The sequence below is a fragment of the Erithacus rubecula genome, assembly GCF_903797595.1.
Source record: "Erithacus rubecula genome assembly, chromosome: 2".
Classification (NCBI taxonomy): domain Eukaryota; kingdom Metazoa; phylum Chordata; class Aves; order Passeriformes; family Muscicapidae; genus Erithacus; species Erithacus rubecula.
The window spans coordinates 14,349,970-14,636,164 of record NC_136685.1 but is presented as its reverse complement, the minus strand read 5'-3'; the positions used below and the strand labels follow the sequence as shown (position 1 = coordinate 14,636,164).

The 286,195-nt window shown below is 44.1% G+C and overlaps 5 protein-coding genes and 1 long non-coding RNA gene across 10 annotated transcripts; 5 read left to right on the top strand and 1 right to left on the bottom strand.

Moving 5' to 3' along the window:
- The first annotated feature begins 76,534 nt into the window (after positions 1-76,534).
- TAF1B (TATA-box binding protein associated factor, RNA polymerase I subunit B) lies at positions 76,535-121,739 on the top strand. Of its 2 annotated transcripts, XM_079298074.1 has the most exons (15): positions 76,535-76,625; positions 77,284-77,382; positions 77,864-77,951; positions 79,663-79,760; positions 80,059-80,154; positions 80,749-80,884; positions 84,182-84,338; positions 90,545-90,644; positions 109,871-110,018; positions 112,031-112,208; positions 112,507-112,553; positions 115,336-115,426; positions 115,880-115,950; positions 117,853-118,078; positions 121,086-121,739. In XM_079298074.1, the coding sequence occupies exons 1-15, from the start codon at positions 76,608-76,610 to the stop codon at positions 121,276-121,278; spliced, it is 1,746 nt and encodes a 581-aa protein (XP_079154200.1). In that variant the 5' UTR covers positions 76,535-76,607; the 3' UTR covers positions 121,279-121,739. The 2 variants fall into 2 exon arrangements, with proteins under 2 accessions (XP_079154200.1, XP_079154201.1); XM_079298075.1 differs by lacking the exons at positions 77,864-77,951; positions 79,663-79,760 and having other exon boundaries at positions 76,549-76,625.
- A 6,405-nt stretch (positions 121,740-128,144) lies between these two features.
- GRHL1 (grainyhead like transcription factor 1) lies at positions 128,145-166,592 on the top strand. Of its 3 annotated transcripts, none has more exons than XM_079298072.1 (16): positions 128,145-128,260; positions 131,751-131,937; positions 134,869-134,939; positions 136,417-136,807; positions 137,582-137,658; positions 138,440-138,596; positions 139,066-139,177; positions 140,154-140,248; positions 152,363-152,521; positions 157,898-157,985; positions 160,055-160,194; positions 161,085-161,122; positions 161,222-161,310; positions 163,066-163,151; positions 164,709-164,773; positions 165,826-166,592. In XM_079298072.1, exons 1-16 carry the CDS (start codon positions 128,241-128,243, stop codon positions 165,938-165,940), a joined length of 1,890 nt encoding a protein of 629 aa, XP_079154198.1. In that variant the 5' UTR covers positions 128,145-128,240; the 3' UTR covers positions 165,941-166,592. The 3 variants fall into 3 exon arrangements, with proteins under 3 accessions (XP_079154198.1, XP_079154199.1, XP_079154197.1); XM_079298073.1 differs by lacking the exon at positions 128,145-128,260 and adding an exon at positions 128,589-128,769 and having other exon boundaries at positions 157,898-157,949; XM_079298071.1 differs by lacking the exon at positions 128,145-128,260 and adding an exon at positions 128,592-128,769.
- KLF11 (KLF transcription factor 11) lies at positions 128,698-195,200 on the top strand. Of its 2 annotated transcripts, XM_079298077.1 has the most exons (5): positions 128,698-128,703; positions 180,815-180,905; positions 183,279-183,533; positions 189,402-190,374; positions 192,305-195,200. In XM_079298077.1, exons 2-5 carry the CDS (start codon positions 180,864-180,866, stop codon positions 192,607-192,609), a joined length of 1,575 nt encoding a protein of 524 aa, XP_079154203.1. In that variant the 5' UTR covers positions 128,698-128,703; positions 180,815-180,863; the 3' UTR covers positions 192,610-195,200. The 2 variants fall into 2 exon arrangements, with proteins under 2 accessions (XP_079154203.1, XP_079154202.1); XM_079298076.1 differs by lacking the exon at positions 128,698-128,703 and having other exon boundaries at positions 180,758-180,905.
- A 5,698-nt stretch (positions 195,201-200,898) lies between these two features.
- On the bottom strand, positions 200,899-214,755 carry CYS1 (cystin 1). Its single transcript, XM_079298084.1, has 3 exons — positions 214,482-214,755; positions 205,519-205,571; positions 200,899-201,062 (listed from the first exon to the last, which is right to left on the bottom strand). Exons 1-3 carry the CDS (start codon positions 214,659-214,661, stop codon positions 200,960-200,962), a joined length of 336 nt encoding a protein of 111 aa, XP_079154210.1. The 5' UTR covers positions 214,662-214,755; the 3' UTR covers positions 200,899-200,959.
- Positions 214,756-236,095: 21,340 nt separating this feature from the next.
- RRM2 (ribonucleotide reductase regulatory subunit M2) lies at positions 236,096-241,842 on the top strand. The gene is made up of 10 exons (XM_079298684.1): positions 236,096-236,281; positions 236,362-236,439; positions 237,185-237,319; positions 237,410-237,526; positions 238,023-238,156; positions 238,816-238,910; positions 239,657-239,790; positions 240,174-240,278; positions 240,403-240,516; positions 240,906-241,842. Exons 1-10 carry the CDS (start codon positions 236,153-236,155, stop codon positions 241,056-241,058), a joined length of 1,194 nt encoding a protein of 397 aa, XP_079154810.1. The 5' UTR covers positions 236,096-236,152; the 3' UTR covers positions 241,059-241,842.
- Positions 241,843-248,981: 7,139 nt separating this feature from the next.
- LOC306798173 lies at positions 248,982-250,005 on the top strand. Its single transcript, XR_013773290.1, has 3 exons — positions 248,982-249,111; positions 249,212-249,297; positions 249,920-250,005. It is a non-coding gene; the product is annotated as an uncharacterized lncRNA (long non-coding RNA).
- Positions 250,006-286,195: the final 36,190 nt, after the last annotated feature.

Genomic DNA, 286,195 nt, shown 5'->3' with positions numbered 1-286,195 from the left:
TTTATTTTTTAAAGACTTACAATGATTACTAAAATTCTTGGTTTTTTGTTTCCTGCAGCCTGTTTTTTAAAAGACCTATTTATTTGGGAATTTGAAGGAAAGATTTACCACAAGGATCTTCTGGTAAAGGTCCTTGTATCTTCTGGATGGGCCCTGTTTTACGGTGCCTGTGTAACGTGGTGTCTGCTTACTTCCCAAATCACTGGGATTCATTTTGTACATGAAAGAACAGTTTCTTATTGTAGAGAGAGTAACTACAGTGTTGCTGAGAGAAAGGTTTGTGTCTCGTTTGTGCTCAGTGTTCCTGCCCTATTCCATCTCCTGGTACAATCTAAGTGAAGGCACTGAGAAGGGACATCTCAAAGCAGCTTCTGAGCTGATGCTGACTGAAAATTCATCCCTTCCAGTTTGGGCTGCCTACAAATGCCTAGATCTGAAATCTGTTCCTGGGCCTGCTACACAGCATGAATTTGAGGAAAGTAAATTGAATTGTCTGTGACTGACTGTCCACGTAGGTAAAGTGAGGATAAGAAGAATTACTTGTTGGGGTTTGCAAGACTCGTAATCATGCTTTGAGATCTGATTAATGGGATAGAGTTCAAGCATTTATTGTTTTCTTTGGCTCAGGTCTCTCCTTGTAAACAAAGTGGTCATGCTCTAAAACTGTTTGTGAGGTTTGGGGAAAACCCTTAGAAGGAAACCAGAAGCCATGAAAGGAAAATGCAGACAACTGCCTGGGGCGGGAAGAGGCTTTCCTGTAGAGGTGAGTCAGTTCCAGGGAGAAGGGTGGCTGTGTCCAAAAATAACAGTGCAGAAAACAGGCACACACCACTGCCCTGGCATCATCCAATTGAGGAAGATGTTGGGTTTCATCTCCAACTCTTTATTAAGTAAGCAGGTTTCTCATCTGCACTGAATGCTACCAGTTCTGTGCCTGTATGCTTCGAGTCCATGTTAACCTGGCCTTTGGAAAATACCCTGGCCACATTCTTCTCTTGTTCCAGATGGAACTCAAAGTTAGGTTACTTCAAAGTGACCCCAAGGAGGAATTTTTATCCAATTTATTTTCTGTTTCCTTGTATATTTCAAAGGCTGGGGTTGATTTACATGCATTAGTGTTCATATTCTTGTAGCTGTCACTAATCACTCTCTTCTGTTCAGGCTGATTATCCCAAGTTCAGGATACTCTGCACTGTGTAACTGTTTGGATAATGCTGGTAACAAGCTTATGCTCTTCAGTGTTCCTGCAGTGGCATTGCTACTGAAGAACATCTTCATCCTCTGTGACTCTGTAAGTAGTGCTTGGCCATAATAGAAATATTATCCTGAATACTTAATCCCTTGCATGTTTAAAGCAAAATCTAGACTATTTGCTGTGCTTTTTAACTAGAGAAAAAATGAGAGCTTTAAACTATAGACTTTTTTTGTAGAACAAGATCTTCACATTCAAAAGTTAGCTGGTAAATTACCTGGCATGGAATGAAGTCCAGTAACAGCCATGGCTGCCAGTTACATGGAAGTCTGGAAGTGGAATTGAGACAGAAATTATTCCCCCTTCAGAGAGCAGGCCCTGGCGTTTTACATACTTTTGTCTGCCTCAGGAAGGGAGAGAGGAAGGAAGATCTTCAGATAAGAAAAAGTAGTGCCTGTCTTGCCTGCAAGATGCCTAAAACCCTCATGCAGGGAGCTGGCTGGCCAGCCTCCCTCCAGCCTCCTCCCAGGGACCAGGGTACATGCCAGCCTCCCTCCAGCCTCCTCCCAGGGTACATGCCAGCCTCCCTCCAGCCTCCTCCCAGGGTACATGCCAGCCTCCCTCCAGCCTCCTCCCAGGGACCAGGATACATGCCAGCCTCCCTCCAGCCTCCTCCCAGGGTACATGCCAGCCTCCCTCCAGCCTCCTCCCAGGGTACATGCCAGCCTCCCTCCAGCCTCCTCCCAGGGTACATGCCAGCCTCCCTCCAGCCTCCTCCCAGGGTACATGCCAGCCTCCCTCCAGCCTCCTCCCAGGGTACATGCCAGCCTCCCTCCAGCCTCCTCCCAGGATACATGCCAGCCTCCCTCCAGCCTCCTCCCAGGATACATGCCAGCCTCCCTCCAGCCTCCTCCCAGGACCAAGAGGAGCTCCCAGGAAACACCAGCTTCATGTGCCACAACAGTGTGGTGCAGCTCATGCCCAGGGCCATGACATTTTTGGCCAGACTTGAGCCTGCTGTGTCCCATAGTGAAGGAAGGCATGAGGAGCAGGAAGAGTTTCTGTTTCAGCTGGTTATAAATAATTAGACTCAGAAGAAAACAGAACTTACTCCAGGTATTCTCAACATTCTTCCTGATCCTGGCTTGTGTCAGTGATACACCAAGAGTGTCACTGTACCATTCAGCATCTCTCTGGTCATTTATTTTTAGTTACAAGCCAGATTTTCTACACCAGGACAAAATTAAAATAATTTCACCCGCTTTTGTACTTTAAACACTGAAATAAGTCCTTTTTCTCCTTTGCCATATAGTTCTTGTTAGTACTGTTGGTAGGAATACAGCACAGACACCCGTTTATCAGACCCCAGTCATCTGTTCAGCCCAACCTGCTGCTTTTACATCGTGCAGTTGCTTATGGGCAGCTATTGATCACCTAATGTCTCATCACAGGGATTGCCCAGACTGGAGCAAATGCCCATTTAGAGAAAGACTCTATCAGATGATGCTGCCTTCATAGTAAGTGTAAATATGCTTCAGAACACATCCAAATTTTAGAAGCAGTTGAGAAAAACATACACTAAATATTTCCAAGCATTTGTTGAGTAAGAATCTGTGTGTTTTGAGCTTTCCTGCAGATTATTCTATTAGCACCCCATTTTAGTAACATATTTATCAAATGAGAACAGCTACTTCAGTGGAAACAAGGGTTAATTTTGATACAATTAAGAGTTTAATGCTGAAACACAAGCTCTACCTGGCTGAAAAGATAAGTGTGTCTCTCTCCCTGGAACCTCTTTGTGGACTGCATTATCTGTAGGCTTGTTTTCTTGACAGTGATTTAATTTTTATTATGCTTATCTTCTCTATGCTTTAAGAGGGCCTGAGAGGAAGCTCTCCTCATCTAAAGAGAGAAAAAAATAAAACTAATGTGTTGTTACTGACTTAGTAAGATGCACAGGTCTTTAATACACATCTTCAGATTTTTATCAGATAATAATAATAACAAAGAGGTGAATTTTTAGGACAAAGAGATGACTTTGTGATGCAGGGCACTGGCATCACAACACACCACCCACTCCAGTGCCACTGGTCTGAACCCAGTTTGTGCTGCATGCCTCAGGATGTGGTTCCTTGGGGCAGTCCAGTGGCTGGTGGGTGAGTGTTTGAGTGCCAAACCAACTGTGGAAGATACTCACTTTTGTTAGCAGAGATGGACACTGCATGGAAAGGGCTGTGAGCAGCCCATGGGCAGACCCTGATCTGTGCCATCAGGTCCCAGCTGGCTGTGACCAGAAAAGCCTTCCCTGTTTGATCAGAAACCACACACCCCATGGGCAGACCCTGACAGGGGGTGCAAGGGGCCATGTGAGATGCAGAGAATGGGCAGGGACCTCACTGCACTCACCATCTCCCTCCCACCTTCTCACAGTCAAATTCAATCCCATCTTCAAACTCAAGGGTTTTTTGTCACTCTGCTTCCTCAGGGAGCCTTTTCAGACCCTGCCTACTCTAACAGGCCAGAATCACTATTTCATTTTCAGACTGAAGCCATTCCTGAGCACAGCAGCCCATTTGCTCTGGCAAAGCAACTGGTGACACCAGCTGTGCTTAATCATCATCCTTATCCCTAATGTTTGCTGCACTAATGGAGATCACTACTATCCCCACCTTTCCCCAATTTACTAGGCTAAAGTAAACTTATTTTCTTCACATTGGCCAAGCTTTCCCTCCCAGTCATCCCCAGAGCCTGTCCCTACCCTGTACAACACTGCCCCTTCACAAATATCATTGGCTCCATTCTTCCTTTCATGCTAAGGTAATTCCGTCATATATCAAATAAATTTGGTTCTTAAACAGTATAATCAAAGAAATACCATTGCTTGAACTGGGAAGTTTTGTAGTCAGAGCAGGGGTGGAGTCAGCCCTCATGCTTTGAATCAAAATAACCTCATTGATTTCAGTAGGTTTATACTGATTTAAACCTGTGACATTTCATCGAATTTACACCTTGCATTTTTAAGGACAAACCTAAATTGGGATCTTCATGCAAAAATTATCTGGATATCTGTGGATATTGAGGTAACATCTACCCATAAACTCTCAGGACCTGGATGTTGTAGGCCAGAGTGCACAGGTAGGGACAAGTTACTTCTCAGGCAGCAAACAGGGAACGCATCAGATCAGGCACAGATCTTTCTGTGACAGAAGTCAAAGTAATCTGCTGAGGCTGAGGACACCTACACAGCTCTTGGCTTTTACTGTGAGGTTAAAGCCAATTGTTCACAAACTACTGAGGAGACATATGGAAAATTATAAAGAACCTGTCTATAAGGTGACAGTAAAAGCTAGCCTAGGATATTGCCCAGGAATCCAGTTCATACACCTGCATTGAGAGGTTTGTTCTGATGATACTAAATTGGGAGGAGCTGTTGACTCCCTCAAAGGCAGACAGGCCCTGCAGGGAGACCTTGATTCATTAGAGAGCTGGGCAATCACCAACCATATGAAGGGTAACAGAAACAAGTGCTGGGTTCTGCACCTGGGGTGGGGCAGCCCTGGATGTACAGACAGACTGGGAATGAGGGGCTGCAGAGCAGTGCCATGGAAGGGACCTGGGGGTCCTGGTCAGTGGCAAGTTGAACATGAGCCAGCAGAGCCCTGGAGCCAGGAAGGACAACCCTGTCCTGGGGACATCAGGGACAGCATCACAGCCAGGCAAGGGAGGGATTGTCCTGCTCTGCTCTGGGGCAGCCTCACCTCCAGTGCTGGGGCAGTTTTGGGTGTCACAATGTCACTGTCTGATTAGGAATGGTGAATAATACAGCAACACACACACAACCTCTTCAAAGCAGCAAGAAGAGGCAATTTATTGAAAAGCAATTGCACTTATATGGAATAGATAGTGCAATACAAAATAGAAAAGGCTCATTGGTCCAAGAAAGCAACACTTCTTTGAAAACATGCTTTCTGCAAAACATCACATAGTACAGGCTTGGCTCTGTGATCAACAACAGGTGTTAATCTATACTATTTATTCTTCCTTCTCTTGTTTGCCTCTGAGAAAAATGCCTGGCCTGGGAAAGATCCTAGCTGGAGCTGAGAAAGCCAACAGCCTGGGAAAAATCCAAATTGGATTTCTCCTCAATCCTTCAGCAGTGTCCACACCACAATGTAGAAGGGCTTTAGACTATTGCAGAGTGTCCAAGAGATGGTGCAGGGCCCTGAGGGGAAGCCAGTGAGGAAGGGCTGAGGGCACTGGGTCTGTTCAGCCTGGAGAAGACTGAGGGGAGACCCCAGTGCAGCTACAGCTCCATTGGGAGGGGAAGAGGAGGGACAGGCATTGATCTCTGTTCTGTGGGGACAGGGACAGCACCTGAGGGAATGGCCTGAAGCTGTGCCAGGGAGGTTTAAGTTGGATATCAGGAAAAGGTTCTTCACCCAGAGGATGGCTGGATACTGGAACAGCTCCCCAGGGCAGTGGTCACAGCACCAGCCTGACAGAGCTCAAGAAGCATTTGGACAGTGCTCACATGCACATGGCTAATTCCTGGGGTTGTCCTGTGCAGGGTCAGGAGTTGGACTTGGTGATCCTTATGTGTCTCTTCCAGCCTAGGATATTCTATGCCTGTTATTCTACGAAAGAGCTTTGCAGTTTAAAATAAAAGAAGAGAAAAAGAAAAGAAAAAAAAAAAACACCAACCCAGCAACCAAACAACATCCCCCAAAAAAACCAAAGAAAGAAAACAAAAACAAAAACAAACCAAAAAACCCCAAAACAAGCAAACAAAAATTTAAAAAATAACAAAACAAAATCCAAAAAGTACCCACAAGAAAACAGCTGTTCCATAATAAAAAAAAACTAAGGGGCAGAGTGGGAAGGTCAAGTGAAGACCCTGCTGTGCTGCTTCTCCAAAGAAACCAGTTAAGCATACTGTAAAACCATTTGTAGTCTGGGCTCACTTTCCATATTTTAATGATTGATTTCCTAATGTGAGCAAATGTGGGATTTTCTGGGCATGTCACAACAGCACACCCCTTTCCCAGGAATACCTGGCAAATAAGTCTGAAAGGGGTGAAGCCACATTCTGAGACACAAATTCTGGTTAAAAGTGGTTTGCAGGGTGGACATCCCCATTTGGGTATGCCTTAAATCTCAGCTGTGATCTGCTGTGATATGCCTGGGGACTATCAGTTCTATGCACTTTTCCTAGCTCTGACACCCTGAAAAATAAATGCAGCTGAAAGGGGAGGACACCCACAAAGAGGCCACAATGCAAACTTCTCTCACATGGGACAACCGAGAACCACAGCAAGGTTGATTTTGGTGGGAAACACAAGACAGTCCTCGGGGATTTAATGTCCTCCAGGAGGTGGCTGCACTGCTTGTTTTGCACTTGTGTCTCATGGTGCCAGCCCTTGCCTGGGGCATGGGAGTGTGTGCAGGCCTGGGATGGAGCTGGTGGGGTCAGAGCAGGCTGAGCTCTGCTCTGGTGTGGCCCATTGCTCATCTCAGTTGTGGTAAACCCCTTCCTTTGACTTTCATAGTCCAGCTGCATGCTGGGGTTGCTAGCAGAAGACAGAATAGGCCTTTCATATGGAAAAACAAAGAAGGTACTGTGAAACTGTGTCTCAAAGGCCATTAGATCAATATATCTAAACTTGCCATTTTGGATATTGCTGGGTGGTTTATTGCTCTCAGACAGCTCACAGGTTTCTGGTGAGCTTCAGAGAGCCTTCCTACCCTCCAGCAGAACCACACTCCCACCCAAAATGCTGTCACCTGCCAAGTGACTGAGGGTGCTCTGGATCCCCTTGTCCAGATCATTGATAAAGATATTAAACAGGACTGGCCTCGAAACAAGCCTGGAACAGCACTTGCAACCAGCCACCAAGTGGAGTAACTGCACCCATCATCACCACCCCTGGGCCATCCAGCCAGGTTTTACCTAGGGAAGAGCACATCAGTGCAAGCCATGAGCAGCCTTTCTCTCCAGGAAAATGCTGTGGGAAACAGTGTCTAAGGCTTTGACAAAGCCCAGGTAAACCACATCTGAAGTGTTTCCTTCATCCATGAAATTCTGTCTGAAGTTGCTTAAAGAGGATTTAATTTTCTTTCCCGACAGAAGTTCTAATTTTGAGTAGGATTTCTTCCCACTTGTCAGGAGGGCACATGCCACCAACTAACTCAGACAGAGAATAGTGGCTAAAACAAACACTTCAAATAGCAGGTTTGAAAAAGGGTTTTTGGAAACATATAATCCTGATATTGTGAAATCATAAGACACACAGAATCCTGCATATTGGTCACACTGGAAATTTAGCAGATGTGTTATTTTGAGCCTGATGTATTATCTGGAGAGAGTGGGAGAACTAAATACTTTGATATCTCAAAAGCAGAGAAAGAATAAAGGAACACCACCATGGCATGAACAATTCTGAAATTAGACTTGGTTGAACTAAACATATTATAAAATGCATTTGGTAGAAATTCATTTCCCTTCTGGCCAGCACATAGCCCATGAATCAGCTCTAATTTTCCCTAATTTTATTCAGCAAGCCTTATTAGCAGATTGAATGAATGACAAATTTTTAGCCTCCTGGCTTTCCAAGTGTTCGTCTCAATTACACCTGATACAAGGCCATTCCCCAGCTTATTTACCTGCAATTTAGCATTGTCACTCATATTTTTACAGCTATAGCAAAAAGATGAACCCTTAATAAGCAGAAAATGTTATTCTGCTAAAATCAGGGAAACACCAGGACTTGCAGATGTGATATTAATATCTAGCAATTGTTTGAAATGTCTCTGAGCAGTTTTTCTCCAAATCCCTTAAACCCTCTCTGCATTATACTCTACAGGAGTAGTGTACATGAAATGCATAGATTATTCATGCTGATTATTTACTTGCAAAGCCTTGACAGCAGCCAGGAAGGGAACTAGAAATGCTCTGCATCTCTCCAAGCCAAGAATGTGGATTTTCTTGCTGTTCATCCCCAATTCTCCCACTTTATCTCATGACTCAGCTGCCTGATGCAAGGGTTTGCAATTACAGCTTGGCTGATTAGCTCCCTGAATTGCGTGCTGTGGTTTCTAGACTTCACATGCAATTTTGACACGTATATGGATTTTATCAATTCACTTTCAAAAAACACTTTGTTGTCCTGTTTTGTGAGTTCTTCTGCTGATAAACCCCAATGACTTGAATATTTAAGCTACCTGGTTCACCAGGCACAAGAGCCAGGGGTAGAGCAGGCCAAGTCTCATTTCTCCTCTTAAAAAAGCACTCGGTTGTTTGTTTAGCCCAGGTGAGAACCTGGGTACAGAAGAGATGCCTCAAGCAGGTTCTCTCCAAGTGCCTGTGAGCCCAAGACTCCACTGATGCACCCCTGGCTTTCCATCAGCTGGGCTCAGGGACAGCTTGCAGGCAGGCACTGCCTCCTGTCAGAGGGTTAGTGCTCCACAGAAAAACTAAAGAGCAGAGGAAAGTTCCTCCTGTTTGTGCCTGCAACCAAAATAATCTCTGCTGGAGCAGTCTGCACAGCTGGAGGAAAAGCCCTGGGGTGACACAGTCTCTGCTTCCTGTTTTTCTCTTTGCAGAGTAAATGGCTTTCTAAGGTCTCCAGAGACATGACTGAACGAGAGCCTCAGGCCTGAGCATCCTTGAATCTTTGGCAAGTTTGGATTCGGTTTGGGATGCAAAAGTTTCAGCTGAGATGTATTTTTAACACATTTATCCTCAGAAAGTTCTGCTCATCCTCCTGCTCTGCACCCCACGAGGTCTGCAGGAGTGCTGCTGTCCCTGTGAGCCAACATGCCACCTTCAAAGCAGGGGGAGCCCAGCCAGCTGAGCAGCTGGGCAGGCTTTCTTTGCCATCATGTGTTATGTGAATTTTAAAGATTGCCTGTGTAAGGGAAGGTCTGTCCTTGTCAAACCCTGGTGACACTCTGCAGGTAAGCTGGGAAAAGAGCAGCTCTTCTGTTCTTTCCCTTCCCAGCTATTGGTGAAACATCCAGAACACATTTTAGCATTCAAAAAAAGTAACTTTCCCTAAAAGCCTTGCTTTTATTAGATTTCCATTAGTCTTCCCTTTATTCTTAGATGTTTGATCTAGGGGACACAATCTTCATGAATGTAAAAGTCAAAATTAGTGGTCTGGTCTGAGACATAGAATGGAACTAAACTGCTAGGTTTTTGTGTTAGTATTTATTGCTGTCCCAAGAAATAGTGCAAGTCAGTGGAACCAGACTGTTCAGCCTCATGCTATAACTTTTCAGCCAAAATTCATATGATTTTCAGTTAACTTTTTGCTTCAAGTGGTCATTAAATGCTGATTGTTAAAATATCAACTAAAAATTAAGATAATTTATAATTATGTTTAGCGATTCATGGAAAAAGGCCAACTTGATAAATCAATTTTTCAAGTTCATTAGCCTGAAAAGTAGCATTTTTCCACTTGGAAAATAAGGTCTGGCTAGCCATTTTAAATTTATGCTATTTTAAATTTATTTTATAGTAGTTTTGTGGTCTGAGATGATGAGGTTGATCTCAGGTGTGTGTCCTCACTTGTCCCAGGGGCTGCCACTGGTGCAGGTATGAGCATGAACCCTACAAAGGGCAGTGTGGGCAACAGGCCTAGCTGGGTTTTGTGCATCCCAGCTAATGTCCTTCCATTTTTGGCCACACATCCCCTGGAAATGTTCAATGTGATGATGCCAAAAAGTGTTTGCAAGTGCTTTGGCAAGGCTATGGGTCAAATCCAGCTTTCTATCCAGGAGTGCTGGTGTCAGATGATGCCTGCTTGAAGTTCCTTCATACTTTAACAATTACAGCCTTAAAATGTGCAGGTGAGGTTTGGGCATCCCCTTGCCCTTTATGCACAGTGCCACAAAGTCATTTGGTAAGCTACAGCCATAGGGCTGCCAAAGTGTGTGCAAGTGCCTGGGTGCAATCTCAGAGTATTTGTGTTTCCATGGTGTGATGTCTTCCCACTGAGTTCAGGGAGAAGCAGCTTCTGAGACAAGGGAAAGCAAAGAGCTGGAGCCTCTCTCTGCAGCTTCCCAGGGTACTTACTAAAACACCAACATTTGCTCCTGGGCAAGGAGAAAGAAGGGATTGTGTGTGGAAGGGTTATGTTTTTCTCATGCCTTGTGTGCTTTGCAATGTTTCTTTGGGTACTCTGGATGGTTACATAACATGAACAGGGATTTCATCCTTCCGATGTCACCTGGAAGCTAATATTGTTGGAAGAAGGGAATCTGCCTCCTGAGTAAAGGCATTAGGTGTGCAGATAATGGTTTTTAGCTTTCTGGTTCCCAAACTCTCTGTCCCTGTAGTGGTTCCATACATCACCCTCCCCAGAGCTGGTCTCTGGCTGCTCCAGATGAGCACAGTGTTTCTCAAAGCCATCAAGCACTGAATGAGTGTCTCACTCATGGGGGAGACAAAGTTGTGCCTTCTCTCTGGATAGGGAAGGCTTGTGCCTCCAGCTCAATGCCACATCCATCAGGAGAGTCTCTCCTGAAGTCCACAACAGTCAGTGCTTTTCTGGGCTCAGGAAATGCTGCTGGACATGAAGGACAAAGCCATTGATGGACATGAAGTCAGCTGCTGCCAGCAAAGGCAAAGGAGGAGCAGTGGTGTGACCGTGGCTGCTTTGGTGCTCTAAAAAGCTCCAAAGAAGCCATAGTGCTAATTAGATTTTCAGAATTAACTAACTGTATCTCTTCTGTTTGTTGCTCACTTAAACTCTTACCAGCAAAAGTGGAGGGAGACCTAAGCCTGCCCCTGTTTCCTACTTCATTAAAGGTCTTCTGCTGGAAGTGCTCCTGCCCATGTCTAAGGGAACCAGTCCATATCCTCCAGCCTCAGGTCTTCTCCTCCCACAAGTTATTTAACCACTTCCTGCCACTCTGAACATGGTCTTGCCTCTCCTGGGTGCACTGCTGCTCCAGGACAGCTGTGCTGTCCCAGTTTGGCAGTCTGGATCATGACCCATTCTGCACTCAGTCCAGTGTGGGTTGTGTTGAATGACCTTGCTGGTGCCCTTGGTAGGAAAGTGTTGAAGAAGTCAGCAAAAACTAAAATCCCTCCAGAAGAGTTCAGTGAAGCAGCTCAAAAATCTTCCATCACTATGTTGGTACTTTCCCACACCATGATGTGTTTCTTCATGCATATGATGCTAATACTGCCCTTCTGCAGACTTTTGGAATAAGCTTATTTGAGAAACCCTGCTGTGTTCTGAGGCAGATGGAGAAAAGTTGGGCAGGCTTTGATGTTGGTACTGACCTTTGTGGAAAATGGTGTCAGGAAGTGCTCAGAACAAGCCTCCCCTGGTGTTAATGACTCCACAGCCTGGGCTTGGTGCTGGAGGTGTAGAGGGAGGGAGAGGAGGAGAGCAGCAGGGGACATGGAAGGGGAGGCTGATGACATGCCATGTCTATTTGCTGCCATTTTTTATGGGAAGCAGCAGTCCTTCATTGTGCCACATGTTTCAAGAACTGGTAAGATGGAGAAAATGGGCTCACTGTCTGGCAGCACTGGGGAATAGGTGATGGTGGCTAGATCCAGGCTGTACTGTGTCCATAACAACCCTAGCACCTTTCTTAGGTGAAATTTCTCCAGTGACTGTAATGGTTCTGGATTTGAGGATAACATTTCAGCAGCTGTGATGTTATGTTAGAGCAGACACTGTGTCTGAAAGCTCCCAAGACTGCACTTGTTCTTGCTCATGCCTATTTCATTGAAAATAGCACTTTCAGGAAAAACACTTTTGAAATAATGTATTCCAGGCACCAAACATGTAAAGGAAGTGACACAGTGGGCTGCACAATAAATAGGAAAGCAGATAAATCCAGGGCAGACTTATGAAGAAACTCTTTTCAACAGTCTAAAAGCAGTGAAAAGCATACACTAATCAAAGCAGTGATATCTCATCTGGAATTGTGCAATCTGCTATACAGTAGTTGGACAGGCAAAAACCAGACAGGTCAAAACATTTTGGGCACTGCTCAGGGTGGCATAGCCCTCTGTGCCTTTTGCAATAGCCCTGGGGTTACTGGTCTGCAGAGCTCCTGGGGTCTGCTGCAGATGCAGCTTTGAGGATGAACATAAGCACATCAAAAATGAGCAGCTCACTGAGGAACAAACACTGGGGCTCAGGCAGGTGCAGGTGTAGTGGAGCTGGGCACCTATATAGGATTTTGTCAGGAAGGGCACAGTGCTGCAGGTGGCATGGGAAGCCCTGACAGTTTTATTTCAGCTGCTGTGATTACTAATTACAATTTTTTTGTTTCTAAGTGCTCCTTGCTACTCTGCATTGATCATAATTATTTACCTTGCAAAGGCTATGCAAGGGTTGATTAGCCAAAACGTGCAATTTGTTTGGAAAATGGGGAATGTTTCTTCATATAGGAACTAGATACTATTAGCTGTAGTGATTGAAGAAGGTACCAATTTCTTTCAGCTAATCAAAATAAACGGGATACAATTTCTTTGACTATTGATATAACTCGTAATTGTGAAAGGATTAAATTATGGATGGTTCAGAATGCCATCCCCAAGTCCTTCTCAGCAGGGCTGCTCTGGATCTGGATCTGTCCATTCCCCAGCCTGGATTGATAGCAGGGACTGCCCTGATTCAGGTTCAGCACCTTGCACTTGGTGATGTTACACTCATGAGACTCCTGTGGGCCCAGTTCTGAGGTTTGTCCAGGTCCCTCAGGGGTGTCAACAGTAACACTCATCTCTGTGCCAACTGAAAACTTGCTGAGGATGCACTTGAGCCCTCCATCTACATTTATTAGTGCAGATATTAAATAACCCTGGTCCCAGTATGGGCTCCTGAGGACACCACTGGTCACTGATGCCCATCAAGACTCTGAGCTGTTGACCACAATCCCCTGGATGTGTCCATCCAACCACTTTCTTATCTACCCAACGTTCTATCTCCTGAATCCATCTCTCTCCATCAAAGAGGGATGTTTTGGGGCACCTTGTCAAAGGCTTTTGATCCATGTAAAATCCAGGCTGGTAGTGGGTTACTGTTACTGGAGCTGCACAGCTGTGTGGGTACAACCCTACCACCACCCTACTCCAGACCAGTGCACAGATTTACAAAGGGCTGGAAATAGATATGAAAATTGGGATCTGCTCCTTCCACAGTGCCTGCTCTTCCTAAAGCCATTGACAGGATAAACTCACATTCCTTATCCAGTCACTAATAGAACATTCCTGATAAAATCAGTAATTGAAAATGTGGTTTTACCTCTCCCCTCTCCACTACTGTTGTAAGTGTGACAAGCAGCCCATTCCCATGGATTTTTCCCATCTGCTAGCACCCATTTCAGGGGACACCCAGGGCATGGGCCTGTGGGTTCATTCCATAAGGGTGCCTGCAGGGACATGGAGGAATCAGATCCTGAACTCTCTTAAGTGGAGACAGAAATGCCCATTTCACACTCTTATTTAAACATGAAATCACTAAATGCATCCTCTCTCAGTTCCTTCCTCTCTTTGGGTGATTTTCAGACAGAGGAGATGCTAAGCTGTAAACAACATCTTTTTTTCAGCACCGTCTCACTCCATAAATGGTTATTCTGGCTCCACTGTGGCAGGTTTTATTGTGTGATTAGGCTGACAATGTGCTAATGCTGTGCCCTAGACCTTCCACATTCCTTAGACAGAATTCACACATCGAGAAGAAAAGAAAACAACCACAAACTGAGGAAGCACTTTCTGTACTGGAAATTTTGACCCATCTTCATGTCTCATTTTGCAAGGTCACTCTCTGAACGTTGCAGACTTGGTCAGCTGCTGCTCCAGCATCTCCTGAGCCATTTATTAGACTCTGAAGGTTATTTGTTTCTGCCCATACCTGCAGCCCCAGGTGATGAAGGCAGAGGAGGCTGTCACTGGCCAAGGTGAATGTGAAATGCAGCCCCCCCATCACAGGCACAGTGGCTTTGCCTCTCTCACTGCTGGCAGTGGTCCAAAGGCAGAAATCTCACATGGGGATCTCACTGTGAACTGGTCCAAGTCTGTGTTCCACTGTGCATCCACAAGTTTTTCCACTTATTGCAGAAGCTGGGAGTTCCACCACCCACCCAATACATAAAATACAGATATAATTGATTGAAACATAGTGATTCCCCTTTAGATATGCTATCCTAGTATTTGAATGCACTGAGGGAAGCATGCCCGTGCTTGGAGGATGACTGCTGTTCAGTGCACTGATGTGGTGAAGTGCAGTTCCTCATGTAGACAAGCCCAGCTTGTCCTTCTCTGGGCAAGATTTCCCCATCCCTGGGAGTCACTGCAAAACCTTGGCTGTGAAAGAGCTGTTTATACCTACCTTGTCTCAGCAAAAGATGAGGTTTGGGTAGGAGGAGGACCAACACAAAATAACTGACAGTAGAACTTCTTCAAACAGTTAGAAAGAGACTTTTTCTCCCATCTTTTGCCATACCAAGGTTTGTCAGAAAAACTCTATGCTCACTTGTGGTTTCCCTTATGGGCAAACCTTCTGTGTGATGTCTCCCTGCTTTTTCTGCTGGGGTTATCATCTGCTGAGTGGTTTTTTACAGTTGCAGGTTTGGGGAAAAAGCCTGTGGGGCATCCTATGAGCACAGGTTTCAGCAAATCTCAGGTCAGCAGAGACCCTTCCCCTTAACCCACAACAACTGAGGATCACCATAATTTACCATTGAGAAGACTGACACAAACATTTATCTCCCCAGTAGCCTGCAGCTGCTGGTGTAGGAAGCATCTCATTTCCAGTTGATGATAGCCTTGTTAGGCTATTTTTTTTAGCAATGCTAATTGACAGTTTCCTGCTTCTGATTCCCCTTTTGGAATTTGCAAGGAGAAGGGAAAAGCAGGGAAAGGGAAAAGCAGAGGAAGCACCAGGGAGACCCATAAAAATATTCAGATCTGGAAATCACAGAGATGTGTGTGCCAGGATGTGACTGATGCTGGGTAGGGAGTGAGTGGGTGTGAGTGTGTTTTGAGTCAGGTAGAAAAGAGCTGAGGGGACCTGTGGGGGTTCAGGGAAAGTGGGGTTTTCTTTGTTATCACTGAAATTATTAAGCTGCACCTCCTTTCTTGAAGAGCATCTTGCAATCTGGGGTGGTTGCTCAAACCCTGGATGCTATAGTGAAATTTCTGATTAATCAAATTGGCAATCTTTCATGATATTGCCAACCAGCCCCCAATACAGGACTTTCCCCCAGCTTTCTTCTCCAGCCTGGACATGGACCTGTCTGTACCTGAGAAAGGATGCAGCACATCTTCCTCCAATGCTGTATCCACTGAGGGGGTCAGTGCTTGTGCAGGCAAAAGAAGAATTCACAGATGAATGTTGACATTACATCTTATGAGCAGTTGGTTTTGACTTATCCATAATTTAACCATACCACTAGGATGGGAGCAATTCTAATAGGAGACAACTTATTGACTCTTATTGCTGCTCCCTTACACACTTTGGACAACCATATTTCAGTTTAATTTTATATTTACCCACACATGTGCACTCCAGGGATTCATATCACTGTACCATCCCAGCTTTTGGAATGGAGATACCACCTCAACAACCAGGGACATGGGCAGGCTGTGGAGCTCCCCAGGGACAGAGAGCTCTCCACACACCTGCCCTCTGCCCCAGCACAGAGGGCAAAACCTCCCTGCTGCCCTCACACTGGTGTGCCAAAAAGGACACATCCTTTTTGTGGCACTGACAGCAGCCAAGCACGTTGTGAAGGTTTTTCTATGCCTAAAAATGAAAGAAGTTCCTGAGGTGGATGGGAGTGCTGAGTCTTTCCAAGGAGAAGTCAGTGCAAAACAGCTCAGAGCTGGATAAAAATCCCAAACCTTCCTCAGCTAAAGCCAGATTTGAGCTTCCTTACCTGTGAATTGAAAAAAGGCAAATACACTGCAAAGAAGCTAGAAAAAGAGAAAGGCATAACATTTTAGCTTGTCAACTGTTTCTGCTTCTGTGAAAATACATAGAAAATTTTGTTAACCTCAAATGCAATAAATTTTTATTCAAAATGTTATTGGTTAATAAACCCACTTAATACATGAGATATGGCCATTTTATATATGCAGTTTGTATTTTCAGGTGTTCTTTTCCCCAAAAGATGAGTGACTGTGTGTCACACTGATGGCTCTGCAGGTGTTAATGACCATCACTGGGAGAGGAAGGCTCCATGAAATTGCAGGTCTCACTAAGGTGGCAATGGGTCCAAGCCAGCAGAAAGAGCAGCCAAATGCCTTTAGGTATTAAAAGCATCTGCAGACAAGGATCTAATGAAAGCATTAGTCTACCTGGCCTGGGCAGAGATAAATCAGGTGGGTTAACCAGAGCTTTTCTGATTACAAAAGCAGAGCAAGGGCTGGAGGGCTCCTGCCTGCAGACATGAGACTGTCTGGAGGGAAGCAGGAAAATGCCTGTTTTCAGGCTGGAAGAGGAGATCCAATTTACACAGGCTTCTCACCAGTCCCAGCAGCCTCATTCCAGCCAGAGGGGTGGCAGAGGACGAGCCAGGTGTGGGGCAGTGCAGGCTGCATATCTGGAGAGGAGCATCTCTCCCAGGCAGGGGAGGAATGAATAACCCTGACTACAGCACTGGGTTGCAGCCAGCACACCACTGGAGCCTGCTGAGCCCCACACCAGTCCAAAGAGACACTGACTGCACAGACAAACCTGAGCACTGCTGCCTTCTTCCTTCTCCTCATCCTCCTCCCCTCTGTTATAGGGTTCTGGTCTCTATCTCCATTGTTACTGGTCAGGAAGATTTGACAAACAACAGCTATATATAAAGAAGTACTACAAGAGGAATTCAGTGTTTGACTGGAAAAGGAGAGCTTATCCACTGAGGTTGGGGCAGTCTACAACTTTCCAGCAACAGAGACCTTGGGGGTTTCCATGAGTCCAGGATGGAGGACTTGAAAGCATCTAGCTGCAGATTCAGTTTGTTTGTGCCTTTTACCATTTCTTTCTGAATCCTGCAAAACTGCCCTCCAGGTAACTAGGTAACTAATGCACCAGAGATTATAAAGTGCTGTGTTTAAAACCTTCCAAAATTAGCCTTCCTGCAGTCCAGATGGTGCATCGTGAATGCTTAATGGTATGGTATAAAGACTTTATTGGCACTTGTGAGGGATGATCTGAACAGCTGACTTTGTGCCTCTTCCCTCTGTGCATAATGCATCTGTTGAAGCCCATGCCAAAAATCACATCCCACCACTTTGTATTTCATGCATGCGTGTGTGTACATACAATTACTAAATGACAGTAGATAATATTGAGAGAAAATATCTGCAAGCTACACTTTCCACTTGTTAACTTGAATATTCAGTTAACTCTCTGTCTCCCTCCCTTGTACTGACTCCTGCTCATTGGGTGTTTCAATCTCCTGCAAGCCCAGGTCCAATGCTGGGGTAAAGAAGTGTGGTGGTTGTGCTCTGGGGTCTGTGCTTTCCATTTCCCAAGTGGTTTTCAGACTGAGACTCTGAGACTGATGAGCCCTAGGGTGGGCTGCCAATCTTGGAACAGAAACCCTGGCTGGAACCAGGGCTCAAACTCCACCAGGTCCATCTACATCCACACAAAGCTTCTTCTCATCCACCAGAATAATCAAAGCTCCTTACAACAAAATAGCTTCTTCCAATGATTATTGAAGTACTCGCATATCATCAACACATCTCTCTGTTTTTAACATTAGCATACCCCTTCTTTTCTCTTTTTTTTTTTTTCCCAAACAATGTCACAGATGACCAAGACAAGGCACAGCAGTACTGGGATAGCAGTGGTGTTGCTCAACATGTGCCAAGAGTAGGGTGCCAGCAGGTTCAGCTCTGTCCTGGCCAGCAGCTGCCACAACAGAATCCTAGACTTCCACAGCTCTCTGAACACTTCCCTGAGAGACACATTGATGCATAATGAGATGTGGCTGTCTGGGAAATCCTTTGCAACACTGCTGTAAGGAATATTTCTGGGATGAATTCTACATGAGGCTGCTGAAGAACAAAATAGCTGACCCTCACTTAGCATCAGCACCAAGGCTGGCAGCAAGTCAGGTGGAGCATCTTCTTGATCCTCTGCATCTTCTTGAAGGAGAAGAGAGCAGCAAGCAGCCTGGCACAGAGCAGAATATGGCTTCTTAAAATGGGCATTGTGCTCAGGAGCTGCAAGTGAGCAAGCACAAAGGTGTGTAAAGCAGGGAAGGTTGGATGTCAGCCCTTCCCAGTGGGTAAGGAGCTGGATTTCTGCATCCTTGGTGGAAAGAGAAGCTCAGGACTGAGCTGGACTCACAAGTGCTTTGGGGCCATGTGCTGGTGCCTGCAGCAGTGCAGCAGATGTGATTCACCATGGCTGGTGTCACAGTGATAGGTGACACAGAACCCAACTGCTGCAGCTTTGTGTCACTGGCAACAGAGGGAATATCACTGGTTATGTGATGCCCACAAAGTGTTATCTATTTTCTTTATGCTTACTGTGGTTTTTTCCAACATGCCACACAATGCTGACATTTATGGAGAGATGAAATAAAATCTATTTGATCAAATAGCTCCTCAAGGTCATATATAAAACATGGACTCAACCAGATTTAATTGGGAGGGGAGAAACAGCCCTGCACTGCTCAGCCTCCTTGGGGTTTCCATACAAAAAGCAGATGCCTTGACAAAGTTCCCAGTCCTGCTCAGTCACAAATGTGGATATTTTCATATGGACATGACCCCCTCAAGCTGCAGAGGCTGCTTGTCCCTTCCCTGTGCATAAGGACAGAGAGGGAGGCTCAGGAGCCATATCAAAAAGTACAGCTTCAGCTTTGTTTTCAGTCCTGTTGCAGGGTATCCATGGAAACGAGGATGACTTCCAGTCCTTCTCTGGGGAAGGCACAGCATTCACTGCAATACAGTCTCTTCCACTAAAATTTTGCAAAATAGCTCCACAGGGTGATTGTTTTTTATCCAAAAAGCCTGCAGTCCAGCGGTTGGAGGGAGGGAGCCCCTTTTAACTCTCCCACAAAACCTGGCATTTCTCAGCAGGTCTGTGGTCCTGCTTTCCAGCTGGATTTCATGGGAGAGGAGGGCAGCCAGCATCCCCTGCTGACCCCAAACCCCTTCCCAAATGCCTGGGGATGGAGGGGGATGGTGGCCAAGGGGTGGGCAGGGTGAGTGGGGGCCCTGGGGCAAGGGGGTGCTGGGGGAAGGCAAACAGAGGAAATGCTCACCTGGCTTCAGGAGCAGGGCTGGTCTGGGGGCACCAGCACTAAGGATGGCTGGCATGTGTGAATATGTGATGCCAGGGGTCTGACAGGGAAATTTTCTGTCTGGAGAGGGAAAATCTCTGAAAGTTTTGAAGGCTTAAGGAAGAAAATATTAAAAATAAAAAAAAAAAAAAACCTCACCAAATTTAGAAAATTCAAACCATTTCAGTAGTTATGCTGCTTATCAGAATTATTGGGTTTTTAATTCTTTAAGGGTGAAAATATGATTTATGCAGTTAGCTCAGCAAAGGAGCTGATGGATATATTTACAAAGCTGAGTTTCAGTTTTTTATTTTCAAATGATGAGAGACATGACCACTATATGCTGAGGTACTTACTTGTACATGTGTTGCCTACTAATATATTTCTGACTTAAGAAAAATAAAATGCTGAAAAATTACAAGGAGCCATCTTGCTGGTTTTTGAGCAGGAAAGAAGACTGTATTCTACCACAAGACATCAACAGATTTAAGAGAATGGAGAAAAAGCTTGAAAAATTAACATTTGCACTCTCTCTCCACAGTCTCTGTGAGGCAGCTGACACAACAGCAGCCAAGACCATCATTATATTAGGTATTGAAGCTAAGAGTCTGTAAGTATTTTAATTGCTCAGTACCAGGCAGTTTTGAAATAAAAGACCTTAATTTGAAATATTTTAGCTATTGAAAGCATTTTGAAGATCTGAAAATGGCAGAAGTCACCTCATGTTAAATATTTCTCTGCCTTCACTGTTCACTCGGAGCAAAACTAATTTACAAAAATGTTTCTTCTACATTTCTTCTCCAAGTATACAGTTTTCCATATAAGAAAAAGATATAAATTAAACAGGATTTTTTTTTCTCCCAAGTCCTGCATTTTTCCCAGTCTCCGGTATCTCAGCTGGCTCCTGATCCTCCCACATTAGAGTCCCACATTATAGTCCCTGGACTGGATTTTCCTGTTTATCAAGGGAATGGGGTCTTGTAACCAGATGTATGATAGCTCACATTTTCAAAGCCATTAGTCACTTTGCTCCCATTAGTAAGAAAAGGGATTCATGCATCCAAACAGCTTGCAGAGATTTGGCCCCACTGTTGCTCTGTGCCTGTGTGCCTTTACTGAATAAAGGAGAAGGATTTGTTTGGATTCTTTCCTAACAGTTTGGTGCTCTGGTTTCCCATGTAAATCTGTCACTGCCTGCAGGTTCTCCTAGTGCAGCTGCCACTCCTGGTGTCCACCCTCTCCAGGACTCGCCCTGGGGGCAGTGGGGACACAGGGTGGGCAGGGGATGTTTCTGGGCATGTTGTGGCTCTGTGGGAGGTGAGCCTGGTGAGGGAAGGATGGGCTGGAAGGGCCATCAGGCTTTGTGACCCCAAGGCAGGATGTGCCCACTGGGTCTGTGTGCCTGAGCCTCTGCCATCCCCCTTTGCAGCACTGCTGCCAGAGCAAAGGATTATATTGCAATCCCTCCCATTGGGAATCTGCTTCTCTGTGAGGAATCATGCTCATTAGCCAGGCAAAATAACGATGCTGAAAAAGAGATCATGTTCTTGGGCTCCTGTTAAATCACATCTGCTGGCAAGTCTCTACGTGGGTCTTTTTTCTCTGAGGCACTGCTTAATTAAACTTGAACCCCACTGTTCCTGAAACAGGACCCTGAAAACAAAAGGCAGGTGGCTGGGTGGGCACTCCCCTGCTGCAGCCTTGTGCCAGCCCCATGCCAGCCCCATCCCTGCCCCATGCCAGCCCCAACCCACTCCCATCCCAACCCCATCCCAATCCCATCCCAGCCCCATCCCAGCCCCATCCCAGCTCCATCCCAGCCCCATCCAGCTCCATGCCAGCCCCATCTCAGCCCCATCCCAGCCCTATTCCAGCTCCATCCCAGCCCTAACCCAGCTCCATCCCAGCCCCATCCCAGCCCCACCAGCACAGCTGGCACTCCCTGGTGCTCACTGGCATCTCAGGCACAGCTCAGGGGATACAGGCCATGGGGCAGTCACCCTTTCTGGTGCTCATTTTTTGGCAGGGCTGTCCCCAGGACACAGCATTATACCACAAACTCAGCTGTAAAGTTTTGCATCACCCTGAAGAAGATTATTTTCTTTCTCTGCAGGTCATTTTGGTGGACCTGGTGGTTCAGAACAACAAAGCAAATAGGAGACAGCACCAAAACCACTAAAATGCCCACTTCTCTCCAAAGCAGACTATCTCTGCAGGTTTTCTTCTTCACAAATCTCCCTTCCTTGCATCTGATGTGGGATTCAGCAGCCAGACAGCAGTACAAAGAGACTAGACTTGATGTTTGTTTGGTGGCTGTACAGAGCCCATAGAAACGTGTCTGAAGGATTTTTTTCCTCCTATTCAAAGCTTTACCTCCTGCTGAGTCACCAGAGAGCTGGCTGAAGGAGTGTATTATGCATAATTATTTGGAAAAGCATTCTGACATGCTAACTCCTATCACAAAATGTGCAGTTTGTAATATGCAGAAGGACAAAATGCAACATAAATGTTTTAGAAGATTCATTGCCTCATTAAATTCTCTCATCACAGATTTAACCAAGAGGCCAGGAAGATAGAGAACTCCACAGGCACTTTCAGAGCTCAGTTCTAGGTGCTTTTCTAAGCACCTAAGGTGCCCTGGTGCAGTGTATGGAATAACTCCACAGCACAAAGCAAATGTTCCTTTGGTTTTCTCTGGCCAGGAGACTCATCCCTGCCATGGCAGGACAGCATTCCTCAGTAAACCCTCCTTGGACAGACACTTGCTGCTGTGGTTCCAGTGCTCTAATGAGGGCTAATTCAGCAGGAAATAATTGGTGTTTTGATTTTGAAAGGCAGTAAGGAAATAAAGGCAGGCAATAACACAGAAATATAAAAATTAAATAAAATGTCAGCCTTTTATTTAGATGGCCTTTATTTAGATTGCCATGTCAATCATTCTCTGTTGCCTCTTCTCCCCACACAGAGATCCAGCCCTCTTATGGTACAGCATCCTTTGGGCTGTGTGTCCTCACAGACTTCATCTTCTCCAGTGGGAATGTGGTCACTGATAAAAGTGCTGCAAATCTGCCTGTTCCTCCCTCCCCTGATTTGTACAGCTTGTGAAGACTCCTGTATCCTGAGCCCAGATGTGCCTTTCCCTCCCTTCCATCCAGGGAAAGTCTCTGCTTGTCTGTAAACTAAATTTGTAAACTGTAGGATTAGTGTCAGACTGAAAACCAAGAAGGAGGAAGGGGAAAGAAAAGTGAAAACTGCAGCTCTGGTGCAGCATGGGCTGGGAAGGTGACAGCCCAGGGCACCATGGAGCTTGGTGCAGTTTATGTTGGTTTTGCATGTTGGGGACTTTGCTGATGAATATGAAGCTGCAAATGAAAGGAGTTGCTTCCAGGACAAGAGAATGTACAAGTAAAAATAAAAATGCCTGTTTTTCTAAAATGCTGGAAGCCTTAAATTTCCTGGGGAGAGAATGTGTTGATAGAATGGTGGGGGCTCTCCCTATCCCCCACGGTTTGTTTGCAGAGTGCCACTCCAAGGGAGGGCAGCTCTCTCCTGGATGCAGAGGTGGGAAGGGCTGAGTCACCATTTGCCTTTCAGAGAGAAAGCTGGTTGTCAACAGCTTCACATTTAAAAAGAAGAAAAGAAAGCAAAAGTCCACTTTTGACAAAGATTAGTTGCCAGTGGGTTGTGGTGAAGGATGGATATGGAAGAACAAGGATGTGCAGGCAGAAGTTTTGATGGGGAATGGATGGAGAACACACACATCATCATTTCTCCCAGATCCCATCACTGAAACAGGAGAGAGGCTTTTTCCCAAGTCTCCCAAGGCATTACAATCCCTGCACATCACCTCCACATTACTTGCTGCAGTGAACACATGGCTAAAGCGCTGCCAGACACCCCACGTGTGCTCCACACATGATCAAACCTGCAGAGGCTCTCCCCAGAGCCCAGGGTCCTGATTTGGGCAGCCCCTGCCTTTGTGAGGAACCTCATGGCATGTGGAGGAATACTGTGCAGGACAGCCCTGCTCCAAACAGGAGAGTCCTGCAAATCCCCAGTGTCCTAGGATACAATGTAAAGATGTGGCCAAAAGTATGTATTCTATCACCATCTGCTGACCAGGTGGGGCAGTGATCCTTATCTCTGTGGAGATATTTCCTGCTAATGGGCCATCTGTTAAAAACCAGGTGGGGCAGTGTTCTTTATCTTTCCCACAACTGACCCTTCCTCCAGGAAGATATCTTCTATTAATGGGCCACTGAGTCCCACTGCAGGACTGATAAAATTACATCATCCCATTGGGAGATGCTTCACCCAGGGGGAGGAGGCAAACATTTCCTACCTAGATAAAAACTGAGACTTGGAACACCAAGCAGCCCTTATCCACTGGTTTCCAGAGGATGAGAGCTACCAGACTTTTCTACAGGATCACTACTTCAACAAAACCACTTCATCTGGACTGCTACCACCACTCACCTAGTGGGGTTTAAGGTTGTATTTTGACTCTGTCTGTGGTTTTTCTGTTGTACTGTTGCATGTATTTTATTTTTCTCTTTTTTTTTCCCTATTAAATTGTATTTCTGACTTGGAGTCTCTTACTGGTTTTGTTTTCAAACCAGTACACCCAGCAAGAAAAACATTAGTGGGTTTTGCTTCCCTCATTGCCACGCAGAGCTTACATTGCTTATTAAGGCAGGTCTGGATAAAGAAACAATGTCTCTCACTCAGTGTTTTCATAAATAGCTTCAAGTGGCTTTGGCAAGTTGGTGTTGCTCTACATTCAGTGGAAAACAGCTCAGTTCACCTGGCAGGGTCCTCCTACAGCCCATGGCAGGATGTCAAAGCCCCTGCCCTGATGTTGCAGCAGGGATATGCACTAGCTAGCATTGCTCTGGGGCTTTTGGGGTGCCCACGGTCTGGCTCTGCCCAGTACTGGATGGCATCACTGTGTCAAGGTGTGCTCTGAGCTCCTTGAGAGCTCACCTTACCCCCATGGCATCTCCAGCCAAATTAAAGGGCAGCTCAGCCTGCCATCAGTTGCTGGCTGCCAATTGGCAAGGCCTACTGGGACAAAAAACTGTAGCCTAAAGCCACCTGGGAGAAATTATGGTGTCTCAGGTTATTTACTTTAATAACAATACAGAAGAGTGAGAGTGGGTGCTGCACAAGCAGCAGCACAAGTTCTGCCAGTGCTTGTCTGTCAGAGCAGCACAATGCAGAGTAAAACACCCATGCTCTGGGCTCCCTGAGCCCTGGGAAGCAAAGTAAACCTCTGCAAGTGCAGAACAAAGCCCACAACATATGAGCAGCTGTGAATGAGGAGAGAGCTGTGAGCAAGCTGATCTGTGAGCACAGCTGATGTGAGGCTGCAGCACCAGGGCTGCCCCTTGCCAGGCTGGAGCTGATGCTCTGGGGAGGAGCAGGGCACTGACAGCAGGGGAGGGCATCCATCATCAGTGCTCTGAGGCAGACCACTGAGTGAGGATTGTCCTCAGTCTCAGTGTGTGAAGCCACTCCCCATCCCCTTTGCAGCCCTTGGTAACCAAGGAGCAGCAGCAGTCGTGTTCTTCTGATGATGAAGAGCTCAAGCACAAGCTCCAGGCTGGCTCCTGCCAGCGCTTCCCAGCAAACGCCTCCTGTAATTGGAGGGGCGTGGGAGTTTTGATTGATAGAAAACATTGTACATCAGCTGTAATCTTAAGAAATGAGCAGAAAAATAAAGAGGCAAGGCTTTTTCTTTTCTTTTTTTTTTTTTTTTTTTTCTGTTTTCTCTGCTTTTACACCCTTGTTTGACATCCTTGCTTGTATCAGAAGTATGTGGGCAGCAAGGCCAGGCAGTGATTGTCCCTCTGCACTCAGCACTGGTGAGGCTGTACCTTGACTGCTGTGTCCAATTCTGTGCCCCTCACTTCAAAAAGTGCACTGAGGGGGTGGAGTGAGTCCAGAGAGGAGCAACAGAGCTGGTGCAGGGTCTAGAAAACATCTCTTATGAGGAGCAGGTGAGGAACTGGGGTTGTTCAGCCTGGAGAAAAGAAGGGTGAAGGGAGACCTTATTGTTCTCTACAGCTCTCTGAAAGGAGGTGGAGGTCAGCCTCTTCTCACAAGTAGAGAGACAGGGTGAGAGGAAATGACCTTAAGTTGTACCAGAGGTTTAGTTTGGATATTTGGAAAACTTTCTTTTCTGAAAGAGTTGCAAAGCCTTGGAACAGACTGTCCAGAGTAGTAATGGAGTCACCATCCCTGAAAGTGTTGAAAAAGTGTGTGGATGTTGCACTTGAGGACAGTTTAATGGTCAACATGGAGGTGGTGCTGGTTAATGGTTGGACTTGGAAGTCTTTTCCAATCTGAGCAAGTTTATGATTCTGTGATTTTGGTTTGTTTCTCTTGCTGCAGAGGTGGTGTGCAGGTGTATATACTGATACTCATATGACAGGCAGCTGTTGCACGTGCACTGGGCTGTCTGAATCCCTTACCTGCATTCTGTGCATCACTCTCTGTCTTCACCATTTTTGCTACCATGAGCTTTTTTTCACCTTTCCCTCCACTCATTCAAGGAGTTTTCTTCCCCTGGATTATCCATGCATGCCCCTAGACTATTCTGTGAATCTTGAAAAATCCATAGAGACCGCTTCCAGTCAGAGAGCCAGGTATCAGAGGGGTTCCCATCAGGAAGGACCCACATTCAGCTTTCCCCCAGGACCCCCGATGGCTGCCTGGCTGATCTGCACTGCCCAGGAGAGTCTTTAGCTCCTGCTCTGCACAGCCCATGTAGCTGGGTGTGGGAGTGGGTGGGGCAGGAGCTGGCAGGACCCTACCACTCCCCAGAAGTCACCAACAGAGCTGTGCCAGCTCATGCCACTTGTGAGTCATCTGGGAATCACTGATGTGGAGGGAATGGTTCAAGGTGCTCCTCTCCCAAGCACTATTGTGGGGTCAGTGCTGAGTCAGAGGCAGCATTTAAAGATCAGGACTCCTGCCTGCCCACAGCAATACCTGCTGAAGGCAGAGGGCAGGCTGCCAGCTTCTGCCCCTGGGATCAAGAGGGTTGTGACACCCAAATAAGTGAATCACAGAGATGGCACCTGCACTGATGCCAGGGGCCTAGGTCATGATGTGTGAGGGAAAGTTGTCTAGGTGACACAAACAGCAAACATCGTCCCTGTCAGATAACACAGGCCTGAGTTTGCATCACAGAGATGCTGCTTCTCTTTATTGAATTGGTCAAACAATTAACCTATTTTTCTATTTTTAAGACCACACAGGTCTCATAAAAATTTAAATATTGAAAAAAAGCTAATGCTACGTGTGAGGTTTAAATATAACCTCCTGGTAGCTGTTGGGGAAACCAAGGAAATAAATAAATAAATTGAAAAGGCATATGCTAGTAAAGAAAATTTTAGAAGACTTAAAACCAAAATGGTCTGTGAGCAAAATTAACCTGGTGTGTCAGACCATGGACTGAGAAACTTATGAGGAAAAGGAATGTTTTGGTCTGTACAAAGTAAACTCAGTAAAGAGGCTGGACCAGAGCAATTTTTGCTGTGCAGCTCAGCACTGTGCCTGTGCTGTGAGCACCCCTTGGTTTCACTGAGCATCAGCAGTGTCCTGAGTGGGATCTGATACCCAGCACTGCCAACACTCTGTGTTCAGTGGCATGTTTCCCACACTTGCTGTTTTTCCCAACTCCCCAGCAGCAGGCTGGTATGAGGGGTCATAGCCCAGGGTCCCCAGAGCTGTACTCCTAAGCTCCCAGAGGAAAGGCCAGCACACCAAAGCACCCCAAACTGCAGGAGCAAGCCCTGACAGCTACACACAGCTCTCCTGAGTTTTAACCCAGATCCAGTGCTCCCAGAATCAGCTCTTTTCTTCCCTGGCAGGTGGTGCTGCTCCCAGACATCCAGCTCCAGTCCCATCAGATCATGCCTCCTCGCCTGCAGATGTCTGGCCAGCCATGACTTCCCACAGTGATTTTCCCAGCTGCATTTTTCTGCAGAGACACTGAGTAGCTGCTCCATGCTGAGCATGTGAGCTCCTGACTGCACTCCCAGCAGTTACCCAACAGTTTAGTTGGTCACTTGGGGACAAGAAACAGTTTTAATTATGTTGCCCTTGTTTCTTAAAACACACTTGTCTTCCTGCAGATTTTTTTCCTGCCACAGCACTGTCACAGCAGGGGTTTATTGAGAGCTTCCCAACACACCTCTCTCAGACAGCCTTTTTCCCTGGAAGCACTTTATTTGCTGAAGGTGAGGGACACATAGACACATATTAGGAACACATGGGAAACAGCCAGAGGGGCTGTGGGTGGTCATTTAAACATCCCCTTAAATCAGTGCTCACTTCTGTGTTTACAGAGAGAAAACAAGGATTTGGGCTTTATAAGTACTTGGGGGCAGAGTTTGGGTTCAGAGCTGAAAGCAGTTTACTAAACTCTCAGAATCCAGAGTGCTGTTATTGTTGGTGGTTGCTAGAAATCTCGGGAGGTTGCACAGCATTCCCACCAGTTCCAAGTGGAAAATGGAACAAAACATGTCTTGGCAGTAGGTAAAACCAGTGTGGAAGAGTTGGTGTGGGCTTGAGGGATGCATCACATGGGCCTTCCCTGATGTGCATTTTTGGTAGATTTGAGGACTGGCTCTGACTGCTTTCTGTTGGCATGGAAAGCCTTTAAGCAAATCAAGAATTACATTTCATATTGCATGATGCTGAGAGGAAAATCTGTCTCAAACTGACATTCCCAACTCGAATTTTTACAGTGGGCTCTGCAGAGGCTAGAAATTCAGGTTTTCCTAATTCTGCCAGGGGTTCTAGAATGGATTAGAGCACTTTTTTCCTTTTGGCGAGGAGGAGGCACTGACCCTGTTGCAGCTTTGCAGAGATGCTTGAGCTCTAGAGCTGAAAAGTGGTATTTTGCCTCTGTTTTGACTTATTGTATTCACTTGCAGTACTCCTGTAATTATTTTGCTTTGTTTGTTTTGTTTTCAAACAAAGAAACATCTCTGCAACCTAAATGTAGTTCCCCCATGTTTGTGAGCAATTTGTGATTAGCAAACAATGTGTGTTTGTGTGAGGGAAAAGGACCCTGGCAGTAAAGTGGGTGATGTGTTTTTCTCCCAGATAAACAACATGTAGGAAAATACAGTTAAGCCTGTGCATTCCTGCCTGCTTCTTTCCTGATGCAAACGTGGATATTGATGATAAGGCTATTGATAGAAGCTGTCTCTGAACTGGTTCACAGATTTTGTCAATGTTCTCCCCAGCTGGCTCCTTGCAGTTGGCCCCACTGTGGCTCTCTGCACCCTGTACCCTGCACCCCTCTCCCACCTGCTTAGAAGACATTTGCACACTTTGCTGGCTGCTGCAGTGATATTTAAATCAGAAAATGAAAGCATTGTATATCAACAGCATCCTCTTGAATGATACTCAATCCCTCTTTAATCTAATTCCTGCAACCCCCACAATCCCTGCTTAACTGCAATTTTTAAATTGATCTACACCAGAGCTCAAGCCTTCTCCCTTGCCTTGTCTGATACAGGTTGGATTCACCTCTGTCTCTCTCTCTTTCCTTCTCTCTGCCCTTTCCTGAGAATGTTCTGGCAGAGTATGTGAGTTTTATTATGAAAGAGAGTGGTTATTATCCAGTGCAGTAGCTTGGAAAGGGCTGGAATTTACATTTTAGCATGGAGGAAGGAGATTTGCTGCCATCTGCACCTGGTGAGAGAAAGAGCTCCACAGCTGGAGGCAGCTGCCAAACTTCTGCCAAGCAGCCTGCCTGTGAAATAAAGCAGGCTGCTCAGTTCTGCACCCAGTACGAGTGTTAAGTCTACAAATACATTATCAGCAAAGTGCTTTTAATCACAGAATGTATTTGGATTGCATACAGCTGGATCTAGGCACGACAGGAAATAGCCATGCACATGCAGAAAGAGGGAGGTTTTTCCATTTCCATAGTCTAAGCAGCGAGATCCACTGGGTTATAATCCTGGTATTCGTGTGAGTACTAAACACAATCCATATCTGTCACACACATGCACTGCAGAGCAAAATGAAACTCCTGGAAATTTTACATCACATACAATTAACCTGTTGTCAGCACACTACATGAGGCTGCTAATAAAAAAGGGGAAAAATAGGAAAACAAATTTTGAATACTCTTCCCTTACTGCATGAGCAAATGCCCTGTATTAGGGACAGAACTTTCCAAGAGCAAAATCCAGGACTGGGAGAGATATGGCAGGTAGGGGTTGGTCCAGTAGATGATGACATCATGGGTTAATGATGACATCATACTGATTCACATCATCTATCTAGGTGGTTGAATATGCAGAGAATTGGGTTTTTTTGATGATGAATGCTTTTGGGTTGCATCTGACATCTGATCCAGATGAGGGCTGTGCAGAGGTTGCAGGTGAGTGCTGGGGCCAGCTGCTGGACTTCCCCACAGGGCTCTGCCATAAGCAGGGAGCCCCTGGGGCTCTCTGAGTGGTGACTCATGGGTTACTCCTGCCTTCCCAGTGAAGGGGAGGTGGATTCCAGTTTGAATTCAGGGGCATGTGTGGCACTGTGTCCTATCCCAGCTCTGAAAAAGCCTTCATTCTCACCACCACCCTGCACCACAGGGGTCTCTGGCTTGGGGACAGAGTTCACATCTCAAGGACAAGGTGGTCCCTTCCAGGCTGCCTCAGAGGCACTGTGGCTCCCTGAGCATGCCAGTGTGGGCACCTGCCTGCCAGAACCTGGGCTGGGGCCCTGGCCCTGGTTAATGCACCTGCACTGAGACAGCATTTCTGGAGCCTTGGGGCAAAAGCTGGGACTGGTATTTAAGGATATTCATCTGGGTAGCTCACTGATAAGAGGAGCTGTGGTACAAGCCAGCCTTATGCTGCCTGTCTGCAGGGACAGCTCTGCTCTCACTGAAGAGTGCCAGAGATTGGTGCCTGAGCTTCTCACCCTGGGGGTTACTAATTCAACTGCAGGAAAACTGAGAACTCTTAATTCCCTTCCCTTCTTTTTTGTTTTTCATGAATCACTCTGTAAGTAACTGTCCATGTTAAATGCTCAGGTGGGAAGGTGTTGGTGTGGGACCTGCCAGCACTGTGCTGCTGGTACTGAGTGCCAGCATTCCACTGGGAAGCCTGTCATGAGCTGCAGATCAACTTGCAGGTAGCCTTTGAGTACCACCAGCAGTACCTACATTTGATTCCTCAGGTAAACACAAATTGAAAAGGCAATATTTAATCAGCATGATATATGATAGCATGCAATCTCTGCTCAAACTTGTTTGTTCTGGTCCAGCTTCTGTCCAGTGCTGACTGAGACTTTGTCTCTGCTGTGTTTCTCCCAAGTCACATCTTTGTGTCTTGCTTTTCAGGAGGCTGTGCTGCAATCACTGCTCTGCTTTATGAGCCTCATATGCTCCTGTTCATCTCAGACTGCTGTAGTAAATCAGGAGGAACCTCACTGACATCCGTGGCATCAGCATAAAAGCAGTAATAGCCACATCCAGAGCAACAGGGTGATTCATTGCCTTACTACTTGCAGGCTGGGCTTGCATGGCTTGTGGATGAAAAGGGAAGGGAATTGCCACAACTTGGCATCACTCTTCCCTCTAGTGCCATCCTGTTATCTGTCTTAATGAGGAGGTTTAATGTGTCAGTGGGAAGGAGACGGGCTTACAGGAGTCAGGCTGAATTCCTAGTGCCTTGTGCTTCCATGGCTGTGGCTGGTGCACAGCAGTTGGTAAAATGATACAGGATCTTTTCATCCACCCTAAAATGTGTGTGCTGTAGGACCCTTCCAGCAGTGATCTGGGTGACTGGGGAGAGGCTGGAGGCAGCAGTGCTGCAGCTGCAGGGGGAGAGCACACCAGGGCTAGGGATGGAGCACCAGGACAGCACCAAAGCCCTGGAGCTTTGGCAGGAGCATCAGTCAGCAGGAGAGGATGAGCGAGCACTGGCTCCCACCTCTGCCTTCCTCCCTGACCTCTTCCTCTTTGTTTTCTTCCTGTTGTCAGAGCAAGCTGCTGAGTCAGAGCAGCAGGAGCCGGAAATTCTCTGTTTGGAGGGTGAGATCAGAATGTTGTTCCTGCTAAGCAAAAGCAATTTATTTTGCTTTGCTGGCGATTTCAGCATGGCCAGGAGGCTGGGCAGAGTGTTTGGTGGTCACCGTGCTTGTTTTCCTCACACCACTATGGATAGCACAGATCACAAATACAATTACACTGGTTTCACAAATTAAGTATTGCGTGGACTGTAATGAAGTGTGAGTTGGATTATTATGAACAAGTCATAAGATTTTTTCCACGCCCATTTTCACAATGAGTAATTATAATTATTCCATCCCATCCTGAGGACTCTAAATTTTAATTATATGCTTAATCTAACACAAGAGAAAACACAAGGGGAGAAAAAGAAGCAGCTTTTCATCTAGTGATATTACAATGGTTAACAAGATTCTCTTAGAGGTTCTATTAGCTAAGAAAGTGGGACTTTATATTGATGGATAAAGGTTTGAGTTTAATTGGTTTTGGCTATGAAGGCTCACAAAGAGATACTTATATTGGACTGCAAATTATATTTCCCTTACAATGCAGAGGATGCCTTTTCTCTGTCTAAATGAAAAGCACAATTCTGTTGCCTTTCTTCATAATGGTCCTTTCAGTTAGAGTGTTTACATGGTGAAGCCCACAAAAGAGAGAGCAAAATCTCTTTCTCTAAGAGCCTCTCTCATATAGCAAAGTCAGGATTTTCTTTCAAAATTTAAAGTGCAAAAAGAAATTCTTAACAATTTATGGCAATACTGCTTTGGCAGTATTCATTTTGACCAACAGTACATTGGGCTGAAATTATTCTGCTTTCCCAGATGCACATTAATCTCCCTGCTCCTGTGGCTTGTGGCAACAGACCCAAGCCCTTCACAGTCCACAGTGCCCACATGTTAATTTATGTTCTTCAATCATAGCTAAAGTCATCATCCTGTTTTTTCTTCTCCAGAAGTATTTAGATGAGTTACCCACAATTTCAATGTCTGAATTCAGGGTATGTGCATCTTGCCTTATATGAATATGTGAAGGAGAACCTGAAGAGCTTTTATTTTAATAGGGTAAAGATTTAGATCTGGGTTTCTCTCTCCCCTCTCAATTGGTTTTGTGCCTTGGGTAGCACAAAACTATTCATAATTTTGCAGGTTACTGGACTTCCTCCACCTAAAAAGCATCTTATGCCTCCCCTCAGAGAGCTGAGTAAGCCATGATCTGGGGAAATGTGGAAAGCTGCTGAGCTCTCCCAGATCCTTGGAGTGCAGAACATCAAAGAATCTGGTCCAGGTCTCCTGACTCATGCTCTTCTTCTATATTCTTTGCAATGAGACACATCTTGTTGTTTGCTCACAAAAAATGCAGCCTTGTTATTATTTTTGAATTGTAATGTGAGGAATTAGCATGCTTCTAGTTGCTGCTTTTACCAAAGGCTATTTCTCAATTCAGAAAAAAAAAGGACAGGTTTGGTTTTTTTTGTTTTCCTAGTGTGAAATACTGCAGCATCTTCTGCTGGTGCACAAACCAGCACAAACTCTCTTGGGTGAATAGAATACTGGTGATCTCCTCAAAGAGTAGAAATTCCTGAGGTTTTTCACAAATCCTTGAACCCCCAAGGTCTCACTGACCTTTTTGCAGAGGTGAGGGATGTGCTGCTACAGGAAGGAAGGAGCTTTCCATAGCTGAGGACCAGGTGTGCAGCTGGAGGTTGTTTGGTGGGTTCCACCTGCAGAAGGCTGGAGCTGCTCGAGCTATTGGCCCCTTTCACACTTCCATGGAGGTGTAGAGCAGGAACACATCTTGGGCAAAGCCTTTCTGGGCACAAGAAGAAAAGGATTAGACAGTGTAATTAAATAATGGGTGATTGCCATCTTCATTTCCTGTACCCTGCCCTGGGAGGATAATAACAGGTTAGGCCACATCAAAATCTTCTTGAACACCTTTAGTGGCACGACAACAAAAGTAAACTGCAAAAATGTCTAGAAAATCATGGAGTCAGCAATGTCTCTTGGCACTTCACAGCTCTGGTCTTACTCTAGTGAGGCAGCTCCTTGGAAGGGCTCAGTGGTTTGGGAATAGATAGGTGCCATGCCATCTTTCCATTTGCTTCCAGAAAGACTGCAAAGCCTTCTGTCCCTCTCCAGTAACAATGGTTACATGAGTGATCTCATTCACACAATGTCTTCTGTAAAGAAGTATTTGGAAAAAGAAGCATGGGGTAAACTGAGTTTTTCATGGGCAATGCAGAACAGAGAAAAATAGGATTGTCATCTCTATCAGCCCTCTAGTGATAAACTATGGCTGTGAACAGCATAACTGGTCAGCTATTATCCACAGAGTGCTGCAGACATGCTTCTCAAGGGCTGAATTTGTTATGTAAATTGGAATTCAGTCCCTGAAGAGACACATCCCAGCAGTCCCATTATACTTGCATGGCCAACAGGTGGAAGACAGCAGCCCTTGGCTGTGGCAAACACAATAAGTGTGGTCACTTCAGCTGTTTGCTTGCTCTCCTTCCTCCTGTGCCATTTCCCTCCTCTGCAACAGGCCAGTGATGCTCACAGCCAGGCACTACACAACAAGATAATGGAGAAGCTATGTCCGCTATGGCTACGGGACTTCCAGTTTGGTGTTTTTCTATTTCACTGCTTCATCCTTCTATCATATTATCCCAGCTCAGCAAGCAACACAAAACCAACTTTTAATTCAGGAAAATGGCCAAGACATTTCTCTTCTTCTGGGTAAAATAAACACAAAAGTTGGCTGCAGGTTGTCACCAATTCCTACTGATTTTCATCCTGCTACACTGGATAGTTTAATAATGCATAAGAACAGAAATGATGCATTGAGGGTTTAAAACTGATTTTAGTCCTCATAGCTTACTTTACCATAGAGTAATGCATCATTGGGGTGCTATGTGTTTATGGCTACATGGGTAGCAGCATGGGTTACAGCAAACCCTCCTTATGAGGGAAAAAGGATGAGTTTATAATTTAATTGGGGTGTTTGTGATGTGCAAGTGCCATGCAGGATTGGTACATGTCACACATGGGTCAGAAAAGCAATGTGCCCGAGCTGCAAGGTGTGTGACCCCATTGCCTTCCTCACCCTTCCAGACCAACTCAGTAGCACTGTTGGACCCTCAGCTTCTCTGGCTCTGATAGAAAACCAAATATAAAATGGATCCTGATTTTTTCAAGGGGGATGGGACCCTGCACTTTGCCCTTGCTGCAATGGGGAGCCAAGTAGCCACTCTATTTGCCTGAATCTGAGCAGAACTCATAAAGAAGCAAGCACAGTAATTGATTGCTTCTATTAAAATGTCCAAAACTGATTTCCTGCACTGACCACAGCTTAATGAATAATGTTCCCAGCAAAGTTTGAAGCTACAGGATGGAATAGTGCTGTTGCTATAGATGTCCTCTGTGATGCTAAATTCTCCTTTTCATCATGCTCCAGTGTTTTTGCATGGAAGCTCTGTACTGCACACATCCTCACAGCTTTGACCAGCAGTCACATATAATTTTCTGCTGCAGCTAAGGGAGCTTTTATTGTGTTTGTGATGAAAGCTGCATCAACAAGATCACTGCAGGAGCAGGTCTGAAAAGATGCTGCAGAGCTGGAAATAGCTGGGAGGGGAGGCTGGCTGTACAAGTTGGCCACCACTGCTGACAGCTGATTGCTGCTCTGGGCAGCTGGAAATCAAGGCAGGTTTTGACCAAGGATGTGCTAAAGCACTCTGGTGCTCAGGTTTGGGCCAGTCCAGCTGTGATCCAGGTATTTTATCTCACAGAAAAGCCACCTGCCTGAAGTGGCCAGGTGACTGCCTGTGTTGCTTTCCAGTGGAGCTCCAAGCTGTGATGGTGTTGTGGAGCACTGGCAGCAGTGAAACACAGGCTGAATCTCTGCCTCCCTCTTGGTGTCTCCCCTTCCCTGCAGCCCAGCCTGAATGGGTCTCTGGGAAGGTGAGAGGGACAAACAGGAGAAGCTATCTGTGAAAAATCTATTGAAATAATGTTCTTGGTAGTTAGTGCATTTGCATGTGTAATGGCTGAGGTGCTTTCCCTGGATTATGCCATTGCCAGTTCAATGGCCATAAGGCATGTCTGCTCCAAGCTATAGTGAGCAATACTGGAAAGTGCTGGGTGGAGCAGGGAGGGGGACAGCTATTATGTGCACATGGTCATTACACATGTAAACACAATATTAAAAATAGAGCTGGTTGGATACTGCCAAGCATTTCTCTGGCTACCCATTGGAATTAAAGGCAGACATGGGTTTGGCTGGAATCCCTACCATTTTGTTCATCATTCCTGTGACCATTTCAGTGTGATAGGAAAATGCCTGCAGAAAATGGATAACAAACTCATGTGTGTCAGTATTTAAATGAGAAAGTTTTGTTCCATATGGGGTGGGACACTGTTCAACACAGCAGTGGCAGAACAGGATTTCTGAAACCTTCTGCCAAGGATTTGCATCCCTCCCTCGAGGAGCAGAGGCTGTTGAGAAGCAGTAAATGAACACAAATCATGCTGGAGAGCACTCAGCCAATAGAGCTCCTGGGGGATTGATTCACACTGGGGGAAGAGCAAAGATCAGCATGGTCACTCCAAAGGAAAGTAATGCCCTGTGTTTCCACCCATGGTCATAAGAAGCTCTTCATCACAGAGATGACATGGAAAAAGTGGGAACTTTGGACTGAGAATTAGCAAACTGGGACAGAATGTGAAAGAACATCTAAACCCAGAGACCCTCAGGCTGAAATTGATCCTGAATATTCAGCAGAGGTGAACAGCCAGTAAAATTATTTGAAGGCTTGGAAAAAGTCCTTACTCATGAACACTTCAGTCTGTTTCATTTATGATAAAAAGAGAGATTGAGAGGTGATGTGATCAGGGTGCAAAGATACTTTCTATGGGAGAAAGCAGTGCATGCTAAAAAGGCTCTGTAAGCAATACTGCCTCCTTGTTTCTTTATATTTTCCCATCTCTATGCCAAGTAATATAGCAGAAAGAAAAAGAAGACGGAGCTGGGACAAACTTTCATAAATTCAGCTTCAACGTTTGACATGCAATTCCAGCCACTGTATTTTGCAGATAAGTTGCTATATACCAAGCAGGTGCCTTTCAAGGGTGTAGAGGGTATTCCATTTTCACCATCCAAAATTTGGAACCAGGTGAGTATCCCAGAAGCTCTCACCTGCTCACATCCTCTCCTGCTTTCCATGTAGGAGGGTCTGGCCCAAGTGTGATGTCTTCCCAGGGTTTGGACATAAGGGAAGGGTCCTAGCACATGCCAGATCTCCTACAGGTCTCCAGCAGACAAACCACACCTGGGTTGCTCACAAAGCTAGTGGAAAGTGCACTCTGGAGTGGGGAATGGGGTCATTCTCAGACTTTTGGAATCCTTGAGTGGTTTTTAAAAGTAATAACCTGTTCCAGGAACTAATTTCCTTTGAAGGAAAATAGAGAGGCAGAAAGAAAAAGCAATACAACCTCCAGCTGTCACCTCTGCTCCTTGTCCCAGAATAAGCTGTTAACACCTAATGCAAAACAAATATTTTTCAGGCAAGCGATGGCAAGATAAAAACTTACTTTTGTCGCTAGAATTGTCAAAACCTAACCCAAACCTAACTCCTGCACTGATAAAAGAGAAGTAACTTAGTCCTGGCATGAGATATAACCTGCAAGGTGTTTCTGCTATTAGAAGCAGGGTGGGAATAGGTGGCACAGGTTGGCAGAGTGAACAGGAGGTCAGGCAGAGCAGTGGGCAGAGGGAGGATGGCTTGGAGGGTGGTTAGGAGGATGGTTTGGAGGATGGTTTGGAGGATGGTTTGGAGGATGGTTTGGAGGATGGTTTGGGGGATGGTTTGGAGGATGGTTTGGAGGATGGTTTGGAGGATGGTTTGGGGGATGGTTTGGGGGATGGTTTGGAGGATGGTTTGGAGGATGGTTTGGAGGGTGGTTTGGAGGGTGGTTTGGAGGGTGGTTTGGAGGATGGTTTGGGGGATGGTTTGGAGGATGGTTTGGAGGATGGTTTGGAGGATGGTTTGGAGGATGGTTTGGGGGATGGTTTGGAGGATGGTTTGGAGGATGGTTTGGAGGGTGGTTTGGAGGGTGGTTTGGGGGATGGTTTGGAGGATGGTTTGGAGGATGGTTTGGGGGATGGTTTGGAGGATGGTTTGGAGGATGGTTTGGAGGATGGTTTGGGGGATGGTTTGGGGGATGGTTTGGAGGATGGTTTGGAGGATGGTTTGGAGGGTGGTTTGGAGGGTGGTTTGGAGGGTGGTTTGGAGGATGGTTTGGGGGATGGTTTGGAGGATGGTTTGGAGGATGGTTTGGAGGATGGTTTGGAGGATGGTTTGGGGGATGGTTTGGAGGATGGCTTGGAGGATGGTTTGGAGGGTGGTTTGGAGGGTGGTTTGGAGGGTGGTTTGGAGGATGGTTTGGGGGATGGTTTGGAGGATGGTTTGGAGGATGGTTTGGAGGATGGTTTGGAGGGTGGTTTGGGGGATGGTTTGGAGGATGGTTTGGAGGATGGCTTGGAGGGTGGTTTGGAGGATGGCTTGGAGGGTGGTTTGGAGGATGGTTTGGAGGGTGGTTTGGAGGATGGCTTGGGGGATGGTTTGGAGGATGGTTTGGGGGATGGTTTGGAGGATGGTTTGGAGGATGGCTTGGAGGGTGGTTTGGAGGATGGCTTGGAGGGTGGTTTGGAGGATGGTTTGGAGGGTGGTTTGGAGGATGGTTTGGAGGATGGCTTGGAGGGTGGTTTGGAGGATGGTTTGGAGGATGGTTTGGAGGATGGTTTGGAGGATGGTTTGGAGGGTGGTTTGGAGGATGGGTTGGAGGGTGGTTTGGAGGATGGTTTGGAGGATGGTTTGGAGGGTGGTTTGGAGGATGGTTTGGAGGATGGCTTTGAGGATGGTTTCAAGGATGGCTTGGAGGCTGGATTGGAGGATGGCTTGGAGGATGGTTTGGAGGATTGCTTGGAGGATGGCTTGGAGGATGGCTTGGAGGATGGCTTGGAGGGTGATTTGGAGGATGGATTGGAGGATGGTTTGGGGGATGACTTGGAGGATGGTTTCGAGGATGGCTTGGAGGATGGCTTGGAGGGTGATTTGGAGGATGGTTTGGAGGATGGTTTGGAGGATGGCTTGGAGGATGGATTGGAGGATGGCTTGGGGGATGGCTTGGGGGATGGCTTGGAGGATGGTTTCGAGGATGGCTTGGAGGATGGTTTCGAGGATGGTTTCGAGGATGGCTTCGAGGATGGTTTGGGGGATGGCTTGGAGGATGGTTTGGAGGGTGGTTTGGAGGGTGATTTGGAGGATGGATTGGAGGATGGCTTGGAGGATGGTTTGGAGGATGGCTTGGAGGATGGTTTGGAGGATGGCTTGGAGGATGGTTTGGAGGATGGTTTCCATGGATGCAGAGCAGCTGTGATGGGAGGGAGGCGCCGCGTGTGGGCAGCAGCGAGCGGCAGCCGCAGTCCAGATAAACGGGGCGGTTGCTTGGGAGACAGGGCCGAGCTCCCAAAAAAGGCACCTCCAAGGGGTAGGACAGAGGCAAAAGGGGCTGCAGGATAGCAGCCATGCCATGGGCTAGTCAGGAGGGGAACAAATGAGGCAGTGTCAAATGGGATGCGTTCTGGTCATTACAAATTCTCTTTTCTTCATATAAACCGCAGCCAGGAGCACAGAGTTTGGAAACAGCACACACCTGGAGGCACAGCATCCAGGTGACAGTGGATGGATGTCTATGAATTAAAGGGAAGGTGTCTACAAATTAAACAGTAAATAAAAGCACAGCTGGTGGGAGGAATAAAAATGACCTTTCAGAATGATGTGTGTCCCTCACTGAAGTTACAACTGCAGTGGATTTTAGCACATGAGCTGATCAAAGCTCCAGGAGCTGCCTCTTGGTCCCCACAGCATCAGGAGAGACCCACAGGAAGATACCAGCAGGGAGGCAGTTGGCAGGATGGTCTCCTCTTCCCTGTAGCCCCAGGCTGGGCCAACACACGATTGATTGATTGATTGATTGATTGATTATTCAATGCAGACTTTTCCCTTGATTGATTATTCAATGCAGAGTTTTCCCCTCTACCCAAAGTGGGTAACTTCACATGGTGGAAATCATTAAAGGTGAATACAGGCATAGCTCATAAAGTGGAGGAATCTTTCTTGGTGGACAGCACATATACAGGTGATGTTTGGGTACATGCTGGAACCATCTCTCTTCATGAGGATGCTCTAGTTTTCCCCCAGCCTGTCCAAACCTGCAGAGAAGAAACTTTGCCAGGTCCAGCCCTGTGAGACACACCTGAACTGCAGTGCATGGGACTCATGTTTATACATCCTCTTATCAATGTCTGTATGGCCCTTGTGACAGTTTCTGGTGCTGTGGTGGTTCATTGTCAGGGCACTCACACAGCGTGACATGCAAGTGACAACTCCTGCAGTTTACAGAGGCACAGACTTGGACAGCAGTGAGGAGGAGGGCAGCTCTGTGTTGGCACTGGCTGCCCATGGGTGCTGGGCTCACATCAGGCTGTGTCAGGGACAGAGCCAGGAGCTGCTCCCTCAATGTGGGACAGGGTGCAGCACACCTGGAGGCACCCAAGTGGAGCAGGGAGAGCAGATCCTGAGCTCCCCCGTGCTCCTCAGGAAAGGACTGTGGGAGCATCTGGCATCCATCAGCAGTGACAATGCCAACACTAATCCAAAGTGCCCCAATTTCACATTAGAATCGTGTTGCACTCCACCACCATTAGCACCACTGCCTTAGGGACAGATGAGCAGCCTCAGCTCCTCCTCCAACCCACCAGGCAAGACCAAAGCTAAAAGATTATTTGCTGCCATAATGGGACCAAAAGTTGTTCTTCATCCACACTGGAACATGGGATGCTGATCATTTATCTACACTACTATCTATACTAGCCCATTAGTAGCAGGGCTTTAAGAAGCTGAAAGTGGCTTCAAAAAGTGATTGGATTTTGAGGTCACAAAAGTTTATTGTGCTCATGAGAACTTAATTAATATCCTTCCATATATTGACTAATACAATGTATTTTGCAGATAGAATTGATAATTTCTTACTGGAAAAGTAGTTGCTTAATAGAAAAAAATGAAGATTTATATGGATTCTTGATTTAGCCAATTTAAACTTCTTAATAAATTTTTTGACCAGTTCCTTGTATATGCAAAATTATCTCCTTTTTTTACCCCTAGAATCATATCCTTTTGCTGTTCAACACCATTCTTATTGGACAGGATTTACCAGCTGTGCAATAGTGAGATTGAAATGGTGCATTTGGCCCCCTCCTAGAGCTGCTTCCTGCCCACAGGGGACATGGATTTAAGTGTGCTGGAGCATCCTCCCCAGCAGGTCCTGGTCCTGAAGAGTAACAAGAAATAAAATCTTCAAGAATGAAGGTAAATCCTAAATCTGTCTCCTTTTCCACCATTTCAGCTACAATCACTTTATTTTGGGGTCATTTTCTCAGCAAAATTCCTCCCAGATGTGTTGTTGAAGACTGTATCTCTGTAAAGCTACTAACACTTGTTTTTCTCCTTCAGTTACATTGTGATGGAAGAGGATTTTTAAAGTAGCTAAACCCTCTGTTTTGGCCATTTTCCTCCAAGTTTTTAAAGCAGCCATTGTGAATGAGTCCTTTCTACAGCAAATTCTCTCAGGGTGCTGAAATGTGATCACCTGTGTGTGATACAATCCAGGTGAATTTGTTACAGCATTTACATGACAACTTCTTTCCCAACACCAACAAGAAGATGCCTTGGAAAATAAATGTCAAATAATATTGCTCATGCTCCTAAAAAGTTTTCAAGGGGAAATTAAATATAAATTCAGCTTTATGAGCAGTCATGGCCATTAGTCATTAGTCATAGCTGTTTGTTAGTGACTGTGTTTCTGTTTTATTTTGTGTTATGTGTTCACAACCCTTTTTCATTCTCCCTTACAGAAAAGCATGGGTTTTTTAACTGAGAATGTGTCTTTGATCTTTCTGAATCTCAAGACTGAAGGGTTTTTTTTAATCTTCAGTTTAAAATGGAATTTAATGCTGTACAATCCTGCCTAATTCCCATTCCAAGTGACTTAAGCCATGCTTATTGTCATGAGCTACAGGATATGGTCTGCAGGTGGAATGGTGAGATCAGCCCTGGCTACATGCAATATAAATCCAGAGTATTCTGGAAGTAGCACAGCAGTAGCAGCAAATAATCACACCAAAGGAATTCTCAATAAGATGCAAACATCAAGTTTCAGGATTTTACCCAAAGGAAGATACTTGTCATTGCACTGGAATGGGATTGATTAAAGGCTATTTAAAAACTCATTTTCTCTGAGATTTATGGAAATTATTATCCATCAGAGCAAAATGTGCTTCATGAGCACCATAAACACATGCCTGTAGTCAACAGGAGCCCATGAGGCACTTGTGGAAGAGTGCAAACCCTTGAGACAGCTCCATGGCAGCAAAGGTTCCCCCTGTGGAAAAAAAAGAGAGATCCTCCTGCTGAGGGGTCCAGATAAACTCTCCTGTTTGCTTCTGAGGCTTCCTTGAAAACCTCTCATCCCACACTGATGTCCATGCATCCTACTCTGTTTTTGACATTTAACGGGGTCACAGAATGATTGATAAAAAGCTCCTTGTTCTGGCCCAGTAACAAGTGTACACTGGTTTAGAGCATTCTTCCACTTAGTTATGCTGAAGTCTTCTAAAAAATTCACATGCAGGCAGGTCATCCTGTAAATCCTATGGCAACTGCACCATGGATGGTTGGCTGAATTCAAATGTGCAAGGCACATACACTGAGGAATGTTACATTTAAATGGAGAAAACTTTCTAGAAATATTATTATTCACCCCCTGCTATCAGGAGATCATAGCAATCCAACAAGATCTGACTGCTTTGAATTATTATTCATGTACTATAGAATATGTATTTTTTAAGTAGCATTGTAAATTAATGTTAGCAGAACGTAATTTGTAATTTAAATGTAAATCAAAACTTACTAAGAATATAATTAAGCTGTGAATGCCTAGGTAGTATGTGCAAACTATTTTGTGGCAGGTTTTTTACTACTATTTTAAAGCATATTATTTGTCCTGAATACCTCAATGCATATTATCTGTATATGTGTGCTATAAGAATGTAAATAATAATAAGCCATTTGGTTGCACACTGTGGAAATCTAGATTGATATCTTTCTGTGAAACTGAAAACTGCTTCATGCAGTTTTATGGGATTCTGTACCAGGGCATGGAGGCAGGGGGATGTTAGGAAGAAACAGTCCCCCCATAAGTGGTTCTTCTGCTGCTTGAGTTTAATATTTTAATAGAGTAAATGTAGCTCTAAGTAGTACAAACATTTATATTAGCATTTGCTTCACTTCAAGGAAATAGTAAGAGTATACAGAATATATCTATCAGTCTATCCTCTTACTGAAATCACTGTGGTTGCATAAACACTTTTTTACTGGCCAAGCTGGTGTGCAGTGCTGCCACTGCTTGCCTGGCCCACTGCTCCCTCAGCACAGGTATTTCCCAATGATGCAACCACCCCTGGGCTGTGCTGTAATGCTGGACCACAGGAATTAGTGAAGTTATCTCAGTTGAAAAAGATACAAAACCCATGTAACTACACTAGCAGAGACAAATGCCCCTGAGGCTGAAATGTAATTCAGATTTTAAAGTAATAAAAATATGTTCTTACAGAAACAGGGGCTTTGTAGCAATAAGCAATTGCCACGACTCTGTGCTTGACAAATTTAGGGCATTATCTTTAAAAGATGAAGGTCTGATCAAAATGAAATAAATTAGTTTAAAAGGCTAGGACATATCTAAATTTTTTAAAACAGATGAGGTGATTTAAAAATGCCTCTCGATCTCTGCAAATTGCTGCCATTCTCTTCCAGAAGGCAACAGGACCTCTTTGTTTCCTGTCAGCACAAGCACCCAGTAATTTGTTTTCCTGCCCAATACTGAATCTCAGCTGTTCTTTCTCACTGCCTTGGCCATTGCTAGGAAGGGTCTGCATCCCCAGGAGGCAATGGGTGCTGGACTGCTTGTCCTGAATATTGAATACAGAGATCTCTTCTTGTTCTTCAGTGGGCAGCTATACAGACTTTGAAAGGAGAAGAGCACAGAGAGAAGGTGCACAGGAAGGACAGGGAAAGGCTTTGAGGACCAAGTGTAGACTGCATGTGTGGGGTGATCCCACTGGATACCAGGTGCCCACCAAAGCTGCTCTATTACTGTCCTCCTCAGCTGGGCAGGGAGGCAAAAAGAAAACAAAAGTCTCATGAGTCAAGGGCAGGGGGAAATCACTTTCTAATGACTGTCATGGGCGAAAGAGATTTCACTTGGGAAAATTATTTTAATTTACTATCAATCAGAGTAGAGTAACAAGAAATGAAAGCAGATCCTAAAGAACCTTTCCCTTCACTCCCCACTTCTTTCTGAGCTCAAATTTACTCCCTAATTCCCTCCCATCCTCATCCCAGTGCTGCAGGAGGATGGGGAATGGGGGCTACAGTTGGCTCATCACACCTTGTCTCTGCTCCTCCTCGTTCCTCAGGGGGAGGACTGCTCACCCTTCCCCTGCTCCAGCGTGGGGACCAGCCCTCTTTGACAGGCAGAAGTGAAATTATTACTGACAGCTAAAATTAAGATTTTAATAATTACCTGAGCTCTTCTTTGCTTAGACCCAGCAGGAGAACATCCTACGATGTGCAGTGTGTCAGCCACTTATCTTGAAGCAAATGAAAGCTGAGGCTTTGCAGCATTGGAAAGATGTTCAGCAGCTTTCAGCATTAGGCTCAAGAGTGGTTTTTGTATGAAGAGTTCAGTAGAAATTTCACCTTGTATGAGGTGAGGACAGAAAAATAGTATTCAGAGTGTAAATGATGTTTAAGGCTGCTGACATGGAAGAGGGGGCGACAACAGAAAGGGAACAAAATATTATAGAAGATTTAGAGGTGAATTTAAGATGATGACTTCTCTCTTCCCACACACAGATACTGATTTCACACCCTTTCAGAGTTTGCATTTGACTGCTCACAGAGCTTTCAGCATCACTTTGATTTGTCTGTTCAGCAGAGACAAGTCCAACCTTTGCACATGGACAAGCCCCAAGCATGGCTCTTGTGTTCTGTAAAGATTGTCCAGGAACAACTTTGATTGTCTGATCCTTGATGTAAAGAAATCAGGTCCTGTTCCAAGGGAAATGCCATCTGCTTTGAAAATTACTAAACAGTTGCTTTGATTAGGAAATTCTGATGCTTGAGGGGTGACTGAAGTTTGAGTGGGGATGCAGAGCCAAGGGACATTGGAGAGATGGTCTCCCATGTTAACCACCCCTCCTTGTTCCTTAGAAAGGATTGTGAGATGTCTCTAGCCCAAGACTCATCTGCCACTTTGTGAAACTGGCCTGTCTTGTCTCCTCTGAAGTCAGATATGTTGGCTGAAAAGCCATTTAAGGTTGTCTGCTTCTGTGAGTTGACCTGGTGATTTGGGGTTATGAGCCTCAAACTTTAGTTCTGCAGTTGTTTCAAGAAAACCTTGTTTGGACTGATGTGTGATTTCCTAAAGATGTTCCCTCAACTCTGTGATTTTACAGAATTAATGTCTCATGGAAAGATGGGTTGCAGTGTGGTGTGTGTGTGTTTTTCTGTCTGTCTACTCCATGATGCTGCTTAAAACAGTCAAGCATGTCACCTGTCACCTTCCCTAGCTGATCTAGAAACCTCCATGGACAGACCCCTCCCTGACAAATGCCTGGAAAAAGAGGATTCCTTCTGTCTAGTGCAACCCTCCCCAACAGTCAAACAAGGGACAGCTGCCATGGCTTCAGGAAGGTTTAGTGCCACTGGCCTCTCTGGGATGGATGTCTGTTGCCATCACTGAGGAAGAGGAGTTCTTAGATTTGCAGAATGGTTTGGGTTTGAAGGGACCTTAAAGATCCAACTCCAATTTCCTTGCCATAGGAGGGACACCTTCCACTAGCCCAGGTTGCTCAGAGCTCCACCCAGTCTGGCCTTGAGCACTTCCAGGGAGGAGACATCCACAGCTTCTCTGGGGAACCTGTTGCAGTGCCTCATCATCCTCACAGTGAAGAATTCCTTCCTAGTATCCAACCTAAATCTTCCCTCTTTCAGTTTAAAGGTATTCTCCCTCATCCTACCACCTCATGCCCTTGTAAACAGTCCCTCTGCAGTTTTCTGTGGCCTCCTTTAGGTAATGGAATATCACTCTGGAGCCTTCTCTTCCCCGGCTGGACAGCCCAGCTCTTTGGCCTGTCTTCATGTGAGAGGTTCTCTGGCCCTCAGAGCATCCTGATGGCCTCCTCTGGACCCTTCCAGCAGGTCAATGTCCCTCTCACATTGGGGGTCCCAGAGCTGGATGCAGTATGCCAGGATCTTACAAGAGTGGAGAAGAGGGGGAGAATGACCTCCCTTGACCTGTGGATTGACCTTCCTGCAAGATAACCCAGCTGTGGCCCCTCATCACCTCATCAGGTACAAGCTGTCTTCATCAAATCTGCTGGTTATTATTTGCTTTCCCACAGCTTTCAACTCATTGCAGCACCTTTTAGTAATTTCTAAGAGGTTGTGACTTTATGATCTTCCCTGTTCAGAAAAACTGGTGATCACTTACATTTCTCCAGATAACTTGGAAATGCAGGTGAATGGTCATCCAAATAGCAGAGGATGTTGAAGAAAGGACAGCACACTGTAAAACCTGATTTTGTTTTCAGTGAAAATTTCAAAGTAACCTATATAGTACACAGTATGTAAATCTAGAAGTCACATATCTGAATGCATGAAGTGTTATTGTTTATATGCAGGAATGTTTATATGCAAATTTTAAATAATTCATCACCATAACAATCTCATCAGGTTATCTTAAAGCCTTAATTTAGGCCTACACACATTCAAATAGTTTGTTTTCCTGCTGAAACTCTCCTCCACACTTTGCTGCTCATGATCCTCTACCAGCCCTGGGTTTTGAGCACTCAGCTTCCAGCAGGGAGTGGAAATTCTGTTGCTGCTTTTCTGTAGCTTCAAGAAACAGTGGCTGAGAGGCACTGGCCACACCAGTGACTCTGTCAGGCAGCCCAGCACATCCAGCTCGTTGCTGGGGTCAGAAGAAAGCTGGCAAGATTTCAGCTAACAGGGCAAGAGCAAGGAGAGGAGAACACCTGAGCACTTCAAGTGCTTTTCCAACTAAAACCTCTTCTTTCCCTTGGCTTGTACTTGGTTGTTTTTTTTTCCCTTTTAAGTGTCACTGACTTGAGGAGGGTGGAGTAGAGGCAGAAACAAGGAATTTTTTCACTTCAATGCAAGTGTGACAAGAACTTTCCATCTCCATTCAGGACAATCACCCTGGTAAAGGTCCTGCCATAGGGAAAAAGTGCAGGGGGTACTCCTGAGGTTCCTTCATATGCAGATAATGTCATAACAAAACACACCTTCAGTGTACCTCCTGAAACTCTTCTAGAGATCCAGCCCTGGAAGGGAGAGAGGCAGTGTGCTGCAAGGCAGTCTATTATATTTGTGCTTTATCATAGTCATTTATTTGTACACCCTGACTCTTTGGAGACAAACAGAAAGGATTCATATTAACAAAACAGCTCTGAGAGCCACAAAGAAGGAGGAGGGAGTAGTTGGGATTAGTACAATGCCACTCAGCAACACTCACATAGCTTTTTCTCTGTGATTCCTAGGGAGTTAAACTGTGGATGCACTAGGCTGGTTAGTAATTGAATTGTGTCTTGAGGGTGAATGTGCTCTTGTGCACTGACCCCTTCTCACAGAACATGGGCTATAGGCTGGAGATCATGGGCATCCTCATATGTGGCACCTGTGGCCTGCAGTGCACCACCAAACTGGACTATTTCAATTCTGTTAACTGGTTTCACTTGTGAATAGTAATTTTCTCACTGGCAAGGCACCCTGTCTGACCCATCCAATCCTCTCAAATTTGGGCATCACCTGGTGCAGAAATAAAAGGAGAAGGGGAAAAGGCTGAATGGACAGGAAAAGCTATTAGCACACAGAGTTTTGGCACAGAAAAATATCTTCATTCAAGCACAGCATCTTCCCCCTCTTTATTACTGTGTCATCTTTCACAGCCTTATTTCTAATGAGGTCATGGTTTGTGCTATCAGCTGGTATGGGTTAGCAGATTCTCAGTGTGGGCAGAGAAACCTACTGTTTTGTTGAAATGTGTTCCAGCCAGACATAGCAGGGATGGGAAGGTGGAACAGGGTAGCTGGGTTATCTGTCAGAGCTTCCCCATTTGGAGCCACTCTGCTGGCAAGGGGACACTGCCCAGAGGGAAAACCAGACACTTTACTGCTGAATCAGTCATCTCTAGCTTAGTTTTCAAGTGCTAAAAGTATTGTTGATGCAGCAGGAGAACACAAACTGAGTTGTTCCACAAGCCAAGGAGAGGAAACAGAGAGGAGGAATCACAACTAATTAAAAAGCACAATTTATCCAAATGGTGCACATACCAATCCCATTGAAGTAATGGTTCTCAGTGAGGTGTGAGTGAAGGCAGAGATGCCCCACAGCTCTCTGAAGGACTTCAGTCCTATTGACCTTAGTCTGCAGTGGGAGAGGACTCATGTGGAGGGTCTTGGGATGAGCTCAGTAAGAGTGGGCTGGCATCAGATTGGACTCTGTATAACCAAGGTCAAATACATGATAGTGTGGGGGATAGAAAATCTTCAGTTTTGTCTCTGCTAGGATGACATTAGATACAAAATTTATAATACTTGTGACAATTTTCATTTACTGTTTATAACAGTCATACATAAATTGCTAAAAATATTTGTAATATTATATTACGATTCATAACCATAAATAATAACTCAGAAATAATGAAAACAATATTTCACAATGGTCACTAATAAGTTAATCTCTTTCAGACACTGTGTGAAAGAAGACTGAGGTATTCCATGCAGAACAGTGCACATTTTGGGAAACATTTTTTGGTCTGTTCTTTCTGCTTCATGTCTAAATGCTGTCAGAAAAATAGTGAAAGGTGAAATTATTGAGGGGGAAGAGAATTTCTGCATCCAGAGAGAGACTGTAGGGCTTAGGCTCAGTTTGCTTAATAGCCAGAAGGAAGAGAGGGAGAGTTAAATGGATTTCAAAATTATGCTGATCAGAGAGAAAGGAAATGCATGTTGCCATCACTGCCGAAGGAGCCAGGTGATTTTTAAACAAGTTTTATCCGTTGTGGTGGTACTTTGTGAGCAAATCCATTTGGTTAATGATAACTGCAGCTTTTTTGTTTTGGTGTGGGGTTTTTTTTTGGTTTTTTTGTTGGTTTCGGGTTTTTTTAATCCCAAAGATGCTGTGAGGATAGGTATAATGAAATTTAAAACCCTGCACTGAGTCCTGAGCCCCTCTGAAGTTTAGTTCTATTTCATCAGAGATTAGCACCACACAGACAGCTGGATTAAGAATCTAATACATCTTAAAGTTTAAACTAACAAGTTTTGGCTGAAAGTTGCTGTTGTTTTAGCACCTGTGGCCACAGTAGTTATGAAGCCATAAAGCTAATGGAAATATTAAATTCCTAATTATACCTTTTCTTAGAAGTTTGCATATGGATATCTGATAACTTCACAGCAAATCATTAGGGCCCTGAGAAAGGTATTTAAATGTAATATAACATTGAGATGGGGAAAGAACTGTGCTTAGAAATACACACTGCCAAGGCTCCCTGAGGATGTTCCTGGTTTCTTTTTCCTCTCCAATTGCACAATATCAAATAGTCCCTAATCCTGCTGTGCATACAGTGTGCAATAATATACCTCCATAACAAGCAGCATTTACAGTGCTTGACATCTTCAAAGGTCTCTATAAACCTTAGCTAATTAATCTGTTTCAACACCCCTGTGGGCTAGGCATAATTATCCTGAAGAAGCTGAAGCAGAAGGGTTGAATGGGTTACTGCAGGCCACAGAAGTGAGGGGCAGAGGAGCTGGGAGTGCTGCTGCTGGCACACTGTGACCCCCTGCCTCTCCTCTCATGCTCTTGCATGCCCCAGATGCTCAGATATGCAAAAAATGGGCAAAATGCACAACATTGTTAAGGTTTCTACATGGCATTGATTTGGAATGACCTGCCATTAAGGATAGTTTTGTCTCCTGGAAGCAAGGTGACCCTAAAGTCACACACTGACATAAAGTCACACACTGCATAAAATCACATCCCTCTGCTCGATACCATCATTAATATTGCACATGAGAAGCAGGAGATTATGCCTCAGAGTTAAAACCAAACTTGAAATCCAGCATCCTGTTCTGGGTTTGGTGCATGAGTTTGCAGTATTAGATAAAGTTTGAGTCTCTTTCCAAAGCTTGCCAGGGGGAGTTTTGCAGCATCTCTCTTTCTGGTTTGTGCCTCTACAGATATATATCTGTTGTGTTTATGAGAAGCTGGTGTTGGATGCTTTTTAGCCCAGTGTTTTTTGAATAATGCAGATATAAAAATTCAGGATCATATTCTGTGGCATATGCCTTTTTGTTGGATGATTTTCTTATTTTAGAAGAACAAGATATGAGATTTATTACCCATATGTTTTTAGCAGAGCGTTTGCAATTTTCCAATCTGAATTATTTTATCTACATTTTCTCTTCATATTTATGTTTAAATAAATGCTTCAAAGAACTACTTTTCACTGAGATTTTTTACAACCATGAATGTATTTAGAGGGGCATTTCTGATCTGTCTGAAGCAACCCTCCCTTTGTAGAAGGCAGATCTGCCCTGGTGACCTCAGCAATGCAGATGAGATCCACATGTCACAGCTCCAGCATGTTTTCAAGCCTGTGCTTATACATCATCCAGTATCCTGATTTTCAAGGGTGCTTCATGCCTTGCTATCAGAAAGTCAAGGGTGCTCAGCTCCTGCAGCAAATAAGCACAAAACTATAGAACAAAAGTGTAATTAGTGAATGAGTCATTAATTCTCATTATTCTGCAGCAGAATCAGAGCTGTTCCATCAGGGGGTAGCAGGTAGCTCTGACTGACTGTTAGCAATGTAAAACAAATCCATCACAGTCACTTCACTCCCTCGGGGGAGCATCAAGGAAAGAAAGACAAGGATGCTGGAGCAGACCAGCACTGTAGGGCCCTCATTCTGCAAAACACTGAAATATGGGCAGCTGGTCATGCTGACTTCAGCAGGCAGGGAGAAAGGCATGGCCTTAGACACTCAGCATCAGCAAAATGCCAATGTGTTAAGATAAAAAGGCCTAAAGAAAAAAAACCCCTAAATTCCTTTAACTTATTACATGTATAATCCCCTGCTGCCTTTTGGTTGTGACTGTGGTCACACACCAGACCCACAGTGTCATAATCCTGTGGGTTTTAATGGAGCTGGTCCTCATCCACCATGGGTGAGGTCAGGCTAGCCCATGAGTGGAACTCTGTGCCAACACCAGAACTTTTGCATATGATTTCATAAACAGCTCTTTATTAATTCCTTCTTCAAGGTACCTAGTTTAAAATGATTTTTTTTTCTTTTAGATTCTCTAGCCCAGCACATTGAATATCAGAAGGATGAGAGATGGGTTTTTGCTAAGAGCTGATCCAGCCAACATGCTGGCTCTGGGCATCTTCAAAGGTTTCAAAATTTTTAGAAAATATTGTATCAAGATCATTCCTGTTGGTTAGGATACACAATGACTGTGGGAACTCAGTCCCTGGGTTTACTTTGGCCCTGTCAGGGGACTAATTCCTGGAATTACTTTAATCTACTACCTTTGCTTTCATTTTCTATTTGTAAAAAAAGATCAATAGGGGAACAAATGATGCACAGATAAAGAAGACACAGAAACAGAACTAAGAATAACCCAGTGGACTGTTCTCACTGGACAGTATAAATATTCCTTTCAGGTTAAAAATATTTCTTTGAGGATACAGAGCCCTTAAACACCAGAATAGATTTCGGACAATGACACTTCCTCACAACCAAGGGAGTAACATGTTTTTGCCAGTAAAGGATATGCTCTGCTTTGCAAAGGAAACTCCTGTTGGCTAATTTCACCATGGAAACTCCAGGTCTGACTATAAAAAGACCACCTTATCTCCTGATAAATATCCTTATGCTGGGAATAGCAAAACACTGAGAGCAGCTGCTGTGAACCCCAAGCACAGGGGTAGCAGCTGATGTGGAACAACCATGGGGACATCCTGGATTAGGCACAAAACCAGCACAGAGGACCAGACATCTCCTTTTCAAGAATAAAGCCCAGGCTAAAACCAGCCTTAGTGTCCCTCTGCCCAAACTGATGCATTTCCCTTTCACTTTTGGGACAAACATGAATTGGCCAGATGTGTAAAAAAGGCCCAGAGTTTTCAGCTTCAAAGGAACCTCTGACCAAGAGGTTTCTCATGCTGCTCCTTGGTCAGTGACTCTGAGGCTGCTTTGTGTGGGGTGGTGGCAGGGCAGTGGTGTGAGGGGATGAACTGGGTGCTGGAGGAACTCTGATTCACTTGGATCCATTTGCAGAGACTTTGAGGTTGCTGTCTGCTCCTGGCACAGCTGCTTGCTTTGATGCATCTTTTACACAGACATTTTCAATTCCCCAAAAGGAGCAAATATAGAATTATATAATACAAATACAAGAATGTTAATTATAATATAATATAACCAATAATTATTACATGCATACATACATAACATAAATTATCAAATACACTTGATGATGGTAGCTGAACAGGACCAATGTGATCACTAGAATACTTAACAAGAATCCTTTTACAGATGTAATGGTTCCAGGTTTAATTACAAGCTCTTCCTTTCTGTCTCTGTCAGACTGAGCACTATTGAGGCACTGTGGGTGACAAACTGATGGCTGATGGCTGAACACACAGCTAAAATTTGTACAGATTAGGGAAGTGCAAATAATCAGAAAGCAGAAAAACTTGTGATAAGAGTAACCAAAAATAATTCACCATTTTTCCTGTGTAATCATAACCACCACAGTGACCTACAGCAACCAAAGGCAGTTCTATACAGGTTTTATCTTTCCTCTCTACCAATAGAGAATTTACATGGTAAATAGCCATGATTTTACTTCCTATTGCACTAGATGCTGCCACAACACCTTTGAATGACCTGAACAGTCAGGATGACCAGCAGGACTAGCTGGTCTCCACCACCCCTCAGTGAAAGAAGAGGCAGCATTTAGGAAGAAGGAGGCCTGTAGCCAAAAGTACCCTGCACTATTAAGCAGACAGATATATTGTGCCTCTTGTTTTTATATTTCAGAAAATCCAGAAGAAAAGATGCTTTTTATTAATTCTGTAAATTAAAAACCCCAAATAATCCAAAACCAAAGAAAACAAATGATTTGCAAGTGCTCAGGAGTGTTGAAAAATTATTTTGGAAAGTGCTCTAGGCTCATTTTATAAACCACAACAGAGCTGTAACGGGTAGAAACGCACTTTCATCTTATTTATTTCTCTCCATCTCTAAATGCTGAGTTTGTTAGGGTAAGTTTTTCTTTCAAATCTGCTCAGCATGACATATACTTTCTTGGTTATGGGGTGTCTGGCCACACAAGTACAGACACAGACATGCCCAATAAGCTTATGATCTTTCTGTCCCATATTAACATTGTGCCAAATTTGGCTTCAATTTTCCACCAAGCTTTTTCCCTTCCAGTGGTGTAAAAACTAACAGGGTTGATTTTCCTTACACCTGGGACTGAGTTTTTCTATGTGCCTGTAGCAAGACGAGTAAATTCATGTCCAAATGAGGAGGGATGTGCTGCATCCAGCACAGAGGCTGCTGGGCACATGGAATGATACACCTGGGCTGAAGATCACAGGGGTCATCAGCATCTTTGAAAGCAGCTGAAACCCCACTTCGTGCAGCTGAGGGTCTCTAATCACAGCAACCCACCCCAGTGTCCCCTGTGAGTCCCCCTATGCCAAAGAAGCACAAGCAGGGACTTGGACACCTGTGAGGTTTCAGTCATTGTCCTTTTTTGTGACTGAGGTTTAGAAACCTCAGTCTTTTCCCTCCTCTCCTGACCATCCCCCTGGCTTAGAGGATTTCTGGGAATTTCTGTTGGTTCTGCCTGCAGCAGAGTGCATGCCCCGGGCTGTCCCTGCACGCTGCAGAGCTGAGCTCCTCCAGAGGGAGCATTCGCCCCGTCCTAAAACTCCATCCACTGGGGCTGGAGCCTCCTCCCGCAGCCTTAGCTGGGGAAAAACACGGGAAATGCTCTCACCCCAGCTTGTAAGTGCCAATGCTCTGGTTGACTTTTGCATGTCAGAGCGTGTAGAATTGGGGGTGAGAAACTGCTCTTTCCACACTGCCAGAAGGGAAAGCAGCCCGGGAGGGACTGCACACACCTGGATGCGTTTACAGGCGAGAGAAAGAGCTCAGCCCCTGCTCAGCAGGGACAGATTTCTCACTGTGTAACACATGAGTGGAGTTCTGAGCACTAACCCAGTCCTGAGGTGGAGAGTGAAACACCTGATATTTGCTAGAGGCAAAGGAATCCCTCCACAGGAGGCATAGAGCTGCTCCATAGAACTTCTTGGCGTTTTGGGGTGAGCTGCAGCTGGGTTGCAGATAACCAGAACCCTGAGAGGCACCAGCAGGAGGACAGAGCAGCTCTGCCATATGTGAAAGCTGCTCTCCTCAGCTGGCAGGACCGTGCCTGGATGTGGTGCTCACTTTGTCCCTCATACCAGAGACACACTGTTAAGTTTACAGCGATGCCTTACAGAGCTGTAAAACATGAACTTCAGCTTCTCACTTCAAATTGATTTATGTTCCAGGCATTTTGTACTTTATGGGAAACACACCAGAAAATTGTGATTCCTTCTTTTACTGTTTGTCTACAGTTGATACCATATCTTATTTTTGTATGTTTATATGTGGGGGAAAATGAAGACAAGACTGAGATTGAGTTCTTCTGCAGCAGGTGAGCTGGAATTCTGCTTTTAGAGGGGAAGCATTTTTCTTGCTTGCTTTCTTGTTTTGCTTTGAGACCATCTCTTCCCCTCTAAAAGACAGAACCACAAGGTGCTTTGCTGGGCTCAGTGCTTGCTCAGGAATCCCTGGAACATTAGTCCTCTCTTTGTCAGGTCACATTTGCTAAGAGACTTCCACGTGAGAAGGGTGCCTGTACAGGGCAGCATCACATCTCTCATAAGAGCTCTGTGAAACTTTGGGAGAAATGCATCAAAACATCCTTGGGGTACTGTCACAGAACTTACTGCACAGCCTCCCTTCTCTTTCCCATCATCTGCCCAGCCACAAACCTTTCCTGATACTATAAAAAGAAGGTAAATACTCCTTATAGTTTCTGATTATGTTTTATAATTTAATTTAAAGTAATATCTTTCTCCTAATAGAATTTGTTATAACATCCTCATTCAAAAATATTGACCCCAAAAACGTGCTACAGGAATTCCTATAGAAATTCTGAGGCTTCTTCAATTAGTTTTTAAAGAAATCCTGAAGTTCTCATGGAGTGGGCATTTCCAGAGAATTATGGAAAAATAATCACAGTCTTGTGATTAAAAGTCAAAAAGGTCATAGATGTTCATGAAACCCTCATTTCTGGTTCTATAAATTGTGTGATTCTGGGAACTTGAGTTGAAGCAGGTAGGTAGTGCCTATAGCAGGGGCAGGAAATATGTAACTTTGGAAATTTATCACTTAATTCACATTTTTACAGAAACTGGTCCTGATGATGATGATATTCTTTTAAAATCCTATCCTAATGCATTAGATAATGTTGATTTCCCTGCAGATTTGACCACATGTCCACTACACAGACATGTAAGTAAATTATAACCTACTTTCCCATCAACTCTGCTTCTACTTAGATTACTTATTTCTCACCCATGCTGCACACAATAATTTTCAAAACAAAGTGAATAAACTAGCATAAGTATTTAAGTGCGTTTCCACTGATTCCCATACTTAAATTAAACATGCAAATGCAAACATTAAAAGGAATGACTTATTCATGTTCTTAGGCAAAGCATACATATTAAATTAATGTATGTGTATCAAAGAAGACACTAAGTGCTGACTCTTGGAAAGCCTGTGTAAGAAACTGTGCTACAGACTGTTCATTTAATATTTTTTATTGCTTAAATGAAACTTAGAAAGACTGACTGTATTGATTCTGTCTTATATATTTGTCAATATATTCTCATTTAGAGCAACCTCCTCATTTCCAAATATATATTTAATGAAGCATTATTATACTCTTAAACATTTTAAGAGTATATTTCTATACAAGGGAACAACTTTGATGTAGCAGGTCAGATGGGAAGTTATCAGTAATGCAAAGTAGCTAGGTAGGATTGCATGTACCAAGCTTCACCAATGCAGAAAAACATAGTTTTAAGAATGACAGAGATTGGTTTTAATTTTCACTTTTTCTTTGAATCTCGTTTTTATTTGTTGCTCTGGTAAATATTTAATGTACATGCCTTTTAAAATCTCTTTATGCCACCAGAGAAGACTGGGAGGGGAAATCATCTGATGATGTTTTTATGAAGTTACTTATTTTGTCTGCCAAATAGGTTAAGGCTTAAATGATCTGCAGTTTAAGTCTCAGAATTTCTTGCAAGAAAAGGTGAAAGCTTGTCAAACTTACAAAACCAACAAATAGCTCAAGGACAGAGGTGGAAAGGATGGTTTTGGCACATTCAATTACTGGAAAGCTTTCACATGAGGAAAATTGTCTTCAGTGGCTGAACTGCCTTTGTACATGGAGAATTAAAGTGCCAAGGTTAAGGCTGGAACAGACTCAAGTTATCTCACCCAAGTTAATAGGTAGGAAACGCAAAATGGAGTAAGTGAAGAAGAAGGAGAAAAACCAACATAGCTAAGATAGGAATCTGCAAAGCAAGGAGAAAATACAAAGTTGTATTCACAAGATGGGTGGCCAGGTAAGCAAAAGGCAGTGGAACAACTTCACTTGCAAGGAAGTTGAGAGAAGCTGGGGTGCAAGAGCTGATTGCTTGGACACTGTGCAATGAGCCCATGCACTGAGGTCAGGAGCCAAATCTTCTGGTGCAGGACCTGAAACCAGGCATTTACAACATAGTGGGAAGTTCCTTCTGGCTGGAATACAGCACTGAGAGCAAGGCAGAACTCAGGCAGGGAGGTAGGGGTGACAGAAAAGCACTGTACATTGCTGATGTGGTAGTGAGGGGAGAAGGAAAAACATGATATAATAAAATTAACCAAGGCCAACTGTCTGCTTCAAAAGCACTATAAATCTTCATGTTACTACAACAAAAGCATAGATACACTAAATCCTCTGGATAAAATGTGACTGTTGTTATGGGACAGTGGAATAGTATTAGACAATCATCAGAGCTGTGGGAGACCACCTGCTCCTGGAGATAGAGCAGAATGATATCAGTAATAAAACTGAGGCTACAGGTGGTGACAGCTCTGTTCTTCCTGACTCTGGACTGCTGGCAGACATTTTTAAGAACATATTTATTGAGCTTTCAGGAGGCAGTGCTAATTCAATCACAGAGAGGATGTTGTCAAGGAGGTGGCTGTAGAAAAATGCCCTGATCCAGCAGATAACAGTGCTTTCTGAACAGACAGATAAAAACCCTGTGCTGCTTTTCTGCCTCCTTGTGCCTGGAGTTTTTTAATCTCAGAGGAATGATGGAACTTTGAGACTTGGCTGCAAAGGAGATTCTTGAAGTCAAAGTTATATAACTGTGTCTGCATTTCAGGAAGGAGAAAAAACTCCTTAAAAACTCCAGACCCAACTGGTGACAATCCAACCAGAAAAGGATATGAGGAGCAGGCAAAGAGCCTACAAGGAATGGAAAAAAAAGGAGCTAACATGGAAAATTGTATCTTATAGGTCAGAAAGTAAGGGGAGAAACTGAGATCTGTCAAAAGCTGGTGTGTGTTACACCTTGTAAAGGAAATTAAAAACACATTGTAAAATATTCTTTAATCATATAAACAAATAGAAAGCAAGAAGAGGAATTTGAGGCTATTATGCAGTAAAAATTGGAGGTTGGGATAAGAGATAATCTAAGTAAGGGCCAAAAAATGAAATTAAAACTTTGCTTCAGTTTTTAGTCAGCACAATGACATACCAAGATGGTGTGACTCAGGTGAATGAGAGAGCATCTGGAGCAGAAAGAATCCAAGGGTTTAATATTTTCCAACAAAGGCAGCAACCCCATTTTTATCCAAAACCCTGACAGAACCAACACAGGAACCTGCCCAGACTAGTAAATTCATATATTACCTCAGGAACAGATGTTGGGAGACAAACAAGAGTGTCTTCTATATTTTAGAAAGCATGAAAAATTTTGATCTAGCTAAACACCAACTGTTAATTTGATTTCAACAGCTGGCAGAGATAGACAAAAGAGTATAGTTTAGCTCAGCTTAATCCAAGGTAGGTCTCTAACCTGCTCTCTCTGTAATAAGTTTAATCAACCCTTAGCAGAGAAAATCCCCAATGTCTCTCTCATCCTAAGTAAAGTAGTTCATACAGTGTCACCTTAGAGACAACTAATTCAAAGGCAGGTGAAGAAATGGCTAATATGGAAATAAGAGCTAAAAAAACTATTGGGGTAGAAGACAACTACTTAGGGTGCTACTAAAAGCTGGTCTTAGAATTAACTTTTTATTTTTTTTGTGAGCTCAACAAAAAACATGACAATGCTAATAACAGTTGTCACTGACAAAGACAGAAAATCAGAGTACAGCTCAGAAAAACCTGAAAGACTTTCAGGATTATAAGAAGTAAACAACAGACTTTCAAGGACAGAGTCATAGACTAAAACTTCTTTGTGGTTTTGCTGTAAACTTGGAATTAATCTGTTGGTGGGTAAGAAACTCTTGTGGATTAGCTGACCACTGGTGCCTTTAAGCCAGGTAACCATGGTGAAGAAAAATGTGAACTTGGTATTTGCAACCTTAGATTTCCCTAATAGTCAGTGACAAGAATTGAGACACTGTGACTTCCTATTATAAAAAGAGAATGACCTGTGTATGGAACTTACTTTAAACTTAGACAGCAAAGTTTGAATGTCTAAAGTCAGATTAGATGAACATCCCTGAGGAATATTTGGCATGAAAGCCCTGCTTCATGCAGTATTTCATCCTGTGTGCTGTTGTTGTTTTCTTGAAGTGGTTGATGGGAGGTAAGCAAGGCTTTATTTTTAAAGGATCAAGTGCCTCAGCCCTCTCCTTGAAACATTTCTGCTGTCTGCCTTTTGAAACCAGTGGTGGTGGTGGTGAGCTCAGCCCCAGCAAAGTGATGCTGTGGGTGGGGACCTTCCTACAGTGACATTCCCTGGGCAAGAGTGACCACAGGGACACGTGGAGTCAGCAAACACATGGAGCCACACCAACAAGGGTTGGGGTCACAATTGGTGACCCCTGTTGATTGCAAAGATCAAGGCACTGGACTTAGCTGAATCTGGGGAGGTGGGTTGGACACAAGCATAAATATTGTCATTTATTTTATATCCTCTAGAGAAAACTAAGGCAAAGAGGATACAAAAGGGAGGTGCTGCCAGCCTTCCTTATCCCCTTGCAATGGGGAGGTCAGTTCAGGTTGCAGGAAAAATTGGGGTACATCACCCTCCTCTGCCATTAGCAAGGATTCTGGAACTACCAGAGCAAAGGTGTAGGCACTATTGCAAAACAAAAAAAAAAAAAAAATTTCCAGGAAAAGGATTGTGGATGAGGAGGAAACACACAACATCCTCCAGAGGAAAGCAATCATTTGGGACTGCAGTCAGCCACAGCTACTACACTGAGAAAATAGAAAAACTGTTTGGCATATACCACAGAGACTTGGGAATAAAGTCATCCTGCATCAAATTCCTCTGGCAAAGTGAAAATCCCTCCTGAAGCTTGCTCTGAGGAGAGATTGGATCTCCATTGTGGTGCTCTGGTGTGTCTCAGAGCACCTGCCCTCGTGATTAGGTGTTAAATCCTGCCTTGCCATCTCTCATCAGGCCAACTAAGACCAACAGGGGCAATTAAACCTGGAGGAAAAGATAAGGATCACTAATCAACTTGCAAATCGTCTAATCAAACCATGCTGTTCACATCCCACTGTTCCAGTGGATTTATAGCTATAATTATCCTATTTTAATTTTTTCCCAATCAATTTTACATGAGTATTTATTTTTGTGCACTAAACATATTGTCCTCCATAGACTCAAGGAGTTTTTTATAGTCATGCTTCTTAAACAGCCACCTTGTGTAGCAGCTCTTAACCTTGATGCATATATAGACAGAGACAAAAAACATTTCTAGTGTATGGCTCTTTGTTAAACTGAAGCATTTTTTGGTGTGTGTATATTTATGTCTTGCTTACATACATATTTACTTTTCATAAAGGATTTTGTGAAATATCTAAATATTAGTAGATAATTTAGCTGCACTATAAGAGATGACAGATTAAAATATATATTATAAAAGACTGCATTAATTTTTTTAGAGTGGTTTGATTCTCAGAACAACTAAAATCCTCACATCTTCAGGGGTTTAGTTAGATCCGGTGCAGGCCTTCCCTTTTCACATCAGCTAGACCCAATATATTACATATTGCAAGAACAGTGTTAATGAGGAGACCATTAGCATATACTTAGGTTAACTAATATTTTATATTTTAGAAGTTTCTTAAAGGACTTTTGGAAGAGCTCTTTCATGCTGAACATCTCCAACAGCATTGCAGCAGTTATCACAAGGTCTCTCTTAGACCTTTGAAAAATCTCTTTTGACCTGAGGATGTTGAAAAAAATCAAGGGCTCTTTCTTTTTTTGTATTCCTCAGGGCAGAGCCCCTTCATGTCTCAGAGATGCCATTTCAGGTGGATCCTGTCAGGTGGGATAGTTAAAAATGGAGTCCCTTCCTTGTCACTTCCACTTCCCACCTGTGAGAGCACATTGGATATGCAGAAAAAATTTAACAGGTATAGATTTTATATGACTGCTCACTCACTCTTATAGCAGCATGGTTTAATGACTTTTGATAGGATCTTGCAGATTACATGAGCTGTTGAATCCTGGCATGAGTTTTCTTAGGTAAGCACTGAAATTCTTGGCAAGAAATTCAGAAGATTCACAATCAAAAATGGGATGGAAGCCAGTGCGTTTGTGAATTACCCTTGTAGGAAAATGTAGTCCTGCCCATTACACTGAGCCAATGTACTAAGGACAAAAATAGAATGAAAATTATTTCTATACTTACAGCTTGTCCAAAATAATACTAATGCTAGAACACTTATCAGGCTTACATTGTGTATAAAGGCATGGAAAATTTTAGTTGTTCTGAGCATATAGGTTTGGAGCAAAGAAAGGGAACTATTTTCCACAGCTATAAATGAGTCTTCAGCTTTATGGTGCACTATTCAACCTGCTCTGACAAGTCTCCCCATGAAAACCCTTCTATTGACCTAACAGCTTTGATCCCCAGCAAAGGTTTTCTTCAGAGCAATAAGCAAAGCAAGGGTCATCACAGCAAATATCTGACACTCCCACCTTTTAAATCAAGAAGTTTTTGTGACCATTTGTGTTCTCCATATGTGCTGATACTGTATACTGAGCCAAAAACATTTTTATATCCCCAGTCCTAGAGCTGAAGAGGTAGCTGTAACACATCAAGCACAGCTCCATGTTGCTACTGGAATAAAACTTTCACCAGCCTGCCAAAAATAAAAATAAAACAAACCCCCACTCTAAAATGTATTTCTGTATTCCAAACAGTAGTGAGAGATGACAAATAGCTGGCAAAGGCAGCAATTCATCCGATCAATAGATAAACTACACAAATTCCAGCAGAAGCCTGGAGAATGCCATTACTGAAAAATACAGCACAGTCGCTGAGTCACCTCCTGCAGTCAATCATACCCCACGTTTAAGGCAATTCTGCTCTTCGTGGGTTCAGGGAAAGTTAACTAGGAGTAAAAAAAATACGTGGAAGACATACAAAACAGCAGCCTTTGTAAACCAGATTTTAGGGGTTGACTGGAGATTAATCCAGAGCAGTGCTTATGGAACAGAGTTTTATGGTGGGGCTCCTCTGCTGCAGCTTTACAAGCAGTCAATTCAGAAATACAAAATAAATGTGGAGACTGTGTAGCCCATAGCTCCCTATTGACTCAGAGTTGCCTGCTTCATGGGATTGACCATGTTTGGATTCAGCTGTCAGAGGAGAGTGAATATAGATGGGAGATGGGAGCAGGTGAACCCAGCCCAGGGACCCTGGAACCCCAGGGCTGGCTGCTGGGGTGCTGGGCACACTCATTCTGGCAGCCAGAGCAAACCAAGCTCCCAGATGGATAGTGGGATTTTTAAATCTGCTCAAACAGTAACAGTATGTAGTCCTGGACAGAAATATTTGTTTCTTTCTCTGAGTTCTGCTTAGAAAGGAGTCTTCCAAATCTACCTAGTTTGGCAAAGATTTTTCCCTAGGAGAATGATCATGGTCTCTCCTTGATGTTTGCCTCAAGAAAACAATGCGTAAACTGGAAATCATCAAAAATCCTAACACTTCCAAACCCACAGTGCAAATCAATGTAATGATGAGAAGTGGAAATCTCAAACTGATAAAAACACTGGGAAGCCAAATATATTAGAGAAGTGGCTGTTTATAGTCCAGCATTGAAACAGCAGATACATACCCACAGTATTTAAAATGTGTGATGAATTATCTACTGTCAGTTACTGCAGTACAACCCAGATAAACCAATGATGTGTTTAATGGGACAGTGGCATGAGAGCAATATTGGGATTCAACTAAAACAACTGCAAGTGACAGTAGAGGATTACATTTTCATTGATACTTCATTCATCAAAGATTGGGATAGATACCTGTACCCCAGCAGGCCCCTGAGCTATTTATATGCCAAGAAAGCTGAACCCTTAGAAACACATCATTTGAAACCCCTATTCCTACAGAAAGGTCTTTGTTAAGGACAAGCTACAAGATTTTCCAGAACAGGAATGTAAAACTGTAGATACACCTCAAGAGAATTCTAAAATGTTTGGTCAAGTGCAAGTAACAAATTATCTAAGTATGAGACAAACAGGGTGTTCTGAAGAGAGTGACACTGTATCAGTTAGGAATTCAGTCAGTTTTATTATTTAGAAACACGGCAAATAATTTATTACTGTAACCATTTGCTTAGGGGCTCAATTAATAAATATTTATGCAGCTGTTTCTGCTAAATGTGGTTTATCAGTAGAATGTCCGTGGGTATGAATGATGTAATTTAAAATCATTATATATTTAATGGTCAGTTCAAGAATAAATTAACACTGTATAACACAATATATGTTATTAACATGATTTGTTGATTTTTTACTAGGAAGCATCCAGATACATACATTTATTGGAAATGAAAGAATTTGTTTATTTGATAGTTTAACTGCCTCAGATTAAAAAGCAGGATTATTATGAAAAGGCTTTGAAGAACACATTAGTACTTTGTGATCTATTAGGCACACAATTTTATGTGAAAAAAGGTATATTTCTAAAAACAATAGGCCATAAGCATCTTTATTTGCATTACTTGGAAGTAACACAGTTTATAACATATTTTATGTTGAATAGTGTGCTGGGAGACCTCAACCTTCATTTCTTTTGGCAGGTGCAGCTTCCATCTCCAGAAGAGATTCCCTTTGAGAATAGCCCCCATGTTATAGCCCCCACAATGTCCTGAGGTTTCCCTGAGAGGTGACTCTAGCATTTGCCATTCCCATTGGCTAAGATCCTGGAAAAGATTTTGGCAAGACCTGGAAAGGAACTGGACCCTGTTTCAGGTCAGGTTTCCTTGCCATCCTCACTACCTGAAGCAACAAAAGGCAGCTGTGAAGGGAAGAACTGAAGCTCTCCTCCTGATTCAAATTTTGCACATCTTCTCCAAATGCTGCCTTTGCCCACCAGCCAATATTCCCCTGCAGAATTCTAGAATCTTACCTTAGCGAGACAGCATGATTTTCTACCTAATTCATTGTCTCACCATAATAGAAAGGTGCTTGTCTGCAGGCTGGATCCACGTGAGATGACACAGCTCCAACAGCAGTAAATGCAGGAGCTGCTGCATGCACATGGCTTAGTCACTACTCTATCAGTATTTCAGAAGGATGTGTGTTTCTCCACAGTGCTAAAATGCTGAAGTCAAAGATTCCACCATTGTTAATAGTTCTGGAGCTGCACCTTTTTTCCCAGCATGGAGAGAATAATTTATGCATCTTGTATTGTTTGTGGGAGTGACACTAAAAGTAGGTGCCCACATGCAGATTCTTCCTCACTGCTTCTCACTCTCTGAATTAGTTATTTTTTATTTTTCTTATTTTCTATAAAACAAGGTCTTCGATATCTACTAAGCTTTAGCCTCCAGAGTGCCACCACCAGAGCCCCCACAGCTGTTATTTATTAAGGACACAGAAAGCACTGGTGGTATTTACAGCTCTGACAGCCACCAGCCAGCCTTGCAGCTCTGCTCCAGGGCTGGGCACAGCTGCACAACTTCTGCAAATCCGAGCTGCTTTGAAAGCCTGAAAACTCCTTTACACTGTTTGTATTTGTTTCACCATATTTATTGTTTCAAACTTGGCCACCAACTATGTAAATGTGTAGAAGTATCGACTTTACTGGCAGGCAATCTGTGTTAAACAAGGCAACATAATGACACAAGCCTCGCTGCAATGCAGCAGCCAAACCTAACTTCTGTCACAGCACAGAGAGCTTCCCACCTGCTTTACTCTTGAGAAACATTGATAAGTGTTTAAAAGTGTACAGTATGCATCCATACTGATGCTTTATAAACTGTAATAGGAGAAGATCTACCAGTGCAAGGCATGGGAAGGGGAACAGGGTTTCCTTGGGGCAGGTTTGACAGCAGCTACTGCAGCAAGGGAAGGTGCATCAGCAATACCTTGTGCTGCAGAAACCTCCACAGAACCTTGCTTGCACCTAGCCAGCACTAAGGGTGCTTTGAAAAGGAAATGGGAACTGTTATGAAAGTCTTTTCCACTTTTTCAGACGGGGAACTGCCAACTGCAGTATTTTTTGAGCTGTCATAGGCTCTACAGTATACACGTGAAAGCATGCAATTGTGGGAGTATGGGTACAGTGATTCAGTGGCTTCTATCACTTTGGGAGTAAGACACAGTTGTTTTTCACACTGCTCACTTCAGGCATGTAACCCAGGTATGATCCAAATGATTGAAATTAGGAGCTATATTATAGATGTTCCTAATAAGCTGAAATTAGAGGACTGGAATGTATTTCCTGAGTGTGGGTGCTATTGGCAGCACCAAGAGCCTGAACTGCAGAAGCCCAAGTACAAGTGAATTTGGATATATCACCAAATAATGGAATGTCCTGAGTTGGAAGAGACCCCCAAGGGTCGTTAAAGTCCGACTTCTGGTCCTGCAAAGGACAAACCCAAGAGTCACACCATGTGCCCAGGAGCACTGTCAAAACACTTTTTGAGCTCTGTCAGGCTGGTGCTGTGACCACTTCCTTGGTGAGCCTGTTCCAGAGCCAAACACCCTCTGGGTGAAGAACATCTTCCTGATATCTAACCTAATATAACTGATATAGCTGCTCTATCCCAATATAACTTCATGCTGTTAATCATGTGAGATCCTAAATGCACATGACATCTCAATGCAGCTGGACAGATGATTTCCTGCCAGAGCACCCTCCAGCTCTTCCCCAGCACTGGGATACTGGTGGCTTGTCGCCATTGCTTCTCAGCCACCAATAGCTTTCCCATTCAGCAACACCTGTGATTAGATAAGAGAAAAGAGTAAGAAGAAAACTGCAAAGGGCTGTCAGCTGCTCCCAAAGGGTCTTACAGTGAAAATCCTCAGTTAAGATATTGCCTCCTTCAGGTGCTTCACTTTGTGTGTTTGGGGTTAAAAGGCTACTGATAAGACTGACTAGGAGACAAAAGGAGTTAACACTCCTGAGGAGCACAGAGAAGGTGAATGGAAAAGAGGACCCAGCTTGTCACATACATTCTGTAAACAACAGTTTCCTGCCCAATCACTGTGAACTGACCACAGTGACCACATGTCCAATGAACCTCATGCTCTCCTGATGATAAGCATCCCAGACAGAAAGAACGTGACATACCCTGAGGTTCAGGGACAATCAAATTGTGATTCATAAATAGAGAATTTCAAAAAGAAGTGGCAAAGATTTTTTTTTTTTTTTTATATCTTTCTGCCTCAAAAAAGAAACATATTCTGTTTTTTCTGGTTCTAGTGAAAATGTTTTTCATTATACTATTCTGAGCTAGGCCCAGAGAATGTTTAAACTGTGTGTAAACCCATCCTCAATGCCTGCTTCTTAATACAAGACATTCCCAGAATGTGATGTTTGAGTGGAGAGCTGTGACAATTGCAGCTACATATTAAATATTGAGAGATATAAATAGTTAATTTTACTTCTTCTCAGTCTCCTCACATATTACTTTACCTTCCTTAATGATGAAGCCTTTGGAGCCAGGAGTGCACAGCAGCATTTGTGTGGAAAGTGTCAGCAAACTCAGAGAGAAGCAATGTGGTGTCTCTGCCAGCCCAGCACAGCCCAGCAGCATCTCCCCAGACACTCTGCAGCAGCTGGTCAGCACCTCCATGGGACCACTGACATCAGGGGTGCTCTGAAGACCTGCATCATGTTTTACACCTTGGGTTTTTTTTCATAGCCAGAATGTGTAAAAATTTTAGCTGCTCTTTCTCTAGGTGGTTACACCCTATCCAAGGAGTGATAAAGACATAATGATGGAGAGTTCAGACGTGAGCAGAGGTCTCTGATCTGTTTGCCAGGTTGGAAGCTCTCTGCTACCCAGCAGAGAGGACTTTTTCCCTCACAAGGATAATTCTGGGCTAGACTGTTTTGTTTCCCTGTATGGCACAGAGCTACTCCACCATGTATGTTCTCCTGTGTGGGTGGAGATAATCTCTGTGCTGTTGCCAGCACATTCTTAACTCTTTTGAAGCTAAGGGTCACATACAAGTACCTTCTGTCATTGTCAGCCCATGCTTCAAAGTTATTTCAGACTTCCTTTGTGAATGGATTATTTTAACATACTTGACTATATAATTTTGTTGAAAGGACCTTCCTGCAAGTTTGGAAATAACAAAGCAAACTAGTAAACCATGTGTTGTTTTTTTCTCATGGGTTTGAGAATGAGTAAGTGTAGAAAGTGGGCAGATTTTCACTTCAGATGTTATTTTGCACCAGTTTCATGTATTCACCTTGCGTATGCAGATCTTTTGTTTGCCAGGAAAAAGGTTGCACTGGGGTGCAGTAGAGAATAAAACATAGACACTTTCTCATTACCTTGGCAAAGTCTGAGGTATTTCAAAGACCATCACCCTGAAATTTCAAAGCTCACGTGCCAGGCCTAAGTATCAGGGAACTATCTCAAATTTCTTTGGGGAGGACGATGTGGATTTTGAAGATGTTTCCAGGACCCTCTTGTGCTTGGGTATAGATAGAGGAAAGCTATGGTAGCTCCACATTTTCAATGTAATTGCTGATACAGAAGTTCTCATCCCGAGTCTATTTCCCTTTTCCATTCTGCTTCCATTTCTTTAACCCAGCACACCTATCCAGCCCCAGGTGTGCTCCTTGGCCTGAACAGGGAGACCACAAAACTCCAGAGAGGGGGGGAAAGAACACAGGCTCCCTTATTCCACCCTCCCAAGTCTGGGTTTGCACAGAAAGACAAGAAGGAAGACAGATGAAGGGATCTGAAAGAGATGGGTTCTTCTGACTGAGTTCCTGTACCTGGAGATTACCCAAGCTATGATCCAGTAGCACTGACAGCAAGTGCAGCCTCCAGTACCAGGCCAGCAGCACCACACAGGAGGAGCCATTGCCTAATACTGTAGGTTTTCACAGGAAAGTGAAGAAGATTGAAATGTGCATGAGCTAGGGAAAAACATTTTGACAACTTGACATGTTTACAATTTTGAGCCAGACAACTATTTCACTGTGGATTTTAAAAAAGAAAAATTACACAAAAGCTGTTCTTACCTTTTTTTCTCACAATTTCCATTGTCCAGGAGAAGAAAATTTATGGAAAGGAGAAAAACATTTCCCTGTCACCATTCCTCAATTTACTTTTTCAAACTTACATGTGTCTACTTCAGCATTATCTCTCCTTCCCGCATTTTCCTGCCTCTTGAGACAAAAATGCTGATCAGATGGGGTTTCCTTTCCATACTGAGCTTTGTAGGACTTCTCCCATTTCAAAGATCAGCTCTAGTCCCAGCTAAATGCTATGAGCTACAGAGAAAAAAAAAGCAACAACCAACTAACAAATGCTGGCGAGACCACAAAATACAGATTGTGTCTGTAGGAGGAATATATTCTCATGCTGGGGAAATACTGAATTTTCACAACATTGAAGCAGATAATCTGGAGGAGGATGGAATTTTTTCCCTAGCACTCCCTTATACAAATAAACACCGCTGAGAAAACAAACTTGTTTAGGTGAGAGAGGGTTGAATTAAACAGCGGTATCCATTTGTGGTCACCTAAAGCTGCTTCTATGCAGATTGCTTATCTGTGTTTACTGCTCTAAATTGCCTAAATGGTGTGAGCAATTCTGGGGATGGGTGGATGTTGTTTATGCAGTTGTTTAGGTTTGTTTGCCCTTGTCTTATGGACAGGGACAGATGAAAATAAGATTCCTGGTCTGACTTTAAGATCTCCTTTTTCTTCCTTAGAGAACACTAGAATTTTAAAACCAGCAAATTCTCCCTTCCCTACCTTGTGTATGATTTTGAACTAGCATGTAATGTCTTAAGTGTATGGCTAAAAAGCAGAAATGGAATAAAGATGGTGAAGGCACCAGTTATTTGGGCACGCGGCCTTTTTACCACACATTATATTCATGTGAGAAAAAAGCATCTCTTTAGCTGCCATTAGAAAAAAAAAAAAAAAATTCCTGAGTAAAACTAAGAGAAATCCCTACTCCATGAGGCCACATGATTCCCTGTGCTACCTTCAGACTGTGAGCAGACCATTAAGCACAGGTGACTTTATTACACAGAAATGTGCTGGGTTTTCCTCTGGCCGAGGGTGCTTCTCAGAGCATGTATGTTGGGGAATTGCATCCCACCTTCCTGTTCTCAAAGCATCTTCTGAGTAGAATTCATTTAAAGAGGTGCTTTGGGTAGGCAGCAGGGATAGGCAAAGACAATTATTATTTTTAAAGCTGTATAGCCAAAGTAAAACATTTTCTGTGTGCGGATTAAACTAAGAAAGGAAAGCTGTAAGGAAATTACTACTTAAAAGTTTTTCACCTACCAGGAACAGAAAAGCAGATATAAATAAAAAACCAAAAACAAACAAACAAACAAAAAAATCCAAATAACACAGACATGGCAGGGAGTGAAATCCCTGATGCAATAGTAAGCTATCACTCTGGAATAACGTGCTCCAGGATTATGCATTGATCTGACTAAGACAACTCGTGGTGTGCACATCTACAGATCCATCTGCAAGTGGTGACAGTGATACTTCTGTTTCCCAAGGGTGAGCTAAGGCTAAATGCAATCTTCTGTGATAATTGCTGCCATGTGCATTCATCTAGCCTGAGTCAGTGTCCAAGTGGACATGATCAAAAATCCACTGAAAGGAGGGAGAAAATTTCCAGTCTTTTAGCAAGGTTTGTGTGGGATCTTGAAGCTCATACTTTAATGAAGAGCCAAACAGCTTCATTATTAAAAACAGAAAAACAACCACTGCAGGGATACAATCAGTACTTTTAATGGCATTAAAAGGCCACCAGATGGACAACTTTCAATCATAATTAAATTACTGTCCTCAAGCAGAAACAACACTTTTCAAAAATCATTATGTTTTAAGATGAAGCATAAAAAGCTGAAAATAGCATGACTCATCCCTAACTTTCTTCTTCTCATCCTCATTGCACAAAAGCTCTTAAAATTTGGCTTTAGCACTTTTCTCCTAATTATAATGCATGATCCCTTTGTCACTGTGAATTGCACCCTCTTAAGCTAAAAATTTGCTAGAATTGTACTGATAAAACAGGGCTGAAACATAATTTGCAATACTCTAACAGGTTTTTACAGAGAACAGAGTCATGTGCATCCTGACTTTCTGCACTTTTGATGTCCCCATCATATAATAAATAATTAAAACAAAGATGTGCAGAAACAGGTTTATATTAGAAATTGGGAAGAAATGCTTTCCTATGAGGATGTTGAGACACTGGAACAGGTTGCCCAGAGAAGCTGAGGATGCCTCATTGCTAAAAGTGTTCAAGGCCAGGTTGGATGGGGCTCTGAGCAAACTGATCTAGTGAAAGGTGTCCCCATGGCAGGGGGTTTGGAACTGGATGGCCTTTAAAGTCTGTTCCAACCCAAACCATTCTGTGATTCTATAATGATTTTATGATTCATCATTGAAGGAGCAAAGCTTTCCTCTGTGACCTTCCTGTGTATCTACAGAAAAAAGTTCTTTTAATTATATTATTAGTGGTGAGACAAAAAAAGAACCATTACAGTTCTGTCCCTTAGTCATTAAGGTCTATTTAGTAACACCACCACCACAAATATCCTAATGCACTGGTGAGCTCAAAACAGCACTGAGCCTTGCTGAGACACAATGTGTTCTAGGTCCCATAGCATGCTGTAACTTACAGACTTAATCAAGTTTTGAATAGGGATGGTGACCTTTTCTTTCTTCAGAAAGAAAGGGACAGAAAAATAGATGGTGAGAAATAGAGGGCAAAAACCACTGGGGAAATGAGACTGTAAATCAAAGCAGAGCTATGGCTCAACTTTACTATATTTTCATTTTTATTAGTAGCACCCACTACTATGTTTTATAGCCTACCCTTTTAAAATAGTTCATGAATTGCAGGGGGTCCTATAAATTTAATTGCAATTTTTAAAAATAGTGCAGTTAAAACAGAAAATTTGTCTTTCTGAACTCTACTCTTAAACTCCACTAATCTGCATATGCATTTACAATAAAAACTATAATAAAAGCTGTGTATCATGGGTGGGGAAATAGAAATTGAGAAACAATATTCTATTCTTTATTTTAAGGGCGTATTAGATACTATCCTTGGTTTAATTTTCTTCACAGAAAATTCACTTTTCCAGGACTCTGTCTAGTTTAGAACAGCATTTATCAAGCATCCTTTGTAACCTTGAACATGCATGTTGGTTTTGAAGAGTACAGTACCCTGGCTAGGGTGATCCTACTGGTTCTTCTGGATTCTCCTGAATGCTTCTATATTCCCTTCTTGACAGGGACAACTTGAAAAGTGCAGACTTGAGACCAAAGCTTGGGAACATTCTGAAAATAGGGAATTGCATTCTACTTACCTCTATTTTTTCTAGATTTGCCTCTCCTTCACCTCTACTTATTATAATGTGGAATCATCTACCATAGTTTTTTTTGAAGAAACATTGAAAACCTGCTCTCTGTGCTCTTTGCATCCATGTACCATGGCCTCTTGGAAGCATGATGGAATGAAGAACAACAGGAAAAAGTTGCAGAGGTTTTTTCTGAGATTTCCATAGTTTTGAAACCAAAGTTGTTGACTCCATGCCACAGCCTTGTGGTGCCTTTTTATGAATTTTCTCCTACTACCACATGTCATCTTATAAGTGGTTACATTTAAATTACTGGGGGAAAAATTAATCCAGTCTGAAGCAACCATAAATGATACCCATAGATATCTCCTGTTTACCAAAACAACATTTGAACAAAGGGGAAAACTGAACTCTATTAAACATAAAGGATATGCTGGGTTAGTCTGTTAAGACTTGGTCTAAAAGGAATGGCTTCTCAGGCTGCTTTCACATTCTACTTGTTTTGTACCATGCTTTGGGATATTAGTGACTGTTTAGCTAACAGAGATTTTGAAAGGGGCATCTGTTCTGAAATTTAACTTAACTTTGAGCTCTGGTAGTGTGTAACTAATTTTAAAAGCCTCTGGAACTGAAAATTCACTCAGCAGAAAATGGGTAAAGCACACAGGACAGATGTATCATGATTCAGTAACCAGACTGATTATCAGAGGACTACCAGCCATTTGCCTCAGTGCTGACTTCTCCAGCATCACAGTCTGGTTTGTTGGTTTTTTGTCAGGCTTTTTTTGAGTTTCTCCAGATACTTAAGGTCTACTACTCAGAGAGACATTTAAAAAATTGTCCTTACTTAAAATACATTTTTAATGTATCATCTAATGTGCTGAGGATAAAGTTGCTGCTGCATTAAGTTCTTGGAAAAGGCCAAGAAGATTTGAAAAAAAGCAAATACCTTTTTTCTTTGGCAAGATCGTGTGTTGGTATCCACATATCAGTACTGACAAGCAGCTCAGAGTCCATCATGAGTACATGGGAGAGAAATAGTAAATGAAACATTCCATAGTCCCTGCTGCAACCCCAGAGCCTGTGAAGAAAAGACTGCTCTTTACTTCTGTGAAGAAACAAGTCTCAATTAGTGATCCCATTTTTGCTATTTCCCTGGTTATGGAGGATTTGAGCTCTGGCAATCATAATTCTCTATGTTAATAAATGTCTGCAGAAGAAAATAAGCCTATGACAGAAATCTACACATAATGATTCCAAAACTTATCAGCATTTTTGAGGGCTTAATTAATTATATGGTAAAAAATGCCCTGTGAGCAACACCCCACACACACCAAGACTGTGTAGGTCATAATGAGCACTTTACTTTGCTTCCCTGATTCTGCTGCTTTCTGCATTTTTCTGACAGTTTTACATTCCTGCCTGCCACTGCCCACAAATACATTTCTTTGCAATCCAGTCTTAGCCAGCAGAGGAGTTCTGTGCTGCACTGTGCACTGAGTATGCACAGACATGTGTATGGTGCATGTTTCCCAGGCTGACCATCTCCAGGACCTGACTGGATCTGAATTTCTAGAAATGAGTAGTTGTTCCCAGCTGTATTATTTGGAACCCCTTTGTTAATCCCAGCTCCACAAGGTGGCTCTTGATTCCTTTAAAAATATCAATGCTTTTGTGGATTAAATGCACCTCAGAATGATTTTGAGAACAATTATCATGGCTCTATGGGTGTACAATGCTGGAAGCAAAGATTCCCTTTAGTATGTGGCATATTTTTCTTTCAGTAAAGATGAAAACTAGACAAAGTCTGATGCTATTGAAGTATTATAGTTTGAGGAAAGGTTTCATGTCAATTGCTCAATAAAATCTGAAAAACAAGAAAATAAATGCATTATAGATGCCTTTGTGGAATGGGACATTCATATGCCTGCTCTGTTCTGTGTGGCTTCTCTCCTACAAGTGTCCCTCCCCTGCTCCACACCTCTGTAGGACCAGGTTAACATAGTCACCAGGTACTGAGGGGGGCAGTCTCTGAGGGTATGGACAGCACGATGGCAGTGTGGTGCTCCTAAGGAGAGAGATCCTGCCTTTGAAGGTCAAGACACACCATGAGGTATTTACCTGACCCCAGCCAGAACTTCAGCATCCCCAGGCACATCTCCCAAACCTCTCTGTGGCTGGCCATGTGCCAGCACGGCCCCCCAGAGTTTTACCTGCTAGAGCACCTGAATGTGAGGTCCTGCCCTGAGGTCTGTGTCTCCAAACCTGTGGCTGGGTGACCCTACAGCTGATTACCAGCTCCCTGTGGCAGGGAGACCACAGCTGAAACTAGGGTGGGACTGTGGCACCACAGTCTAACTGTGTGAGATGGGCTGGGCTGCAGCATATTGGCAAAGCAAAGGCTGATGGTGTGAGCCCCAAACTCAGTGCCTAAGACTGGATCAGTTTGCCCTCTCTCTTGGGTACAATATTGCTGCTTTTGGTAGTCAAAAATTCAAATTCTTGTCACTTACTTCCTAGGAAAATATTAAGAAAACCTGAGTAAATTTTAAGAAAAAATATTATTTGCTTCCTGTTGATTTGCATGTTTGAAGTCATATTTTCATGTTTTTCACAACAGGAATAGAAATCTATTTAACCAATAAGATGTGAAAGCTAAAGCTGCATAACAAACACTATCGCAAGGCAGTGCTGGGTGTGTCTGAGCTGTAACGTTAAATTCTTTCCTCTTGTCGCTTCCTTCAAAGCTCCGATGAGCTCAGCCCCTCCCTGGTTATCCTTCCCTGCCGAGCTTGCTGTAACCCCTACGCCTTGCTGCTCTTCCCACCTTTGTCCTTGCACAACTTGCTGCACCTTTGCTTCCACGGCTGGCCCAGCTTCTCTCCCTGACCCTTTCTACACAGCGTGGTCTCCAAAGATCAGTTACAGTGAAGCCATCTGCTTCTTGTTCTCCTAATTTCTCTTTTGTTTTCCATCTGCCTTTAAACATGTGTTCTTCCATTGAGAGGTGGTGCAAAGATGAAATTTTGTGTGTTAATATCTGTGTGCATTTTCTATAAACTTGAATCTGGTAGCAGCTGAGGTTGCTGTTCTGATCTAACTCTTTGTAGTAGGTGTCTGCCAATGGGTAAAGACTCTGGGCAGAATCTCTGCCACAGAAGTTTATATCCTGGAGCTAGCACAATTTCATAAACAATAACCCAAAGGACAGGCCAAGAGACATGTCTTTCAGTCCAATATGTATTTTTTACATTTTCACATGCAGAAAGTCTGCAGTCAAGAACCAGAAATGTGATATCAGCAATGGAACTCAGTTCATTAAAAATTCAAATCAATGGAAACAACAGGACATATTATTTATCTAAGGCTTGAATCAATCTGACTACTATGCATAATGATCTTAATTAGAAAAGTGAGCTGAAGCAGGAAGACAGTCTGTCTCCTGGTTTTGAAATTATCATACCCCTATCAGTATGCTTGGGTAACTTGTAATTAGGGACAAAGGTTACACATAATTTTATATGCTGAAAAACCGGTTTTATACATGTCATTTCAAAAAATATTTAAGAAATAGTTATAAGACTTGGTAACCCTATTACACTTTGATTTCTTTTCTACCAGATTAGTGGTCTGCACTAATTAATTGATGGACTTCAGAAATACCAATAGAAACTTTGCATTTGTAGAGCCTGGACACTAATAAGTAACTAGCAATACCAACATCAGTCATTGTACAAATTCCTTCCCAAAATTCGGTACTTTTCACATCTGTTTCACCTGCATGGAAAATGCAGCTCAGAGAAGCAGTGTGGGCTGTCCAGCAGCAGAGAGTAAGAACATTCCTGTTCAAAAACTTCACTGGCACGTTGCACCAGTATGGCCACAATTATACCTACACAGGTCCTTGTGCAGTCTCCCACATCTTTCTTCTTTTCTTGCTCATCTTCAACTACTGGCATTGAAGAAGAATGTTCAGGTTTTGACAAAATGGTTCAGGTTTTGACAAAATGGCAGTCCTGTGATTACACTTCCTTTAATATTTTATTGAACAGCTGCAATTAGAAAACAGAAGACATAACTCCGAGGTCCTGCCTCATCAAAGCAATCAGTTCCACACTTAATTTAAACAAATTCTTCAATTTAGTTAAATCCACTGGGCAGTCCCACTCCCTGCTCACAGTGTCGAGTCACACATGAGCACTGCTGTCAGCAGGAGCAGTGCCTTATCTTCAGCATTGGAACACACCCCTTCCTCTCTTATCACAGGTATAGATGTCCTGATTTTTTTTTTCAAGGTAGCATTTAATCTTAGAAATACATTAGGAAAAGATCAAACCCTCTCTGTCACATGAAATGGCCTTGGCTTTCCCAGAACAGTACTTCCACAAACAAAAAATATGGAAATTAAAACACAAGTAGGATCTGTTTCATCAAAGTATTAGCTACATTTCTGTGAGGTTGACAATCACCTTTTTAACATGGCAGGAATTACATGCGTAATTCTCTTTAATGAGTGTTACAAATGTTCAGCCCACACTGAAAAAAGATCACAGTTGGTATGAGTAATAACTTTTTTCTTAAACATAAACAGTTCCCCTCTAGCTCTCTACATATCCTCCAACATCAATGTAACCACAGCTGTCAAGGCAGCCTCACCTCTTTCTATGTATATTTTAACTTTAATTTTTTCCCATGCTTTCACTTAGTGGACTTTTTTTTTTTTTTTTTTAAAGGGCCTAAACCTGTTCTCCAATTTTGTGGGCAAATTCACTGCAATAACAGATCTTGGTGTTTAGACATCTTTAAACATTATTATTAGCATGCAAGAAATTAGAGACCTACATCAAGATGTGGAGGTTTGGGTGTTGTTTTTTAATTGAAAGTGGATTTCAGATTGTAGTTTCCCTCATTCGAGGACCTGCAAACACTTTTACACAGTTAAATGAGTTCTTTGCCTCCTTCTTTGCAGGCAGCAGCAGCCGTGGCACAGCCTTGGTCACCAGGAGCTCAGTGGAGAGGATGGCGATGGGCTGAGGCTCAGGGCCACATTTAATCTTAAGGTGCACATGTAGTTATAATTGTAAGATGTGCCAGGGGAGGTTTAGGCTGGACATCGGGAAGAATTTATTCACAGAAGTGGTGATGAGGCTCTGAATAGGCAGCCAGGGATGTGGCAGACACCATCCTTGGAGGTCTCTGAGGTCAGACTGGACAAGGCAATGAGTTCTCGGTCTGGCCGGCATGGTGCTGGGCTCATACCTCAGGACGTCTTTTCCAACCAGACTGATTCTGTGATTCTGTGGTGAGATGTACCCTCCAGCCCTTGGGACACCCCACATCCCCTCGAAGCTGCCACGTCCCCTCCGTGGCTGAAGCACAGGAGTCATGGAATCATAGAATATTAAGGGGTGGGAAGGGACGCGCCGATCACCGGCCGCAGCCCCGCTGCCGTGGGCAGACACCGCACACCAGAGCGGGGCCCATCCGACCCGGCCTCGAACTTGCAAAGCTGCGGCCTCCAGCCTCCCTGGACAGGCAGCGCAGTGTCTCACCACCCTCACAGGGAGGAATTTCTCCCTCCGTCTCATGTCTAACACCTGCATCTCCGTCCCCTCAGCGAAGCGCGCGATGCCCCCTGGAAGCGCCCGGGCCCGGAACGCAATCGCGGGGCCGCGTTTCCAGGCGGGCCCATCGCGGCGCGGCGCGGTTGCTGTGGCGCGGCCGCCATGGACGAGGAGGACACGGTGGGGCGGCGGGGCTCGCTGGGTCCCTTCTGGGGGCGCTTTCCCGGCGGGCGGGCAGCGGCTGCGGGCGGCGGGGGGACGGGGGGAGGCGCCGGCGGGCGGTCCTGCCCGGCCCGGAGCGGCGGGCCCGGCCCGGCCCCTCGGCGTTGGCCGCTGCTCGGTCTCGGCCGGGGATGTGCCGCCGGCCGGGCCCGGCGGAGCTGCCCCTCCCCAGCACGCACGTGGGCGTTTCTGGAAACCACTTGGTTTTAATCTGTGGGTTCCCCTCTTCTCTTTCCCTCTCCGGTTTCTCCGGGAAGCACCGGCTGGTGCGGGCTTTCTCCCAACGCGTGTGTTTCTTTGCAGCTTTAGAAACGTATTTTTCCTTTCGCCTCCTCCTCCAGTTTTCGTGTCCTTTTTCATATATGATGGATATGTTTTTTTGAAGCTCCGCCTGTTCTGACGCTCACACACACACACGGCAGCTGTAATTACATGTTCAGAGTTACCTGTGGCTGGTGGCAAGCGCGATGATCACTTGTTCCCAGCCAGGGCTAACACAAAGGGTGTGAATACTCTCCTCTAGAAATAATCTCGGCAGCTGTGCAGTAGCCTAGTAATAATGCCATTGGTTTTACCCGAGCAATTGTGAAAGTCTGCTGTTTTTTCTTCCTTTCAGAGAGATTTTAATGAGCGCTGTGCCCAGTGTTCAGAAGTGAACTGGGGTCTCACTGATGGAGGTGGATTTTATTGTAGATCTTGTCACAACGTTATTGAGGTAAAAAGATGAGTTGCTGCCTTGGAAAGGGTTTATTCTGATTGCATCTTGACTTTAAGAAAATGACAAATTTTTCTTCTTGGCATTGAGAGCAGTATTTTTATTCTTCCTTCTTCATGCTTTAGTTGACACTGTTTAAAACTAATGTTCCTTGAAATCACAACATTTGGAATGAGCCATCTTGGGCTGCTGTGTTGCTGTAGCTGTGGTGTCAGTGTGCTCTCGAGATGCCTTAGAAGCATTGCCTGGGTGTTGCTGTGTTTCATGCAGCCCAAATCTAGGCAAACCCTAATGCATGCCACCTGTATGTCCATTATAGTAATTGTCTGATTTTGAAATTTCTGGTTGAAAAGTTCAGACTGTCTCATCTCCTGTTAGTGTAGGAATTTTGAGTAAATTCCTCCATTTGTTTTATGATGGGGCAATCTGTGCAAGTTAGACATGGGTCTTTTCCTTGCTAAGATGTATTCTTGTTTTGCAGAGAACAAGAGAAATTGTAAACACTGATTTTATTACAAATTCAAGAGTCCAAACAATCTCCAAAGGTTCAAAAAAGCAGGAAGAAAGTGGTATGTATGAGTTTCTGTGTGTATTTTTGCAAAAGAGTGGCTGTTCAGCTGCTGTTCACCTAGGCCATTATGTCTTTGGTGGAGAACAAAAGTGGATAGGCAGGAAAGACTGTAGGAGTGGGAGCAAAATGCACCTCCCTGATGCTGTCACAACCTTCAGAGATGACACTTGGTGGCTTCCTGAGCCACAGATGACCTCTGTGAGCCCAGTGAGGTTTTTTTGATTGAATAGGGCTGTGCATTACTAACTGCTGCTTTGATTTGTGGAAGCAAATACTCACTGAAGCTACTGGTGGCATTCAGATGTGGTGATGTTTTGTTCCTTCCCTGTGATGGCTATCACAAAACCAGAGAGATTGTTTGTCTTGGCAAGTGAGATGTGATGGTGGTCCTGCTCTTAGTGTCAGTCTGGCCTGTGTTACAGGCACCTGGCCCTGCACCCTGTGCACAGACTGCACAAAAGAGGTTTCATGCAGTTCCAGTAGCTGAACCAGTGCTGCATCTTTCTTCCAGAGTCACTTTTTTACTTTTGATTTCATGACTATTCAGAAAAATAGTGGTCATTACATATGAGCATCTGTGCCATAAGGATGTAGTGGTAAAGCTGCTGCTAGAGGTGTCTGTGTGTTCTGTGTTGGCTGGATACATCTCTTATTCCAGAAAACAAAACTGCATTAAAATGCCAAATAAAGCAAGGGCTTATTTTTCTCTGTGATATGCTGATCTACCTTTGCTCGCTGCAGTGGCAGTGGATTGTTACATTCCTTTGAACAGAGCAATTGTGTGGAAGTGAAGGAAGGTGTGAAAAGGACCCCTCCACTTTTCCTTACCCTGTATTCCTTCTAAAGTCTGGGCCCTGTACCACTCATGCTTTTCATTTGTCCTGTTGAGAAGGTCATTAGCCAGCCCCCAGGCTTCTTAAGAAAGAAATCCTTGTCTTCACCCTGTCCCTTCTGGGAAAGCAGCCTGTTACACTGTATTCCATGAATGTATAGGAGTAAGCTGTGGGCAGATAACTTCTAAGGTGGTGAGATGCAAGGTGTGTTTGAGAACAAAAGTAGTGAAGAACAGATGTGGAAGGAATAAAAAGGAAGTTGAGAAATGCAGAGAAAATTTCTAAAACCAAAAGCCTGTAGAAAAGGTTAGTAGTAAATTTAGAGAGGTAAGGGGGAAAAGTAATTGTAGTACAGCCTGGAGAAATAGTCAATAGATTGGAGCAGGCCCACTCCCTGTGAAATTCATGTTGTGCTAGGATTTGTTAGAAGTTGGGATATTCTTTTATTTAAACATGTATGATTCTGTGTGAGAGAATGGTAAAGCACATGATGATATTGGTTGGTTGTTGCCTGACTCACTACTGTGATGTTCCAGTTTTCTGTGTCAAGGGTGGGAAAGAAATGTTCATATTTCATTTTTAATGGCAGGTTCTCAGTTATTTTTAAACTGGTGATTTAACAATGCTCAATTAGAAATGCCACACTAGACATTATAATGAATTATATTAGTCTTGGGAAATGTGTGAAGTTCTTGTTTTGTAACTTTCCTTCACATTTTAGGCTGTGAATAAATGGAAGTTAGTGGAGTGTTCAATGTGGTTGGTTTATGCACTAGGATCTGAAATTATTAACTATCAATATGGGGATAAGTGTGCATAAGGTTAAAGAAACCCAAAACAGTGCAAACAAACATAGCCTCCCTTTTTTTCCCTTAGAGGGAGGCTGTGAATGGTATATTTGTGAAGGCTTTCAGCTTGTACTCAAGAAACAGGTGGAAGCTTTAGAAGCATTAGGAGTACATCCACAAATGAAGGTATGTAGGTATTGGTGTTGTACACTCTGTGTGTGTGTGTGTGTTACAGAAGGTGGGATTTTTAAAAGATTTTAATTTTTAAAGTGAATCATACAAGTCCCTGTTTAAAATTATTGAGCATATGAAATTGAAATCTGTTTCTTTGGAAATTTTAAAACATATTTATAAAATATCTCAGTTCATAAAATTAGAGATGGAATATTATTCCGATTCCTGAGTTAGAAATTATGCTCTGTTCTCTCAGCAATTAATGATCTTGTAAATATTGTGCTAATTACCATCCATTTGTGTTTACCAGGATGAAATTCTGTGCAATTTTTGGAGGTGTTACCTTCAGAAGAGCAAGCAGGCATATTGCAAGAGACCTGCTGCAGAAACTGTCAAAACATTATCAGTAAGTAAAAGCTCAGACCCCTGGGATGTTTGGTATCTTTTTAAAAGCAACAACAGAAATCTTCTTTGTTTAGACTACATATCTTGCTGGTAATAATGTCACTTCAGTATGAAAGAGATCATATAAACAGGCTTGCACATGTCCATTTTATTTGGTTTTGGAGTTTTTTACCCATTTCAAGAGATAAATATTTCTGTGAGTGTTTGAAATTGCTTGTATGAAAGTATTGCTTCGTCTTGATATAGATAATCAGTAAATAAAAATCACAACGCAATATGGATCATCAGCTACCATCCTTTCCTGCCTGCTCTCTTGATGTTACTCATTTGGTCAAGCTTTGATTCTGTGTTGCCAACTTTCTGGTCATTGTAGCAGATTAACATGTAGTCACTAGAACTTGTTTAATCTTGAGAAATCCTTTAAAAATATTTCATCTTTTTTCCTCACTTACTGATGATTCATGGAGTAAAAATGTGAACAGTTTGGGGTTTAACTTTTACTGTTAATTTTGCATCTGTCCTGCTTTATGTGGTTTGTTAAGATTGAAACCGTAACTAAGAGTAGCTAATACAAACATTTCTTGACAAACCCCAGGTATGTGAGAGCAGTACTGACGTGGACAGTGATCCAGAGAGACCCAGCATTCTGCACTTGCTGTCTCTCTCTGAAAGTGAGGGGGATCTGCAGACTGACTGCAGCAGCTTTGCCTCATCAGTGAGCAAGGTCTCAGGTAGGAGCAGTGAGCTGAACTATCTGAAAACCAGTTTTTCTGTAGTTCCAAAATATAAATAGATTTAAAGTGTGTTTGTTTACAGTGAATTGGAGGAAGTGGTTCGAAGGTGCAGAGTTTTCAGTCTTGTACTACTACTGTACTACTTTATATTCTACCAGAAATAGAAGACTTCCTCCCCCAGCCCCCACCCATGGAGATAAAAGTTGAACAGGACCTGGAAATACAGTGGGAAATGCAAGAGGAAGTTGTTTTATAGCAAGTTTGCTCCATGCCTCCTGTTTGGAGTGGGAAAAAAATTGCTGTTATATCTGCCAAGCTAGATGTTCACAAACACAACAGCTTTGAAGAATAAGCACTTATTTAACCAACAGCAGAGCTGTCAGTTATGACTTTGATGTTAGAAAACGTGTTTATTCTTTAAGGGGGTGTATTTTTTTTTCTATCCCATAGATATATTTAGCTTTTTAATTTTTTTACATCTTTTGGTATTTCTGTATCTTTTGTCTATACAGTCTTTTTACTGCTTTCCCAATGACCCACTCTATGAAAAATCATATTTTAGCATTCCATTAGTTTCTATTTTCTGCTCACAATAGCATCTGGAAAATATTTACAGAATGCTGAGGTTTTTAATTAAAATGTTGTAGAGAATTGGTGTGTGAGGTTCTACTGTGCAGGTGTGATACCAGACAATGCTGCAATGCCTGATACTGGAAAGTATTGCAAGGCACATTTGAAAGCTTTTGCTAGTGTTTTAAAGTTACTATGGTTTTCTTTCTTGGTTTATTCTTTGCTTGCTTCCTTCTTTATCTGTGTCTTTGTTTCTTATTCCCCTGTTATGTACTATCGTCCTTATGTCATGTTTCTGTTCTTCTGTGATATTGCCTCTTCTACCCTCAGAAGCATGCATTACACTATTTTGTGAAGTCCAGAAGTGGTAATAGAGTGAGAAATTTGATTAGCAGCTATAAGAAAACTCCAGACAGAATTAGGGAGGGTGGAAAAAGGTGGAAAAATGGTGATGCAATTTTTTTTTAATATTATGCTAGAACCTATTTTGAGTAAAGAGTCACCATATGTTTGTGCATGTAGAATCTGGGGTGTTGTACAAATATAATACAAAAAGGAAAGAACTGAGTGAAGAATTTCTAGTGAAAGTACTCCCTTGAATTTTTTTCCCCTTTTTGATGTCTAGGAACTCCTTTCTTCCTTGGTACTTTGCATTTCATAGGTCTGTTGCTTAAAGTTTTAGTCCTAAGCAGGCTGTAATTTATTGTCTTGGTTGGTTGTTTCAGAGATTGAATTCAGCATCCAGTAGTCATCACTTTCATTGAAATTACTTGAAATTAGTTAAAGAGTTCAATGATACTTAAAGTAAATTTTGGTGAAGTCAGACAAACATAGAAATTTTTTTGTCCATTGAAATGTAACATAAGTAAGTGTGTTGTAGTCTGTTGTAAACTCTCGTGAAGATTCATAATTCTTTTCTTTGGTGTCGTTTATGCTGAGCTGTTACTGCTACAGACTAGATACCTCAACACCCTTCTTTCCCTAAGAGGCTTGTCCAGATGGCAGTTGGGATTTTTTGTTATTTTTTGTGTGGGGTTAATAGCAAATTCCACTGAGTGTAGCACTGAGATATTGCTAGAGAAGCCTATAAAACTCTTAAATTATTAGCTGCATGTAACTGCCTGCTGTCACACCTTGCATAAACTGGAAGAAATAAAAGGAAATTTGTGCCGTCATTAAGGCCACAAATATAATGAGGATTATTTTAAATTGAGTCGAATGTGAAATTAACAATGAAGCATCAGTCACGGAGCTGCCTTTAAGCGCAGGTATCCATGTGAAAGGTGAAGCAGTTGACCCCAGGGATTAAGCCGATGTTCCAGTGTTGCCTTTGTTCCCTGGCGCACCTGTGCGTGCTGGGATGATCTGTTCTGCAGCGGGAGTTCGGGACGGCTCTGGGTGCCCGTGCCGGGGCTGTGCCGTGCCCGTGCCGGCTCTGAGCGGCCGTGCGGGGCTGTGCTGGTGTTGTACCGGGGCCGTGCCGGCTCTGAGCGGCCGTGCGGGGCTGTGCTAGTGTTGTACCGGGGCTGTGCCGGCTCTGAGCGGCCGTGCGGGGCTGTGCTAGTGTTGTACCGGGGCCGTGCCGGCTCTGAGCGGCCGTGCGGGGCTGTGCCCGTCCCCTGCCCGCAGCCCCGGCTCCGGGGCCGGTAGGTGGCAGCGCAGCCCTGCCCTGGAGCGCTGTGCGCGCTGTCCCATCCGGCCCCGCTGGCGCTGCAGCCTCGCCCGCCCGCGGAGCTGCCAGGCTCTCGGGAGCTCCACGTTGTTTTCAGCGAGCTCTTTGCCCTGGACCCCGCTCTCGCCATTCCTGTCTGAGCAGGTGAACAGTTTGTGGGGAAGTGAAATGAGGAAAATCTCTGCAGAGGCAGTGCTGACGTTTTGTTGCCGGTGTGCTTTAAATACATTTTCATTCATCCTGGCTGGGTCATGATGTAAGGAAGAGAGGCTTACAGGGTTTTTTTTTTAGTTTATTTTTTTCCCTGAACTTGCAGGTTTCACTGCTGAAAAGGTTCCAAACTCATAAATCACTCTACTAAACAAAATTTTCCCCTTTCTCTGTTTTTCTTCATTTTTAGTGATTCACCTCAGTAAGGAAGTACGGATGTTAATTTATTTGGGTTTTTTCCCCCACCCTCTTCACCATTTTCCTACATTCTTGTTCTAAAGTTGTTTCTTTGACATTGAATTTATATACTTTTTTAAAAATAATACCTGTGTTTCCACAGTTAGAGATTATAGAATAGGTGGATTCAGGGCAGACTTTTAACATTAGGAAAATTTCTGCAGTGTAAATGACTTTTTCAATCAAGTCCTGTCTGTTGAAATTTAAAACTGTGTTTTAATCCCAAACTCAGAGTCATTGATTTAAGTACATCCAAATTTCTCTTGTTTCCTCACAGTTCCTTTATCTCTCAAATGGAAAAACAGTATTTCCAGCTCATAAGTACTATTAGTTATGTGTTACATGGGAGTTAATGTCCTAGTCGGTTGGAATAGCACTTTATGAAACAGGTTCTCATCTCATATTGTGGTAGATGAATAAATTAGGGTTAAACTATTTTACAGAAAAGTACAAACAAGCAAAAAACTCAAAGCAATTATTTCAAAATGTTACAAGTTGCTGAACAAGTCTTGTATGTTCCTTTATCTTGATTTTTGTTTGCCATGGTTCATGTATCTATCATATCAATTGCTTTTTTTCTTATCTGTTTTTAACATAAATCAAAGAAAGCACCTCTGTGTACTCTGGATCAGTAGATGGCAGTTTGTATTTAATGAAGAACCAAAAGGAGAAACTCAGGATGACAATGCCAATGACCCTTTCGTTTTGTTACATGGCATTACTCTGGATGAGAGAACCAATTACATTGTCTGAATTCTTAAGGTATGAATACTCTGTAATGAAGAGTTGTTGCATTTATAAATAATCATATTTTTTAAAAAATGTGTCCATACTATTACCCTCTTATGAATTTGCTCAGTAATAGTGAGTTCTTTATATTTAGTCTTGTCTTTCCTTTGTCATGACCATTTGTGCAGCTGCTGTTGGAGGACAATCTCTGTTGATTGCCATGAATTTTGAAAACATCTAATGAAGAAGGTTTTGAAGTTAGAGAAGCTTTTTATCCTTCTCCTTCAAAAATTCTTAAGACTTGCTGGAGGTGTGTATGGCCACACTTCTGTGATATTTGCTGTTGTCAGCATGTCAGAATTAAATGAGTAAACATTCTCCAGGGCTTACATCAGTGTCATCCTGCAAACAATACCAGCACTATACAGTGATCTGAAATGTAGCAAAGTAACTTCATGCAGTGGAGTTGAAATTAATATAGGAAGATCATTTTGTCTTCATATCTTTGTATCTGTAATTATCAGAGTTCAAAATAATGCCTTTTAATATGGTAGAAATAAATTGTTGTAATAATAGGGTTTGATGCTAAATGAAGACTGTCAGGCTACTGCTGACAATGCAGTTCCCTTCTCTCCCCTACAACAAGGCCATGAACACTTCCCTTATTTACTTCAGGAATGAAAAATAATACATCAACTCTTCTTGTTGGCAGTAAACATTTTAAGTCAGGCCCAAATAAGTTCAGGAATTGCTAGATTTTCCTTGGAAGACCTTTTGTATTCTGATACCCTTTTATAACAACTATTGAAATATTGGGTATTTCTAAACAGATGGTGAAAAAACATTACTTGGCCAAAATTTAAGGAATAGAAATACTTAAGTAATTACATTGGGAAATCAAATTGAAAACTCAGACGAAATAAGGGAAAAACTGATTAAAAATTCAGCACTTTAATTTTTATTTTTCAAATATGTAACCCGTGAGTTAAAAGTCAAGGCATGGGTACATTGTCCCCCCACGTGTGGTGTAGTTGCTGAAAGTGTGATGAGTGCTAATGGGTTTTTTCCCCCAGAGCCTGATTTTCCATCATGGCCTCTCTCCCCAGGCATGCCAGGTTCCACCTGCACTTTTCTAGCTTTGTACAAGCTTTCCAAGTGGAATGGGTATTAAAGAACACTTTTTTTGCAAATACTTTCAAAAAATAGAGGTTTTTATGTCTTGAAGCACAGTAGTTACTACTAGATAATCAGTTGCTATGTAAAATAATGTGATCCTTGGATTTTAGTTTAGGGGTAATTGTTGCTTTCATTGATCAGAGTTGCACAAACCATTGCATATTTGCATAACTGGATATGCTATTGCATAAAAGATGCTTGTAAAGTTTTCATTAAAATGCCATAATATTCAGAACTCAAACTAGTACCCTGCAATACAAAAGTATTTATTGAGTGGATTAAAAAATAGTAAAACCCAAAAGTAGTGCTCAATAGCAAGATTTTTACTGGCTGTGTTCTTCCTTAGGAAATTTTGTACAAATCAGAACTACCATAGCCTACTCTGTATTTTTGTGAATGATCAGCAAATAAATAATGTAGACTCTGATAATGTTTGTATCTGGCAAAAATCCAATTAGTAAATTACAATTTCTGGTATAGAGCCAGTGGTTCACACTAAAGAATTATTAGTTACCCCATCCTGTTTGGAGAGTAATTAATAATTAAATACATATTCTTTGGTTATTGTATCTTGGAAACTGTCTCTGGAAGCATTGTTAGCTCATACCAGGCAAAGACATCTTCCCATGTTTCTGTCTTAGTACAATGGTGTGGTTGGCTGAAAACCCAACCAAACAACAACTGTTGAAGTCAGCTGTCATGGGGGAAGATAGATTGTTTTGTTTGCATATGAATGGTAAATTATTGTATTTGGCACTTTAAAAACTGAACTGCAGAAATGATCCTGGAAAATTATTTGGAAACTGGAGACTATCCTTAGGACTAAAATCCTTAAGAGATGAACAGATTTGAATGAGTTTGGAGAAAACATGAAAGCAGTAAAAAGGCTGGAAAAAGATTTTAAAAAATCAAGTAGCAAATATAGCACAGAAAGGCATAATCTGAAGCTAATAATTGGAAATTAAAATAAGATTATTTGAATGAGAAGGTACAATTTAATTACATACAATTTATGTGTGTAAGACTGATTCAATAACTTTAAATGCACTGAACATATGAACTGGATTGAGTACAGAAAGTGAAGTTGAAAAGAATGTTATTTGTATTGCAAAGTTTTACCATGATACGATAGTTATATAAGACTGTAATTATGTTATCAGGCTTCCCTCCCTACCCTTAAGGTCTTTGCCTTTCAACAAGTTTGATGAAGAAGTAGAAAGAATTTTAAATTGCATGAACTGCCATAAAATACTTGTTTTCTGACTTCTGAATATTGAAGTTTAAAAAACCAGACAATGTTCACAATTTTGCATGCATTAAGATACAAAATAACGACAGACTGAAGATGAAAACCATGCAGAGAAAGCATTAAGTATTCAGCATTACCTTTTAAGTCTTTGTAGGCAAATTGTTTTATTTAAACCAGCTGAATTAGAGTTCTGTTTAAAGTTCTGCCTTGTTTTTTCCTCAGTTTGGTTTTCTCTGTACCCTTAAATCAGCTGACTACCACTCCTCCCTTGTGATACATGCTTAGGCACTAGGATTGGGCAATCTGCCAGTTTTTAAAGGATTTACAACACCAAAAATATACTCCTCCTTGCTACTTGACACACATAGCAGAAAGACACTACAATTACCTCCTCTGACAGGAACATTTTGGTTTAAAAATAACACTTTCAACAATGTTCTACTCAAGTCTGTGCTACACATTAAATCCTTTTCCATTGTGAGTAGACTTGCAATGTTCCATATGATGTATATTATTATCTAAATAATAAAATAGTTGGGTTTTGGAAAACTTTTTAAGATGCTAGACTTTTGAGATTCTGAGAAATAATGCTTTTTAAATGAGGTTATACCTAGTTGTGGTGACAAGACTAAACTTATAATCAGTTTGTGGCATTACTGTGGCTTCAGTAATAGATGCATCACTTCCTTGTGGCATGCTGAGGACCTAGGATATTTTTCATACTTGGGCAGTATTAATGTATGTTGCTGCTGTAATTAAAAGAACATGGACTGTGTATTGTATCTGCCAATCAAGTTTTCAAGCACCTCCCTGATAGAACATAGACTTAATAGTCTTACAGGTGTTTTGACCATCTGTCTGTTAAATGAAGGGTTTGAAGCAACAGCTGACAAAAGAAACTGTTCTGAAGTGCTATTCCAAATCTTGACTTTAGTATTAAGTGTTAAAACTTAATCATCAGCACATTCTCTTCATAACAGGGTATTTGTGCTATATTTTTAGAGTGTAAAAGCAACTTTTAACTTGAGAGAAAAGAGCTTTTTTTTTTTTTTTTTTTTTTTTTTTTTTTTTTTTTTTTTTCTGGAGACAATAATTTTAACCTAGAAAAGATACTATTTTTAAACAGTTGCAGTACTTTGACTTGGTGCAGCCAAATTACTGAAAATTTAAAATAAACAAAAGAGATGCGGTGGACACTGCTTGTCTCTTGCAGTGTAAGGATGTGGTTCCAGCATCAGTTTAAGCTGTTCCAAGTTTTTGTTGCTGTGGTCTTGCATAAACATTCCTGTTCTTTCTCTTGCCATGGGTACTAGCATTCATCTGGTTTGTGGCTTATTAGTTGAAAGTAGATCTATAGAAGATAAATTTTGTGAAAGACAGTTTCACTGGACATTTTAGTGCAGATTCACTAATGTGCTTCACTGCTGTCCCTTTCTGCCTTGTGTTGGCAGTGATGTTCCTGCAGTCACCCGAGTCTGTTGGAGTGAAACCCTGAAGGGACTAGATCCCAATCTGATCCTCTGGAAGTCTCACAAGTGCTTTTGTCAGCAGGGAGGAGTGTGTGGCAGGGGACAGGAGGAGGGTGGGATTTCCCATTTCAGAGGCAGCAAGCTGGGAGGGTGGTTTGGCTGCATCACCACTACACCACACCCAAAACAAGGTCCTGATTGTGTGTCCTCTTCCAGCTGCTGCTGTGCTGGCTCAGGCGTTCGCTGCCCGCCGTGTCTTGGTTCCTGGCCTTTGTGTCTGACAGCTCATGGTGTGACTCTGCCTTAACGTGTGTCAGCCAAAGCTTATCATCAGCTGAGCCAGTAATGCATCCCTCTTGCTGAAAGGGGAAGGTCCTGCTTCCCTTTTTTCTCTTCTCCTGCCTGTGTGATGCATCCCCTTCCCTCTGGCAACTGTAGAGTCACCTGTGAGCCTCTTGACAGTTTGTTAGATGATGAAAGAAACCTTGCTGGCAATAGGGTAACAGGTGGTTTTCTGCTGCTCTTGTGACTTACATTTGGGGAAGAGATGAGCAGCAGCAGCTCATGGCTGGATCACAGGGAGAGAGGTCCTGTTGAGCTTTTAGTTTGGTCCAATCAACTTTGTGAAACCATGCTTATGTTCCTCAGTTTAGTGGATGATTAAAATGAGCTAAAGAACTGATGTGCCAGCTCCTCAGCAGGTCAGGCAGGGTGGCATGGACCAGTGATGGGGGCTGGGTTTGGAGAATGGGAGCCCAGTGCACTCAGGGTGGGGAAATGTTGGTTGAGGAAAGCTACTGAAATTTCATTAGCAAAATGATCATACATGATTTGATTAGAAAGGGCTTGTTAGTTCTTCACTTTAGAGACTGATAAGCACAGCTTTGGAACAAAAGCTATTGGGCAATGTGATTTTTCGTACTGCTGTTATTTTTCAGGAACCATTATAAATTATTCTAACAGAGACAGTTTTGATCATAAAATGTAGTTTTTTATTTTAATCCTGGATTTAACTCGTTTTTTCAATTAAACTGAAAATTCAGGTAGCACTGCTTAAAAAAGATATACTATAATTGTAAAGTTTGGAGTAAAAGCTAGTACTTTTAAAGATAATTTTGGTCAACTTCAATAGATATATTCTATGTAATATGGAACAAGTAGTGATGAGGGAGATAGCAGGTGAGCTTGTGAATTCCTGTAGGTTCAGAAGGCACATAAAATTAAATGTTTGTAGACCAAGAAGTTACTACTATGTAGTAGGTCAGAGAGGTCCTGTGCAAATAACACTTATCAGCAGGGGAGAAAGTTGTTTTCAGTCCTGATATTAGCTAATGAACAGACTCTTCACTGTTTGTAATGTTAACTTATTCAGGTTTAATGTGCTCTTTTAACAAAATTGGTTTGGAAGAGACGGGAAGGCATTTCTGTCTCAGTCCCAAGGGAGACTCCCAGTGTGCCTTAGTGTGGAATGAGTGTGCTGCCTTGTGAGGATCTGTGCTTGTTCAGTGCTTGCTTGGCCTCTTGTAGGTGTCTTAAGATCCTGGATAAGAGGAGGGGTTTGGTGTAGAGGTGGCTTTTTATTGGTATCTGTTGTTAAGTCTCATCTCTCTCTCTCTCTTTATATATATATGTGTGTGTGTGTATATATACACACATTTATTTATATATATACACACACATATGTGTGTGTGTGTGTGTATATTCAAGAAAAATATCAAATAATACTGTCAACCACTTACCAAAACCAGTTTTTAACAACAAAGATGCATTATTTGTGTGCAAATGAAAATGGAACTACTTTTATTTATTAGTATGCAAAACAATTTCTATTCATACCTCAGTAATACTTCTTTGAAAATAACTGTAATTGATGTGGCTTCAGTTCTATGTATCTGCTCATCATTCTATGATTTTCTTCCCTATCAAATTACCTGATTCAAACTCCTCCAGTGAAAAGTCTTGTTTTAAAAGTAAAATTTACTTAAAGCTTTAGAATTTTGAAAAAAAAAATCCATAGCATTCCAAGGAAAGCTGTTCAAGAAATGCAGTAGTTGAAGAATGTGCAGAACACACTCCATGTAAGCTTGTTGATTGTTTGCTTACTGTCATAACATTATCATTTGTCAGTCACATCTGAGCTTGAACTTAAAAGCCTTTAAATGATTGAACTGGTTTGTATTCTGTGGAGCATTTTGGATGTGTAACATTGGGTTGAATTGCTTAAGTAGCATAATACTGATAATATTTCAAATCAGAAGTTGATTTGTGTATTAATGTTATAATAAACATATGACTTTGTCATCCTATACATTATTTTTGATTTGGTCTTCTTTTTTTTAATGCAGGTTTGTTGTTGAAGGGCATATTCCATATTTGAATGTTTTTGAGCATTTTCCAGAGAAGATGAAGTTGTGTGGACTTGATCTTAAGATCTTTTGTGTAGAGGTAATTTTTTTCTTAAAGGAAAAGTTAAAAAAAACCCTAGCCCAAATCTAGTTATTTAGTGGTATTTTAATTATTTTAGTCACTGTACTAATAAATTGATTAAATCTATTGTTATGTAATAGGGTTCATGTTTCACAGTATTGGAGCCTGGCAGAAACTAGTGCATTCTGTGACTTGGAGTGCTTTAATCTTTAACCAGTCTTGCTAAAGTGATTACCTAAGTTAGAATGAAATCAATAAGTACTTGTGGAGAAAAGGGTGTTCAGAACTGCTCTCAAAATACTCAGAAATAGGGTTTAGCTTCAAGTCTAAGGGCAATATGTTATTCTGTCTGGTGCTCACTTGAAATATCTTTTGGATTTGTTTGTAATTACATATTCTTTTAATATGATATGGTTTAGATGCTATCTCTTGTTCTGTTCCTTGATGTAGTGATTGAAATATATCAAACCTAAAATATATATAAGGGGATACAGCTCTTCTAGGGACTGAATAGTAATGGACTGTCTTGAGTGAAATTTAAATTTCCTTTATTTAAGATTCTTAAGTATTGTGGTAACAATTGCCCAATGACATTTCTGTTCCAGATAAAAATTTATTATGGATTTTTGATGTGTGCAAATAAAATTTTAGCTTTTAAGAGCAGAAAGCAGCAATTCTACCCAGCCCTCACTGGTGATGTTGCAAGTATCATTACCATTCTCCAATGTGTAGCTTTTATGCACAGGTCATGAGTTGTTCAGGAGTTGTGCCTTCAGAAGTTTTAGCATTTATATTATTTTTGGTTTTATATTACTGCTTTCCTGTCTGAATATATGAGAATTATGGCATCAACTTCTAAAATTCAGGAGATAAATTTATTATAAAATATTTTGTTTTCTTTGTCTTAGATATTTCCGTAACAGAAAAGAACGTTAGATTGAAATATGAGTATAAACTTGGTTTTAAGTCTTTGTCCTTCTTTGCATCCATCTTCTGGATGAGTTTTTATTTTATGAATTGCAACTGGAAAGCTTGTACCATACCTCAGAGTGGGAGAACTGGTTTGTAGAGAGGAGATGACAGTTTCCTTTGGAGCATCCTACTGTTTCCTTTTGGGATAGGGCTGCTCCTGTCACTTCCAAAGCATAAGTAGATATGCACACTAGTCAAGTAATCTCTTAACTGTGTTTTCACTGAGATAGATAGTACAGTTCTGTAAGCTTACTCTGCCATTTGTTTTCCAGCCATTCCAGTATTATTGTGGCTTCCTCTTTTTAGAAATGTCTGCTCCTTACTCTACCTCCAATCTTACTTAAGGCATTTCAGTTTATTTAGTTTTAATGATTTTTTTACTACATCATGAAGCTGATAATTGCAAAATCCTTACTAGCTGTTTCCTACATCTCATGTTTCTCACTGCAGCACTGAGATTACCAATGTCTTACTGTGTCTAGTTTTGGCATCTGAGTTTTGAGAAATTCAAGAGATGAGGTTACTGTCCTGGAGCAGGAAATTTTATAATACTCCATTCTGAAAATATAGCTTGCATTCTTTTCTGCTTTGTGCTCTGTGTAAAATATTTTGTAGACAATTACCTTAAAAACCTTTATGATATTATGGCTGTTATAACCAGGCATGTAAGTTGCTCTAATGTCATTATTTGTTATCCTTCAAGTCTGGTGAATATAAGCTGTAAGCATGTTCCAAAATATTGATAACTGACTATTCCATATGTCTCCTTTTTAAATTTTGAGCAGATTTTTAGTGCATTTAGTTGTCCTGAAGGATTTGGAATCTTACTAAAGATCACTTTATCAGTTAGCAGCAGATGAAGCCTAACTTGATGAAGCTCATCTTGTATATAAATATTCTCAGTGGCTTAAATATATTTTTAGTAACAATTTCCCTAAATATACCTAAAATATGCTGAATTTGTAAAACATTGAAGTTGTTACAGGTGTTAGAAAAGTAAATGCAATATTATTACCAAGTGAGTCATGTCTACTTTTTTGTAGTGGCTTGTGTATGTATACATGCACAAAGGGTTTTCTATGACTTGTCATTTAGTAATGGTTTTCCATATGCAAGGAATGGGACTAGTTTCAGGCTTCCCAGCTGTGATAAATCTCTGTGCTGTGTAATTTAGGAATGGAGTCTGAAAATTTTTCCATGTGTTGCATACTATTTGGCAATTAGAGGTGTTTGCAGTATCTGCTGAGCAAACAGAGGCTGAGAGAGCTGAGGGTTTTATCACTGAGAAGGGAAGGCTGGGGGGATTTCAGTAATGTGTGTAAGTGTCTGTCAGGTAGGAGTGAGGATGGCATTGGGCTTTCTTTTGGTGGTGTGCAGTGGAATGACAGGAGACAACTGAAACATGGGGCACAAACCGAAAAACCAAAAATTCCATTTAAATATAGAACTTCTTCACTTTGTAAGGGTGACTGAGTCCCTGTTTACAGAGGTACACAAAACCTGATGGGACACAGTCCTGAGCAGCTTGCTGTAGTTGGTGCTGCTTCAGCAGAGTTGTTGGACTCTGTAAATCTCCAGAGGTTCCTTCCAACCTCAAGTATGCTTTGTATTCTGTTTCACATTTTCAGTATAGGTGGCAGATAAGCCCTTCATATTTTGGTAGAGGAACAGCTAACAAGAAGGGCATAATTCTTTATTCTGCTGGGACTGAACTTTATTTAAAATACCTGCCACAAAGGTATGTTTCTATCTGAACACTTCTGTCCAGAGGTCTGGGAGCTCTGGGCATGACTGTCTCATAAATAAAGAGAAAAGGAGCTTCCAGCTCTGTATTATCTTTAATCATGATGTGTAACTGTTAGACAGGTGTCAGGGCCTAGCTGAAGGTAAGTACTACTCAAAAGTGTTTTATAAAGGATAAAAGTACTTAATGGAAGATCTTTAAGAAAAATGAGTTATATTCCATATGTATTTATCTTTCCATTGCTTGGTATCAGTTTTCTAAGCATTTACTTAATTAGTCATCTTATTTATCCCTTCTTCTATTAAATCATGTGTATATTAGAAATTATCCCTTGAAAAACAGGCTTTACCTAAATATACAATGAGAGAGTAAATGGGGAAAACAGCAGCAGCAGCAAGATGCTCTTGTTTTGTTCAGAAGTTCTAACTTCCCAGAACAAGGGAGGAAAAGCAACATTTCCTTTTTCTAAAACAAGTATTCTTATTCTATTTGATTAAAATGTCTTTTTATGTATGAAGAAAGAATAAAATGTATAAGTTTTTGGTTTTCTTCTGTGCAGGAGGTCAAGAGTTTTTTCTTGTATTTGCAAATTGTTTGTTTGCTGCAGTAAATCTCTGCTCATCCAAAGGCTTGTGCCAGTAGCCAGTACATCTTTGATAAGTGCAGTTATCTTTTCTCTCTTAGGCAGAAGTCAACTTTGTTCCCTTTTTAATGCATGTAGGACATCTAGGATTTTAGGTTATATATTTCTTTTAAAAGCTATTAGCATAGGAGTTAAATGTACTTGTAAATTAGTAGTAGTATAAATAAAGTTCACTGGATAATTTGTTTTCAGTTTGTATTATTTTATTGATATTACCTGTCTTCCAGCTCCCTTTTTTATTTCTGCAAGAAGTAGGGATACATTTTTAAGATACACATCCTCTATTTTGCTTTTATGGATTTATCTTTATTCTTATAAAAATTGATTTAAACATCTCTTGTCTTGAACTATCAGCAACTTGTCTTTGCCATAGGTCTGTCTTGCCAAGCATTCTTGACTTGGGACTGTGTACCAAATTATCTTTTAAGTATTATTTTGCTTGTGCTTAGAAGTTGTTTGTGCTTTGCTGACTCAAATTTACATGTAACTTTCATTACTTTTCATAAACCACACTGTTTTTCTGTGTATTTTACCTTAATGCATTGGAAGTGGATTTTTTTTTTTTTTTTTTTTCATGTGCAAAAGTAATACTTGGTTCTGATTCTCACGTTCTTCACACACAGACAAATTTAAATGTATGTGTATATATAGGTAAGCAGGTCACTCCCATGGGTGTTGGGCAACATGATTTGCTAAAGTACTGAAGATAACAGCATGTCATTTTGGAGTATGTGCTGTGTGCAACAGGATAGGTGTAGTCTCATAAGCATCTTTCAGATCCTGTTGTGCTGAAGAGCTTTGGAAATGGTTTGGATACTCAATGCACGAGTGTCTGGACTTGCAAGGAGCACAATGTGTGACCTCAGACAAGTTCCCTTCTCTCAGTCTCTTCTCCAAATTTAAAAGAAAACTTTAGGCAGAAACTAGTTAAGAATCTTTTTTTTTCCCCAAGGATGGTGGGGAGGCTGGAGAAAGTTGAGTCTGGTGCGTTAGTTGAATTCTGTTCAGACCTGCCTGCTCACTTGTCCCTGAAGACAAAAGGAATGGGTACTTAGTGAATTATCCTTGCTTCTTCTTCTGCCCTGGGGTGTGTGGTCATGGAATGGCTTCTCTAGAAGCCTTTCTCCATTCCCCCTTCCTCTTCCCTTACTCTTAGGTAGATGTAGCTGCACAATTCTAAATCCACATGTTTTACAAGGCCACTGAATGTTTTAGTGTTGACTGTGTTGTTGATGCACCTTTCTGCCTAGGAGTCTGTATCTTTAAAATACTTCCTTTTTTATTTTGTAATACCATCCTCTCTTTTTCATTATTTTTGCTTGTTTTTTATAATCCAGAGTATTGCTGCCTATAACAAGGAATGTACTTACTTTAAAAGATTTGACCTTGCCAACATGATAAAATTACTGTCTCTGCTACTTTCTCATTGTCTTAGTATAGCTTTTTTGTTTGTTTGTTTCTTTTTTCCATCCAATTTGGATTAACAGAAGCACTGTTCAGTTTGAATTCTGCACTGTCTAATTCTCCTCTTGCCATCCCTGGATGTCTTGATTCTTAAATTACTCCTAGTGTTGCTCCTCAAAATTTTCCTTGATACAGAAGTGCTTTCCAAACCTGCAGCTGAGAATGGTGTTAGCATTCTTCCTTACTGTTGCCTATGGAAAGTTCTTGAATGCATCCTGCTAAAGCAGCATTTACTGCTGCATTTACTGAAGCATACTGCAGCATTATAATAAATAAAAATGCTGCAGCATTTACTGAAATAGACTGTGCCAGTTATAAATCACTGTTGTGGACAAGAGAGAGGAATCATGAAACTCAGAATAACATGTCATGATTTTGTCCCTTTTATGCCACCTAACTGAAAAGCTTGTTGTTCTTACCTTCTTGCTGATACCTTTTTTTTCCATGTTTAATGGCTTATCATTCTATATTAAAATTATGTTTCTTTCTGTCTGTGTTGGATTAGGCCAGTGGTTCTGAGCAGCTCAGTTGTGTTCAGTTAAATAAGGGCTTTTAATTAATGCTCCATTATGAATTGATGTTGATTTTGACAGAAAATTGAAGAGTTTGTAAACAAATGTTTGCTGCTCTGTAATTCATCTGAGACTTTCCTTTCCCTAAAGGTAACCTGTGAGAGGTGTTGAAGTAGATGCTGTTAAGTATTTATAAAGTAGACTGGAAATCTTCAGCTCTTTTGGGAACATGCCACTTGAGCATGGAGTGTTTTATTCTGTATGATGCTTTGCCTTCATTTTATTTGTGTTGGAGGAGTACATACCTTGCACTTACTCATTCACACACACCTTCCTTAGCTTGGATTACAAAATTTCTTTCCTCTTTTATTTAGGAGTGAAAGATTTCGTTGAAAAATTGAGAGATGATCATTCTTCTCTATTCTGCCTGGAAACTTTCCAACTCTTTGGTTTCTTCTCTTACAGTATTCTATAGTTTGTGTTTTCTTTTTGTTCTTCTCTGCCATTTTTTAAATGTTGCTTGGTTTTATTCTTGGCAGCACTTGGATATCCATATTTTTCTAGCACTAATCCTTCTGTCACCCATCTTTCTGTGTCAGCTTCAGTCTCACTTCTGAGGATATGAGAGATGTGATTTGTGAGATGAATTTGCCAGGCTGCTCCTCTGCTATCAAATCAAGCATGCTTCTCTTTTGCACATTTTTTCTTCATGCTTCACTTTCCTGTGGAGCAGTTCTTTAGTTTTGATTGAATTATGAGTTATGTTCTTGCAGTGAGACTTAGTGGTAATTTTGATTTGGCTCCTCTTTAACTTTCTGTGGAAAAGGAAAAAAGCTTTTCAGATCAGCTTCTTGTGGGACCTGGAGCTTCAGTCCACTCACTCTCTTCTCTCCTCTTCTGACCTTATGAAGGTTGCTTGACTGACAGGATATTTTTAGATTCTGTTTTTCCCATTGCCATAGTATTAATTTGTTCAGGATCCATGCCAAGCTAATCATTCTACAGTTCCTGAATCTCCCCTTTTACATTTTTTTAAATACTGCATATTAAAGTTGAGAGTCCTTTGATGTTTAGAATTTCTTAAGATTATTTAAAAAACAACATTTGTGTTTCAGAGAACTCCTCAGTTATTTCCTTGAAGCTTCTTGTGTGTAAATTATCTGGGCCTCTCCTTTGTGAAATACTCAATTTTATCAGATAGTGGTTTACTTCTTTGCAGACATAATTTTTCTCTTCCTCACATGTGATTTTAATGCAGTGGATTTATGTTCTTTGTCCATTTATAGCACAGTCTTGCTTTTCTTCCTATTTCATTACTTGCCTATTTACCTTTGGCATTGAAATTCCGGATTTTTTTTGGCTGTTTGGGTTTTTAAGTTTCCCTGCTGCTTACAGCTTATCCACCTTTTTCATTGCAGAATATCTATAGTTTCTTGTCCTTTTTTTTTCATCCAGGAGATTGTCTCTGAGCACTGCTGTCAAATGCCCCCCATGCTTCAAAAGGGGGATCTTTTTTGGTGGTTTTCCCTTTATCCACTTATCCCACAATAAAAAGAGGAATATGATGGATCTGTCTGGGAGTGTAGTGACCTACCAGGACTGATTTGGAGAAGTTTACTTGAGAACAATTTATTCTCAATTTGAGAACAAGTTCTAAACTTGAGACTTATATCCTTGTGCAATACTACCCAATGTGGAACTTGTCTTCCACATTATAAATTACCTGTAATGTCAATAATTTATGTTACAATGTGATTAAATGTTTCAGAGTTTTACTACTGCAGATGGGTTAAAGATATAGAACTTCAGATTTATATCCTTTTTCTCATCCTCTTCATTACAGGCAATATTAGAATCAGAATATAGTTGTTAATACTTATACCATATAAACACTTTGTGCCTTGTGACCATCTAGCAACTCAGTAGCTCAGTAAAACTACTTTTGGATTACATGGGGACGTGCCACAAAAATGTGTGTGAATCAATTCAGCTTTGTTCAAGCATAATAAAAGCCATTTTGTTTTGTAAATTTAGCTGAAAAGTTTAAGTAATTTAAGACGCCTCCTGATTTTGATTTCCCTGTGAATGTTGGGGGCAGAAGAACTGTCAGGTAGCCTGGAGGAAAACATAAAAATAGAGGGTTTCTCATGGATTAAGGAAAGACAATTGCTCTGTGCTTTGACATTTACTTGCCATGTACAGCTCAAACTAGGATTTGGTTAGTCCTTAGCTTTCGAGCATAATGGCTCAATTTTAGAAGTAATTTGGCACTCAGTCCCCAGTAATTTCTAATAATCTCTACCAGCTTGTTGCAAACTGTGAGGGGTTCATGTAAAATATGCTGCTTGGATTGACTGAATAATTTATCTATCTTCTGACCAGAAGTAATATCAGTATTATGGGTTTATTGAAAACTAATTCTTCAAATTTACAGTTCCTAATAAAGCAAGGAAACTATCATTCTTATATCTAAGTGTATTACTTGATTTATTCACATTGGAAACACTTGTTTGCATTTTGGTTTAGATACTTTGGGCTGTTTTTGTTTTGTTTCCTGCAGTCAGAAGCATATCACAGATATTTTACTGTGTTTGAAATGTATAAACTTAGGATCTTCCCTAGGAAGCTTTGAAAAGTAGCTAGTCTCACTTACTGAGAGTATTTTCATTGGATCACTTAAATATAGACAGCAAGAAAGGACAGAGATTAGGAGAAGGACTATTAGGGTATTGATGCTTCTCTCTTTTTGCCTACACTCAGCTCTTCTGGAGATCTGTGTGAATTTGCAGAGGTTGTGAGCTGTTCTCACTCTTGCTAGTAACTCTTCCCACCTTGTACTGGTAACAAAACCTAAGGACTTTTTCATCATTCTTTTCAAACTGAAAGAATTAGTATCTCCTCACATAATAAAAAATCACTGGTGACCCTCTTTGCACCGCAGGGAAGAACGAGTTCTGTCTTTGAACTGTGAAATGCTCAGGGAAGAGCAGAGTGTCTCTGGGGATGGTGTTACTTAGGAATGTCTGTAGAGTGTTCTGCTCATAGCTCATGGTATAAATTGATATGAAACTGTAATAATGACCACTGGTGATCCATGGAAATCTCACAATGACTCTTTTTAGCATCACTAAAAATATAAGTACTTGTCTTGCCCTTTAGGCCAATGTCTCCCTTCAGTTTTCTGATGTAATTCCTTGATTTGTACCCTAAATTGGATGCAATGTGGCTGAGTGCTTTCATACAGCAAATGATAGTTCCTTCTTTGCAAATGTTTCATATCAAAGATGCTATTTATGGTACTGTAATTTCATCAACTTAAAAGCAGAAGGATTAGAATTTGCTTCATTACAGAGTTTGAGTGTGTGAATAAAAGTTTATAAACTTAACAGCATTTCTTAAGTGATGGTGTTTCTTTAGTTGTGGGTGTGGATTTAGTCTCCTAATTATGGTACTCTTCTAGGAGGGACAGGTGAAGTGAATCACTGTTCTAAGGCTTTATGTTTCTTGTCCCACTGTCTAAGGAGGAGTGAAATTCTCTGTATACTTTTGTATTGTGAATATTGCGTGAGGTCATTGTACTGAAATTCTTGTTGTGGAAATGATTTATACTGTTTGATGACTGCTTTAGTGTTACTAATTTGGTAGTTGACAATAATGCTGTGCTAATAACATGCTAAATAATTTTCTAGTTTGAAGACAGTTTTTTAAATAAAATGGTCTGCTGACTGTTTTTGATTAATAAACCATGTAGGTAAAAGTAAAACACATCATTGATACATGCAAAGATTACTTACACTTGAAGAAGGAATTTTTAAAGAAGAACAATAATGTTGAAAAAAAAATCCAGTGTAAGCAAAAGTATACCTACAAGTTCCTTAGTTTTCATCATTCTATTCAGTCGTTGTTTTTTTTCACATTCCTCTCTTTTTTTTCCTTAATAAAATTCTGACTCCTGTGTGAGCAGTTTGGAGTATGTCAAACATTCCCTTTTTTGCATCTACTGAGGTATATAATCTTGGAGTTTCATTGTTGTGAAAATGCAGATAGAGAAATACTACTTGAAATTTCTCAAACTTCCTTCTTGTCCAACAGCTGGCATGAATATCTTCATTCTAGGTGGAAAAAAATAGTGTTAAGTAAAGAAAAAATGGTTTGTAGTGTTCTCTGAAAGCTGGTATTAGCAATGCTATCTTCATGTACCAACCTTAGTTTAAATACTTGTGTCACCTTAATTATACAGGTTTCTGTAATCCCTTTATGATGCAGTTTTTGAACATGCAGTTGTTACGGCCCAGCTACATTAGAGTTATTTTCTAATAACTCCTGGCATCTAATGGAGAATGGAGATTAAAAAAATTTGATGTTAATGTATAAATTTATAATGTACAGTATCTTGAATATTATGTGGAGTTTTGTTTGGGTGTTTTGCTTTTCTTACCCTTCCCTTTGTTGCAGAAGAGCTGAGAGGTAGAGGGTCTCAACAAGGACTATCAAACATGGGGACAATTTCCCTACAAGAAACAGTTAATATTGTCTGCTAATCTTTCAACCTAAAGAGGAGATGACTAAGAGGAAGATGTGGTGATAGTTTGTAGAACATGTTCAGGAGGAAATTGTTAAATGTCTCTTCCAATTCAAGGTCTGGAGGTGTGAGCAGAGGTTGCTGGTGTTTACAGGTTCAGAATCAAACAGCAGATGTGGCTTCATACATTTTGTGGGTAACTGGTGAAACTCCTTGCCTTAAAGGATGCTCTGGATTTTAAAAGGGCCAGATGCTGACTGTACAAATTCCATGGAGGAATAGAGATCTGGAACAAAAGAATAGAGAGATCTCACTGCTGAGTCAGCCACAAGTGGTGTGAAGCTGGACAGATGTTTGGTAGTGTTGTGGCTTGCTTGGTTCATAAATTCCTCCTTGCACATTTTGCTTGCTTGCTTCTGGTTGCAAGGCTAAATAGAATTTTTTTGATTGATGTGGTACAGTCACTTTTTTTTTTTTTTTTTTCTGGGGTTTCAGTTAGGCTTTTAGTTTGTGGGTTTTGTGTTCTGGGGAGAGTTTTTTAAAGATTGTAAAACTTCATTTTTCATTAACTAGTTATCTTAGAACAACTCTTTTAAAATCATAGTTCAAGCCTTTAAGTTGGGTGAACTAAATATGGTCTGATGAAATTTCACCTTTAGAGATCTCAGGATATTTCTTGAAAAATGTTGTTGAATGATTAAATGGCAAAAGTATACAAAATCATTACATAAAAGGGGTATGTCTAGCCTATACCAACAATTCCTAAGCAATAAATATTACATGTTTTTCTTAAGCAAAATTTTGCTATTTGAAAAAAGATTTTTTCATGCTTGTATTTTTCTAGTGACCTTTTGGTTTGTTTTCATGGAGGGACTATAAAGGAATTGCTTGTTTAATAACTCACAATGTGAAATTCCTTACTGTTGAGTAGTAGTGATGTTCCCAATGCCTGAAGGAAGCAGGAACACTTGCAAGAAGCCTGGCCTAGAAATGTGGCAAGAAGAGAAACATGAAAAGCCATGTAAGAATAAATAAATTCTAGGTCATGAGGGAGCCATCTTGATCTGACAGGTTAAGGGGTTTTGCACTTTACCCTTAATATTTCTAAACAGTCTTCAGTTCTGTGCAGTCCTCTTTTGGCCCTAAAAGCAAGTACAGGTCTTGATTTGTGAACAGATTAAATTAATATCTGTCTTCTTTTAATTTCTTTGAATAGCGATTAAAGTTTTACAGTAGAGCATAGGAAATGTAGGAATTGCTGAAGAGAACATGCATTTAGCTGAGACTCTGTAAGTGCTTTAGGGTGTAGTCATTACAGTTTCATCTCATTGTTTCTAAACCAAGATAGTCTTAGTTCAGCATGCAGGAAGTAGTGAGCTGCTCTGAATCTTTTTCTTTTCCTCATTTAATATGAAGTTCAAGCCTGCATTAGTACAAGCCACATAAAACCAACTCAGTTGCAGAATATTTGGTCCTTTCTAAATGCTGTAAAATGGTGGCTGTATTTTTTTTTTCCACATTGGCTTTTTGAAAGGATTTGTATACCTTAATAATCTGCTACTGGCAAAAGCACACGTCTTCAGGTCATCACACAGCTCTTAGGAAACTGCTGACATATGGATTGTCTAACACTCTATGTTTTGGTGTATTGCACATATATATTTTAGTTTGGGACTGATTCAAACAGAGTAATTGCTGACTAAATCTGTTCATGAACTCATAAATGCAGGTCAAAATATTTGCTGTTTTCTCCTGGAGAGTTTGGACTGGAATGACAGCAGCTTTCTGCTTCCCTGGAAAGCATATCCATCAGAGTGGCTTTTAGGCACGTTCCTCTGTTTGCTGAAGTCTTTCTCTCAAAATATTCCAGGTCTTACATGTAAGAGCCTCTTTTCCTGATTAGAATTTGAGTGACCTTAATTGACACGATTTTTTTTATTTCTTTTTTTCAGTGGTAACTATTTAAGTAATTCAAAATATGACAAAAGCTGGTCATTCTTGTTTATTAAAAGAAAATATTCTTTTAAGAGGGATAAAATTCTATCTCTACAAATTCTGCTAATCAACCATGCTGCACTTTCCCAAACAAGCAGGGATTCCTGCTTTGGTCTGCAGGTGTTTTGAGATACCTTGTAATCTTCAGGTTTTTGGGGATAGGTGTGTATCCATCAGTATTCTTTGCCTGTGTTTTTTATACATTTTAGCAGGTGCAGGCAGTACTTGTTCAAGATAGAAAGTAGTGCAGAATGAAAAGAGGCGAGGGTGAGGCTTTTATTTGAAAGAAAAAAAGCTGAGGAGGAAGTTCACTGCTGAAAGGGTTATTGTAATCAAGTTTATCATGAGAGCTTGCTGTTGTGTAACAGAAACTCTAGCTTGTCCATACCTGTCTTTAAGCATTACTTAATGAATAAAGAAAACAAACTTACCATAGTATTTATGAAATTCAATAAAATTTGTTTCCAAACTCTTAAATTTCAATACATTATGGTAGTTCCACTCCTTATTAGAATCTTCTGTGTAATTTTAGAATGACTATGTTTTTTTAGAAAAGTGATGTTTGACAGAGTTTGCTTGTGAGCATGAACAAGCTAATGCACAAGCACGTGTCTCTCGTGGTTTAATAATATTGAAACTCATTTATTCAAAAACCACTTTAACCAGGAATAATGTAATGAAAAATATGTCTTCCTCTGAAAGTAACCCATTAAAAAGTCTGTTGGGCAGCCAGAAATGTTTTTTTTCATAGTAAAGGAGTACATCTATATTGGATGTTCAGTTGGCTTTTTTCTTTATATGTAGGTTGCTGGCTCATCCTCATGCCATCTTAAATTCTTCAGTAAAGACTGCCTGTATTAGTTTAATGCAGTCTAATACCCTAGCACCTGATTTTTTTTCTCTCAAAAGGGCATGAGCTTTGTTTATTGAATAATTTTCTAAAATTTATCTTTGCTATATAAAGACCCTTCTCACTTGCTCTACAGCAATGATCAGGAATAATTTGGGTTTTTAGGATGTAGTAGTTGTTGCAGCTGAAACAGTTGTTAAAAGGAGAGAGGAAGTGAGAGCCTGCCAGTGTGATTTCTGTGATTTTCAAATAATATCCTGACTACTTTTTTCTTCACTCCTACCCATTTGTTACCAGACAGATAACTTGGGCAACCTGCCTGCTTCTCTTTCGGGCAGAGAAATTAATTTCCTTTTATTTCTTCCTTCTGCTTGATGGCAGGCTTGTAAAGGAGCAGCTTTACTTGTATGCTTGGTTTCCTTGTCTTTTTTAAGGGAAGAAGTTTCATGAGATGCATATTTCTTTGCAACTCCGAATGGGGTTATAGCAATTTCACCTGTCTTCTTCTTGTCATTTGGTTCCCTTTTAATAATTCCAGGCACACCCTCTCACTGTTACATCAGCATCTGTATGTGATTCATGGATATCAGGGTTTGGAGAAATCCATCCACTCATTTAGTCCATGTAAAAATGAGTGCAGTGAGTCAGAGTTGGGGCTCATGGAGTCAGCTCTCCTGTTTGAGATGTGACCAGGGAGAGGAGGCAGGACAGGGTGCAGGGGTTTTCTCCCATACACTTTCACTCTCACCAGCAAATCACAAGCCTGGCATGTTTCTATACAGCAGTGGTGAGAGTGCTGAAAATGGAATCTTAGGATGGTTTGGGTTTGGGTTGGAAGGGACCTTTAAAGAGCTTTTTCTGTACACTTCTGCTCTGGCAAAGAAGGCTTTCCTGAAAAGACTACACAGAATCTAACCATATAACAAGGTTGACTACATTTTTTTTTTTTCCAGCTAGGTTAAATGGCAAAAAAAGTTTCAGTGTTTCCTATTTAAAAGTTTGTATTCATGGTGACACACAAGGTTAAAGTATCATAAATTTGTATTTGATGTCTGTTACATTAGTTTGTGGCTGTTCCAGGTGTGATGGTGGTTGTGCCTGAGAGGTAGGTAGAGGTCAGGCAAGGGGGAAAAACAAGGTATGTAGTGATTGGTCCACAAAGTCATTTCATTTAGTTTTAAATACTAATTTGGCTGTAAATTTCACAGTTAATACGGTTATTGTCTCTACTATCAATTCTTTTATGCAATCTGCATGCACTGTGGCTGGTGTCATCCCACATCAGGCTCATGCTGCAGATGACCAGATATATCTGAACCAGTTGAGCAGCAGAAGCAAAGTGAGGTGAGCCAGGTGCCATAGAGAACTTGACTGCTTTGTTCATTGTTGGTACTTAATTTTATGTTGTAAATGTAAAGCCAGCTTAGGTTCCTGGGAATGTGTGTTTCAATCCAGGCAGCATTCAAAGATCTTTGCACAAACTAGGGCAGCCATTTGGTTTATTATTTTTACATAAAATATATTTTTTTATGGGTATGCCCTGCTTTACACAAGATTTGAACCAAAATTCTGTATTGTGTTGCAAAACCCCCTTTTTCAACCTTCATAACTTGTTATTTTCCAAATCTACAAGTTAAATTGCTTTCTTAGTCCGTTTCCTGATGAGTTTAGTACACTCTTTTTCAAACTCGGTCTAAGTTGAATTTGTTATCTTAAAAATTATGAAGCCTTGCTGAGTTTTGGATTATTGCCAGCATATCCAACTCTATATACTAGAAGATTCCCCGAGATTTACAGAATGCTGATAATGAAAAAATTAGTAAGACCTTATTATGTTCCAGTATTAAGTGATCATTAAACAAATCTCTTGGGAAAAGTGTTCATTGTGGAATATAAGCAGCACAGAGTGGGTAGAACTTCAGAGAATCTGCAGGCATAGGGAAAAAAGGGGTCTATGCACAGGTAGAAGGGTGATGAAGAAGAAGGGAATTGTGCTGCAAAAAAGTGCTGGAAAGAAGGATGGAAGGAAAACATATAAAATGAAGAATTTTGAATAACTAATTACTTATTTTCAGAACTAATAGAGCATTATCATTATAACAAGCTGAATTGTGAATGTGTAAGTAATGGGATATTGTCCTGATACGGGGAAGGAGATTACTTACACAGTTATCCAGAAAGATAGTCAATCAGACCACATTTAGAACAAGAAACTATGGAGCCTGCAAATTGTTCTAGAAAGCCAGCCAGTGCTTACTGCTTTCTGCTTGTTGATCAGCAGCATTCTGATATTGTCCAAACAAGTAGGAGAGGCTGCAATCTTGGCTTACTCAAAACAATTACCTGTTACTGTGATCTGATTATCATGCTAATAGTTTGGCTCTTCTGCTCCTGAAAACCAGTTTGTTGTTTTCTAATACAGGTGAAAAATGCCATGTAACTTTGAAAGATAAAGACAACTGATTTAAATAGTGTAATGAATATTTATCATTGTGAAAATCTTGTTATAGACACTTTTTCACCAACTCGAAAATGTGTATTTTGTTCTCCTGTGTTTGCAGGGCAGGGGAAAGTACTTTCAAGTAGTATTAGTCTTCTGTACTGCTTTCTGGAGAAGACCTGTAGTGACCTTATTTGTCACATATGGGAATAAGATACAAAGACTTTAAAAGCAAAGATTAAGAAAAAGTTTTGGCAACCTCTGCACCCCATCTGGACAAGTTACAAACTCTGTCAGCGTTGTTGATCAGTCTTGAAGGAATCCCAGCTTGCGAAACACCTGAAAAGACTAGCAGGTGGCATAGCTTTAAAAGGGTTTTCTGTCAGTCTTCCTGGAATTATTAGGTGCCCTTAAGGGTTTGTAACTTGAGTTTTATACGTGGTTTTTATTGTATTTCCCAGGTTCCCAAAACGAGGTGAGAGCTCAGTAACTTCACGTGGTGATGGACAGGGGAGTTGTCCTAATATATAGCACAGAAATACATCTTGAATTTTTAATTTATGATTGGATAAGTGAAAGTTGTACTTGGAGAGTGTGTGGCATATGATCTAACACTATCCTCTATTGTCCAAGTACTCCTCCCTTGGGGTTTAATCATGGGTTCCTGGAGGCAGAGTTTTTTTACTGAAGGAGGGAGGCCCTGGCTCTGGGTTTTGCTTTCCTAGTAGATTTGCTGGTTGACTTCCAGTGTAACTTGTTTTATCAGGTTGGGGGTTTTTTCCTTTTTTTTTTTCCAGAGATACATAGCTATGTAGAAGGTGGTAACTTCTATTAATTTTGAGGCTGCTTGTTTGTTGTGTCTTTCTTTTTCTTAATATTGTCTCAACATTTGCTGTGCTGGTTGTGTGGAATTTGGGAGATGTTTCTCTTTTAACCCTGCCAGTATGTTTGAAATTCTGCAGAATAAAAGGTTTTCTGTGTGAGGTCACAGCTCTTTCAGAATCAACGAGTATGAACGGGGCATACAGTAACTGGTGAAAACAGCCAGTGCTTGTTTGCTGCAGAAAGCCATGAGTGTCCTCAGCCCTGCCTTACAGCCTTCAGCCCTGTGCTGTGTCCCAGGCAGGTGTGATGGATGCAGCTGTGCTTGCAGCTTCCAGTTCCAGAGGTGACTGTGCTGCTGGAAGCAGGGCTTCAGTTCAGCCTCACCCTCATGGCACAGCAATGGGACTGTACTGGGAGTGTTTTTGAGCTTAGGGTTTAAACCTGGGAAGTGGCTGTTGATTTGGTTGATCTTTAGCTTCTGTTAGGATGCACATACCAAGTGTGTTCAGATTTCTTATGAACACACATCAACAAAGATCAGGTTTTGTCTGTTAACACTGTTTTTAAAATAAGCCAAGTGGTAGCTCTCAGTCTTAATTTTTATTTGTAGTTTCTATTTGCCTTCAGAAAAAGGAAGGCATTGGTGGTCATTGCAAAGCAGAACATTCTCTAGCCATTTTGAAAAAGGACCAAATTGTTTTCTGTAAATTGCAAATAAAACCTTTCAATTAAAAGTAGATGTTGGACAGAGGTTTGATTCAGTAATACCTAGGATAGGAAAGCTGTCTCCTTGCCCTGATACAGGCAGAGAAGCTCAGGTAAAATATGATAAAGGTGACTATTGGAGTTCTCCAATTAAGATCTATATTTCCTGGAGTAGCTTAATGTCAAATTAGACTTTGGGTAGCTCCATTAATGATAGCTTGATGTCTGAGAATGGGAATGCTTCAGTGTCTTAATTTATTTTCATACATGATATATTATTAAGAAGCTACTAATTCAACTGCTTTTCATTTGGCAAAAGCATATTTCTTTGCTATCTATGAATCGTATTCATGTAATGTTCTTATTTTAATTATGTGGGATTTCAGTTTTTCTCCCAGTACACTCAAGAAAAGTTACATATGATTCAGGTTTTGTTCCAAGTTTGATTTGGTATTCAATTTAGCACTGCTTTTTAGAAGGAACGGAAAGTACTGTGAGCCTGGTCTTCTGCAGAGCTCTGGTAATGCAAGTTTTTCTTGTTTCTCAAGATAGTCCTGGAGCAGTCTAAGCCAATTTTAACACTGTTTAGAAACCATAATGAACATGATACAACTTCCTAACTGTTACAAAAAGTTACATGTGTAATAGTAGGTGACAGCAGAATTATTCATTTGCCTAAGCATGTGTTCATGCAAGTCTGAACTGCAGTCTGAGGGGAGATCATTTAAAAAAAGACAGTGTAATGTTGGTAATCACGCAAAACAAAATTTGAGCAACGGCTACAGAACTTATATTAAAGTAGATGAAGGCAAATTATTGAATAAAACCACATTAGGTCACATCATGTCTTGTTGTAAACAAGGTTACTCTGTAATCTGAACCAAAAAAAGAGCTGAAACCTGAATTCACTCTTGTTCAGGAAGGTTTTGAAGCTCTGCACACAGTGTAAAGCCCTGCTGAGTTCCTTTTGAAGGAAGGTTCCTCATGTACAAATTGACTTTATAAAATATGAATACATGATAAAGTGCTCTGCTGAATTAGAGACACTGGCTAAAGCAGAAAAATCATTGCTTCTTATAGATTTAAAATGGTAAAGTAGCCTGGACAACTGAAATTGTTGCTTTTAGAGGTAAATTCAAGTAATCATTTCACCTATAAAAAATTAAGAATGTTTAGTGAAACAGTTCAGGTATTGTGAAATGAGGGTCAAACCTTACATCCATCCTTGCGCAAACTTCAGGTCCTGCTGAGTTCATTATGAATAAACATGTCAAAATCTTTCTGTAAGTTATATTCTCCTATAGCAGCAAATTGAGAGAACTTTCTCATGCAGCCAGTGCTTTCAAAAAGAGAATTTCAGATTTATAACTAATCACTAATAAATAGGCAAATATGGATTTTTTTTTTTTTAATTAAATAACGTGAAAGATTCCATGGAAGGGTTCTAGAGGATGTGGGCCTGAATGTTAATATGGTCACAAAGACCAGGAGAAGGCTAAAGTGGTGATTAGTGGTTTTGCCTCAGTTTTTAAGAAGTTTAGGAAATTTGTGAATGACATGGACATATGAAGGTTCATGGGCTGTGACGAGATGCTCCACAAGTGTTGAGGCAGCTGGCTGGTGTCACTGCAGGGTGACTGTCAACAAATTCTGGGCAGTTCTGGTGATTGTACAAGTCCTCAAGGGAGGCTCAAGGGATCCTTCCTCTCTCCTTGGCACTGGTGAGATCCATCAGGAGTGTTGGGAGCTGTTCTGGGCTACCCAGTACTAAGGAGACATGAATGCAGTGGAGTGAGTCAGTAAAGAGCTGTGGAGATGGAGCCTGCCAAGTGAGGGGAGGCTGAGTGAGAGCTCTGACTGTTCATCCTGGAGCTGGAGGATATTCAGGGCAGGTATGGTATGGTACCTGCAGGAGGGTGGAAAGGAGGAAAACCAGATCCTCCTTGGTGGTATCCAGTGACTGGATGAGAAGAAATGGGCACAAACTGAAATACAAGAAATTCCATATAAGCATAAGGGAAAACAAAGTGTTTTTTCCTTTGTACAATGGAGTTGGTGAAGCACTGGAGCAGATTTCCCACTCCCCTTGGAATCTGCCATCTATGGAGATGTTCAGGATCTGACTGGATGTGGTGCTGGGCAGCCTGCTCGAGCTGACCCAAGCAGGGGCTTGGACCCAGGGATCTCAACCAGTCCCTGCCAGCCTCCACCCTCTGTGGTTTTCTGACCTCTTGGCTCTTCAGACACTTCACCCTCAATTGCACCTCTATTGTTTTTGGAGCATCTGGACACATAATGAGCATTTCATAAGAAAGGTGGTGGGAGATCTGAAACAACTTTCTATTTGTTTGTTTTATGTTTCATGGAATTTAAAACCAGTACATGCTTCTCTTGGCAGTACTGCAATCTGGTTCCATTCTTGCACATGTGTTTTAACATAGAGTGCTGAAAGAATCCATATAAATCATCCTGTACCAAACTATTCAGAATTTACCCTCAATAACTAATTTTAAATAATTAACAAATATGGTAATAGAGCAAATGTATAACCTCCTCTAATCCTGTCTTTCAGTCGTGGCCTGTATATGAAGAAGTATTCAACAAAATGCATGAGCTTGCAGCATATTTAGACCTTCCTCGTTTTCCTGATATAACAGAAAGCTGCTTTCTTCATCCAGACATGCTGTGCATAAAGTACTTGATGGAAGCTAATTTACCTGGTAAGTATTTTCCCTAGCTCGAACTGATCAAATTTTTCTAAACTCTAGCAAAGTGTCTTAAATTACTACTTCAAAAGTGCCTGCTCTTTTCCTTCTAATTTATTCCCATTTCAGCTTGAACTGAAAAATATTCTTTCTATAGAAAGCAGCTTCATCAAACATTTAGTGTGTGTGCTACAGGCCCAGATATGCAGGGGCACTCTGATGTTGGCTCTGTGAGGCTGTGGAGTGGATACTTCATTTTAAATCTTTCAGTACCCATGTGAACTAAGAGGCACCTGTTGAATTCATGTGATATATTAACTTTAGCTAAATGATTCATGAAGCTGGGATGTGATTGCTTAGCTCTGAAATTCTCATATGTAATAATGACTGTATATTGTTTAACAAAGAATACATTTTATGTATTATATAATATTGTATATTAGCATTTATTTTAATATTAGTTGATTTATGTGACAGATCAGCTGCTGTCTCACTTGATTTATGATTTAGTTCTGAAATCATATATAGCATAAGTATTGACTCTTTTTGTCTATCCTAAAATTAAGTCTTGAATATTGACTTGTCAAAGAAAGACCAGTATGTCCTGGTGTGTGAACTCTGTTGGGTTGCCATACTTTCTGTCAAATACCACTGTGACTGAAGATGAGTTACACTGACAAATGGACTGTAAATTTTTTTTCTCAAAACATTCCAACAGTTCATAGTATGGGAGGGAGTCTTATTTTGCAGCTACTTACAATGAATAAAAGTGTTTGTTTTTTCTGTTTATTCAGTTGAATGAAGAGAAGATAACCCAACAGGTTTAGGGCTAAATTCTGGAGTAGTAATTCTGACTTTGTAGTTTTATGCCAGTGTTGTGATCCCATAGAGGATTGCATTGTTTTACCGATTGTGACGTATCAATTGAATTTAAAAAAAAAATGGCTACAAATTTGTTATTTTCAGATCTTTTACAGAGAAATGCAAAGCTAAGTACTCTTTGAAAATTACTGAGGAAGAGGAATATATTGTCCTTTCCCTTGCAACTCAGATTTTTATCATGGATAAGCAATTTTTTTAAAAATTGAAAAAGGCTGCTTCTATTGTCTAACAACTCCTAAAAAAGAAGCAATGAATTGGGAGTGGTAAAGCATACTAAATACCAATGAAGAGACTATTTTATGTATCTGAAATAAAACTAGATATGCTTCTAGTATTTATAAGAAAATGTAGTGTCCACATTTTTTTAACTTTTACTGTTATGTGCTAGAGGATTAAAAACTAGTTCCTACTGAACTCTTTGTAAGCAGCAAGAGTATAAGTACAGCTGGATTAAGGTTGTACTTAGTCATACATTGCTAACCTTTGTGGAATCTGATGGTGATGTAATCAACTCCTGTATTTCTTGCTGAACAGGAAAGGTGAGAAATTTGGGGGATTTGTATCTGTGAAAAATAAGCAGAGGAATAAGGCTGTGTAGATAAGCTGCCGTGTGTCCTGTGGAGCTGCAGCTGCATCTCCCCGGCGCAGCTTCTGCTGGGGGAGCAGCAGAGCTGCCCTGCCACCTGCACCCTGCTCCCCGTGCCCAGCCAGCCCTGCTCCTGCCCTCTGCACTGCTGGCCCCTGCCTTGCTTCAGGCAACATGCAGGGGAAAACTTCGTGACAGGTTTTTTTGCTTTTGAGGATTTTTTTAAAAATATATTTATGTGGATTTGCAATAGGCTTTCCCACAAGAATGTCCAGGATGATCTCACTGTGTTATTCAAGTGACATCAAAGCACTATTAAATATGTAATTTTTTTGTTCTCCATATGAATATATAGTAAGTCACAAGTGTTTTCCATGTAAGCATAGTGAAGGTTGCCTAGTATTTTTAAAAGTGAAAATACTCCTCAGCCTCAAAAATATGGCTGTCAAATGGTCCTAAAAGACCTAAGCAATGTTTTCATCAAATAGCCAACATATTTACACTGTAAAAATATTTCTTGCTCGTCTTAACATTTTATGGTTTTATTTCTATTAATCAGATGAATTGCATAATTGGACTTGTCGAGTGGTGAAAAAGATTGGTATTGGAGAAGTGGATTTCCTGACTCTTATGCCTGGAAATAAGTCAACAAGAAAAGTGAAATATGATGTTCTTGCTGCAGCAGTTATTATAGTGGTGCTCAAATTATTGTTTTTATTAGATGATCGCTATGAATGGTAAGTGCACAGATCTGTGGCAACCCCCAGATTTCAAATAGTGCTTGTCTCAGATCATTCTTTCTTTAGAGTTAAATTTTTACTCTTGGAATTTCAGTTAAGTTCAGTAGCTTAAATCATACACTTAAAGGCATTTTAGACATGCAATATTAGTTACTTTTAAAATTTTTGGGATTTTGTATGATTTTTGGAATAAAATTAGGATGTAATTTTTGTAATGTCTGTTGTATTTGAACTTCATGTGGAAAGTGCAGTACTGGGATCTACAAAACAGCCTGATTTTAAATTTTTTTTACAGGGTACTTTCAGAGTTTGCTGAAGAAAGAAATAAAAATAATACAGAAGGTACATAAATATTCTAGTAGAAGCAATGTTATGATTTTGTAAATGAAACAGTTTTGCAATCAGAGTTAGAAAGACTTTTCTTACTGATTGTGAAAACATGTTTTTGTCATAAGCAAATTTTTGTCATAAAGGCAAATTTTATTTGGAGAAAAGAGTAGATCCTGTTCATGTAAAATGGCTTGCATATTTCTTATTGTTTAGGGTAGGGGAGTTTGATACATACTTTGCTGAGTGCCTCTCTGCTTCTGCTTGTGCATGTTTGCCTCTTGGTTTAGAGTTTTATGTGTGGTAGGTGGAGATGAATGGATACCCTGTGAAAAGGGAACACACTTTGATCGTAAATAGCAGATACTTACTAAGGGCATCAAACCACATTTATGATAAAATCCAAACTTGTTTAGTCTTGTTAAATAAAATTTCTTAGTGTGTAACATATTTCAGATGTAATCTAGTTTCTTACTCCAAATAATCCTGAGAGAGTGTGGAAAAGCTAGCAGCAATTAAGATAGAGAAGATAATGGTGTGAACATGGTTCTTTGAGGGCAGAAAGACTAAATCAGAGATTAGAAATCTTCAGGAAGACTTTCCATAGCCCAATCCAAATCACAGTCAAAGATAAGATCCAAGATGTGTTACAGTGGTTAGGCCTTTTATCCAGTTTTGGGTCATTTTGACCCTTCTGCTGCTTTGTTTAAAGTTTAAGTTTGTAATAAAATTATGGTATTAGTCATGTGTGAGCTCAATTGCTGCTGTAACTAGAGACAGTCATCTCTGTTAACTAAAACTGGTAATTTTCACATTCAGGTGGATACACAAACTTATGGTGGATTTTTTATTTTCCTTTTTACTTCCCTTGAAAACTTAAAGCACATGATAGTGACAGGAGTGGGGAGTTGTGCAACTGCTTTACAAGCTGAGGCTCAAAGCCATTAATGTCTTAATGGGGTTTCTCCCTTATTAACAAGTCTCATTGCCCTTGGGAATTAACAGCTCGTTCCTTGCCCACTTTTTAACTTTAAAATCTGCTGGTGCAAATGACCCATATGCTCTGTTTTGTTGTCCCTGTGTTTAAAATGTTGGGGTGATGGTGAGCAGCTGCACAGAGAAGCTGATATGAGAATTTCTGTTAGATGACCAATCAGTGCCAGAGCTCAAAACTGCCTCTGGCATTTTCCCAAAGTTAGAGTGCTGAAACCAATAATGAATAATGGTTAATACCATGTTTTAAAGATTCAGTTTATGTTGACTTCATTTTCAACTTAACTATCCATTCTCTAGTACTTTTTTTTTTTTTTTTTTTAATTAAAAACAGTATTTTAGCTCCTATACTTCTTCAAGCCACACTGGAAGTAGTACAAGAGATAGTTGTAGTTACCTGCTCTGTGTGTTCTATGAACTGCACACATCCACAATATGGGTATAGTTCAAATAAAATGTGATTGAGATGTACAGGTATGTGTGTCTAAGAGCTGTGTATTTTCCAGTCAGCTCAGCTATATGAATGTCACAACAGCAGTACTGGCCAGGTAAAGGGTTATTGCAGTGTAGCATCATGTCTCTGACAATGGGTTTGCATGGGACAGATGCTTAATAATTCATATGAAGTTTAACACAAATTTCTACCACCTCCCACATCCCTCTCCCAGCAATTTAGGAGTATTTACTTAAATCTTAGGTTTAAGGAGCTGATAAAAGGAGTTGTATCCAGACCTTTGAATTTCAAGGACTACTAAGGGGTCTTGGTTCTTTTCATGTGTCTCTTGCCTTTTGAGACCATCTATGTTTTTATCATCTAGACATTCTGAGGCAGGATAATGCAAAAGCAGAAATGCAAATAATGGAAAAGATATATAAGTTTGGTTGTAAGAACAGTCTATTCACCTTCAGGAGAGTTTAAACAGCTGGCTGGCAAAGCTGAGCATGACACAAGCATTGCATGCAGAGCAGCTGGGGCGATGGGGAAATGCAAAGTCTGCTTAATTCACATTGCAGATATTCCACCCACGGGGAATAAGAGTTGATTATTTTTAAATATATAAATCTACACCATATTTCTGTCTGGAATTCTTATCCTTACTATACCAAATTGATGTGCTTCAGTCTTGTGCCTCTTTGGAGGATCAGTGATAAAGGTGCTGCTGAATGTCCTATGTGTTCATGGTTTTGCATGTGCTGGTAAATACTTGTTCACATATCAAGAAGTGAAGTTCCTGTGCTCCAAACCACAAGAGGCTGATATCAAGACCATTGTCTAGTTTATTTTTCCAACCCTGTAAGATTCCATGGGTAGTAGAATAGACAGTTCTAATAGACAGCTGTCTTTCATGGGAGCTGATGAAACTGTGTGAAATTTTGTATCTGAGCTTCTTTAGGTTTTATTTGTTTCAACTTAAGCTTGATGCATAGTTTCATTAATCCCTTGAGTTCAGCTTTGGAACAGTTGAAGGCCACTCCACACAGTGGAGAACAAGTTGGTTTTGTAGAGAGGAGGTAGTTTCTATGCTTACCTTTCCAGAAAAGAGGGAGAAGGTTTGATTTGTGCTAAGTCTATGAAGTCTAAGATATAAGGCTTCTTTGCACTTGTTGTGACATGCTGATTTTTCACTCCATTCCTGCATTTCTCTTTCTTACAGAATTATTAGATCAAGTGTGTTTTCTTTAAGCACATAGCATTCAGGGTAGTTTGTATACAGGTCAAGATGCAGGGTCTAATTGCTTGGAGACCACCTTCTCTGTCATTTCTTTCATTTTTTCCCAACTGAGGTGTGTATGTTTTATTCAGGTGGCCCTTATTTTGAGTTCAAGAGATGGTATGAGGTGGTAAAACATTCTTTGGATGTGAAGCAAAAGAAGTTGAATGAAGAAAGAGCCAAGTAAGAGGTTTTTAAGTACTTCTTTTTTAAGGTAGACAGTTCTATATGAACTCTTGATCCCTACAGAAATTTTAAAAAAGGTTAGAAATTTGCTCCATATATCGATCCACCAAGCTTGAGTGAATAGAATGATTAAATCACTTTCTTAATTTTCTATTTACACTCACAATGTTTATCCAGGTTATTAATTAAATGCTCACTTACTGTGAAAAATAGCTTATACAGCTGAACAATTAACTGATTACAGTAGATCTAGGCTAACATGCCTTGGTTTGCCTACTCAGATAAATATTTGCTTTATATGTTGGAGGGCCAGTGGCTTTTAATAGCACTAAACATTAGATTATTTCAATTTTAATTTAAAACTCTATCAGTATTTGTAGTAAGTTATTGTTCTTTTATTCATTTGGTCAGCATTCTTTTGTTAATAATTCTTATGTCTCTTACTGGTAGGTATCTGTGGAGATGTGAAAAGCCATTGTTTTATTCAGTCAAGAAAAAATCTAAAGTTCTAAAGAGAAGACGTGAGTAAACTTTGCTTCTTCCCAGCAACACAGAAATCTGCTCCAACTTTTCCCATCATGGAAAATCTTCAGCTGTGACTGATAACTTTTACATCTTAAATATTTTCTCTCCTCTCTTTCATCTCTGGGTACAATTAAGGTAGTACTGTTTTATAACCCATGGCTGGAATTCTTCAAACATGCACAACTGAAACTGCCTTTGCCAGTCTTCCTAATAACCTACTGAGCCATGTCTCAGAATAAGTGTTCTTGTCCTCATCTTCTCTAGTTCATCTTTATATCACTGTTTCTTCTGAGTTGTTGGTCTTCCATAGCTTTCCTGTCTGTTTCCTCCTTTAGTTTCTTGTATGCTTTGGTATGAATATCCCAGGATGTCCTTTGGTAGATCTTGCATGTCTCTCTTCTCTCCCACTCCTTCTTGCAACCTTCTGTGGAAAGCAAGGAAGGCTTTACTTGTGTGTAGCCAGCTGTGTGTGGTCAGAAAGCAAGTACAACTACTGTATTTTAGCAGCTCTGGAAGTACTTGTGAGAAGTTTCTGGGGTTTGTGTTGTCATAAAAGCAAAGAAACAAAACAAAATCCCAGTTGTCTGTAGAAATAAGGAAAACAGAATTTTAGTCAGCCAAAGTAGATCTGGAGTTCTACATTCTACATTTTATGTTATCTAGAGAGCAGCAGGTGTATGGAGAGAGATATATTAAGTGTGGAAAGTGGTATTTTTCCTTTTATGTGCTCTTTCTATTTCTGGAAACAAATGGTTCAGAGACTTCTGAACAAGTTGTATAATCCTATTTGGTTTGAATTACACATTTTGGATTTCTCCTTCCAGAATGCAGTGGGTTTTTTTAAGTACTTACTCTTTCAAAATTCATTTGGGGTGATCCTGCAGTCAAGTCATGTTCCATAGAAAACTATGTTTGATCTATTTATTTTAAGCTTGATTATTTACTCAGATGCCCTTTAATTCCTGCATTTATAGGAACAGAGATTCCTCTTCTGGCTTTGCTTCCTTTGGAGCTAGAGAGACAACTGCTTAGATTACAGAACTTTATCATAATGTTGTGAGAAGGAATATAATGTAATTTTAACTGGGCAGGATTAATCTTATGTACCATAATAGAGACAAACAGTGCTCTAGAACACTTATGTGCCAGGTATAGATTTTCAGAACCCTTTCTAGACCTTTGATTTTGATCATAGATTTTAGTGTCATCTTAAAAAATAAACTTCCCAGTCCTTGCATTATTTTAGGGTTTTTTCCTGGTTTGGTTTTTTTTTTTTCCCTTCAATATATGAATGAGTTTGTTTAAATACAGCTCATAAAAAGAAGTTTAAGCTCCAGCAATGTTTTTTAACCTGCTTTTTATCCTAGATAAACAAGTCATAGGCAGTCATACAGTGTTTGCTGATCTAACACGATACCTTCTTTCCCTTCCCAGCCTCAGTAATTTAGGAAAGCTTGTCATTCATTCACTAGCAATGGGCAAACATGGAGTGGATTTTTTTGTTGTTGAGGTTTTTTACCAGTTGAAATTTGTACCATGAAAAGCTTAACCTTGAATGTGATTGAATGTGCTTTTTATCAGCATAAGAATCCCAGCAGTATCAAATGGATTTTACAGGATTTACTTGCAGGAATGTTTTAGAATGCCCCACTACTAATCATAGGTATAGAAGACACGGTATTTTGAATTGTGTTTCAAAATGTTTCACTAAAACCCATAAAGAGGGTGGCAGTGAGAACCTAGAGACTTCAAGGATTTCTTGTCTTTCATGCAGAGGTTTAGAGAAAAAAAAATTCAAATGCACAAATAACCCATTTTCTTCTTGTATTAATCACCTCTAAACTGTATTCTGGTACTTAATACTTTTGAATTTGTTTCTTTTGTTTCTCTTTGCATAGAAATGGTTGTGAACTTACAAAATCAGTTTGGCAAGCTGTCTGGTTCAGTGCAACGTGCTAAAAAGCCAAATCCTTCAAGTTTTCAGTTAAGTTGGTCTGAAGAAAATGCAGATGGGAGTTGTTTTCACGGGCATAGCCTGAAGGGAGTCTTGCAAGAAAAATGTGGTTTACTGACAGCCATGAACCCTGACTATTGGCTGTGTACAGTTAAACTATGTAATGAGAAGTAAGTATTCACATTTTTGCTAAATACATTTTGGAAAGCTCTCCTGAATGTGAAGTGCTGTACATGTATTTTTGCAAGCAGCAAATACAGGGTGTGTGCACAGCTATGTGTTCCTGTATAGTTACAATCACTTCTAGAAAGGGGTGTGTGAGGAATGGGACTGTGAGTAGACAAACTGTAACATGAAGAGTGATCAAAATGAGCTTATGAGAAGAGAGGAGATGAGACAAAATCAATAACTGGAGTCACATGACAAGAGTAGCAGCTAGGTGCAAATACTCTCTTCATTTCTTCATAGTGTTTTATAAAAATACTTGTGATGCAGCTCTCCAGAGAATGGAAACACAGTCCCATTCCTCTCCTCCCTGGCCTCTAAAAAACCCACAGAAAATTAATCACTATATCTAAATCACTATACTGATTTTGATGCCCATAATCACAGTACTTCTGGATCATATGCCAGACTTTGGTTCTGGCATTGGTTGTATTATGAAACTCTAATCCAGAAGAGGAGTGTACTGTTGAGTATCAGTGAAAAAGATCAATTCTGTGCCTGACTTGGATTCTCCTGAATTTCTCACATGTGCTATTGGAAAATGGTTTTTGGAAAGGAGGTTGGTTTACATTCATGTGAAATGAGATTTCATTTGTCTGTTGAATAATGTGAGATCTTCATGTAGTATGTAATTTGAAATGGTATTCAGAGATCAATAGCCCCTATGCAGTCTTGGTGATACAGTCCTGATTTTTAAAACATTAAATTCCCCTTGAAAATAACTGGGTTTTACAAGTATGCAGTCTTTTCTGTCTTTCTGTGGGTTTATTTGCTTATCTTTATTTTCCTTTTCACATTACTTTTCACATACCCACCGTGACAGAAATGGGTTGGAATAATGTAAGCACAGTGTTACATTACAAGAGGTTTGGTTATATGGATTCATTCTTTTGTATGAATAAGAACCTTTTTTTTTTTTTTTTTTTTTTTTTTTTAAAGGGAGTAGAGGTAATAATCCTGTTACCACAGATTTGCGTAAATCTTATGTACACATTGAATGAGTAGATATTTCAGTGTATGTTTGTGTGAATAATCTGCCATGCAAAGTCTGTTTTTAAGCTTACATTTTCATATGTAATATATTAAAATGTTAATGGTAAACTGTCATAGCCTTCATGAAACAAGATTTGAATTTAAATTCTTACCGGTTAAATTTCCCATTATATCATTTGCAATGCAAGTAGTTAAGTATACATCTGACACTTACTTAACGCTGGAAAACAACATCTACTCCCTCAGATATGAGGGCTTATCCTCTGTGTATGTAGAATAGAATTTAAAAAAAAAAAAACCTACGAATTTTCTTTCTCTAAAAATCAGCATGGTCTAACTGGACTGCTGAAATGCTTTATTCCTGGGACTAAAGTGTGATTACACTGTCAGCAAAGCTGAGATTGGTCAAATGGTTGGTGAAATGCTTTTACATTTTATTTTAAAACTTTCTGGTTTAAACTGGATTCTAAACTGATTTGATATGAAAGTCTTTAGGTGATGGGAGTTGTACTCAGTGTTCCTAAAGGTCTTTTCCAACCTAAAGGACTGTATGGCTCAATATGTGATGAGGTATTGCAGAGTGTGAAAAATGTGGTAATGCTTTTGGGAGGTGTGAAGTAGGGCAGAGGATGGGATGCATGGCATGAGAGACCTGGTTCCAGATTTCCAGCGTGCCAGACTTTGGGAGGCTTTGAACAGGCTGTGCTCCTTGCAGTGTGGCTTGCCTGGCACCCAGGATGGGTCTGGCTGTTCCTCCAGTTTGAGGTAAAATGTAAATGTTTGCTGGGCCAGAGGGAGTGAGCAAATGACTTTATAGTCTAGTAATTAGCACACTTACCTGTAAATTGGGACAGACAAATCCCAGTCGTTGTTCTGGTGAATATTTAAGACAGCTGCTCTGAATCAGGGACCATTTTAAACTGCTTCTCCACATCCCAAGGCAATACCTAGTAAGTTAGATGATATATAGGATTTATAGGTGAAAATAGCACCTGAACCCCCATATCAGTGTACAGTGTTTTTATTTAAAAATTGAAACTTTGTAGTATTTTAAACTAAATTTGAGGGTTATCCACTTTGCTGTTTTTCCAGTCTAAATTGCTGAACTTCATGTTTACAGAGCTATCTCTGCAGCTCGTCCTCTGCAGCTCATATTTTGTTCTTTCTGACACTTGATGCCAGCAAGTCTAGTTCTGCTATTTTCATTATATACTTATATATCAATCACGTCATCATTTTCATTAACAATTTCACCATGAAAGCTACAGAATAATGAAGCAGAAGGCTTCTACACCACTAATTACTGTCTGTTGACCTCATCAGTGTTTGCTCCAATGTTTCCTGTGTTACTTCATTGACTTAGCTTTTGTCTCTTGTTTTCTAGACATGTAGTTTTGTATTTAGCACACAAAGGCAATGGGCAATAAATGAATGGGTTATTATCCCATGACATAGTGTCAGGAAAAAGGAGAGTGGAACCCTATGGAGAGCAAAGAGCAGAGTAAAGAGATGGAGAGGGAAGAACAGACTAAAGAGCCTAAGGTATCTGAATTGGATACTCTTAGAAATTTAAAAAATACGACGAGGTTGTCATTTTAATACTTTGGTGCATTTGCTGAAAGTTGGAAGAACAAACATTGATTGCATTTAGTCTGAAAGGCAAAGAATGTATTCTTTGCCTGGCTGAGTGAGATCCTGATTCACAGAGCAAGAAGCTCTAGTGGCTTTTTCTTCTTACTTGATTGCACCAGCTCTGCAGATATCTTGGTTCAGTCCTGTACTTCAGTTTTGCAGGAGTGGATCACTTCACAGGAATCAATGCTGTAAACTAGAATCGTGATTTATGCTGCTGGTAAAATGCAGAGTTTATCTCTAATTACAGTTTGATATATAAATGCTAGCTAAATAGTAAATACAGCTGTAATTTAGGGCTTTTGCTTTCTCCTCATTTCTTTTCAGATTGTGTGGTCATCTGGCTCATTACAGAGAAGTGGAGTTTCCCCAGAGTTACCATTTTGTACTGGGGTTGTTCTCCTTTCTTCTGAGGATTCAGCCCTCTTATATCCATGATGAGGTGTGTATGATAGAACACAAACTTTTTAATAAAAAACTCTACAAAAAACTAAAATACAACGCAGTCCTAAGGAAGTAAAAAAGGCCTAAAACCGCCAGTATTAAACCCCTGTAAATTAATTGGTTGGATTACAAACCAATTATTACATCCAGACTTGCTCTGATTCTTTTGTTCATGGACATTTTTTGTTAAGATAGTAGTGCTGAGATCTGCTACTGTACTTCAGTTTTAGTGTCATATTATCTATAATTTGTCACTGATACTGGGAAGGGAAACTGCTGAGGAAACTGTTAATTAGCATTTATTTCATACATTTGCATCAGAGACAACAGGAAGCTGTGAAATTACCTTTTTTGGGGGATATTTGTATATATTTTGAGTGTATTGGACATGACAGTATCTAATTACGTTGTGAGATTTTGCAATTAAAATATCTATTTTTTTACCTACCATTGTATAACAGTAAATATATTTCTAGAAAATAATGTTTACTTTGCTTTTAAATATTATGTTAACTAATAAAAGAAGCAGTTCATTAATATTGTCTGTGCAGTGAGTTTTTTCTTTATTATTTCTAAACAGCATTCCAGTTGTTCTGGAACAACTCTGGCTCAATTTTCTACATTTCCTTGCATACTGTGTATTTCCCTGTCTTTTGTTATGCCAGAGCCTCTCATTTAGATTAACACCTTTCAGGTCCACGTTCCAATTCAGACAGCACAGATTTTGCAGATACTTTTGTGCCTGGTATAAAATCTGATCCTATTTCTTGTGCAGTGGTAGCTGCCAGATCCTCCTGTCATTCTTCTTTTGCAAGGCCACTGTTAAAGCCTTGAATTTCTTCTGACCACTTTATAACCCAGTATCTTCAGCAGCTTGTGCCCTAATCTTTCCACCAGTTTCTCATGCTCAATCTTATTTATGCACCATGTTTTTATACTGTCCCAGATGACATGTGAATGAAGTTGGGTGCTGCCACTACATGAAGGACACCATAACAATATACATACATATGTTGAACCTAGATGCTGTGTAGATACCCAGATGAATAATGCTGGTTTCAGCTGAATGAAATTAAATTCATCATTTCTAATCATCAGTACAGAGTACAGAACTTACCAAATCTGTTTGATCAAATCCTAAACCAACAGCTGTTTCTAAACATCATAGCTAAGAAAAATGGTGCCTGCAGACTTGACAAAGAGTAATGACTTCCTCCCTGAGCAAGTGCCTCAGTGAGATTCAATCTGAGAGGGTAATCAGTTCAGTGAGTAGATTGCAAAGGGTTTAAACCATGAAGTTGTTTAAAAATTGGAAATGATATTCAAAAAAAAGGTGAATGATAGGAGAGGTGATGTGCCCTACCTGTCTGGAGCAAGTGATAAAGTGGTGTTTCACATACAAGTAGAGCAGACAGGACTATTAAAAGTGAGTTTTAATAGTTACATGGAAATACTGGCAAACCAGGAGACTTTGCTGGCTCAGTACAGGCAGGAGGTAATATGGTGTCCTGATTTGGGCTGACACAGAAGACACAGTTTGGGTGAAAGCTTTTACTTTTTCAGGTATTTTAATTAGTTATTGTAGCACAGGGGTTTAAAGCAATGGTCCTATAAAGTGACTAACATGCAGATGAGCAGGCATAATTTTAGCCATACAGAATTTCCTTGATGTGGGAAGAGGAAAGAGACTGAATTACTACTCGGTGTATGTGTAAAGGGATTTTGTAAGCGGGCACAGTGCAGTATGTCTAAATCTGTTGCCATGCTGTGCTGGATACCTCAGACCTCTGGTGAGGTGTGGCTGAAGTGAATTTACATTAATGTACTTGGAACAAATCAGTATAAATCTCCTCTTGTGTCGGTGTTTGTGTTTTAAAACTAGCCATTACCTATTATGTTTGACCTCACCTGAGCAAATTACTAATACTTGCAAGTATTTAGTCAAATTATATTTTGTGCTTTAGTAGATGAGTATTTGTATCAGTTAAAAATGTACAGAAGTGCAAATACACATTGTCACTTTTCAACAGTGCTGGCTCAAATGACTGAGAGCGTCTCATTCTTTTTACTGTAATATCTGTTAAAGTTTTGAATTGTCTTTTTGATAGTTACCTTGGTATTTATACCGCCTTTCTCTGAGAGCACCCAGCTAAAGCTCAGCTGCTATTTGTGCTTCATCCCGTGGACATTTTGAGTAAAAGAGGCTACCCTTGTTTAGTTTCTTGAAAATTTGAATGACTGTTCTTAAGTATATAGATAAAGGCAAGTGGGGGTTTTGAGAATAAACTTCTTAAACAGTATATACTAAGAAGACTTAATTAATTATTAACTTAGACAATAGCAAATCAGTTATTCTAAGACCTTTATGTACCTTCTAAAGTGAATTTTCACTTTTTCCTAGTTTACGTATTAGGAAAAAAATGTGTTTAAACAGGCAAAAGTAACCTTGCTTTATGAATTCTCCTAAATGTAACCTTTCTGGTTTTTTGGTGGAGAAATATGACAGATGTCTCATTTTCTTTTGAAAGGCACAGCCTTCAGCAGAATTGGTATATTATCCTTACTAGTTTTTCACTACCTCACTGTGTCTGTATTCTCAGTATCAGTTTAATCTCAGTCAAATACATTTTTCTTTAAGAAGTTTTGCTGTTGTCCAGACATGAAGGTGTCTGACTTTACACAAAGTGAAGGCCCTGAACCTGAAATAACCAGAGAATGAGAATCACCAGGCCCCATGCCATTAAGCAATGCTAATCTAATTTATTTGCCATAGTGTATTGCATGGGCTTCACTGCAATTACATCTTTTCTAACCCATTTTTAGCACAACCCCTGAAATGATGTGTAGAAGATTTAAGAAAGCTTCGTGCAGTATTGCAGGCAAGGTAATGAGTATCTTGCTTTCTCATAATGTCTTGGAAATCTCAAAAGACCCTTAAATTATTTTTCTCCTGTTTTGGACAAATAAGATTTTTGCTTGTTCTGAATAAAAAATTGGGATATTGTAATAAGTTGTCAAGATGATGCACTTGCATGGCTGGGAGCAGAAGAGCCAGGACCTACAGGGCTTTTGGGACAGGTAAAGTCTGGATGTGTTAAATCCCCAAATAAGGTGTCTGCCCCCTAGATCATCTGCCCTTTCCCCATGTCAGGTTGAGTAATTTTTATTCTTCACAGGCAGAGAAAAGTCAGGGTAACTCTGTGTACTGAGTCTTCTATTTTGACCCAAAATGGAATGGGCTTCCCAGCACATATGGTTGTACATATTTCCTGGCTGAGCATGTTGTGTGGGTTGGTTACAGCAGTGTCTCTCACTGCATTTGTCCTTGTGCTAAATGCAGGAGGCTTGTTTTCCACCATTTCCTCCACAGTTACTGGTCCTGTTGCTCCTCATGTGTGAAGCTCTTTGTTCTTGGCCAGGTTAGATGAGGGAAAGCAAAATGGGGATGCCAAGATGTGGAAACAGGCATATGTGAAAGATTTCTCACTGCTCCTTTTGCTAGGATGCTGCTGAAATGGAGAATAAAAATTAGTAAGGGTTACCAGAACAGGAGCTGGTGTCCTCACGTGAGGTTATTGCTGCCCTTGTACTGCTGCTAATGGCAGCATTTCCAGAGCCAGAACACACCTTCCCTTGCCCTCAGCATCTACATTCTGCCTCCAGCAGTACCTCAGGTGGTTTTAGGAGAAAATACAACTACTTTCCTCTGGTAATCCCATATAGCTGCTCTGTTGTAGAAGCACCCTGTGTATGCTCATAGAACACCCCATTGTCCCAGCAGTGGCTTTGCTCTTCCTGCAGACCCTGCTATTGCATCGTGACAGTGCCACCAAGCATGTTCACTGCCTAGGTTGTGATCCTGGGATGCTTCTGTTGTGCTGTGTGGATACAAAATTGTGGCAGACTATTGTTTCCTGAACTGAAACCTGGGGCTTTTAAGAGTATTTGCATTATCTTTAGGGATAAATACAGCAAAAAAAAGGGGGAATCTTTAAGAAATGTTTGCAAGATCGTGTATAGGGATATGGCTGAAGTGGAAAGCAAACTTTTTCTTTTTTTGGCATTTCACACATTGTGCTTTCACTTATTAGATACCTTTTCCCCCTCAGCTTTTGCCATCTCTTCCTTACAGGGCATTTTCACCTTCGTTTACCATTGTCATTTGTCTATTTGTTTCCACCGTGCCTTCTTTCACCTCAGTTTCCACTAAGTTTGTGAAAACTCTGAGCTTTTCTTTTATTTTCTTTTAAAGCTATTTGTTGTCTTCAGGCTCATTCTGCAAGGCTCAATTATCAGCTTTGGGCTACTTTTCCAGGTCTGTCCGTAGTGACCTGGCCTGTTGGCAGAGAAGGAAAGCTTGCTGGATGTTCTGTGCAATAGAAAGCATAGGAGCTTCCCTGCTCTTTACATCCAGCCCAGCTGTTGTATCTGAGGGTTTCAGATTAAGCAAAAAGTATCTTGTTTTGACTCCCTGCCGTGTTTTGTGAAATCAAAAATACTGCCACAAACCTGATGCAACTTGTTTGTTTATTACACAGGTGTGAATGACCAGAGCATGTAGATGATAATTATCAGGTATGAGATTTTAAACCCATATTTGTTAGGTAAGTCATAACAGTAGCTAGTTCTTGTCCACAATAAATCCCCATTTCTCTACAAAGCAGTGTCAAAAGACAGACTGGGAAGAGAGGCAAGCATGATGGGACAATGCTCAGCCTGATGGGTGCCAATGATGTGTGGGGATGTTTTGAGTGGGATTAATTTAAAAGGAAAAGAGTGCGTGAAGAGGGGAAGGAAAATGCTGAAGGAAGGACTGAGGCAGAGGGAGAGGTTAAGGGAAGTGCGTGAGAGGTGGAGGAGAGGAATGAATTCAAGGTGAAAGGGCTGAGAGAAGGAAGAAGGTGGAGGGAAGGCCAGTCAGCACAGGGCGAGAGAAGTCCTGCCAGAGCACTGCCCCACCAGGCTGGCATGGCTTTATGCCCCAGCCAAGGCTCTGCTAAATCCCTTTGTGCTTCTTGCCCGATTTTACTTGGTGGTGATGCAACCCAGTTAGTGACATCACATAAATACACCTACAAGTGGTGTTGCAGAGTCTAGATTGTGACCGGCAGATTAGTCAGCGGTGTCACAACCCGGTGTTTATATCATTGTCTCCTGAATGTGGAAGCGATTGCTATGGTGATAACCAAGTTTTCATCGGTCAATCAGGCTGGTAAGAAAAGGCATCCCTTTTCCAGAGACAAACAGCTTTGAGTTATTTGGAATAAATTTATGGTAAACTCAAGTTAAGTAGGAATATCAAGTGTGGCACATCACTGAGATTTTAGCAGTTGGGGTGCAATATAAACATGTAACTGAACTCCAGCACATCCTACATCTGGGTCACCTATGGCTACAGGGCAGTATCGTATTTTATTGTTAGTGAAAAGTGTGCACCTGTGCCAAAAAGCAGCCATTGCATCTGCACATCCCAGAATTCTACAAACAGAAGCAGGGAGTATGAGGAGTGAATGACACCTGAGAAAGTCAGAAATCCCTCCCAGTACTTGTGATTTTGAGTAGTTTTGTAATTTGTATCAGAAATGAAGCAAGTTATACTTGTTTGGAAAAATGTAACTTTCCAGCCTCTTAATCAGATGACAGTATCTTTTTCATATGTGAGATCAGATAAGAAATTTCTTCTATATAATGTTGAATGAGATTTTAAAGATGGGTTCAAAATATAGAATACTTTTTATTGCATGTCATATAAGAACAATTTACATCAGTTCATTTCATTTTGTGCCGCAAGATCCTACTTCAGTGATGGTATTTATCTTTTGCCATCCTAAATGGCAATGTTTGCAGATCCAAACAAAGCATTTTGTTTTTAGAACACTAACTGTAATCCAGTCAGAGGATATTAAGCAACTTCCAGGATTAGACCCTTAGTCAAAGTTTGTCTTCAGTTTCATATTTCCTTCGGTTGGCTGGTTGAATTGTTCTTCTATAGCTTTGCATTGGAGTATATCCTGTACAAATAGGGAAGAGATTTTGACCTAGAAGGAGAGCCCTCTTATTAGCGAGCATACTTTTAAATTACAGTAGCTATCTGAAACATCTTGACATATGACAGATAACACTGTTGCTATAGGGGTTTGATTCAACTCCTAACTTAGACAAGCAACCTCCCACCCTTATTTCTCAAGGAGAAACTCAAGATCTGATTTAACTTCATGCATGCCACTTTGGATAAATCTGCTGTTTATGATGCTGCTGCTGGTGTTGCACTGCAGCATTTTGATGCAGTTTCAGCACATCGTACGTGTCCCGTGCTCCCCAAACCCGGGTTCATCGGACAGGAAACGAGTAACGCGTGGCTCGGCTGCCCTTCAGCAGCTGGTGCAGCGCTTGTGCAAATTCACAGAATCAATTAGGCTGGAAAAGAGATCTGAGATCATCGAGCCCAAGCTATGACCAAACACCTCCCTGAGCTCGACCGGAGCACGGCGCGCCACATCCTGCCACCACCTCCCGGGACACCGCATTTCCATGTCTAATCGCTCTTTCTGCAAAGAAATTCCTCCTATGTCCAACCTAAACCTTCCGTGGCGCACCTTAAGACTATAGCAAAGACAATTCATACGATTGCGGCGAGTTTAGATTTTCCTAAAAGTGTGTGTAGTACACGAAAAAGGAATGAAGTTACACGGGAGGGGAGAGCGGGAGAAGGGAATCTCATTTTTAGCGCAAGAAGGTGCTCCCCGGGCTGGGCCGCTCCCGGGCTGTCCCCTCACCGTCCCGGGGCTCCGTCCCGGCCCGCGGAGCCCTCACCGCGCCGGCCCCGCCCCCGGACCCGCCTGACCAATGGGGGCGCGGCGGCCCCGCCCCTCGGGCCGCGGCAGCCAATGGGAGGCGCGGCGCGGCGCGCGTCCACCTGCGGCTGCGGGAGCACCTGAGCGGCCAGAGGAGCCGACAAAACCCGTCGGAGCGGCGGGTGCGCGGCGCTGCTCTCCTGACCCGCCCGGCCAGTCCTGCCGCCCGCTGCCTCCGCCAGACATGACACAGGACTACGACAAGTGAGTGAGCCGGGCGGGGGAAGAAGTACCGCGTCCGGTCCGACCGGTGCCGCCGCCCCGCCGGGGGGCTGCGGCGAGAGGGGCTCGCCGCCCGGGGGCCGGGCCGGAGCAGCCGCTCTCGCGGGTCCGCCCCCCTCGCTCCTCTCTCTCGGAGGAGCGCCCGGAGGCTGCGGCGGGGCGGTGCGGAGCGGAGCGGCGGGGGGAGAGCGGGGGCTGAGCCCCGGGGGAGGCCCGGCGGCGCAGCGGGGCGACCCCGGCGGGCACCCCGCCCCGCGGGGCGAGCGGCGGGGCCGGGCCGGCTTTGAAACCCGACACCCGCAGCGAGGCGTGGGGCCGCCCCCCGCCCCGGCGGCCGCGCCTTAAATGCGGGCGGCGGCGGCCGCGGCCGCGCCGTCGGGAGGAGCTGCCGGGCCGAGAGCCGGGTGAGCCCCCGCGCCGCTGCCCGGCGGCCGCAGCTCCCCCATGGACTTCTACGAGGCGCATCCCTCCGGCAAGGTGGACTTCGGCAGGTAAGGGCGGCTGGCGGCCGGCTCGGCTGGGCGAGCCCGGAGCAGCCGAAACTGGGTGCTGAAAGAGTTAAACTCGAGGTGCGTGCGTTCTGTAACTTCGTGGTGTTGAGTACGAGGCGTCGCCTTCAAGCGGATCCCAGGCTGTGTTTAAGGACTCGGGTCTATTGCTGCACTTGCACCGTGTCCACCTGCCGACAGTGGCCGTGGACGCCAAAGTGCCAGAAAATGGGGTAACTCTGAAGTGATTTGATTTCAAGAACCGGTTATAGAATTCCTATACTTTGAATGATCGGTGACTCAAATGCACTCCTTTCCTAGGGAACGTGTAGGATTTTAAACCAAACTTTTTGTTTCAACATGCTACTTTCTAGGAAGAGGACTCCAATGCAGCAGCTCGTGCCTCTGACTAGGATTTTACATAGGTGTTTTTATTTCCAGTGGCATTTAGTAGATGAGCCCGTAGCAATTTGGGTCCATGCAGTTTTCTTTTCTGGAGTGCAGATGCCAGTGACAGAGCTCCTCGGTGCTGCCTCAGCATTCGAGGTGCAGGGCCAGGCACAGCATGGCTGGGCAGCTCTGAACGGAGCAATTGAGGGACTGACTGGCTGGTCCTGGGTCAACGAAGGAAGGAGGAATAGTTTCTGTGGTCTGAACACACAATATCTCAGGCTTGGGAAGCCTTGCAGGCAGAGAGAGTCTTTTTTTATATAGTATTCATCTGCTACCACTGTTGCTCACATGGAAAGTAAAATTGGGAAATCATTAGAGCTGCTGCATGAAACTTAATTTTCTGCCTCTGCTGGATTTCTGCTACTCTGTGAGCAGATCAGCATGTCAGTTATCTTCTAAATCTTAGGAAAAAGGATGTGTTTGCCTTCTCTTATTAATATGTTCTCATTTTCCTGAAAGAAGCTGTGGTTCCAAAGGAGTGAGTTCCTGCCAAACACTGCGCTTGTGATAATTCTGCAGATAACTTTTTCTGTGCTTTTTTAGATGCCTGAGTTACCTGTAGGGCAACGTGCATTGAATTTGGGTGTTTCAGTGACAAATCACACAAAAATACACAGATCTTGCATTCACTGTGCTTCCAGTTGGTTGATGCTCTTGTTCTCAGTATTTTTGGTTCTCTGATGATTTTCCTTTCCCGTGTGAGTATTGTGTTGCTGGAAGGAATCAGCTTAGTGGTCTTGTGAGTTCAGCAAGGCTGACTTAGCCCTTCAGCTTGGTGGGGATGGATCAAGGGAACTGCACCCAGGTTACTTCAGTTTCCTTTTTCTCTGTGAGTTTAACTGGAGGATTTTCCCATTTGCTATGGATATTTTGGAGGTTTGTTTGGTTGTGTTGTATAAGAACAGGATCTTGTACCATGTTCCTGAAGAAAATTCTGCTTTGTTTTCCGTGGGTCGCCTCACTTTGATAGAAAGTAGCTTTCCTCAATACCTGAGGTATCTGCATTTGGTGTCTGTGTCAGTGTGTACACAAATACGTATGAAGACCTAAAGAAAGGGCTTGGTGCAAGGACTTGTCTCTTTTGTCATTTTTGTTTGCCCTTCTTCTAACTACATAACACTGATTTATAGCCACCAAGTGCTCTTACAAGTCCTGGAAACTCCCACTTGCTTTCAGAGCCTTCAGCTCAGGCAGGCTGTCCCATGGCAGCTCAGCGGGTGACTTGTGTAACTGATAAAGCATCGAATGCGTAATTTGCTTTGCAATCTTTTTGGTAGAAGGTGGTGATAAATGTAGGATACTGCTAAGCTGATTACAGTGATTAGAGTATTTCACAACTTTCTATTTCACAACTTTTTGTATTTGTAGTATATTTCAGTCTCTGAATGTATCTGAGTAAATTGATGAAAAGAAGGATTTCCTTCTAGGGAGAGGATGTGATGGTGGTGGGGGGCTTTTTGTGGGGTTAGTTGTTTTTAAATAATTACTTTTCTATTTTACCTATGGCCAAGTCCCTAAAAATGTCAAATTTGGGATTACTAAGGAAAATAAAAAAAGCCTTTCTTTTCCCCTAGCCCATCTGCAGTAAACTAATGTTAAACTTGCACTGGAAAGAAAACTGAACTGTTTTACAAGTCAGGTTTAAACTTCAGCTTGAGCTGACTTAAAAGGTGAAGCATATATTGTACCAACAGAACCAAAAAAATATTAAATTGTCTAGGCTGGCAGAACAACATTTTCTGCATGTCTTGCATTTGTCTGTGGACAGAATGTCCAAGGCATCGTGGAGTTTGTTGGTTCCCAGCAATTTCCAAATGTTCAGAGTAAATATATATTATATATTTTTTAATAGATATATTACAGCACAAAGGGAATAACTCTCAGATTTTTTCTTCACTCACCTGAGTGTGTTTCAAACTAGTGTGCTGGGTTATTTCAACAGTAACCAGGCAGTAAGTTTTGGTTTTTTCAAATTGTCAGATAAAAACACTGTCACATTGATTTGAACTCCCTTTTGCCAATTTCCCTATGTCATCTGTTACTTATCAGTAGCTTCTAGGTGGTGTTTTTAGATACATTCTGAATGAAGACACTGGAAAGCACTGGAGAAAAGAGATGGTTCATTAATGCACATTTTCTAGTTCAGATAGGAACTGGATCAGGTTGGAGCTTGGCAGTATTACATAGGATGTGCTGGAGGCTTTGTAGGTGGTTGGCTAGAAAGTGTGAGACTCTCTGGGCTGGATTCAGAGCATGAACAGGTCAGTTGTGCTCTTACAGGGCTTTCTCTTTTTATAGAGGCTGGTGTAATCCATCTGAGTTTGGTCAAATTAATCCTGATTTACTCTGAGCATGAGTGAGATCAGAATTAAGTTTCTGGGCTTTTTGTGTTGACTAATCCTTGCAGCACACTGAATCAGAATATGAACCCCATGAAACTGGGGCAGCTAACTTTGAAGAACTTTAGGAATGTTTCTCATGTGTTCTAACAGGTGGCTTTTTTTTTATTTCTTCTTTTTTTATGATTCAAGTAAAAGACCCGTGTTGGTGCTTCAGAATGACTCTCTCTACTCTCAAAGGCGTCCTTACACCAATGAAGATGAGGCCTGGAAAACTTTTCTTGAAAATCCCCTCACAGCAGCTACCAAAGCTATGATGAGCATCAATGGGGATGAAGACAGTGCAGCTGCCCTTGGACTGCTCTATGATTACTACAAGGTAGATTGGCATGGGTCGTGTTCCACCTGTGGAAAAGGTGTCATTTGCTAGAGGATTTTACAGAACCTGTGAACAGATCACAAGGACTTTAAACAACATGGGTTTTATTTGGGAAAACCCTATGTCTCTTGTTCTGAAAGTTTGTTTTATTTTTGCCTCTGTAGAATAAGATCCCCTAGATCTTGATGTAAAAGTTTAATAGCACTTTGCTGCTTTTCAGCTTGAGTAATGCTTTTTCTGTTGACCCCAAGTTCTTAAAGATTCAATGTGTTATAGAAATAGTCATAAAGAATTACACTTTAGGACCATATCCCTGTCTGAATATAAATATACATGAAGAAAGACACTCCTTTTGTTCACATGATCCCTCTGCTGGTGGACCTTTGGCTTTTTCTGGGGCTTTGTTGTGTTGCTTTAGGCTCAGCTGATACTAAGATAGAATTACAGATTTTTGGTGGTATGTGGGGCAGAAGTGTTCATTGGAAGAGTTGCTGTCTGAAACCCTCAGTGAGCTTCAACTGCTGTAATCTGTTAACCCTTTGATAGCTGTGATTGTCTTCCCTGGAGTTTGTGGTCTTCTCAGAAACATGTGCCTTCCTAGATGCTCCCAGCTGAACTGAGCAGTCAGAGAATGTTCTGGTCTGCATGGGGTGCTTTTTGCTGAGCTTTGTTTCCAGAATACCAGAAGTATAAGCTAGGGTGGTTATCTCTGGCCAGCTCAGTGGAGAGCAGGAGGCATTTCCAGGCAGGGAGGGGTCCTGCTTGTGTTGGGATGCCTGTGTTATGGTGGCCTGGCTCACCAGGTGGAGATGCCTGTTTTTTCTTTGCTGAGCATGCAGGAAGGCCAGGAGGCTGACTTGGCTCTCCTGCCTGGCACTTTGGCTTGTCTTTTAATAGTAGTGAGTGCAGTTGCCAGCATCTGTTATGTTCTTCAAGCACTGAGAGATTGCTGGGTGCAGACAAAACCCTTGCCTGCCCTTTTAAGAGTTGAGCATGTCTTACATATCAAAATATTCTTGTAATGCTTAATATGGAGATTAACACCACACACACACACAACAAAATGCCACAGGCTCACTGATGTGGATGTTATTCAGCTAGTTTTGTGAGAAAAGTGCCTTTCTGCATTGTGCTTGTGCTTGCTATGCTTTTGGGAAAAAAAAACAACAAACCAACAACAATAATATGCTTTCACCAGAACAATTTTAATCCACAAGATCAATTTTGATTTCTAAACCTGTAGATTACAAAAAGAATGTTGATGTTGATCCTTCATGCTCAGCAAAGCAGAAGTGATTTGCTGTACATTAATGCCTAATTCAGGGTTTCCTCTTAAGTTTGGGTATCAGTGAGTGTACAGAAAAAAATTATGGAAGAACAGGTATGCTGCACACTTGGGTAAAGCACAATGGCTGGAGGTTGAAAGATTTATTGAGGGCTGTTATGGAGTAATGTTATAGAGGGATGATGTTGAGGCATTTCTAATATGCCCCCTCTGCATATTAAAAGCAGCTGATGAGATCACCTTCCTATTAAAAAAAACAAAGCAGTAAGGCCAAAAAAATTTTTGTTTTTCCATTTGACTACTGGGCTTGCTCAACTGTGGTTACTAAGGCCTTATAGGAAACAATTTTTTGATGAAAGTTCTTTTGGGAGTGTTGGGTAACTGCAGCTTAGAAAATCCTTGTTTTTTGGTGACTAGTGTTGGCCTCCCAGCAGTCTCTAGCTAGAGATTCTCCAAATTTTTCCTGGTTACTGTGGGAAATCTAGCTGCTCTGGTAGTGTCTGGGGTTTCCAGGTTGTGTAAGAAGGAGAACATAGTTTTCAGTCAGGGCTGTGTAGAGAAGAACACTGTTTGTACTGAAGTGGTGGTTCCCCATCCAGGACCCAGGCTGGCAAATGGAGGCAGGATCTGAGCAGGGTTTGAGGGAGAGTGCTGGGAGTTCACTCCTCCATACATGCACCAGAAGATGTTGCTTTGCTCCTTCAGGAGGTGTGATGAGGGTGACAAAAGTCCTCTGCCTTACATGTGGGTGGGCAGGAGAGAGAGCTTGTGTGGGCTTGCTGAGGGGACCTGAGCACCATGGGCTTGTGCCAGCAGCTGCAAGAGCTGTTTGGGCTGCTGGGGTGCTGATTACATGCTCCTTGCAGGGAACTGAGCCACCACAGCTCCAAGAGCTCACCCTTGGCCTTGCAGTGCAGCCAGGAAAATGGCATGTGTGGGACAAGGTCACTTGATTGATGTTGTGTGTTCAGGGCAAGTCCTGTCCATGGCATAAAATACAAGGAGCAATACTGAGCTGTCCTAAATCCAGAGTGCTGGTTACATTTTGTTCATAAAAGGTTTAATAAATGCAGTTTGGGCCAGTATGTTTTGTGTGGCTATGCACAAATATGAGCTGTAATATCTCAAGATGCTTGTTGGATGTGGTGCTCCCCAAATTCCCTGATCAGTGAGGAGAAAGGAGAGCCTCAAGTGGTCTTAAAGGAATGGCCTAGAGAGCACGTCCTTGGGGAAGTGGCTGTGGAACAGCATCCTTTCACAGGCTTTGAGCTCATCTGGCAAGCTGAACTCTGCCAGCCTGCAGAGGAGAGAACCTGCACTGCCAGCAAACTTTGGGAAATCTCTTCTTAGTCCTGCTCACCCCAGTACTGGTGCTCCAGCCATGGATGGATGGTTTTCTGCACTGGTGTTCTCACCACCTGGTGCTGGCAAGAGCTGACACAGGTGACTGAGTTGGCTGCTAGGGATCTGTGGGACATCTCCTGGAGTTGGCCTGGCATCCCAAACCCTTGGGAACGTGGGTTGAGCTGTAATGCAAATAATGACTGGCATCCAGAGCAAGGCTTCCTTAATTTAACCAAATTTTAAGAAACTATTTTTTTGTATGGGAGGAAGAATTGAATTATAGTATGTCTTAAATTTCCCAGGTTCCAAGGGAGAGGAGATCTTCAACAGCTAAGCCTGAGGTAGAACATCCTGAACAAGACCATAGCAAAAGGTATTATTTTTTATTATTGCTTCTCTGTTTCCTCCCTTCCCTCCTAGACCATCAAAGCTGCTGAAATAAAGTAACTTGCTGCACTGTGGTGATGTGCTGAAAGAGAGAAAGTGTTAGCTTTTACTCTGTGCCTCAGATTCCTGTGTTGCCCCACGAACAGGATGGGGATTGAACCATGGTGTGGAGAGTTGGGGCTCAAACTGCTGTTCAATGCCATCTGTCTGCTTTTAGTGCGCTGATGGCATATTGTCAGCATAGCAAAAGCTGCTCCCTAACATTAGGCAGGGTCTGGTAATGCAGGCACTTCTCCAGGCTGCAATCACTGGGGACACTTGTCATTTTTCATGCAGTTACTACAGTTGTTCTCAGCTAGCAGCAGCATTGCTGTTTCATGCATGGGCCAGTTGGGAAGGACTTCAAAGTGCGTGTGGTTAGGTTTTGTACTGATTGGGAACTTCTTCTGTATCCTTTGGAACTTCTATCTTTCTTCCCCTGCCTGCCTTCCCTCTCTTGTGCCTCCTAAGCAAATGATACTGATTAGGTGACTATAACAAATGGGAGGTTCACTCAGGCCAGGCTTCTACTCCTACCATCCTCTTCCTTTGGACAGACTAGAATGCTTTAAGGGTCTGAGGTGAGGTTTTGTGGTCTGGCTGAGCTGATTGAGTGACCTGTCAAGAAGAGCAGGCTGGTTCTCAGCCATGTGTTCTTACTGCTCCTCTTGAACCAGATTGGGTCCCACACAGATCCATCACCAAACAGGGAAAGAAAGGGTGGCTGGTTCTCAGTCAGCCAGGGTAGCTGAACTGGCTCACCAAGGAGGCAGGGGAATGTCAGAATTGTTGTAAAGGAGAGGGCAGGATCACTCAGTGGGGAGGGGGAAAGGGAGGGCAGACTGACTTAGTGGCTATTAGCTATGAGGTCAGCTCAGCCACAGATCTGAGTGTTGTCCTGGCAGAAATGAGTGTGGTGGGGTGGAGAGTGGCAAGTTATGCAAACCACTCCCAGGAGTCTTGGTGCAGATTTTCATGGGGGGTTGTGGATGAAATGAGGGGTGTGACTTCCCTGTTAGTGTTTCGCGGGTGGTGCACAGTCCTGGGGCAGGGAAGCAGCAACTTTGCTGTCAGTCCTTCTCCCTCTGCCAGAGAAGCTTCGTGGAGCCTGCTTGTGCCAATGTGTGGTGGGAAGTGCTTAGTTTTGACCTGTTTTCCAAGCAGTGAGGATCTGGGCTATGAACCCTCACCCTTTGCTCCAGGGTAATTAATCTCCAGGGTGGGATGGTTAACAGTGGGAGAGGAGTTATGGGTTTTTTTTAATGAGTTTCTCAGCTTTTCAGGTTAGGATTGAGCCATTCTGCACAAGCAGGAGAGTTTGTGTCTACTGTCCTTGTCCAAAAGGCTGAAAAGTTTTTCTAGCTCTTGTTTAACGAGAAAATAAGCTGTATAATTTACACCTGATTTCTTTTTGCCCTTTTAAGGAACAGCATCCCAAACGTTTCAGAACAGTCGCTCATTTCTGCTGGAGAGAACAGAGTCCAGGTTCTGAAAAATGTGCCTTTCAATATTGTCCTTCCACATACCCCCCAGATGGGCATGGACAAGCGGGGCCACCTCACGACCCCCGACACGACGGTGACGGTGTCCATCGCCACCATGCCCACGCACTCCATCAAGACGGAGACGCAGCCGCACGGCTTCGCCGTGGGCGTCCCGCCCGGCGTCTACCACCCCGAGCCGCCCGAGCGCCTGGTGGTCTTCGACAGGAGCCTCAACCCCGACCAGTTCAGCTCCAGCACCCAGCCCCAGAGCTCACAGAGGAGGACGCCAGACTCCACCTTCTCGGAGACTTTCAAGGAGGGCGTGCAAGAGGTAGCAAGAGAGGCAGCTGCTCTGTGTGTGTGTGTCTTGATCTGGATGGAGAGATCCAGTTCTGTCTTTAACTGTTCTTGTTACCTGAGCCAGAAATCTGTCCAGTGGCTTAGAAATAAAAGACTTTCTCAGAAAGGTGCATATTTACTACTTAGTAAATAAAACCTTCACATGAAGGTTTGAAAGGAATGAAGGAATGAAATCATTATCAAAAGCAAATGACTGATCTTACTAGTGACAGAGGCTTTGGCTTCCAGAGTGTGGAAATAGTTATCTCGATCCATAGAGCCTGGTTTTGCAAGAGCTCAGCACTCCGTGGTGCCTTTGCAGGTACCAAACTGAAGTGACTGTATTAAGCTTCCTTACTGCCAGTTTCTAGGTGTGGTGTGTGTCCATAGAAAAGAGTGGATTATGTAGGGCCCTTGAGTGAGAAAATCTCTGGGTTTTGTTTCATGATACCAACTGAATATAGCAGCGTAACCGTGTTTTGATTTTTAAGCCAAACCTCAAGTAGCTGTGTGGCTGTGCCCTTTGAGAGTTGGGAAAGCATTAAAATTTTGCCTTAAGCTGACTTGGAAAGCTTATGAGATGTTGTGCTTAGTTGACACCCAAAAGTTTTGGATTAAAACTCTGTTCAAGTGTCCTGTTCAAACCAAAAATCAGTTGTTGTCTGGTGAACAATTTGCCTGACAGGAGTTCTGTGGTAAGGAGTATCTATTTAATATTGAACTTTTCTTTTTGCTGCAGTGTTAATTGTTGTTTTGTCTGCTTCAGGTTTTCTTTCCTACTGAACTGAATCTCCGAATGGCCAACATGAATTCAGAAGATTATGTTTTTGACAGCATTTCTGGGTAATGATTTGAAGTTTCCATTTGCCTATATCCTCCTATTCTCTTAGTTGTCCATGGCCAAGCAGTACAACTCATGCCAATTTGCACCGATGGATTTGGGGGGGGGCTGTGGATCTCAAACCTACCATTATGTTTGCTTATTTGAATTTCAGTTGAAAATTGAAAGAAAGCAAATACTTTAAGGGAAACTGCCTGGAGGATTGGAAATACCACTGGTCTTCATTTATGGTCCTTGTGCCAAATCTGTGTTAGATGGGAAGGGGAAGTGCTGTCTGGGAGTGGTTTGGGAGTTTGCTTCCAGCTGTGCTTCCCTCCCTTGTCTGTATGTCTTGCTCTGTCTGCTGGAAATCTACAGCAAAAATAGGAAAAATAAAATTCATCTGAACTCCAGAGGAGGGGAGCAAATTAGTTGCTTGATAGTTGCAGTCGACCAAGAGGGCGATGGCCACTGAGTAGCTTATTAGCTTGTGAATTTAATTAAGCTGCTAATAGATACCTTGCTGTTCCATGAGAGCAGCTTGCTGCTCTCAGCCCAAATAGGGACCTTCCCGTCTTGCCTGCTGATGTGTGTTAGGGTTTAGCTTGCCAAGAACTTCTCTTGAATGTTCATTCATGAAGGAAATGGTTGAAAAAGGGGCTCATCCTGTTTTCCAACTTCTTTGCCTGTTGATGGCTTAATGAGTCAACTAACGACTTTGGAATTTCTCCAAATTAAATGTGGAACGTTTAATCAGCTTTCCAGGAAAATGCCTTAGCAATCACTACCCTCTTCACTCTATAGGAATAACTTTGAATACACTTTGGAAGCCTCCAAGTCCCTCCGACAGAAGCCTGGGGACAGCACAATGACTTACCTGAACAAAGGTCAATTTTACCCAATCACCCTGAAAGAAGTCAGCAGCACTGAAGGAATCCATCACCCCATCAGTAAAGTCAGAGTGAGTGGCAGCACGTGGGGTTTCTGGGGAAGGAGGGTGTGTACCATGGTCACCTTAAAGTCTCCCAAAGTGCAGTACTCTAGACCAGAGCATCAGCACAAAGGCCAGCTTACCTGTGCTCTTACGTCAGTGTTGGTTCCTTTGCTGTCCACCTACTGCCAGACCAGCCCATCCTGGCTCAGACTGTTAAGAAGTGCTGTCAGCACTTGTGTAAAGGTGATGCAACACCTGGAATGAGATCCTTGAATTCTAGTTAGGAGAGCAGTTCTGCTCATCTCTGTTTATGACCCAGAAAGTGCTGTTGTCTGCCTTCCTGTTGGGCAACAGTGTGCCAGGTATACTGTAGTGCCTCAAGTAGAAAAGCCTAAAGCTCCTAACCAAATGTACTCTCTGGACTTTTCTCTATTTCTCTTTCATGTTTTTGTTTGTTTTGTTGGTTTTTTTTTAATCTTTCCCTCTCTCCTTTCAGAGTGTCATTATGGTTGTGTTTGCTGAAGACAAAACAAGGGAAGATCAGCTCAGGCACTGGAAATACTGGCACTCAAGACAGCACACAGCCAAACAAAGATGCATTGACATAGGTAAGGAACACTGTCTTTGCTGATGTCAAACTCCAGACCTAATTCCTTGGCAAGGTTCAGTTTTCTCTAAAGCTTTGTTATTTTAAGGAACTTCTGGATCACTCTCTGCTATCCATAGCTTTGCTGAAAGCCCAGAGATGGTTTGTGATTGCTTGGAGCTATTGCTATAGTTTTTAGGACTCATTAAAAAGGTTGATTTTTTGGAGAATTTTGATAGGTAGAGTTTAGGCTTTTGTATTGGGAGTTTCAACAGTCCCCTCCAGGCAACAGGTTCTTTTTTTTTTTTTTTTTTTTTTTTTTTAGAATATCCTGGTGCTTGTAGCTTAATCACAGTCCCAGTGGCTGTCCTAAATATTGAGTTTCTTCAAAGGACAAGGTCCTTGTAGAAATACCTCAAGACTAATGATCCTCCTTTCCACAGCTTTGCTCACAACTCGTCTTTGGTACATGTAAAAAAAGAAAACACTGCAAATTTCCACTTGCCTCCAGACAAGGCTGGGGCTGGCTGGGTTCCAGCCTTCTCTGGCTGAAGGCTGGGCTGTTCTCCTCGTCCCTTCCTTCTGTGAATCAAAGCAGGGATTAATCACTTGGCACTTAAAGCAGACGCGCATGCAAATCTGTGTTTGTTATTGAAGGAGTTTTATTGAGAGCTTATGTCCTTGCTGCACAGGGTAGAGTCTCCTGCACATAGCAGGTTATGGCACAGAGCACCTCATATTTAGGATCTGCCTTTCTCACTGGAGTTCCTAGTTTAGAATTTTTGCAGTCCCATTTTGCTCCTTCCTCCTGTTTGTTGAGGGGTTTTTTGTATGTGAGAACCATTTCCAGCCTCTTTAAAGATCCATTCCTAAGGTACAGTTCAGCTTTTTTTGCCCCCAAGGAGCTGCTGAAGAGTTAATTTCTGGCTGCTTTTTGTGATTAAGGTCTCAGGTGATATCTCCTCTTCCTCTCCCTCATGAACCCTTCTTTCTAACAGCTGACTACAAGGAGAGCTTCAACACCATCAGCAACATTGAGGAGATTGCCTACAATGCCATATCCTTCACCTGGGACATCAATGAGGAAGCAAAGGTATGTGACCACGATTATATTTCCCGTCCTTTTAGCAGATTCAGGGGCTGGGGGAAGGGAAGGGTGTGTGGCCTACCTGGTGATTAGCATGTAACAAGTTTGTTTACGCTCTTACATTAGGCAAAACCTTCTGGCTATTTCTTAAGAGGGTTTGCATGTGCAACTGGGAGAGCTTTGCAACTGCTTTAGGGTTCTTGGCAGAAGTGCTGCCTGAGAGACAAGTACTGGCAGAAGGAAGCAGGGAGCAGGTGAAGTGGCACAGGAGGTGTGATGGAGCTGAGCTGGGCTTGGCACCGAGGATGCCCATGGGAGGAGAGGCAGGGGCAGCTGCTGGGGGCTGGGGCTCCAGCCATGGGCTTGCCTTCCACCAAAGAGGGAGCAGCTGCAGCCTCCGAGCTCCCCAAGCACGCGTTGCTCAAACCGCAGATCCCAACACCCAGTGACCTATTTCAAACTAGAACAACCTCCTGGTGAACTCTGGTTTGATCTTTCTGTAGAACTGAGGGCGCATTTGTAGGTGTGTCAGTGCAGGAAGCTTCCCTAGTTAGTAGCTAACTGCAGCTGTTTGAGCCACTCTGGCTTCTGGAAAAGGCTTGTGCATCTTCTAGGTTCAAGAAAAGCAGGTCAAAGCATGGAGCCAGCTTGGTTCTAAAGACATTCCTCACTGGTTAGTTGCTGGAGTCAAAAGTGAAGGAGTTTTCTTTTGAGAATTTCATTACTGCCTGGGTCGTCTTTAAAAATGAGAACCATTTCTGTCCATTTTTGTAGATTGGCTGTTTCCTTGGCAGTACTAGTAACTGGTACCAGCAAACAGTACCAGTAGTCACCAGCATCATGGGGAAAAACATTGATGGCTGCAGAGTGCCATGTCTAGGGAGAGACTGGCTTGGGGGATGTAGAACTCTCAGCAAAGAACACAGGTCCTTCCCTGGAGCTGTTGTGCTCCTGCTCTGCAGGAGGAGCAAGGGCTGGTATCACTGCATGGAGCTTGCTGTTACCACAAACTGTGCTCTGTCCTGCACAGGGGCTGTGGAGAAAATGTTGTATGGAGACTGCTGTTAGGTTTCAGCTCTGTGAGAGAAGTGTGGGATGCTTAGCAGGCAGCAGTGAGGAGCTGTGTGTGTGCTGCTGCTGAAAGTGCTGCTTTGCAGTGTCTGGGACATTATTTGTGAGGCTGGTATTGTATGCCAGGATTGCCTTTTCACCACATTTGTCTTCAGTCAGGTTGAGAGGGCTGGCAGGGAGGGCCTTATCTGCTGGAGGATGCTAAAAGGCTGACATGATTTCTAAATCATGAAGCACTTCACTTGGTGAACAAAGGAGCTGTCAAAAGGAGTCAGTAAATATTATCCTGCTGCCATAGCCAGTCAAACATTTAACAGACCCAGGTAGCTGGTGTCTGCAAGGTATGCAAACGTTTAGGATTTGCACAGGGTGGATCATGCAGACAGAACAATGCAAGTCCTCAAGGAGCTGGAAGCACTTTCTGCAACTGCCTCTCTGCTGGCTGAGCCACTCTGCAGCAGTAGGGATGGGCCCCTAACCCAGGAGCAGGGCTCACAGCTGGTGCTGAGCACTTTGTGGCTGCCCCAAGGAAAGCCATCCCTTCCTACCAGGTGGCTATTGACAAGTTACTCTAAAGACCCCTGAATTAACAGTGTCAGACTGTAGAGAAATTGCCAATAGCATATTGAAAAGATCTAAGGACCCTCATGGTGGTATTTCACCTCAGGGCTGAACTTCATGGGATGAAGTAGTGTGGGGAGTTGAGACAGACTTTTTTTTTTAGCTGCAGAGGCAAATTTGCTTCCAGATTCACAATCTTAGTGTGGGAGATCCATATACTGTGAGTCTGATTTGTTTGTAAGGACTTTCAGAGGGGATTGTTGATACCAATGTGCAAGCCTTGGCTCTTGGGATCAGAATCATATTAAGACAAAAATACTCTTGACTTCAGTATTTAAAGAATTGGCAGTTTTAGCAAGTGCTCCATGTGCTTAAGTGTATGTTTAACTTCATTTTTCCCCGAGTGGATGTGTTTTGTCAATGACTGAATTTCTCACCAGAAGAGCTGCAGTTCTTTCTCAACTTCTGTGATCTTATCAGGAGATGTCTGAGCCAATTTCAACAATTTTTATTGCATGGTTCATTTACCTTGTATGCTCTTGCTCTCTTTCCCTTTCCCTCCCTCCCTCCCCCCAACCCCTGACTGCAGTCTTAAAGTATATGAACAAAGCAGAGAATAGATAGAGCTGAGTTTCTGATGGTACAGAAATTCCTTCACAGTAATAAATACAGTGTTTAATAAGAGCAGAAGTGCTGCATAGACAGTATGTTTAACCAGCCAGCAAGATTTGATCATTAGAAATTTGCTTCCTGAGCCCTGAAGTTACTTGGACCAGAGCCAGGTGATTCTTCTGGGCTTGCTGCTTCTCCTATTTCCCTCTTGCTTTTGCTTCCAGTTTGCTGTAGAAATTATTTGATCCTGTGCAGCCATGTCAAATGGGAGGTAATGAGGCTCTGTGTCTGGGCTTTCTGATGTAGTTACTCATTTGGAGAGCCAGGGTGTGTGTCAGATTTAAGGCAGAAGTAGCATATTATCACATGGAGTTGCCCTTAGCATCTCTGGGACCAAGACTTGCCTTCTTGTGGAGATGTACAGGAATACTGCACCTCTGCCACTGTGTCTGTTTAGGAAGGTGTTACCTGCCTGAGAGTCCCTGCCAGGGCCCTTGGGGCACTAATGGGGTTTAGTAAACTCCACCTTTCTGCTGAAGAAATGTCTTTTCATGCAGCACAAGTCATGTGCTCCTTCTGTAGCAAGGAAAATTGTGTGGATTTCACAGCTGTGGGATGGAAAAAGGATGTTTGAGATGCCCTCAGTAACCAGTATTTCACATTTCCCAGTTGCATTGTGCTGAGAGAGCTGAGAGCAAGGCTCTGGTCACTGGACACATCAGACAAGCCTGGCTGCTGAGCTGGGGTTGTGCCACAGCTGCCTGCCTTGGTGTGCTGTTTGTGAGCCCTTGGGTGCAGAAACCAGGAGTATTTCATGCATGACAGACACTTCCCACTCTGGGACCAGACCTTGGCCACGGATTTCAGAGCAAATGTGCTTTCCTCTGGCAGCTCCCCTCTGCCCTCTTCTGTTGTTTTGGGACATCACAGGAGCTGCTGGAAGCAGCTGCTTCATAGCAGAGGCTGGTTTAAGTATTCTGACCTTTGCAAGAGTGTGTTCAAGCTGGAAAAGGGCTCGGGAACCAAAACCTCCTTGCTGTGAGACATTGTGGGAGAAAGGCCAGACTTGGAAAGAGGCAACCTGCCCTGAAGTGGTGCTGTTGAGGTTTGAAGGAGAATGGGGTCAGGATTAGGATTGTCAGGAGCCATTGCAGGGTGGGGAAGCAGCGATTCAGGTGGGCTTTCAGATGTCTGTATTAGAGGTGGGGTCTGATCCCATCACCTGACAGAGCAGGGGAAGGATTGAATGAGGAGACAATCATGCTTTGTGAAAAGAAAAGGGAAGAGAATGGGCTTGAAAATTAGTTAATGAACTGTTGAGTTGTTGAATGGGATATTTAAGAAAGCCAGTGTAGCTACTCAATCAGGAGCCATCCTGCTTGAGTGGAAGCATGATCTGATGAGTCTGGTGAGATGTGTAGCTGATACTCACTTGCATGCAGCAGGTAATGCTGGAGTTAGCCTGAGGCTTGTGGAGACTTCAAACAGTTTCCCACCCCATGATGGATGTCTGCCGTGGGCAGACAGTCGAGGTGGGGTTCTTCTCCTGCAAAGAAGCTTTTAGATGTCTGAACACAAGCTCGTCATCTTCTGTGTCTATGACTTCATTAGGAGCAGAGTGTCTGGAGTTGGGGTGCAGCTTTCTCTAGAGGTGTCTGCCCCTTCTTGTTGACTGAGCAGGCTTGACTTTGAAATGTGGGGATGTTAGAAGTAGGGAATAGGAATCCTTGTGACCCTTTTTGTCTTTGTCCCCCCGGAAGAAGTGATTGTAGGTTCAGGTGATGAGTTTTTGAGGCTGGGATCCATCTCTTCCCAGGTCTGTGCAACATGCTAGGCTCTCCTTTTCTTGGCTGGTACCCGGTAAAGGTCTTTCAGTGAAAATTGCCACTATGTGTGTGGCTGAATGCACATTTCATACTGCTCTCCATAACGTTGGCTCTTGCCCTGTTATCTCTGTTGTGTTGCCCGTTAGGCTGTGAAACAAATTCTGTCCCTTAACTCTGGCCTGGGGACATGGCCTGCTCTCAGGTCAGTGGCAGTTGAACAATCTGGACAGATTGGTTTCCCCAGGGTTAACTGGCTTTGCTGGATCCTGCTTTGCTCAAATCCTGTCTGAGCTCTTGCCCTGTGGAGCAGGAGGGTTGGGGCCTCTTGTCTGAACAGGGTGAGTTGTCTGCACAGTGACTGCAAGAGCCTCCCTGCCTGTTTGTGTAGCTCTAACAGGGCAAGGATCCTGCTCTGTGCTGGGGCACCCCTTCTGTGCTTCCCAATGGGTCCCTTCTGAAAAGCAGCCCTGCTTCCAGCAGCTCCCAGAGAAGGGCCCCATGGAGGGCTTTGGTCTGGCTTGCTTTAGGCTGGCTAATGGGACTGTAGCCAAAAATGATGTCATTGCACATTAAAGGTTCTATTGTCCTCCTACTCTTTCCCTCAAAAAAAAAAAAAAAGCATTGTAAGCCAGATGCTCTGTGTGAAAAGACCCTTTCTACTAAAAGGGAATACATGGGGAGGGTATAGCAGGCATTTTGGGCTTGAGAATATCATGACACAGCTTTTTGCTGCCTTTTCACCAAAGGGAAGATGCTGTGGTGTCTTTTAGTTGATGCCCTGAATGGCAGAGCAATTAAACAATGCTTTTTTATTACTTTTTTTTTGTCCAAAAAGAGTGGAATGGTCCTAATATTAATTAATGATCCTAATATAATTTGGGATGGCCTTTTGAAATAGAAAAATAGGCAATGAGGGTGGTCTTCTAGGCAGATCCTCCCATGTACTGGCAAGATTTTGTTTAGAGGAGTTCAATTAATGGAGAGGGTGGATCTCTTGCTACAGCTTGAAGTGAGGCTGGGTGGTACACTTTTGATTTATTTTAAGAGTTTATTTTAGCATAATCCTCCCTTGGTGTTCTCTATAGGAAGAATTTCAACTTTTTTGATTGATGAATATTGCATACATTCATATGGATGCCATTGTAATGAAGCAGCAGTCATATGCCTCATTAAAGAAGGTGTTGCCACCTTCAGCAGCATTGAGGAGGTACAGGTTTGACTAGTTGGAAATGAAACTATGAAATGTGATGAGTCAAACATACTTAAAGGAAAGAGATTGGTGTGAAGCCAAGGCTGCAGACCACAAATACTTTGAGGCACAGGTACACACAGCTTTTGGAGCAGTGACATAGGAAAGTCATAGCAAGTATTGCTTACCTGCCTCTTAACACTGACCTCTCCCTGCTGTGTCCTGGGTTTTCTGGAAAACAAGCATATGCTGCCCTTGTTTTGAAGCATTGACAACTAGAAGCAAGTTCTCAACTCAGTATTTTTTTCTGAACTTGGTGTCCCAAGCCTCTGCCATTGTCTGGTCTTCCAAGTACAAGCTCACAGGGTGTTTCCCAAAGCTGAAACTCTCTTGACATTAGAGAAAACTAGGAAGTGATTTTTTTTTCCCCCCCTTTTCTTTATTCCTTTTTTACCTGATGGTAACTCTTTCTTTTCAGCCATTTTTTTTGCCTTTATAGACTTAATTCACTGGTTTGTGTTGTTTTGTCATGTTTCAGCTTTTGTCATTGTTTTGGAGACTTGTGTTGCTGATATGGGGGGGTGCATTAGGGATTTTTTGTGGGGTTTTGAGTTTTTTGTTCATTTGGGATTTTTTGTTTTACTACATATTGTCACTGATTTTGCCAAGCTGCTGTTTTTACTTTCTTCCCAACTACCCTAACAAAACCTGGCCAGACAGCTTTATCTTATCAAAGCGTGGGGTGGGAGGAAGCATCAGTAGGACTGGGAACCATTATCCCCAGGTTTCCCAGGTGCTGGGAGCAGAGACATTCCTATATTTCCTTGCCTTGGAACAGGTTGGAATAGCAATCAGCATTGCTCTTTGTGAGCAGGAATATGTATTTTCCTTTCATTACCATTCCTTTTTGTTTTGCTGATGGAGTAAACTTGCTAGGAGGATGTTCCTTATCTGGAGGTAGATCGTATTTCCCACTTGTCTTTCCTTGACGTGGTGTGGGACCCATGATGGCCTCTGTCAGTCACCCAGACTGGGATTGGTAGGTTTGGATGCAAACTAACTCCCCTGGGCTGCAAGCAGGATGGTGCTGGGTCTGCCTGAGCAGGTCTGGAGTGGATGCAGCCCTGTCACCCATCTGCCAGACAAGCCTTTTTTGGAGCATCCGATCCCAAAGGCAGGAGGAGGCTGAGGAGCCCACAGGTGCATGAATTGCCCAATTTTTCTATCTCTTTCCTGGCTCACCTCCTGCTGATGCAAAACCTGTGGTGCATGTGGGAGGTGAAGAAATGCATGTGAGAGCAGTAAGATTAGCCACCTCTCAGGTGATCTTACCAAAGTGTGGGTTTGGGGTTTCTTTTCTTTTAAATACAGAAGAGTCTTCCCAGCACTGCTTTCTTAGGACATGCCTTTGTGGATGTGTGCAGGCAGACCTGTGCTTGCCCTGCCTGCACTCAAAGCTGCTTGGGTCTCACCCAGAGCCAATCTTGGAAGCCACACTGGCACAAGGTAGTCCCCAGGCTGACAGCTCTGCCTCTCAGAAGGGCTTGGAACTCTGCTGGTGTACTTCATAAGGCTTTTGGACTGGAGATGTTTTGCATCCAGCTAGCTTGCAGCATAGAGGAAACATATGGGGACAAATCTTTAGAAAATACTTTTTTTTTTTTTTTTTCTCTTTGCTGTTTATATTTGTCCAAGCCTTTAGAAAACTGTATGATTTCAGCTATCAGTAATGTTCAAACTTTGAGCTTCCAGTTAATTTTTCTTTATGGGAGGGGGAGAGGCTGCCTTTGTGTCAGGAAAATGGTCTCCAGACCCACTGGAACCCCTTTGCCTACTGTATTTTGGACCTAACATTGAAACTATATAGCCAAGGACAAGAAAAGCAGTATCCAGCTGCATTCCCTGGAAAGCAGCTCATTGCAGCTTAACCTGTCTCTGGTTGTGTTGTAGGCCCCAAACTCTTTTTTTCTGTACAAGCAGAGTCACTCAAAATCAAAAACATCCTGACAATTTGAAGTTGATTATAACATAGACTGACTGTAACATATCCTGGAATGTCTCCTGTGAAGACAGGCTGAGGAGTTGGGGTTGTACAGCCTGAAGAAGAGATGGCTCTGGAGAGACCTTAGAACACCTTCCAGTACCAAAAGGAGGCCTGAAAGAAAGCTGGAGAGGGACTTTTTACAAGGGCTGATGGTGATACAGATCAAGGGTGGATGGCTTCAAACTGACAGATTCAGATTAGGTATTGGGAAATTCTTCACTGTGAGGGTGCTAAGGCACTGTAGCAGGTTGCCCAGAGAAGCTGAGGATGCCTCATCCCTGGAAGTGTTTAAGGCCAGGTTGGATGGGATTTTGAGCCTTCTGGTCTGGTGAAATGTGCCCCTGCCCATAACAGGGGGGCTGGACTCGATCTTTAAGGCCCCTTCCAACCCAAACTGTTCTGTGGTTAAAATGAGAGGCTTTTGCATTACTAGTGTGAGAAAAGAGCTCAGGTTTTTATCTGAATTCTCAATAGAGAAAGAAATACCCAATGGACTTGGATTGAGTAATGTCTTATCCTTTGGACACAGAAGTATAAAGACTCATAAATAGGAGGAGATAATACCATTTACCTGCCTTCTCTTGAAATGAAATAAATGTGGAGCAGGGTGATCACCCTGGAAAAATCTCAAGTCTGGCTGTGTAGGTCCTTATCCAGAAGGATGTGTAAGACTCTGCAGGGTAGTGTTACCCATGCCTGTGTTTGATCAGAGTTCATGGTGTGCTAACTCAAGTTGTTCCCCATTGCCTGTGGCACCCATGGGTGAGAACTTACTGCTCCTTTCCAGCTGGGCAGATGAGCCTGCACGAGGTGACATTTCATCTGAAACTGCTGCATACGTAGCCTTTGGACTCATCAGAATTGCTAGTGCTTTTTGTGTGACAAAAGAGTACAGTGTCCAAGATAAACTGAGGAGAAGAGATCTGGGTCTGCAAGCCTTCATTTCAAAAAGACATCTTTCATCTCGCTGACAGAGAGGTTCCTGCAGTGCTTTGATTGCCCTTTAATTATGTCTGTTTTTCCTGGTTTGTTTGAAAGGCAGATCTTGTTTAAAAAAGGTGCTGTGTGGAAAGAACTTGGCTGTCTCTGCTGCCCTTCCTCGAGGGCACGCAGCAGAGCTGTCGGATTAATTTTTTTTCCTGCATTATTAAAATGGAAGATTGTTTCTTGTGGATTTGAATGTAGGCATGGTGTGTTCCTCCCACCTTAGGTGAGGAGGGGCACGAGGGGTCGGATGGTTAAAGCAGACAGAAGTCATGAGGTCTGATTTCTTCCCACGCCACCTTCCAGTGTGATCCCAGAGGAGAGGTGCTTTAATCCTTCTGCCTTCAGTCTTTTGTTGTGTGCAGCTGGGCTGCCCCAAAGGCTGCAGGAAACCCAGCATGGTGCTGGGGAAAGAAGGTTCTGGAGTGCTGGGGTGAATGTCAGGTATGGGAGGTTAGCAGTTTTTTAGCAGCTCCCAGTTTTCTTGCTGTTTGCTTTTTGTCTGAGATGCCACCATTATGAAGCCATTTGCCGCAATGAGTATCTCAGCTTTCATTAAAAGGAGTTAAAAGAAGCATGGAAAAATCAACAGAAAAAAAGGGGAAATAAAGCCTGTCTTTGGCTAGAGAGAAAAGGCTGGATATGTGATAGCCTAGCTATATGTAGTCAAATACAGACTAGAGGCTCACCTGCCAAGCAAGCAAAATAACTCGGGAACAGGTTTTTAATCCCTTTACAAATCTCAGTTTTAAAGAAAATCTGCGTTACTTTGGAGGGCTTGACTCATGTTTGTAAGTGCCCAGGCTTGACAGTGCTCTATTTTTAAAGTACTGTCTTTATGTTGAATCTTGGGAGGTGAGATGAAAATGTTTTTTTTAAAAGTAACAACAAATCTTAATATAGCTGAGAATGCGGAACTGCCCTTAGAAAACTGGGTTGGACACATGAAAAGGAATCTTGCTCAGCAGGCTGAAGACGCAGAGCAACTTCTGTGGTTACGTTTTTCTTTCTGCTGGCAATTTTGGGGTGGGGATATAGCTGATGCAGTCACTTGGCCTTACATTTCATTTCTAATGTAAGTCAAATGCTGCTGTACGTAAATAATCTGGTTGAAACTCTCTTAGCCCAAACTGGAAAAGCTGTTTGCTAAAATTCTGTTTTTGTGAAAATTGAGGCAACCTGAAGTTCCTCAAAAATAGGAGTTACAGATGGGTAGGGAGAAGTAGATGCTCCTTCTGAACTGAAATGGTTTAGTACAAACAGAAGACAGGCTGGCTCTCTGTTGCTTCAGAGACATGATTAGGTTTTAGTTGTCATCTCCTGCCTAGAGTCCTGAAGATTTAAATGGCATGAAAATGAAGTCAGCTGCTTAAAGCCAAAGCTAATCAAATGAGGAGACTCTAAAGTAGGAGGGTAATCTTTGTCATCTGACAGGCAATCCTAAATTCCCATGGGATACCTGTGCAGCTCTGCTGTAGTAACCTGTGTCTTTTGTGCTGAGATCAACTCTTCTGCCTTCAGCTCAGCAGGCTTTGTCTAGCTGATAAGCCATAAAAACTAAAAACATGAAGTCTCAGAAAAGAAGTGACACCATGTGCTAGGGAACTGTTGACTGATGCTGCACACTGAATCTTCTGGTGCCCAGTGGTGTGAAACTCATTTGAGGGATTTCACAGAAATGTTGAGGTGATGGTGGACTTGCTGATGTGGCTGCTTGGGCATGTTTTTCTTAAAGAATGTAGTCATTTTTTCATACAGAAATGAGCTGAGTGAATATTCAGTGTAGGTAAATATAAAATTAAAATTTAAAATGTAAAAATATGCAAACACCAGAGTTGAGGGTCTTTTAAGGAACAAAACCCCTGCTCAGGGAATGCAATTATTCAGGCTGTGCATACATCTGATTGCCAAGCTCCCAAGCTGGTGAGAGCAGCTCTTCAAACTCCTTGAAGCTTTCCCCCAGGGTGTACCAGCACTGCAGGCAAAATGCCCTTGCAAAGCCAAAGGTAGCAAAAAGGGAAGCAGGGTGGATAAAAGCAGTCAAAGCCATCCTTTGGGTTAGTCTGGGGAAGACTGAGAACAGCTTATTTTAAAGTAATTTTCCTGTGATTTGGGATGTATTTAATGCTTTCACAAGAAGTTGTCGTGGAACAGCTTAGGTTTGGGATGCTGGGACACAGCTGGAGGGGCAGGCATGGAGCAGCAGCTCACGCTGGCTCCTGGCAGAGGCAGCAGCGTGGGTCAGGGCTGGGCTCTGCCTGTGTGCTGGCCTGGCTTGGGTGGTGTTTCACACATTCCATATCCCTAGGCACAGCAGGGCTGGTGGGGACACTGGAATTGGAATGTCTGGGATGGTGTGTGCACATGAGGGGATAAGGGGGCTGTTTGCCCAGCAGGGCACAGGGGCTGCAGGAAGCAGCGTGAGAATCCCCAATATTCAGACAAGTTATTGTGAGAGAAGCCCCTCACCTGCACTGTTTTTCCTCCGTGCCCCAGTTTTTTATTCATCTATATTACGTGGCAGGGAAAAAACAATGGCTATAAACTATCCCCAGATCAGGGTTGTGCATTTCCACTTCCCATCGTTGCCACAGCCGGTAAAGGATGTTGCAGGCCCTGTGCGAGCAGCGCCCGTGGCTGTGCAGGGCTGTGCGAGCCGCGCAGCCCCGGGAGGCGGCAGCAGCTCCTCGCTGCCGAGCCCGCAGCGCCGCCTCACCGAGCGCCGGTCCCGGCGTGGAGCCCCTGGAAAACCTCCGGGAGGGCGCTCCTGGCTCCCGAGGCTTGGATTGGTTTTTAAAGCAGTGAGTTCCCAGCCTTTATTCTTCAGGCAGAGAGCAGAGAAGCTGTTGCAGGTCTTGGTGGCTCGTAAATTCCTGGTAATTAATCCTTAGGGCTGTGAGATGTCCCGGTAATGGGCATTGTGTCTGTAGAAAAGCCCGGCTCGCTGCAAGCCCATTATCTAGATACAAAGTACTCTGGTCGATCTGCTCATATCCACTTAAGGGTATTTCCTTATTCTGTTAAGCAGCATTGGACTTGTTCTCTGGTTGTGCGTGATTTGTGTTTTTGAGATGGTTTTTTGTTGTTTTTTCAAGCAGTTATGAAAATGAAATTAGAGATGTTCAAACATGCAATTAATTTTCCCTGTAATTAATTTTTGTAAGAATAATGGAAATGTTTCTCTTACCCTTTCCATCTGAATGTTAACAGGGTATTACAGGTCTTACTAAGGAATATTCAAAGCAGTGTTCAACTTAGTGTAAAGCCCAGAAACCTTCACTGGAATAATGGAGTTATTTCTGTGTTCAAAGATTACAAATTGTCTAATATTTTTAGAAAGCTTTTAATAGCCTTTAGAAAAAAAACCCAACCGAGTACTTTCAAGCATAACCTGTACTCATGTAAAACTCGTGAAAAAATTTAACTTACCCAAAGTAACATGAAGTTTTTGGAACATGGTTTTTGTTCTTATCAAGATCCTAATAAATGCTGAGCAGTGAGGATTGATTGTAGAAGCATTCCTTGTGCTAAAAGTTTGATGGTGACATTTGAGAGTTCTTGGGTGGAAAGATGAGTGGAGTTTTCCTAAAGTTTGGAGGGTTTGTTGAAATCTGCTTTGGACAAAGTGGCTTTGTGCCCTCCAATGCCTTATGTAAAGACTTAAGAATGTTATATTGCTTCTTGGGGATTTTACCTGGTGTCTCAGAAGAAAGAAGGTGCTGCTTGTAGCAAGGACCAACATTTGGGCCTTAGCACTCCCTGAGTATCTCACTCAGGGGTCAGTCAGGACTCTATGTGCCACTACTGACAGCTACTGTTTTCCTCTTCTGCAGGTTTTCATTTCTGTGAACTGCCTCAGCACAGATTTTTCCTCTCAGAAGGGAGTTAAAGGTCTGCCCCTGAATCTTCAGATTGACACTTACAGCTACAATAACAGGAGTAACAAACCTGTCCACAGAGCCTACTGCCAAATTAAAGTCTTCTGTGACAAGGTAAGGTTGGATCAATGTGCCAGTGACTGTTTTGGAAAGGCTGTTCCACAGCTTAGCAGGTTTTTTTTTTTTCTTTTTTTTTTTTTCTTCCCCTAACTATGTCACTTGCTATTTTGGCTCACTTAGAAGTCCTGCCTATGTTTAAAAAATTTCAACCCTTTCTACTTGGCTCATAGATGTTATAGTGACCTCAAATAAATTTGCTGCTCTCAAAATGCTGGAGTGCTAAGAGTTCATGAGCATTGACTTAAGAGAAAGGTCAGCCAGTGGCAGACTAACACTGGGAAGAGCTTTCAGCAGGAGAAATCATTGCCATTGACTGGAGCAAGTGCAGGCTTGTCTTTTTGCCCAAGTTCTGTTGTATTGGTCCTTTTAAATTTCTTCATGTTTTCATACTGCATTTGTTACAAAAAGGCCCCAAACCAATAACTTGCAGAGCTTGTGAACAAAAGATGCACCACCGTGAGATACAGCAGCATAAAAAAGCCCATTTACAGGCTGAATGGGTACTGTAATTGGGCTGCTCTGCCTAATGCATTTAGCACACAGAATTAATGCCTTTCCCAAAGCCAGTATTCAACAGGAGCTGTGAAAGAAACAGGAGAAACTGAGCTGAAAACAGCTGTAAAAGCTTAACTGAGTTTGCAAAGAAAGGAAATTTCCCTGTCTTCATACCCTGTTCCTGCTTAAGCAGTTTTTGGAAGGTCCAGGGCAAGTAGTGTTATATTGTTTCCAGAGTGACCAAGATTGTTCTAGGCCATGATAAATGCTTCCTGGACTTCCCCAGACATTTTGGTGCTGTGAACCATGTTGACTTCCTATTTTGCTGATGCCCTGCTTGATTTGGGCCTCTTATTCTTTGGATCCAGCCTCTGTCTTCATAGTTAGGCTTTTAGGTGGTAGCTCAAATGCTCTCTGTGCAGCTGCAGGGCTGAGGCAGGTCTGTAACCCCTCTCTGGTCCTGTGCTGGCATTGCCAGATCACTGTGTGCTCTTGGCTGGTGTTCCCTGGGACACTGACACAAAGATTCATCTTGTGCACCACAGTTCTGTCTCTGCTTACCTCCCAAAATATTTGGTGCCCTGTGCACTGTGCTCCTGCTGTAGCATCCCATCAACTCACCCTGCCACATTCTGTTGTCCGTCTATAGGCTTTTAATGGGTCCCTCTGCATTCCTGCACAGCTGGGAGAGCTGCCTGTAGCTGCTCCTGTTGGGATACTTTCTGCATGGAATTTACAGGGACTTAGCAAAGGCTCTCCAGAGCCATCCTAAAGACTTGCCAGTAGTCCTGAGAGGCTTGGGTCTCATGAGATTTCTTCATATCTTTATTTTTCCTTCTTTTTCTATTTTCTTTTTCATGTTTCTAGATGAGACTGAAGCAAGCATCATCTAACTTTTTTTTTTTTCACCAAAGTAATCTGGGAGTCTTGTGTGCTATCAACATGTTTTCTCTACAATACAGAGAGGACAGACTTGATACAGGATGGGGGGGATCTTTTACTCCTAAATTGTCCAATCAATCACTGGCACAGTGCTAAAATGACTGACAGGCAAATTGGTTAATAAAAAGGCAGATGTGCAGTCAGCATATAGACTCCAATGGCTTCTTTCAAGCTATGGCAGAAATTTCAGCAAATCTAGTAATATAGTAATGCCAGTGCATCTTTTATTTCCCTTTGGGATTTTTACTTAATCTCTTGATTTTTTCCTTCAGATACTTTGCAAACTGTACCTGAATTAAAAGAAGAGGAAAGATAGGAAGGAGAAATGTAAATCAAAACGGGAAAATAAAATATAAAACTGAATCTTAAAGTAACCTTCCTTTCACCTTTTCTTTCTTTTCAGGCTCAGCTTCACTCCCTAGTTCTCTCCCTTGTCCCTTGCAGCAGTGCAGGGGAATGGGGGCTGTGGTCAGTTCACACATCTCTGATGCTGCTTCCTCCTCAGGGGAGGATTCCTCACACCCTTCCCTGGCTTCAGTGTGGGTGCCTCCCATGGGAGACAGTTTCCACAAACTTCTCCAGCATGAACCCTTCCCACAGGCTACAGTTCTTCAAAAACTGCTGCAGTGTGGGTCCCTCCCATGGGGTGCAGTTCTTCAGGAACAGGCTGCTCCTCTGTTGGTGCTCCAGGGGGCCACAAGTTCTGTCAGCAACCTGCTCCAGCACAGCCTCCTTTCTCCATGGGGCCACAGCTCCTGCCAGAACCCTGCTCCAGCACTTCCCATGGAATCACAGCTTCCTTTGGGCATCCCCCTGCTCTGGTGTGGGGTCCTGCACAGGCTGCAGGTGCATCTCTGCTCCATGGAGATCAAGGGCTGCAGGGGAATCTGTGCTCCAGTGCCTGGCTTCCCCCTTCTGCACTGACCTTGGGATCTGCAGAGCTGTTTATGTCACATATTCTCACTTTGCTTCTGACTGTTGCTGCAGAACATTTTTTTTTCCTTTCTTAAACACATAAGCCCAGAGGCACGACCACCATTGTTGATGGGTCTTGGCCATCTTAACCTGACTGGCATTGGCTCTGTTGGGCATGAGGGAAGCTGGTTTTTGGAATAAACATCCTCTCAGAGAATCCATCCCTGCACTCCCTGCTATCTCATATCATACACAAACCCCTAATGCTGGCTGCTTGCTCCAGGCTCCTGTAAGAACATTGGCATTTCAGAAGGACCACCTATTTTCTGCCCTGTATCCAATTGTATGTAATCAGCCAGCTGCTTTTCAATGTTTATAGGACCATTGTTACTATAATACCCACACCTGTTACAGCCCTGAAGGTGTTTGTCCTCATGTGCCCACTCTTACCTGTAGAAATTCTGTTACCCATATTTTCATTATGGAGTGCCAAGTCTGTAGTGTGGAGGTCTGTTGGAAAAAAACTGCAAACCAGCAGAAAATTATGATGATGTGGCTACCTAACAGAGATGCCTCTATTCCTTTGTCAAGGCTGTGCTTGCAATGCCCAGAATATTGGTTTTCATCTACTCCTGTGTGGTTTCAGGACCTGAATAAAGCAGTATGGGTATAATGGTGTCATCCTGCAGAATGTTATGGCACAAGCTTCCTTCAGGCTTGGCCCAGCAATATTTGGGCTGAGCAGGGATGGGGCTGACCTGTCCCAGAGGAGGAAGACCTCCTCTATTCTGAAAGGTACCTAAGCTATGCATCCACATATGGATGAGGAGAATTAAATACAAGGTTTCCCAGACTAGAGCTGGTGCTGCCCTATGTGATCTGCTGTTCCTCAGGCAGCAAGGGGCAGTGCTGTGGAAAGGCTTTCCTGGGATGATAGGAACAAAGGAGTGAGATGCTGTTGGAGGAAAGAGTGGGTGCAAGGCTGCTGGAGCATTGATGTGACTGGGCAGCAACATGGAGATTTCCTTCAGTTGCAAAGCACCTTTAAAGGTCATCTAGTCTAGATCTCTGCCATGGTCAGAGACATTCCACTAGACCAGCTTGCTCACAGCCCCATCCAACCTGGCCTGGAACACTTCCAGGGATGGGGCATCCACAGCTTCTCTGGCCAGCCTGTTCCAGTACCTTGCCCCCTTTATCAGAAAAAAATTTCTCCTTATGTCTAATGTAAAACCAGCATTTGAAACCACTGTTCGCTGAGCTCTGCCAGGGCAGAAAAGCCTGTTATCAAGGTATAACTAGTTTTTTTGATTTTTTTAAATGTGGGTTGTGAGGTGTATTTGCCTGGGCCCCAGTAGCCTGCATCAAGCTGCCTTTCAAGCAGGGAATGGGAGGGCAGAGGTTTTCTCGAAATGTCTGCTCCTGCTGAGTCAGCATGTTCTCCACAAGGAAGCAGCTGCTGTTCTGTAGCAGTGTTTGAGTAGCTCAACTTCATTATTTCCACATGAAAGGTAAAAATCAGATCTGGAACCAAATCTAATCTTTCTGCTGTCAAGCTGAGGTGTTGTGACTGTGGTGGCAAGGGATGACACAGAGGTGTTCAGGTCCAGCTGTGCTGAGGTTTAGGTGGGATGTCTTCACTGCCGTGGGCTATATTGGCTTTACTGGGTCAAGCAAAGCTGGAAATGCCTCTGTCTTCATGTATAATTTTTTCTTTTTTTCACCACAGCTGCCTGAAGCTGCTTTTTTTTCCCTCTCATTGGGGGTAAGGAAAGATGATACATGTTAATGTGTATCAAGTATCTTGTCTAATTTTCCTTTTTATTGCTGGTGCAGATAAAGTCCAGTGCTACCAGCAGGCATGGGCAGCCTAGCATCCGTAGAACATTGATTTACTGGGAAGTAAGGAGGGTGGTTCCCCTTCTCCCATGAACCATTAGGCACAGATTCCCAGTCCATGGCCACAGGAGTTTTGACACCTCGTTTGCTGTAGCTAATCAAGTCTTCCTCCAGTATTGTGCAAGGATGTGGGTGTGTTTTGGCGGCTTTGAAGGAGGAATAATGGCTTGGTGTGGCCAAGTAACTGTTACCTTTTGTCCTGCTTTGCAGGAAGGTATTGGGAGACAGAGCTTGTATACCAGTTTCGATGAAGTAGTGTTAGCACCAGGACTGAGTGTCAGGGATCTCCTGTGGGCTTATCACTTCATGCAGTTGGCAATGTGTCATTCCTGACTTAACCCCTGTCACATATGAGGTCTGGGCAGAGCTGAAGGAATGAACACTATTCCAAAACTTCTTCCTTCCTTTTCTTTCTCCATCATAGCTGTCTGCACCTTGCAGAAAAAAATGGCAACATAGCACTGTTCCCTCCCTGCTTGCTTTGGAAGGCCAGGAGCAGTGCAGGCATGAATCAGTTAGGGAATCTGTGGATTCCACATGGCCCTGATAAAAAGAGAAGTAATCCCTGCTTTAGAGCAGTGCAGGTCTGCAGCTTGAGCTCAGTGAAAGCTGGTGCAGCTGCTGCAGGCTCTGTGAGAAATGTGCAGGAGGTATCTTGCACTTGGTGATCCAAGTGTGGTGTGACTTCTGTAGATTTTAATGACAATCAAAGGAACTCCTAAACTATGTGAACCTGCAATTCTTTATTGTTTTAAACACTTCAACTATATTTTTATCTAATGCTTTATACAATTGTTATAGATGTGGGTGTCTTTTGTCATTGTATCTCTATTTGACTTGAAAGAAAAGCAAGTGTTTGCATCTTGGATATGGTTGTTGGATTTCATTAGATGATTGGACTCAAAAGCAAGCAGATCTCAAAGTTGGCACACTTTGGCAAACCTGCAGCTCGGGTACTGTGGAACTGACCTCCACAAAAATAGCTCCGGAAGAATTGGTGTTCCTGCCTCTGAAACTGAAAAAAACCTCAAAAACTTAAAAATCCCTTCTCTTTCTCTCTCCCCTCCTCCCCTTTTCTTCTCCCCCCCCATTCCTTTCCCCTTATCTCTGGTCTGACAGGGAGCAGAGAGGAAGATCAGGGATGAAGAGCGAAAGCAAAGCAAAAGAAAAGGCAAGTGCACCGATCCCAGCTCTCAGCTGAATGCCTGTAAGTAGAACTTATTTCATCAGTATTTTAAATATTGGATTTCATTTTGGCTATAAATAGCTTGTGCAGTAGAACTCAAGTAAATGTTTATCCTCTGTGGACCAATGCTTGTTGTAAGCAGTTCCTTATGGAACAGTCACTGTGTTTTGCAACATACTGTGTCATTTAGGGCTTCATTCTGTATTGTTCTTTCTGGCCAAGATGGGCTCCTGCCATGTATTCAGTCAGGTATGGGTTGCAGCAGTTGAAGGGTGGGATTTTTGGCCAGTGCTGGAGCCCCTCCCAGTCCAGGTGGCAGTGAGAATTATCCGTTCCAATTATTTTCAGCTTGATCTTAAACTTAGCTTTTAATTTACATTAAAAATGTGTTTGCATCTCCTCAGCAAAGCCATGGCAGCCATGAGCATGAGCTTTCAGCCTCTCAGTCCTATGCTCACTCTTCTAGAGCAGAGTGGTCCTTAGCGAGTATTCCAAAGTTTCTGCATGTGTGAAGCCTGTGGAGGCCTCAGCACTGCAGTACATAACAGATGAAGAGTTTCTCCCTGCTGAGCATCTTGCTTTAGCTGCTGCAGATGGCAGGTGCTGTGTCTGGCTGGCTGTTCCCCAGCAGAGATGGGAAGGAAGGAAGGTGTCTGTGCTGGCACGGGGCAGGCGCATGCGCTCGCTCTGCTGTGACAGCCCGGCTGGTCCAGCAGCTCCCCTCTCAGCTCACCAGGCAGGACCTTCCTGACACAGCAGGGACAGCAGCAGCTGCAGGAGATAATGCTGAAGGGAGCCCATTAGCCCAGGGGAAGCTGTGGGGAGGGCTGGGTTTTTGGCTTGTTTTGTGGCGTGTCACAAGAGGCAGGTTTAGCGTGCTGTTAGTGTCTCACGATGCAGTAGCTCCAGCAGCTCCCAAAGGATTGCTGCATGCAGCCCTTGGCATCATGGCTGGAAAGGGAAGGCAGTTTCAGTGCACATCTCTCAGGACCTTATGATTTTGCAAAAGCTGCTTTCCAATGTTAGTTTTCTAGGATTGGGCTTAGCCCGATGTGATCCTTATTTTCCTGGAAAGTGCAATATTGGGCTTTTTAATTCTTTAATTTTTAATTCAGAAACAGTTGGTGGCTTTTGGTCAAAGTTATTTTTCCAGAAATTCAGCAATCTTTAAAATGATGAGTTTTGCAAGGAGAAAACAGTGTATTTCCTACTGAGGACATGAAAAAGGGTTGGGGTTTTTTTGAAAAAAACATTTGTTTTGTTTGCAGTTGGTTTGACCTCAGATGGATATGTTTCCACTTGGTAGAATAAAGTCTTCAGCTGTGATAGTTTGACATGAATGTGTCTGAAATGCAATTTAAGGCACCACTTGCCTCACTCTCTCCTCAGAGGGTCTTTTTGGGTGGTGTCTGTCCTCTTGGTGGGTTGTGTCACATCATCTGGTACACTATGAGAGCCAAAGGGCTCTGTGGGACACAGTGCTGATCCTGGGGGGATGGACTAGGGACTGGCACCCTGAGGATGAACAGTGAGAGGAACCAGAATGTGAAACTTTGAAGTGTGGAATCAAAATGTAGCTTTAAATATAACAATTTGCACAAACAAGTATTTGTACTACCTCTGTGGTACAGTGCTGCTGCGGTGCTGTCTCTTTAAGATGATCCCAGTTGGGAACATGCATGTTGTCCCTTTGTCTTCTTTGTATCCTCCTGGCATGGGAACACCAGCAAGCTTTTGAGGGAATGGAGAGGGACAATGTGGGGCAGGCAGTTTTTGCCCTCTGTTTGGATGGCTTTGGTACATGTAAGACCTAGGTTCCTGTCTTGGGCTGAGTACCAGGTTGTTGTCCATCCTGATTAATATCTGTGCAAAGCTGAGCTGCTCAGTTGGAGAGGTGGAGACAGCTTGCAGCACTCTGTGAAACAAGCCCTCAGCTGAGAAATGGAGTTCAGAGTTCAAACTCCTTTAGCACAGGAGCTTTTTGCTTGGACCCTGCCTGCAGAATTGTTCATCAGTGTCTGTACCTTTTAAATGATGCAGGGCCCCATCAGGGCCTTCAGTATCCTCTATCCCCATCTTTGTCTCTGCAGTTTCTGATGTCAAAGTGCCCATGCTTCCCTCCCACAAGCGTACTGACATCACCATCTTCAAGCCCTTCATGGACCTGGACACTCAGCCTGTCCTGTTCATCCCTGATGTTCACTTTGCAAACCTGCAGCGTGGGGCTCACGTGAGTAGAGCTCAGGGCTGTGGGGATCAACAGGCTCTGAGATGTGTTTGTGGGGATCAACAGGCTCTGGGATGCTGTATGTGCATATGTACATGAGAAATGTCAGACTGCAGCAGTGCTGTAATCAAGTACAGGCTGAGTCTCATGTGCAAGAAGTGCTCCAAGATACATTGGCTGGAGTTAACTAGGGGTGTTTCACCATCATTGAAAATTATTTTCCTACCAAGTCCAGTTTCTCTGAACCTGAAAGGATTTTTCAATAGCATTTTCATTGCATGAACTGCAGGGTGGTTTTCTCTTGAAACATCCCTTGGGATCCTGGTGTGCTGTTGTACAGTACAGACTCCTCCAGGTGCCTGCTGCAGGATGAAAATCTATCCTGTGGAACTGGCATGTGTGTCAGCTCTGTGATCCACTGCTAGAGCACCCTGCCTCAGTGTTCCTGGAAAGTTCCAGCTCACAAGAAACTGGAAGGGAAAAAATTAGCATGCAGCCAGGTTTCAAAATCTTGAACTTTGCTGTGCCAGGAGTCCTGCCATGCTCTAACATAATCTAAACCTTACTTCTTGAGAGCATTGCCTGAACTCCTAGCAAGGATGGAGAATAAACTTGTATCCATAAGACTGGCATTCTGCATGTTTTCTACAAAGGCCCTAGTGCTGAGTTTTGTCAGAGGACTCTACACCAGTCCAAGTGGAAAGCTGGTTAGCTTCTCTTTGTTCTTGTCTCTATTTGAGACCCTTTATTATTTTTTATGAAAAAAGGTTAAGAACATGTTTACTGACTTTTGGAGCCAAAGCATCATTTGATATAGCATTGGAAGATTATAAGAGAAAATTAATTCTCATTCTGGATGAAATATTCACAAAATCTGCCCTTTGTTTTTAAAGGTCCTTCCTGTTGCTTCAGAAGAACTAGAGGGTGAAAGGTAAGAGCTGCCCTTCAACTTCCTGACACCTTGTCCTCAGACAGAGGGATAAGTCCCTGTAAGTGTATCACTGCTAACATTTTGTTCTGTCAATGACAGCTCCAACCTGAAGAGAGGAGGTTATATTGGTGAAGAGGACTTTATTGCTACTCCAAATAAGATGGCCAGAATAGAAGAACCAAAAAGAGGTATTTTTCTTCTTTCAGGGACTGAATTTTTGGAGTATTTATCCAGTCGTGATAGATGCGTCTAAGGTTAAAGAATTTTTTAATTTATATCCATGTATATTTCAGACTGATTTTTCTGGCTTTGAGTAGTGACAGTTCATGTAGCAAGATGTGGTTCAGCTGTGCAAATATTTTACATTGTGAGAATTTCTGGGGGCTTCCAGTCATGGGCTCTGTACCTATAAGGAAAGAGAGTCAAGATGAGGTGAGCAGCTTACCAGTACCCTAATGGACTGGGACAGAGAATTCAGCATGTAATCTGCTACAAAATGCTCTGGAAATTTCCTCCACGACTTCAAGCAATGAGCACCAAGAACTGGTTCTGGGTATAAAACCATTGCATCTTTCATTGTGCCAGGAAATGGGATGTTCATCTCTGAAAGCCAAGCTAAGAGAATATTCTGCTAATTTTTACCTAAATTTCAGTCTGTGCAATTTCACATTGCTGTGGTGTTGTGGAAGGACATGAGAGGTCCCTTTGGGGTGTTGTGTACCAGCTTGATGATAGCTGTGTTTAGAAGGACTGCAACTTAGCTTGAGGTATTAAACCTGTGAAGCAACAAATGCTAAGTCTAGCAAGTCTGACCATAATGGGGTTGGACTTCTGCAGTCTGGATAAACTAGTAAGGAAGGATGAATTTTGTAGAAGGAAATCAGACTTCTTGTTTTTTAATGTTGCTGTATGCCATAAAAGAAGGCCCAAGGGATTCTCTCTCCTTTGGCTCACTCTCATCTGACATTGTGCTGTAACTGAGGAGAGTATGTGTCCTGTCCTTCTTTTTCAAGCCTACAGTCCTCTCTTTTTAAACCTGCCTTTAGCAAGCAACTCACAAAATGCATCAAGGTGCTGTGCTGTCCTGAGTTCACCTTGTTCTATGAGAAATGCCAATAATTGTTCTACATTGCAGGTGTGTCAAAGCTGTGGCTGCTGAACCCTTGTAAACAATCCAGTCATTAGACTTGCAATACCTAGTCATTAGAAGATGGATTAAAGACAGCAAAGCTGTTAAAGTCCAAGCTTTCTTGCTCTCCTGGCATATTCCTCAGCCTTAATGCAGTTTTTAATGAGGCTGATGTTACATGCAATGAGTCTGTGCTAGCTTGAGAATGGGATGCTCACCTAATTGGGGTTCTCACTCTTATGTTCCCCTCCTAGCAGGACACCAGTTCTACATTGTGTGTCAGCTCTGGTGGTAGGAGGGTTACTGAAACACAGCAAGGGGTAGGAAGAAAGATGAGACAGTGTAGGAGGAGCACAGAACTGTACAAATGAATTATTTAAAAATTAGGAGGTGTCCAGGATGACTTCACCTGCTGTGATAGCATCTGTCAAATCATTTGATTGTGAAAAGTCTTATGGAAAATGACTGTAAGATATGGAAGAACCCAAGAGTCTCAAAGATTTGTGTTTTGTGTTCCTCCTTTCTTTGTTTCAAATATGACTTTTTTCCTAATAATTGATAAAATAAAGAAAATACAAAAGTGTTTTGACAATAAAGATGCTTGAGCATACAATGGCTTTATGTGCAAGAGGCAAGTTTTGACCTAACTAGCTGTGTGTGCTTGTGCTACAGTCTTAAGTGAATATTGAATGCATGTATGTATATTTCTTCATAAGATCCTCAGTGGATGTCCCCATGTGCTTAGCCACTGTGGGATGCAGATTTTTCCTGAGGAGCAATTGCACAGCTAATTCCTCTCCAAATTGCCTTCCAGTGCTGCTGTATGTCCGAAAAGAGTCAGAGGAAGTCTTTGATGCACTGATGCTAAAGACCCCATGTCTGAAAGGCCTGATGGAAGCAGTAAGTCATGAGGCTGGTTTATAGTCCTTACAAAAAACCCTGGCTACCCAGGAGACTTAGGCCAGCCATAGGAGACTTTCAGTCAGAGCTTGTGTCCACACATTTCTGCTCTTCTGGATAAGAAGAATAAGGGAGATTTCCTTTAATAACATGGAAATTATTGCAAATCATGCTGTAATTTATTATCAAGGGAATTCAGGAAGTTTGTCTTTTAAGTACCTTACCCCACATATGTGGGGTCTGGGTGTAAGAAGCCTTCCTGAAGATCCAAGTGTGTCAAGCTTGATGATGGATGTTCGTCTTGCCAAAGGGGTTACTTTTGTTAGGAAATGGAGTGTTTTCAGAAAGTGTCCAGTGGATTGGGTTTGTTTCAGCCTTTCAGAGTCATGTTTGGGGCCCTCCACTGCCCCTTCACCAGCTGGTAATGCAGAGCTACAAGTCCCAGCTTCTGTGTGTTGCTGAAGACTTTTATATGTCTGTGCACACGCGTGTGAAATTGCTCTCTGATGCTTGACTTCCAAAAGAGCCTTCCACTCTCCCTGCTGCTGCAGAGCAAGGGAACTACAGGGCTTAAGTCAAGGAGTAGTGTAATGTTTGGTGTGAGCTCAAAACTGATGTTTGTCTGTCTCCTTCTGTGAGTAATGCTCAGGGAACAGGGGCTTTGGGGATGTACAGGCAGATCATTGTAGAGATAGTTCTGTAACAGAATCTTTATCTCTCCCTGGCTATGAGGCTTTGCCAGCTGGAGGGAGAGGGCCAATGGAGAGAGGGATTGAAGGCTCTGAGGTCCTCCCTTAGCCCATAGTCCTGAAGTGAAGCTGTACCTTTGTTGCTTCACTCTGATATCTGAAAGCAAGGAACCAAGTGCTCACAGCTGTAGCTTGGGGGAAATTCCCTGTACATTTGCATGTCAAAGCACTGTATTGGTTTGGTCCTTACTCTCCATGTGATAGAGCAGTTTGCCAAAGTAAACCAGGCTAGGTTACTGACCTCCCACTTCCTGGAGGTTGTGCAGTGAAGTGCCAGGGTCAGTGGCTGTGGCTCCACACTGATGTCACCCTGCTGGGGAAGGGGAATGTTTCTGATCACCTCATGTTCTTAGCAGCAGAGATCCTCTCTCTGTTGCTGTTTTCTTCTTTCAGCCACTGTCATGACTAGTTTTCACTTGATCACTCTGACACTGAATTTAAATATGGTTTTCAGTATGCTAAGAGAACAGAGAGCCAAGAGAGAATGAGTCAGGGTGTGGAGTGGGCTTTTAATGGGTGGGCTTTTGAGTGAAGGGGCACGAGGTTGCTGTATGAGAAGTAAGTAGCCAGGTTTCAAACCTGATTCAAACATGATTAAATTTTTTTGCACAGAAGTTAGCTAAATGCAGAGAAAGTGTTCTGATCTGTAGATTTATGCTATAGGTTTGGATTTATGTTACCTTTATAGGACAGAGCAGTTGTTCTCATTTGCAGGCTTTTTGTTGTTGTTCCTTTCTGTAAAATAGGAAGTGAAAGACAATGACAGCACTCTCCTTGCTTCACCAATTATTGCTTTCTTTTGTTCTAGATATCTGACAAGTATGAAGTTCCTTTTGATAAAATAGGAAAAATCTTCAAAAAATGTAAAAAAGGGTGAGTATGTACCTGTGCAACAGCTGTCTGTGAATGCCATCTGTTGTTATGTGTGTGCCCACAAGTACACACATTCCAACATCATCCACAGAGCTGTAGACTGGAAGACTATAGGAAGGGTCCTATAGAAATATGTAGTCTGGCTTCCTGGGTAAATACAAGTCACCTTTCTGGGCTAATTGTTATTTGAACCAGAGTTGAGTTTGCTAAAAGACTCCCAATGATTAAGAAACTCATTCAACCCATATTAAATTGTTCCTTTGGTGGCTGGGCTCCTTTTATCTGCATTTGACTACAATTACTAAACCCTGGTCATCTTTTTGTGGGCTAAATTGAAGAAAACTTAGTTGTGAAGTATCTGTTTTTCCCAGAGGCCATACTTCATCATCTTTTTATTTTGTAGCATAATTGAATTTCTGAACTTTGTCTGCTTTTGTTTTATCTTTTAATTTCTTAGTAATTTTCTTGGATTATCTGTAAGTCAGTTTGGTGTCTCAGCCCCTTCTCTTTCTAGCCAGAAAATTGCACCCTTCCAGGGTTGTGCTTTCATAGCAGATTACCCCACCAGAACAGCTGCAAAAGCTTAGAATCTGTAACTGCTAAGCACAGCTTGGTGTGTGTGTGCACAAACACACAGGTATTGACCTTTCTGGCAAATCAAAGAAGTGGCCAAGCTTGGGTGGTTTTTTTCCCTGGGAGCTCTGTAGAGTTTTGTGCTGATAGTTTATACCTGGCAAGCAAACCCATTCAGAGCCCCAGGTGCCTGCAGCTTTAGAGGATTCTGCCAGTTCCAAGATCTCTCTCCCTCCCTGGTCCAGGAGCCAGATTTAATCCTTCCATGCAGACCCTGAGAAGTGTGGCTGCCAGCCTTGATGGCAGGTTTGGCTCAGCAGCCAGATCTGCTGTGGGAAGCAATGAGTCAGAGAGAGATGAACAGATGAGATGAATCTTGTGTTACTCTTGGGTAGTCCAGGCTTTTTTAGGTTTGAGAGTGCCTTTGCACTCTTTGTTTTAAAGAACTGTAAAATACCTGATCTATTTTGTTTTTCCAGAATTCTGGTCAATATGGATGATAACATTGTGAAACACTATTCTAATGAAGATACCTTCCAGCTGCAGATTGAAGAGGTTGGAGGATCTTACAAGCTCACTTTGACTGAGATCTAAGATCACAGATCACTGTGGATTTTAAACAAAGGTCTCAAGTGAACATTTTCCCATAATTCAGTATGTTGGGCAAAACACTAATCATCTCCAGAAGAAAGCCAGATGTTTGACTTGTTCTGGGGAGCAGAGCAGTGGTTTTGCTTAATACATTTGTGTTTGTGTTCTTGCTCATGACCTTATTTGCACTTGAAATGGGCAAGCAAAGATCAGCAATTAAACGGAGAGCATGTATATATTTTTACTAGTGTATAAACCACTAGTAGCTATGGGAGGGGAAATCTCCTGGAAGGTGGCCTTTTAGACTGGTGATGTCTTATTTATCTATTCAGTAACCATGTTTGAGCCTGTTATCACCTAATGCCGTTTTACTGGACTGTTTTCTGCTAGGGAGAGCTGCAAAACTACTAATGGATACTAGTAGGAGTTGCATGCAGGTTGGAGAAAAGTCTATAATGTTTACTTGTGACCAGGGCAGACTGTTGAAATCACTTGTGTCGTTTGGGAGAAATGTAAAACTGCCTTGCTTATGAAGAACTCGCCTTAGTAACTGTGTGAACTCTCATCAGATGAAGCTATATTGTATATAAGTGCAATATATTTTTGAAGGTTTGTAAATGTGTACATATAAGCAATATATAATATATATAAAATATGGTGTTCTGTATATACCGTGAATATATGCAATGAAGCCCATCTAAAAGGATGCCATATACAGAGAAAACATATTTAACCTAGATATTTAAAAATGGACAAACCCTTATCATGCACCAAAGGTGAGCACACATTTGTACTTTCATAGAAGGCACAAGAGACCTGCTTGTTAAACATGGATATCTTCCTATGTAGAAGGAAAAATATACCAGCTCTCTCCTAAATCCTCATGCACAGACAGGTGATGGAAGTCCTGGTTTCTGTTATGAACTGCCACTGAGTCCTGAACCAGCTGTGTACTGCTGTCATGGGAGGCAATTTGGGCCAAGTCTGAGAACTGGTTCACAAGAGGAGCTGGGCAGATGCAGTTCTCTTCAAGTCTTGTGTTTGGGGGTCAGAAAGAAGGTCTCCTGGAGGGTGGATTTTTTCTGTAGCAGTGCACTTAAGGCTCAGCTGGATGCTGCCTGCACCAGCAGCTGAGGCTGGATGAAGCCATGGGCTAGATGGAGCCAGCTTGCAAGGCCTAGGATGTCAACATCTGGAAATGCACAGGCAAGGCTTTTGAGAGAGGAAGGTGGCAAAATGGCTCAGCAGGCCAAGTGTTAGCAGGGAGTTGGGCCTCCAATTAGGTTATGCATTCTTGGTGTCTGTACATACCATGGCCCACTGCTGAGCTGGAGACACCCAATGGGCACAGCAGGCATCCTGAGCCCCAGCTGGGAGTGCCAGAGACCTCCAAAAAGTACTGCCCTGTGCTATTTACTCGTCATGTGCATGTGCTTATGAAGGAAAGGCACTCTTTGGTTAATAGCAAGTGAGAGAGGAGCACTTAAAGGGCAGCACTAAGGCAAAAACCTCTGTTACATAGTGAGCATGTGAACATGAGTGACAGGTCCAGTGTCAGAGCTTTAGTTAGGGATCTGGGTTATGAAAGAGGTTTTTAACATTTTCAGACAGTACAAAGCTGCACATACCTCACCTAGAACATGAAGGTCGACCTGGAAAGACTGGAGAAATAGTCCGGAAAAGTAGCATGTGATCTTACTTAAAAATTAATGATTCTGCTTAATGGTTAACAAATTGTAACCTACTGTTGTTTAGCTCTGTCACAATGCTGTTGGGAAGAAGGAGGCAAATGCCACGTTGAGTTGATCAACAGGGGCATGACCTGCAAGAATAGGAGACCTCCCCCCTTTGGCTGTGCTTGTGCTGGGGCCTCCCCTGGAGCACGGGGCCCTTCAGCCAGAGCTCGTGGCTTCTGAGCAGGATGGGTCATGTTCAGGTGGGATGGTTGATGGGGCAGCCTCCTGACCCATAGACATGTCCTCCTATCCATGGCAAGCACAGGGAGCAGTGGTGTAAATCACAGAAATTTGGGCTGGGTGTTGAGGCAGTTTTCTCTAGTGAGAAGAGCAGGTTGCCTGTGGAGGCAGTGGTTTGGCATCAAAGGTCTTCAGAGCCAGCCTGAGCAAAGGTGTCTCTGGACTGTTCTAGGTGTAATTGATTTCTCCATTGGTGGTGAGTCCAGACCACTTGAAGTCCCTCCCCACCTTCTTTTTTAGTGATTTATATAAAATACAGTATTTTGGGATTTGTATTTGGATCAGTCCTGAGCTGGTTTATTCTATTCTCCCCTCCTTCCTTCTCCTCCTTCACTGATGGGCCCCACCAGAGGGGTGGTGATGCTCTGGGCACTGTGTGTGTGTGGCTGGAGTTGCACACAGACTGTGGCCCTGTGGCAGAGCAGGTGGGCTCGAGGCTGAAGGGGAGAGGCTGATGTGCAGCACGATGCTGAAGGGACTTGGCCAGCAGCTGCCCCTGCACAGGAGAGCACAGTGGCAGAGCACACAGCACTCATGGCCAGCCAGCACCAGCCTCCTGCTGGGCCTCCCTCAACTGCCCTGGGAATCATTTTACTATGGCAAGGGAAGGTTTTTTAAAACCTGATATATAGAATACATATATATATATTTACACATTTTTATTGAAAATGGAAGTTTTATTATGGAAACTTGGTCTAGGGTCAGGGAAGTAGATTTAGAGTCTCCATAGAGGTAAGATTGACATGAATGTTATTTCTTTTTACTGCTTAATGAAGTATGTGAACTAAATCTGACGATTGTTTTCCACTATAAGATACTCTGGGACACGGGTCTTGTAACAGTAGCAGCAATGTCATGTATGTTTTATGAAACTGATTTTTTTTTTTTGTTTTGCCTGCTGTTTTTTAATTGAAAATGTATTTTAAACCAAGTTATTAAATTTTATATGTTCATTTCTAATGATGAGTCTTCTATATAACAAATGCATCTGCTCTTATCCCTTTGATTTTCCTCTGACATGGAATCTGTGAAACCCTGCTGATTGTTTCCTAGTTTCTCCTTGCAAAAGAAAACAATCCCAGTGCCAGCCTTGCTGTTATTCCCATATGAGAAGTGGCCAGCCCCATTCTCATTCTCTGCTTCATTCCAGCTGACTCGTTCAGTTCAGTGTGGGGAAGCTGCAGCATTTGCTTCCATAGGACCCTTTCCTTTGGCAGGAGAGCAGAACATCCATGGGCAAGATCAGCTGTGTAGGGGGAACACTAGTGAAGCTGCAGGCACTGACTTTGCCAAGCTGAAAACCAAATTCACACTAGCATCTCCAGGATAATCCTAGTGCCATGGGATGTGGAGTGGTGTTCACCTCCTCTGTTCCTCTGTCAGAAAATGTCTCAACAAGCTTTTGCTGCAGCTGGCTCCCAGCCCCTGCAGCAGTTGCTGTCCTGGAGCAGCTCCTGTGCCGGCATCTTCCCAACCACCAGGCTTGTGTCAGCATGCTGGGGCTGGGTGGGAGCAGCATGGGTGGCAGAAGATTTCTGGACTAGGAAAAGGCCAGGAAAACTTTTGCTTATTTCCTTATTTATTTGCAGTTCTTGTGCAGGCTCTGCTGGCAGGGTTTGTCCCAGATGTAGGAAGATGCTGCAGTGTGTTGTGACTGGGGGATGCACCAGTGCTGAGGATTACCTGTGCCATCTGCACCTGAGTTTGTTCTTGCTGGAAGACTGAGCACAACCCATACAGTTGGTGTGTGGCCATCTCAGAGCAAACCTCAGCATGATATGGAATCTGCTGCAGGGCTGGCTGACAAACAGCTGCTACTCCCTCTTCCCTGGCTGTGTGATACCACCATTTTCCTCAGCCTTCACTTGAGTGTGTGTGTGTGTGTGTGCACTCCCTCCTCCTCCTCCTGACACCCCCTCAGCCCTTTTCTATCCAAGTGAGTTTAAAGGAAGTGAAGGTGAGCCCCCAAAGATGCAGCTCCTAGGGCAGGGAGCCTTACATGGAACTCCATGCTTCTTCCTGGGGCATGACTCGGGGCTCTAACACTGAAAACATTTAGTTAGGCTTTTAAGATCTAACCTCTTTTTGTGTGGGAAAGTTGAATTCTGCATCAGTCTCTAGCTTCTTGATGGAACTTTATCAAACAAGGGTTTTTATGAGCATGGAGCTTTGATGCTCCTCTATTTGGTTTGTGTTTTAGATCACTGGAGCCATTATTACAATGAAATTAAATATTAGACAATCTGGCAGCAGCTCTGATGAGTGGGAACACAATGGAAAGGTGTTTGGATGTCTTGGGAATTTGATACCTGGAGGAGAGACAGCCCTGGGCTCAGGGATTATAGCAGTGAGGATTATGCTGTGCAGGTGGCTGCTGTCACCAGGCTGAAAAAGACTGTGAATTGGAGTGAAATTTGAAATTTGTAGAGGGTGAAGTGACATGGGGAAAAGCAAATGGAGTCCTGTGGTTCCTCAGCACCAGGGAAATCAAGTCCTTGGTTGCTCAGTGTCCAGCAGGAGAGGAGAGCTGGATGGAGCCCCAGCCAGGCAGTGCTGGCCCTGCCAACCTGCTCTTGAATCTGCTTTCCAACTTCTGAGCTTGCTGCTTTGGGTTGAGCAGGGCACTGTCCTGCTGCCACTGCCCAGGAGTTTGGATTGAACCAACCTGCCTGCTCCAGCCACTGGAACATTTTCCCAGACAGAGCCCAGTCCCTGGTCTGGAGAGACACAGCTGGAGCAGCTGGGAGCTCTCTGGGACACTGGGAGCACTGCTCAGCCCTGCTCAGGGGTGGCAGGTGTCTGTCTGTGATAAGGGCACAGGTGTGCCCTCTGCCAGGCAGCAGTGCCAGTGCCATTGGGGCTGCTGCCAGTGCTTGGTTTGATGATGCTTCTAATCTTGTCATGATAAGGATTGCTTGATTTTTTCCCCTAAATAATTACAAAAAGTGATCACACTGTGGTCAGCTTTGTAGGGCGTGTCCCCACGGCTTCTTCTCACTTGAAATGCTTTGACCCTTTCAGCCAGTGCTGACCAAGGGCTGGGTCCCCATCTTGTGGATATCCTAAATGGCCCTAAACCAGCCCTTGCTCTCCCTCTTGCTTCTGCTTTGCATGCTGAAAAAAGAGCCCAGGCTGTAAGCTAAGAGGCTGGTCAAGACTTGCTGTCTACAGAGCCTCAGGGCAGGGCCCGAGACAAAAGGAAGCAGTTATAAAATCGGTGATGGGAAGCTAAAAAAAATCCATTCTACCTGAATCACTCCCTGCTGTGCTACATGGCCATTCCCAAATGAGCTGGCACCTCCTGGCAGTCCTGTCCACAGCTTTGCCTGTGAGTGACCCCCAGCCCAGCCTTGGGGACCAGCTGAGCTCTGCCTGTCAATGCTGCCCCATTAATGGCCAGCAGCATCCCAAAGACCCCATTCTGACTTCCATTGTTCTTTTCAAAGGCAAATTTTGAGCCCTCCTCAAGGGATAAAAACAAAATTTGAAAGATACTTCAAGAGAAAGAAAAAATGAAGATGATGGTTTTGATGTTAAATCACTGTCCTTCACACTTCTTCTTTAGGTCCATCCTTCAATTCCTAAGTGCTGGGGGTTAATGATGCTCTTCAACACCATCAAATTGTGCAAAATTTAATTTCTTGGAGGAATTTCCCCCATCACCCTGCTTTGAAAACCCTCTCTCTCTGATCCTCAAGGTTTTTTCACGCTGCATTACATCTACCCATTAACCTGCTGTTATTTTGCTCTAAAGGTACATCCTGAGGCTTTTATGAACCATATTTGAGCTCCCTGACAACAGCACTGGGGTGGATGTAATCCAGCGTGACAGAGTGTGTGAATGCCATAAAGTGCAGGGATGGCAGGTGGAAATGTGGCTAGCAGGGACCTGGCTGCCTGCAGCAGCAGGGGGATTTCATGCCCTGATGAAGGGAGAAGGAGGAGTTTGCTGAGCTGGGGTGAAAAATAAGCTGCCAGCCCAAACCATCAGGTAAAGGCAGTCAGGCAGGGTATTCAGAGCTCAGGTGCTTCAGTCAATCGCTCAGGAGGAAAGGAGGGTGGTGCCTGTGGAGCAGGAGGAGCTGTGGCCAGGGCTCAGTTTGGCTGGAAGTTAATGGGAGTGTGGGGAAGGGTTTTGGGTAAAAGCAATGTTTCTACCCAGTCCAAGGCCTTTCCCATCCAGCAGAACTGGGAATGTTCAGCCTCTGTTCAGACTGCTCTTCACAGGTCACTGCATGGCTGGGGTTGAATGGGATGTCTAGAGGCACCTGATCCTCCTCTGCTCAAGCACCCTGTCCAGAAGCCTTCTGAGTATCCCTAGGGACAGAGACTCCACAGGCCCCCTGGGCATCCCAGTACTGAGTCACCTCAGTGAAGCATTTCCTGATGTTCTGAAACTCCTCCTGTGGGTGGGTTTGTGCCTTTTGTCATGTGAAGGTGTGTGCTGGGTCTCCTGGAGGAGACAATACCAAGAGATCAGAGATGAAGTGGTGATTTGGGACTGCTTCAGGTGAGCTGCAGCCATGGGGAAGAGTGGGGCATGCAGCTGGGGGCATCCCTGGGCATCATCCACCTCTTGGAAAAGCATTGCAAGGTGTGGTGCTCAATCCTCTGCTCTGCTGGCACTGTGGAAGGATGCCCAAGGGGAAAGAAACAGAGTGTAAACAGTGCTGCCTGCACTCAGGAAGGGAAAATAGTATGGCTACACACCAGAAGAGCTGCAGCACAGTACTGGAACCTGAGTTTATTTCACATTAGTCATCTTGGTGCACCTCTTAACATCCTGAAGCACTGCAGCAGTGAAGGGGAAGTGCACACCCAAGGCTGATGTAAGGATTTACCCATGCTGGGAAAAAGATAGGGACTCCTTGTCCTTTTTATATAAATAGTGTAAAACTAAGTGGGAAAGAGCTTTTGAAGGGAGGCATTAGGACTGTGCAAGGGGAGCTGCAGGAGTAAGTCCAGGCAAGCACTAGTTGTGAGAAAAAGCATCAAGCTGGCTGGATACTTGACCCCAACAAAAGGCAGGGTCTGTTGTGCAGCTGACTGAGTGAATGGAGCTGGCTGAGTCATGTCCAACTAGCAGTGCTGCCAAGGAAGTATCACAACAGGAATTGCCCTTTTCCAGCTCCTCAGCTGGGGCAGGGATCGAATGTGGTCATTGCTGGGATGATAAACGTCCCTTTAGATGCTAGAACAGGGATTTAAACTATTATGCCACTCAATTGCCACTGACTTTCCCCCCCAGAAAAGTCTGGAAGGTAGTTTTAAAATTTATTTAATTATTAATGGAAAATGTATTTTTCAGCTGTAAAATCCCATACTTGACTGTCCTTCAATATACAGTTAATTCAGCATTTTATTAGGAGGATGCTCAGGGTATAAAATCATTGATGGCACAGTTTGAGTGCAAGCACTGGGTGGAGGGAAGGAATTACCCTTACAAGCAATCTCCTCAGCTCATGCCCTCCTTTGCTTTGGCTGTCATTTACCAGGGATGTGTCTTTGTCCCTGGATTTGGTATCTGTGCAGTGTTTGGCATTGTGACACCCAGTGAGACTCATGTGGCATTGGAGAGGGAAACAGAAACCCTGTCACCCATGAGGGAGCATGGGCCAACTCAGCTCTAAATGTGTCTGTAAGAGCACAGCTGCTCTGCCCACTGGAAGTGTCTGCCCAATGGAAGGTGTCAGGTGAGCAGCATGCAGAGCCTGCAGCCAGGAGCAGAGATGGGAGTGGGCACAGCACAGCCCAGGGAAACTGGAAGAAGGTGCTGGTGTAGCCGGAGTGGCTGGTGAGGAGTTTATTTATAAATCTGCTGATGGGTTAGCAATCCCATCTTTGCATGTGTGTGGTGTGACAGCTGCTGCCACGGGGAGCACCTTATACAGCAAAATTCACAGTGCACAGTGACAGGATTTAATACATGGATGCTGTTGTGGGAAGCAGCAAGCAAAGCTGAGCACATCGAGCAGGGGTACCTCAGCTTCTGGTTCTTGCTCATCTCTTGCAGAATCTGTGCATCTGTGAGCAGCAAGGGAAAGCACACCATACTCCCACTGCACTGCTGGCCCCATAGCCAGGTTCTTCACCCCTGGCCAGAACACATCCAGGGGCAAGCAGGGCTCAGCCTGGGTGTCCATGGGACATCCATGTGCAGGAGAGCAGCAGTAGAGGCATGTTTGGTGGCCTTTGAAAGTTGTCTTCTCATCTGTCTCATTCTCTCCCACACAAGCTTTGTGCTTGCTTCTGGCTGGTCTCCTGCCCCTGCTCAGTCCCCTCATTTGTCTGACTTTCAGTGATGGTCAATAACTGCAACCTCTGATGGTGACATTTTAACAGGGACGTTCCTTATTCTTAATATTTTACCAGGAGGAGGCCAAGAAGGGAGAGGGAGAGGGAGAGGCTTGTTCTGCAGGGCTGGGGAAGGAAAGCATAGGACCTGCAGCTTCAGGGAGGAGGAGATGGAAAACCTGCAGACTACATGGAGTGGAGCAGGGATATGTGATTAATTCCCCAGGAAGTGCAGGGTCAGGAGCACCCTGAAGTGTGTGGGAGGAAGGTAGCAGGGATACAGATAAGGCACTAGACCAGAAGTAACATGGACTCTTATTTTAGTGCCTGCTTAGACCCATGACTTCAAGCAGCAGCAGCCTTTCATCACACAACCAGGTCTGGGATGTCTTGGCACATAAGAAGGGCCCATTCCCAGAAAGGGGTTTTGGAAGAAGCTTGTGAAGGTGCTCATTAGTGTTTCACATTATCAAAAGAGAGGGGGGACAGAGGTTGTACATCTGAGCCATGCAGAGAGCCCCTCTGATATCAGCTGGGCAATCCAGAGCCAGTGTGAAGAATGGGGAAAAGCAGGACCTTAAACAAGCCCCATCTGATGTCAAAAAAAGGTGACACACTTGACAAGACAGCAGGACACCTGTGATCAGCCACAGCCCCCACCACCACCCAGAGCCCTCCCTGGGGCTTGGCACCATTCTGTACCTGGTGCTGCACAACACCTGGGTGCCCGTGGACAATGTCCCAGGGGAGATGCCAGTGCTGGTGCTGGGGGAGCCATTGCCAGTGCCAGGCATTGCTGCCCCTGTGGTACCAACCACCCCACTAGGAATGATGTCCAGTGGTCCAGAAGTCAGTCTCTGGTCACACAGGACATCTTCCAGCACCTGAGTGCTGCATGAAAACACTGCAGGGCTGATAATATGTGGAAGACAACTCAGGATGGAACATGTTTGCACACAGGCTTGATAGCTGCCCCAGCAAGTCCTGAGATGACCAAAATAGGGGAACATCCATCAGCATTGCTAATGCTTTAATATCCTGTGTGTCAGAAAATATGTGTAGGCTGAGGTCAAGGGAACAGTGAAAAGAATGAAGACATCCTCTTAAGCAGAATAATAAATAAGTAGCATGTAATTTTAATTTTTGCTGGTTTTTGAATCCATCTCCTGGTTCCACTAAAATAGGATCAGGGCACAAATAGCAGCAGTAGAAAAACCAGATGGTGCACTTGAGCAAGCAGATGGTGCACTAGTATGTCACACTTATCACTGTCACTTACTTTTATATTTCTATTACAGTGGACCTGTGGACAGCCCACACCTGTAATCAATACTTATGATTGGATTCTTTTAGTTCAGTAAACACTATGTTTCACATACTCATAACAAATCTGTTTGAGTGGTGATTTCTCCCTGTAGTACTGCCAGGGCTCATGAAGTCTTTGATGCAGTTATTATTTTTGTGTAGAAAGAGATTTTGGGAGTGAAGGGAAAAAAAAAAAAAAAAAAAATAGGCAGTGTGTGTTTAGTCTGTCAGGACACTGGGTCCAAAATAGAGTGGGAAACAGTCTTTGTGGCTCTTCTCTTAAAGCTTTCTTTTTGTTGCAACCGGGCTATGTTTCCTTACGCTACCATGCACCAGAAGCTCAGTCTGCTTCGGAAAGCGAATACCAGAGCTGCAGGCGAGGAGGAATTTGACTTTTGCCTCGCAGCATTTGGGGAGAGCAGGTGAGGCCGTGTCCGTGCTCCGGCGGAGGCTGTGCCCTGTCCCTGCCGGCGCACACGCAGCGCAGCCCGGGCAGCGGCATCTGCGCGCTCGACATGTCCCGGCAGCTGTGACAGCAGGGGACACGGCACGTCTGCACTGCCCCAGCCAGCACTGCCCTTGGCTCCCGGCACGCTGCAGCGTGTCCCTGTCCCCATCCCTGTCCCATAACTGTCCCTGTCCTGTCACTGCCCTGTCACTGCCCTGTCCCATCCTTGTACCTGTCCCCATCCCTGTCCCTGTCTTATCCCTGTCCTGTAACTGTCTTGTCCCTGTCCCTATCCCTGTCCCTACCCTTGTCCCGTCTCTGTCCTGTCCCATCCTTGTCCCTGCCCCTATCACTGTCCCTATCACTGTCCCTGTCCCTCCACCCCGCGGTGCCGCCGGGCTCGGGGACAGCGCCAGGAGCCGGCCCCGCCCCACAGCAGAGACAGCTCCCCAAAATCCCCCTCACACACACTCCCTGTCAGCCGGGCCACAGGCTTTGTAAGAACCCATGGATCTGCCATCACTTTTATATTCAGAATATATCATACCAAGAAATATTCCTTGTTCTTCTCCCTGCTTTCTTTTATTAACTTCTTCCCACCTCTATTCCTTATGGTTATCCCTTAAATCCCTTTCCCCCCACTTTTCTCAGAGATACCCTGTATGTAACTCTGATTATAAATACCTTCAGTATCTCTGCTATTCCCGGGGGTGAATCCTCTGCTCCTGCCCTTGGCCAGGGGCTGCTGCAATCTTTTCCATCATCAGCTGCTGACAGACACCACCTGGCAGAGCTCCTGAGTTTCCTCCCTGGTGGGGCGTTCCTCCTCTGCCTGCTGCTGTCTGCCAAGCAAGTGTGGTTTGGGACAATCTGGGCTTGTGGCAGCTCTGACTGCTCTGCCCTTCACAACAGAGAAGGGAAAGGAAAGGGGACAGAGATCCATCCTATACCAGCCTTTCACTTCCTCCCATGTATCTTCTCAGCCCCAGCACAGGGGCTCTGGTGGTAATTATCTATATTTATTTAGTGCTCTCCCATTTGCTAGGCTCTGTGTGTTTGCTAGAGTAGCCTGCTGCTGTATGCAGCCAGACCAGATGCTGCTGCCAAAATGCAGTAACTGTAGAGCTGCACCCCAGACAACTGCTTTGGTCTATTTTTAACTACTGGCAAATATTAGGAAAACTGTCTGAGCCCATAATATTCTCCCTTCAGTCTCTTTTGAATGGTTTATGGCATAATTAGCTACAAGAAGGGAATGGGGAGAGCTGCCTGCATGACCTTTTGTTGTTTTCAGTCTCCAGTATTAATTATTTTCCCTGCTACTCACACAGGATGTTTGATTCTTTCTTGTCATCACAGCAGAAAGGATAAGAACCAGAGCAGAGCCTTCTCAACCCTCCACTGCAGCCACTTACATCTGCTCCTTCCTGCCTGGAACAAAGGCATTGTCTACCTCCAACAAAGACAGCTTTTCTCTGAAGTGTTTGCCAGTGGTCTGAGTTAAACAGGCCTTTATGAAACCACATGGTCCTTGCAGAGCTGGGTCCAGAGAGCACCAGAGCAGCAGCAGCATTGTGGGGGTGCAGGATGGCTCTGCTGGGAGGGACACCCATGGGAACAGCCAGGCAGGGCAGGGACACCAGCATCCTGCAGCCACCAGCATGGTGCTGCTCTGAGCTCCTTGGAATGGGGCTGAGGGTACCTGGGCTGTGTTCCAGAGCAGTCCCTCCAAGGAGGGAAGCTGCAGCCAGCGTGGATCACCCTGAGGATTCACTTGTGTGCTGCTCAGGGAGCTGTGCTGCTGGGTGAAACCCATGGGGAAATCAGTGGGTGTAGGCACAGCATAAAGAAGCAGGAAAATGTTAGATGCTTTATTATTCACCTTGGTGCAGCCTTGGGAAGGGAAAGAAAGCAGGGAGAAGTAGGAGGTGGGAGAGAGGGAGAAGCTCTAAGTCTGCCAGAGCTGGGGGCTCAGGCTTTGTGGGGTTCAGACTCCTGATATTCAATGTGAGGATGAAGGTGCTCCTTCCTCATCCAGCACTGCCTCAGCTGGCAGCAGCAGAAAAAGGCAAACCAGGTGGCTTTGGTAAGAGTTCCAAGGACTTATTTTAAAAACTTTAGTTGCCATTTTTAGCTCAGCAAGGGGAACATAATCAAACACACATTTTCTCTATAGCACAAGTCAGAGTACAGACCTGTAACATCACTTCTTTTAACTGATCTTGCATCCATGAGCTGTAGTGAGGACTCCTGGGGAACTTGGATCATGTAGGCAGAGTCTGGGGTGTGTGACGTGGGAAACGCCCTGTTGGGAGTCAGGAGAAATGATTCCACTTCCCTGTGACTGCTTCTTCCCTGGCAAGGCTGCTGTGCTGCCTCCAGATGCTGTTACTCAATTAAAAGTCTCTGCTGTCAATGACAAAGGCTGTGCAAGTGTTTTGATCAGGAGCTGCATGAGTTACAAGCAGCAAGGAGACAAACACAAGTCACTTCCCAACTAGAGCAGAACTGGTAAACATGCACGATAGAACAGTATTTTCCTTTAAAAACCTAAAGTTTTTTTTCTTGAAAAGTATTCATGGAATTGAGAAACACAAACCTCATGTCCCCACCTCAATTGTGCTTTTTTTTTTTTTTTTCATTCTCTGTCACACAACTGATTTCCCTTTGTGAACTCTTCAATGTTAGAACTTGATTTGCAGTTTGAATTATCAGCATTTTCCTTACCATCATACAGCAGAGGCCAGTGCTCCAGCACAGCAGGTCCCGTGCAAATACAGAGAGAAAGCTGCTGGTAACCTATGCTCTGCACAAAGATCTGGCCAGGGAGACCCTTTTAATTTATTGTTTAATGGGCTGGGAAGTGATAGAGCTGGGAAAGCTGAAAGACATGAAATGTGCAGTAATGGAGAGCAGGGATGAGCACAGTGCAGTGAAGCTTCAGAAACTACATGGACAGCAGGGAAGGATGGGGATTCAGAAGAGCTGCAATGGAAAAAATAACCCCCAGTGGCAAAATGAAGCTGACAGCAGAAGGAGCCCAGAGATTCAAGATGATTCTCTGTGTGGACACTTGAGAATGTAACGTCTTGAGAAACCAGGGAAGGAACAAATAGAGATAATTCAGCAGGATAAAATGCTTTTTGCTGTCCACATTCTGTGTCAAGGAGGCATAAGGGAGGGGGCAGGGTGTGTTTGGGATAGTGCTGGCAAGGCCAGCAGCCATCAGAGGCCTGCAGGAGCCTGTCCCGTCCCTGGGGACACAGGTCCTGAGGTAAATAGGTTCAGCAGCCATAAAATTAAGGGATACAAATAGCTTTAAAAGTCCCCTCTGTTAAAATGTTAAGCAACTTACTGTTCTTGATATGCATGTTCTGTATCCCCAAGTTGGCCATCTGTTTGTATTTTCCCAAACAATCCCAGTTCTAGTTCAATCACTTCCTACTTCTGCCCTGTCCCTCACTTCGCTTCCGGCCGCCTGCTGCTGCCCCCTGTCAATCAAAAGACACTGCCCCATATGCAAAGTTTCCAGAGTTCCCAAGAAACACCTCTTCAGTGGAAGTCCTAACTACCCATGAACTAAGGAGCTGTTGAGAAGAATGGCACCCCTGGACCGACCAGCTCCAATAGAGTTCTGGACGTGCCTGTGAGGTTGGAACTCCCTTTCCTGTCCTTGGACAGGACTGCACGGGAACCTCCTTCCAGCGTCGCCTAAGCAAGCAGCAGCAGGTGTCAGCCCCTGGCGACCCCCCCCAATTCTTCAATAAAAGAGCTGCTATTTAATAAAGGCTTTGGCCCTGCTCCGTTTATTACAGGTCCCTCCTGCTACATCGCAGGCTTTGGGATGCAGAGCTGCCCTAGCTGTGGTGCTGCTCAGTACAACCACAAATCCTGCTGGGAATCACAGCCCCAATACACTTCAGCTGCCACTGGAAAACAAAATCAAGGGCTGGGGACAGGAAAAACCAAAGAACACGCATTTTTTAATAGAATATATGTCGAAGGCTTTTAAGGGGCACATGCTAGGCTGGCCCAGGGGAGGCCTTCCAAGACCAATGGATCCAATGATCCATAACACCGGCCTTTCGTGGATTTTGGGAGGGGGTTTAGGGCTATTTGTAATTCTAAGTTCTCCACCCGGCAAAGCAGTGTCGCGGCCGGGCAGGCACCCGACCCCTTCCCTATCGCATGTGGCAGGCGGGACCTCGACGGGAAAACCGGGGCGGGTGCCGGGAAGCGGCGGGAATGGGGGCGCGTTCCCCGGACGGGAGAGCCGGCGGCGGGAATGGGGCCGCGTTCCCCGGACGGGAGAGCCGGCGGCGGGAATGGGGCGCGTTCCCCGGACGGGAGAGCCGGCGGCGGGAATGGGGCGCGTTCCCCGGACGGGAGAGCCGGCGGCGGGAACGCGGCGCTCCCCGCGCGCGGGCGGCGGCGGTTGGCGGGAGCGCTCGTGCCGCGCCGCACGCACCACGGAGGGCGAGGAGGGAATAGCGGCGGCCCCGCCCCCCGGCGCGCGGGCATTCCCGGCCGCCGCCCGCCCCCGACCTTTCCCCCAGTTTCCAGCGCGCGCTGCCCCGCCCCGGCAGGCCCCGCCCCCTCTCCGCCTTCCCGCCGGCCGTGCCCACGCGCCGCCCTTCCCGCCGGCACGCCGCGATCACGCCGCCCGCCGCAGCTGATTGGCCGGGCGCGGGCGGCGGCGGGCGCTGATTGGCTGACGCCGTCCCCCCCGCGCTGTCTGGCGCGGGCGGCGCTTGCAGCGCTCCCCCAGCACGGCCGCGCCGCTCCCGGCGGGCGGGCGGAGCGGGAGGAGGCGGCGCTGCCGGGTGCCGCTCCCGCCGCTGTGTGCGCGCCGCTGCCGCCGCTGCCGCTCCCCGGGCGCACCGCCGCCAGCCCGAGCCGCGCCATGCACTGCTCGCCCTGCTCGGACATGGGAGATGCTCCCGCGGTGAGCACCGGGCACGGGAGGGAGGAAGGGAAGGGAAGAAGGGGCGGTGGGGACAGCGGCGCCGGTACAGCCCGGGCACGTGCTCGGCTGCGGGTAGAGTGCGGGACCGCCGCCCCCTCGCCAGGGACCGCTACCCGCCCGGTGAGGAGCGGCTCGCTTGGGCAGCGGGGACGGGGCGGCCGTGCCTGGGCAGAGCCCTCAGAAGCGGGTGCTGCTCCGGTCACCTGCAGGGAACGGGGGTGGCTCTCCCACAGCGCCCGTGCAGGGCGGCGGCGGGGTGGGAACTGCCCCCCGTCCCCTTCTCCTCCTCCTCCTCCTCTTCCCTTTCCTCCATCCTCCTTCGCGGGCACCGCCCGGCCGGGGCAGCCGCCGTGGGGCGAGGAGCGGGCGGGGGCGAGCGCGGCCCGGCGGGCGGGGAAAGGCGCTGCCCCGTGAGGGACCCGCGCTGCCCTCACGGCTCTGCCCGCCGCTCCCCTGCGCGCCGCGCTGGCCCCCGGCTCTGCCCACCCGCGCTGCCCGCTCCTCCTTGCCCGCCGCCCCCATGCCGCCCCGGAGCGACCCGCATCGCCCTCCCCGCCCACCACATCCCTGCCCGTGCCCCATCCTTCCCGCCAGCGACCCGCCCTGCCCGTCCCCGTCCCGTCCCCTCCCGCCCGCAGCCCGCGCTCCCGCAGTCCCCGCCCGTTCCGCGCTGCCTGCGCCCCGCGCACGTAGTTCCCGGCGGGGTGATGTGAGGACAGGCGCCCGGCGCGCTTGGCCATTTCCCTGGCAGCAGCCGGAGAACCCGGTCTGTAGCGCTTGTCTGTAGAAAGAGCTTTTTTCGTGAGGCAATTTTTTATTTCCTTTTTTTTTTTTTCCTTTGAGGAAGCGAGGTTTCATGTTTCTTTAGGGAAAGCTGCTCTTCTGAAGCGTAGGGTTGGAATAAATAAACGTGCCTGTGTTGGCCGCTTGCAGACGCTCTCAGAGGAGCAGTGTCAGACTCTGCTCAGCGCAGAGCTCGCCTGGCCTGGCCCCGGTGAGACGGGCGGTCGAGGTCCAGGCTTGCAGGCACACATCGTGTTTTCCTCTCATTGTTGTTCAGCGGAAATTATAGAAATCTCTTTCCAAGGTGTTAATCGCCTTTACCCCTTCCAGCCCCTGAATCATGACATCTCCAAGGCTGGTACCTCATGTTTTAGGTGAAAGTCCTCTGTGAGTGCAGTACCAACATTTTTGATCCATTATATTTAGCATGTTTGTCTGCACATCCGTAGTATGCAAACACAGCTTTACATCTTTGTGACACTGTTGAATAAGGATCATCTCACATTACTTAACTCAGTAACAAAACCCATTGACTTAGTGTATACCTGCTGTCACCCAATGAGTAGAATTCCTTCTGGGGCTTTAGGGCATGCTAATGGTGTGGTGTTGCCTTTTGAGTTAAAACCTTTTTTCCTGCAAGATATAAACACTCTGTGTAGCAGCAATAGGCTTGGTCCACACTTCTGAATCCCAGCCTTCAAGATAGTTGGTGTGTCTTAAGGCTGGAGGAGTCTGGATGCCTAGTTGAGACTGAGCTGGCATGTGAGTAATAACCCATCAGCCTAGCACAGCTTTATTGGAGCCACTGCAAGCACTGTGAGAGCTTTGTGGAGTTTGGATGTCCTTTTGCAGAGAATTCAAGAGTTTTGCATGTGTGCACATGGCACAGACAAATATTCTGTGATGCTTGCAATTGGAAACAAATTAGTATAATTACATTTGTCTTCATGTTACTTAGGGTGCATTTTAGATACCTAGCACCTGTGTAGTATCAGACTTTTCAAAATACAATGCAAACAGTTTCAACTGCACTTTGAAAACTGTTTTCTTTCCATCTTTTCCCCATCCTGGCTTCCCTATTAAAAGTAAGATTTAAATTATTTTGTGATGCACATTACTCTAAGTCAATTATCACACCTTAAAGCATCTTACCAGTAGCTGAAATTTATCAATTTATCTTCTAAATGTTTCCAGAATGACATTAGTGCTGAATATTCTTTTGGATTCAGAAAATAGCTTTGTCTAAACAAGGTTGGAATTTTCCTCTTTTTTGCTTGTATGCAAGCATGGGATGTGTTTGTTCAAAGTAATGTAATCCAGGAAAGTAAGCTTGGAAATGTGAGCCACACACATATCTGTTCTTTTCCTGCAAAATCACATCTTCCTTTTTTTTTTTTTTTTTTTTTTTATTGTTAAGGGAATGTTAGATGAGCTGCTGGGGTGAGAGTGAGAGTTGAGCCAGTTGGTAAAAGTCTTGCTGCGGGCGTGGGATCTGTTTCAGTTGACCCTCATTGAGAGCAGCCAGCGTGGGTGGTGTCAGCCCTGACGCAGTGATCCTCTTGCTCTCAGGTGGACATTGTGGACATCTATGAGTCCATCCGCGAGCGGCAGCGCCACGACAGCGAGAGGTCCACCTGCAGCACCCTGGAGCAGAACGACATCGAAGCTGTGGAGGCCCTTGTTTGCATGAGCTCCTGGGGTCAAAGATCACAGAAAGGTGACATATTAAAGATAAGACCCCTCACGCCCTTCTCGGATTCTGGGGATTTCACAATGCACGCCGAGGCTGCGGCTGAATTACCAAAGGACTACTTGTCAACGCTGGTAAGGAAAACATGAGCACAAAACAAATGTGCCCAGCACCTGGATGTCACATCCCTGCAATGCTTTAACTTGGCTGGAAAAGACAGCCTTGCTCAGGTGTCCCTTTGTCACAGCCTGTGCTGTGTGTATACACAGGGTAGTGAGATGAGCTTATTGAGTTTAGGTTCTTTTGCTGTCTCTGATTTAGCAAATGTAGAGGCTTTTGTTAGATTTAGGTGTGAAAACCCTTGCTGACAGGTTATGATTCGACAGGGATGCTGAGATGGTTGTGGTAGGTTTCTTGGAGCACTTTGAGTAAGAATGGCAGACTGAGCTTAGTGATTTGGCATCAGTATATCTACAAGCACTGTATAAAAAAGGCTCTTGATGACATTATGCTTCCCTGGTCATTGTAAGAGAAAGTGCACATTACCGTTATGAAATAGGCAATTTAATTAGTTTCTGTACTATGTGTTTGTACATGTAGCCTGTTATTTCTCCAGACATTGGTCTACTCCAGCTGACTAATGTTGGTTGAATCCAATTTTTTTTCTTTTGTTTCAGTTTATGTTGCAACAAAAGTAGGTATTAAGAAAGGGCTTGGTTGCCATTAAGATTTTAGATGGTTAAGGCCCGTTCAACCAGTAGGCTTCTAGTATGCAGTTGCCAGGAAAAAGGGCAATAATAGAGGAAAGAGGCTGAGATAAGAGTAGCCTGACAAGCAGCTGGCATAGTATCTCCTGCTGCTCAGTGTTGACACTGTCTCTTGAGTGGCACGAGATACCTTTCAGTGGTAAAGGAGGAAGGAGAGGAGATGCAGGAAGACAGCACAGAGAGAAATGGATGAATAAGAAGGGACAGAGCAGTTTCATTTGTCTTCATCTAAAAAGTAGCCATGTGATGATGAGGTAATCATTGAGAAAAGATCTAGGGCTTGCTGGGAGCCTGAAATGGAAAGGTAGAGTATTGCTGTCTATTGTTGGTCTGTTTATTCTGCTTATAGCCTCACAGCTGTGCTCATTGCTGAGAAGAAAGAAATGAAAGACTTTTTTTGTGGTGCAGTGAGTATACTTGCAGTGTTTTATGCAAGTTTACAGCTGCCTTACTGCCTTCCTTTTATTAATATGCTTCTGAGCATAACTGGAATGGCCATGAGATAAGGCAATGTAGTGTCCTGTTGTTGGCTAGGATAGTTAATTTTCTTCCTAGTAGCTGGCACAGTGCTGAGTTTGTGACTTAGGATGAGAATAATGCTGGTAACACACTGATGCTCTAGCTGTGGCTGAGCAGTGCTTGCCCCAGCTCAAGGACTTTTCAGATTCCCATGCTCTGCCAGTGAGGAGGTGCACAGGAAGCTGGGAAATAGCATGGCCAGGGCAGGTGGTCCAAAGTGACCAGAGGGATATTCCACACCACAGGGTGACATGCCCAGCATAAAAACCAGTGATGTTGGGAAGGACCTGGTCAGCGGGTGGCAAGTAGTTGTGCTGTGCACTACTTGTTTCTCTTGGGTTTTATTGCTCTCTCTCTTCTTGGTATCTCCCTGTAATAATAATTACAATTGTTGTTATTATATTTTACTTTATTTCAATTATTAACTTGTTCTTATGTCAACACATGAGTTTTATCTTTCTGATTCTCTTCCATTACAGATCTGACCAAACCATGTTGAAACAAATTTATCAGGATTCATGTTATTAGTTTATTAGTTGTTGGTCACAGTGTTGAATTATTTGATGTCAGAGTTGTTGTGTTATGTAACAGTTTACTTGTTGTGAATGTTCCCCCTAGTGCTGTGGTATCATCTCGTGGGCTGGGCTTAAGTTAACATTTCATTGTGCTTCATAACACTGGATTATGATAGACAGAACTGCTGGCTTTGAAACTAATCTGGTTTTCATACTCTCAACCCCTCTGTCATTTCCTCTGTACTTGGGGAATCATCTCTTAGAAACTGCTAATAGTGACAATGTTTGCCTTTTTGCCTCTGAGAGCCAACCTTCGAGCCAACACAATCTTCCCCTTCTTCTCCAGGCATGGGAATTTTGGAAATTTTTAAAATCCTTGGGATGCTGAAACCATGGTCTGTGAATAACCAGGAACTGTGAATGTGGTTCAAGTCTTGTTCAGGGTTAAGCAGCTGTGTGTTGCTGCTCAGACCCTGACATCATGCAGTGTGACTGCTCAGACCCCAGCAAGGGATGATGCAGCTGAGCCAGAGGATGAGCTTGTGCCTTTATTAGTTGTCCTTGTACACAAGAAGAAATGGACATGAAAGTCAGCCATTTAGTAAAGGAGGATGAAGCAGAGCCATCACAAAAAACTGGATGGAGGAAGAGGCAGAACAAGAAGTAATCACTCAGTCCCTGTCCATGAGAGATCTGTGGGATATGTGAAGAGGTTTCAGCTGCTGTCCAGGTGTGCACATTATCACCTGATTGCTCCAGTGGGCCCTGGAATTAGGAGATAGGGAAGCCAAGCAGTTTGGATGACTTCCTAGGTGAGAGAGCATTGACAAATTGGAAAAATGACACAAGTCTTCAGCCCCTGGGGGCACCTCAGTCAGGTGTGAAGGAAAGGTATTCCTTCAGGAAAGAGATTGTGTCACCCAGGCAGGTGGGCTACTGTGGGGAGAGATATCTGGTACCTGAGGGAATTAGCTGTACCAGAAGGGGTTTATTATGACATGAGGAAGGCACAGTCACCCACAGATCCAGATGAAATCAGTGTTCCCAACCCATGTGCAAACATTTGAACCATTTGCCATGGACTGATCCAGTTCCAGAACACCTGCAATATATTGATAATATCATTGTGGGCAATACAGCAGCTAAAGTTTTTGAGAAAGGGAAGAAAATAGTCCAGATCTCTCTGAAAGCTGTCATAAAACAAAGGTCCAGGAACCTGCACAGAAGATGCAGTTTTTAAGAATAAAAGAGCAAGGTGGTCATCAAATCCCAGTGGATTTGATTAGCAAAATAACTAGTAAGAAAATCACAAGCTGTCTTAGGCATTGTGGGTTTTTGGAGAATGCACATTCCAAATTACAGTCTGATTGTCATCCTTCTCTGTCAAGTGACCCAGAAGAAGAATGATTTCAAATGGGGCCCTGAACAACAACAAGCCTTTTAACAAATTAAGCAGGAGATAATTCATGCAGAAAATTAACTTTGCCCCAGCCCTTGGGCCAGTCTGGGCAGGACAAGATACAAAAAATGTGCTCTACACTGCAGCCAAGGAAAATGGCCCTACCTGGAACCTCTGGTAGAGTGCTCAAGGGGAGAATTCCATCTGTAAAAGAGATACTGGCAGCTTACAAAGAGGTTCCAGCTGCTTTGGAAGTGACTGGTACTGAAGCACAGCTCTCCCTGGCATCCTGATTTCCAGTGCTGGGCTGGATGTGCAAAGGATGGGTCTCCTTCACATCATGTTGCTGATGCTATGTGGAATAAGTGGGTCTTGCTGCTCACACTAGCTGCTCACATAGGAAACCTTGATAATTCTGATTACTTTCAAGACTCCTGGGATTTGTGAGAAGGGAGATTCCTGGATGCCACCTGATGAGGAGGTGATGTGTGCTGAAGAGACTCTATTGTATAATAAGTTACGAAAAAATGAGAAACAATATGCTGTGTTTGATGATTCCTGCTGTGTTGTAGGAGAGCATTGAAGATGGAAAGTGGCTGTGGCATATCCTACGAAATCTTAAAGAAACTGCTGAAGGAGAAGGTGAATTGAGTGACTTTGCAGAGGTGAAAACTGGCTTTGGACAAGAAAAACAGACAGTGCTTTATCTCTGTCCTGATTCATGGGTGGTGGCAAATGCCCTGTGATGGTGGTTACAGTGATGGAAGCAGAGCAGAGGTGAACCCATCTGGGCTGCTGCCTTGTGGCAAGATACTGCTGCCTGGGTGGAGACTCTGGTTGTGAAGGTACATCATATGGATGTTCATGTACCCAAGAGCTGGGCCACCAAGGAACATGAAAACAGACAACAGGTGGATCAGGCTCCTCAGATTGAAGTGGATATGGATTGGCAAGATTCACAAGAGTGAATTATTTATTGCTTGGTGAGCCCATGACATCTGAGGCTGTCAGGGAAGAAATGCAGCATTTTAGATGGGGTGATGATCGAGGGGTGGATTTGACCATGGACAGTACTGTGGTGCTATCCATAATGGTGAAACACACATTTCAGTTACTCAGGCTGAGCTGGTAAAGCTTCTTTGGTGTGGAGGACAATGGCTGAAATACAAATTTGGAGACACCTGGCAGATGGACTGTATCAGACTCCCACAAACCCCCCAAGCAAGCACCAGGTGCTTATGATGGTGGAAGCAACCACCAGATAACTGGACACCTGTCCCATGCCATCACCTGGAACACTCCTGGGCCTTGGAAGGCAAGTCTTATGGCAGCATGGCACCCCAGAAAGAATGGAGCCAGACAAGGGGACTCATTTCCAAAACAGCCTCACAGACACCTGGGCTGAAGAGCATGGCATTGTGTGGGTTTATCACATGCCCCATCATGTGCCAGTGTCCAGGAAAATGGAATGATAGAACAGACTGTTACTGAAAGCAATGAGTGGTGGGACCTTCAAACAATGGGATACACGTTTAGCAAAGGCCACCTGAGCAGTCAGCACTAGAGGATCTGCCAGCTGTGCTCTAGCAAAACTTTTACATAGTGTAGAAGGGGATAAAGTCCCTGTAGGGCCCACAAGAAAGATGGTGGGCAAACAATCTGAGTTACTCCTGCATCAGGCAATGACAAACCCATCCATGGGATTGCTTTTGCTCAAGGACCTGGGTGCACTTGGTGGGTCATGGGAGGATAGGAAGTCCAAAGTTTGCTCCTAGGGGATCTGGTTCTGTGTGAGTCACTGATTTGGATTGTGTGATGTTAATCTAACACTCATGTCAGCACTGCTGAGCTGGCTACATGCAACATCAAGGCTATTACAGAGGAATCACCCAGGTTAATGAAGAACAAGCTTTGATGAAACTGGACAAACACAGCAGTCATGGAATGAGAACTGACTTCAGCAGGCAAAACATCCAACACCACACAACACCTCTGCTGCCCTGAAGAACTGCTATGAATTGGAGCCCAAAGCAGTGCATGAATGAACTCAACAGATGTTCTAGAGGGATGGCCCATAGACTGAGGGAATGATACCTGTATCAAAAGGCAGGAAAAATAATGATGGTTACTTGGGATGTATTGAAAAGTGTAGGCATGATATAAATGGTATAGAATATGGGGTGGATATTGTCAACACACGGATGTTTCAGAGTAAGCACTGCTCAGCAACAATTAAGTCAAGGACTTCTGTGTCTCCTGCTCTGCCAGTGAGGAGGAGAAGCTGTGAGAGAGCATGGCTATGACCCTGCTGACCAAACTGGCCAAAGGGATATTCCATAGCATAGGGCATGGTGTTCAGTGTATAAACTGGGAGGAGTTGGCCAGAAGAGGCCAATCACTACTTGGGGTCAGGCCAGGTGGGTGGTGAGCAGTTGTGCTGTGCATCTTTTGTTTCTCTTGGGCTTTATTTCTCTCTCTCTTTTTATCTGCCTTTTTATTACAATTAATATTTTTATTATTGTATTTTCCTATATTTGAATTGTTATTACCTCAAACCATAGTTACCTTTTTCTAATTCTCCTTCCCATCCATCTGAGGGTGGAGGATGAGTGAGCTTCATGGGAAGCAAGTCTTGGTTGCCATGTGGGGTTAAACCACAGCAGTATGCTGTATTCATTTGTCCTAAGAGGCACATTCTGAGATGCTGGGAGAGGGCACGTAATTTTATATTTCAGAGTAAAGACAGGGGAGAGCTGTGCTATGGAATTACACTGATCCACACTGGTGTGGTTTTTCTTGCAGTGCATGACGCCTCCGCAGAGCCCTGACTTCGTGGAGATGTCGGCAGCCACGCTGCTGTCCTCACAAGTGACTTACTCCAAGCCCAGGACTGTGATGGCCAGCACAGCTGCCTGCTCAGTCACATCAGTGACTGCTGCCTCTCCCACCAGCAAGCCGTGTGTTCTGAGCGTGGGGCAGCAGCCAGCGATCTCCGAATCCTGCGCACCTCAGCCCTGCAGGGCCATGGCAACAAGCGTCATTCGTCACACCGGTGATGGCTCTGCCTGCCACCACATTCCTGCCCTGCAGGAGAAAACAGATGTAACTTCAGCCTACAGCACTTCCAGAGACTGGTGTGGGGCGGATGACCCAGAACATTCCAGACTGCCACAGGACACGTGTGCTGCGGGTGATTTAATCAGCGAAACCTCTCCAGTACATCGGCCTTATGCACATGACTCCAGTGATGTTGTGACCAATAAAGGGCAGCTGCCTGATTCGCCGCAAACCCACTTACCAAAGAATTGTGATAATGACTTGCAAAAAGGAGCTACCCCAGTGACACCTGCCCCTGTCTCAAGCCCCCAGGTTCTCTGTCAGATGATCCCTTTAAATGGACAAAGCAGCATGATTAATGCCTATGTCAAGCCTTCGGCCCCAGCTCTCTCGACTCCCGTGAAGCCCATTTTACCGCAGACGGCCCCTCTCTCCCAGCCTGTGCTCATGGGCCCTTCTGTGCCTCAGGGGACTGTCATGCTGGTTCTTCCACAGCCCGCTGTCACGCAGACACCGCAGTGCCCGCAGGCCGTGGTCACTGTGGGCAGCACCAAGCTGCTGCCCCTGGCCCCTGCTCCCGTGTTCATCGCCTCTGGCCAGGCCTGCGCCCCCCAGATGGACTTCTCCAGGCGGAGGAATTACGTCTGCGACTTCCCCGGCTGCAAGAAAACCTACTTCAAAAGCTCCCACCTCAAAGCCCACCTTCGCACCCACACTGGTGTGTATGGCTCTGCTGCTGGCTTGTGTTGGGTGCTGACATGCACGTTTTTGTTGGGAGGGGGGTGGGAAGGGGAAGATGTAAGTGATGGGGAAGCTTTTGCTCATCTCGGGGATGGAAGGAATGTTCATTCTCCATGGACAAGCAAAACAAGACATACTTTGTTCTGAGCCCTCAGCTGACCCTGCGGCGTTAGTTGAACTTCACAGGCTTTAGTTGCAGTGAAGCTTTGCTGTCTGTGTACGTGTGTTTAGATCTAAGTGGAATCCTGCCATCTGGACTAGATTGAAATGAATTGTGCAAGTCCCTTGTTTTGGAGCATGGGGAGGTCTGGTGTAAGCAAAGCACAGTACAGGTAGTTGGTATTAATTATTACATATGTAAAGGAAAAGAGAAACTCAGAAACTGCTTTTTTATTCTTGTTTGTTGGGTTTTTTTGTTCCCCCAGAGTTTTGTTTAGGCTAAATGGGAATGCATTGAAATTTTAGGCTGCTCTGTTAGGAAGTAAAGCTTCTATAGTAAATATAACAGTTTATTCAGTTACAGAAGGGGAATTTTAGAGGTAAATGAAAATTAATTGTAATTAATATGAACTGATTTGTTCCATAAATTGAGCCAGTATGGAAACAGTCTATATGTGTTTTACTTACCCATTTTCTGGTTCCAGCATCTTGTTAAATTAAAACTAACTTTGAGTGCTCAGGGATTATTTTTGATGTTGAAGGATAGGCATAGTGGGAGATTGGTATAGAATAGTTCTGTCTATTTTTGGTTTTCCTTGACTTTTTTCCCCTACCTACTGTTACCCCACAGTAACTGGTTTATTGGATATGTCAGCTTGCGTGGCAGGATTTGCTTTAGTTTGGCAGCTTGTCTTTTACAGCTCCTTTGGGGAAAGAGCTTAATCTCTACATAAAGCTGATAATTCTTGTAAACCATAGTTCAGAGGTAGAATGATTCTTCTGCTTCTGGCTTGAGAAGCTGCTGAAATAAAACCAGTGCTCTAACTGGTTTTGAACAGACTTTCAGCAAGTGCCTTGCTTTGTGCACGTGGCTGCTGATCCATAGGGAGCCCATGTGTGTCCCTGTATTGGGATTAGGACATCAATGGTGGGTGAAACACTGTGACCCCCTCACTAGCCAGTTCCCATTACAGGATCAGGAGGAAGAGTAGTTCAGATTTCTTTTTCTGCCTTTTCCCTGCACGCTGACTAGCTGATAGCACATCCAGCACACACAGACTTTACTCTCAGTATCTGAAGTAAGAACACTCCTGTGGGGTATCCTTCCTGCAGACCCCTTCTCTTCAGTTCCAAAGTGTCCCCATAATTGTGGGCCCCGTGGTAGATGTTTATCTGGAGCCCTGTGGGAGTTGCAGGCAGGTGGGATGCTCAGCAGTGGCTCAGGTTGAGCAGCAGCTGATGTGTTGCTGACTGCTGCCATTCCTGGTCTGCGGGGGGCTGGCAGGGCAGGCTTTGCCTCGGGAGTGTGTTTGTGTGTGGGACTGGATCACTGCAGCAGCAGGACCCCGAGGCTCCATTCCAGGCTTCCTGTTTTTCCACAGTATTTGCAGATGGCATGCTGCAGCCAGAGAGATGTGGATACACAGGGATGGGGGCAGGGGCTTGCTTCTAGTTCAGTCAGTGGATGAGGCAGCTTTATGAAGGCTCTGTTTCTTTAAACTGGGATTTTGGATGACTGAAAAAACAGACTTGATTAAGAACACTTAAAGAGAGATAGAAGGAAATAAGTAGAAATTATACCTATTACTTTTCTCTGGAACAGAACTTTAGCTTAATCTTGTGTTGACTGCACAGGTGAGCAGTTCTGTGGAACTCACTGGTTTTTGCAAGGCAGATTTTGAGTCAGTTCTTCAATCAGACTGCAACACAGCTTCTCAAAAGTCACACACGTCCTTTATGTCCTGCAGGGGAAAAGCCTTTCAGCTGCAGCTGGGAGGGCTGTGAGAAGAAGTTTGCACGCTCGGACGAACTGTCGCGGCACCGCCGGACGCACACGGGCGAGAAGAAGTTCTCGTGCCCGGTGTGCGAGCGGCGCTTCATGCGCAGCGACCACCTGACCAAGCACACGCGCCGGCACATGAGCACCAAGAAAACCCCCAGCTGGCAGGCAGAGCTTGGCAAGCTCGGCAGGATTGCCACGGCAGAGAAGCCCCGGAGCAGCAGCGCCCTGGGCATGCTCATCCCCGTGCCATCGCCCGTGTGCCAGGGCTAGAGCGAGCAGCGCCTCCTGCGAACTTCCTGGAGATCGGGAAGAGCTCCGATGGCAGCAGCAGAACGGGCACTGGCTTTTGTTTTCCCCGTGTTTGTGTGTGCTTTAGTTTCCTGCAGTTCAGGTCCTCTGTTGATAGTGCTATGTGAGAAATCTATCATATTTCTCGTCCCTTCCCTGTTTGGTTGTTTGTTGTTGGTTTTTTTCAGTACTTGGGCAATTGCAATCACCAGCACTTCAGGAAAAGTAGAACTCTTTGGAAGTTATTTTGGCAATAGGTTAAAAAAAGTTACTTGTAATGCTTGCTGTTAATATTTTGATGGACAGAAAAACAGGGTGGTTTTTAATTTTTATAGTACTATTTTCTATACCAAATATATTTTGTATTTGTTCATTTTGGTCTTGTTATGCAGGCAAATTAATTGCATTAGTAGGGCTGTGCTGGATGAGACCCAGAATTTTGGAAACTCCATTTCAGTAAACCTAAACTACTGCTTTCAGAGTGTTTTGTAAACACATACCATTTGATAACTCACACTGGTTGTTGTTTTCACACTAGCAAATCCTGATCCTGCAGTGGGCTCTTATGCAGGTGGATTGGAGTTGAAAGTGAGTCAGTCATTTTTAAAACAAACCAAACCAGAATGACCTTTTTTTCAGAATACAAGTGCTGAAATTCTCAACATTTTGTTAATTCATACCCTTTGCAAGTAGAAGCCAATGTGGCTGTTGGTAGAAGCATTCCCAAGTCCACACTCCACTGGAGCAAAGTTTGGAGAAACCAGACTGCTCTGATGGAGCTAGAAGCACAAACACCATTTAGAAATTTTGACACTAAAAGTTATGCTTTATTTTTGGTCCTTCTGAACCAACATATCAAAATAAACTGAAAAATGCAAAAATGGCAAGATAGCCCATGAAAAATTAGTGGGTCTCTCTTTATATTTTTTGAGTAGAGGAGAAATAAAAAATTAAAGGGTTTTTTTGTATTGTGGATGCTTGTGCACCTTATAGGAAATTGTTCAAGGCTTTCTTTTACCTGTATCAATGCACCAGAGAAAGTACTAATTGTGTCTTGAGTTAAGAAATAGCCACCATGTCAACCTGATGATATTCTTCATGTGGCCTTATACTTCTCCACAATACTTTGTATAAAATCACCCTTTTCTATTAAACAATACATTCTCCCTGTTGAATGGATTTTCTTTTACACAAAGTGTAATGATAGTAAAGAAAAGGAACCAGTGGCTGCAGGAGTGCTGTGCTGTAATAGCATCGTGTGAGTAACAAAATGCCCTTAGCACAATGGGACTGCTCTGTTCCCCTGGTGTGGAAGGAGTGCCTAGGTACTGTAGCAGAGCACCAGGTGTCTGCTGGGAGGCAGCTCCCCCACTGAATGAAATATCTCTGGAGTGCTTATTCCTTCTGGACTCTCCTCCCTTCAGCTACTCCTGCACTGAAGTTTAGTTGAGCACTGAGGAGGATTCTTTTTCCTGTATGCATCAATTGTTGATAACTAGGAATGCACTCTCTTGTACTGCTTTCTTCTGAAATCCTGGTCTTGCTTCCCAGTGTAGGCAAAGCATGGATCTCATCTGTGTAAGTGCTGACTTGCCAGCCTCAACTGGCACTCCCCTGAAATCAGCAGATTTCTGTTCAGCAGAGATCTCTTCCAGTTAAAGCAGATGATGTCATTATTTTTTACACTAAAACCTATAGCTATAATTAACAGTAGTAAGTTTTCAAGCTGCACTGAATTGGAGTATTGTGCTAAGTGTACTGAAGTTTTTGTGCCTGACCTTCTAAAGGCCCACACCCTGTTCACTGGCACGTGCTGTAATCCCACTGACCAGTGAGTGTGTGGACCTTGCTTTGGACTCTCCAAAGGGCTCAGCTGGAACCTCTTTTCCTGGTGAAGTGGATCCTTGTGGTGTTGCTGTTCTCTGTTGCTACCCAGTTTTCTGATTTTCTGTGGTGAACAAAGAGATGTTACTGCTCTTACTTTTTTTGTTGGGTTTTTTTCCCTCAGAACAAGAAGTCTGGCTTTTGGATGCTGTTTTGCATGCTTTTAACCAGGGGAAGCATGTCCTGTCTCAGTTTAGTAGCCAGTTTAGCACTTAAGTTTTTTACGGAATGACCATTTATGGTGCTGACCTGAGAAAACAGTTTGGAAACTCTTGTCGTAATTATATCAATTGTCATGTTTGTTGCATTACGGGGGGGAAAACAGTGGACTGGAGAATACAGACTTTTCAAAAGTGTGTCATGTATGTGTGTCACGATGTGGAAAAGCCACTGCTCCTCCTTGTTTGGGTGTACCTGGCCTGCAATTCCTGGCAGCCCGTTCTGGATGTGTGGATCCTTCTCTTGTGGATGTGCGTGAAAAGCTGTGGCTGCGTCTGCTCTGTCTGTTCCTTCCTGCTGTGTAAGGGTTATTTATGGATTAAGCATGACTGGCATAGCTGCTGTCCTTGCACTTTACTGCCTGAACTCTACTGTTCAGTCTTTTTATTTTGAGCCTATATTTTAAGGAAATGGAACTGCATTTTTGTACGTGTTTTTAACTTTTATTAAATAAAATGTATGTAATGTGACTGGTTTTAAGTCATAAAAACACCCTATGGATTTTCAGGTTTCTTAGGCGTCTAGAACTGTAAATCAGGATTAGATTGTGTGTCTAGGCCAGTGGAAGACTTTGGGGCTTGCTAATTCACTTTTCTGTAAAGGCAGAGTTTTTTGGATCCTGTTGTAAATTGACCAGTGCTCGCTTGTTTATGATTTTACACCACTCATCTCATATTTTTGGTAGAAGGTGCACACCCCCACCAGGCCTTGGGGCTTCTCTGTGCTCTCTGGGAACAAGAGTTCCCAGCTCCACATCACTTCCAGCCTGGCCTCCAGCAGCTGTCACTAGAAGGGATGTACTGGGTGCTGCTCTGTGTCACAAGCTGTGCATGCAGTGAGTTCTGGAAATAATGCAGACATGAGAATTTTACCCAAAAGGAGGCTGTACTAGCCTGTTCTTCCTGCTCTGGTGGGGAAGGGCTCTGGCAGGCTGGGTGTTTCCTCCCAGTCTCAACTGGGAAAGGTGTCCAGTGATGGTGACAGCAGCAGCTACCTACATTTTTATGCTGTTTCCCTCTGGCCAGTTCCTGAACTGCAGAAATGTTTATTTCCAGCTGAAAGGGAGAAGGTGTAACGATTCCAGCTTTTTGTCACAGCCTTTCACTGCAAGGTGGCTCAGTCTGCAGGCAGAGCCCTCGGGGAGTGACCTGGGAGCAGTGACTCAGGCTTTGTCCACAGAAGAGCCCATTGTTCTTTCGAGTGTGAGGAAAGTGAGAAGGGATCTCGTGGATGGTTCTGCTTCCCCCTCAGGAGAACAGCTGGAAGGGAAAGCTTAGGTGCAGGTTTAGTGCTGTAGCAGAATAGCATAAACTCCAGCCCCGGGGTCTGCAAGTTGCCACAACACTTTTGTCTCCCAGGAGAACATGTCCTGCCTGTCCCCAGTACTATTTTTCAAGGAAGATTTTTCTAAGCATCCAATTAGATCCCTAAGAATATTTGTTTTGGGTTTTTTTCCCGATTTTTATTTTTCCCCCGGCTTTGTTTATGTGAAACATGGCAATGGATTTCACAGTCTGTGCTCACCTTTCTGCTTTTCCTTAGACCCGAGGCGTGGTCTGAGCTGCTCCATGCAGCACTCAGTCCACATCCTAATGGGGCTGGAGTCTGGAACAGCTTCATCCAGTGAGACAAAACAGCCTGCATACAAGGAAGCCTCCCCAGCTACCCCTTTGCTGACACAAGCATTGTTGAGAGCAAGTCTTTCAGTCTTGAAGCCATTCTAAATCCATGAGAAGGAGTAATTTTCTAAAGGACAATGGGTTTGTGCTCAAACATGTCTCTGCTTCATCTTGCAGTCAGAATGGCATTGCTTGTTACACACAGTGTCCTGTGTGGTTGTACAGCCAAACCTTGGCTGAGCAGCAGCTGGAGTTTGATCCTGGTGAATCTGGACACTGGAAAAGTGAATCCATTCTGATGCTGTAGGTGGCCCAAGCTGCAGGGTGGTTGCACACTTGGTGTGCTCCCAGCTCAGGCCACAGCTCTGGATAACTTTCCCTTTCCAGCTGTGAAAACTACTCAGCATCCTTCATCTGCCATCTCATGAGCTGAGTCCTGTTCCAGGCTTGTCTCTGGCTTGAGTTCATCTGCAGGGATAAATCTTCTGACTGGTTTTGAAGTTTAATCTGTGAGCCCATCTGGCTGTTTACCTTCCATTTATGTCTGGCAAGGCAGCTTGAGGCAGGCAGGCTCTGGCTGCAAGAAGGCAAATTGCTTCCATGTCTGCAGCAAGAGTAAATCATGACTCAAAACCCAGCAACCTGCAGGCTGAGGAAATGCTGAGACAGTCCAGGAGGAAGCTGCAAAGCCTCAGCCCCATGTCACAGTCCAGGCTGTCCTGGGATCCTCTGTCAAATGCAGCCTTCCTCATTTTCTGCTGCAGTCCTCAGGTGTAGAAGAAAATTGATGACTTCTATGTGCTGATGTGTGCAGAAGGCAATGTGAACATCTTAAAACATGCAGAAAACATGAGGAAACTGGAGCATACCCTTTCCTGGGAGAATTTGTCCCAGATGGGAAGAATATCTGAAGTTTGTCTCTCTTGCAGCATCTCTTGAGATCAGAGTGATTTCTGTTGGTTATCACTGCTCAGATTAATCCACTTCACCCTGTGCAAATAATTGTCATGTCCTGTGTCCAGAGTGAGGTGAGGGGGAACCCTGCTGTGGATGTGGTGTGTGCCACATGAGCTCCATGAGGTTCCTGTGTCCCCCTTGCTGCCCCCCTGGCTGGGGCAGGGGCTCTGGTTCAGCACAGCTCTCTTTCTCCTTTTGGACTAGTGCAAAATGCAGCATGTAGCATTTGTCTTTGTTAGATGAAAAATGTAGTAATTGCTTAAAGATAATTAGCCTTTTGCTGGTTTATTAATGGGGATTAATAGTGTCAGCTGAAAAGCCATTGTCAGCTATCCTGTCTTATGTTGTGGGTATTGAACAGGAGGGTGGTTTCCAATATTATGAATAAGAGACTCTCCAGAGTCTCTGCTTAATTCAGCAAACTGTTTTAGGGGCAGAAAGTACTGGCAAGCTGAATAATTTTTTATCCTTCACGCAGTTGTGATTTGATGGTGGTTTATAGGGAAATACCATGAAAAGAAAATGAACTTTCCAATAATTCAGCAGGTTGGATGCCAGCATTCACTCCCTGAGATGTGGCAAAGTGATCTCTATAGAGCAAGTGTCCTTTTTTTGAAAAACCCATTAATTCAAGAAGTTCCTCCTGAAATCTGTTGTGGGCACAGCAACTGCTTCCATATTACTGTTTACCTACAAATGGTCTAGTGTCCTACTTTTGTTGGGCAAAGGATGGACCAAAAGCAGAGTTACACTGACACCAGCTAATTAAACTGTAGTTGTGGCTTCCTAGGCACCAGCCCCACTGCCACTGTCCCTTTTTGGTGTGCTGCTGGTTTGACAGAGGGAGGAGCACAGTCCCCATCAGTTCTTGGGCAGACTGGGACCCTGGCTGGGTACCACCCTCCTGCTCTGCATGGTATGAGACAGATGGCTGTGAGCTGGCTGTGCTGGCTGCCTCTGAGCTCAGTGCTGAGCACACATCATTTTATGGCACAGAGAAACCCTGCAAGACCACACCACAGTCTGAGGCCCCTCCTTGTATCCTCAAACTTCTTCCTTGCACCTTTTCCCTGGTGCAGTGACTGTCCCAGCTGCACCACTCCTTTCTGGACCTTCCTGTGTTTCTGCAGCTCCTCCTTTTCTGTTGGTGATGCTGAAAAGGTGATCTGTGAAACCTGCTGTACCTTTGTTCCAGGTACAGAAGTGTGCTTATCTCTTGGTTATTTTAGCAGCTTATTTTATAAAGCAGCTAAATGTTGCTGTGTTCAGTAGAGAGATTTCTTTGCAGCCCAACAGCATGTTCAGTTTAGGTGATCTTTTAATTAGTCATTTTCTGTAATAATGAATACCTAGGCTTTCCTTAGGAGAGTGTGGAATGGGTTGTAGAGCTGTTACCTGGGCCAGTCACCAGATGCAGCCTCAGAGAGCAGCTCTGTAAGGGCAGCCAGGGCACATGCAGAGTGACCTGGGGGGAGGCAGAGCCCTGCTCCCTGCCTCTCCTGTCACAGCATGGTCCTACAGCAGGGTGGCTTTCCTCTGGTGTGCTGTGTCATTGGACACCATCCAAAAAGGCAGCAATCCACTGCCCTGCCCTCACAAAGGGGGAGCTGTGACTGAGCTCATCAAAATATCTCCCCACATGTGCCAGAGACTCTGGGGACCTTGACAGAAGGAAGGTGTCAGTTGAAAGAATGAAATCCAAGTTCAAAGAAAATCTAAACCACTATAGTGGTTAGAAAAGAATATAGAGTACTGTGATCCCCTGTGGTGCTGGGGTCAGTATGTTTTTTCTGCTCTCCACATGCAGATTCTGTTCATCCCAGTAGGTCTTTGAGAGCTGCTGAAAACTAACACAAGCTCTGGGAGATCTAGTGAGTGGACTCCTGATAAACTGCAAAGAAACCGTGTTCCTGCCACAGATCATTGACAATAGGTCTAAAAATGACTGTTCCTGTGAAAGAAGTGCTACTGTTCAAAATTGGATTTTTTCCAGGAGTGTTAGAGAGCGATTGCTCCAGAGGGCCCACCCAACTTCTCCCAGCAATGCAGGGACATCTGCTCTCTACTCCAGCTATTTCTAGGCCATGAAGGTATCACAGAATCATAGAACAGCCTGGGTTGGAAAGGATCTTAAGGATCACCTAGTCCAACCTCCCTGCCATGAGCAGGGACATCCTCCACTAGACCAGACTCAGAACACCATCCAAGCAGGCTTTGAACACTTCCAGGGATGGGGCATTCACAGCCTGTTCCTGTGCCTCAACACCCCCACAGTGAACAACTTCTTCCTTATGTTCATCCCAAATCTATCCAGTTTCAGTTTAAAACCATTACCCCTGGTCCTACAGACACACCCCAGCTGCTGTGCTGGCAGCTGCTGCCTCCAAGAGTGCACAGAGGCTGGCTCCTTTCCCACTGCCCACCCTGGGCTCCCATCCCACTGCCCACCCTGGGCATTTGATGCCTTCACTGAGGGCTTCAGAGTATAGATGCATTTATTTCTGTTTCACAGGTCCAAGGAATCAGAAAGTATTTAAAATACAGCATTTTAAGAGGTGTCCTGCAGGGGTTTTTTTTCATATTTACACATCGTGAAAATTTCATCTGATGCCTTTTATGTTTCAGCTGAAGGTTGAAATAAAGTATTTTTTCTACTTCTGATAATAAGCAGATACTCATAATATGTTAAGATGCAGGTATAATAAAAGCAGAAACCCAAAATAGCAGGCTGCCTTGTCTAGGAGCACTGAAAATACTATTTCCTTTGGAGAGAGAACTTTCTGGTTTACTTTGCAGTCACCCAATGGTAAAATGCAGTGACTTTTCTTGTAGGACAAGAAATATTAGGGAATTGCCAGGAGTGGCAATTCTGAAAACCAATCCCAAACAGCTGCTCTATGAGAACATGCAAGTCCCTCTTGAGAAGGATGACTGAAATGGGGATGTGCCTCCTGCTTTCACTCCCATCACTGGGATGGATCCAAGCCCAGGAGCCCCAGGTAGGACACCTATGCTGGGACCCTGCCCCAAAGGGATCATACAAATCCTGTGTTCCTAATTTGCCAGTGTGGTGGGATCTGAACTCTGGGATTACACTGCCTATGCACTAGATGGTGGGCTCAGTCCCCTTTTCCTCTTATCTCCCCAGGTTGAAAGAGACAATGCAAAATTCAGACCTGGACCTGAGGCTTGCACAGCTCAAGGAGTACATTTGGCACATTTTAAGTGGCAGAAATATGAATTTCATTCAATATCCTCTGAAGTTCTGGATCAGATGGTATTGCTGCTTTTCTTTTTACTAAGTTCAAAGCAAGATCTTCCTTCAAAGCACCGTATTTCAACACCTCTGGTATGACACTTAATTATAATACATGTTCATTTACAAATAGCATTTAGAAATGAGCTTCTAAACATTGATTCTTAATATGAATTGGTGCCTCTTCCAGTGGCACCAGTCAGGAATCAGCAGCTGGTGAAGATCCTCATGCTCTCCCTCGGAGCTGACCAGGTGAATTTCTCCTGTGTGCCCTATGCTCCAGGACCCTGCAGCAGGCAGCTCTGCCGTGCTGTCCCACTGTGTGAGAAGTGTTGTCAGCAGCAGTCCTGCTCAGCTGGGCTTCCAGGAGCACTGGCATTCCCCAGGCAGGGATGGCTCAGCGGCAGTACTCCCGCTCGATGCTGGCCATCAGCTCCTCCTCCGAGTAATCATACAGGATTGTGGACTGCCCCAGTGGCTTCTTGTTACTTTCTGGGCACCTGTCATGGAAGGGAATGAATTATTGGTGTCATGAGAGAGAATCAGGCTCTGAAGGATATAAGAAGGCCTTGCTTCATTTTTTTTTTTGTGAATGGAAAGATTGAGCTGCATGTGGCTCGCCAAGACACAGATACTCTGTCATGCCCAGCTCCCATACCCACTGGCACACTGCCTGCTGACATTTGCTATCACTTGGCACCAGTTTAGTCTGTGAGCTCATTACAGTACAGCCCTTACAATGCTCCAGATCAAGCTCCCAGAACCTTTCGGGTCAGGCTCCAGGCCCAATTGAAGGACAGTGTAATCTTTATGCTACTTTAAGGTTTTATGCAAAAAGAGATTATTTTGTTTGTATTTCTAAGGGATCTGAGTTTCAACCAAAATATGAACACAACTTCCTCAAACTGCTCTTATGGCTTTTATTTGTTTCCACATCAGCACAGCCTCTCATGAGTGGGACCTGATGTATGACTCAAAGGGAACAGGTATGGGGTTTATTGGTGTTATCAGAGGTGGTTTATGTTGAGTGCAAGAGAAATCTGTCCCTAGCTGCATAAGGGAGAACAGTGACAAGTCTTCTGCAGGCTTTGACTACTTCACCTCATGCTACCAATTAAATCTACTTGATCTTGCCCTCCAGGACTCAAGAGAGGAGCCAGCAGCCAGTGAGTGCTTCTCCTTGGCTTTGTAAAGGTCTAGGAGGTGAGCAAGCCAGGCTGTCAGGCTTGGAACACATGGCTCCTTGGAATGGAGGCCATGGTGAGGTGCAGGGCTAAGAGGAGAATTGAGCTGGTAAATCCACACTGTAAAGTGCTCTGCCATGACATGTCAACCAAGACTTTGTGACCATCCACTAGTGAAGAACAAGTAAACAAGAAATAAATGTTTTGGTTTTGTGTGCCAGTTAGTTCTCTGCCAAAGAGGAGAGATTTTCATATCCACTAGCATGGCTCCAGATCTGTTCCAGACTCGCCATGTACGATCTGTTGAATTTCTCTAAGGGTGAGACCTATCCCAACCATTGCTCTTGCAGCTGGGATGAATAAAATTCATCCATTAGCATTCTTTAATGAAAAAAAAGAAAAAAAAAACTGAGGACCTGCTTACTAGAATCATAGAAACTGCCCCAAAGCAGGTATGTAAGTATAGAATTGGAATTGAAGAAAAGAACCCTGAAATGCTTTTCTAAGGACACTTTCTCCTCTGGAGGAGGTGCTTTCACACAGCTCTCCTTGGGCCAGGGAGCATCCTCAGTGTTCCTCCCACGGGCAGAGCTGTGCAGTGGCCACAGCACAGTGCAGTCCTCTCTCTGCTCTGACCTGCCCTGGCCACAGGGGCTCCTGCCAGCCCAGCTGCTCTGACCCAGCCATGTTAATGCCATGCCCCCCGTGTGTCACAAATAGCCTGGTGCTTTTCCTGGAGTCACCTGATGGCCAGCTGGTGACACTGGGCAGTGTAGGTATTCTGCAGTTACTTACACTGCACTATGCCCTTGATGGCAAGTTCTACTCACAGCAAGTAACCAGACTCTTCTGCTTATTCCTTTTATTAATTTTCCTGATGAGGGCTGCAGGGTATCTCATTTCCACTGCATTAAATAAGACCTGAGAAGAAAGCTACAGGTTCAAGAGCTGGAACCATGCAGCAGCATTAACAAAGCAATAATGGGAAAAGGAAGTGCAGAAATCTGAGTTAAAACACACAATTCATTGATTTAAACTCACACTGTGACAATCCTCTAATTTTATGTTAGGTGATGGGTAAGAGGCAGAGCTCCTGGCAGCTTGCTTGCAGGCTCACAGAAGAGCCATTGTTTCTCTCAGCAGTTACATAATTTCCCACTCTTAATTATTCTCGATGCTTTGGTTTACATGGAGAAAATCTCCAGGTAAAACTCGTTGAGACACAGATGTGCTTTTGAAAAAACAAAAGCAGACTCCACTTCCTAAGCACACCCCAGAAAGGAGAGGAAAAGAGAGGGCTCTGTTTCTTTCAAGAGCAAAGGGAAAGCAAGCTGCTGTTCATACTATTTCTATATAAGTGGCAAAGTTCTGTATAATTTAATACAGGAAAACTGAAGTAAAATAAAAAATGAGAGCTTTAATCTGAATAAAAGGAGAAACTCCTGCACCTTGAGTGCAGCAAGCAGAGGAACAGGCTGTGTGGTTGCACAGGCTCTATCCTTGGAGGCTTTCAACACCTGATGGGACAAAGCCTGGAGCATCCTGCTCTGACTTCACAGCTGATCCAGCTTGGAGCTAGAGCTAGGAGACTGGACCAGAGACCTCCTGAGGCCATCCCAACCTAAAGCTCCATCTCAAAGGCACATTGGTGCAGCTATTTCTGCTGATCCTAGCATTCACTGAGAAGTTGTGGCAGGGAAATCCCAAGCTCAGGACAAAAGCTGGTGGACCACAGGCTCCTCCTGTGCTCCTGCAGCAGAGGAGGCACCTTGCTCCTCTTGTCACCTCGTGCCAGGGCTGCAGAGCCTGGCTCCAAACACACTGAGGGCTATCAGAACTTCCAGTCTGGAAAATAACAGGTGGACAGATTTTCAACCCCCAGATGTTCTGGGGAAGGAGAGAAACCTCTGAAAGAGCAAAGCTGAGAGAGAAGGAGGATGCTGAAGAGCATACAGGAGGGGAATTTGCAGCATGATAGGAGAGCAAGGAAAAAGAAGGCTAGTGCAGCTCCATCAGGACTACTGGGCAGGCTTCTGGGCACCTCACTCTAAAATGTTATTAACAGCTTGGAGGGAGTTTAGAAAGCAGCAATAAAAGTGATTTAAGAGGCTACAGAAAAGCAATTTAGGAAAAAGAGGAAAGCAGGAAATGTACTCCATTTCAGCTACAGGCTCTTGGTGTTTAAAGTTTCTTAAGGGAAGCAGTTATTATGGGTGGGTTTTTTGTTAAGTGAACTATGCAATGTGGAGAAGGAAATGCAAAGAACAAAACTTGACCAAAAGTGAGCAAAACCACCTTTGAGCAAGATGCCAGCAGTGGGGGTGGCTGTCAGTGCCACATCCCTGGTGCCAGGGAGAGCTGCCTGTGGGCTCTGTGACAGTGGCCCTGATGGGTGACCAGGGTGACAAGCGCCCAGGCACAAACCTAAGTTACCTGCTAAAAACTAGGCTGGGGGTGAATCCAGGCCAGTGTTTTTGATCATTTTGCTGAGGATGGGGAAGTCCAGGGTTAATCATTAAAATGCCTTCTGCAAGACCTAGCAGCTGAAAAATGGGTCAGAACAACGCCCTGGTAACTCTGCCAGTGACACGAGCCTTGGCAGCAATTATCAAATCATTACCGTGTGCCTGGGCTCTGCCATCCACCCGTGAAATACCAGACCACAGAGAGCAGCTCCCAAAAGATTTTGGGGGAGGGAGGATGAGAGGTAACACAGCCCAACCAGGAGCTCATCCAAAATATTTCCCAGGTGCCTTGCAGTGTCACAGGGCATGCTGTAGGACAGGAGGTGCACACCCACCTCCATCTCGCATGGCTGCTCTCCTGACAGACACTATTAAGTCTCCCTATCTAGTTCTTCTTCCTTGACATTTGCTTCTCCTTTAATTGGCTTTATGGGAATTTCTTCAGTCAGCAACTCTACCAAGACAAAGCTGACTTTTGCTGTTTGTAGAGTGTTTACCTAGAATGATTCCAGCCACAGAAATGTGAAGGATGACACACCTACACACGCACATTAATCTCTGTTTCTGTGGCTTGATTTGATTTTATTTGATTTGATGTCTTCAAAAATTTGCTGGGCGCTGGGCCATTTCCAAAAAAATGTTTACATAGTTCTTGCCAGCAGAAATTGCAACTCTGCTTATCTCAGGCAGTACAGGCACTTCACACGTGAGCTGTGCTATGGGACTCTGCAGTGGCTATAAAGCAAATGTTATCTAAATGAAAATAATCTCCTGCTCTGCCATCCCAGATCAGAAAACATTTTCTGCTGTCTCAAATCTTCCCTTTGCATGTCAAAGAGGGTGGGAGAAGGAAAGCCTTGGCAGGGTGTGAGGTACCTGGGGCATGGGGGCCTGGCTGTGCACCCCAGGAGGAGACTGCTCAGCTGCCATCACAGCCCAAAGCCCACTGAGGATGCTGGAAAGCACAGGACAGGTTAAAGTCCCTGTGAGAGCAGCTCTTTGTTGGAGCAATTCTCCACAGCTTTGTACTAACTACTCCAAGGTATCTCTCTGACAAGTGGACATCCTAAATTCTGATTGCTCATGACCTCTATACTCCACTTGAACTGCAGCCTGGATCTTCTCAAGCAGCACCTGATTTTTTAAAATTTTTCAGGTAAGTAAATGGGCAGAGTAGTTAGGGCTATAAACCCTTTCACACCATTCCCAGCTCTTTTGCACAGTGTGAGGAATGCAGAAATAGCACAAGAGGTCCTTTATTCCACCTGCTTTCCCCCAAAGACACCATTAAAGCAGGGGATACTCACTGATGGTCGAGGCTGCTGTTCTCTGGGCCTGGTGGGCTTCTAGTTGACAAAGCCTAGGACAGAAGACAAGATGCAGTTACAACACTCTGAAGTCATGGAAGGTGATTCTCCCCTTCTGCTCTGCTCATGTGAGACCCCATCCAGGTCTGGCATCCTCAACACGGGAAGGACAGGGAATGCTGGAATGAGTCCAGAGGGGGACATGAAAATGATCAGAGATGTGGAGCACCTTTCCTGTGAGAACAGGCTGAGGTAGTTGGGTTGGTCAGCCTGGAGAAGAGAAGGCTCTGGGGAAACCTTATTGCAACCTCCCAGTACCTAAAGAAGATGGAGAGGGGCTGCTTACAAGACCTGTGGTGGCAGGACAAGGGCCAATGGTTTTAAACTGAAAGAGAGCAGGATTAGATCTTAGGAAGAAATTCTTACTGTGAGAGTTGTGAGGTACAGGTTGTGCAGAAAAGCTCTGGCTGCCTCACCCGTGGCAGTGTGAAAGGCCAGGCTGGATGGAGCTTTGAGCAATCTGGTCTAATTGAAATGTCCATGCCCATGATGGGGGGTTGAAACTAGCTGATCTTCAAAGCTCCCTTTCAACCCATACCATTATTTTTTTTTCTATGAAACCTATCTCTGTCTGCAGTGGGCAACATGTCCTGGTTTAACCCCCCTGGTTTGGTTTATACCCCCAAACAACCTCTGTGGGGACAATACAGGTACAAGAGACTCTTCTCTGCTGGCCCTGTTCTGCCAGTTCTGTTTCAGCATTCAGGGCAACTGTGTGGCTGCTGGCTACAGAACCAAAATCCCTGAATGCTGACCTGTTAAACCTCCCAGTTTTCCATGAATGCCCACTGTGCCACCAGCTGCAGGTAACAGTATGAAAACACCTGCTAACGGAGGAAGTCATTGCAACATCAACCCCATTTTCACCTGACAAACACGTTTCCCAGAAAAATTATCCATCTGTGGTGAAACATCCATCTTCCCTATGCTGGAATCCTGAGGCTTTCAATGGGATACCTTGGGAGCAACCAAAGTCAAACCTTATGGTTTTAAAATGGGGACAGTGATAGGACCATTCATCCCCAGCAGGGCCAGTAATAAAATGAACCCTCTGTAGCAAGATACTACTGAGAATAATGCATCTCTCATCTTTTTCTACCTTTTCACTGTATTCTCACAGGGAAAAGAAGTGGGACAGGGACACGGCTTTACATCTCAGCTTTCATTGTCTTTTCTGAGGTGCAGTCCTAAAGATGGTGGGAGTCCCTTACACAAGCTACTCTGAATCTCACAACAACACTAACAAGTTAAACAGTAGCACCAAACCAGGGCCTTCCAGAAAATAGACATATATGTTCCTTCAGTGTGGAAAAGAGGAACATATTTTTTCTGTACAAGAGAAAAGGGAAGTGTCTTGTTTTGAAAGACAGGTGTCTGCTAAGAAAGGCAGGAGCCTCCCTTGGAATGGAAAATGTAAACCCCTTCCCTCCAAATTCTTATAGTTTGAAATTAAGGGGCTCTCAGACAAAGATATGAGAATAAGAATAATCTTTATTAGTGTGTACAGTAAAGCAAACAAACAGCAGGGGAGCATTAACCCAGCCAGAGCAGGAGCCCAGGGACCTTTCCCAGCCGCGGGCGTTCCCTGGGTGCAGTTCCGGGCACGGCCAGCAGGGGCGCTGCGGGCTCCCGGCGGGCAGGGCGGGGATTCCTCCGAGCCTGCAGGGGGCGCTGTGCGGCGGGGAACAGCGGGAATGGCGGCTGGGCCCGGCCGGGAAGGGATGGGAGAGGCTTTGGGTCTAAAAACCCTGGGACAGCTGATCCCAGTGCCCAGACAGGAAGGGATGGGAGAGGCTTTGGATCTAAAAATCCTGGGGCAGCCAGTCCTGGTGCTAGGATGGGAAGGGATGGGAGAGGCTTTGGGTCTAAAAACCCTGGGGCAGCCGATCCCAGTGCCCCTGCAGGACTCTCAGAAGCAGCAGGCTGGGATGGCAGGATGTCTCGGCAGGCAGGGGGTGCAGGCTGCAGCGCAGCCCAAGCTCGGAGCAGTGCAGAAGCAGCAGCAGGGACGGGACAGCAGCAGCCCAGCTCCCAGCAGCGCAGGGAGAGGAGAGCTCAGGATCCCGGGAACCTGAGCACAGGGGGACAGTCCCTCTTTCAGTGAGGTGCGTTTTATAAGGTCCCAGCTCAGTGGCTGCTCTCACGGGCAGAGGGTCACCCCATGGCAGAAGCAGCAGCAAATTACCTTTCCTAAGTGGCAGCTCTGACCATCCTCCTGTGAAGGCCAGAGAGAGAGAGGGATGCCAGCAGAGAGAGCTGCCCCAGCTCCATCTTTCACCTGCCCAATTTTCATGGTGTCTTTGCCCCTCAGAGAGAAACTCCCAGATGAGGGAAGTGCAACCAGATGTCCCTCTCCCCTGAGCCTGGCCACTTCTTCTGTCTTTCTCAAGTACCCAGTCCTAGCAACTTATGGGGAAAAAAAGATCCCTAAGGAGTAAAAGGAAAGAAACCTAACCCCCAACAGGACACAAAGGAACCAGGGAGAGGTGTGGAAAAGCTTGTAAGGCAGAGCCATTGCCTGTTCCTCTGCTGTGTTTCTGCAGGGCTGGATGGGATTAAGTGATTCCACAGTAAGATCATGTATATATGCTCTTGGAACAGCTCACACTTGTGCTGCCTTAAGGTAACACCCAGGACTGGTGCTGGAAAGTGTGGGAGCTATGGAGGAGCAACATCCCACTACAGGCACTGCTGGTACAACAGTGATGGCTTCAGAGACAGTTCTGCACCAATCTACACCTGTTGGTATTGGTCAGACTTTTATTCACTGGGTAGAAATATCCATCTGGCTGTCTGCAGGTACTGCATGGCACCTGATTTTAATTTGCAAGACTTTCTCATTACACTCCTTGCTCAGCTGCTTCTCATGGGGGATGGACAGGAGTCGAGGTTTAAACATCATGGTCTCAGACACTGAGAGGCAGACTGAGGTGCTTGGCAGCAAACTCAGATCTTCTGTCTCTTGCAAGGGCTTGGTGCTGCTGTGGTCACCTTTGGCTCCCATGTTTCAGCAGGTGAGAAGAACTGCAGCAAAGACACCTGTCTCATGGCTCTGGGTGAACATCTCTTCCAGGTAAGCCCTTAGCTTCCATTTCAGGAGCTGGGAAAAGTATATGTTATCCACTGTATTTCACATCCTAGCTGCCTGCTCAAAATGACAAAACAATGCCACTTGTTCACAGAGTTTTAGTGTAATATTTGACAAAAGGCATTCCACATCCTTTCAGAAGAGTCCCTGCTCTTTGGCAACACTTTTGTTTTCTCTGGAAGAACTACTCTAGAAAGAGCTTCTGGGTCCAAGCTGAGACAAGAGTATGTGAGAAAGCTGACAGTGAGGTAAGACAGTTCTCTCCTGGTTATTTATGATTGTTTCTTGGCAAACTCCCATAAGCAACAAGAGCAAGAAGCAGTGCCGGGAGAACAGCATGCTGAGCTCGCATGGCTGACTTCTCCTGGGATTTCATCCCACAATGCAGCTCCTCATCCATCATCCACTGGACTACTGTTCCAGCCCCAGTTTCCTTCCACCAGGTGAAGAACATTATTCATCCTCAGCACCAAGGGAAATACAGTTCTTTAGGAGCACTTTGATGATGTTCTTCCCACAGTAAGAACCCAGCTTCTAATACTTCTGTACAAAAGATGAGTTTGGATCATTTTAGGGAGGGGTTTGGATTGTACAGTAGTTATCTGTTTTTTCTTCTCTTGTGGCTGACTCCACCATATTACAAGCTGTACGTGTTGTGTGGGTGGAAGACAGAATTAATTCGTCATCAGGACAGTGCAGCTCTGGTTAGCAAAATCTGCTTCTCTGTGCAAAACCTGCTCCCACCTTTTCCAAGGGATCTGTCAGCAGCAAAACTTATTTCCCAAGAGAAGTTGGAACTGACACAGGTAGATTTCTACCAACATTTCATCCAGTGCATGAATCAGAAATGGTGGCAAATAAAAACAAAAGGCACCTCCAGCCTCTGACTCTTCCCGGCCATAAGAGTCTCCGTGGTTTGGGAACTGCTCCCAATCCTGCAGGCAAAGGACACCTGGCTCGGCAGTGACACCGTGTGCCGGGCGGGCTCCGTGGTGCCCCGGTGACACCGTGTGCCGGGCAGGCTCGGCGGTGTCCCGGTGACACCGTGTGCCCGGCAGGCTCGGCGGTGTCCCGGTGACACCGTGTGCCCGGCAGCAGGCAGGGTGCTGAGCACCGGCTGCCCTGGGCTGTGAGACACAATAAAATCTGACCCCACCCAGCCGGCTAGGATTGCTGTAATGGATATGTTGCAAGTTCAGCAGATAATTAGTATTAGCCATTTATGTGGGTTAGGATGATGTGCATGTCAGGACACTTTAATATTATGCGTTCCTATCCTACAGCTAAATTAGTAATTGCTGGCCTGGTTGGCCTGTGTCCTGGTAAGAGTTAAATTAAGTCAGCTTCTTCTTTCTGCAGCTTGCAGTCATCTTTTTATTACTCATCTAGACCGTGGCGTGTCTCCTTGTTTTCCACCCCATTCTCAGCATAAACATCTTGTGCTGAGGTCTGCTGTGCCACAAAGCCCCACATCACCCCTCCTCCAAGTTTAAAGGCTTGGATATTAAGCTCACCAGCACTTACTCACATTTAATTTAATGTCCTGACGTGAGGTGGAACAATTTGACAGTCATTGCACACAGAATTCAGTCATCCTTTAGGAAGAACTCCTGGGAGCAAGGCAGAACTGAGAGCTGGAAGCAAGAGCTACGTCTCTCTGCTGCGTGCATAACTCAGCACTCCTGGGGTGCAGCTTCCCACTCCCCCCAATCCACTGCAAGTTCCTCATGACCCTGCCAGCCATTAACCCTCTCCTTTCTCTGTCAGCTCCAGCAGTGGTGAGTAAACTGGGTGAGAACACCCTTTCCTGGAACCTTCCACAGGGTGATCTGGAGCTGTGTACCTATGGAGGCTCTACAGCTGCTCCCAAGCTGCACTGAAACCAGGCAGCTACAGTCTTGACTACTATTGTCTCCAAAATTAGGAGGCCAAATTCAAGCTCTCGTTGAGATGGTCCCTGTGCTAGTCACTAAACCATGCTCAAGGATTATCTGGGAGATTACAAACTGGTCCTGACCAAAAATCATGCCATCTTAGTGGGGCAGACCATCCAGTGCCAGGCAGCTGCAATGGTACAGTTTACCAGTATGGATACAGCCCTAAGATGCAGTAGAGATACAGACCCTAAGTGCAGCTCCAGTGCAATTCATGTCTGAGGAAGTGACTGAATCACGTATTTACATGGGAGCAGTGTGGTCTCTGCCAGTGCTGGTCCACTGGGTTTGGTTTAACAGTGCAGCATTTCTGAAAAATGTACACCAGTGCCTCCTTATCTGCCTCTGCTCCTCCCAAATCCCTCTTCACAAACTCCATTAAGTGGACCAGCAGACCAGTCTGAGCTGAAATGCCAACCCTCTGCCATGGCAGGGAGGGAGGGTATCACCTGGAGAGCCCTGCAGGTGCAGTCTGCAGAGGAGCACGGAGGGCTGAGCTGGTACCACACAGGGCAGCACCAGAGACCCAGCACAGCGCTGGGGGCTGAGACTGGGATCAGCACTGCTGGGATCAGCCTCTCCAACCCACAGCCACTTATTGCTGGCAAAGAAACAGTGGCTTACCTAGGGTGCCAGCAGGTACCAAATGTGATGCACAGCCTGGGCTGCACCCCAGGCAAAGCCCTCCCAGACAAAGCACTTCCAGCTGTGCTTTGGTCTGCAGCAACATCCTCTGGCCAGCAAAGGAATTGGGAGCAGGCGGTGGATGGGAAGTGGGCAGGGATGCAAGGAGTTCCCACGCTTCTCCTCTCCTGCCAACTAAAACACCAGCTCCCAGCTATTCTGTACGTGCCCTGGGCTTATTTTTAGATCATGAATAGTTTCCAGGGCAAAAACAGCCCATGCTCTGCCAAGTGAAGAGGGGAGAGTTGTGGAAAATGCCTAGTCAGCAGTTTTCCAAGTCCAGGTGCAACACAGCTGTCTGTGCTGGGAGGGTGATGCTGGCTGAGGGGACAGCACAGCTTGCTGCTTCTGGGCTCTGGTGAAGTTTCAGGTACTTTGAACAAGACAAGAAATATAATGGCAGAGAGAGGGAGACACTTAACTCAGCAACAACCAGATCTACAACTGGACCTTAACTGCAGAATCTGAAATAATCTGACTTTGGGAAGTTCAGGGAGCCCCAGATATTCAGCTGGAGATGACATTTTCTGAAGGCCTCATGCTCCCTATGAAAGTGTAACACAATGTTTTGATTCAAGGGCTTTTTTCGCTATTAACACAACCAGGAAGAAAATGTTGAAATAAACTGCTATCAACGTTAGATAGGAATTAGAAAGATCAAATTTCTGTTTGAGGGAAGCACATTTTAACAAGAGTAGAAAAATGAACCTGAATTCCTGTAAGAAACTAATGGGGCATGGCATTTAATGTCCCTTCAGGACCCTTTTGTGGTTGCAGCTGGGACCAGTCAGCCACGAGGTGTCACTGTGCCACACTGGTCTGCAGAAAAAACAGCTGGCTGAAAACGTCAGGCAAAGCTTTGAACACTCAGGTGTTTTAAAATTATGTGATAGCTCCTCTAGAAGTTGGTGAATACACCTTCTTCCTGTGTTACTCCTGTGTTGCAGCTGGGGTGATGTGCTTGATGGAATCACATGCTGTCTTCAGTCAGGAGAAGCGATGGTGCCATGGAAAAAGCTGTTGAAACCAAAACCCTAACATGTCTGTATTATTCCTCCATTTCATGAAACCAATGGGGAAATGCCTGAGGCCACAGCCTCTGCTCTGCTTCCATCAAGAGCTGCCACCCCTGCTCTGTGCTGCAGCAGCACCTGCAAAACCTCAACTGCATTTTTCTGTCTTGAGCAAAGAAACAAGGAAAAACATATATAACTATCTGAAACAGAGAGAAAAACTGAAAACGGATGTTTGATGCTGACAAGAGGTGTTGGGATCTTCTCTGAGGCATGTGCAGGTTTCCCATCAGGATTTGGCTCCCAGTTTGTTGCTGTGATATGCTTTCACCCTTCTTGTTCTATTTGAACAAGCACTATTTGAATATAACAGAGGTGGCTCAAGCCTTTAAAGGCAGCTGCATGCCTCTCCACCAGCCCTTGTCACCTGGCCTGACTGCCCATCAGTGCTGCCAGTTTGCTGCTGGATGCCAAATTGTGCCAGGGCTCAGCATGGAACACAACACTGAGGCACACTCAGGAGGAACCCAGCTGTGACAGCAGAATGGTGACTCCTGCTTGCAATTCTGCTCCCTTCTGACTGGTGTCAAAGGTCTCTTCTACTCCCACTAGCCAGAATCTGTTCCTCCAGGGACTATTTCTCATCAGACTTTCCTCCTTGTTACCTTTCCTCCTTGTTACCTTTCCTCTTCCTGCCTCACCTTTCCCCCCATTAACTCTGTTGAATTAACATTCTTTCTTCTCTGAAATTTCTTTGCTGATCCTCCAGTTTGGACAATTGAATAGGGCAGAGCCAATCCAGTTCCTACCACAAGACAGAAACTACAAATGAATTGGAAAAGCTGGCAAGACTGAGAGGAATTGCCCTCAAAATTACTAGCAATGCAATGAAACTGATACCCCTTCCCAGAAACCTCCTCCCCCAGCCTCCTGGGAAGGGTGGGACTGCTGTTTGCACAACCTAAAAGACTAAATTGCACCCAGTAAACAACCAAAACCTGGTGCTGCAAAACACAAAAACAGTTTCCTCCCTCCTTTTCACAGGGTAGTGACTTTTCAGGCCTCAAGGAGTCAGAATCATAAGCCCATGACTGCTGCCTCTGCCATCTCAGGTTCAGGAAAATAAAGTGCTACCATGAAAAGCTTAAAATTTGCCCTGAAACTACCTGAGACTTCTTTTGTATGTCTTTTGTATCTTGAAAAATACTGGTGGTTCTTTGCTGCCTTTGTCTGGGTGCAATCAGAGCTGTGCACTTCCTCCCAAAAAAAGCAGCAGCAGCAGCAGCTGGACGAGGAGCCACACAAGATGCTCAGCATCACTGCTGCCTCACTGGTGGCACTTTAAGGTTTCTTTAAAACCTGCCTAAATAAAAGGCTCTCATATGGAACCCTGCCAAGTTTCCTAATGGAAAACTTAGTTTGTGCAGTTCAATGATGGAAATTATATCATTCTAAAGAGCAAAACTGAGGCATGCAAAGCAGAATGTTCCTGGGTCTTTAATATTTCTTTCCATTTTTGAATTCATTACCTTATTCTGACAATTTTGCGTATCTGTGGAGAGCACTGTTTATCTAACAAAAAACACACAGCTTCCAAAGCCATGCTAAAATGAAAGATGTTGGTGATTTTTCTCCTCATCACCAGCTGATATATATATGCTGCTGTTATTCTTGGATTGGAAAAAAAGGCCAAAAGATAAATCTCAACTCCCTCGGAAGCAAATCCATTATTTGTTAAAGAGACTGAAACGTGCTTTTAGGAAGAGCCAGACTGCAGCTGCAGCGGACTGGCAAACATTAAAGCGCAACTTTACATTCACATTTTAAAACTTCTGTTTACAAGCCTGACCCAGGAAAAAGCAGGAGCCGGACTTTATAAAGTGGAGCTATTTCCACAAGTCAGGAAACGAAACTTCCAGCAGCACCGGGAGAGAGAAGCGCGGGATGGCCCCTCTCGGGACCGTGTTTCCCGTGCACCGGAGACTGAAAACGCGGAGAGCAGCGAAGAGAAAACGCAGAGAGCATCGAGCCCGGCTCGCAGCGAAGATCAAGAGCATTTAACGCCGCTCATGTTCGGGGTGGCGCCGGCTGCGGCGGGGCTGCCGGGACACCCGGGCCGGGCTGGGTTGGGCCGGGCCGGGCTGGGGGCACCGCCGGGGCCGGGGGTGCCGTTCGGGCACTTACCGCCTGCCGGAGCGGGGCCCCGCCGCCGCCCGCCGCCTCCGCGCCGCTCCCGCCGCCGCCCGGCGCTCCGGGGCCGGGCCCGGGCGCTGCCGCCGCCCCCTCGCCGTCGGCCCCCGGCGGGTCCCGGCCCTGCCCCGCTCGGCCCGCGGGCCCCCGCCGCCGGCTGCTGCCGCTGCCCATGGCCGCAGCTGTCGCGGCCGTGCGGGCGAGTGCCCCGGAGGGCCCGGGCCGGGGGAGGGAGCCGGCGCGCAGGGGAGGGATCGCCGTCTGCGATCGCGGCTTCGGGCACGCTGCCGCGCTCCCCTGTCCCTTCCAAAACTTCCCAGCCCGGCCCGTTAGCTCGGCCCTCCGAGCAGCAGAGCCTGGCGTGCATCTCCCGGAGCTGGGGGCAGGAACTGACACCCCGGGGAGCGCAGCAGGAGCAGCGCTGCTGGGCTGCTGACCGAATGAAGCACAGCTCTGGCACACGGGTCCTGCCGGCTCTGGGGACAGCAGCCCGGCCGGCGGATGCCCCGTGGGGCAGTTTGCGGCGCTGGGTGCGGCTCCGGCCAGTGCCCGGGGCTACAGGGAGGCCCCCGGGCAGAGGATGGGCAGCCGGGCATCCCCGGCCGATGCCACACACAGAGTCACTGTGCTGCCCCACAGCCCGTCCGTGGAGCTGATCCGGCTGCTCTTTGCTTCCAGCAGTGCAGGATTTGCACACTGTTCCACAGTGGAAGACTGTAGATATTAAAGGCTAAGCTGTCGTTCCCTCCAGGGACGCAGGGCAGGGGAGTACAGTGGCTGCTGGGTGTCCAGCCCGTTCTGCCTCCCTTCCATCCGAGCCAGCGGCTCACAAAGGCAGGAGGCACTGAGCTGTAATTCCTCTTGCTGCTCCTCGGCACTGACTGCAGGCATTGCACCTACCCGTCGTTCATTCTGCTGGTTCTTCCTGAGCTAAAACCCAAGATTTTGTAGTGGAGGGGCTGGGGGGAAAAGGCACTGAGTGGTCGGGTTATTCCCAGAAAGAAGAGCTCCTAGCAATGGGGGCTTAGCAAAAAGATGGGGACAGACTTTTTACCAGAGCATGTATTGATAGGACAAGGAGTAAGATTTTAAACTAAATGAGGGCAAATTTAGACTAGATGGAAAGAAGAGATTTTTTACAAGGAGGGTGGTGAAACACTGGCACAAGTTGCCCAGAGAGATGACAGGTGCCCCATCCCTAAAACACTCAGGGTCAGATGGATGGGGCTCTGAGAGACTGGGTGTAGTGGAATGGCAGGGGGTTGAACTAGGTCCCTTCCCACACAAACTGACTGAGAAGGATGTTCTGTCGGAAGAACAGATCATCTGGGAGCGTGGGGGTGTGGTGTCACATGCAGAGCCCTGAGTCCAGAGCCAGGCCAGTCACAAAGCTGTTTTGGATCTCAGGCAGGTCTTGGAGAAAGGAGAAATGACGAGGGCTGGTTGCTGAGGAGGAAATGGTGGAGCTGAATATGGGATTAAATAGCCCCAAACAAAATGTCCCAAGGGAACAGGCTCTTCAAGCATCAGAGACAAAAATTCTTCTCAAGAAGGGAACAAATTCCTCCTCCTTCTCCATTCCTGCAGGCTGTCTCTGAAGGAGTGGAGCCTCCTGGAAAGTTTCCTGGCTGCCCCCATGGAAACAGTTCATTCCAGGACAGTTCCCCAGATTTACTTGGAAGCAATGCTGGCTCCATAAACCAGCTGTTTAAATGAGCCAAATGCCTCATGTTTTGAAGCAGATCCCTGCTGGAGCCAGGAAAATGTTTGAGCAGCAGTGATCTCAAATGCTGCTGTGATTTAGCAGTGACACTGAAGGACTCTGAGGCCATCCAGTGATATTTCCCTGCCCCTAAAGGACTGCTGAGAATTAAAGAGAAAATTTCCAAAAGCTAAATTTCTGATGAGAACGATTCCTCAGAAAAAAAAATAAAAATTGTCAAATTCCTTTTATGATGGTCTGGTACCTTTTAAGACTGTTTCCCAGCAGGGCCAGTGGATAGGATCTTGGCTGATCTTCAAGAGCAAGGGTGGAAGTGTGTAGTACAAGTGCCAGATATGGCATGTGGATCAATTTTGCATGGCATCCAGCCAGACCAGCAAGGAACCAGAATCCTTCACATCAAAAACACAGTGTTGAGGGAGCCAGCAGTGCTGGCTCCTGGCTTCTCCCAAATCCTGTGGGAGCCCAGGAGCTCTCCTGGACAATAATGTGGAGTTCCATGGTAGATGGTCTCTTCTGATTCCTGCTCTGCTGGCACACTCAGCCTCTGCTTTAGGAAAGAAAAGGATGTATGCTATGGATGCCTGCTCTTAGCATTCTTCAGTCATGCCTTCTAATAAAAGATTTAATTACAGAGAGATAAATGCATACATGTATATACACACACATTTATACTTGTACATATTTACATCTGAGTCTTTCTAAACCATCATATTTATTTGAGAAATGTGGGATTATTTTAAGATTACCATTGTCCACTGAAGCTGCTAGCACTTATTTACCCTGCCATAGAATTTGACTGGACTTTTGTGATCAAAGGCCAAAGTGGAGTTGAGGCCTGGACAAAATGTGACTTTCGTATCTTATTTTCAGATTGCTCACTCCCCAAGTATGAGACTAAAATACACTGTTAACTTGGACCTGACTCTACCTCAGCCCTGTCTCATCCTATCCCCAGACTGCAGGCAGGACTGTCACTCCTCTCTCCTGACAGTCTTTCATCTGTGAAGAGAAAGGGCATGTGAAAAATTGCAGCCATCTCCAGTGACATTTTTTGTTCCTTGCCTTCTCCCCAGTCCATGGTTGCTGTGGGACGATCTCACAGAGCCTGTCCTACTTTAACCACAAAGGGAGACCCCCCCAGTTCAGACTCATTCTTTGTTAAAGCCAAGGAATTCTTGTCCTTCTGTGATGCAGAGCCTGAGCTTTCTGCTTCCTCAGGTCTTTGCTCTCTTGTCTTCAGCTCCTGGAGCGACCAACCCTCTGGCCACAGGACAGACCTTCATAGCTGTAGCCAGTGTAAGGACCAGCCCAGCCCAGCCCAACCTGGCCCCTGCACTCGGCAGTGTTGGTGCAAGGCAGGGATGGGGAGGATGGAAGAGCATACCCTGTGCCCCACAGACAGTTTTCCTGGCAGGGAAAGCACCCTGAGAAGGTCCCAGCACCAGCATTTGGCAGGGCTGTTGTGCTGGGCTGTGTTGCTGCTCACCCTGGCGAGGTGTGATGGGCAGCAGTACCAGGAGCTATCATGGAAGCACCAGAGAGCCAAACACGAGGAGTTTGCTGGGTAAAATAACAGGCTCCCTCCAGTGCACTAATCAAAACAGAACCTGGGGAGTTGGGTTCTTCCAGGTTTTTGTTCCCACCAGAAATTCTCTAAGCTGTTTACGGTTAGTTCACTGAAGGAGCTGATCTTGTAACAATAAATAACACAGCACGTGTTTAGATTTAGTTTTCTTTCCTAATCCTTGCTGTGTTTTCAGCATGTCTTCAACAGAGATAGATGCAGTCCCTTGTCATAACAGCTCTGGAAAACGATGAGGGATTTTTTTGTGGTCACCTGTATTAACTGCAAAAAGGATTAAAATTCAGAGTTAAAATACATAATGTCTCCCTCTTGCTGACTTAAGGGTGGTTTCTCCATCATTCCTGGGCATCCTTCCCAGGGTATCCACCTCCCTGGAATGCAGCATGGGGAGATGCTGCCTCTTCCTGGCTGTCCTCCACTGTGGCACAGACGCTTGCTGACCACTGCCAGGACCTGGGCACTCCTGCCTTGCACCATAAGGACACCAAGGCATGTTTGGAGAGAGCCTGGAGATCTTGGTACAGATTTTCACTGTGGATTTGTTAGAAGCAGCCCAGTCAATGTCCATCAGAAGGTTGTTTAGATTTCAAACTAGTTTAGACAGCTTTTGCTATGCTCTGAGAAGAAAACAGTAAGATTTAGTCTCTATGGAACAAGCAGGAAGACTTTAATTTCCCCACTGCAAATTGCTGGATTGGTGTTACCCTTCACTGAACAAGTTTATATATTAATCTGCCTTTCTAACATTAACTTGTGTGTAGCAAAGGCAATGTGTACCTTGCTCAAAGCAGAGCCACCATCCATCACTTGGCTTTCCAAATGTTTACCCAGCCAACATCTTCACTTGGGTTGTTCTACAGTTCTGACCCAAAACCTTCTGAAAAAATTATTTGTAAAGCTGACAGTTCTTCAGAGATTTGCTTTGATGTGCTGAGCTGATGTGCTGTGTAATTCAGTGGATGGAAAAAGCTGGACTTGACAAAGAGCACAGAGCCAGTGTTGTCTGCCTGGGGACCCAAATGGGGAGTGGGAGGAGGAAATTTGCTTTGCCTCTACAAGTCAGCCAGAGAAAAATAACTGCAAGAGAGAGGCTGTTGAGATGCAAAGCAGAAAGGTCCAAGAGGCTGAGCTGGAAGGTTACGATTTAATGTTCCTAAACCTCTTTCATCTCTGCTGCTCCTCAAGGTACTGCCTCACATTGAACATACCTTTCCTGGCTGAGATGAGCTGGAAGGGAGTGTGCTTTTCAGTGGGGGAGACCAGTTCCCTGACTGAAGAACCATCCTTCAGCAGCTTCAGGCCAGGATGCAGTGGGGAAACCACAGCTGGAGGAGGGAGGGAGATTGCCCCTGTGAAATTAATGGAGCTGGGCTTTGGCCCAGGGCTGGAGTTTGACTCATCTAATTCACAAAAAACCTGCTGAGAACAGATGTTTAAATATAAAAGCATATTTTTAGGAGTGTCCTTTCAACACATCTTGGTTTTTATTGCAATCTAAGCATTGCCAGTAAACACTTCTTTACTCCCTGCTTCCCACATTTCAAGGGATGGCCTCTGCTTTGTTAAAAAACACAAGAATAAAGACCCAGCCCAGCAAAGAGCTGTGTCTCACCACTCTGTCTTCCTGCCATCTTTCCTTTGGGAGCATGGAGGGCTCAGGCCATGGGAGCACTTCCACCAGCAGCAGCTGCAGCCAGCTCCTGCCCAAGTGTCTCTGCAGGCTGGAGAGGCAGCTGTGCCACAGCTGGATGTAACCATACATCCTCTGGGAGCAGCTTTGTGCTTGTAAGACAGCCCTTTCTTTGAGTCCCTCTGTGAGTCTCAAGCCATGGCCAGACAAGGAAAAAGGCCAAAATCACTGTCACCTGCATTGGAGAGGAGAAGCTCCACAGCAGGTGAGACACAGCACAATGAGATGAGCTGGCGTCCACCTGGCAGTGCTGTGCTCCCACCAGTGACTTACAACTCAAGCTGCAAGTTCCAGTCAGTGGCCACAGGATGGATGCAATTACCAAAGTGGGGATAACTCAAGCTGTCTGCATGGTGCTCTCACATCATCAGTAGCATAAATGCTGCCCTTGACTCCACTCAGCCCCTCTGAGTTTGTCCCAGCTTGTTTGTTTCAATTCTGACTTCCCCCCAGCCTTTCCCACTGTGACTCCTAGCCTCAGCTTATCTCTGAACAGGGATGCCCTGTGGCCCTCACCCCTGCTGCATGCCCAGAGGGCAGCTGTCCTGCAGAGAGCCCTGCTGGGTGTCCTGCTGAGGCTCCTGGCCATGTCCTTCTCTCTTTGTCCTGGTGATCACGGTGGGGCTTTCTGGGTGGCCCTTAGAGATGGCTGCCTCTAGCTTTGTAAACAGGAGTGTAAAGAAGATCTGCAGAGATCCTGTGGGTGTGGGAAGCTAATCAGCAAGAGATGAACCTCCCCTCCCTGCAAAAACTTTGTTCTCATTCCAGGTGTGTGAAGATTTTTTTCTCATCCTCATCCTTTTTCTCATCCTGTGCGGACAGGGTTGAAGTTTCTGAAGACTGGCTGAACTTGGACAGGCTGACGTTCCCAGTGTTTGGTGGTGCACTTGGGTAATGTTGGGTTTCATGGCACAAGCCATGGAATAGCTTCTGCTGGCTGTGCTGGGATTCTGCCTGGTGCCTCCATGGTATGGATGACCTATCCTGGTGCTGGCAAACCTGTGTCTCCTCACCAGAGACAATCTGGGCTTGTTGCAAAGATTTCTGAAGCTGGCCTGTGATAGGGCATATCCATCTCCTGGATGGAGTGGAGCTGGGACCAGAGCTGGGTGTCCTGAGGGAGAGGCAGGGCAGGACTTCCCAGGGTTTTATCTGCAAAGGGTGGAGTTAACAGGATGAGATCACTTGTGGAGAGACCTTCCTTTAATCTACTCTGCCTTTAATGTGTAAAGTTGTGTGCTTTTACCTCAGAGGAAGCCTTAGCTGTGTGCTTTTACCTCAGAGGAAGCCTTAGCATTCTTCTAGTTCAAAGAACTTGTACAATTTTTGGTATTTCACATCTGAAGGGATTAATAGCAAGGAAATTTTTAAAAGCATTTCCTTTATAAAAACGTTACCTGTACAGACTGTAGCTAATGTGCAATGTACCTTTCAGCATGTAGTTAAAAATGTCAAGCTGTGCTTTTCCAGAAGGCAGGCCTGAGGTATGGGAGCTCAGGGATTGGCATTGCTTTCATCTTTGTGCTGCTGGGAATTAAAAAGGGAAGGAGGAGACATAGGATTGTTCCCTTGAACTTCCCAGAAATATGGGTCACAGATCCAAGGGTTTGGGTTTTACAAACTCAGTGACTGCATCTCTTCTGACATCTGCAAACACAGAACAGACTCACTAGGAATAGAGATGGGCAAATTGGTACTGCTGGCAAGGAAGATTTTTACTTTTCCAGCTCATGGAGGAGCAGAGACTCCAGCAAATTGAATCTCCAAAACGTAAAACATTTGAGATGTCCTAGAGATGTTACCCCTGGAAGGTCTCTAGTCCAACTCTCTGCTTAATGCAGGGCCAGCCAGATTGGGCTCAGGGTCTTGTCCACTTTTAAGTATCTCCAAAGATGGAGACTCCACATCCTCTCTGAGAAGCTTGCTCCAGTGCCTGACCACATTCACAGTAAAAACTCAACTCCCTTGTTGCAGTGTGTGCCTCTTGTCCTGTTGCTGAACTCCTGTGAGAAGAGTCATGAATGTTGTGATTGAGTAGAGCACAGACACCAGCCCATGACTGGAATCAGAATCATAAAACATCCTGAGCTGGAAGGAATCAGTGAGGACCACCAAGTCCCACTCTGGCATTGCTTGGGCAGTCGCATTCCATCTGGAGAGGAGGGTGTATTTTTGCTAATGTGCATGCAGCCTGTCTGCCCAGGGGGAGAACAGCACACAGCCCAGCTCCTGATGAGTAGAAGCTGCTGAGCTCAATGGTGGTGCTGCCTTTTTCACCTTTCCCACAGAGGCCACTGAAATGTTCAGGTTCTTTGCTCAGGAATACTCCCTGTACTCATCTGTGTGACCAGATCCATCAGTTATTATTCTCTCAAATTGTCCCTCTGCTCCTTGTCTCCTTGCTGGGGGGCAGCTTTACACCCTTAGCTCTCAGGCTGGAGAGTGGGGTGGAGGGAATGGAGCAGAGAGGTGGCCAGGCTGTGTCAGGAGGGCTCTGCTCATAGACAATCCCTGCCCAGCCTTATTTACATGCACAGATGGACCCTGAATCTCCTCTGGGGCTGATGGAAAGTTGGAGGTCTATATCCACGTGTATAAATTATAGACTTAGCAGATTTGTCCCTATGAGTGGCTGAAGATTGAAAACCCAAGCAACACAGGGGAGATGGGGGTATTTTATGGGGGCAGACCCCAGGAAGCAGAGATGCTCTGCACAGATGAATAATTTCAAACAAAATTAGGGAATCTGTCATGATGTACTCATTACCTTTAATCTCACATGTGAGTTTCTTCTGCCCTAATTCTGTTTCTGTAGCCCTGAGCTATTTATTACTGTGACCTCAGCCATGACCTTAAATAACCCTTTCTGCCCGTGATTTTAAATATCTGTGTGCAATATACAGTACAGGACATCATCTCTGCAAAAATCTTTCCTTTTCTTCCTCTAGGGCTCTTGCCCCTGTTTAGCCAGCCCCAGGATGTCATGAAAGGTCAGCAACACTTCAGCAGGGCATGCATTCAAGTCTGTGTTTTCAAAACACGGTGAAATTCCCACAAGAAGTAGGTCAAATGCCTCAGGTATTTCTAGGTATTAGCATTCAAATACCTACTGACAGTGATCAAATGGAAATATGGTTTTGTCCAAGAGATATCAAAACATGTATCTGCTGAGGGCCTTTAGTGACCTTCATTAACAGACCATATGGAAGCTCATTGTCACATCTGCTCAGGTGCCTTGGGTCCCTGAGAGACCAGTGTCTCACCCTGGGGTCAGTGACACACTGCAGCCGAGTCACAGCTCAGGTCACACACTGAACAACACAGCTTTGCCATTGCTGTTGACCAGTCCTGAAAAATGTATTTGGTTTAGCCCAGAGGACACCAATCCATCTGCCTTTCCTCCATTCTTGTGTTCAGATAGCCACCTGAACCAGGTTTTCAATGAAGGCAAAACGTTTTTTTGATTTTTATTTTGTTTTAGCAGTGGGGTAAATAGTGCTATCTGCATCAGAGTTAGTTAAAGCAAACTGATTTAATGTCTTTGAGTCATGATCAAGTAAAACTTTTGCCTACTACCTGCTTCTTCTGAGACATGTCAGGGCATCTGTAAGACACGAGTGTACTTACCTGGGAATAATAGGTTGCTTAATAGCAAGGAATTTTTCTGCTGAGTTTTGTGAAATGCCCCTTACACAAATTGGGTGTTAAAGTCCTGGAGACACTGCTTTAGTATGTGACCCTAATTATGACAGAATAAAACAGTAAACACCTGGCTTCCCTGTGAAAGGTTGTGTAACCATCAGTTAATGAAACTTTCCGGCCCCTCTTGGGGTGGATGTGGTTACCTCTGCTCTTTAAGGGCAAAGCAGAGAGCACAGAGATGCTTTGTTGGCTGCTATAAACACCTCATCCCCAGAAGAGCTTAATGCTAAATATCCTGATAATGTGGGTAGGTCTTGGTTTTGAAGTAACTTATTTAATTAAAAGTTTTGTGTGGGTTTTTGTTTTGGTTTTGGATTTTTTTTTTCCTTTTCTTTTCCAGCTGCAGTTACAAAGGCTGTGGAAGGGGCTGCCTTCACTTTCCTTTGTGGCAATGTGCTGCACAGCTGACTGAAGAGCCACCACAGTGTCCCTTATGGAGGCCCAGAGTGGTGATTATTAGGGAATGTCCATGGAATTGTGTGGTGCTGCAGGATCCCTCACCAAAGTGCAGTTACAGGCAGAGTCACTGTGTCTCCTCTAAATGCACATGCTTAAAGGATTTCACTGCAAAGCTTCCAAAGCCTTCCAGAGCAGTGCCAGTGTGGGTTTTGTGCTGTCATGAAATGACTTCCCACAGATCAAGGTGAGGGCTTATGAGTTGCTGGTCCTCACAATCCAGGTGGCCCCAGCCTGCTGGAATAATGAAGATGTGAGAACGTGGGAAGCCAGGCATGGCTGCACTATTGTTAGCAAGACAGTGCTCCAAGCAAGACATGGAAATGTGAGGATTTAATTGCCAAGTGCTAACACCAAGGTAGGCTGCAGTTTTTTCCTAGTCTGAGTGGTTTATAGGATGCTGAAAATGAGTGTAGCCACTGGAATGCTGACTGCTGCTATTGCATCTTCAGGATCTTGTTTTACACCTTGGTGTAACAAGGATGGAAATAGTAAATTGTGTGCTATAAAACCATGTGCTGGACTCCCTTTGTGCTGACATGGCTCATTTCCATAAAGCAGTGTAATACATGCTGCCTTTAGCTGAGTCAGTCCACAGCATCATAAAGAGCCTTTGCTCAACAGCTGGCAGTGATTCAGGAGCTGTTGGATTCTCTTTAAAAGTGAGGGGTCCCCAAAGGATGCTTATCTTAGAGGTGTGAGCCTCAGCCTGTTGTGGCAATAGGTTTAGTTGATTTTTGAAATCTGTTGAAATAGTATGAAGGGTGTGTGGAAAGCATAAAATGGGAACCATTGGCAATGGGTCTCTGCCATGGAGCTAGATCAGATTTTATTCTTCATTCTTCTGTTAACTGGCTCTGTGATTGAATTTATCTTTTTTTCAGGTGCTCCTTGTACCTGGACTCAGCACCCAGCAGAATGGGTTCCGGCTGTGCCCACTGAAGACAGGGTTTGAGTTGTGCAGCTCCTGGCTACTGACTGGTCTGAGAAATGTCCACCCCCAGCAGTGGCGTTTGGGGGATGCACCCACAGGCTAGACCACACTCACAAAGTACAGGCAGAACATGCCAAGCCCCAGGCCCTCCTGAGCACTTGTGTCTGCCCCTCTGTGACCAGCTGGAGATGCCTCCTGCACCCATCTAAGAGGAGCTTGCTTATCCCTGGGTCATCTGTGGGTCACTGGCATGGAGTGCCCAACCCCAGCGTGGCAGCTGGACACTGGGGCTGAGGAACAGCCTCAGTCACTGTCCCTGCCTGCTTTTTGCAGTGTTCCTGGCTCTCCATGCCAAGAGCAATCCAGACAGGCCACAATCTGAATGATCTGCCACCTACTGAGATGGAGAAGTCCTGGGCTGAGAGCTCAGGTGGGTGCAGGGGAGCACCACCACATTCCTGCAGTGCTTTGGATGCCTCTGCAGCAGCATTGCTTAAACCCTGTAATCCATTAACACTCACTGCTTAATGCTGTACCAGGGTTACCTTGGTTTTATTAGCCAGGAGAGTCATGCAATGACTTTTAGAATGTGCTGCTTTACAGATGTATTCTTAAATTGTCATTTAAGACATAAGGTGAACTCTTTTAAAGCTGGATTCTATAACTTCTTTATAAAGGAGAACTAAATTTATATCTTGTGGTGAAACATGAGAAATTCTCAGTACTTTGATTTTTATTTAGCTTTCTTAAGTTTTTTGGTAATATTCAGATTTCTATATTAATTTCTGATGTGGCTATTTCATAGACTTTATTCTAAATACTATTAATCATACTGAACTAACATCTTAGTAATATGCATTGTATTACAAACACAAGCTGGCATTGACAAGAATTTACTGAGTATTTCAATTACTTTTCATCTAGCTTCATTTAAAATGGGAAAAAGGAAATGTCTTTTAAAATAGTTGTATGATGGCTGTTAGTTTTGCTTTCTGAGTACAGGCATTTCTAAACAAGCTGTTGCTCTTTTGTAATCTCAATGTACTTAATTTTCATCTTATCATAAGTGAACCCTTAAATACCTGGGCCTGTTAATAAATGCATGTAGGATTGGGATTTGCCCATGGTCTGAGCTAAGGGGAATCACAAAGGAGGACTCTTCACAACACAAAGGGTAACTAATAGCAGAGGTCTGATTTGAGAAGAAGGGAGGCATAGTTTCTTCTCTTTCCTTTTTTTTTTTAACCATCAGTGTTTGTTTTATACTGTTTCCAGAAGAGCTTCCCATAAAGAGGTTATTTGAGTTTGAAACAAAGCTTCTGTTAGCTTAGCAGAGAAAGCTTTGTCCCAGCTCTTGTTTAACATGGATTAGACTCAAAAGCAGACATTGAAGGCATTTTAAGTAGAATAATAATCATCTTGAAAGTATTGTGAGTGAAAAACCTTCTACTATCCTCCTGGTAAATGAATCAGCCATTTAATGCTTCATAGAGACCAGGGAGCTTTTCTGGATTAGAAACATGGTTTTTTTTTTTCTAGCTCCTTCCTAGAGGCTAATATGGCTTTAGGTCCAGGAAACCCAACAAAACCCTCCAACTTCACTATGTTTTTTTCTTTTGCTAAACCCAAACTAAATGTAAAACAACCCTAACTGGTTGTACAATGTTATAAGAAATTGAATTGGCTTGAGCTAACAGTGAGAAGCTGTCTGAAAATATGCTCATAAAATGGCACTGAAGGGAGCCTGTGGAAAGGAGATAACACAGAGCAGGGAAACATTTGTCTAATTTGGTGACAGAAGTCACTGTTTTCTGTTACCTCAGTAGATGGTGATTTTTATGAGCACCTTCAAACACGAGCATTTAATGTCACCTTTTGGAGTTATGAGTAGACCCCAGGGTGCAGCCAGCAGTGCTTTCATCTCTGACACTACACAGCTCAAAACACAGATTTACATGGAAATGTCCTATGGCTTCAGTCAATACCAGGCACTGAGGGAGGATGGAAACCTGGCAGTGGTGCATGTCTGGGAAACCCACTGCTTACACTTGGGCATGTCACTGATGGTATCCAGCATGGGACCATCACTGATCACTTGATGATCAGCACAGCCCTCTCACTGATGGTACCCAGAATGTCCCTTGCTCTGTCCCTGACACACAGCCTGGATTACATCCTGGAGCTCAAAGAGAGATGGAGACAGCCGACCAGTTCAGCAGCATTTCCTCTTGCATGGCTGTCTCCCTGCCAGGTCCTGGTTCCCTGGGAGTTAACACCACTCCTGAATGCTTTTGTGGGATGATTTGGCCGTGCCCACCCAGTTTTGAAGGCTGTTCCCCTCTGTGCTGCTTGTGCCCCCGGCGATGCTGTGGTTGCAGACTGGGGAGTGGCAGGAGATCAAGGATGAGACTCAGTTTGCAAGGACACTCCTCAGCCAGCTGGAGAGCTGTGCCAGAGCCCCTGAGGGCTGCGCTTGTGCTGGGTACAGAATTCCCAGCCCAGGGGACATGCCACAGCCTGGCACTTCAGAAGGAGCTCAGAGGTTTGCAGCCTGCTGCCCCGGCGTGGGTGGTGCTGTGTTGGCACAGGCTGTGAGCAAGCAGAGCATCCCTGTGTGCCTGGTGCAGCAGGAATGTGCCTCTCCTGCCTCAGCAGCAACAGGCTGGGCTGCTTTTAGCCCTGCCCTGAATTTAGCTGGCTCACAGGAGTTAATAGCTAAAGGGGTGCTGCTTTGCAGTGTTTTATCACATCTCACCTCCCACCTCTCTAAGTTAGCAATGCTTTGTTCCCACCTCTCACCTCCACTTGCCAAGCTGTAGATTGCAGGGGGACTGCACTTCACCCACTAAAGTCTAGGCTCACACCATGAAATTAGAATCAAAAGCCCCAGCTGACTCTGGAGGCTGACTAAGAGTTGAGGAAGGAGGTGGTGATGTCTGTGCTGTGCCCCTTGAGGCCTGGACCATGCTCAAGGCAGGCAGCCAGATGCTTTTTTTGGTTTGACAGCAGCGTGGTGGTTACTCTTTACACCATCAGGCACTTGTATAAATACCCTGTTGCTACATTTGTCTGGATTTGCTCTATTCTGTTCAGCCTCATCAGAGCAGATGATAGCTGCTCACCTTTCTTCACAATCAATGGGAGCAGAGCCAGCTTAGCCCCACTGAGAGGTAATAAAATTCTGAGCCATGGCTGCTCCTCCCGTGCTTGCCAGGCAAGCTCAGTACAGTTTTCTTCTTTATTTAACAAAACTTTGCATGATTTGTGTCTGCACTCAGTTGATTTGACAAATGATTCAGTTGTAGGTCCATGTTCCTCACAATTCCTGACATCTTCCTCTTTTATTAATGCTTCTATATGAAACCAGTGCGAGCACATTAGGAAAAGGCATTGGGAAAAGGCACATGTTCCTGCTGGCAATGGTGAGAGCAGGAAATACTTGGCCAGAAGTTAAAGTGTATTTTCCCTAACCATTGACAGTACTGTGAGAGACAAGGGCCTGCTCTTGGCTCTCCTCTGATGATCCTTCCTCTCAGCATTTAAACGTCTGTGTGAATAATAATTTCTTGGTGGTTAACTAATTCCTGGTGATGACAGGCACCTAGAAAAACAGTGATGACTTTAATTCCTTCTGCTTTCTTCCCATGGCACAACCTTCTCTGAATTCTAAGGTTGTTGCTATAGATAATTTTCAGGGTATGGAGAGGTGTTTGTTGTGTAGAAGCTGTGTGATGGAAGCAGCCCTGTAGTGCCTGTTTCCAGGTGGTGTGGCTGAAGTCTGCTCAGCTTGGCTTGCAAGCTGCTTCCTTCCAGTGGCACAGCTTTCTCTGGGTTTTAAGATTAATGGGCCATCAGCTGGGGAAAGAGGAGGAGGTGATAGGAGAATGGAAACCTGAAAGTAGTGAGGGGTGAATTTAACACTGCTTATCTCCACCTCTGGTATTTCCTTTGCAAAGTGTTTTGAAAACTGCTTGCACAAGATAGGCAGAGTGTGTTCTGCTCAGGGTAGGGCAGGTGCTGGCAGGATCTTGGGCCATTTTCATGTTAATTCTAGAGGAAAAAGAAAAAAAAAAAAAAAAAGGCACCAATGTGCATGAATTTCAGGAAGATCAGAAGGAAGAAGGAAAGGAGCTCTGGTCTCTTCTGTTCCTGCTCCCCACCTTGTGTGTGTCTGGTCTGCTATTCTGTGTGAAGTCTCCTTCCCCTTCAGGCAGTGCCCAGAGAATGCCAAGAGGGATCATGGCTCTGTTGGACTGGCTTACAAAGTCCAAACAGCACAGACCCTCTGCACCCTCCCTCCTCTCTCCTGTGCAGCCTTGCTGTTCCCAGCTCTGTGCCTGTGCTCATTAACTTTGCAGCCAAGCATCCACCAGCTCTGCAGAGAGGAGATGACAGGACAGCAGCTGTGTAGCAGTTTCATCCCTTCTCTGGACAGAGACCTCAGGAAACACTTCATGCCCAGGTTATCATGAGCCTGTGTTTTCACTGCATGGAGCTGGAGCCATCAGGTCTCATCATAAGGGATGTGTAGTGGGGGGTCAGGACTGCAGCCAGGGAAGGCATGTGCCATGCTTGGGGTACAGGCTGCTTTCCAAAGCTGCTTTAGAGCTGGGGTCTGTGCTGAACTGGGACAACTGGGCACTGGATCTGGGGCAAATGTGGAAATTAGAATGGAAGTGGCTGAGGAAAACTGGTGCTGAAAACCCAGAAATGAGCTTCAGGGTCAAGGTGGGGAGGGAGCAGGATCCCAGTGGAAAGAGGGTGCAAATTTCCTTGTCCTGAGCAATTCATGTGGCAGCACTGGAGAAAAAAGGGGTAGCTGGGAGCTTTAAGCTAACACAAAAAAATAAAGAAGAGATGGGGACAGTCACAGGGAAGGCAGCTATTGTAGAAAATTGTATATTGATATGCAGTTCTGCAATGCAGTACAGGCCAAGAATGGTCATATAATGCCTTGCTGTCTCCATCTGTGATTGACCTAGGATGGTTGCAAAATGGAAGCTTTTCCAGTTCCTGCTAGGAAGGAAAGAGCAGTAGTACTTCAGCTGCATAAATCCTCTTCTTCCTCAGGGGCTGGTGCAGGAAAGGAGGAGGGAGTGGATCTGTTTAACGGTGTTGAAAGGAAGGGAATATGGAAAATGCTATATCCTTTAAGGGAATTATTTGTGTCTCAGCTTCATTGAAAATATTAGAGGCCACTGAAGCCCCAAGAGAGAGATGTGGTAATACGTGGTGGAGCAGGTACAGTGGGGTGAGAGACCTGCTGTCTCCTGTTTTATACTGGGGCTTTTTTTTTTCTGCTGGAGTTACATGAGACCAGAGTGTTTTGCTGCAACAAAATATCAGTGATTTATTTATTTATTGATGTTTTCAGTGTTAAAACTTTAACTTGAAGATTCTTTTTCCCCTTTCTTCAGCTGAGTGCAGCAGGCACAGCTGGGGAGAAGCTCCTGGCGTGCCCTTGAGCTTGCTGTGCAATGAAAGAGCATCTTGATGGATGCCAGACAAAAGGACTAATAAAGTAATATATCCTAATTCTTTTATGCTCAGCAAAACTTGATGGTAACTGCTGAGCAAAACATAATGGGCCTGAATAAAACTGTCATGTGAAATCTTGAAATCATGACAGGGAATTGAGGAATCTGCCATGAGCTCAGAAAAGCTGTTGAATGCATCAGGTGGGAAATACCTTCTCTCTGAACTCCAGTTCTGTTGACTGTTCAAAGCTGTAAGATCTTATGCCTTTTTCCCCTGGCTGGGGTGGTTACCTGTCTGCTCCCCAGCTGCTCTCACAGCAGTGAACAGGACAGCCTGCTCCAGCATCCTGCTGCAGGGCAGGTTTGTGATCCTCTGCTGTGCCCTGGAGCTGTCTTCTGAACAGCTCCCACTCTGTCAACACCCTTTTCACCCTTTGCTGGTGGGACTGGGCACAGGGAGTAGGTTTGGCAATGACAATGCATTTAGACATCCAGACAACCCATATTGGATGGCTTGACTTGGTTGCCTGAATATGGATATTTGTGCCATTTGAGAGGCTCTGGAGGGCCTAGATGTGTGTCTGGAAGGAGTGGCACAGTGAGGTCAGGCAGGATGCTTTAGGATGCCTCAGGTACCCTCGGTGCCTGCACACCCCACCCATGGGTAGAGCCTCCTTTGGGTGGCTGAGCCCTGCTGGTGCTGCCCATGGACCCTGCCCATGGACCCTGCCCACACAGTGCAGGAGGAAGCAGCCATGCCTCCAGCTGCAATCCCCCTGCTGATGGAGCAGAGGATCTGGTTTGCTCCCTTCACCATGGGTTAGTCTGGGGAGCTGCTGTGAATCAACACCCAGGAGCCCCTCTCTGCAGGGCCACTCCAGCAGCTCATAAATGTGACCTTTAACTTTCTTCCCTAGTGCATGATCCTGCATTTAGTCCCAAGGACAATACACTACCCACCACACATACACTACCCACCACATCTAGCACATAAAACTGTGCAGGCACCTCAGGACATTGAGCTGGTAATGATGTGCCCCAACAGTGACTTTCTAAAATCTATCAGTTAGCCACTTTTAATCCTCTCAGTGTCACAAATCAGTGAATCAAATGCACCCTTATAAAGCAAGGGAATTTTTTTTTATCAACTTGACTGTACTGTCAGAAGGATAATGAATGACAGTCTTTTCTTTTGTCACCACTTACACCCCATTACATTCTCATGCAGGACTCTGTCTCATTTAATATCATGTCTCAATTTATCTACCTCTGGTTATCCCTTTGAATGCCAATGCAATATAAACCCACTTTTCTGTTTTTTCATGGTCCCCATAGTTCTTTGGGCACCTGCCTCTATCTAGTTTTCTAATTTCCATTATATCTTTTTTTCCCCTGGTTACAATTCCCAGGGTCAATTACTGCCTTCATCTATAGCTATATTCCTAGCTCATCTTTAACTTTGATGTATTTGTGATCTCTACTGTTTGTGCCTGTTTGTGCACAGGGACTGACCAGGTAAACAGTCCCTTGCACCTTCTTCTGTCACCACAGGGACACTGCTAGACCCCACAATGGAATTGCCATGGCAGAACAACAGGACAGAGCATGGAAGGACCTGGCTTTTCCCAGTCCCTTCTTTGGCAAAACTGCAATTGAATCCTGACAGATACTGAACGATTTCATGCTCTGCAGGGAGCAGATGCCACCAGAAAAATGTTCAATGATAAGTCTCCCTGTTTTCTCTGCCCTGCTGGATGAGTGCAAATGCCATGGCCATCTGAAGCAGAAAAGGACTAAAATGTTGTACTGTCCCAAACGTGGGAGGCAGCATCCTTTCTCAGTCTTTTAATGACAATCTTGACTAGGTGGTTTCTCAGGATAGGAATGCCAATGTACACCAAGAAGTCTGGTAGTAGCAAGTATCCATTTTGCTGAAGATAATCTGTATTTTCCAGGGAGATAAAAAGGTGTCTGGTGGAGAAGAAAAGGACATTGGAAGAATATGGAGCAGGGATGTGGAATACATATGGGTTCCCTGCAGGTGAGTAAGGTTTGGGTGGTAACTCAACTGCCCACTGCTGACCCAGTTAAGAAAAGTGATTTTAAATCCCACCTTTTACTCCTCAGTTAATTGACTTTCATGGTTTGAGGCTGGTTTTCTTTGGAACCTTTTGGAAGCACAGGGGGGCTCCTGGCTGCCTTAGACCCCTGTGTGTGTACAGCAGCAGTGAGATGTCCCAGAAGTGCTGCTGTGCAACAGCCCTGCTCACCATAACCAACACAGGCCTGCCCAGATATGAAGGACCTGGGGCTGCACCTTCCAACAGGCAGATTTGGATGAGTAGGTGCTGAGGAATGTAACCCTCAGGAAAGTTCACTGCTCTGTGGTGACTGACAGGCTGCTAGAGGGAGACTTGTAGTAGCCCATGTGTGCCAAGAGAGCAGCCACAGTCCCCATGACCAGAGTGCAGGAGCTGAGACCAAAACAAAGACCAAAACACAGATTGCTGGAGCAAAGTCAGTGGTGGGGCAACAGGATGGAGCCATTACCTTCTGCTGTTGCAGGAAACAAGGTGTTGCTACCAGCCAGGAAAAGTGACAACCTTCCTGAGCACAGGTATGAGTGCAAAGTGGGCCTTGCTTGGAAAGCTTCATTTTTCCAGCTCCTGAAAGTCTCCCAGAGCTGCATCATCTACCTGGCGCTTGTGGGACTATGTCTGCAGCACTGTGCCAAGTTTCATGAGCAGCAAAGAAACATGTCCAATTATACCATTAAAATGCCATATGTGGTCATATACTACCTGCAGACTTTGTCCTGACAGCTGTAAATGTTGAGTAAGGACCTTGAATAGGCAAGAGACAGTTTAAAAAAACAATCAAGGCATTGGGGATGTTAACCCTGTGAGGGCTTTGCTTTCCAACAGCTCACTATCTCCACAGAGGCTGACTGTCAGGTAAGCAGATGGCCAATGATGGTGTGCAAATGAATGGGCTGCACTGGCTAATGTGATATCCAGCCAAATCATGCTAATGAAGACTTGTTTTGATCTGCCCTAGATTTCTCAGTGAAACAGCCTGTTGAAGTGCCTTGGCCCTTCAGTTCAGTTTTTACAGTTATAAATCCTGGAGTAAATGGAGGGTGACCACATCTAAAGAGCTATTGGGGGAAATTTTTCATTCAAATTTTTGAAGTTTTGGTCTGAGTCCTTATGGTTCAGATTGGTTCTGGAGGGATGTGGAACATTCTCCTCAACACAGCTGGGTGAAGAAATGCTGAGGCTTACCTCTAAACCTGCTGGAGAAGGTGGGCACCATTCAGTCCACTGCTTACCATCTCAGAGATGTTGGCTGGTGGCCTCTCCTGCTCACCTACCCCATCCCAGCTTATATTTGGAGTACTTAGATTTCTTTGTGCTGCATGTGGAACTCAAACTAAAGCAGGGGCCCTCGGGCTGGTGCTCTATACAATTATAAACCCTACTAGATTGAGCTCACCTCACCAGATGAGGATTTCAGGATTTGACATGGATGAATGTGGCTGGATGAGACCAGGCAAACAAATCAGGATAAAACCATCAGCTAGTGATGTGTCAGTTCTCCTCACTGACTTTCATCAGACCAGTTGCTGCAGTGGTGGGACCTGTCAACAACCTGGAGTCACTGTCTGTCTGTTCTGTATTGCAATCTGCATTAAAATGGAAGAAAACCAATCCTGTGAGGAAGGAGAGCCCTGCCCTGAGCCTTACCAGCAGCTTGGTGAGCTGGGAGCCACAGCAGCAGCCGTGCTGGGGAAGCAGAGTGTGATGGCACCAGGCCTGGGGCTGGAGGCTGTGCCTGGTGGGACAGGGCTTTGCCAAGCTGGCACGGAGGGAGCCACAGCAGCAGGGCTGGGACAGAGGCTGTGCTGAGCCCCATGTGCAGCTGAGGGGAAGGTCAGAGCCTGGGGGGAGTGGGAGCCCTGCGTGGGGCCCTGGGGGCACCTAATGCAAACAGGGTGCTTGCACAACACCCCACACCTGCCTCACCCAGACACCCCAGGCTGCTCTTACTTCCACCTTTCTGAGCATCTGAATTCCTGCAAACAAAGAAAGAGAGAAACTAATACAAGTCTGGGGCTGGTTTTTTGTTTTTTGTTTTTTTTTCCACCACACAGTACTCAGAACTAGTGGCCAGAAGTCATAAGGGCAGAGCTTCTTTCACACACCCAAAGATAGGGCAGGAGCTAGCTGACATCCCTGGTCATTATCCCTGTCATCCCTGATGCTGAGCACTTCAGAGCAGGGCAGCAGCCTTCAACCCAGCTCTGCCAAAGAAGCTGCCATGAAAATGCCAGTCCCAAAGTACAGTTGCATCATGCAGAAGGATGTACATGAAGGGAGGAACAAATGCAGTTGGGTTAAAATGCTGTAATAGAAAAAATCAGCCTGGGCACTCATTTGTAAATACTATTTTGTGACATCTCCAGCAGCACATGCTACAACATGCTTCCTCACAGACCCTCTCTGTGCTCTCCCTGGTGCTTTTTTCTCCTTGCAGAGCCATGGTCCTCAGGACAAGGCTTTGATACCCTGCCATGGATTCTGAGAACAGGAGCTGGACTGCAGAGATAGCACAGCTGTTTCACTGTGACAGTGAAACCCACGGGGCTTGTGGTGGCTTTGGGGTTCTTTATTGGGGTGGGAGGGTGCTGCTCTAGCTCTCTGCCAACTCTGCCAGCAGCTGTAGAGCTGGCAGGAGATAAATGGGTGTTACATGGACACCTGTGAGCCTTTAGAGAGATGCCTGGTATTCCTGCCTCTAGGACCAGCTCCCTGGGATGGAGCAGGAGTGTGTTTGTGCTTGTCCAGGTTTCCTGCTAGGATGGGGTTTTGTGGTGCTCGCTTTCCTGGGATGGACGTGTATATTTAGGTTTGTATATTGGGATGCACATTTAGCTCAGAAAATCACAGAGAAGATCTGGGTGGATGTCTGCACCAGTCTGATGGCCTAAATAGGACCAAGAAAAAACACAAGGTTTCTGCTGGCTATTTCTGATAACATCCCAGCTGAGGAGAGCTCAGAGCCAAAATTGTGACTTTGACACTGACCTGCTAAAATGAATAATCAACTTGAATTTACAGTGTCAGAGGAGGTGCTGAAGGGGAGTACTTTTGTTTTGCTTCCAAATCCATAGCAGTAAATTTAACATAGCACCATTATATAGTTCTGCTGCTCTCCTGCTCTGCCTGCCCATTCTCCAGCCAAGCACAGCAGCAGTGCTGGGCCATGTAACTCATTGTCCCTGTGAACATGCTCAGGTGACAGGGACCAGGCCATTCTGTATCTCATGTGACTGAAGAGCTTACAAATCTCGTGGAGCTCCTGGTTAAACTACTTCAGGGAAAACATTTCAGCAGATCCCTTGTGGAATTGGATGGGGAAAAAGATGTTTCAATTTAATTAACAAAAAATAAAAGCTGACTTTTAAAAATTATGAATAGTCACAACCTCTTCAGACCTGTGTTCTCCTTTCCTTGTGCTATTTATTTAAAACACGTGAAACCGGGTGGCAAGCAGAGTCAGTTTCTCCAGGAAGCCAATATCTGCCTCCAAATGCAGGCATCTCTATCCAAATTCAGGGATCATTGTTGACAGCCAAAATAAATTGGTAGGTAGGAAGCACCAGAAAAGAAAAGGAGAAGCAAGGCAAAGCGGCATTTCCAGATCTGTATGCCAAACCCAGGTTACATTCCCGTATCCAGAAACGAGTTTTGGACTTTTCCACGGCAGCCGCGCTCGGCGCTCCCCGCAGGATCGGGCGGGATCAGCTGCTCTCCCGCCTTCTCCGCGCGCCGCTGGCGCCAAAGCCGAGGGCGGGGCACTTCCTCCCGCCGCGCCACCACAATGGGAGGCGGGGCCCCGCCCGCCGCGCCAGCCAATGGGAGCGCGGAGGCGGGCGGTGGTGGGCGTGGCCAGGGCTGTGAGTGGCCAGCCGCCCGTTCTGGCGCCAACTTCGAAGCGGATATAAAGGGCCGGCGCGGGAATCTCCATTCACTGCCGCTCGTCCCGCCGCTGCTCCTTCTGCTGCCGCTCCTGCTGCCGCTGCAGTTCCAACCATGCTGTCCGCCCGCGCCCCGCTCGCCGCCCGCGCCGACCAGCCCCGGGTGTCGCCCAAGAAGAACCAGTCTCCTATGAAGAGTCTGTCGCCCATGAAAGGCCTGGCGCTGAGCGACAAGGAGAATACGGTGAGCGCTCGCCCGCCCTTCCATTCCACCCTCCGCCTGGCAGCGCCGCATCGCGCTCACTCTGCTCTCTCTCTCCGCAGCCCCCCGCGCTCAGCAGCGCCCGCGTCCTGGCCAGCAAGACGGCCCGCAAGATCTTCCAGGAGGGCGACGGCAATCGGGTGAGTGTAGAACGCCGGGAACCGCGCCCGGCCTTGTCCTGTTTCCCGGAGGCCCCTACAACCCGCGCTCCGTTCTTCTCGCCCCGTCGGTGCTCTCTCCTCTCTGCCCCGACCGAGCCCGCTGGTCCCCGCAAGTCACTGCAGCACCACAGCCCGCCCCAGCCCTTCTCCCTAGCAGAGGGGTCTCGGCGCTCCTGGGCCCCTCTCCCTCGGGGGAAGGGTGCTCTCCGCCCTCTCAGGCCCCTCTCCCTCAGGGGGGTGTCTCTTGGCGGGGTTCTCTCCCAGCCCCTCTCCCTCGGGAGGGGATCTCTCGTCCCTCCCAGCCCCTCTCCCTCGGGGGGGGATCTCTCGTCCCTCCCAGCCCCTCTCCCTCGGGGGGGGATCTCTCGTCCCTCCCAGCCCCTCTCCCTCGGGGGGGGGATATCTCGTCCCTCCCAGCCCCTCTCCCTCGGGGGGGGGATCTCTCGTCCCTCCCAGCCCCTCTCCCTCGGGGGGGGGATCTCTCGTCCCTCCCAGCCCCTCTCCCTCGGGGGGGGGATCTCTCGTCCCTCCCAGCCCCTCTCCCTCAGGGGGGGATCTCTCGTCCCTCCCAGCCCCTCTCCCTCAGGGGGGGATCTCTCGTCCCTCCCAGCCCCTCTCCCTCAGGGGGGGATCTCTCGTCCCTTCCAGCCCCTCTCCCTCAGGGGTCTCCCCCCGCTCCCGGCGCTCCCCGAGCGCGGCCCGAGCCGTTCTCCCGCCTTTCCAGGTGCCGCGGGGCGTGGAGGAGGAGGAGCCGCTGCTGCGGGAGAACCCCCGCCGGTTCGTCATCTTCCCCATCCAGTACCACGACATCTGGCAGATGTACAAGAAGGCCGAGGCCTCCTTCTGGACGGCGGAGGAGGTGAGGGGTGGGCGGCCACGGCCCCTCCTGCCTGGGGCAGGGCCCGGCCCTCCCGAGCACCCGTGCCTTATTTACCCTGCATTGTTTTAGGTGGACCTTTCCAAAGACCTCCAGCACTGGGAGTCCCTGAAGCCTGAGGAGAAGTACTTCATTTCTCATGTCCTCGCCTTCTTTGCTGCCAGTGATGGCATTGTCAACGAGAATTTGGTGAGTGTGTAAAAGTCCCGACAGAAATACCACTTTGGGTGGGTAAACAGATAACTCACAAGGTGGTGTGTTTGCTGTGGCTGATCCAGCTGGTTTTCTGGATCATGGAGTGTCACAACATTAGCATGCATAGGGAGGGTAGTCCTGTGCTAATTAATATATTTGGGCCGGTTTTGTAATCTCCAAGTTTGCCCACTCCCCACTGGGCACTGAGTGCTGCCCTACAGTAACACTTGGCTGTTTCACAGCCCATGTTCTTCTATCCTCTGTGCTCTTACTCCTAATGGAGAATAAGTAAAACTAAGACCTTTTTTCATGGGGCCAAAGAATACCCTCTGAATTGAAATTCTGAGAGGTTGTGGCTTCGTGTATTGCTGTTAGTGATCCACATTTCTGGAACTGATCTGAAGATGATTGTGTGGACTGACCAATACAGCATTTATGCCTCCAACCTGCAAATTACAAACACTTGCTAATGCTTGCTTATTTCCTCTAGGTGGAGCGGTTCAGTCAAGAAGTACAAATCACAGAAGCTCGTTGTTTCTATGGCTTCCAAATTGCCATGGAAAATATACATTCAGAGATGTACAGTCTTCTTATTGACACCTACATTAAGGATTCTAAGGAGAGGTTTGTATTGCTTGATGATGAAAAGTTCAAAACTCAGGAAATATTCAGAATTTAGCTAATTCATGTCAATTGTTCACTGTCAGGCTAATTTTGGGATGTAACTTAGACTTATAAGAAGCCACTGCTATTTAAGAGCAGTTTTACTTCACAATATCTTTTTTCCTCTGAGGTGTAAGACCTTGCTTAGATTAAGACACTCAGTACTGACAAAAAGGAATCATACAATATAAAAAATGAAGTGAAATAAGGGGAGTATATTAAGTTGGTTTTACTGCTACTTAAAAAGCTTGCTGTGTCATTTCTGCTCTGAGATGCTAAATTCTAGCAAGAGCTGCTTACATGAGGGGTGTGATGCCTTTGTACTGCAAACTGGATTTTGCTTAATCTCTAGTTTTGACAGTCTTGTTTAAGTACACTTGGTGAAACAGTTCTCCCCTTGATATTGTAATGGGAATTCACATGAACTGGTGTTGTGATGGGTATGTGAGAGAAGTAGTTGGCTGGAACAGAGCTAGATTGGTGCCAGGTAAAAGGGGGAAGGACAGTTACCAGGATGGAGGTGCAGAGCAAGTTTAAGTGATCAAGACTGTTCATGGCAGTGAATCCTTATTCTGCTGATTGTGCTGATGTCTTATCCTAAAGAGTTTTATCTTTCTTAGGGAATTCCTTTTCAATGCTATTGAAACGTTACCGTGTGTTAAAAAGAAGGCAGATTGGGCCATGTGCTGGATTGGGGACAAGAAAGCAACATATGGTGAGTAGAACTATTGGAAACAAAGTGAAATTCTTCTCATAAAGATAGAGGAACCACCATTTCTCCAGACTTCACGATTAACAGGGATTATTGCTGCCACAGGGAGGGTACATGCCCTCCAGTATAAGATACTGGTGTAATTCCAAATATGAAGAAAATAATTTTCATCTTCAAATGAGCTACTGACAGAAAATCTTTGTCAAGTTCCTGACATCAGGAATAATAAGGTCATGTGGCAATCATCATCTACCTGACTATATTATCAAACTGTAAATTGCTGCCACATGTCAGGACATGTCATGGCCATCTATAGCCAGTGCTCATGTCTGGTTGGAGACTGTAGCTCCTCTCCCTTGGTGATTCCTCATGGCTTGTTTCAAAGGTGAGGTGGTACAAATCATTATTTCACTAGTATTGAAACATTTTTCATGGCCAGAGATGTGCAGACACTGACTGAAATCAGCTGCCAAAATGACTTCTCTTTTTAGTGAGTCATCTGAAAAAGGATAATATTGAGGGCTGACCTGGGGGGAAAGGAGCCTTGGCTTTGGCTACTTCATGGCTACTCTGCTTCCTACCATGTGTGTTTTGTTTAATGATCAGGAATATTTAATAATTTTCAAGCACAGGCCATAGTACACTTTGGCAGAAACAACTTAATTTGCTTTGTAGGCTGTAGTTTGCAACTTGTGTATCAATCCTGTTAAGTTTTCTGTTTGGTATTAATATCAGTCTTCTCTTAACAGGAGAACGTGTTGTAGCCTTTGCAGCTGTGGAAGGAATCTTCTTTTCTGGCTCTTTTGCATCAATTTTTTGGCTGAAGAAAAGAGGATTAATGCCTGGACTCACTTTTTCTAATGAACTTATCAGTAGAGATGAGGTATGAGTCAAATTCTAGCAGTTAAGATGGTAATGTGCCACGGTAGCTCACAGTAATGATGCTCGATTGGAATCTATATTTTAAGTAGTATATTTAGAAACAGGCAGACTATAAAGCTCACTAAAGTGTGTAAACGTGTGTCACTGTGGATCTTGCAGAAGAGTATGAATGAATTTAGCATTTTACCTCCTCTGAAGTAGTTGGAGTGTTCTCACCAATGCTCACAGCTGCTGTGCCTTGCACTGGCAGAACTTGCTTGTGATGCCTTCTTGTGAGGCAGAAAGTTGTCTGTAGGAAAGAGTAATATGGCAAAGGTGATGCCACTTATTCTGTGCTCTTTTAAATCAGTGTTCCTGAAATGATTTTCTGAAACATCTTTCCAGGGTTTGCACTGTGATTTTGCCTGCCTCATGTTCAAGCACTTGATACACAAACCATCAGAAGAGAGAGTAAAGGAAATCATCATGAATGCTGTTCTCATAGAACAGGTAACTATGCCTCTTGTTTAGGAACTTCATTGCAATCAAAGCTGGGGAGTGTTGGGCATAAAACTAACCTAGATGATAGATAGTGCATATCAGTTTTTTTACATAACATGTTTGTTATCTGCAGGAATTCTTGACAGAGGCACTGCCTGTGAAGCTGATTGGCATGAACTGCACCTTAATGAAACAGTATATTGAGTTTGTGGCAGACAGGCTTATGTTGGAGCTGGGATTTAACAAGGTAAGGCTCTAATACACTGAATACTTCATGGGGAAAAGATAATGTTAAGTTTCATTTCCTTCAGAAATCCAAATCCTAATTTGGCTGCAGCAATATTGTTTTAACTTTTAAAATGATTTAGCAGTTCTGCTACATCCTGTTTGGAGACCCACAGAAGAAAGAGCAGAAGGATGCTATGGAAAAAGCTGTATTAAATGTGTTTCTGTTTACTGCAGCTAACAGAGGATAGGAGAAAATAGGGTAGAGAAGGTTTGGGGCAGAGATTTTTGTCCACTTCATAGTAAGCCTGCTGATGCTGCCATTAGACTCCTTCCAACTGATCTCTAATGCTCTTGCATGCTCAAAATGTGAGCACCTGCAGTGACCATAGAATTGCCTGTGTATTTCAGATCTACAAAGCAGAGAATCCTTTTGACTTCATGGAAAACATCTCTCTGGAAGGCAAGACGAATTTCTTTGAGAAGCGAGTAGGTGAATATCAGAGGATGGGGGTCATGTCGAAGCCCACGGACAACTCTTTCACCCTGGATGCAGAGTTTTGAGTGACCTGGGACCCTGTGCATTAATGTGCATCCTGCCCTGTTTACAGGGAAGCACCCAGTGTGCTGAGTCAGTGTGACTCGAGACCTGTCCTGGCATCCCACTCTTGTGAAGTGTGGTGGTGTTGGTATACTTTAAAAGGCTGGTGTAGCTCCAGCAGTAAACCCCTTTTTAATTATTAGATTTTGCCAATGGTGTTAATACATAGGATGCTCAGGTATCTTACAGCACATGTTATTCCACTCCATGAAAGATACTATACTTCCTTCTGCAAGATGGGAGGTTGTGGGCACTGACCCCTGGATTCTGCTGTTCTCACCATAAACAGAGGAACAGTTTAAAAATTCCAGTTGTAAATTTGTTCAATAGTCTGTAGAAATCTCTGGAGGCAACTACATGATAACCTCACTGCTTTTTTAGCAGATTTTAAGTTTACCATTTTTACTATTTTAATAGTTTGTACATAAACCTGGCACTTTAATGTTTTAAATAAACAACCGTATTGTAATATTCAACAATAGTAAAATGCATGTCAAAATCTTTTGCAGCCTAACCTTTTTTAATTTGTGCTTCTTTCTGGGTATGTAATTTAAGAATGGTGCTGTGAATTAAACTATTCATATTAAAACATATGAAAGAACAGGAAGAAACTTGGTATGAAAGGTAAAGAACTAAATTGGGTATTCTGGGTACTGAAGAATAAGATGCAGCTGGCTTGTGGACTTGATTGCTTTTTTTAATACCTGGGAACATTATTTCATGTAATAAAAGAGCTGGTTGCACTCAGTGTTGTACTGGCTTCAGTGCTCCAGTGAGCAGAGTTGTGTGCTGATTTAGTTTTGAATTGCTGTTTTTCTGAAGAAATGCAAGGTTTTCAGGAAATGGCTTCTTAGTCATGTGGTTGATGCCAAGTGAAATTGTGCTTAGCTCTGAATTTCAGACTGACTGCAGCAAACAGATGATGTTTCATGGTTAATTCAGTGGTTCAGTATTCTGAGCTTTGCATCACACCAGTTCAGTCTTGGTTTTAATGCATAAAAGCAGTGAAAACAATATATGCACTACAACATGGTTATTCCACACTAAACAGCAGTAAAAATGAGTATGCTTTATAACTGATGCAAGGTGTGTGGCCTGTGAAGGAATTCCTCTGGTCTCAGAGCTCCTGGAAATGATCTGCAGTGAGATTAAATGACAGTGGGATAGGCTGAAAATGGCTGCAGCCTTCCTGTACAATAGGAGTTTATCCATTATATAGTCTAATATCCAGCAAGGAATGTTTCTTTCCTCAAGCAATAGTTAAAGTGAATAAGCTTTGTAGAGCTCAAAACCTTTTCCTTGACAGGAAAGAACACTGGAATGTTTCTTGCTGCTCAAGTGCTCCCTCTCTTAAAGCACAGTAATTGTGGTGCTTCTTTGAGAGACGCTGCCTTGGTGTAAAATCAACTGGCTTGCAGGTCTTTGCTCTTGATTGCACTGAAGGTGATGCTGTGTGACTGCTCTTCCCCTGAGTCTGAAGCTAGCAGGATACACGAGGCTATCCTAAGGAGAAATCCCCAATAAATAATTAAAAAATCCTAACCTCCAAAGCTGAATTCAAGATGGAGAGCTGTTAACTGACAGCTCTAATGAAGGCCTTGCAGCACTGATGCTGCTAACAGGTCAGTGATTGCAGTGGCCTGAGAATAATGTGTTAGGAACTGGAACAGGGATGTGCTAAATTAGACAGCTAGACACATTATTTTGAAGTACTGGAATTTAATGCTTGTTTCTGCCTAAATACCAGCATTTCCTTCTCAGTAAATTAGGCTTGGTGCTTTTTCTTGGCTTCTCTCAGCAGTCAAAGCTTTGATCAAATTAAGTGATAAAAGCATCAGAAGTCAGAGTGTTAAGGCTGTATTGTCTAGAGCACAAAAGAGGCAGTAATAAAATACTGAGATTAGTTTGGACCCGAGTAGGATTTTCAGGATTCAATTTATATTCAAATCTGTTAATTTATATACTTAGATTATGTATAAAAAGGCTAAAACTTCTGATCTATGAGCAGGGTCTACCTGTATTAGAGCCATCTCTTCCCATTTGATTCTTGCTATGTGCCAAGGATCAATGTGCAAACAATTAGGGCAGGAAGATTTAATCTGCTGTCTGCAATCCTGGGAAATGGGAACTGGAACTATTTTCAGCATAATATAGGAGAACTGCTTGGAATGGATATGATGGCCAAGTAATCAGTTATAATGGGAGGTGGAAAGAATGTCCCTTTTAGCCAAGCATTGCACTTATGGGGTAATAGATCCTGTAGTTGTGCACACATTACAGATAGATTAGATAGGAATTAGAAGTCATTCAACAGGAGAGCAAGGCTTGCTGTGGCTGCTGTTAATCTTATTCCTGCTGCTGATGTCTAAATGCTTAGTTTTGGTATATGTACCTGCTGTGATGCAAGTCAATTTTTCCTGTACAGTCTGGAGACAAGCTGTGCATCTGATCCCATCTATTTTAATTCTCTGTTCTCACAAGGATTGAATGTCTTGCTGTTGCTTAGTTTGGACAGATTGTCCAAATCTTGATGAAACACTTGTTTACTGAAAAGGGATTACTTTCCAAGTTGACTATGATACCAGTTATTTGGACACTTGATCCTCTTTAAGAATTGAGGAGATAAGTCTTATTTCTTTCAAAAAAATAAACTAATACTCCCCCAAATAAATTTCAATGAAAATTTAAATGGTCTTTTGGAATATATTTTGAAATGGAGTTTGGAGAACCAGGAGAGATTTGAAGTGATAAAATTTGTTTTTATTTGTGTGTAAGTCAGAATTGCTGTCTGCAATTGCCACAGACAAGTGTAAAGTGATTAGGCTAGTAGAGGGGAAAAATGCTGAGGGGTAAGTAAAACTGGATGCATTTGATGATGCAATGGTACTGCTCTAATGTTGGTGGTAAATTTATTCATAACTGATCCCAAGCTACCCTCTGTATTTATTGCTGTTAAAATTAATGGCTTTTAGTAGCAGCAGATAAAATGGGAGAAGAGTAGCCTCCAGCATAGTTGTTCTTGTTACATTTTTTATTGCAATTTATTAAAGCCAAACACACAGGTTCAAGTAAGAAAGCTTTCATAACTCCTTAATTAACACATTTTCACATCACATGTCAAACGTTGAAATCTTGACAATGTGGAGGAGTAAGAAGCAACCTAACATCAGCCTTGTCCTCAGGAAGTAACTGCAACATCAGAGTGTAACAAGTAGAAAATCCCCTGATTTCTCAAGTTTCCTGGGGTGATTACAGGAATCTGTGCCCAGAAGAAGTCAGAGAATAATTGCAGCTGCTTGTGCCTGCAACAGGGCACAGCCTGTGACTCTGAAGGCACATTAATAGTCTGGTGTGATCCCTGATGGGGTAACCACTTCCTCCACACCAGTGAGTCAGAAACTGCCTGGCAGATGCAGGGAGTTGTCTTATTCCAAGCCTATTTTTCACAGCCTGCTTTGTTTAAGCTGTTGATTCCCTCTTGGAACTTTGGCCCCTCTTTTTGTGCATGGTGCACTATGAGGAGTAAGTGCTTTCATCAGGAAAGGTTTGAGAGCTACAGAGTTAAGACTCATGTCCTGTTTGCTGATGGACAGCTAGTTCTTTGTTAGGAGCTCATCCTCTGAGTTTGTTTCTGGGATCCTACGATCCACAAGGACAGTCTTTGCTTCTGTGGTAAAGCAATCCTTACATGAAGAATGATGAAAGATTAGGCTAATGGGAAAAATAATATGTCAGACACTGGTTTTACATTTCAAGTTATGCCCAATGGATTGCTGAAATAATGTTAATATTGCTGCTTCCTGCGCCTGCAGAGAAGTGAGAGGAAAACTTTATCCCTTTAGGGAATATCTCAGCCCCCAGTGATGAGATCTTACTGATATCATTAATCAGCAGATAAATGGTAGTGTTTGGCCATCTGCTCTTAGAAACAGCTGTGGGACCCTGGATTGGGTGAAGAAGGAATATCAGCTTTTAGTATTTTTTTTGTTTTTTTAAACTTCAACTATCTAGAGAAAATTACCTTAGTGGGATATTCTTGCACTTCTGTCAAATAACCAAATTACTCCTGCTTTTCTCCTATTTATTGTATGTAGTTAGTACCACAGGTGATATCACTTTGTCCATACAGCACTTTGGAGCATTTGCCTGATGTGTTGAGGTTTTTCTCTTGGCCTAAGGGTGAAGGCTCCAGTGCTGGGTAAACTCAAGTGCTTCTGAGATACAGACTGGGAAAAAAAGGCATCCCAGGCCAGTTTCTGCTGCCTGTCACTGGTAAGTAATTTGTGCTTTCTAAGTAACTTTAGGGCTTTGCTGAAAGTAGGGGAGAATTTGCAGTTCTTAAGTGTCCAAATATTGAGTTCTGAGCTTGCAAAAAAATCTCAAAATGCTGAGCTGTGCTTTGGTTCTTTTTGGGGTCAGGGGTTGCTGCTACTTCTGTTACAAGGTGCTGCTGATATAATCAGAGATGGCTTGGGTCATTCTTGCACCCCTGGATTTGCCCTAGCAGAGAGTTGAGTTTAATTTTTTGCTAGATTTTCATTTTAACAAGGATCCAGTAAATGGATTGTCAGGTAGCTAAGGTTTAATGCCATCCATACAAACTGTGGGGCAACAAAGACAGTTCTATGAAGAGTGAGGTATTTGGACCCAGAGGAAGATGCCTGCAGGTATGTATTTGTAGATAAACTAATATTTAGGCAAGTTAGTCCTTGCAATCTAAGTATATCTGCATCTTTGGCACATGAGTACTTGTACAGCAATTTATTTCATATTTTGCTGGTTGTTTCTGATGCCTTTAGCCACATTGCCAGGTGTTTTCTCTATCCTTCTCAAGGTAGGGAGCTGCCTACCTTGTTTGTCCTTTCAGTCACATGTCAGAATCCAGCTCCTAGATGCTCCCAAAGGTGTTACCCAGTGTTCTGGGTAACTCAGAGGCATTAGTGGGCTCATGTAGATCCAGGGCAGGCAGCAGCAAACACCACACTTGTGTTGTGTGTTTTCCAGCATCCTGCAGCCTTGTGGGCTGCTCTGCTGCCTGGGACTGCAGTGAGTCTGCTTTCTGACTGGTGTTGGCCAAAGCTTCCCTGCTTCTCTCTGGAAGATGTTGCCTTATTAAAATGAAGACATTTTGTCAGCATTTGTCTCTCTTGACCGGGAAAATCCTGATATGATTCAAAATTAAGATATGCATTTGGCTTCTGCTGTGTTTTTTGTGGTGGCTGTAGTACTTCCCGTAAAGATTTTGGTTTGATGTGATCAGGAGCTTGCAGTATGTTTAAATGCTTCAGAATGGATCTCCATCTTCCTAGCCCTGGATCTCTGCTCTGGGAGACATTAAAATGTATTCTTCTGATTCAGGACACAAACAGCAGTTGTGAGCTGCCACCTGCTTTAGTTTAATCCTGGTTCCATAAGTAGCAAAGATTATAGTTACAGTTGAATTTCCATGTCTCTGCCTCTTCTTGATATTTAATTGAATGATTTATCTCTTCTTGAACTTACTTTCAAGGTAAACCTCAAAAAAGAAATAACAAAACCCCTGCACTTCCTTGCTTTAAAAGTTGACATTCAGCAAGCAGCAGTGGCTTGGCAGGGGAACAGTGAGCAGGTGTTGGGTGAGGGTGAGAACAGGGTTGAGGTAAGGAATGTATTAGAATGGAAAATCTCAAGATAGGGAAACATTGGCTGGGCCAAGTGTTCAGTGTCTGTTCTGGCTGTAAATTTCTGCAATGTCACTTAAATGCAATGTCAGCTATAAGAATGACTAAATGTAATTCACTCATAAAAGAAATTGAAATATTAAGTGTATATTGGATTTTGTAATAACTTTAGGCAGAACACACTAGGTTTATCAGAGGCTTAGCAATAACTTTGCTCTTTCAATTACTGCTTGTGAAAATTGCATCTCATTCTATTGATATAACTATTGCAGTTACTGTTCATAATACTATAAATATGTTTGGATATACAGACTTTGGAGAAGTTATTCTGGTCTGGGTTTATTGCAGTGTGTGGATTAAGACTGGCAAATGTTGGGCAACCTAAAAGGATTATTTTAATACACATTTTCATAAAATGGTTATCCCTTATCTAATTGAAAAGCTATTTACTATGCTAAATAGGCTAATTTTACGGTAAGTTTTTAATTTTGCCACCATTCCATTATTTAGCTGTGATGCTGCATTTGCTGCTACTAAATTCCTGGGATTATATGTGAAATAGTTGGATGGCTGGGTTGCATTTAAATTAATTAAAGCAAAAATATTTGAAACAAAATGTTAAATATTGCTGTGTAGATATTCAAGAAGCAGATGTGATTTCACCACTTATATCCCCAAATAGCACATGCAAAAGCAGATTGAGAAACATTTGAATATGTCTATACACTCAAGTGTAGCAGGTTCCCCAGGGAGGGAATTTTGTGTGGCTTAAGGGAAGTTGTTCATCACGATGGAGTAGTTTTGTTGAAGAAGCCTTTTAGGAAAGGGCTTTCCAAAACCAGTCATCACACAAGTGGTCCCAGAGGTTGTGCTGAGGTGAGCAGGCAGGGGCTGGTTGGCAGGGAGCAGCTGTGCCCCTTGGGGTGGCACATGGGGATCCCCATGACTGCCAACAGCACTGCTCTGCCACCTCAACTGTTCTTTCACTTGTCTTGTTTGGAGCAGTTTGTGCTGCAGCACGTTCCCTGTCCAAGCAGTACATGTGGCTGTCACCAGGGGGGCTCCTTGGTAAAGAAAGCAGCAGCTGCTGCAGCAGCTCAGGTGACAGTGCCAAGCAGGGGCTGTTTATGGGGTGCCAGGTGTCTGTCACACCTGGGGACAGCTGGGCTGCAGGAGCTCTCTCTCCCTGTATGAGTATGGTCCACACTGCCTGTTCAGAGTGCAGGGCAAGAGATTACATGTGCAAATCCTGCTCTGCTCAGGATTTCATAGCAGACTGATTCCTTCAGTGGGGTACAGGCTGCTGTGTTTTTGGGGGAGCTGCCTGTTCTGCAGCATGGGTGCTTTTCTTGTGACCTCACAGACATGGGACTAAATGGAAGGGTATCATATGTGCTAATTCACCATGCAACACAACAGCTGAGGATGGGAGTGGCTTTCTTGTGGATGTGTATTTTAGTGAATGCCAGACTTTTGTTTGTGCTCTCTGTCATTCACCTCTCAGGGTGAATTCACCTTTCTGGACTGTGCTATGCTCTTTTTGGGGTGCTGGGGCTATAGCAAACAAACAGTATAACTCCTGTGGAGGAGTGCCACCCCAAGTGCCCTCAGCAGGGACAGATCCTTATGTCTTTAATCTTAACTTCTTCCCTCAGAAATCAAGGTCATGGCTCCCCTTAAGCCTTTAGCAGATAAAGGTAGTTCAAGCAGAAAGGTAGATTTAATGGGGTGAGAAGAGAGCAGAGAGGGGTTTTTGACTCTGTCCTACAGATCCTCTAATTGGGGTTGGTTCTCAGTTCAGGGTAGAGTCAGTCCAGGAATAATTATTTGGGTGCAATCACATAGTAAATTGAGGTTGAGGGGTTAAAGGTGGGTTTATTATGCCTGAACCTCTGCTGCTGAACAAAAGCACCAGGTGATACTTAAACCAGGTAGAAGGGGGGGGGGTGGTGTATCTGAATTGTGGCAAAAAACCCGTGTATTGTTGTGCTCATAGTTCAGCTAAAATTAATTCTAAATGGGCTGTGCTGTAAGCTGAGATGTTACATCTCCTGAGCTGCACAAGTGCAGGGGTTCCCTGTGGGGTGTTGACCTGGGTGGCTTTGAGGACTGAGCCTGTGTTCATACTGCTGCCAGCACAAAGGTGCTGGGATGTGGCTGTTGGCAGGAGCTGGGGCTGGCAGCAGTGGGTGCCCAGCCTCAGCTCTTCCTGCTGCAGCCTCACCACCCCTGGGCACAGCAGCATCTGCTTCTGACTGTGACTTGTACCAACACCTATCCAGGAAAAGCTCTCCAACAGCAAACACTTTTCAGAGCTGCCACAAATGCCTGGTGTGAAAATTCACTTTCCCCTTAGGTGAGCCCTGCAAGCCATTTTATTAAGGAATTAGTTGTGCCCTGCTTATCACATATTAAAAACATAGCAGGTTTATCTTGCCTGCTCTCCATGCAAACAGGCAGAATCCACCTAGAAGTGCCATGGTAACAGGCTGAAGGGATGCTGTCTGCAGTGCTGCAGGTGCTCTGCCTGCAGCTGCTCTAGGTAATCACTGAGCTCTGTTGACAAAGCATGGGGTTGAGAGACTCACTCTAAATATTTGCCAGAAAGTTTGCTTGGGAATGTTGAATATTGTGACACAGGATAGCTAAAAATAGAGTTCTTGCTGGTAATTTTTTGGTGTTTGGTTTCACAGTGTGAGATGTGATTTTCAGAAGAGTAGTATTTCTCTGTTCCCCCCCCTACCCTCCCATTCAATCACAGCATCTTTGCAAATCAGGCCTTTCTCGCCTCCCAAAATTAAATTCTTAAATAAAATAGAAGACAGAGTAATGGAATAAAATAGATCTTGAAGTCATACTAGTGAGGGTTTATTATGGGGGTTGTTAATGCCCCATGTGGCATTTTAGAGTTCACCAAAGGGAGAGTGGAAAGGAAGTCTCACAGTTGTGTAGGACTTGGGAATTAGCTGCTCAGGCTTTTCAAGTGTTTATGCCAAAGAGCGACAAAAACCTGAGGAGGAAGAAGTGGGCTACTGTGAAGCACAAATAACTTGATCTGCCCTTGATGAAGTGAATGCTGCCACTCTGTATTGTCTGTGAGAGAAGGCTGGGAGGCTCTTGCAAACCTACCCTAATTAACTGGCTGCTGCCTTAATGCCTCCCAGGAGCCTGGGGTGATGCTCTGTTGTGTGCTGTGGGAGCCCACTTGGTCCTGAGGCTTTGCAAGTCATGTTCAAGACCTCCTGAGAGGTAAGTTAAGAATGGCTTTTTTCAAAGAAAGCCATGTTTTTACTTTGGGAGCTGTAGAGCTTTCTGGTGAGGAGGCTGCTTCTTGCTTTGTGCTGGAGGTTCTGCTGAGGTAGAGAGGCTCAGAATTGTTTTGCTGTGGGCTGACTTGTCTTTCTGTTTACCATGAATATATTTTCCCCCTGAACCTGGGGATGAGGATCCTGTTTTCCAGTGGAAGGGTCAGGCTTTGAGATGGAAACAGGTGTAGTGCCCTTGAATTTTTCCTGCTGGGTCTCTAGTTCTGTGTTTTAAGCTTGAACTAACTTGCAGGAAGGTTCAAGCCTGTGCTTCAAATGTACAAGACTTTCTGAACTACTAACCTTGTAAGATTGGCCTGGAATGCATGGATTGCTGATTCCCCTTTGACTAGTGATGATCTAGCTGACCTTCCTGGAGTGTGAAGGTATGGGGAGTTGATGTGCCTCTTCCAAATGAGGGATGAGTGAGTGTTTTATGGCTGTCTTTCAGGGAGTGGAGATGGTAATAAAAGCCACTGTCCCTAAGCAGAATGTTGTAATTCTCTCTGTGCGTTACTATGGTGTTCCAGCAGCTATGGATTGCCAGGTACTTTTTCAAAATAATGGTTTCTTTAATTATTTATACCTTAAGGGTCAGAGAAGGTTTTGTTTTGCCAGGTTACAGAATGAACTGGATGAGTCAGAAGAACAATTGACAGTGCCATCAGAGGAACCTTGATATTTCTAACAGGAAGTTTATAATTAAGCTGAATCACTGTGTCATTTGTGTTACCCAGATCCATGTGTCCAAAAAATATCTTCAGCTTTGTCTTGTATTACAGGGCTGTGGCTCCATTCACAAAGCTGAAGGTTGCTAAAGCTTGGTTTTGTTAGCTCTGCTTGTGGTGCTGATGCCTTGGAATGGGATTAGAGGAGTGGAAATATCAGGTCAGTGCTGAAGTACCATGGTATGTGTTATCTGGGGCTTCAGTGTGTGTCCAGCCCCTCTGCATGATATTTTGGGTACAGGCTCCTGAATGGGTGGATTGGTCTCTCTTGGAAGTCCATAAGAGAACTCCAAGTCCCTCTAGTATCTGAAACACCTTCTCTCAAAATCAGACACTTGTTTCTATGCCTTTACCTTTCAGGCTTCCTGTACTGTCTGCAGCAAGAGTAATTTCCCACAAGGCAAACACATTTCCTTGGTGTTGATCTTAATTAGGACAAGTATGACAAATAATGTTGCCCTTAAAACTTAATGAATAATTTCCCAAACAGGTGTTAATTATTACATAAAGTCACTGCCCTCAGACTTCACTGAAGTGGTCCAGAAGATGCATATTTTTAAATATCACTGTTAAGTGAAGTTTATTCATCTTGGGTGATAAATTGCTAGCATAGAGCAGGCCTGTGGTAGCAGGAAAATAAGTGCCATGTGTGAGATCCTGGGATTAGTTTCATTTAAGTTTCCATATTTATGACAAAGAAATTTGGGTCTGGGCTGGTAAACCCAGTAGCCCATTAGAGCTGATGAAGGGGAAAGGGGCAGCTGATCTGGCCATGTCAGACAGCAGCTTCCAGAGGGGTCGAAGGTGCCTCATTTCTTTTTATGAATGGCAATCTTGGGGATTAACTCTTGTTTTTGGCATTTACATCTGGTGCTGTGAATTCCAGCTTTACACAGCTGGAATCTCATATCCCTGATGCATCTGAAGCTTCTGGGTTTTGTAAATGGGATTCTCAGTGCTGCCCAGCTGCTGGTAGCTGTATCACACTGGAGTCAAGTCAGTCCTCCTCTGGTTCCCTCTTTTGTACCTCACACAACCTTTTTCAGACCTTTGCTGAGCAGGCACTCTATTTGCTGCTTAAATCCCAGGGATTATGTGATTGCTGGAGTGGTGAACCCGAGAGGGGAGCTTACACTAATGCGCTGGGCTGTGAGCAGCAGGCAGGAGCCTGCAGGCCCTGCAGCCAAATCCAGCCCTGCCCATCTGCCAGAGCTGCCCTCCCCGGGCTCACAGGTTATCACTGTTGGGTTGGGAGCTGCTGCATCCTGGTTTCAGCAAAGGCAGATAGAGAGGCACAGAGAATGCATGGGGCAGCTGTTTGGATGGGAAGGCAAGCATCACAGTGTCTGCTGAAACCCACAGACATGTACCTGCTCCTCACATCTCTTCACTTCTCAGGCTCATGAGTGCCTGTCTCCTGAATTTGCCTTTTTTTCTGCTGATCTTGTCTGTTACACGTTTTGGTTTGTGGTTTTGTTTCCTCTTCGTATGATTTGTTTTCACTTTTTGCACATGCTCCCTCCCACTTTGCCCTGATGTTCTGCTTGCTGTAGCATCAAGGCAGCCAAGATGAAGAATGCAAGCAGTTTGATGTTCATATTGGGGCTTTTAACTTTTGTTTCTTTGGTTTTTCATTTTTGTTTTGTTTGATGGTTGTGTCTGCAAACTATGGGTGAAAGGAGAAGAAAGGAGTGTTGGAGCATCTCTGCCCAGGTGGGTGCAGGCAGTCCTGAGCTCGCCTGGAGAGGATGCTCAAGCTGTGCCTGCATCCATGCAGGCAGGTGCCCAAGGTGTGCAGCAGCCCCTATGGGCACAGAGGCCACCTACAGGAACCAGGACTCTCTGAATAAAATCTTTGTCCTGAGAGAGCACATGAGAGATGGAGACTAAAATTTAGGTCATGCTTAATCTGTATCACAGATTAACTTGATGAATGGATCCTCATAAGCGTGTCATGGATGTAAGGAGAATGAAACACAAATGAGATGAAAGTAGGTACTATGCATAGGCATAAGCAATTTGTATGTTAGCTTATGTGTTTACTAATGTGGATAAACATTTATGTATTCTGATTGTTATTGACCCTTTATGAGAAGACTTTAAACAGAACCTTCATAAAAACATTCCTGCAGTCTAACAGTGGCCTGCAGCCCCAGAAAATGTCTTCTATGCTTTCCTGTACCAAGAGTGTTGTACTGTCTCATTCTCTGAAAATGCCTCAAATGGGGAATTCCCTCTGTTTGTTGGCTGCTAATGAATTTCACTGGTATAGGGAAAACTCTGAAGTTGATAGTATTTTTTTCCTTGTGCTGAAAAGATCGGTGATGAGGACAAAGACTGCCTGTCTGATCCCATATGCTGCTCAGAAATACACCCTCTTCCAAAACCAGACTTACTTTCTGTGGCAGCTCACTCCAGAGTTAGATCTGGGGCAGTTAGGGACCATTCCTTGGCAATCTCTGTTTGCAGAGATGCTCAGGCTTGCCTGGGACTGTGGGATAGCATCTTCCAAAGAGAATTGCAGGCCAAGCCTGGACTGTTTGGGAAACATTGTTCTGGGCAGCCTGATGTATGGAGGGAGAGAAGTTTGCTGGCTGTGTTGAAGATCTAAAATGTAAGATGCAGCAAATTTATTACCAGGCTGCTCCTTGCAGCAGCTTTTTGCAAGGTGAAGAGATGAAGCAGATAATTAGATCTGTGAAGAAACAGAATGGTGATGCACAGCCTTCCCTAGAGTGGGAGTGAAAACCAGTCGAGCACATCTCTCCTGCCTTGCAAAACAAACATGCTTCCCTCCTAGACTGAAGGAGCAATCTGCACCTGGATGTGCTCTGCTGTGGCTGCTTGGCAACTATTGAGTAGGGGAAAGCCCCTTGTGTTTAGTTCAGCCTGCTGAAAGAGCTGTTTGCAATCAGCAAAAGGGGCTAGAACTGACTCCCCATCACCCGTGTTTTATCCACCTGCTATAAAGCAGCCAGTGGCTAACCTCAGCTGGAGCTGTCCCAGAACCTGGGACTAAAATCTGAGACTATCCTGTCCTCTTGCCAGGCAGATTTCCTCCAGGCTTGCAGTGCTGGTTGCAGCAGCAGTGGCAGCTGGTCCCTGCATGAGGAGTCCCCCTGCCAGCTCTTGTGGTGGGGGTGAAGTGATGGGCTCCACAGGAACTGTCCTTTGCCTGTCAAGATTGTTCCTTCTTTTGTTCCATAGCCAGGTGTGTGCTGGGCCAGGGATATTCTCTGAATGTGCATTCATACTCAGGGGGAGGGTGGCCAGCTTGTGAGTCATTCAAATGGGTGGGGAGAGTAGGGGCTTGTGATGCTGAACTGCAGAATCCTTGAAGGCAGCCTGGCTTTGCTCACCTGCTTCCAGTGCTGTGGTGTTCAGGGGAAGGTGCCCTGCTCTTCCCTGCTCCTTGGCTTCCTAAGACATGCAATGTATATTTTGTGGCTTGGTTACCTGCAAGCAGAAGTGTTTAGTGGTGAGGGAAGCCTGTTCTTGTGAGTTATGAGCCTGATGGGGCTCATCCATCCTCACCTGGGAAATGACAGAATGAACCCAGCCCTGAGGGACTCTGGAGCTTGGGGTTAATTTAAATAACCAAAATCAGGTGCCAGCTTGAGTCCCTGAGGCAGCTGAAGGAACTGTACCCTGCTCACTCATGTTGCTGATAAAGCTCTCACTAATGCTGTGCAAGAGATTTCTTCCCTCCCTCTGGCTGGGAAATTTGGGCAGTATTTTAGGTATGTGTTCTCTTGACCAGTGCCTGTCTCATTTGGAGCCTTCTGCTGTGTTCACTTAGTGCTTCATTATACCACTAGTGATGTTACCTTTGCAAAGCCATGCTCAAATAGGAAAGGAAACATTTACATGACATGAACTCTTCCTGGCTGTCTTGCTGCTCACCCTGCTTCTTCTTCACCCCAGTAGATGACTCCCTTGCAAAACTCCTCTGATACCACAATAGGAGAGAAAACAAAGGTCTGATCAGAAAAATCATGGCCAGCAGGACTAGGGAAAAGACTGTTCAGCACTGGTGAGGCCACACATCAAGTCCTGTGTCCAGTTCTGGGCCCCTCACTTCAAAAATGACATTGGGGTCTGGAGCTGGTTCTGAAAAGGGAAATTAAGTTGGTGAAGGGTCTAGAAAGCTTCTCTTCCAAGGAGCAGCTGAGGGAACTGCTTAGCTGTTTAGCCTGGAGAAGAGCAAGCTTAGTGAGGACCCCATTGCTCCCTCCAGGTCTGGAAGGAGGTTGTAGTGAGGTGGGGATTGCCCTCTTCTGCCGTGTCTCAAGTGATTGGACAAGAAGAAATGGCCTCAAGTTGCACCAGAGAAGGTTCAGTTTAGACATTAGAATTTTTTTCAATGAAAGAGTCATCAGGAATTGGAAAAAGTTGCTTAGGGGGGTGATGGATTGACCATCTCTGGAAGTGTTCAAGAGGCATCTGTATGTGGCACTTGGGAATATGGTTTAGGCACCAATATTGTGGTGCTGCATTGATGGCTGGACTGGATGATCTTGAAGATCTCCAATCTTAATGATTCTTTGCAAAAGTGAATTATAGTTCTGTGCCAAATCTGTTGTGATCATTGAAATTAACAGAAGCACCAGGAATTAGGTAGAATAATGCATAAACCCAAACAAAACTGAAGAATCACTGTTCTGGAGTTCTTTAGTAATGAAATTAACAGTGAAGTGAATTAAAGGCAGTGTAAGATAAGTCACAGTGGAACACAAATATTTCATGATTGTCCTCTATATTTTAGAGCTTGTCTTTGAGACTTGCATGGAAGAGAGCTACAGTGAATGAAATATGGAGAATATAAACAAACACAGGTCATGTTTTATTCAGTTTAGGGAGAGGCAAGATTTAAATTATACAGATCTGAATTCTGAGTCTGAGTCTGGGAACTGCAAGTTCTAAGGATGGCATAATTTACTGCTGTGTCATCATTTAATGATATTTGTGCACTTGCAATCCACAGGCAATATTTTTTAATTGTCTTGCAGGCTTAATTTAATTCAGATTATCCAAGTAATCTTCAAGATAAGGTCAAATCCCAAGGTGGGATATTTTGGTCGTGATGGAAAGATGCAGATAGAAAAATAAAATCTGGTTTTGGATGTATAAGGTTTAGCAGTTACTTCATGTGCGAGTGGTATGATAAAGCCTTAACAGTAAGATATGTCTTTTTTAAAAACACAACAGATGACTATGTTGAAAGAACAGTTTCTAGAAATGCAAATCCAAAATTAACAGCTACCTCTTAAAGACTGCTTTTCCTTTTGTAGGTAGATTGGTGGAATTTTCCCTTTGGGTGCTCACATTGCTGTACTGCTCCAGGGTTTGTTAATTCATTGAGGCTTTGTGATGACCTGGGGCATTGCTCAGGTTTCAATCAAGGATAGCATGGTTGGTGTTCACACATCACTCTTACCTCTTCTGACATGGAGGGAGTGTGCCAAAGGGAATGATTGCCTTCCACCTGAAACTGGTGGCCAAGCTCTTGCTAGTCTGCTCAGACCCATGAGGTTTTATGTGTAATAGTGTGGTGCATTTAGAATGTCTCTTGATTCCTAGGCTGGCTGTATCCACTCATGACTACTGAAGGTAAATCATCTCTTCTATCAATCCAAATTCATGCTTTAACTCATGCCTCTGAATCTGTGCCACCTTTCTCCTGCTGTATTCCCCCTGGCAGGCAAGGGCAGTATTAATATTTCCTCTTATTTTTGAGACCATGCTGTTCATGCTAGTGAGGTTTTCACCTGTGATTTTGGTGTCTTCTATTATTCTTTCTCACTGTGTTTCTTAAAACTCTTCTGCCTGTATGTACCAGTGAGCAGATGTTTCCTCTGGAGATGCTGCATTATGCTCAGGCCTTGCATGCATGTGGGGTATTTCCTTTTGCAGTTCTATGTGAAGAAGCAGGTCACAGCTATGTCCCTGACAGTCACCATTCCATAGCTTTAGTTCTGTGTGCTCTGGGCTGCTCTCAGAGCACCCAGCCCCAGTGCTGAACCTGCACTGCACACACCTCTGGGCTGGGTGAATGCACCACAGGGCTGTGATCTGCCAAAGCTTGGTTGGGTATTGGGACCATGAGTTTCTAAAGATGCCATGACCTTCTTCCTGGTTTTCCGTGGTTGATGATGACTTAAAAAGTTTTACCAGATCTGGGGAGAGCAGATGCATCTCCTTGTTGCAGCTGTGCTTGGGGGACATACAGGTGGTCAGGTACTTGTGTGTAAGGTGTGTAACTGGAGAGCTGTGGGTTCTGAAGCAGCAAGAGATGAGCAAAACATCCTCCTTCTTACCCACCAAGCTTTGTGTGCTGAGAGTGAGCTCCTTCCACACCACTGCTCTGAGCTTTCTCACTCATGCATTTGTATCTTGACCTCACATATTGGACATGGATCTGACCTGTGAGTGAGTGCTTGATGTGGCTGATGAGAAGGCTGCAGAATCTGCTGCCAGTGCTGATGGTGGGTCCATGCCAGCACAGCCCTTCAGCAGACAGGGGCTCTGACATGGCTGGATTGTTGGGTGCATAATTCTCCTCTTCCAGACTTGGTGAACTTTCTTTCAAAGGAAACTCAGATTCTGGTTAAGTATGCTGGAATTCAGACAGGTGCAGTCACAACTGTCACTGCTGACTGCAGGGGAGAAATTGTGTCTTATTAAAGAAAAAGAGGCTGGGAAAAGATGGAAAAAAGAATGAAAAGAACACATAGGGCTCTACTAGTTTGGATGAAAACCCAGACAAAGGACTTTTGCTCTTTGTCTGAATGATTGCTTAAATGACTGGGGGGGTGGGGCAGGGGAAGAGAAAGTTCCTGTGATGCTGTTTGGAAATGTCACTCCTCACTGTTCAAATACCACATTGCACTAAGGCTTGTAAATCACACGTCATTTCCTAATTAAAAAATGATGAGCATGGTTGTGTCTTTGAGTGCTGTGGCAGAACCTTGCCCAGTGCTCTCTCTCAGGGTCTCACAGTGTCACCCACGCCTGCCTCCTGCTTTCCTGTTTGGATTCAGACTCATCACAGAAAGGGCTTCAGCAGGTGACCAATTTTTATTGGTGGCAAGGGGATGTTGAATGACTGATTGAAAAGAAAAAGCCCATTAAATCCTATTATTTGTGTGCTAAGCCATGGTTTGGAATTGCAGTCCAGGCATAAACTACCACTACAGTAAGGTGCTGAAGAAACCTGTTGGCTTTCTTATTCTTCATCTCTTTGGAGACACAGCATCTGTATCACTTGCTTGAGTGTAGCATAGGGATTCATAGTACCAGTTATAAAGAGTCTTTCTGGGTATATCTGTCCTGAGAAATTTTTGAAGTGCATTTTCTGCTGTGGTGCAGCTCACAGCAGAAAAGAAATTGTGCTCTGTAGATGGTATATGCAGAAGGATACTTAAACATTTTATGGGCAGAATTATGGGCTCGTGGTAGGCATTTCAAATAAAGTAAAAGCAGCTGTTTTGCAAGCTTTGGTTGTATTTTTTTGTCTCCTTCACTAATTAAAGTAATGAGTGTTGCTTTAGTTATCCTGCTGTGAATAGCAAGCCACTTGGGGGAGAATTAATATTGACAGGAGCTGTTAGACATTTAAATTTTTGTGTGTGTGTGTCCAATGAGGAAAAAGAGTGGACCAAGCATAGCATAGTATCTGTAGCCTCCCATGGAGATTGCCTGCTGCCCACCCTCTGCAGCCCCCACAGCTCAAAGCCTCATGTGCTGCTGTGAGGGCACTTAGCCAAGCTGAGCAGCCCTCCAGTGCAGCAGCTTCTTTCTGCTCATGTTCCTTTTTCAGGCAATTCATTTTCCCAATTAATAAGTGAGCGTGCTTATGAGATCAGGTTGGTTTGCTCCCTGCTGCTGGTGAGGAGCCAGCCAGTGGCTCTTCTTGCCAACCTGCAGCCCAACAGACAAAAGCCCATCTCTTCCAGGTCCCTCAGTGCCTCCCAGCTGTCTGCCTCTCAGCTCCTGTAGCAGGGCAAATCCCATCCTCATGTGATCCTGACTGCCCTTTGGAGCACAGTGATAGCTGCTCTACCTTTAGATCTCCTAAAGGAGAGGGTGATTCAAAAGGGTTTGTTTACCTGCAGAAGTCAGAGGTCATCCCTTGTCCCAAGGCAGGGTGAATCCTTCCTGAATTACCTTACCTTTACTTACATGCACAAAAGGCTTTACACCTTACCCCCAGGTAACCTGCTCTGAGTCCTCACTGTTAAAAATCCTTTATCTTGTCTACTCTACATCTCCTAATTTAAATTGTTTGGTTATCCTGGCAGACTGGACAATTAATCTTCCCTGCTTGGTAGCTACTTTTCATGTCTTTAAAAAGACGTATCAATTCTCTCCTCAGCCTTTTCCCTCCTTATCTGCCTCACCACCAGTTAGTCCAGCCTTTCCTTTAAGGCCATACATTTCTGGTCACTGATAATTCCTGTTGGTCTCCTGAGTGTCTCCTCTGAAATACATGTCCAAGGCTACATTTGGTTTCCTGTTTAGATCTCAGAGCTGTTGATTCCTGGGTGATACTTGCCTCCAGCCCTCCCAGGTGTTGCAGGATGCTTGTTCATTCTGCATGGTGTGGATGCACACAGTGCTTGTGGGGCACTGCTTGCTTGTGATTAGTGGTGATGCCCTCATCCTTTTTTATTAAGTTGCTGCTTTACCATCTCTTTGTCATCCTGTATTTTTCCACTGTCCTTTTGAATTGCATCCAATTTATTTTCAGCTTGATGTTTTTTTCTTGTTTTGCTTTCTTCTCATCTAAAAAACATCAGCTATATAGCCTGAACATTTGCTTATACTACATGTAAGGAAAGAATAACACACTGCATGTCACTCTTGCCTTTCAACAAATTTAGCTAACTGACTCTCTTCTCTGAGGCTGCATGAAATTGTTGTTAGCCACATGGAATATTCCATCAGAGCAGTGCCAATTTCTTTCTGCAGCCTCTCAGAAGAGCTGTGTTGTAATGCTGGGTAATTAAGTTCTACTTCTATTGCCCTTTTAACCAAGGGTACCATAACCTTGCTTTAAACTGGAAATTCACAAGGAAAGCTTATATCTGAGTCCTGGTCCAGCAAGGTCTCATGTGAGGTGCTACTGTGAGGCAGTAATGCTGGAACCAACTCTGTTGTGTGGGACTGTTCTGGTGGGAGAGACAAGGGAAGGGATGCTCTGGGTGGGTGGGTTAACCTTGTGCTGTGTATCAGATCAGAGAGAGAAGTACTGGCTGTGTGGACTCCTGTGTCTGTGCTTGATTTTCTGTGGTAAGAAGTGCCTGTAGCATTATGGAGCTGAGCTCAGCATCAGAGGTGCTTTCCCAGTGATGCAGTCCTTTAAAGCAAATGCCATGCTTCCCTGCCCTTCTTCCTCAGCAGATGCTGTCTGGGTTTAATGGAATGATTGCTGTGTGCTGATGCTGTGATTTGGGTTGCCACAGCCCACAAGGAGCTGTTTGCCTCAGAACCCTGGGGAGCAGGGAAGGGTGCAGACAAGATGCTGGGAAGGGCTCAGAGAGGAAATGGTGCTGGCTGGGACCTCTCTGTGCTGGGGCAGGCACTAGGGCAGGCATGGGTGTCTCCTGCAGGAGTGGGCAGCAGTAGAAGCACGTGGAGAGGTGGGCACTGAGCAGTGCAAGGAGCTGGGGGTCCTTGGTGGCTCCTTCTTTGGTGTGTGCAGGCGTTTAGTGGAGAAGATTTATTCACTGGTGTCTCCTAAATCATCACTGGAACAAGTCAGGCAGAGCCTGTGGAGCAACACTCCAGGCTGGCCACGTTTGCTTTTGAGGCCATTGTGCTTAGCTCAGCCTTGGGAAGAGAGAGAGAAAAAGCCAATGGAGAGGTGGCAGCTTCTCTGCTCCCACTCCATCATTTCAGAGTTAGATTAGATATTAGGAAGGAACTAATTCTTTATTGTGCAGATGTGAAGCAATGGAACAGGCTGCCCAAAGAAGCAGTGGAGGTCCCATTCCTGGAAGTGTTCAAGGCCAGGCTGGATGGGGTTCTGAGCAGCCTGGTCTAGGGGCAGGCATCCCTGCCCACAGCAGGGGATTGGGACTAGAAGATCTTTAAAGTCCCTTCCAATCCTATGAAACACTGCTTAATTCCTTCCTTGGTTTCTTGAGCACATGCATTTCCCAGGAGTATGAAGGGACTTAACTGTTAACACAGATCAAAACAGATACAGCAACAGCTAGGGCTGAGTGTGTGCCTGTTCAGCAGAAAGTGGGGTATGGCAGGAGGCACAGAAACGGCAGTTTTAATTATAAATGAATTTCTAATGCAATTTGCACTTAATACATCTGGCACTATAATTTTTCCATGGGAACTTCAGGATGCTGGGTTGAACAAATGGAGTGTAGCTTTCACTAAGTTGTACTAAGTTGCTCTAAACAATTGCATTTGGAATTCAGCAATTCCTGACCTTTGCTGGGTGAATAAATTTGGACAGTTGGATGAATGCAGAGACACAAAGATCCTTTTTGCTTGACATTTAGATACTATTAATGAAAAGAATAAAATTCTAACAAATGCAGGTTATTTCAGTAATTTGAACAGTAATGATTCAAATTTCATTTTATATTTACAAGTTTATCATTCATGTGGAGCTTTCTAAAGGAAGCTGCAAAGCCTTTCACCAAATTGAAAGTAGTCATTGCCTGGAAATCACCAGACAGAAGAAGTTTAAATTCAGCCCATGAATCCAGGTTTCTGGCCTCCCCACAGTGTCATTGAATTCCAGATAAGAAGATCAATAAAATCTAGTTTCTTGTCTCTGAGTTCAAATCTAATTCTGATTGTGATTGCTAGCGATGATGTTTTGGGGTAATGGTTGTGCTCTGGTCAAATGGCAGCTCTTGGGATCATGCATCAGTTCAGAGGTTGCTCAGTTAAAGTCATGGACTCTTTGCAGATTGTTTTACCAACTATCAACCTGCAGAGAGTTTCCTGATTGTATTCTTTCTGTTGTTTTTTTTTTTTTTTTTTTTTAATGGGTAGATGGAAGGTGAAAAAGATTCTATATATTTTCACCTTAAATCTTTGATCTCCCCCAAAAGTTAAGCTGTAACAGAGGGTATCAGAGAAAGGTGTTTATCCAGATCATCTTTCATGGAGATGGTGTAAGTCCAGCAGGATATAATGAATTGTTGTTGAATCTATTGACAGTTTAATAGAGAATGAGCTGTTTCTCATGCTGCTGTAAAAAGCTAGTGTGGTTAATTATAAGAAGGAAATGAACAAAAAATTGAGGAAACAATCTCCCATGATCATAACATTGGATAAAACAGCAAAGCAGATGGGGAGGAATGAGTGCTTGAAATATTGTTCATGGAGAAGTTTAGTCAGTAAATAACTCCATTATCTGTAGACAAGTGTGAGCAGATGATTTTTATTTGGTTTTGTTAGGCAGGTCAGAAGCTAGAGGAGGATAAACTCTCCTGTGGATATGGATTTGTGATTTGTGTACATGTCAGTGCTTATCCAGCTCCTCTTGGCAGGGAATAATTTCTCAATTTCCTTGCAGAAGATGAAAACAATGGCAATTGCTTAACTATTCGGAACCTGCGGGACTCTGTAAACAGGTCAGCCTTTGTAAATAAAGTATCCATGTAAAGTATATATATATATATATCCATAAATATATATGGATATATATATATATAATATATATATCCATAAAGTATGACCTTTTCTAAATAAAGTATCCATGCAGCATCAATTCAAAGTGAAGCTATAATGTATTTAGCTGCAGTGGTTGGACAGTACCTGTTTAGTCTGTTACTTCTCCTGCTCTGATTATCTTTTGCAAGTGCCAAGGAAACTTTCCATTTGCTGCCTAAAATGCAGGGCTCCAAAGTGGCCAGCATCAAGTCTGTCTTGGTGGTGCCTGTGTATCTTATGGTGTGTCCAGACTCTGGTCCTGCTGGAAATCACTGCCATCATTTAGTGCTGACTGTCAGACTGAGTGCATCATCCTCAGGGTACCAAATGCTTCTGACATTGTGCAAATTTTTATAATAGCTCAAGTCTTAATTTGCTGGCTCCTGTGTGCAATGAAACTAAGGGCTGGGAGCAGCAAGCCTGATCCTGGAGAAAACTCCAGGAAGTTTTACCCCTCTCACTGTTACCCATTAGTCCTTTCACGATAGTCACAAAATGGTTTGGGACCATTTCAATTTTTATTTGTTTTGAAATTGTCTGGCAGTGTGGCACCAAGATTTACAGCACACTTGTGCATTTGAGCTATCAGGTCTTGGTGACTTTGAGAAAAGTGGAATAGGTGGGATGTTGGTGTAAGAACTGTGTGTGATAAACCTCTGTGCTGAACAATCTTGCCTTTATCAGGCCTGGATGTGCCCTGTCACTGAACTGGCTGTGTGTCCAGCCAGGGGAAAGTTTGTTGGAGCTTAGAGGGGAAATATTTCAAAGTCTTGTCCTGAACTTTGCTGTTTCACTGACCATGGTGTTTCTTCTGGTTACGTCCGTTCCCAGGCTCTTCTGGGACTTACATGGTGATAAGTCATCTAGGAGTTGTGACAGGTTCTAAGTACTTGGAAGGAAATTACCCAACCCCAATCCATCTAAAAATCACATTTAATGTTTAAATACATGCAAACAGTGGGAAAACAACAAAGGACATAGCTTCAGGTCATTTACCTTTCTTAGAAACCTCCAGTAAATCCTCTTCTGGAAGGGCCTTTGATTATTAGGCCCCTCTCTTGCAAAGTGAGAACCTTTTGGGGAGAGAACTGATAATTTGTAGAGCAGAGGACCAGGGATATGCATAAGTCCATGAGTTTTTTGGTAACTTGTGTGGGGTACTTCTGAGGCCTCCCCATGACATTTTAGTGTAGGTGGTTTGATTCAGGAGCTCTTAGATACAATAATAGAAGCCAGATCCTGATCTGCAGAGTTTACAGCTGTGGGAGCAGCAAAGTTAATGTTTAAGTAGTTTATTGTTAGAGGCAGGCAAGCAAATGTCATGTATGAAAGATTTCTTATAAGGGTAATGCTGAAGTTTAGTTGGCAAACTTGGAAACTTATAATTGTCTTATAGATCAAGCCCCTTGAGCTGATTTTATTTGGATGCCTCCCCCATTCCTGAACTGCACTCCTTGGATGTTTCTGTGGCTGGATGCAGCAATTGTCTGTCGATTGCTCAGTCAATAGGCAGCCAAATCAGCTGCCCTGTGCTGGATGTTAACAAGCACACAGGCTGATCTTGCAGGCTCTCCTAATTAAATTTTGCTTATAGCACAACAATCAGTCATTTGGTAGGAGAAGACCTATAAATGGTCTTTTTGTGTAACTGGAGAGGAAAGCTGTGCTCCTGCCCTTTGCAGGAGACTTTGCAGTATGGGAGAAAGGCTCAAAAGTGGGGGGATGTTGCTTGAATAGATGAACTTCAGGGTTTTATATCCTTCACCAAAAAGTCTCTCTAGATTCAACAGAGATAAAAGTAATGGTGAAAATAAATTACCTAATCTAGATTCTGAGGCAGTTCTGTTCTTCACATGTGATTTCTAGATCATCCTAGAGAAGAACTAGTTCTCCATGAAATCTAAAGAATATTGCATGTGAGTTGTGATGTGTAATGCCCATGGGCACACTGATGAAGGAAGCTGGTAGCTCTCCTGCAGGATCACTGGATCCTGGAGGAGAAGCTGGATGCCTTCCTAGCCTGCAGGGATTTGCTGTACAATGACTCCTGGTTTGAAATTTAATCTGGGCTGATGCCAAACTATCCAGTAGATCACAAAATCACAGAATCCTTAAGGTTGAAAAAGACCTTTAAGATAAAGTCCATCTGTCAACCCAGAATCACCACTATGTTCACCATTAAGTCATCAAAACTTTGATTTCCTCTCCCTTTCAAATACTTGTTTATTTTAAATGAACTGTAGTGACTGACTAATGTGTAGTGACTATACTTATGTCCAAAGACCTACAGTTCACAACGTCTGTTGGGTTTTTAGGTGTTCTTAGGGCAGAAATTGCCTTTTTTCTTGTCTTGGACAATGCCTCTTTTGTTCTTGGCTCAAAACAGATAGCAGCTACTGTGAGAATGCAGTCTGCAAGTTTTTGCCCATATAGAGTGTGACCTGATTTCAGTAAAATTTTCAACTCACAGGTCCCAGGGTTTGACCACTCAAAAACTGTTTCCATCACTTATTCAACAAAGTACCTTACCTAAAAAATGCCAGTTTTTCTCAGAGCAATCTACACAAAATTGTTAGGTTTTCCTGATGTAGTATGAATTAGGTTGCAACATTTGAGCATTTACTTAAAAGATGATAATCTGGCATGTTTAAAACCAAAGATTCTTGCTCCTCTAATTTTAGCAAACGGAGCTGCTGCCCAGGAGCTCACAGTAGGCGATGACATTTTCTTGAATTCTCTAGGTCACACTGCCCCATTTTTAATTGGTACCAAGCTGGGCTTCTAGAAGCAGCCAGGTATTTGGTCTAAAAACACCCACAAAAGCTCTCTGTCAAAATTAAGTTTTATTTCATTAAAGAGTGTTGCCCAAAGTAGCACTGATGAGAAAACTGATAGTGCAAAAGAGCTTCTTTGGTGTTGCTTGTAATTAAAGGCAGCTACATGGATGGCACAGCTCTTGCAAAATGACTGCTTTAACCAGTCTGTATAAATCACTGAAAGCCAGAATAAACTGTGTTTAATTAACAGCTTCCAACACAACACATGTGCTTTGGAGTGTTGCATCTGAGACCACTGTGGCTCTGAGACTTCAGCTCTGTGGGAGTCTGACAGGCTTCCAGCTGTTGTGAGGCTCCTTTTGCATCCCTGATCTCCTTCCAGAGGTTTCCAGCTGTCCCATTTCGTGTCATATGATTGTCCAGGAGCTTTGGATGGTCAAAATGAGTTGGATTGGGGGGAGTTAAGAAACCATAAACCAAGACAGATCTCTCTCTCTGTCTCTCTTGTTTTTTTTTTTTTTTTTTTTTTTTTTTTTTTTTTAAGCTAATGCAGATCACTTGACTAAAACAGATTTAGGGACTGATTACATGGGCTCTTATCCTGAAGGATTGGAGGGAGCAGACAACTTCAGAGAGGCTGAGATGGGGCTGGGTGGAGGGTGGCATTCACAGGAGGTGACTGACCAACTGAGTGCAGTGCTGGGGAGCTGGTAAGATGCTCTCCCTGGGCCAGGCAGCACAGGGAGCTGGATCTGCTGGCACAGCTCTCCGTGAGGCATTCACCCCTCAGAGCTGCTGCAGCAGCCCGTGGCTGGGTGCTGGGGACAGCCCAGTGCTCCATCAGCTGTGTGCTCCTGCCAAGGACTGCTCTGCTTTCTGAAGAAGATTAAGTAATCTGGTGAGCAGCTGGGAACTGATCTCTGCTGTCTCACTGGAGCCAGGAGAGGACAATTTTTAATTGCTTTAAAAGCCACTTGAGCTTATACTTGTTGAAAACCCCCTGGCTGCTCTCCCTTTTAATTTTTTTTTTTTTTTTTTTTTTTTTTTTTTTTTTTTTTTTTTTTTTTGTTGTTTTTTACTTTCTAAGCTTCCTTTCCCCATCTCAACAACTTCCCCACATCTTTCCTGGACCAAGACATCTCTCTTGCTTATAGACAGGACTGCTGTTCTGGGGTCTGGAAGGAAGTGAAGGAACATCACTAGGATAGCATTGCTCCCTGGGCCAAGCAGTCCCAGAAAAGTAGTCTTGAGCTTATTCTGTTGTGATTATCAGCCTCTACTCTATTTAAAACACCTGGAGCATATGCAAACCTGAGCAGCTCTCTTAGTGAGAACCTCCCATACCTATTAGGAGACTGCCCTCTGCTACCTCAGTGTCTCTCAGCAAGATTCCAGGTGCAGCTTTGCCACTTTTGAGGAGATAACCACAGTCTCTTCCAGTCTTTGAATTAATGTAGATGTGTGGATCTGCTTTGGGATGTCACTGTGATCTTTGTGCTGGTTTCCCAGGAAGACTGGCAGCCTAGGAAAACCCAGGATGTTTCTGGCAGCAACATCAGATGGCAGAATGGCAGCAGGTCCATTGGGGCAGGGTGGAGGCATGGTGTTTTTCCCTTATGAAAGAAAGAAAAGCTGTGGAGCAATCTGAGCAGAGCAGCTATGTCATTACTGCTTTATCTAGGAGTGAGATTTAGAAACAGGATTTGGGTAATAAATACAGGCTTCATGCTAGCTATTAAAGCAAACACAGAGTAACAGAGATAAGCCTGCTGCATTTATTCATGGATCAGAATGAAATATAGAGGAACACAGAAATATTTTGTCAGAGGAAATCTGCTCCTCTGGAGAGTACTTTTAATTGCAGTTGCCTCGAGGCTGCTGGACTCCATTGATGAGGTGCTGCAGGGAAGAAAGAGTTTGTGACTTCTTTTGGCCAAGATCAAGGGCTCAGATTCAAGTGACTGCTGCATAACAAGTTTCTGCTTCTTACCTTCTGGTCTTGTTCAGGTATTTGCTCTTAGCCATGGCAAACATGGAATAATTTAGCTTAATTTAGAGGTACACATGGAATCTAATTGCCTCATGTGTCCCAGAGGCTTGGAGTGAACACAAGCTATTGCTGGGGCCTGGAGGGGTCATTAAGAATTGTATTGTGATCCTGATGTCTGCTTTAAGATGGGATAGGGCAAGGTGCAGCAAAAGGAGGGTGCAAAGCAGGAGTGATGCTATTGAATCAACACAGCCACCAGCTCCCTGATAGAACAACCCCTCTGCTTTGGGACACAGGAGATTTGCAAGGAGAAGTTAATGTGGGTTTAAAAAGTTTTACTGAGGACTCTGTGTCAAAAAGTATGAGAGAAGCAGAACAGGCAAAGAAGGGCTTCAAAAAGGGAAGCAAAATATATTATAATTTTGACATGATGGAAAAAAGTGTCTGTCAGGTAGAAGCTAGATGGAGAACGAGGCTGCCATAGTATGGCATTCAAAAAAATTATGAAGTGAATGAGGGCAAAGTGGTATGTCTGAAGCCAGGTTGTGGGGTTGTCCATGACCACCTCAGCTTGGGTGGGGTTAATTTTTACAGCAGGTGAAGAAAGAACATTTTAACTAGAAAGGGAGAAATGTACTGATAAATAATGTGGGATGGTTGTAAACAGTCATCAGCAGAGTTTTCAAGAACAAGCTACATGAACACGTGCCAGGGACAAGCTAAGACCCTGTGCTTCCCTGTCTTGGTGGGATCACTTAAATGCTTTTTGCAGTGTCTGATTCAGCTGGAATGAATATCATCTTTCTCCTGTAGCCAGGAAATGAAATCATTAGTTATGGGAGGTCTGGGAAGACAACCTGAAATAAGGACAACTTTTATTGTCCTGAGTCTGTTTCTTCTGAGGATGTTGAAAATGAGAACCAGAGTGGTGGTGATCCCTACACACAGCATGTGTCTGGGTTGAGGAGGAAGATTTGAGCTGAGGTTTAGACAAAATTTTGACTTCTGATGCAGTAAAATGCATGGGTATCTTGGTAAATCCTACTCCCCATCATTGCTCCTGATTGACCAGGGGCAAATGGAGGTAGAGGGGTGCTTCTTTGGGCTCCTTCCATGAAGTTACATCCCAGGTGACATGGTAGGAAGGGATTTCTGGGAGATCTCATATGTGCACTAAGTGGGCTGTGACTGAGTGTGTTAACAAACATAAATCCAGATTGTCCTTGAAAGGTGTGTGTTTCAGAGCTTCTGCCTCTCAGGTCCTGTCTTTTCTTCCAGACTCGATTCCCACAGCGAGTGGTGGGGCTGATCTCAGGGTTATAACCTCTACAAATAGAAAGGAAAGAGTTTGAGACCAGATTTGCTTTTGTTTTGCAGTAGATGATGCACAACACACATTGCCACGTTGCATTGTGCTAGATTTGGATAAGCAAAGAGTAAAAAGGTGCAACAAAGGTACCTATGTAAAGATAGGTATGCTTTGAAGAGAGAGCAGCCACAAGAAACACCCTTGCCAGTTTTCTCTATTTCATGTATATGCAGAATTAAGCAGTGCTTGAATGACTGGTTGGATAGAAACAACAAGCTATCAATCTTTATTTGATTTAATATTTCTTCCAAGCATTTGGTTTAACACTCAGGTGCACATGTAGATATTTCTGAAGTGGGTTGTTAACCTGAATCTTAATAAGGTCAACAGTCTTAGTGTAATCCAATAGAGCAGTACAAATGAAAACTGCTCATCTCAAACTGCCTTTATTTTCCTGTCATGTTGTATGTCCCAGTCACTCAAGCTTGTTCAGTTAATAATAATCAAAGGCAGCATGAAAGGGAACTGTTTTCTTGGACACTGGAAAAGATTGTGTTAGACTGTGAGCCTGTGAAATTCTGTCCAAGATTGAAACTAACCCTACCCATGGTCAAAAACTCTCAGGTGTAGTGTGTTGCCTCACCTCACTAAGAATGTACTGCTATTTCAGGTCCCAGCCCTTCCTAGGGTACCTCTATTAGAGTGAACATCAGGCAATTAGAGTGGTTGTAAACAGCTGAGGTGGTTCTGAAAAAAGGAAACATTTCCAACCTGTTTTTGAAAGCAAGTGCCCTAATCTCAGCAAAACACAATTTTCTGCACAGTAACTTGTACGGGGCTGTGTTTTGAGTTTGTAGGGATGCAAGGTTCATAACATCAGGATGTTTTGCTGCTGCTGAGCAGGGCTCACACAGAGCCAAGGCTCCTTTCTGCTCCTCACCCACCCATCAGTGAGTGGCTGGGGGACCACAGGGAGTTGGGAGGGGACACTGCTGGGACAGCTGACCCTGGCTGACCCCAGGGATCTCCCAGCCCATATGGCCTCATGCTCAGCATTCAGGGCTGGGGGCAGGAGGAGGAAATGGGAGATGTCCAGAGTGACAGCATTCATTATTTGGAGTCTGTGTTATGTGTGATGGAGTCCTGCTTTTCTGGAGGTGGCTCAACTCCTGCCTGCCTCTGGGAAGTGATGAATTAATTCCTTGTTCTGTTTTGCTTGTGCAAGTGGCTTTTGCTATTAAACTGCCTGTATCTCAACCCTCAAGTTTTCTCATGTTCATGCTTTCAGTTCTCTCCCCCATGTCACTGGTGAGGGTGAGCAAGTGGCTAAGTGGGGCTGAGCTGCTGGCTGTGGTTAAACCATGACACATACAAAATACTTGAGGGATTCAGGTTTGGTGGAAACAGCTGGGAGGGCATGGAAGTAGCATCCAGGATGGCTGGAATGCTCACTAAATGCCACAGTCAAATCTGGAGAGGGCAGTGGTGAGGGGAAGTCTCTTATCTGCTGCCATCACCATCGGCTGTTTTGTGTTTCAGAGTCCCACCTAGAGATGTCCCCACAGACCTGTCAGAGCTAAGAATATCTGGGCTCCTCCATGCTTTCTTCCTGTCTTGCTCCATGTCAGCCTTCCTCTAGTATGTCCTTTAATAAACCATGTCTGAAGGCAGAGGGATGGCTGAAGATGAAAGATGATCCCCCTGGGGCAGCATGGTCAGAGGACCAGAGGGACTGATCTCTGGGAGGGAAGGACAGGAGCTGACAAGCTTTGACTTTGAATTCTCCTGATCTCTTATGGTGTGGATATGTTGATGTGCTCTGAACTTAGAACCAAGGAGTTTGCATAATTAATAGCATGTTTTTATATTGCCTTTATCTGTCATCTTGTTACCATCAGTTATGTGAAGATCACATGCTAATAGGATGAAACATCAGCTGTACTTCAGCAGGATTTATTTTTACAGGTAGATTTTAATGAAGCTAGTTCATTACATTGACCCATTACTGATTATCACTTGTCTTTCCTGCATTTCAATGTGTTGCTGCTCAGGGATAAAGCTATTTAACTGGTCTCCAGTTGATCTTCAGTGTTTCTGTAACATTCAGCAATGTGTATTACAAATATTTTTCACCACTGCAGAAGTGGCAGCTAAAGCAGATTAAGGAACTGTGCTGGTATGAAAGAGACAAGGGTGGAGAGGAAACATGCTTGGCACTTGTGGTTTCTCACAAGTCTTTTTTAGATGGAAAACTGATTTCTCTCTCCTTTTTAGTGCTGCTCTTCAAGTTGAAATGGAGAGCTAGAAATAGAGAAATAAGTGATTGCTTTGGAGAAATTCTCTTACCCATTTGTGATATGACCTTGTGCCAGTTCTGCTAAGTCATTAACCAGTGAATTGATTAAAATGACTCCTATGAATCACTGAAATCACTATTAAGATGGCAGCTTGATTTTCTCCTTTGTGCCTTGCCTGTTGCCACCTTCTCTTGGACTCTGGCTTTAAGATGGAAGTGTTGCAGTGACAGCCTTGCCTGCGTGACCCAATGACAGGTAGGAAAAAGTGGCCAAAAAGCAGAGTGTGTGAGGAACCCCTGTGGCTGACACCACAGGGGGTTTGTGAAAGCAGGCTGGGGCTGCCTGGTTTGCAGGAGCTGAGAAAAATGGGCTGGGAGAACAGTGTGGCGATTCTGCACGGGGGTGCTGAGGGCCAGCTTGGTGTCCTGTACTCTTCTTCCTCATCCAAGAACAGAGGAAATGCAGAGAAAATGGAGGTTAGTGAGGTTAATCTAACAGCAGCGAAAAAGCTGTTTCTTCAGTCTGTTTACTGTGAGCCTTCACTGAGGCCAGGAGCTCAATGTTTTCTAAAAACATAGAGACCCACATGGGTGATGAAATTCCCCATTTCAGGGCAGGAAAAGATAGTAGAAAGTTTGTATGCATCCTATTTCATGGGTGTCTTAGGTTGGAATACAAGATGTGACCAAAAAGGATGTATTCTATTACCATCTGATGAAATCAGGTGGGGCAGTGACCCTTATCTCTGTGGAGATATCCTCTGCTAATGGGCCATCTGTTAAACCAGCTGGGGCAATCATTTTATCTTTTCCACAGCCCATCCTCCCTCCAGGAAGATATCATCTGCTGCTGGGCCATTAAGTCCCACTGCATGACTGATAAAATTACATCATCCCACTGGGAGATGCTCCAGCCAGGGGCAGGAGCCAACCCTTTCCTACTTAGATAAAAACTGAGATTTTGGACAGCAAGTTATCTTCTTTCCACTGGATTCCAGAGGAAAACCAGACCTTTCCACAAATCCTTCAGAGGGAAACTGCACCTTCTACAGGAGCACTGCTTCAGCTGAACCACATCTGCCACTGCAGGAGGATGCAGCCACCATTGAATGGGACTGCTACCAACACCCTGACTGATGGGATGCCAGGTTTTATTCTGACTCTGTCAGTGCTCTGGGTTTCTCCTTTGTAATACTGTATTTCTATTTTTTAAAAATTTTCCTAGTAAAGAACTGTTATTCCTATTTGCCATATCTTTGCCTGAGAGCCCCTTAATTTCAAAATTATAATAATTTGGTGGGAGGGGGTTTGCATCCTCCATTTAAAAGAGAGGGTCCTGCCTTAGCAGACACCTGTCTTTCAAACCAGGAGAATGGGAAATGCCAGTGATGGCAGTCTTCCCTTTGCAGGGGGTCAGTCAGGGCTGGGGCTTCCCAAGCAGTGTCCCAGCCCATCCCAGCTTGGCTGTGGGGTCAGACACCCATCCCCTTGGGTGGGCAGAGAGTGCAAGGCTTCTGTGTGTGCCTCAAGCTGAGAGTGGAGTTAATGCCCTAAAGCTGTGTTATCTGCTCAGGTGGAAGTCTAACAGAGCTTTCTGTAGGAGCAGAGCCAGTGAGGCAGACCTCAAAAATGTTTAAAATGCATCTGATCTTTTAGAACTTCCAGCATGACTCTTTTTGTCTCAGCTCTTTAGTGTCCACCATGGCACTTGAATTACCAGAATTGTGATCTGGCTCAGGAAAACAGTCCTTGTGACAGGCACTTGTCTGCAGAACCCATTTTGGCTGTTGGATCCACCTGTTTGATCCCCTGGGAACCCTGAAGAAAGGAAGGTGATTATTTGGAGACTTATTTAGTAAGCTAGATGGACAGATGGAGGTTTTTGCAGGGGTCTGTCCCAGACCCCTCACCTCAGGCTTGGTGCAGGGCCACCTCCCTTCACAGAGCTGTTCAGGGCTGGTGTCACACAGAGATCCTGTGGCCAGTCCCTGTGACCCCTCCTTGCCCACAATGGGTGCTGGGGGCAGAGCAGGACTGCTTTGATAGATGACATCGAATTTTTCCAAAAAAGTTTCAAGCTATTCCGTTTGGGATATAATATTTTTCTCCCACTCCAGTTTTTCTCTTTTTCATCTTTTTCCCTTTTCCCCCCTTTTCTGCCTGCTTAGTGCCCGAGCTGGGGGGCCAGGGAGAGCTCTGAGTGGGTGTAGGGGCTGCAGTCATCCTCTGTCCCTGGCAGCAGCCATCCCCTGCGGGCATCACCGACAGATGGGCTGTGCCAGAACTGCAGCTTTGTGTTAATTGAGTTAAAAAACAGCACAAGCTCCTACAGCAAACTGCATTTCTTACCTCTGGAACTACTTTCTTTTCTTGTTGTCTCTTCATGTTTTGTATGTTTTTGTATGTAGAAAAATCAAAACTCAAATTGAGTCAATTTTTAAACATTTTTCTTTTGAAAAATACTTCCTTTTTGAGGTAAAGAAAAAAGCAAATGTTTCCACTGACAGCTTGGAATAGTGGGATTTAGCCATTTCCAGAAAACTTTCAATATTCTTTTGAACTGTCATAATTTTTTATTTAGTTGAGCCAGGAAAAAGTAATTTTAGTTCTGTCCCTTGATATATTTGCTGGAGTGGGTGCCATTATTTTCTCTCTTTGATAGAAGCAATTGTCATGGTGCTTTCTGCCCTGGGAGGCCTCAGCTGCCACAAAGGGCTGCAGTCTGATGGGATGTCAAACCTCATAGCACTTGTTAAGCTCCCATGACTGGCAGCATCTGTGCATTTGCAATGACATCTCCAAATCCATCCAGGATACAAAAGTACTCTCAAATTGTAGCCTTTATGTGTGTGTGCTGTATGTTTTATTTATAAAGCTTTTAGAGATAGCAGCTTGTTCTCTAATTTATTTTGGGTTGGTGAGGAGGAGGAAATCTCATTGGCAAGATAGGGAATTTGCATTCTGAATTTAAAAGGAATGTAGAAAAAAAAAAAGGAATTTTAAAAAATTTTAAGGTTCTGGGACATAATTGTGTGAATAATAATGCTTCCAAAATGATAATGGATTGTGTGTCATCCATTTGTAGAACTGTAGAAGCTGCTATGATAAATAAAATATGTCACATTTTAAACAGCATGGGGCCTGTAAGTGTCACTCCTCAGATACAATTAAACATGAGAATAATTGCCTGCCTGCTAAGTGAAAAGTGGCAATCTCACAGTGCCATGTTCAGCTTTTGTTTGCTCTGGACGCCCAGTTAAGGGCTGGCCATGTTTGATGAGGAGCCAAAGATGGGTAAATGTGCCAAACCCTCTGAGGAGCCAGAGCTGTGCTGTTTGATTCAGTGTTTCAGACCCCTCTTACCTGTTTGAAGGGGCTTGACCAGGACTGGCACTGCTGGATCATTGCTCCCTGCTGGGTGTGCAGTCCTTCAGCACCAGCACCACTCCACTGTTCCTTCTCAGTGGCTGTGTACATCCCACTGGGATGGTGATCTTGGGTCTTTGCAGCCAGTGGAGTCTTTTGCTCTTGAAGGATGTTCTAGTTTAGAAGAGGAAGAAATATTCAAAGGCATGGTCCCACCCTTGGGAGCCCCTAGCAGCAGGATTGCTTTTGTACAGCTTCAGAGGTGGATCAGGACCTGCTGGAGGAGAGCTGAGCTTGCCTTAAGGAGGGAGAGGTGCAGGCTGGCTGATCTCTGGGTCACTGCCATGTCTGTGTTTGTGTTCCACACAGAGCAGAACTGTGCCTGCTGCTGTCTGGAGATTAAACTGGTGTCAGAGATGTGGCAGCTCTGATGGTTTCAACAACTGAGAGAAAGGCAGCAGAACATCCTTTTTTTATTTGGCCCTGGCCCATTTCTCTTTGCTTCTTTTTGTTTCCAGTTCCTGGCATGTGTTGGTGCTAAAATTAGAACTCTGAATTGCTGTCTGCTCATTAACTAATAATAGGCAACTCCTTAGATGCAGATCATGGACAAGTGCCTATTAGCCATTGTGGGTTTCACTGTCTGCAAATACTTTACTGGAGACAATAAATGATTCCATGAAATTACTTGAAAATTGCTTTTGGGATCCAGGTGGTGTAGTCAGATGTGAGGGGAAATGGCTATTTTTTTGTTTGTTCTCTTTTCCTTTGACCAGGTCTTTGTTGCTTCTAAATCTTTCTGTGCAGATTTAAAATGCTTTCTCTTCTGTGTGGATCTCTAACACAGCTCTATACTATATGAAGATTTCTATCTGCATGAAGGTTTGATGAAAAACACAGTTGTAATGCCAAAAATCTGCTTGCATTTTGCGACTTATAATAAACATTAGTCTCCTTTCAGGTAATGAAAGTCCCCATTTGCCTTCAGCTGTGGAGTAACCTAATGCCCAAGGTTGTGCTGGTCCACCAGAGAATATGAGCACTCATATATTTTACTAGTAAGATGATAGAAATATAATGCAATCAATTACATTGGCTTTTGCAAGAATGTGCTATTCTGCAAGGTGCATGAACAGATAAACTTAACTCCTAATCATCACTTCATGGTGGGCACTGTTCTCAGAAGCCAGGCTGGCTATGGATAAGATAGTAATTTAATGTAATCTTCCTCTCTTTTGTGTTCTTTCTGTGATGAAAGTTCCCTGGAGTACTAGTTTCTTGTGTTTGACAGTGGGTGCATGCAGGGCTTGTGTGGGGTATGAGAACAGGGGGGGTCAGGGCATGTGATGGACTGAGAGGAGGCTGAGGGTTCAGAGCAGCAGCCTCAGTGCTGTGGTACTTTATACCAAGAAGACTTTGCATCACTGAACCATGAACTTTACAGAAAGCACTGCTTGAACAGTTTACTTCAACATCTTGCCTGGGTGTTACGAGGAAGAAAATAAAACTGGTGCTAAACAGTGAGCCAGTCTAGATCCTTTGGTCCTTTTGCTTTTCAGATTTTTCCATTGTAGTTGTAAAAAAAAAAAAATAGAAAAGCTAGCAGCAGCATCTTCCTTTTCTGAACTGTTAGAAGCATCCTGATCCCAGGGCAGGCCAGCTGCCTTGCTCCATCCCCACAAACTCCCTGCACACCTATGGCTGGAATGCTGCTGGGAGTGCCACCAGTATTGCTCACTGGAATTGTCAGCCCAAGATCTGGCTTTCAGTTCAAATATCTCAAATGCAGACACAGCCATTAGCTTTAAAGGTCAGCACTGAAGCTTTCTGTATACACAGTGCAGGAGCTATCTGTGTTAGGAAGCTCTCATAAAATTAGAGGGTGATAAAACGAGCATTAGCTGGGGAGAAAATGGATTTGCTGGATTGCAAAACAGTGAAGCTGAGGCTTGTGTCTGAGCAGTGCCAAGCTATCCTAGGGCATGGCATTGTGTTCTGTCTGGCTGCTTTTCATCTGCCACCCACGAGGGTCATTCCTCCTCGTGTGCAGCAGGAACCTGTCTGAGCCCCATGGGCTCTGAGCTTCCCTGGGTCCCCATGGCTTGTGTGCAGCTCCTTGGGCATGTCACATCTGTCAGCTGACTCAGTTGTGGCCATTGATGCCACTTCAGCAGAGGCTTCTTTTGGTCTTGATCATGGTCCTTGGGGATTGCTGCACCTGGGTGCAGCACTGTGGTCTGACCCAGGTCTCAGAAGCATCAGGGCTCTCCTGGATGTACTTTAACAGAAGATGGGGGAGTTGCTTGTGCTCATCCTGCCTGCCCAGCTGTCCACTGCAGCAACTGTGGCTGTCTATCACCTTTCTGTGCTTGGCTGGACTGGTGTACACAGGATTTTAGGCTGACCTCCTATGGAAATGAAGCTGAGAGTTGCAGTCTGTTCCAGAGCATCTGTAATTTTGCTTGGAAAGAAGAAGACCTGCACACGTACAAAAAAAAAGCTAAATTTTACAGAGGGGCAGTGGTCAATGGTCTCAAAGCTGCAATGTCCCAGCAGGGGCAGTGTGGAAGAGCTGCTCTGATGTGCTCCCACAGGGGCAAGACTGCACTGAGAGCTCAGCCCTATTGGATACTCCTGCCACAAGGGTGTGGTTATGAAATTCCACAGGCTTTGAATTTAGAATCATAGTGTTATTTAAATTGGAAAAGACCTATAGGATACTGCACCCAACCATTAACCCAATGCCAAGTCCACCACTAAAACACATCCCCAAGTGCCACATCTATGTACTTTTTAAATACCTCCAGGGGTGATGACTCAGTCACTTCCTTGCACATCTTACAAGTTGTTAAGCCATGAGGGAATCCTACCATGGCACAGCAGCAAACCTCCACTGCTTTGGGGCTTTTTTTTAGGGTATTTTTCTTTCCTGTTTGAGATAAGTCAAAGTGCCAGTGACAGTGTGAGCTGAATGCTGGCTGAGCATGGACTGTCTGTGCTGGGGATGGTGTGCAGGGAGAGCTGGCCCTGCTGTGGAGCTGGGGCTGGAGCTCTGGGCACAGGCATCAGCAGCTGACATCAAGGGTGTGCACCTGAGGGTGGGGGGAAAATCTTAGAGGGGAGCCTAAGACCAGATCCCCCTGATTTTCAGTAAGATCAGGTTGGATTGCCATCTACAATTATCTTTATTTTTTTTTTTTTCCCAGAGAAGAGTCCTGTCACTTTTTTTCTCTCTTGTTGCTGCTCTTACTTGTAGGGCTATGCTATCAACTGTAAGGAACCTGAAAAAATGGATATTTTTGGAGATCCTTTGTCTTTTGGAAAGCTCACACTGTTTCCATGATCCTGACTCCATCATAGGCCTGTGAAAACTTGTGTCTGCACAGCCAGAGGGGCCATCAAACTGCAAACATGAGAAGTGGGGACAGCATAGGGGAGAGGGCACTTGGCATTTCCAGCTGCCTGTCAGAGCCTGTTGGGAATGCAATTGTGCTCCCAAACTGCTCAGAGTACATGGCATGGGCTGCATCAACTGCAAGCTTTTGAGCTGGCTTTGAGAGATACCACTCCTGTCTGAATTTAGGGCTTCAAAACTTTAGAGGTGAATTTGTACCAGACTGATGCTCCTGGAACTCCTGTGTTCTTGTAGAAGCCCTGAAGCCAAATCTGATGAATTGGCAGAACAGTCTTCACCATTATTATAGAAGAGGATTTAGGTACCTAAATCACACTGCTGCTTTCAAAACCTTTTTCCTTGTTAATGTGTGGTTTTGATAAATTTAGTCATCAGAAAACTGAACTTTTTTTGAAAACACATCTGAACTATAAGAAATGCATTTTTCTTCTAAAAAAAAAAAAAGAAAAAGGGCTGGAGATGAGTGGAAGGAAAAGTCATAAAATGCTGTCAAGCTCTGTTTTTAATGCTGATAGGATCCCTCCATGCACAGCTCCATGAAGTGTATTTGCACCCAATTTTGAAAGTCTTGGTTCTTGAAAGTGCCATTGAGAATAGCCATACTTTATCTGCCAGAGGAACCCAAATGAATATGTTTCTGTCTTGATGTTGCCAATGATCCCTGAGATCAGATGCTGTAAACACTGCTGGAGGGTTCCAAGGGCTGGATGATGGGGAAAGCAGGAGTTTGGGATTTTGGATGGAGAGGAGAGCAGGCAGTGTGTGTTCCCTGGGACCTGCCCCTGCATGGGAGCCTCTGGAGGGACACAGTCCCTCACCACCAACCAAGTGAACTTGCTTTGCTACAAGGAAAGTGAAAAACTGAGAGACTGAGAAATGCAGCTCTTATCACAGCTTTCAACTGTCATAAATGTTTCCTTCTGACTTGGGTGAAGGAGGGTTTGGAGCTGTTTTTATTCATGAGGCTCTGCTGGTCCCTGAGAAGTTTTCTATGTGGGCATGCCAGGGAACAGGGCACATGTTTTCTTAATTTCATAGAGATCAAAGAAAGTCACATTTGAAAAAACAGTGAAGATGAAGGTTTTTTGGAATTAAAGGTCAGGATTAGGTGTGGGTCTTTACATCTCACCATTTCTCTGAATGTTTTCATGTCAGCAGAAAAAAACAAGAGTGAGGCTTTCTGACCTTGAAAGAAATGCCTGAGGGAAAGGCTCCTTCATGAAATTTTTAATACCCTTCCTAGTGACTTTTTTTTTTTTTCAAACTGCTGTAGCACGATACCGGTTTGAACTAATGAATGTCACGCTCATATGGGGCAGTTCCAAAAATGAAAGACCTTGAGTCACTGAATGCTATTATTGCACTATTTGAAGATGTTATCAACATCACCTACATTTCTGACTTTCAAGTGTCTCAGTATCTTGTAGTTAGCCTGTCTGATGCATGGCAGGCACAATCTCGATCTAGTTTTACACCCATCACACAAAACTTTACTCAAAAAAGAAAAGTGCATAAAAGACAGCATTAAATGCTGAATATTTTTTTCAATTGTCATTTGCTCTTTCATTTAAAGTAGTATTGCTAAAGGCTGTTCTCAACAGCAATGTTCCTCCCAAATTTGATGGGAAGTGGGGATCATTTTCAGATCCCTTTGAAAACCATTTTTTTGGAGGTCTCTGTAAGACATCAGATTGTCACTGTGGTACAGCTGTGGGTGCATTTTGTGCTGTTATCAAAGCACCTCAGTCATGCCACTTCTCTCCTGGAGAGGGAAGACATCCTTCCTATCAAATGTCCCCCATAGTGGATGTGTTAATTTTTTTTAAGGTGGCAGCAGACACCAGGTCAGGTCCTCCTCCCATGAGATATTCAACTCAGGCACAGAAATTGATATGATGAGCTGCTCAAATGGGGCTTTATTGCCATCAACACAGGTGTTAGGGCTGGAAATGAGCCTAGGTTAATGATAATATATTTCCTGATCTCAGTGAAGACAGTGTTATCCCTCTCTGTTTTGGGTCGGAGTATGAGGATGTAGGGGTCACCTTTCACACATAGCAGGCAGTATGCAAAAGGCACTGTACTGGCCCTGGACCAATTAAGTCCTGACTCTGACATTGGCTTTCTGGAGCACTGAAATTAGGTTGCAGCACTTTTCAGTCTCAGTTTCTCCAGAAAAATTTCTCTCAGTGTAGAGATTCAGCCACAGTTGCTAATTCCCAGACTATACAACTTCCTTGATTCATGCTAATTTTTTGCTTTGTTTCTGCTTTTATTTCAGGACCATTGGATTAGCTATGTCTCTTTAAAAGTCTCCCTGGCTATTTTTTTGTCTTGAAGTCGTGCAGAACATCTCTGTACTATCATTAATTTTCCACCTCCATATCCCTTCCCCTGCTGCTTCTCGGGTTAGCACAACTTTTCGTGAATATCAGTCAGGATTTAAAAAGCTGGAAGAAAACGTGTCCTGCCTGAAAGCTGCTGAAGTGAATGGGGGGTTTACAGAACTGGATAGACCACGGTGTACTCAGACAAAAGTGGTCTAGCTGAATGATGCAGAGACATGTGCCAGCTGGGGGAGGTACCTGTTTGGTGGTCCCTGGACACTGGAGCCAGGGAGGGCTGAGCTTGCAGAGCACTGTGAGGTGTCCTGTCTGCACAGGCTCTCCTGCAGCAGCACTCCAGAGCTCCCCAGCCTGAGCTCACTGCAGCTGTTCAGCCTGTACTCTGCAGTGATGGGCACAAACTACACACCCACACCTTTGCACTACAGAAGAGCAAGATCTGAGGAGTTCTGGCTATTTGACACAGATGTATATGGACAGCAATATGAGCAACACCACAGACTTTGTAGTCACGAATCCCCTCTTGCCTGAAGAGGTGGGCATGTGCTTTAGCAAGTCACAGCAGATAGTGCACCAGCTTTATTCAGGGGGTCTGTGCTGTCTGCAGTTCTTCCATGCCAGAACTGATTCATTGTGGTCTTGTATAACTTGCAAGCAGTGAGAGGATGTTGTAGGACACACATTGACTTTTGATTGACAGAGGAGGCAGAGTTTAGCAGAAAGCTGCACCCAGAGCCTCATGGACAGTCCCTTCTTGGAGATGCTTGCAGCCTGTGGCTGCACAGAAGATCCTGAAGTATGTGCTGCAGCAGAGCCCAGGCAAGCTGCTCCCTGGTTCTGCTGCTAGGAGATGTTACTCCTCCCCATTTTAGTGCCATTACCATCCAAGAAGGCCATTTCAAGAAGGCCCTGTGTCACAGGGCGCAGCTTACAGAGCAGGGCTGTTGTGCTGGGGCCCTGAGCCAATGCTTCCAGTCTCTTTTCTGCTGACCAGCAGTGTCTCTTCTATTATGGAGACATGAAGGGGCCTTGGGTTTTTCTTGGCAGCATCTCATGCAGCAGCCAATGCAGGGTGTATTGTCAAACCCCAACCACAGCCTCCTTTTCTTTGTGTGGCTGCCCAGCAAAATGTCCCAGGGTGGTCTGGCAGGGTTGAGAAATTTTTCACCAGCCATATCCTGAAGCTGTTTGCAGCTGGAGCTGGAAAATTGAATTAAAACAATCAATCAAGCCAACTATGTAAAACATCTTTTTAGAGGTTGGCAAGGTGGTTCTATGATGTGGGTCTTGGACTCTCAGTTCTCTTTTATTTTCATAAAAATGTGGAATCAGAGAATCACAGAATCATTTAGGCTGAAAAGAAATCTAAGATCTTTAAGTCCAGACTTAAAGCCAGACATTAGCCCTGCACTGTCAATTCCATTGCTAAACCACATCCCTAAGTGCTAGATCTTTAAATACCTCCAGGTATGGTGACTCCACCAGAGCCCTGGGCAGTCTGTTCCAATGCTTGACAACCTTTCCAGTTAAGAATTTTTCCTAAATCCAACCTAAGCCTCCTCTGGTCCAGCTTGAGGCCATTTCCTCTGGTATTATCCCTTGCTACTCGTGAGAAGGGACTGACCCCAGCCTGGCTGCAGCCTCCTTTCAGATGGTTGCAGATAAACTCTGCCCTGAGCATCCTTTTCTCTGGGCTAAATGCTCCCAGCTCCTGGCAAGACTCATGTTCCAGCCTTCCTCCAGCCTTCCTACCCTCTCTTCCTTCAGCTCCACATCAGTAGTGGTCCAGCCTGGAACAGGCTATAATTATTTAAGCACAGCTGGTACAAAAACTGAAGGTTGCTACTTGGGAGGCACTGGGAAGGGATGCCTGTTCCTCCTAGAGCAGCCCCAAGGATGTGGTCCAGTCCCTTGCCTAACAAAATTCTTGCAGACATCTTTTTGGTGCTCACTGATAACAGCAGGGCTGGTGTTTTCACTTTGGTCAAGAGGCATCAGCCCTCAGCCACAGAGTTCCTCTCATTTTGTTGTATTTCAACAACAAAGTCCTCTAAAGATAAGATAGAAATTACCAGAAAATAAAAAGGGACTGTAGAATCTGGTTCAGTCATATCTTCCTTTTTCTATAGTTTTCCTCTGAAATAGCTCTAGCAAGAAATTTAATCTTGGTCTGCACAAGCTGTGGTTTGGTGTAGAAAGTTCAACAAATTCAACAAAGAGGAATAAATATCCAACAAACTTGTTTTTAAATAGACACACAGACTGGTTGTACCTGGGTTATTTTAGTCTGTATTTTTCCACACATTTTGCAATGGCAGAAGAAAATATGATTTATAATTTGATGAAGATTGTTTTCATCTGAACATTTCTCATTTATTTTAAGTTTACCAGGAAGAAATGCAGCTTTAGTTTCCTTCATTGAATTGAAACTCGGTTTGGAAATAAATAATATTGTCAAAAGGGGGAAAAAATCCAGTGGTTAAAGAACTTCTTTATCAGAAAGGATTTTTTCCTGCATACAAAATAGTATCTACTTTTTTCATAAGGAACAAAAAATATTAGATATTCTCACATTTAAAATTCTTATATTTGCAAATGTCTTTTCTTCACCAAGAAATAAATGCTAATGGACATGCTAAGATTTTGGTTACTCTAATGCCTCACCATTCCAGTCACGAAGCTCAAGAACTTCTGCTGCTCATAATAAAATAGCCCTGCCAGTCCAAAAATTACAATGCATTATAAAATTTCACAGTAAAGTTTTATAAGTTAAAATTCCTCCTTCCATACTGGAAGGCCAGCCTTTTATTTGTGCCATGGAGAAGGGCAATATCTGAGTTGTTTCAAGGGTATAGAAACCACTGGAGAGATAGTGAGGGTTTTTTACCTGGGTGCAAGAGACCATGCTCCAGTTAGACACATTTTGTGCAAGCAGGAGGTAAGTTCCACAAGTGGTTGCATAATTTGGGTATAAGTGGCTACTTTTCAAAGAAGAAAAAATAATAATGTGAAAAGATTATTTGAGTACTTGATAAAAAATGGTATTTTGCTCGTTGATAAAATTACTTTGGTTACAAAGTAGTTCTGGTTAAGAAGTGATGTGAAAAGTTCTGTAAACAAATCAATATTTAATAAGGGTGAAAAGGAAGCTGATGAATGTGATTAGCTGGACATTAGGAAATGCACCAGTTGCTGAGGGAAGATAAAACCAGAAATTAAAATAATCTGTAAATGAGGTTAAGAAGCTGACTGCCCTACAAAAATAACATTTATGTCTTAAAACCTGATTAAATAACACCTCAAAAAAATCTATTATCATTTTGTAGCAGTGCTCAGCAAGGATATGACTTTTTCTTGGCCCAGAGTTAGTGAAATTTTATATCTAACATGGTGTCTGAGACACCTGCTGAGATGAAAGTGCCTGTTCCACTTCATTGGCATTAAAAAGAGCTCTCAGTGACAGACTAGACAAATGCTGGATAAAGCTGAGATTAATCCCTCTCCTTCAGCATTGCCAGGAGCAAGAATTCTCAGGCCATTATGAGTTTGGGCTAAAAGCCATCAGATTTTAGAGGAAAATACTAGTGATGCTCACCTTGGTTTCATTGGTTTGGTTTGCTTTTGGTAGGTAAAGTCATCCTTTTTATTGAGGTCTGGTGTGGCATGTGTTCCACTGCTTACCTGGGCTGCAGCCAGCAGTGGACTTAAAATCTTTTTGGTGGCAAACACAGAGGCCAACCCAGCCTTGCCCTTGATTATTTCAGGAGGGCCTTGGCCAGCCCTGCTCCCTTCACTTGGTTGTTAAAGCAAAACTTTACCTACTTCATTTAGGAACTACAGGGATAGCTAAACAAGTAAAAAAGAGTTTTTCTGGGGTTGTGTTGGACAGACATATGGTATTTAAACTTAATGCATTAACTAAAGTTACTTAGGCATTTACTTTAATTTGGTTAAGTGACAAATCCGTACTACCAAAAGTAAAAGCATAAACATAACATATAATAAAATGTCATTTTTTAGACTATTATCTAACAAAAAAACCTACAATGCTGCTGGTTCCCCCACTTTTTTAAAAAGCAGCAAAACTTAAAGTTTACAACTTTTACAGGTAAAACACAATGCAACAATCAACAATACTTTAAATAATAGACATTTATAAAATGAGATAATTATGAATTTTTGAAACACTGTGTTATTGTTTTAGAATAACAGCTGACAAGCTTTGATTTAATGAGGAATTAGATGATTATTTCTGGATAATGAGTATTGAATTCACTTTAAAATTAGTTTCAGTTGTTCTTTGATAGGGTTAAATTGCCAAGTCAAAACAACTGGAGTATTATTTGATGCAGAAAACCCCTGACTCAGTGACTCCAACAGCCATGGACAGGGTGACACCATGGGCTGGTGTCCTGGGACAATGGGGCAGTGCTGGCTGAGCCCTGCTCCAGGGCTCAGAGGTGCAGCAGGGATGTCTGTGCTGTCATGAAGAAGATGCAGTGTCCTAAGCATAAGTGCCTTTCATCACCCCAGTGGTCTGGGAGGTCCCAGGGTGAACACAGCAGAGCACAATCTGTGCAGACATTGTGACATGTCCATCAGCCCTCTGCAGACACCCTGAGAGCCCTCAAATGGCTCCTTGGCTGGTCAGAGAACTACAATGATCCCTAAAACACCATGGGCTATGATGGGAGTTTATGCACTCAGGGAAAATGTAAGCATCTGAAATTTGGGGCTTAATCTAAAATTGGATCATGACCAAGCTCTCACCAGCATCATTCAGCAATGGGCACAGCATGACTACTGTGGTTAAGTGAAATGTGCTGTGTTTGTCAGGGGAGCTAAGTGACTTTCCAGACAAGCCTTTCTCCACTCCAAGCAGGTAATCCTATCAGCAGCCCTGTTTCCAGTCCTGACTGCTGGATTGTTTTCAGCTGTGAGATGGGAAAGGGAAAATCTTTCTAGTATGCCCTGAACAGGAAAGGAAACATGAGCTCTGGCCAGCTGGTTACCCCAGCAGATGCTCAGGGACGTGCAGGCACAGCAGCTCTGTTCAGTGCCCACACCTCTCCCACCCTGTCAAACCTGGCAGCTGGACATGAGGGGTGGGTGCACACCATGGGCAGGCAGAACTGTGGGGTGGTGGAGAGCTGCTCATCTGAAATCCCATATTTCTTCAGTTGTCTTGTGATTAGCAGCTGTAGTTCAGATCCTTTGTCAGACTGTAGAACTGCTCTTAGCCTCCTGGAAAATGACCTTATGGGGTCAGTGCTACCATGTTCACTCTTCCCCTGAGGCATCCATGAGAGGATCCTTCACCCCAGGTGCCTTTTTGGGTTCTCCCTGTGTGGCAGATGCTGTCCCAGCCTTTCTCACAGGTTTGTTTTTTTTATTTTTCTGATCCCTTGCTGCACACTGGCCTTTGGCTCACTCAGATGCTGTGAAGTGCCTTGTGTCTCAATGTTTCACTGGGCTGTGGATGAGCATGTGTGCATGTGTGTATGTGCATGCAGGAGGGAGAAATGGTATTTAAAATTCACCAACTTTGAACTTCATACTGCTGCATGTAAAACAAACCCCCAAACCATTTATTTTTTATTTCTAGGCTCCTACCTTGATTCCCAGATTTTGATTTAATCTTAAAATATTTAATAATTTCCTTGACAAATGACACTGAAATTGGACAGATGGTTTAAACTTAGCTCTCTTCCCTGGAGAAAAGCTGCTCAATTAAAAAAAACTGTAGCTCTCACACATTCAATTCATCCTTATCATGCTGTCCCAATTAATCCTTTAAATGCAGTGTTACATAACGTGGGATCCTCTCTCCCTCATTTACTTTTCCATCTTGTCATTATTTCCTCTGTGTTTGCTTACCTGGCTGGTGCTATTGGGAGTCAGGAGAGAGCTGCAGGAGGAGAGGGGTTGGAGGTTTCCAAGTCACATCTGCTGGAGCAAGGGCAGGGGTGTGTGTAGCCATCACACCCAGCTGCTCGTGCTTTTACTCTCTGATGGCATTTTTCTCCTTGGGCAAATGATCTTTGAAAATCCTTCAAACAGCAGAATTAAATTTCTGTTATGTTGTTTTCCCTTTCTGCTGCAAGTGCAGGGAGTGCTTGGCTTACAAGGTATTCACTGCTTGTGAAAATGTGTTTCTGTGTGTGCTGGTTGGTTTTGCTGCTGGGCTCAAAGACTGTCAAAACAGCCATAATAAATCTACTGGA

What these genes read in the sequence shown, in the direction of transcription:
- CYS1 (XM_079298084.1), bottom strand. Translation starts at nt 214,661, where the DNA reads ATGGGCAGCGGCAGCAGCCGGCGGCGGGGGCCCGCGGGCCGAGCGGGG. An exon ending in GGGCCCCGCTCCGGCAGGCG is followed by an intron (nt 205,572 to 214,481) that starts GTAAGTGCCCGA and finishes CTTCTGTCCTAG; the next exon opens with GCTTTGTCAACTAGAAGCCC. An exon ending in AACAGCAGCCTCGACCATCA is followed by an intron (nt 201,063 to 205,518) that starts GTGAGTATCCCC and finishes CTTCCATGACAG; the next exon opens with GTGCCCAGAAAGTAACAAGA.
- KLF11 (XM_079298077.1), top strand. Translation starts at nt 180,864, where the DNA reads ATGCACTGCTCGCCCTGCTCGGACATGGGAGATGCTCCCGCG. An exon ending in ACATGGGAGATGCTCCCGCG is followed by an intron (nt 180,906 to 183,278) that starts GTGAGCACCGGG and finishes TCTTGCTCTCAG; the next exon opens with GTGGACATTGTGGACATCTA. An exon ending in AGGACTACTTGTCAACGCTG is followed by an intron (nt 183,534 to 189,401) that starts GTAAGGAAAACA and finishes TTTTTCTTGCAG; the next exon opens with TGCATGACGCCTCCGCAGAG.
- TAF1B (XM_079298074.1), top strand. An exon ending in ATCAGTGAGCAAGGTCTCAG is followed by an intron (nt 80,885 to 84,181) that starts GTAGGAGCAGTG and finishes CATAAATCAAAG; the next exon opens with AAAGCACCTCTGTGTACTCT. An exon ending in TTAGATGATCGCTATGAATG is followed by an intron (nt 112,209 to 112,506) that starts GTAAGTGCACAG and finishes TTTTTTTTACAG; the next exon opens with GGTACTTTCAGAGTTTGCTG.
- RRM2 (XM_079298684.1), top strand. Translation starts at nt 236,153, where the DNA reads ATGCTGTCCGCCCGCGCCCCGCTCGCCGCCCGCGCCGACCAGCCCCGG. An exon ending in TGAGCGACAAGGAGAATACG is followed by an intron (nt 236,282 to 236,361) that starts GTGAGCGCTCGC and finishes CTCTCTCCGCAG; the next exon opens with CCCCCCGCGCTCAGCAGCGC. An exon ending in TGGAGCTGGGATTTAACAAG is followed by an intron (nt 240,517 to 240,905) that starts GTAAGGCTCTAA and finishes TGTGTATTTCAG; the next exon opens with ATCTACAAAGCAGAGAATCC.
- GRHL1 (XM_079298071.1), top strand. Translation starts at nt 128,723, where the DNA reads ATGGACTTCTACGAGGCGCATCCCTCCGGCAAGGTGGACTTCGGCAG. An exon ending in ACAAAGATGCATTGACATAG is followed by an intron (nt 139,178 to 140,153) that starts GTAAGGAACACT and finishes TCTTTCTAACAG; the next exon opens with CTGACTACAAGGAGAGCTTC. An exon ending in TTAAAGTCTTCTGTGACAAG is followed by an intron (nt 152,522 to 157,897) that starts GTAAGGTTGGAT and finishes CTGGTCTGACAG; the next exon opens with GGAGCAGAGAGGAAGATCAG.